This window comes from Dasypus novemcinctus, chromosome 3 (genome assembly GCF_030445035.2).
Source record: "Dasypus novemcinctus isolate mDasNov1 chromosome 3, mDasNov1.1.hap2, whole genome shotgun sequence".
Lineage (NCBI taxonomy): Eukaryota > Metazoa > Chordata > Mammalia > Cingulata > Dasypodidae > Dasypus > Dasypus novemcinctus.
Window position 1 is genome coordinate 62,377,196 of NC_080675.1, and position 288,358 is coordinate 62,665,553.

Genomic DNA, 288,358 nt, shown 5'->3' on the forward strand with positions numbered 1-288,358 from the left:
ATCTGTTTTATGGAAGATTTTTTTCTCTCACATAAATCAATTAAAAATAACTTACACCAACAAATTGAATGCAGAAGCAGATGTGGGAATCTAGTCTTCTATTAAGCCAGATAGTAAAGACATACGTAAAAATACAAAAGAGTATCAACACCTATTTGGATTTTTTTTGGAAAGTGTAGTTATTTTTCATTAAAAGTGTTTTTTATATTAACACTGGGTTTATTATTTTTTAATGAAAAATTGATAAACATTTCTAAATTTCTGCTCCAATTTATAATATGGCAAATATCAATAGGTACAGTCCACATAAAAAAACCTCTTTAAGAAACTCAGTTTTTAAGAGTGTAACAGAGTCCTGAGACTAAAAAATTTCCTGCTGTAGGTCTCTGATCTTTTATAAAGAATCTTTGATAATGGCTGGCATACAATTACTAACTTAAAATTTTAAAAAAAGCTTTGTTTTGAGATTAATCACTTTCTTTTGAGAAAAATCTTTTCATTTGCTTTTGACCTAAATGGTACAGAACCCAAAAATTCCCATGCTTTTTACACTCTTGGAATATTTTTCTTATTTTGTATATATCTCTATATTGATACTCATACATGTATATAGCCCTCATTTAATATTTCTCAATTTTCTTAACAAAAGACTTCAAAACTTTTAATCAGTGCTAATAAATTGCTCATCTTATATCCAACAAAAATAGAAAAGTAAAATTGAAATTAGTTTAAGAGTAAGATTCTTTTCATGAAGGTAATTGTAGCAGTTTGATATTATTGATGAAATATTGGATTATGTTTGTAAACTGGTCTTTTCCTCTGGGCATATGAGATTATATTGGATTCAGAGGTTTATTTGATTAAGTCATTAGGGCGTTGAGTCCCCGCTCCTTGGTGGATGGGGACTGGCAGCTAAAAGGCATGGCAAAGGACAGAGTTGAGGGTTTTTGATGTTGGAGTTCTGATGTTGGAACTGAAGCCTTAAACTGGGGCCCCAGGAAGTAAGCTCACAGAGGAAAGAGAAGCAAACCCCAGGAAGAGAGAAACCCTATGCCCAGGAAAAAGAAGCCCGAGGAAGGGAGGAACCCAGGAAGCCTGAACCCTCACAGATGTCGACAGCCATCTTGCTCCAACACGGGAAATAGACTTTGGTAAGGGAAGTAACTTATGCTTTACGGCCTGGTATCTGTAAGCTCCTACCCCAAATAAACCCTTTATAAAAACCAACCAATTTCTGGTATTTTGCATCAGCACCCCTTTGACTGACTAATACAGTAATCAAAATAAAAATATTCACTATAGGTCATTTGAAATTTAAATGACTGGTAATGCTACAAAACATTTTCCATCACAGAATGTCTATACAAAAATCTCTTGCTAAAAAAGACCTCTTGGGAAATGGATTTGGCTCAACGGATAGTGTGTCCACCTACCACATGGGAGGTCCAAGGTTCAAACCCAGGGCCTCCTGACCCATGTGGAGCTGGCCCAGGTGCAGTGCTGATGCACACAAGGAATGCCATGCCACGGAGGATAGGGGATCCCCACACGCAAGGAGCGCGCCCTGTAAGAAGAGCCGCCCCGCGTGAAAATAGTGCAGCCTGCCCAGGAGTGGTGCTGCACACGGAGAGCTGACACAGCAAGATGACGCAACGAAAAGAGACACAGATTCCTGGTGTGGCTGACAAGAATACAAAAGGGCACAGAAGAACACACAGCGAATGGACACAGAGAGCAGACACCTGGGGATGGGGGGTGGGGGGTGGGAAGGGGAGAGAAATAAAAATAAATAAAATCTTTTTAAAGAAAAAGACCTCTTGTGTTCACATGCTGGACTGTATGGTAACCTCATCAAATTGGAGATTCCAACAGATTCACATTACTACAGTGGAAAAATAGGCACCAAAAAGGGTGACTCGTTTGTCTCTTAAAATTGCTTCTTTTCCTTACGAATGTTCTGAAATCAAAATTATACTTTGTCAGACAGTATGTACTATCCTGAAAATTATTCTTAGTGAGTTTATTTTATATTACTTCTTCCTCTTACACATACAAATAATGTTTTAGTGTAAACATCATTTTGTGCCTGAACTGACAGTACTAAGTTCTAAAGAATACTTCTATGTGTCTACACATAAGAAGCCGATCATTTAAAATATATATATATATACATATGTATACAAAGATACTGTTTGGGAAAAAATTATATTAAAAATGTGCTAGAATATTAAAAATGACTATACCTCAAAAGAATCCTTCCTCACAAAAGGAAGAATATCCTGAAAATACAAAAAAGATGGCTAGAAATTCTTTTTCTTTGAGGATCAGACTGGAAACTCAGATAATCATCTGAAAAGAAAAAAAATCAATCCTTCCAGTGTCATCTTCTAAACAAAGAGCCAATAAAATTGTTCAGATGTAAAGTTATAAGACTTTCATTGTCTTGGGCTCCATATATTACAAAAGGATATAGGAAATCATTAGCTGGTGAGAAGTAAGGAATGAATAATACTGTTTGCCCTATGTAACTTCAAAACTGGCTTTGCATGCTCCCACTACATCTCCTAATTGCAGGGAAGCCCTGATTTAAATCAAGTTCTGCAAATTGAAGATAAAGTTCAGAAATTCCTGCTACCCTTATATGGCTACCTCAGGAAACATAATTTTTTGAGGCAGTACAATATATTAAGTCAAAGAATAGTACCAGTTTTGTGCACCATAGATAATATTAATATGTAGATTTTTGGTCTCTTGGAGCCCAAATGAGAGTGTGTACCTTGATGTGTAACTTTTTTTTTAGGAGGTACCATGGATTAAACCCGGGACCTTGTACATGTGAACTAGGCACTCAACCACTCAGCTAATGGCACTTCCCTGGACCCAACTTTTAATATTCCAAAATAAACCATTGAAAAACAGAGGGCTCTGACCCAATCAAAAAGGTGGAGTGAGACACCTTAGGGCTCTATCTCCCCACAGAAACCATGAATAACCAACAAGACCTGACAAAAACATCTTTCTCAAAGCTCCAGAAAACACCTAAACTACTGCTGTAACAGGGCAAGTGCCAAATGGAGAAAAAGTCTACATAAAATTGGTAGGAGGGAAGCAGATGTGGCTCAAGTGATTGAGCTCCTGCCTACCATGTGGGAGGTCCTGGTTTTGTTCCCGGTGCCTCCTAAAGAAGATGAGCAAGACAGCAAGCTGACATGACAGGCTGGCACGGCAAGCTAGCACAACAAGATGACACACCAAGAGACACAAGGAGGAAAACATAATGAGAAATACAACAAAGCAGGGAACAGAGGTGGCTCAAGCAATTAGGCACCTCCCTCCTACATGGGAAGTCCTGGGATCAGTCCCCAGTGCCTCCTAAAAAGAACATGAGCACACAATGAACAGACACAGCAAATGCAAACAACAAGGGGATGGGGAGAAAAAATAAATCTTAAAAAAATTTTTATCTGAAAAAGAAATGGTAGGATCTCATGGTGCCTAGGCTGGCCCCTCCTTTACCCTTAATCAGCTCAGCACAGAGCCAGCCCATACGCCTAGTGAGAATCCCTGGTTCTGGCTCTGGATGGAGCTAGTAACCTTGTGCACATACTGGGAATGTGTTTGTCCATCCCAGTCTCTCCAGTGGTGGCCTGAAGGACTTGGCATCCCAGAACCTGCTCTTTGTGTAAAAGGAAGTTCACAGGTTCCTGTACAGAATGCTATGGGAGAGCAGTCAAGTCATGCTGACTGAGGCCAGGGATTGTTGGCTGTAGGATAGTCAGCTCGGTGCTCTGACTGAGGAAACTCTTCCCTAGTTAAGAGGGAACATTTGGAACCGAGTAAATGGGGGAATTACAAGGGCTACACACCACAGAAAGGATCAGGGAGCCCTACACTTTGGCCTGGAGGTATTCTCTAAAACAAGAAAATGAGAACAGTACATGGCCTGAGGCAAGGACCATGGCTTTTGTTGTTGTTGTTGTTGTTAGCTCCTGGCAATCAAGAAAAGCTGTCATAACACTGGTTGGATACAAACATAAGGAAGAGACACCCCAGAGTCTAAATTCCAATAACACACTAAAATAGCAAAATGTCCAGATTTCAACAAAAGATTTTAAGATAAAAAATAAAACGATGGTGTAAGCAAAGAAGACTAAAGCATTAGAAACAATTAATGAGGATTATACCAGGGACATACCAAGAACGTAAAAAAACAAACAAACAAAAAAAGACTCAGAATATGCTCAAAGAGTGAAAGGAAAACATCGACAAAGAACTAAAATAAATCAGAAAATGACAGATGAACACAAAGAGAATATCAATAGGGAGATGGAAATTATGAAAAGTAACCAAATAAAGTTGAAGAACATAGTAACAAATTAAAAATTCCTGGGGAGCAGATGTGGCTCAAGTGGTTGAGTGCCTGCTTCCCATATGGGAGGTCCCAGATTAGGTTTCTGGTGCCTCATAAAAACAAAACAAAAAAAAAGGAAATAAACAAATACAAAAAAACAACAACTCGGGATCTGATGTGGCTCAGTGGTTGAATGCTGGCTTTCCACTTAGGAGGCCCCCAAGTTCATTCTCCAGCCACAGTACCTCAAAAAAAATTTTTTTTTCCTTCGAGGGGTTTGATAGCAAATGGGAACTAGCAGAAGATAGAATCAGTGAACTTGATTATGACAATTGAAATCATTCTGTCAGAGGAGCAGAAAGAAGAATGAAGGAAAGTAAACAGAGCCTGAGTAATTTTTGGGACACCATCAAGTGCACCAATTTATGCAAGGTGGAAGTCCAAGAATAAGAACAACAAAAAGGAGCAGAGAGAATATTCAAAGAAATAATGGCTGGGAAAGCTTTCCAAATTTAACAAAAGGCAAGCATATACACATCTGAGACAATCAGTTAATTCAAAACTCCAAATAAGATAAACCCAAATAGACCCCAAAAACAGCATATTATAATCAAAATGTGAAAGATAAAGAGAGAACTCTGAAAGCCACCAGAGAGAAACAATGTGTCATGTACAAGAAAGCCTTAGAAAAATTAAGTGTTGGGGAGTGGATGTAGCTTGATAGTTAAGTGCCTGCTTCCCATGTACAGACATCCTGGGTTCAATCTGTGGTACCTCCTTAAAAAAATTTAGTGTTGAATTCTCATCGGAAACCATGGAGGCAAGAGAGCAGTGGGATGACATTTAAAATGCTGAAAGCAATGTGGCCAGTCTCGAAGCCAAACTCAGCATGTAAATGCAATGCCTTCCCCCCAGCGTGGGACATGACACCCGGGGATGAGCCTCCCTGGCAACGAGGGACCACTATCAACTACCAACTGATGATGCAACTGGAAAATGACCTTATACGGAAGGTTCAATGCGGATCAGCAGAATATCCATGTCTACATAAAATACCATGACTTTAAAATGCTGTTTGACCTAAAGTAAGGGGGAAATGGAAAGGAGAAATGAGTTTATATGGCTACGAGTTTCTAAAAAAGAGTCTGGAGGCTGGCAGAAGGTTTGCCCTCATGCACAACTGAGCAGAGTCAGAGAGACAGATAAAGCAGATACAACCCCCAGATATTGGTTCCTTTGAGGGCTAAAGAGACCCATGGGAGTTATGGTCATGGCTGATGGGGTTAACTACCAGGGCAGATGGCCCCTCTTTGGAAATGGTGTTTATGTGTGATGAATCTGGACTCAGATGGGATCTCCCTTCATAAGACTTTCATGCTAATGTGCTGGAGGTGCAGTTAATGTTGGGGTTTAAGATATATTTAGGGGATTTGAATCTCTGGACTGACAATGTGATAGCCAGATCCTGAGCCTCAACAGACTCCAGCACCTACAATCTGATTTATTGGACTTACCACACTCAGCTAAGATGGAGGTGAAGAAGGACAACCACCACACCATGGAGCCTAGAGTGATTACAACTGAAAATGGGAGGATTGCATCCAGCATCCAGGTGGAATCTGAGCCTCCTCTTGACATAAAGGTGCAATGGACACAACCAATCCAGTGTCCACATAGAAGAGGTGGCATTGGATTGGGAAAAGTGGACATAATGGACAAAGGGTATGGGGAAAGGCAGGAAGAGATGAGAGGTGGAGGCATCTTCGGGACATGGAGCTACCCTGGATGGTGCTTCAGAGGTAATCACCGGACATTGTAAATCCTCACAGGGCCTACATGATGGAATAGAGGAGAGTATGGGCCATGATGTGAACCAATGTATATGAGGTGCAGAGGTGCCCAAAGATGTACTTACCAAATCCAATGGATGTGTCATGATGATGGGAACGAGTGTTGTTGGGGGGGGGGAGAGGGGGGGGTGGGGGGGTGGGGTTGAATGGGACCTCACATATATATTTTTAATGTAATATTATTACAAAGTCAATAAAAAATAAAAAAATTTAAAAAAAAAAATAAAATAAAATGCTGAAAGCAAAAACTTTGCCAACCAAGAATTGCACAGCTGACAAAACTGCCTTTCAACAGTGAGGGAAAGATTAAGATTTTCCCAGGTGAATAAAAGCCTGAGGGAGCTTATCACTGCTACACTGGCCCTACAAGAGATACTAAAAAGAGTTGGTCATGTTGAAATGAAAAGATAATAGATCAAAGCTGCTTGAAGAAATAAGGATCTGCAGTAAGGATAAAAATATGGGTAAATATAAATGCCAATACTATCATATTTTTGGTTTTTAACTCTACTTTTCACATCTTAAAGGATCTTAAAAGTAAATGCATAAAATATAAGAGAGATAATAAAAATTCCTATACCCAGAGAAATATGGTGGAGTAGAAAGCTCCATGATTCAGTCCTTCCATCAGAACAATTATTAAAAAGACAGAAACTGTCTGCAACAACTATTTTGAAACTCCAGAGGCCAGTAGAACACTGTACAACATCAAGGAAGAGCAGTTTACTTGTCTTTACCATAAATTACCATCCTCCTCTTCTTCTTTTTTTTTTTTTAAACTTTTTTTTTTTAAAAGATTTATTTATTTATTTAATTCCGCCCCCCTCCCCTGGTTGTCTGTTCTTGGTGTCTATTTGCTGCGTCTTGTTTCTTTGTCCGCTTCTGTTGTCGTCAGCGGCACGGGAAGTGTGGGCGGCGCCATTCCTGGGCAGGCTGCTCTTTCTTTTCACGCTGGGCGGCTTTCCTCATGGGCGCACTCCTTGCGTGTGGGGCTCCCCCACGCGGGGGACACCCCTGTGTAGCACAGCACTCCTTGCGCGCATCAGCGCTGCGCATGGCCAGCTCCACACGGGTCAAGGAGGCCCGGGGTTTGAACCGCGGGCCTCCCATATGGTAGACGGACGCCCTAACCACTGGGCCAAAGTCCGTTTCCCCCATCCTCTTCTTCTTGCTCTTCCTTGATGTTGTACAGTGTTCTACTGGCCCCTGGAGTTTCAAAATAGTTGTTGCAGACAGTTCCTGTCTTTTTAGCATCTCTCTTTTTTTTTTTTTGCATTGGCAAACACCATTTATTGTAGTTTATCATGATAGGGAAAACTGACAAAACCTTAATTGTGACGTGATTGGCCATCTTATTACTGATTGCAGAAACTCTTATGTTGTACTACTTCTTTAGAATGCTACCTGATGTTTCAGATTAATGGTTATTTTTTGCTAGTAACTCACATTTATTTCTAGATACATTATATGGAGAAGCGTGGTTTATACTTGATGAGGGAAATCTAACTCAACTTTCCCAGGCTAATTCAGCAATTTATTTAAATGGTTTGTATTTTCTTAAGTAATTATCTCAGCTGGCACTTGAAATATAACCTAAAGCCTTCTGTTAGCCATAAATCCGCAGAAATGTGTAACCTAGAGTGTTTCATATTATTATTATCAAACATTTGTTGCGCTCTCTACTAATGATCCTCTAGTTATTACATAGGGCCAAAAATTCATTTGTGAGTTTTACCTAGTGGAGCTCACAATCTAAATATGGCCTGAAGAGAGTGAGAACAAGGGAAGTTCACAAAAATTATGGGTCTTGTTAAATAGTCAAGCAATTCAAGTTCCTATTTCCCATTGTGATGATTTACAAATGACAGTGGTAATTTCAAAGGGAGAGTCTAAATCCTTTGGTTAGCAACCCTTGCCAATTATTTTTTAGCTTTATGGGGTTAACCTTATTGGGGTTGATTAAATTCAAGCTGCGATCTTTCATAAAAACTCAATGGAGTGTCCAGATGGCCCAACAATGCCTCCTTTTGTGAGAGGAAATAACTTGAAGATTTTTGTCTAATTAAAGTATTTGTGCTGGTGGGACCTGAATGAATTGTTATTCCTTAAAAGGAGTGTGCATTGAAAATAATCGTTATAAAACAACTAATTATTCACAAATAGAGTGCTGCTTTCACTATTTGTTATGTCCTAGGACTAGAGTGGCAACAGCATAACATTTCGAAGTTGGACTCTGATACCATCTTTGGGATATGTCTGAAAATACAATTCCGGAAAATCAACAGAACAAGACTCTGTGGAACAAAATGCCAGGAAGTTCAATTTTAGCATCTCTTGTAGGGCCAGTGATAAGCTCCCTTAGATGAAAGCAGCTTGTGACAACTGAAGGAAAGGATGTAGGAAAATATAGAGGTAGACAGCTTTGGGCAAAGACTTGCCTACTTTAAACACACAGAAGAGGGTGGTCTGTATCTTGGGAAATTGAAGAGGTATTCAAACTCCTGTAAACCGAAGTGAAATATTCCTGAGAGGGTTTCAAAAGCAGATTGGACCTGGAAGAAAAATGAATCTGTGAACTCAGAAACAAAATAATTGAAATTAGACTGCAGCACAGAAAGAAAAAAGAATTATAAAAAGCAAAATTAGCCTAAGATACATCTGGGACACCATCTAGTGTACCAAAATACACATTATGGGAGTCCCAGGAGAAGGAAGGAAAGGAGGGAGGGAAGGAGGGGCAGAAGGAATATTTAAAGAAATAATAACAGAGAACTTTCTAAACTTCACAAAAAATGTGAATATGCACATTCAAGAAGACCAGAGAACTACAAACAGGATAAACATGAAGAAAAATATACCCCATTGTATACTGATCACACTATCAAGGAGAGAGTTCCAGAAGCTTCAAGAGAAAAGCAACGTGTTATGTAAATGGAGATCAAAATAGATTGAGTGTGGATTTTGCATTAGAAACCATGGGTGCAAGAATGCAGTGGGTTGAAACACTTAAAGTGCTGAAAGAAAACAATGGCCAACCAAGAATTTTATATCTGATGAGACATTTTTAAAAATGAGGAGGAGATTAAGATTTTCCCAGATAAATAAAAGCTGACAGAGTTCATTACCACTAGCCCTGCCCTACAAGCAATGCTAAAGGGAGTTCTTCATGTTAAAAGGAAAGGACACTAGACAGTGGTTCAAAACAGCATAAAGAAATAAAGACCTCTGGTAAATGTAACCATTTGGGTAATTATAAATGCCAGTATTATTGTATTGCAGTGTTTGTTATGTAACTCTACTTTTTCCTTCCTACAGGTGCTAAAATGCAAATGCATAAAAATTAATAATAAACCTACAATTTTGGGCATAAAATGTACAAAGATATAAGTGGTAGGAGTGGATGTGGCTCAAGCAGTTGAGCACCTAGTTCCCACATGGGAGGCCCCAGCTTCGGTCCCCAGTGCCTCCTAAAAGCAAACAACCAACCAACAAGCAAACAAATGAAAAAACCAAGTCAGGGGAGCCTTTGTGGCTCAGTGGTTGAGTGCTGGCTTCCCACACATGAGGTCCTGGGTTCACTCCCTGGCTCCAGTACCTCAACAACAAGAAAAAAGATATAAGTGGTAACAAGTACAAAGAAAGGTGGGGGGAAGACAGAGGGTATAGAAAAAGTATGTATATGCCATTGAAGCTGAGGTGGTATCAAAGCAAATATGACTGTAATAAATTTAGGATGTTAAATCTTAACCCCATAGTAAGCACAAGGAAAATATATGAGAAATATATCCAGATAGAAAATAGAAGGCACTCAATATGGTACAACACAAATAAATCAAGTAAATATAAAAGTAGGCATAAACAGACGAATTAAGGGACAAAAAGGCATAAGACATACAAAGGTTAAATTGCAAAATGGCAGAGTAAAGTGCTACATAATCATTAGTGACTTTAAATGTAAATGGATTAAACTCTGCAGTCAAAAGGGAGAGACTGGCAGAATGGATAAAAAGCATAACCCAACTATATGCTATCTGCAATAGACCCAACATAAATTCACAGACACAAGTAGGTTGAAAGTGAAATGATGGAAAAAAATATATATTGTGCAAGTAGTAACCAAAAAAGAGCTGGTTAGCTATACTGTCAGATAAAATAGACTTTAAGTCAAAAACAATTATGAGGGGAAAAGAAGGTTATTATATACTGATAAATGGGTCAATTCTACAAGAAGATGTGACCATTATAAATATGTATGCAACTAACAGCAGAGCCCCAAAATATATTAAGCAAATACTGACAGATTCAAAGGGAGGAACTGATGGTTCTACATTAATAGTAGAAGATTTGCAATAATGGATAGAACATCTAGTCAGAAGATCAATAAGGAATTACAGGAATTGAATGATATACTAAATCGACTAGAACTACCAGACATACATAGATCACTGCACCCAATGAAAACAATACACGTTCTTCTTGAGTGCATGTGGATCATTCTTCAGGATAGACCATATGTTGGGTCACAAAAAAGTCTCAATAAATTAAAAAATATTAAATCATTCTCAGATCACAATGGAATAAAGCTAGATATCAATAAGAGGGAGAAATGGAAAATTCACAAATATGTAGAAAATAAACAACATACTCTTAAACAACCATTGGGTTAAAGAGGAAATCACAAGGAAAATTAGGAAATATCTTTAGGTAAGTGGAAATGAAAATACTGCTGTATTTTCCAAAATTTATGGGATGCAATGAAGGCACTGCTGATCAGGAAATTTATAACATAGAACTGGGGGGAGGGCCGGGGAAGGAGCAGGTGAACTCTGGGGATTGGCAAGTCTGTGGTTAAAACTACAATGTTGGGAATGTTCTTTTGGCAAATATGGCAGGGAAGGGTTACTGGTGTACAGTATTGGATGTGAGAGGGGGCATACAGGACAGGGCACATCTGAGGCAGGTTTCTATGGAATATATAAGTGTTCATCTTGTCATAGTGTGTTATATCAGTGGGTAGAGAGTCACATGATAAATAAGAAAATATTAAACTCCCATCCTGGGGAGTCCTGCTACATTCTCAAATAGAGGAGCAAGAGTCTCTCGAGAACATAGGCAGTACCTAATAAAAGAAAACAGAACAATATGTCAAGTCCTCAATATTATTGCAAGTAACTATGAATCTTACTCTTCAAAAAGTGAAACTTTGGACTTACTGGTATTCTACTATAGAACTATTGTGACTCTAGCAATGGAAGAAATTGTATCATTGATGTGGAGACTGTAGCCACAGTAGTTGCTGAGGGCAAGGAGAGGGAAAAAGGTGTGATATTGGGGGAATTTTTGGGACGTGGAGTTGTCCTAAATGATATTGCAGGGACAGAAGCTGGACATTATATACCTTGCCATAACCCACTGAATGGACTGGGGGAAGAGTATAAACTACAATGTAAATTATAATCCATGTGCTGCAGCAGTGCTCCAAAATGTATTCACCAAATGCAATGAATGTGTCACAAAGATGAAAGAGGTTTATAATGTGGGAGGAGTGGGGGGTTAGGGTGTGGGTTATATGGGAACCTCATAATTTTTTATGTAACATTTTTTGTGATCTATGTATCTTTTTTAAAAAAAGACAATTTAAAAATTTTAATTAAAAAAAGTGAAACTTAGTGGTTACCATAGGTCCCAAAGGGAGGGGGAGGGAAGAATAGAATAGATGAAAATAGGGCATTTTTATGGTATTAGAATTGTTCATCATGATACTGCAATAATGGATACAGGCCATTTTAAATTTCATCAAAATTTATAAAAGTGTATGGTCCAAAATGTAAACCATAATGTAAAATCACTGACTGTGGTTATTAGAAATATTTCAATATTTGTATATCAATTGTAATAATGTACCACCCACATGTAAAATGTTATTAATAGGGGAGAGGGGGAAAGAGAGAGGATGATGAGTATATGGGGATCCTCTATTTTCTATATGTGACTTTTCTGTAACCTAATCTTCTTTGAAGATAAATGAAAAAAATAAGATACTAGGGAAATATATGGAAGAAAATGTCAATGTACATACAAGACAATAAATCTTAGTGATGAAAGATACAATGTCAAAAAATTTTTAATACATTTTTTCAAATTCTTATATTTTATTTTTAAAAGTATCATTTTATCTCATAAATTTTAGTTGGTCATTTTGTTGGTTTCTTTTGAAGAAGTTTTGGATCACAGAAGGGTCACAGCTGTGGCAGGGGAAGATCACTGGTGCAGGATGTCAGTGCTGGGGGATGCACGGGAGGAGGTTCACCTGGGGCACACTGCCAAGGCATAAGGATATGTTCAAGTGTTCATGCAGCATTGTCGTGGTGGATTGAGATCCATACAATAACCAGAAGAATATCAAATTCCCATCCTGGGGAGCTCTGCCACATTTGCTAATGGGACAGCAACAAGCCCCCGTGTACAGGGGCAGTGCCTAGTGAAGGAGGAAGGACCATTGCAGTATCATTGCAATGAGCCCTTGGTATTGATGACTGTACTTATGAACCTTTTCTTGTGAAATTGAAACTTAGCTTAGTATTATAGGTTGCCTGTGAGTTACCTTCTGAAAACCTCCCTGTTGCTCAAATGTGGCCTCTCTCTAAGCCAAACTCAGCATATAAATGCATTACTTTCCCCCTGATGTGGGACATGACTCTGGGTCTGAGCCACCCTGGCACTGTGGGATTATTACCGAGCACCAACTAGCAATGCACCTGGAAAAAGAGTTTGACCAAAACAGGGAAATGGCAAATACAAATGAGTTTTTATGACTAAAAGAGTTCAAGTGAGTTGGGAGGTCATTCCAGAGGTTATGCTTATAGACAATTCCCATCCCAAGGAACAGAAAAAGTCAGCAACTGCAAGCAAGTTAGTCCCATCCATCTGTCCCATGGTATGTAAGCCCCCTCTCAATTAGAGATGGAGTGGCATCACATCCCAGCATCCTCAGGATTGGGGAATGAATGATGGACTAGAGTAGATTATTCTACTATACACTGTCATTCTACTATAGACTTATTGTTATTCTAGCAATGGAAGAATTTTTATCATTGATTTGGAAGCAGTGGCTACTGGAGGTTCTGAGGGGAGGGAGAGGGAAAAACAGGTATAATATGGGAGAATATTTGGGACACTGGAACTGGCCTGAACGACACTGCAATGACGGATACAGACCATTATATATTTTGTCATAACTTACAAAATTGTGCGAGACAGATTGTAATGTAAACTATAATCCATGCTTAGTGGCAATGCTTCAATGTGTGTTCATCAATTGTAAAAAATGAAAGATATTGTTAATGTGGGAAAGTGTGGGAGGGGGAGGGAGTGGGGCATATGGGAATCTCCTATATTTTTAATGTAACATTTATGTAATCTAAAGTATTTTTTAAAAAACAAAAATATTTAAAAAAAAGACTTCACAGCAGTTCTGCCCTCAAAATTGGAAGAACTAGAAGAGTTATAAACTAAACCCAAAACAAGCAGAAGGAAGGAAATAACAAAGATTTAAAGCAGAGACAAATGAAATAGAAGAAAAAACAATAGAAACAATAAAACCAAAAGTTACTTCTTTGAAAAGATCAATAAAATTGATAAAACTTTAGATAGACTAAAAAAAGGAGACAATACAAATAACAAAAATCAGAAATGAAAAGGGAGATATTACTAACAATCCCACCAAAATGCAAAGGACTGTAAGCGGATACTGTGAACAAGTGTGTGCCAATAAATTAGAGAACCTAGATGAAATGGGTAAGTTCTCAGAAATACACAAACTACCTACATTGACTCAAGAGGAAATAGAAGACCCCAACAAACCAATTACTGGTAAAGAAATTGAATCAGTAACAAAAAATCTCCCAACAAAGAAAAGCCCAGCACAGGATAGCTTCACAGAGGCATTCTCCAAACATTCCAAGAAGACTTAACTCCAATTCTGCTCTAACTCTTCCAAAAATTGAGGACAACATTCCCTAATTCATTCCATTAGGCCAAAACTACCCTCACACCAAAGCCAGATAAAGATATCACAAGAAAATAAAATTACAGATCAGTATCTCTTATGAATACAAGATGCCAAAATTCTCAACAGAAAACTAGCAAACTGAATCCAACAGCATACCAGAAGAATTACATATCATGACCAGGTGGGATTTATCTCTAGTATGCAAGAGTTGTTGAACCTAAAAAGATCAATTAATGTAAAACACATTAGAGCCAAAAAAAAAAAAAAAAAAAAACCCCTACAGGATCATCTCAATTGATGCAGAAAGACATTTGACAAATCCAGCACCTGTTCTTGATGAAAAGCACTTAGAAAACTAGGAATAGAAGGAAAACTTCAACATGAAAAAAGGGCATATTGAAAAACCTAGAGCTAACAACATGATTAAATGGTGAAAAATTGACAGCTTTCCTTCTAAAATCAGGAACAAGAAAAAGATTCCCACTGTCAGCAGCTATTCAACATTTTACCAGGGGAAATATTAGGTTGCATATATTGTAATAGGATAAACATTGTTTAAAAAAAACCCATGAAACTGAACTATACCAAGTTAAACCATGGACTATAGTTAATAGTGCATTTATAAAAGTGTGCTTTCATCAGTTGTAACAAATATACCACACCAATGCAAGGTGTTAATAATAAGGTGGTATATGAGAATCCTGTATTTTATGCATGATTATTCTGTAAACCCACAACTTCTCTAATGAAAAGTTTAAAAAATTAGCTCTCCTCTAAGTTTTCAAAAAAATCTCAATTCAGTTATTAAAAGTGTCCACTACTTAAAAAAAAATGTAAAGAGAAATCAGTTTTTCTGAACTCATAATTTATAAACATGTAATTTGTGACAAGAACTACATTAAAGTGGGCGGACAGAGGGGTTGAGAAATATAGTTTGCATATACTATTGAAGTTAAATTGTTATCAAATCCAATGAGATTGTTACAGATTTGGAATATTAAATTTAAGCTCCTTAGTAACTACAAAGAAAATATTGGAGAATATGTAAGCTCAAAGAGACAAAAATTATAGGGTACAGGTTGCCAAGGTAAGGGGCCAGTGGGAATGGGAAGTTAATGCATAATGGCTATAGAATTTCTGTTTGGGGAGATGGGAGAATTCTAGAAATGGAAGGTAGGGAGGGATTCTGGAATATTGCAAATATGATTAATCCCACTGAATCATATGCTTGTTAGTGGTTGGAATGGGAAAGTTTATCGTGTATATATGTTCCCATAATTAAAACAAAAAACAAAGAAAAAACAAAAATCCAGCAACTAAAGAGACAAAATTAAAAGCAATACATGATCATGGATAGTATTCTATCAAGGGAGAAGAAATGCCTCGGAGAACATTGAGACATATGAAAAAATTTAAATACAGACTATAAGCTTCATATCAATGTTAAATTTGTTGAACGTGATAACTGCACTTAAGGTGGGTACATAAGTGAATTTCCTTGATCTTCAAGTTGTATACAATTTAAACTCAATTGTTCATAAAAGGGACTGATAAACAGACAAGCAGACAGATGGACAGATTAGAGGGAAGGGAGGGAGGGACGGAGGAAGGGTAGGCCAATGTGGCAAAATGTTAAAACTGGTGAAACTGAGGGTTGGGGTGGGGTGAAGGGGATAGGGCTATATTGGAGTTCAATATGTGGGGTTTATATTATTTTTGTAAGTATCTGGAAGTTTGAAAGTATTCAAACTTAAAAAACAAAAACAAAACAAAACAGCAATATTTTTTTCTAAGAGCCTGGGATGGCATTCACATTATCCAGAAGTCATTTAAAAAATTGTTCATTCAACTTATTGTCATATATCACTATTCAATCAGCTTTGGTATATTTTTGCATTAAATGTAAAGCTTTGATAATGAAGTTCAAAGTAATAAAATAATTCTAAGATGTATATAATTTGTGAGATTCATTTCCTAAATCTGTTAAAAACAGTCCAAAAAAAAAAAAAACTTACCCTGAAATACTTTTTGCACAGTCAACTCCAATGACTGACTCACACTGACAAAACTAAAATAGTAATCAAATATGGTTTGTATAATAAATAAAATATAAACACAAAATATTTCAATACATAAATAGAACATTTAGGCATTCAAAATACATTCATTGCACATCTATATAAATATAGCCCTTAAAATTTAAGGAAAGACGGGGATAGGGATTGGTGGTGGGAGGCCTGGGAATGGTGGCAGAAGGGAAGGGCATTTGAGGACCTGGGCTTCAGCGCCTCTGGAAAAGCAACTTGGCAGTGAGGTCGGAGAGAATGTTGATGGCCACGAGATCCCTGCAGTTGTTGAGAACCCCTTTCCTGTGTGACCAGCTCTGGGCCTTTTGTGCCCCAGGGGCCAGGGCTGAGGAACCCAGAGCCAGCTTTTCACATCCTGGCTCTGCTGGCCTGCATAAGAACACTGTTCAAGACCAAGAGCATATCATGGAGCATCTGGATTCTAGAAGGTGACCTTAGCAAGCCAGAGGCAGAGATGTCTCTACAAGAACAGCTCCATTATTTCAAAATGTGCGATTATCATGGCAAAATTTGCTTGTCAGTTTAGAACTCTCCACAGCCATCACTCATTTCCATAATGAGAAAGAGAGTGAAAAGGCACCACCAATGAATGAAGATGAACTGGTAACTTAATAGATGGCATTTTGAGGGATGATGACAAGAACAATGATGGATACACTGATATGCTGAATTTGCAAAATCACCGCGATGTTATTTGGCTTTCTCGTAGTTATACGCAAATATGACCCATTATAATATGAACACTTTTGGTAATGCAAAATGATTTATTTCCAATTATTGCTGCAGTATTTTGGTAAAAACCTGTAGCAACTTGTTATACTGGGGTGAGAAACAGAAATCAAGAGAATTAGAAGAGGAATGGGACATTGTAATCCCTTTGTACTATTAAACCTCTTATTGGACAACAGTCTGATTAAAGAAAGCTCATAAGAATATTGGGTAATTGGAGCTCAGTACTCAGGAACTTGAATTTGACTATAGAATACTGCTAGTCTCTTGGTTTTAATTCATGCTGCCTGAAAAGTAAGAGAAGCTTTGCCAAGTGGACCCACTTTTCACTAACAGAGAAGGAATGGAATGCCAAATGTCTCCCCTTGTTATCTCTTTGGGTAAGTGTGATCGGTATTCTGTAAGGTCCTTGGCCTAAAGGATTACTTGCTCTGGGCAAGTGGATATTTATAAGGCTGTTTCAAAGCCATAGCATAAGAATGTCAAGTGTTGAGTGTAGTTGGCCACAGAGTCCAAGACTCTGGATCCTTTGCATTTTGAAAATAATATACCACTGACCTAAGAGATTAACCTTTTTCAGTTTTTCAGTATTTTATAAAACTACTGCCACATCCTCATACTTTCTTTTATGTCTCTTCAACCAGGGAGAGACTTGGGATAAAAATGTTCTCTAATCAATAGAAACATTCTAGTTTTCTTAATATTTCTATTTATCTCTTGTTTCTAGCATTTCATTTTTGCAGTGTAGAAACTATTAAGAATGTAAAGACTTTACTCTTTCTGCTTGATATAGTGGGGGGCAAAATTACCACCTGGTCTAGCTCAGCTAAGAAGTAAAAAAAGATCATTCACCAAACACAATGATTAGCCTGATACAAGTTATATTTCAGAAGAAATGTTGAAATGACCTTTCCTAGCCTAAATAAGCAAATTCTTTCAGGCCAGTAAAATTAGAAAAAGAAGCTTAAAAAGTCTTAACAGTATAAATCTCTATAGTAGTTGAAAATTAGAAAGAGATTGTAATTTGGTTTACTGGATGTGATGGACACACTGTAATAGAAAACCTGAAATGATAGTTGACTGAATGGGATAAACTGCATAAAATTTGCTGTAAGAAATATAGAGACTTATTTTCTTTATCAAAGTATTCTTATAAGAAAACATATGTATTTGTAAAAATGGTTTCCTATGTCAAGTATTTGTGCAATTGGAGCTGAACTGTAAATTCTTCTTGTAATATCTAGTTATTTTGAAAGATCTGTATGATGAATTTGGGTTACAAAACCATTAGAATTTATGAAACAAAGATATGTAATGAGAAACTACAATTTTCATTCTAAATTTTATATATATTTCAGTATAGAAATGTATTTTCTTTAATATTTTATTTTTTGAGATAACTTGCAGGATGATATGTAGAGAGTAATTTTATATACTGATCTTTTTAATAATTCAATGAAAGGGCATGACTGAATATGAAGAAAAAAGTTCATGGCAAAAGTATTAATTTGAGGACAACAGATAAATATAGTATGCCATTTCTGTACAAGTGCTAATACTGAAAATAAAAGTGAAGAAAACAGATTCAACATCCTGGCATCTTGAGCACCAACTCTGTAGAATGGAGTGGGTCAAATTGAGGGGTTTCTATAAGTCAAATTATTAGGTTACTATCCCATTTTATTACTTATGAAAATAACTTTAGAAGCTCTCTTACAAGGCAAAAGGTACCAAGTTAGTAAATATACTGCTTTCCAATATTTCAAAATCTGTATTAAAAACAAACACTTTATATACTTTAAAGCATGGTTTTTTCTATCTATCTATTGGTCTATCTATAAATTGGATAAACTAACTGAATTTAGGGATAACAGAGAGGCAGTAGGTCTTTTATTCTCCTATTCAAATAAAGCTAAGAAAAATTTACAATGATGCCTAAGAATACCAAGTATAGACCAGGAGTTGAACATTTAATACCATATGAAAGTTTCCCTATTTTATAATTTTTGGCCAGATGTACTGGCCACTGAGTTATTTAAAGAGAAGCTTAAGGAAGTTTTAAAGCGACTTGAGAAAATTTGTTCTTTATGAAAACTGATGTGTAATGTTCATATATATTTATATATATATATATATATATAGAGAGAGAGAGAGAGAGAGAGAGAGGGAGAAACATAGATATAGATATATATGATTATTTTGGAGAATTTCTGATATCCTAGGGGTAATTTCTCATTCTCCTCAAATGTGTATAATCTTTCCAGTAAAGAGTATACATTGAGATAAAATCTTTTATAACTGTACTTACTTTTAGAAGGGATATATGCTCTGCAGCTTATAAAGAAATTGCCTTACAAATATAAATTTAAATTAATCTACCCTTAACATGTAATTTCCATATAACCCATGCCACATAATCACTCTGAAACAGCATTTTTGTTTCAAATTTTATCTTCAAAATAAAGCCTCAAATTTGGGGGGAACGGGTAAAATTTATAATTGAATTTAAATGTTTAAACACATTAAATACATAGAGCATATAACAACTTAATTGCTATTGATTCATTGGTATTTATTTTCTGTTTCTTCTGTTTGAACTCTTTGTTCTCGGTGATTAGCTGCAGTCCAGAATGTTATTTTTTTTAGTACTTGTTGCAGAAGTTTAGGAGGTAATAAAGATATCTGACTTTCTAAAATGATAGCATTTTTACCAATGCAGTCAAGGCATGACCTGTAAACAAAACATAACGATGATTAGCTTTGAACCAAAAGCTACAATATAAAATATTTATAAATAGGTACTCTTAAAAATAAAAATAATTATGAATATTTAAATGATAATGTACCTCCTTTGTATTTTTTGGAACATACTAGGATTTTTTTTCCCAGAGCACCATTGTAAGTATATATTTTTATAGCAAAAGTGGCTTTATCTGACCCAAATAAGATGGAAATAGAAAATACAACTTACCATATATAATGTTCTTTCAGTAAAAAAGATTAAAACTTAATTTCAAAGCAAATTAGTCTAATATAGTTCTAGCTCGATAATAATTTAGCCTTCCCTGGAAACTGCTGGGGTTTTTTTCCTCTATCGGCCAGAAGAAAACCCTGGCATCCATTTTTATACCGCGGATCAGTCCTCCCCATCTTCCTCAATAAAAGAAGGCACTGGAGTACACGCTGGACTTAAGCTGACCCAGAGAGAGTGGTCAAAAGAGAGATGAAGTGGTAGTACAGAGAGAGCCAACAAGAGACACCTGGGTTCCTACCCTCTGGCGGTCTGCCTTTCTATTATCCTTAGGTTCAGTTAGTGTGTCAAATTTAGATAGATAGATAGATAGATAGATAGATAGATAGATAGATAGATAGATAGATAGATAGATAGATATAAATAAAAACCATATTTTAAAGTGTATAAAGGTTAGAGTTATTCTACTAGAGGGCTGTAGCTTTGAAATAAGATTCCATTTTTATAATTTTGTTTGAGTAGAAAGTCAGGGGAAGCTTTCCAGGTGGAGGTCCAACCTGTAATAAATTAAATAAAAATATTGCAGATAAAGAAGCCACACTTGCAAAATCCTAGAGAGGAGAAGTAAGATTTGTTACAAAAACTGCAATTCAGTTGTTCAAATATGTCTGGAGGGTAGAGTGTAAGAGTAGTGTATAGTAAGAAATGAGCTAGAGAGATAAATGGTAGCCCAAAATACCATGTTAAGGAATCAGGAGTATGTTTAAGGGCAATGGAAGCAGTTCGAAAGTCAGCAAGAAATGATTATATCAGTGTTTTAAAAAGATCACTCTGCTTTAACGTGTGACTAATTTACCTCGAGAAGAAACAGAAACATCTAAAAAGTATTTGAAAAGATGTTTACTCTTTCTAGTAATCAAAGAAAAGCACATAAAATGTAAGATACCACTATTTATTTATCATAGCCACAATAATTAAAAAGAATGATAAAGCCCAGTGTTGGCCACGGTGTACAGAAAGGATAACTCTCATATACATCTATTGCAGTGAGTGTAAATTGATACAACTAGTCTAGATGGCAAAATGATAATATATATCACAATATAATACGTACATATGCTTTTTTTAGGTGAAACTCACATACTAAAACTGACCATTTAAAAATGAATTCAGTGGCATTTAATGCATTAATGCATTGACAATGTTGTGTAAACACTATACCTCAATTCAAAAAAAATTTTTTAGGAGATACCAGGGATTGAAGACAGGACCTCATACGTGGCAAGCAGGTGCTCAACCACTGGGCTATACCCACTCTCTATTTTCAAAACATTTTAATCACACCAAAAGGAAATTCTATACCCATTAAGCAATGCTCCCTATTCCCCTCTGTCCCCAATTCCCAGCAACCACCAGTCTGCATTCTTTCGCACTAGATTTGTACCTGAGGGTAAAGATTAACAGATAATTATGATTACCGAAACATTACAAAGGTGCTTTTAAAATTTGCCAAAAGGGTTAATATCTGAAGTGAATGAAACTGGCTAGACTGACTTTACCCTTTACAAGTGGCCATTTCAACTAAAAATCTGCCATTGTAAGGATTATTCCAGGCAGATCTTACCCTTGTATATGGCCACTTCTAGATGCTATTATAATGCTATTATGTATTATACATATATAAAACATATAATATTCATATGCTAGTGAATATGAAGTTGTACCTCATTGGGGTTTTGAATTTGCATTTCCCTAATGACTAATGATGCTGAGCAACTTTTCCTGTACTTATTGGCCATTTGCATATCTTTGTAGAGAAGTCTATTCAAGTCCTTTGTGCCCTTTTTTCTTTCTAGATCAGACCAGAAGAGGAAGAGTCTGCCATCTTTTATTTTTTTTATTTTTAATATAACTTTTTTATTAGAGAAGTTGTAAGTTTACAGAAAAGTCATGAAGAAAATAGAGTTCCCATATACACCTTCCCCCTGCCAGTATTAATACCTCGCATTAGAGCAATACCTTTGCTACATTAGTGAAGGAATATAATAGTACTATTAACTATAGCCCATAGTTTATATTAAAGTTACTTGTGTTGTTTTATATTTTTAAAATTTTTACTCTAATAACATATTTAAAACCTAAAATTTCACCTTTTAACCACCTTCAAATATATAGTTCAATACTGTTAATTATGTTCACAATGTTATGCTACCAATATCACCATCCATACAAAAACTTTTTATCACCTCAAATAGAAATTGTATTAATTAAGCATTAACTCCTTACTGCTAGACTGGTCCCTGGTAACCTGTATGCTAATTTCTGACTCTATGAATTTGCTTATTCTAATTATTCCATATCAGTGAAATTATACAATATTTGTCCTTTGTGTCTTAACATGATGTCTTCCAGGTTCCTTCAATTTGTTGGATTTATCAGAACTTCATTCCATTTACCACTGAATAACATTCCATGTTATGTATATACTACGTTTTTTGCTTACCCATTCATCAGTTTATGGACACATGGGTTGTGTCCATCTTTTGGCATTTGGGAATAATACCACTGTGAACGTCAGTGCGCAAATACCTGTTCAAGTCCCTGTATTAAATCTTTTGGGTATACGTCTAGAAGTGGGATTGCCAGGTCATGGTAATTCTATATGTAAAAATTCTGATGTACCACCAAACTGTCTTTGACAGTGGTGACATCATTTTACATTCCCATCAAAAATGAATGAGTGTTCCTATTTCTCCACATCCTCTCCAACACTTGAAATTTTCCATTTTTTAAATAGTAGCCATTCTAGTGGGAGTAAAATGATATCTCATCATGGTTTTGATATGCAGTTCCCTAAAGTTAGTGATGTTGAATATCTTTTCATGATTGGTCATTTGTATATCTTCTTTAGAGAAATGTCTATTCAAGCCTTTTGTCCACTTATTTAAATTAAATGACTTGTTGGTCTTTTATTGTTGAGTTTTAGGATTTATTTATATATTCTGGATGTTAAACCCTAATTGGATAAGTGGTTTAGAAGTATTTTCTCTAATTGAATAGGTTGTCTTTTTTCTTTAATAATAAAAGTCGTTTGATGCACAAAAGTTTTTTATTTTGATGAGACCCCATTTATCTATTTTTCCTTGTTGCTACTGCTTTAGGTGAAAGGTCTAAGAAATTGTTCCTGAACACAAACTCCTAAAGTTGCTTCCCTACATTTTCTTCTAGGAATTTTAAAGTTCTGGTTCTTATATTTAAGTCTATAATCAATTTTGAGTTGATTTTTGTATGGTGTGAGGTTGGGATCCCCCTTAATTTTTCACAAATGGAGATCCAGTTTTCCCAGCACCATTTGTGGAAGAGACTATGTTTTCCCCATAGAGTGAATTTGGTATCTTTGTCAAAATCAGTCGGCCATAAATATAAGGGCTGATTTCTGAGCTTTCAAATTTATTCCATTGGTCTATATGTTTGTCCATGGGCCAGTATCAAGATGTTTTGATTACAGTGGCTTTGTAATAACTTTTAAGATTGGGAAGTGTGAGCTCTCCAATGTTGTTCTTCTTTCTTCAGGATCACTTTGGCTATTCAGGGCCCCTTTCCCTTTCATAAATATTTGTTGATTTGTTTTTCCATTTCTACAAAGAAGGCTGTTTGAGTTTTGATTTGGGATTATGTTGAATCTGTAAATCTCTTTGGGTAGAATCGACATTTTAACAATATTTAGTTTTCTAGTTCATGAACATAGAATGTCCTTCCATTACTTAGGTCTTAATTGATTTATAGTTTTCTGTGTACAAGTCCTTAACATTATTGGTTAGTTTTATTCCTAGATATTTAATTCTTTTAGTTGTTATAGTAAATGGAATTTTTTTCTTGATTCCTTCTTCAGATTATTCATTACTAATATATAGAAACACTACTGAAATTCATTTATTAGTTTGTTGTGGATTTTTTGGGATTTTCTGCATATAGGATCATGTCATTGCAAATAGGGAAAGTTTTACTTCTTTTTTTCCAATTCGAATGCCTTTTAATTCTTTTTCTTGCTAATTGCTCTAAATAGAATTTCCAGGAAAATGTTGAACAACAGTGGTGACAGTGGGCATCCTTGTCTTGCTCCTGATCTTAAAGGGATGGCTGTCAGTCTAGCTATGGCTAGTATCATGTTGAGGAAATTTTCTTCTATTCCTAATTTTCCAAGCATTGTATTAAGAAGGGGTGCTGGATTTTGCCAAATGCCTTTTCTGCATCAATTGAGATGTTAATGTGCTTTTCCCCTTTATTCTGTTAATGTGCTTAATTACATGAATTGATTATATTTCATATGTTGAACCATTCTTATATACCTGGGTACAAGGTGTATAATTGTTTTGATTGGTGTTGATTTTGGTTTGCCAGTATTTTGTTGAGGATTTTTGTATCTATATTCATAAGAGATATTAGTCTAGCGTTTTTTTTTTTCTTGTGGTATTTTTATCTGGCTTTGGTATGAGGGTGATGTTGTTCTCACATAATGGGTTAGGTAGTATTTCCTCTTCTTTAATTTTTTGGAAGACTTTGAGCAGAATAGGTGTTAATTCATGGAATATTTGGTAAAATCCCCTTGTGAGGCCACCTGGACCTAAGCTTTTCTTTGTTGGCAGGTATTTTTTCTTCTACTTTCAAATCCACTTTTATTTTCTTTATTCCTCTTCGACATACAAAACCTCAGGGGTCTCCACACACTTCATTTATTGCAATATTTATTTATTGTATCAGAATGGCAGGTCCAGCTGATACAAAATGAAGACAAGAAAACATGAAATTTACCCTGTGGAAATATCCTACTCAAACTATTCACTCACTGATTGTGAACACAACTCATCCCAAAATCTGTTGCTATCATCCTTTATTTTTAGTTTGGGTGACCTATCTTGCAATCGACTGTTGTCTCTTTCTTGGTACTGTTAGAGCTAAAGAGTGCCTGGATAGCAACTACTGGCTGTAAATATCCCATATACAGGTTGCTGTTGTTTTTTTACCATAATATGGAAAATATTTTAAGTATACAATTTCATTGAGAGGATAAGTTGATAAAACTACTGTGTTTTTGTCTTTGGAAACACGCATTATCTGTTGTTCTCCTTAAGGTTTAATTCAATTATTCTGTTCCCTTTCACAAGAATACAAGGTTTTCCTTTAGAATAGCCAAAATCAGGATCTTTCATACCACTGCATTCTTCAAGTAAATGAACAGGAAACTGACATGCATGATAATTCGGGCCCTTCTGTTCAAAAAGTCCTCTATCAGGACAGATTGTGAGATTCTTCTGTTCTTCTAAACCATGTGGCTTCAGAAAATTAGTAAGGTCTTGAATGTATGCTTTGTAAGAACCTAAACCAGACAAACTGACTGTACAGTCCAATGCAGTAAATGGTTTTGCAAAAACTCTAGGTCCTGGACTAGAAATCTGGTCACAGTATTTTGTAATCTCATCATTCAGATTCTGTTGTATAACCACAGTGTGAACATGAAGAGTACAGCCAGGAAGCTAGAAGTCTAGGTAGATCAAGATCAAAGATTTTAAGTGTCCAAACTCAAGTGCACTTTCATGCACAATGTACTTCTGAGGCAGGCCAGTAAAACAGGCAATCAATAGACAGATCTAGAACCTGGCAAAAAACCCATGTGGACATTGGTAACCCTAAGATGGCGGCTGGAAGAACTTGTGGGAACCCCATTCAGAACGAGATTTCCTATGGAACCCAGAAGAATTCCCATATATTCTCTAGAGGCCTTATCACTGGGCCCTCCCCGGGGATTGATTAGCAAAGAGGAGGAATAATTCATGGTTCAAAAAGCAAGCACAAAGGCTGAACAGGCCCTGTTCTTGCCTTTTACCCTGTTCTGGCCTTCTTTGCCTCAACCCCACCTGGATCAATACACAAGTAAACCTGAGGATTTTGTAATCTGTAATGGGGAATTACAGTCTGTAGATCAGCCTTCTTTATCACTTTTCAGCTCTTTCTTCTTTCTGTGACCCATGATCTGTTCTTTTCTCCCATTTTTCTTCCCTCTCTTCCTTAATAAATTACTGACATAACTAACATGGCTTGCTCTTCAAATTCATTCCTTGTAGCTTAGCCAAGAACCTAGAGAAAATCTGACAACACTTCTCTGATTAACTGAACTGCTTTACATTCATGTAACCCACACACTTAACATTTATTGCCCTTGTGACCAGATGGGGTAGTGGCAGGGAAGAGTCATAAGACTGCAGCGGTAGTGGAAATTTCCTCTCCCTGGCTTTGGGGCAGGATCTGGCTTCTCCTAAATACTTGGTGCTACTAAAAGCCTCCTCAAGGGCCTCTCCCAGCCAGTGCACTCAGTACAAAGAAGGCCCTGGCACTCTGGCTTGGCCTGGCGGGACCCTTAGCAGCAAGTGCACCCTGCTCCTGGCCAGGAAAAGTTACTAGCTGGGGGTTGCCCAGGGGCCCACTGCTTTGGGGGCAAGCAGAGGCCTACCTGCCTGGCTCAGAGACCAAAAAAATGGGCTGTTGGGTTTGTTTGTTTGTTTTTTAAACTATTTTCCACGCTTTACTTTCAACTCTTTTTTAAAAAAATTTTTATTACACCCCCTCAGCCCCCAAGATGGTTCCCTTATCTATCTGCTCATCTTCTTTTAGGAGGTCATGGGAACCAAACCCGGGACTGCTTGAGCTACTTCTACTCCCTGCTGGTTTCGTTGTCTGCTGGTTGCGGCGTCTGCTGGTTGCAGCATCTGCTGGTTGTGGCAGTTACAGCGTCTGCCGGTTGCAGCATCTGCTCATTGTGCTACCTGCTCATTGCAGTGGTTGCAGCATCTGCTGGTTGCAGTGTATGTTCCTTGCAGTGTCTGCTGTTCGCGGAGTCTACTGGTTGCAGAGTCTGTTCATCTTCTTCAGAAGGCACCAGTAACCAAACCTGGGACCTCCCATGTGGGAGGCAGGTGCCCAACTACTTGAGCCATATCCACTCCCTGTTGATTTTTGATTACTGATTAAATAAACTCTTTACTAGTTATTCTTCGGTTGAGATATTCTACTTTTTGTAAGCCAGTGTAGGTAGTTTGTGTGTTTCTAGGAATTTGTCAATTTCATCTGTTATTCAATTTCTTGGCATAGTTCATAGTGTCCTCTTTTAGTCTTTCTTAATTCTGTTGAGTTGGTAGCAATGTCTCCCTTTTTATTTTTATTTTTTGATCAGTATAGATAAAGCTTTGTTAATTTTATTGATCTTTTTAAAAGATCCAACTTTTGGCTTTGGAGATTCTATTGTTTCATTTTAATTCTCTATCTCATTTATCTCTACTCTAATTTTTGTTATTTCCTTCCTTCTGCTCACTTCAGGTTTAATTTGCTCTTCTTTTTCTAGATTCTCTAGTTTTGAGGTAAGGGCTCAGATTTGAAATCTTTCTCTTTTTTAATGTAAACATTTAGAGCTATAACTTTCCCTCTCAGCTCTGCTTTGCTGTATCCCATAGTTTTGGTATGTTATGTTTTCATTTCCACTGGTCTCAAGATATCTCATGATTTCCTCTTTAACCCATTGGTTGTTTAAGAGTATGTTTAATTTTCCACATATTTTTGCATTTTCCATTTCTACCTCTGTTATAGATTTCTAGCTTCATTCCACTGTGGCCAAAGAAGATATATTGCATGATTTTAATAGTTCTAAATTTTTGAGACTTTTTGTTGACCTAACCTTTGGTCTATCCTGGAGAATGATCATGTACTAGAGAGGAATATGTATTCTGCTGCTGTTGGGTGAAGTGTTCTATATATGTCTGTTAGGTTTAGTTAGTTTATCATTCAAGTCATCTGTTTCCTTTTTGATCTTCTATCTAGATGTTCTATCCATTATTGAAAGTGGTGTTTTGAAATCTTCTACTATTAATGTAGAACCACCAATTTCTCCCTTCAAATCTGTTAATATTTGCTTCATCTATTTTGTGGCTCTGCTGTTAGGTGCATATATAGCTGTTAATGCCTATTTCCATACTTATTTGGCTTTTTGTATAGTGCCATATTTCTTTCTCAATATATTTTTCATATATTTTCCTTGTAGTTATTGTGGGGTTAAAATTTAACATCCTAAGGCTATAATAATTATTTGATTTGATACCAAAACTTCAATAACATACACCTACACTGTTCCTATACCCCTCTGAACTCCCACATTTTTTTGTACTTGTTACCAATTATATATTTGTATATTGAATGTCCCAAACTATCAAATATCATACTTTTCATGCTTTTGCATTTTAGCACCTGTATGAAGCAAAAGGTGAAATCATACAGCAAACAATACAACAGCACTGGCATTTATAATTACCTAAATGGTTATTTTTACTGGAGGTCTTTACTTATGCATCTGTGATTCCGTGTCCAGGCTCCTTTCCTTTCAATCTGAAGAAATTCCTTTAACATTGCTTGTAGGGCAGATCTCATGGTGACAAATTCCTTCAGTTTTTCCTGACCTAGGAAGGTCTTAATCTCTTCCTCATTTTTGAAAGAAAGTCTTGCCAGATATAAAATTATTGGATGGTGCAGCAGTTTGATATTATTTATAAACTCCAAAAAAGGTATTATGTTTGTAAATGGGTTTGTTCCTCTGGGTGTGGTCCCTTTGGCTATATTAGATTCAGCTGAGATGCCTTTGACTAAATTATGTTAAGATTAGGGCTTTGATTCGACCACATCATTGGGGAGTGCAGGGTTGACTCTCCACTCCCCTTGGTAGGCTATATAAACAGACCCTCAATCAAGAACACATGGAAGTAGACAGAGAAGATGAACACAGAGGACAAGAGACAGCTCATTAGATACTGCAGAGGCCCTGGGAGGAGAGATGGGCCTGATGGTTTACAGTTGACCTTGTGAAGAGACCAGAGCCGCTCAGCCTGGAAAGAAATGAGCCCGGGGAAGAGACATGAGCCTTATGCCAGGCTACAGCTGAGACAGGAAGAAGCTGGGACCATGGAGCCTTAAGAGGAAGAAGGAAGGCTGAACCCTAGGCAGACACAAATGACTTTGGGTGAGAAAGTACCTCTTATGGTACTTTCAGTTGGACTCTTTAGAGCCTTGTCACTGTAAGCTCCTAAAGCTTTTACCCCAAATAAATAACCCTTTATAAAAGCCAACACATTTTGGTACTTTGCATCAGCACCCCTTTGGCTGACTAATACAGATGGCAATTGTGTTCTTTCAGCATTTTAAATATTTCAATCCACTGCCTTCTTGTCTCCATGGTTTCTGATGCGATATCAGCACTTAATCTAATTGGACTCCCTTGTACCTAATGTTGCTTTTCTCTTGAAGCTTTCAGAACTCACTACTTGACCTCGGCATAGGACAATTTGGTTACTATGTGTCTGATGTGATTCTCTTTGAATTTATCCTTTTTTGGGTTCCTTGGGTTTCTTTTTAAGATTTATTTATCCCCTCCCCTCTTGTCTACTCTGTGTGTCCATTAACTCTGTATTCTTCTGTGTCTGCTTGTCTTCTCTTCAGTCAGCACTGGGAACCAATTCTGGAACCTTCCCAAGTGGGCGAGAGGTGCTCAATCTCTTGTGCCACCTTGGCACCCTGGTCTGCTACATCTCTTACTGTCCTTCCTTTGTGTCTCTTTTTGTTGCATCACCTTGCTGTGTCAGCTCTCTACTTAGGCCAGCACTCCTGCATGGGCCAGCACTCTTACATGGGACAGAACTCCGTTCTGGCCAGCTCACTATGCAGGCCAGCTTGCCTTTACTAGGAGGCCTCAGGAATCAAACCCTGGGCCTCCCATATGGTAGACAGGAGCCCAATCACTTGAGCCACACCCTCTTCCCTCCTTGAGCTTCTGGAATGTACCTATTCATGTCTTTCTTTAAATTTAGGCAGTTTTTTGCCATTATTTCTTTGAATATTCTTTCTGCCCCTATATGTGGGAGGAAGGGTGCCCGGCTTGCCACAGTAGCAAACGGTGCGGCAAGAAGTGATACCGCCTCTGCCCACTGGGCCTAGATAAGGTGACCACGCCTGACTAGGCCTTTGCTGCTAACGGCTGGCCGGCGCTGCCCTCCCCCTTTCTATCTCCCGCCTAGCCCAACATCCGGCCAGCTCTCACTCCCCCTTTCCCCTACCCTATTCCAAACCTCTCCGCCAGCCCTCTGCCTAGCAACCGCTTACAATCACCTATCAGGAAGCAGTACCCGCCCGCACCTATCAAATCCCTCCACGCAGTCCCTAACCCTATAAAGCTATGTCCCCTTCCGCAATAAACCGGACTTGCGTACCAGACCTGGTCTCCGCGGCATTCTTTCTCCCCTCGCCGCGCGTCCTCCACGCCTGAGAGCCCCTCTGAGGCTGTCTGCCGCAGCCTCAGACGCCTTTGCAGCCAGCTGACCCCTCCAAACCCCCCCGTCAGCGTCGGGGTGCAAGCCGCCCCAGCCGCAACTGGCGCCCCAACGTGGTGGCAGTTCAAGTCCGGTCCGACGTGACCACTGCCTCACCCCCGTGGGACCTCGCTCCCACCCCTTCGCCACGCTCTCAAGGTAAGGACCCCCGTTATTGGCCCCCGGCAGAAAAATGGGCGGGCGTCTATCTTCCCGCCAAGCGCCGCAAGTCAGAGCACTTGCTGGCCTACTAGCCTGCCACCAATGTAAAGTTTCGGGCAGGCAACTCCAGGCTTACTGGGATCTACTGGTCCCCTTCAACCCCTGGCTTTCACTGCCAATCTCTCGGACCCTGATACCTACCTGAAATTGGCCCCGCCTATCAACAAGGCCAGCCACAAGCCGGAAAATCCACACAAGATTATAAAGCAATCAACTCTGTTCCAGCAAACGCCCACCCCTTTTCACAACTCTTTGGGCTCCCTACTATCTACATGACAATGTATCTCTGGGCTAGTGAAGGCTGATATAATTAATCCACTGGTATGAGAGAAAAACATGGCAACATTGGTGTTCTGTTTTATTTCCATGCTAATTCTAATTGGACTTCTTTAACCAAGATATTAAAGTTAGTACAAAAATTTTATCAAGGTTTAAAAAGAAATTTTCAGTTGTAAATCAATAGTTAACTCCTGAACTTCAAGTCTCACTATAGTCTTACAGTAATTATCCAAAAATGTGTGCTAATGGTCTGCCTAACTGCTTCTCAAGTTATTTTAGCTGATTGCTGATAACTGATAGGAATGTTTCCGAGCACAGGCTTTCGTGTTGCAGGCAGCATGGATTCCAGAGAAAATCTTGAAAGGTACAATCTAAAATGTGCTATATAACAGAGGATTTAAAAGCAGCTATACTAAGAAACTAAGAATTATGAATTAATTGTAAACTGTATGTTTCTGTTACTGTGTTGTGATTGTTCTGTGTTTGTCTGTTCGTTCAATGTCAGTGTATATTTTGATACCTCCGGATGGTAAATATAAATTAATAAAAATTTATAAAAGAGCTCTATACAAATGGCCAATATTGCATGCTACTAAGTATTTAAAGAAAAGTTCATTATTTCAACAAGCTTGTTTAATGTTCACAGTATTGTTATAAGAGGTTTGCTTGATAACTTTGATATAGGCTATATGGAATGTGTTTTTATTATTAAGGAAACAGAAAATAATTTTGTCCTGAAATAAAATAATTGACTATTGGAAAAAGTAGAGTATAGGACGAAACCTGAGTGAATGCTAAAACTGCAGAAGATTAATGGACAAAGAATTTTTACAGTTAAAGTTAAATAAAATTTAATGGGTCTATCTATAAAATTTTACAGGCTTTGGTGTCGGGTAGTATGCTGATGCAAAGTTGAAAATTTTTGTTCTTTCTCAAGGCCTCTCACCATTAATCTGTTTTGATAAAAGTTCTTATCCTCAGTCAGTATACAAAGAAAGTCTATCTAATGTTTCTTGTGCTTATTGTTTCCTTTCCTCGGTGTTCCAAGAAAGAAAGTTTTATCTCTTAAAGGAACATAACGTTCAAAACTGCTTTCTCAAGACCTAATCCTGAACAGTGGCCTTTTGTTCCAAACTAATTATAAGAGATTTGTTCTTTTACCTTGAAAGAAAAATTAAAGTAATAATTAAGTTCATTTAATATGTTATAAGCTAAATAAAGGTGTTTTACAGTGTTATAAAATTAACAACTTTTTCTTCCCTTAAACCCTCTATTAATTAAAGTCGTATGGATAAAAAGTTTCTATGAATGCTTAAAAGTGTATAAAGTTACCAATATTTCAGCATAATATTAAAAAAAAGTACAATGTGGTTAATTATAGTTTTAATTATTATAAAAGAGTATATGTCACAAAAACAACCCCTTACCATAGATTAAAGTAACAACACTAGTATGCAGCAATCCCAAATACTGCTAGTTTGTTGCAAAAAGTTAAAGTCCAGTTACATGGCTATCACTTTGTTTTAAAACTTCCTAAGACTTTCTTTAATGTCTTCTTGGACAAATCAAGCCAGCTGCATTCCTTTATCTGTAAAGAACCCAACAATAAACTTTTGCAGTGCTTTTCAAGGCTATGTGCATAGCCCAACCATCTTGTACAGTATTTACTGATAGTAATAGTAATGAAAATGCAGCATAAAAAAAAAAAAACAGCATGTGTTACTTTCCAAAAAGAACAGGTTTAGCCAACTCCCTTATTCATCTGCTCAGTGCACAGAGCTTTGAGCCATCATTAAAGTTTTACAAATGTTTTAAGAGTCCTTGAATATTGTCTCTGATTCTGAATATGTATGCCTTACTGATAAGCACACCACTGCCCTTTTCTCCGAAAACCCCCCTGCTCAAATTCTTCTAGAAATCTTCCACGGGACCTTTAACTGCCATTACCCCCCCACACACAAGTTGCACCAGGGCCTCACAAGGCCCCCCCTCTCCCCACTATACCACCCTTTCCCTGGCTCCAAGCCTCTCTCCAACTCCACTACTGTCTTCACGGACGCCTCTAAGACCAAGTTTATTTATATTGCCTACTCTCCCAGCCGTGACTTGCCAACCGTTTACTGCCAAACCCATCCCGGATCGGTTCAGGTGGGCGAGCTACTAGCCATCCTCACTGCCTTCCAACACCACGGCAATGAGCCCGTCAACATCTTCACTGATAGTACGCCCTGCAAGTTTGTTCAGTTATTGCCCACACTGTTTTCTTTCCACGTGACACACCCATTGATCAAGCACTCCATGCCTTGCAGAGAGAGCTCAAGCTCCGCACACAGCCATAGTACATTTCTCATATTCGCAGCCATTCAGGGCTGCCTGGGCCTCTAGCCACGGGTAATTCTGCTGCCGACCAAACCGTCTCCACCCATACAATAGCCACTGTCGGAGACTTGGTCAATCAAGCCAAACTTCTCCATTCTAAGTTCCACTTTTCAGCGGCCTCACTTCAACGTCTTTTGCCAGGCCTCCCCAAGGAAACTTGCAAGCATTTGGTGCGCGCCTGTAAAACATGCGCCCCCTTCTTGCTGCTTAAACCGTTGCAGCCACAAGGGGTCAACCCCCGCGGCCTCAAGCCAAACTCCCGATGGCAAATAGATGTCACCCATGTGCCATCATTTGGGCGCCTCAAGTATGTCCATGTCACAGTCAACACCTTTTCTCACCTTTGCTACACTGTCCCCTTACCGGGGGAAACAGCCAAGCACTGCATTAAAGCATTGCGGCAAGCCATCTTATTCATGGGGGTTCCTTGGGCCTAGGTATCGCAGCTCCTCATTCGCTGCATTTCTCCAGCTCTACAACATTACTCACCACTTCGGCATTCCATACAACCCCCAGGGGCAGGCTATAGTAGAATGCATCCACCGCCAGCTCAAAGTGCAAATTCAATAAGAGAAGGATCTACGCCCACATAGTCAACCAGGCGACATTATCACTGCCTGCCTCATTCACATAAACCTCCTCTCCTTTGATAAAAACGGTCTTTCCCCCCTCCATAAGCATTGGGGCCCCTCCTACGCACCAACAGTTGCCCCGATGGTGTTTTGGAAGGACCCAGAAACAAACAATTGGCAGGGACCCAGTCCCCTTCTCACCCAAGGCAGAGGGTTTCTTGTGTCTTTCCAGAAAATGCCTCCCAGCCGCTCTGGATCCCCGGGAAAAACGTCAAAACCCGCCACCGGCCAGCAGCAGGTTCCAACGACGGATGCACTCGCCCATCGGATGGAGAGGCTAAATATGGCCGCAGACCTAGCTCATGACACCCTCCTCCTTGGACAGCTAGTACAGCTTGCTGTCCGCGCCTTAGCTTCAAACAAAAAACCTAAAAATCTACGCTCTCTCCTGCTTTTCATGTTAGCTCTGCTCCCCTCCACTACGGACCAGGCTAGTATAAGCCATCGGCCCTTTAACTGGACACTCTCTCTTTGGCAGCAGGAAAAGCTCCTCGCTAATAACATTACTGCGGGTGCTCCCTCATACTCATTGCCCCCCGCGTTCTCTTTCATACTGATAACCAATTCTTTGACTCCCGGCAGCACTTCAGCTCCCCGCAGCACGAGCAGAAACAGGAAGTCTTCACCGCCATCACAATTGCCACCCTTCTAGGTCTTGCCGGCGCAGCCACTGGAGCTGCAGCTCTCAGCCTCCAAGATAATTCCTTTTCAACCCTTAGGCAAGCTGTCGATGCAGATATCGCCCGCCTTGAGACTTCCATGGCCCACCTTGAAACATCTCTCAACTCCCTGTCCGAGGTCGTTCTCCAAAACCACAGGGGCCTAGACCTCCTCCTCCTAAAAGAGTGGGGCTCTGCGCAGCATTAGGAGAAAAATGCTGCTTCTATGCTAACCACTCTGGCCTCATTCGAGATAACCTCGCACAAGTTAGGGAGGGCCTCCGCAAGAGAAAGCAGGAACGTGAAGCCGGATGGTCTTTCTCTTGGGGGCTGCCCAATGGAATCCTTTCTTACTTTCTCCCCTTTCTAGGCCTGCTCCTCACCCTTGTCCTCCTATTAGCCCTAGGACTCTGGATCATCAGGCGAATTGTCCGGCTTGTCAAAAATCAAGTTAACTCTGTCCTTAGTAAGCCCATCCAGGTCCGGTACCAGCGAATCCGCACCACCGACGAAGACGCACCAAGAGTCTCCATTAATTGCCATCCTCCCCAAATGGCCAGCCGCCTCTCAATGCACCCAAGCCCCAGCCCCCCTGCCCCTACCCCTTCTCACCGCCCATCCTAACCCCTTACCCTTACCCTTTCCCCTCCCCCGCCCTGTTTATCTAAGGCCGCCAACATTCCATCGAGGCGCTGGACTGGTTAGCCAATGACGGGCAACGGGATCGGCCCGCCAGTCAACCTAAGACAGGGACACGGCCTTTTGCTGCCGCGCTTCCCCATGACGGGTAAGACTGGCCACCTGTGTGGCACGGGCATTGCCCGGCTGGGCACAATCCCGACCTAAGACAGGCACAGTCCCCCTCCCTCCTCAAATCAAGCTTTTCGGAGGAGCTTAATAAAAACAAAGGGGGAAATGTGGGAGGAAGGGTGCCCGGCTTGCCACAGTAGCAAACGGTGCGGCAAGAAGTGATACCGCCTCTGCCCACTGGGCCTAGATAAGGTGACCACGCCTGACTAGGCCTTTGCTGCTAACGGCTGGCCGGCGCTGCCCTCCCCCTTTCTATCTCCCGCCTAGCCCAACATCCGGCCAGCTCTCACTCCCCCTTTCCCCTACCCTATTCCAAACCTCTCCGCCAGCCCTCTGCCTAGCAACCGCTTACAATCACCTATCAGGAAGCAGTACCCGCCCGCACCTATCAAATCCCTCCACGCAGTCCCTAACCCTATAAAGCTATGTCCCCGTCCGCAATAAACCGGACTTGCGTACCAGACCTGGTCTCCGCGGCATTCTTTCTCCCCTCGCCGCGCGTCCTCCACGCCTGAGAGCCCCTCTGAGGCTGTCTGCCGCAGCCTCAGACGCCTTTGCAGCCAGCTGACCCCTCCAAACCCCCCCGTCAGCGTCGGGGTGCAAGCCGCCCCAGCCGCACCTATATATCTTTCTTCTCCTTCTGGGACTCCCATAATGTGTATATTGTCAGGCTTGATGGTTTTCCATAGGTCTCGTGCTCTCGTTTTTTTCTTTTTTATTCTTTTATCTTTCCACTCCTCAGTCTGAATCATTTTCAGTTATCTTAAGTTCACTGATTCTTTCTTCTGCCACCTCCAATCTGCTGTTGAAACCTTATAGGGAATTTTCATTTTGGTTATTATGCTCTTCAACTCCAGTATTTCTCTGGAAAGATTCCCATTTTGCTTTTTTTGTTTCTGTTTTTTTTTTTTAAAGATTTATTTATTTATTTAATTTCCCCCCCTCCCCTGGTTGTCTGTTCTTGGTGTCTATTTGCTGCGTCTTGTTTCTTTGTCCGCTTCTGTTGTCGTCAGTGGCACGGGAAGTGTGGGCGGCGCCATTCCTGGGCAGGCTGCACTTTCTTTTCACGCTGGGCGGCTTTCCTCACGGGCGCACTCCTTGCGCGTGGGGCTCCCCCACGCGGGGGACACCCTTGCGTGGCAGGGCACTCCTTGCGCGCATCAGCGCTGCGCATGGGCCAGCTCCACACGGGTCAAGGAGGCCCGGGGTTTGAACCGCGGACCTCCCATATGGTAGACGGACGCCCTAACCACTGGGCCAAAGTCCGTTTCCCATTGTTTCTGTTTTTTTGAGGTAACTTGAGACCTCATTATGTGGGAAGCTGGTGCTCAATCACTGAGCAACACTGACTTCCTTTTGCTTGTTGTTTGCCTTTTGTTTCTTCAGGAGATACCAGGAACCAAACCTAGTATAGCAGTTTGATACGGTTATGAATGCCAAAAATAGATACTGGATTATGTTTGTAATCTGATCTGTACCGGGGCATGATTGAGTTATGACTAGGATATAACCAAGGGGTGGGGACTCACAGATAAAAGGCTTGGTGGAGAACACAGTTGAGGGTTTCTGATGTTGGAGTGTGATGCTGAAGACTTAAGCTGGAGCCCCAGGAAGTCTGCATGCACAGGAAAGAGAAGCTAGCCCCAGGAAGGAAGGAACCTCGAACCCAGAGAAAAGCAAGCCCCAGGAATGTAGGAATCCAGGAAGCTTGAACCCTCACAGATGTCGGCAGCCATCTTGTCCAAAGAGACTTTGGTGAGGGAAGTAACTTATGCTTTATGGCTTGGTATCTGTAAGCTCCTACCCCAAATAAATACTCTTTATAATGCCCAGCAGATTTCTGGGCATCAGCACCCCTTTGGCTGATTAATACACCCAGGATTGCACATGTAGGAGGCAGGCACTCAACTGCTTGAGCCACATCCGCTCCCCCATTCATTGTTTTCCTTTATCCTTTAGTTCTTTCTCCATGTTTTCCTTTATCTCTTTGAGCTTACCAATAGTTTCCGAGTTTTTTATCTTGTTCCTTTCGATTGATCGGCTATCATTTCCTGTTTCTTTGTTTGTTTCCTTGTAAGCTTTTGTTGCACACTAAACATTTTAATTATTTTAAAATGTTAATTCTGGGATTTAGTCCCTGCCCTGCTCCTTAAATCTGTATCCAGTTAGTGATATGAGGGATTTTTTTGAGTGACAGAAGCTAATCAAAACAAACAAACCAAGGCAAAAAGCACCTTCCACGCTCTTGGAAAATTGGATCTGCTTTGGCTAATGGTCTCCTTCAGAGCTTAGTCCGCCTATCAAGCAGATCAGCCTGGGGTAAATGTGAAGTACAGGGCCTTGCTAGAGGTCCCAGGAATTCCTGTTTATAGTCCACAGTAGTTTGGTTGTGTGCCCCTTCTATTTCCTTTGAAACAGAACTCCCCATCTTGGGAGTTTTTTTGAATGACTTAATGATGACTGTCCTTTGTCCGAGGCAGTTTCAACTTAATTGTTTCACATTGTTCCAGCTGTTTGAGAGGGGCTTCTCTGCCTTCAGGACAAATTCTGATAGTGCAAGCCTGAGAAATTCCCCAGTTCATGTTCTCAAACTTCCCCGTGATAAATTAGCACTGACATACATACACTCCCACCATGCACAAGGGACCACTCTGCACCCTCTGGAACTGCACCCTCTGGAACTGGTCAGCACAATGGGAGTGCTGGCTCTGCACTGTGTTGGGATGGGGGAAAGGAGCTAGCAAGGATGCCAAGACCTTCTTTCATGGCTTTTAAAGATGCAGTTTTCTTAATTCAGCACTTGCCCAGTTAAGGAAGCATTTTAACTGTTTTCCCTCGTTTTGAGGAAAGTTTTTATGTTTACGATTCCTCTGCTGCCTTTGTCCCATTGGCTTTCCTAAGAGCAGCCCCCACCAATCTGAAGTAGCTGGATCAAAGGTAGAGATCTAGGATCAGATCACACATTCCCAGAGTTTGGAGGACTAGTTCTTTATGTCCCAAAATGGCATTAGCAAACTGATCCAGGAGCCAGGGCTCCAGTCTTCACAGGTACTGGCCATGGGGCTGGAGGAAAGGGGATGGTCGCCTCTGTAGAGAGGGTCCTTATTGCAATTTACCAGTCTCTTCCTCCCGTCCCTCTCTGGATACTGTACAGTGTTCCCCTAGCCTCCAGAGTTTCAAAGAGGTTGATTCAAACTGTTCCTGCCAGTTCAATAGTTGTTTTGGTGGAGGGACTGATTCCCTGAGACTCCTACTCTGCCATCTTTTTTTTTTTTTAAGATTTATTTTTTATTCATTTCTCTCCCCTTCCACCCGCCCCCCATTGTCTGTTCTCTGTGTCAATTCGCTGTGTGTTCTTCCGTGTCCGCTTGCATTCTTGTCAGTGGCACCAGGAATCTGTGTCTCTTTTTTGTTGCATCATCTTGTTGTATCAGCTCTCCATATGTGTGATGCCACTCCTCAGCAGGCTGGACTTTTTTTTTGCATGGGGCAGCTCTAATCATCTCATCCCTTGCTCCAAATTTCAGCGACTCCTAATTGCCTACAAGACTGGACATAGCCATCCCAGGTCCGCAAGATGGAGGAATAGAGTATGGATTAGAGTGAACTTACTGGTGTTCTGCTGGGGAACTATTGTGATTAGTAAGGGAAGGAATTGCAGTAGTGATGTGGAGAGGGTATCCATGGTGGCTGCTAATGGTCGGGAGAGGGAAGAAGAGACATGGTGTGGGGGCATTTTCAGGATTTGGAGTTGTCCTAAATGGTGCTGCAGGGATGGATGCTGGATGTTGTGTGTCCTGTCATGGCCCACTGGGTGGACGGGGGGAGAGTGTGGACTACAGTGTGGACCACTGTCCATGTGATGCAGTGGTTCTCCAGAATGTATTCGCCGGGTGCAGTGGATGTGCCACAACAATGGAAGAGGTTGTTGATGTGGGAGGGGTGGCGTGGGAGGGGTGGAGGGTATATGGGGATCTCATATTTTTTGAATGTAACATTTAAAAGAAAATAAAGAAGAAGAAGAAAAAAAGATAATGTAAACTCCTTCACATGAGATACAAAGAATCTAGATGAAATGGCTTTTGATTTCTTGTATAACCTCATCTCCTGTAGCTCCTCAGGTCATAGTTACGTTCCAGGAATACTCAAGAATTTACAGTTTCTAGAACACACCATGCTCTTCAACATGTGTTTTCATGAACAACCTTGCCCTCTATGTACCCAGCAAACTCTTGGCTCAAAGTCTTCCTCTTCTGCAAAGACTTTTCTAACTTTCCCTATCCTAACCAAGGGAACGGAGGGGTCTTCTTCAGTATTCTCATGAACTTTGTACATGTGCCCTTAAATTTTTCTCCCTCTATGATAGTTGCTTGAAAACCTGCCTCTTGTATCATAGCAATTTAAGGGGAAAGTCGATGACTTTTCATTTCACAGCACAATGCCTACCAATGATAGGTACTCAAATATTTCTTGATTTCTGCATATGAGGAACTTGTAATATAGTTAGGGAAAAAAGTTATGTTCACAATAAAACACAAACAATACAAGGCAGTATATGATTTGGTACCAAGAGAGAGATTTAAAGCATAACTCCAACAATAAGTCTAAAGAAAGAATAAATCATTAGAGCAGTAGTTCCTAAACTTATCTGCACACTAAAATCACCTTGGAATCCTTAAAAAATTCCAAAGTCCAGGCCCACAGCCAGCCCAATTAAATTACAATCTGTAGTTCAAAAAAAAATTACAATCTGTAGAGATGGAGTCACAGGCATTAATATTTTTTGAAGCTCCATGGAATTCTAATGTACCAACAAATTGGGGAACCAATGCATGATAAGAAGAAACAATTTAGAAAAACTCAAAGTCCTTTGAGGTACAAAAAGTCTGTAATTTTGAGGAGGTCCCATTTATTTACTTTTCTTTTTATCGCTAGTGCTTTGGGTGTAAGAGCCAAGAAACCATCACCTACTACAAGATATTTAAGATGTTTCCCTACATTTTCTTCTGGTAGTTTTATAGCCCTAGCTTTTATATTTAAGCTTTTGGTCCATTTTGAGTTGATTCTTGTATAGGAAGTGAGATGGGGGTACTCTTTCATTCTTATGGATACCCAGTTCTCCCAGCACCATTTCTTGAAGAGACTCTTTTGGTCCTGTTAACAGTTTGTAGATTTGTCAAAAACCAGTTGGCCATATAGGTAAAGGTTTATTTCTGGACTCTCAATTCTATTATGCTGATCAATGTATCTATCTTTATGTCAGTGCCATTCTGTTATGACCACTGTAGCTTTGTTACATGTTTCAAGGTCAGGCAGTGAATGTCCTCCCACATTGCTCTTCTTTATTAGAATGCTTTTGGCTATTCGGGGCACTTTCCCTTCTAAATGAATTTGGTAATTGTTTTTTCTATTTCTGTAAAATAGGCTGTTGGAATTTTAATTGGTAGTACATTGAATCTATACATCAGTTTGGGAGTAGGATTGACATCTTCACAATATTTAGTCTTCCAATCCATGAACACTGAATGTCTTTCCATTTGTTTAGGTTTCTTTTGATTTTTCCAGCATTGTTTTGTGGTTTTCAAAATATAGGTCCTGTACTTGGTTGGTTAAACTTATTCCTAGGTATTTGAACCTTTTGTTGCTATTGTAAATGGAATTTCCCCCTGACTTCATCCTCAGATTGTTCAATACTAGTGTAGTGTACAGAGGCATTACTGATTTTTGCATGTTGCTCTTATATCCTGTCACTTTGTTGAACTTGTTTTTTTAGCTCAAGTAGTTTTATCATAGATATTTCAGAATTTTCTAAATATAGTATTATGTCATCCATGAATAGTGAGAATTTTATTTTTTCTTTTCCCATTTGGATGCCTTTTATTTTTTATTTTCTTGCCTAAATGCTCTAGCTAGAACTTCTAGCACAATGTTGAATAACAATGGTGACAGTGGGCATCCTTGTCTTGTTCCTGATCTTAGAGGGAAAGCTTTCAACCATTCCCCATTGAAAACAATGTTGGCTGTGGGTTTTTCATATAATACTCTTTATCATATTGAGGAATTTTCACCTCAAAGGACTTCATCAAAAGGGTGAAAAGGTAGCCGACTCAATGGGAGAAACTATTTGGAAATCACATATCTAATAAGGGTTTAATATTCATGATCTATAAAGAGATGCTATAACTCAACGACAAAAAGACAAATGACCCAATTTAAAAATGGGCAAAAGACTTGAATAGACATTTGTCCAAAGAAGAAATACAAATGCTAAAAGAACACATGAAAAAATGTTCAACATCACTAGCAATTAGGGAAATGCAAATCAAAGCTACAATGAGATATCATTTCATACTTATTAGAATGGCCACTACTAAAAGACAGAAGACTACAAGTGTTGGAGAGAATGTTATTCTCTTATTCATGATTGGTGGCAATGTAGACTGGTACAGCTACTGTGGAGGACTGTTTGGCACACTGTTTGGTAAATACCACTACTGGGTATTTACCCAGAAGATCTGAGAGCAGTGACACAAACAGACATCTTCACACCGATGTTCACAGCAGCATTATTCACAATTGCCAAAAGACTGAAACAGCCCAAGTGTCCATTAACCAAGGAATGGATAAACAAACTGTGGTATATACACATGATGGAATATTTTGTAGCTATAAGAAGAAATGAAGTTGTAAAGCATATAACAACATGGAAGAACCTGGAGGCCTTTATGTTGAGTGAAGCAAGCCAGGCACAAAAGAACAAATATTGTACGACTGTGCCATTATGAACTAAATATATTGTATAATCGCACAGAGTTAATGATTAGAATATGGATCACCAGAAAATAGAATGAGGCTAAAGAATGGAAAGCTGAGGGTTAATATGTGCAGAACTGGTAAAAAGAGTGTGTGTTAACCTTTGGAAATGAATAGAAAAGGTGAAAGCACAATATAATGTTTGTAACTAGCAGTGCTATTATATGTGTATGACAGTGATTAAATGAGAAATGCTAAGGTCATGTATATTACTAAAAGGAAAACTAAAAAATGTTAACATGGGACTGTATAGCATAGTAAAACCTCATGTGAAATATGAATATGGGTAATACCGGATAAATAAGATTTTTTCTTCGAAACTGAACAAATGTTATGTATTTTAATGTTACAAGATGTATCAGGCAAAAAAAAACCCCACATTATGCTAAGTGAAAGAAAGCAGACACAAAGTACTACATATTGTATGATTCCATGTATATAAAAAGTAAATATGAATCAATTTTTAAAAGACGGAATTAGATTAGTGGTTATGTAGGGTGGGGAAAGGATAAAGGTATTGAGAAGTGACTGCTAATAGATGTGGAGTGTTTTGTTGGGAAGTAATATAATTGTAAAATTTTTGGTGTTATGAATGTTAAGTTACAGTACAATCCTTTAAATACTGCTTTCCATACCTACTCCCCCAACTTGTCTTCACCAGTATTATTCCCACTGTGTGAAATACTCACACTTGTTCACTGGGCAACTTTTACTTGGTTCAAGTCATTCTTCCAACTATCATAAGCAGAAATAGGGGCATTTTCCGCATCCTTCCATTACGTTTTGCATATATTTCTTTTAGAGCAAGAGTATTTGAGCTTAGACACACTACTAATTTTTTAAAGTAAATTTTATTTCAATTTTGAAAAATAAAATAACAGACAAAAAGCAGCTTAACAAATTACGGAAGCATTACTCTAAAAAATTCTGTCCAAATACATTTATCTCATTTAATTCTAAAAACAAACTCGGTGTGACCCCGTGTAGGGGAGCCCCAGCGCGAAACTAAGTGCAGCCTGCCTAAGAATGGCTCCACCCACACGGAGAGCTGACACAACAAGATGACGCAACAGAAAGAGACACAGATTCCTGTGCCGCTGACAACAGAAGCAGACAAAGAAACAAGACACAGCAAAATAGACACAGAGAACAGACAACTGGGGTGGGGAGGGGAGGGAAGAGAAATAAATAAATCTTTTAAAAAAATAAAACATAAAAAAATAAAAAAATAAAAACAAACTCAATTGTTTCTCCAATGTTCAGAAAGATAAATAAATGAGTACAAAGTCTCCTTGTTAAGGATGAAAATGAAAGAAAGTACTTAATTATATCATATCTTGTGAAACTAAACCCCATATTATTTTTTTACCTTTAGCATTGATAAAGCACCTTTTTTGCCTTTGTTACATAAATATTACAATATTAATGTTAACTATAGTCTGTAAGTTACATTTGTTGTACTTTTCCCATTTATCACTGAATTCTTAATACCTCGGAGTAGAAGAATATACTTATATTTATATTATTAATCACAATCCTCATCTACCACCAAAATCACTGTTATATAGTCCCTAGATTATCCTCTTGCTGTCTTTCAATTAACATTAACCTTCCTAGACTACTTCTTTCAGCCATAATCACATTTATAAATGAGCAATTTGTTATACTCATTATAATATACTACCATCAACTCCATCCATTGCCCCATATTTACATAATTGACCTTTTTAAGCATTCTACATACATTCAGCATCAGCACCCCTTCTCAACCCACATTGTTTCCTACTAACCTATACTTTATAGTTCAACTCCATAAGTTTACTCATTGCATTCAGTTCATATCAGTAAGACCATAAAATATCCATCCTTTTGTGTCTGGCTTATTTCACTCAACAGAATGTTTTCAAGGTTCATCCCTGTTGCCACGTGCTTCCCCAGTTAATTTCTTCTTTCAGCTGAACAGCATTCTATCATATGTACATACCACATTTTTTTTATCCAGTCATCGGTTGATGGGCACTTAGGCTGCTTCCACATTTTAGCAATTGTTAACAATGCTGCTATGAAAATAAGTATGCAAATATCTGTTTGCATACTTGCTGTAGCAGTTTGAGATAGTTTATGAATTCCAAAAATAGATGGATTATGTTTGTGAACTGGTCTGTCCATTTGGGCATATTAGATTGGACTGGATTCAGAGGTTTCACTTTTACTTCATTAAATAATGATTAAAGCTCTGATTGGGCCACGTCAGCAGTAGAAAATAACATGGCAGAAGACAAAGAGTTTTGACCCTGGAACCTGGGAAATAAACACATAGAGAAGCAGATAAGTGAGGAAGGAAAGAAGCCTCCATTAAACACATGCAGAGGACTCAGGGAGAAACAAGTCGTTTATCTGATAGTCTACAGCTGGCCTTGTGGAGGAAAAGAGCAGCTAACCTGGGAAAGAAACGAGCCCCAGGAAGAAATGAACCCAGGAAGCTGAACCCTTGCAGACGTAGGCAGCCATCTGTCTCCAACACATGGCAATAGACTTTGGTGAGGGAAGTAACTTATGCTTTATGGCCTGGTAACTGTGGGCTTCTTCCCCAAATAAATACCCTTTATAAAAACCAACTGGGGAAATGGATGTGGCTCAACCAATTGGGCTCCTGTCTACCATACAGGAGGTCCCCGGTCTGATGCCCAGGGCCTCCTGGTGAGGGCAAGCTGGCCCTCGTGGCGAGCCAGCCCACACAGGAATGCCACCCTGCAGAGGAGTGCTGCCTTGCGTGGGAATGTGGCCAAGCACGGGAAAGCCATCCCGCGTAGGAGTGCTGGCTGAAGTGGAGAGCTGGTGCAGCAAGATGATGCAACAAGAGACAGAGGAGAGAAAATAAGAAGATGTAGCAGAACAGGCAGTTGAGGTGGTACAAGAGAGTAATTGCCTCTCTCCCACTCTGGAAGGTCCAAGAATCGGTTCCTGGAGCTGCCAAATGAGAATACAAGCAGACATAGAGAGAGCAGACAATGGGGGGATGGGGGGAAGAAATAAATAAAATAAAAATAAATCTTTAACAACAACAAAAAACAAAACCAGGGACGCGGACTTGGCCCAGTAGTTAGGGTGTCCGTCTACCACATAGGAGGTCCACGCTTCAAACCCTGGGCCTCCTTGACCCGTGTGCAGCTGGCCCATGTGCAGTGCTGATGCGTGCAAGGAGTGCCCTGCCATGCAGGGGTGTCCCCGTGTAGGGGAGCCCCACGTGCAAGGAGTGTGCCCCGTAAGGAGAGCCGCCCAGCGTGAAAGAAGTGCAGCCTGCCTAAGAATGGTGCCGCACACATGGAGAGCTGACACAACAAGATGATGCAACAAAAAGAAACACAGATCCCCGTGCTGCTGACAACAGAAGCAGACAAAGAAAAAAACATGCAGCAATAGACAGAGAACTGACAACTGGGGTGGGAGAGGGAAAGGGGAGAGAAATAAATAAAATAAATAAATCTTTATAAAAAAACACCTGATTTCTGGTGTTTTGCATCAGCACCCCTTTGGCTGACTAATACACTTGCTTTCAGTTCTTCTGAATATATTCCTTGTAGTGGGATTGCCAAATCATATGGCAGTTCTGTATTTAGCTTCCTGAGGAGCCATCAAATTGTCTTGCATGGAGGCTGCACATTTTATACTCTCGCCAACAGTGAAGGAGTGTTTCTATTTCTACAAATCTTCAATACTTTATTTCTGCTTTTTAAATAATGGCCATTTCATACAGCATAAAATGATATCTCACTGTAATGATCTGCATTTCCCTATAACTAGTGATGCCTCTTTTCATGTGCTTTTTGGCCATTTGCATTTCTCTTTGGAAAAATGCTTTTTTAAATCTTTTGCCCATTTTTTAATTGGGTTGCCTGTCTTTTTGTCATTGACTTGTGTGATCTCTTTTTATACCATGGAAATCAAATTCTTGTTGGATATGTGTTTCCAAAGATTTTCTCCCATTGAGTAGGCTGTGTTTTTACCTTCTTAACAAAACAGTTTGAGATGCAAATGTGTCTGGTTTTGAGGAAGTCCCATTTATCTATTTTTTTCTTCCATTGCTTGTGTTTTGGCTGAAAGGTTCAAGAAACCACCACCCACCACAAGCTCTTGAAAATGTTTCCCCATGGTTTCTTCTAGGAGTTTTATGGTTGTCGCTTTTTATATTTAGGTCCTTGATCCATTTTGAGTTAATGTTTGTATAAGGTGTGAGATAGGGGTCCTCTTTCTTTTAGATATGGATATCCAATTTCCCAGCGCCATTTGTTGAATAGTCTGTTCTGGCCCAGCTGGGGAGGTCTGACAGCCTTGTCAAAAATTGAAGGTCTATGTCTGAGTTCTCAATTCAGTTCCATTGATAAATCTGTCTGTCTGTATGCCAGTACCATGCTGTTTTTTACCACTATAGCTAAGTAATAAGCTTTAAAGCCAGGAAGTGAGAGTCCTCCAACTTTGTTCTTCTTTTTAAAGACATTTTTGGTTATTTGGGCCCCTTACCCTTTCAAATAAATTTGATAACTGGCGTTTTAATTTCTGCAAAAAGGATGTTGGGATTTTTATTGGGATTGCATTGAATTTGTAAATCACTTTGGATAAAACTGACATCTTAACCCTATTTGGTCTTCGAGTCCATGAGCATGGAATGTCCTTCTATTTAAGTCTTCCTCAGTTTCTTTTAGCAATGCTTTGTAGTTTTCTGAATATAAATCCCTCATGTTCTTAGTTAAGTTTATTCCTAAATATTTTATTCTTTTAGTTGCTATAAATATATATTATATGGAATTTTTTCCTGATCTTCTCCTCAGAATGCTCATCAGTAATGCATAGAAATGCTATCGATATTTGCATATTAATCTTGTATCCTGCTACTTTGCTGAACTCGTCTTTTTGATCTAGTAGTTTTACTGTGGATTTTTTAGGATTTTCTAGATAGAGGATCACATCATTAGTGAATAATTAAAGTTTTCTTTCTTCTTTTCCTATCTGGGTATCTTTTATTGCTTTATCTAGCCTACTTGCTCCAGCTAGAACTTCTAGCACAATATTGAATAACATTCATGACAGTGAATGTCTTGTTCCTGATCTCAGCAGGAAAGCCTTCAGTCTTTCTCCTTTGAGTACAATGCTAGCTGTAGGTTTTTCATATATGCACTTTACCATATTGAGAAAGCTTCCTTCTATTCCTATCTTTAGGAGTGTTTTTTATCAAGAAAGGATGCTGTGTTTTGTCAAATGCCTTTTCTCCATCAACTGAGAGGATCATGTGATTTCTCTTCAATTTATTAATGTGGTGTATTACACTGAATGATTTTCTTGTGTTGAACCACCCTTGCATACCTGGGATAAAACCCACTTGATTGTAGTGTACAGTTCTTTTGGATTTGGTTTTCAAGTATTTTGCTGAGAATTTTTGCATATGTATTCATTAGAGAAACTGGTCAGCAATTTTTTCATAGTATTTTTATTTGGCTTTGGTATTAGGGTGATGTTGGCTTCATAAAATGAGCCTGGTAGTGTTCCTTCCTGTTCAGTTTTTTGGAAGAGTTTGAGCAAGACTGGTATTAGATCTTCTTTAAATAATTGATGAATTCACCTTTGAAGTCATTTGGTCCTGGACTTTTCATTTTGGGGAGGTTTTCCATGACTTTCAATTTTTTACTTGTGATTGGTTTCTTGAGGTCATCTACCTTCTTCTAGGGTCAGTGTGGGTTGTTCATGTGTCCCTAGGAATTTTACCATTTCATCAGTGTTGTCTAATTTGTTGGCATACAGTTGTTCATAATATCTTTTTTTTTTTTTTAAAGATTTATTTTTATTTTTATTTTATTTAATTCCCCTCCTCTCCCCTCCTCTGGTTGTCTGTTTTCTGTGTCTTTTTGCTGCGTCTTGTTTCTTTGTCTGCTTCTGTTGTCGTCAGGGAAGTGTGGGCGGCGCCATTCCTGGGCAGGCTGCTCCCTCCTTCGCGCGCAGCTCTCCTTACGGGGTGCACTCCTTGCGTGTGGGGTTCCCCTACGCGGGACACCCGTGTGGCACGGCACAGCACTCCTTGCGCGCATTAGCACTGCGCATGGGCCAGCTCCACACGGGTCAAGGAGGCCCGGGGCTTGAACCACGGACCTCCCATGTGGACGCCCTAACCACTGGGCCAAAGTCCGTTTCCCCATAATATCTTCTTATGATCCCTTTTATTTCTGCTGGGTCGGTGGTAATGTCCTCTTTTTAACTTATTTTATTTGCATCTTCTCTCTTTTTTCTTTGTTAGTCTAGCTAAGCATCTGTTTTGTTTTGTTTTTTTTAAAGAAAACACTTTTAGTTATGCTGATTCTATTATTTTTTTATTCTCCATTTATTTCTGCTCTAATCTTTATTATTTCTAGCCCTCAATGCTTACATTAAAAAAGAGGGAGGAGCTAAAATCAAAGGCCTAATTACACACCTGGAGAAACTAGAAAAAGAACACCAGATTAACTCCAAAGCAAGCATATCACCAATTTAATAATGGCTTTGGGGATATAATAAAGAAATTCTACCATATTAGATGCGTATGTATGTGTGTCTATTAGATACATTCTGATTTCAGAAAAGTTAAACTGTGGAAAGGTAATGCTTAGATCAAGGAAATACAGTATGTTTAGCATTAAACAAACTAAACGCAATTTTACAAATAAAAATGTGACTATTTTTTAATTTTTAAAAATCATATTGGTTTATGGTTATCATTATGAATGTTATTATATTCTTAGGAAGATGTGAACATTTTTTGGAATTCAAGTCATAAACTACCTGAAAACTATTATAATTCTTCCCAAAAGAAGAAAGCAATCATTACACATTAATTGCACAGATTTAAGTAAAAATACTGAATTTGCTTACCTGAGTAGTGAATAAGGCTGTATTTGAAAGATCAACAAATCATTACAGTGACCCTAATCAACATAAAAATAGAATATTAAAAACTTCATCACTATTTCTGTAAAATAACAATGCATTAATAATCGAATGTTTTTCATTTTGTGAATTTAAAGGAAATTATGTAAAACAGCAAATTCATCTCTCTCTAGCTATTCACATGCACATACATATGTACACACCAATAAACACACACATAATACACATACCTGCTTTGGGTAAACTTTGGGTACCTAGTAACAAAATTTTTACCTAACTGTAGTTTATATAACTGCAGATTTAAAAATCAGACATGTTTTCTTCTTACAACAATGATTTCAAAATGATAAGAGTACTGATTGTCAAACTTTTTTTTTCACGTCAGACGGGTAATGTGCCAATGTAACAAGGTTGAAGGGAGGCACATCTCACAGAAGCACATGAACACCCATTAATCATGCTTATGAACCACAAAAGGATCACTTTTTTGTTTTTTAAGCAGAATTTTTTCCCATATAACTCTAATTCTTCCCCCCTTTTGGGTTTTTTTTTTTTTTTGCTTGCTGTCTACTCTCTCTGTCCATTTGCTGTGTGTTCTTCTGTGTCTGTCTGTATTTATTTATTTATTTACTACCCCCCTTATGGCTTGCTTGTGTCTGCTCTCTGTGTCCATTCACTGCACGCTCTTCTGTTTTTTTTTTTTTTTTTTTGCTTTGTCTCCCTTTTTCTGTTGCATCACCTTGCTGAGTGGGCTCTCCGTGGCACTTACAGGCTGGGTGGTACTCCGTGGCACCGCAGGCAAGCCTGCCTTTATAAAGAGGCCCCGGGACGCAAACCCAGGGCCTCCCATATGGTAGACAGGAGCCCAACTGATTGAGCCACAGCCGCTTCCCTATAACTCTAATTTTTAAATTTCTGCTTTATCCTGCCTTCCTTTACTTGGTGATCCCAGGATTTCCTGGGAATTTTTTATTTGAAAATCATAGGCTTGAAAGATTTTTTTGAAATCTCCTTTGCTTGGCAGTTGGTAAGTCTCTTCAAAAAATAATTATACACACTCTGATTTCAGAAAAATATAAATTTTTAAAATATGCATCTTAGAGGAAATGCAGTCTATAATGTAATACTCCTCATAAGTCTCCCCAATATCTGCTCTGAATGATTTTTTGAATAATGATTCTGTTATCTAAAAGTTAATGTGGTCAAAAAGTCAGCAGAGGGAAACGGACTTGGCCCAGTGGTTAGGGCGTCCGTCTACCACATGGGAGGTCCGCGGTTCAAACCCCGGGCCTCCTTGACCCGTGTGGGGCTGGCCCATCCTCAGTGCTGATGCGCGCAGGGAGTGCCGTGCCACGCACGGGTGTCCCCCACATAGGGAAGCCCCACGCGCAAGGAGTGCGCCTGTAAAGAGAGCGGCCCAGCGCTAAAGAAAGTGCAGCCTGCCCAGGAATGGCGCCGCCCACACTTCCCGTGCTGCTACAGAAGCGGACAAAGAAACAAGACGCAGCAAATAGACACAGAGAACAGACAACTGGGGGGGGAGGAGGGGGAATTAAATAAATAAATCTTTAAAAAAAAAAAAGTCAGCAGAAAATATCCTAAATCATTTCATATAGGTCTTCAGAATTTCATAATTATCATGATTTTAATTAGTATTCCTTCTTTATTAATAAATTTTGTATCCTAAAGATTTGAAGTGCCAAGAAAGAGAAGAAAAACTACAAAATTTACTTTTAATTCACTCCAGACTTGTGGTTTTAAGGTTTTCTTGAAGCACTGAATATACAACCAAGGACAGTTCTAACACTTTTGATATACCTAACTAATAACATTTCTACTGGAGGTCCCAAAAGTACAAAATAGATCAAATTTCTTAGTGAAAAGCCATCTTATTTCAGGGCTTGCCACTGGGTAGGAGTTACTCTGGAGATAAATGTGCCTAAAGAGAGGAATGGGAGATGATGCCTCTTTGTCAGACAATAGTTCATTGTCTCCCAGCCCTCCCATCTCAGAGTCTCTCCTGTTTTTCCCAAATGTCTTATGCAAATCAGAGCAACCAAACCTGAACACTGTCCCCTTTGTATACAGAGTATGAGTGTGGTCACCCAGCTCTGAATTTCCCAAGTTGCTAGGAGTAAAAGAACAGTACTTTCCAAATGCTACTCATTTATTCCTTTGATCTTATTTTTATTGGATTTTAAAGTTAGAATGCTTTAAAGTCAAATGTAAAATATCTAGACGAAACAGTGACAATAGAGGTTTAAAAAGAAAATACACTTTAAAAATTTCAATAAAATGGTTTCCTTTGAGGGGAGGTGCTAGCAGGTGAGATTCAGAAGGAATACACAGATAGCTTCAATAGTATTAAGAACTAGTGGGGAAGCGGACTTGGCCCAGTGGTTAGGGCATCCGTGTACCACATGGGAGGTCCGTGGTTCAAACCCTGGGCCTCCTTGACCTGTATGGAGTTGGCCCATACGCAAGGAGTGCCGATGCGATGTGCACAAGGAGTGCCCTGCCACACAGGGGTGTCCCCCATGTAGGGGAGCCCCATGCGCAAGGAGTGCGCCCAATAAGGAGAGCCGCCCAGCGCGAAAGAAAGTGCAGCCTGCCCAGGAATGGCACTGCCCACATGGAGAGCTGACACAACAAGGTGACGCAACAAAAAGAAATACAGATTCCCATGCTGCTGACAACAATAGAAGCGGACAAAGAAGAACATGCAGCAAATAGACACAGAGAACAGACAATCGGGGCGGGGGGGGGGGGGGAGAGAGAGATATAAATAAATAAATCTTAAAAAAAAAAAAGAACTAGTGTTCTAGTTCTTAAGCTAGGCAGCAAGTTTCATGGGTATCTGTTTAGTGGTCTACAAATATATTAGATATTTATGTATCAAATATTGTGTATAAATATTTTATTTCAATAAAATTATAAATAGCTATACTATAGTGAGGCTCAAAAAGAGAGAAGAGAAGAGAAGAGAAGAGAAGCGGAAGTGCCATTCTTTAAAAGTGCTTCTTAATAATTTGGCTAATGGAAGTAATATACCTCTTTTGATTTGTAAATCCAAAATACGCTGAAAAGTTTCATAAAAGCCACACATTCTGAACATTAATCCTAACAGAGTGACATTTCCTGTTCTTCCATACTTTGCAATGCCAGAATCTCAACATTCTTGTTGAATAATGTTAGTTTAAATAATACAATTACTCAAATATAATATTTAGGTATAAAATATTCTTACTGTATCCAAGGAAAGTAAGTCATCTTTGCTCCCACCAAATACCATTATTTCATTTTCTTTTCCCAAGCAGGCTGTGTGCCATAACCTATGATTGAAAATTATAAACAGTGAAATACTATCAAGTAAAAAACTGTATATTACATTTAAATAAATTCTAAATTGTACACTCTAAAATTTAATCTATTTCAAAGAGGCATCATTCAACTTGAATCTCTGGTATATCCTCAAAGGGTTAGATTTTAAAGATTCCTCTAGGGCTCATGAATTATAAGCCATGCTTCAATTAAGATGATTCCCCAGAGCTCTTTTTATTATAATCCCACTCAACCTTTTTCTAATTTCTTTATCTCATAGATATTACTGAAATATTCCTATTTATAAAGGAATTGATCAGCCTACTCCTGAAAAAGATCCTTTTCCAATTTTCTACTTAACATCTATGATTGTACAGTTCTCACAATTTTTTATTTTATTTTTTCCTGGTTACCTGACAAATCCAATTTGACACTCCCTTTTCATTCCCATGATTACACTACTCATCACCATGGGTCAAAATACCATCATAAATTCCTAGTTTTTCTGTCTCTAATCTTTCCAGCTACTTACAGCTTATAAATATTTTTCAAATATTGTTTTGACCATAGAAATTTTCTGATCAGGAAGGATCTGTGTTGCAAAGAACCACTTTTCTTAGCCTAATATCATAATCAACGGTTGTTTTTTCCCCACAAATCTTAATTTTTGCTTCTTCACAAATGAACCCTCTACTTAAGTCAAGTTCATTTATTTGCTTCACTTAAGAGGAAAGTTTAGGGAGTGCATGTGGCTCAAGCAGTTGAGTGACTGCTTCCCACATGGGAGGTCCGGGTTCAATTCCTAGTGCCTCCTAAAATAAAAAAAAAATTTAAAAAAACAAGCAAAAAAAAAAAACAATCAACTCAGGGGAATGTATGTGGCTCAATGGTTGAGCACCAGCTTCCCAAATAACGTGGTTCTGGGTTCAATCCCTGGCCCGGTACCTTAAAAAAATTTTTTTTTTTAAAAGAGGAAAGCTTATAATTATCTCTAGATTTCTGCTTAGAATGATAATTCATTTTCTCTAGTCCCTAAAAAGGCTCTTTTTAGGGACTGGAAAAAAATGTTCAGGAATTGTTCCAAATACCCACTCAAATACTCTTCAAGCATCTCTGTTTAGCTCCCCTTTACCACTTATGTATTCCTTTTATATTCTCCTAATTTACATTTGAAAGTAAACTGCTCTGTATAGTACTTTAATTGTCTGATATTTATGTCTTCTAGCTCCCATGAGGTCCAAAATTGCTACAGTGGTATGCTAGAATCAGCTTACTGGCTAACTGAAGCTGACAGTTTTAGCTCTTAAGTCTATGTTCAGTGGTATCACATTGATAGTTCGAAATTGGGGATGGTAAGAGAATTAACACCTTGAAAATCAGCAAACACTAAAAATTACGACTTTTTTTTAATAGAGTGGGTTATTAACTGTTTACCAGCAGACCACTGGAGCCACTGGAACCACTGGAACTTGAGTAATATCATTTTATACTTCCCCTTAAAAATGCCTAATATGGTATTTTGCACCCAATAGACACCTCAAGAGTTTTGACTAACAAAAGCAAACATAACATACCAACATAATTTATTCAGTGATTAAATACAAAATTCTATCATAAGAGTAGAGCATCTTATGTTCTTTTGGAAATGGTCTCATAGCTCATATCCATCTTCGATTTCACATTTACCAAGAATAGTTTTATAGTTTTATAAAGTTCAATATTTTAGGAGGCTCTTACTTAAAAAAAACAACAACAAAAAAACAGGTAAAATTTCTCAATTTTAGAAGATAAATTAAGAGTTTTACAAAGTCATTGCTTTGACTCGTAGTACTTTATTTTCTTTATAGACCAAATTGCATAAGTGACAGATGTCCAAAACAATTACACATATTTATTACCACATGGCCTTTTTTAGTACATTAATCCCTTTTATTTAAGTTTCATAAGTGCAAACAATGGGATTATGTACAATTTGTTTAACCAAATATTTTCCTCAAACAATCATGTACACATTCAAAGGTAAATACACTTGGGACCCAGGATAGAACTGAGTCATTAGAGATTTTGTTTGGGAAATACTCTGCCCAATTCTCCAACTCATGAGTTAGAAATAAATTGATATAAATCTTCAGCAAGGGGAGCAGACGTAGCTCAGGGTTAAGTGCCTGCCTCCCACATACAAGGTCCCAGGTTTAATCCTGGGTACCTCCTAAAAAAAAACAGAACAAAAACTTCAGTAAGAACCCAGATTATCTTGTGAGGCTGGGGATCGGGAATTGGAAGAGGGATTGGGAAAAAGAGATAGAAAGAAGCACCCTTATATATGGGAAAGATTAGCTCAACTTCTGGAAAGAAGGCTATGTGTAACCTTGGCAATACTCAGAGAATTCAACAGTATCTATGGCTCTATACACTAAAGTATTATATACTTTATAAGAAATTTTTTACAGACACAAAAAAGGGTTCTTGCTGACAGCCATCTACACTGTCAGATATGGCTATAGATGGCTTTTCAACCAGTCATAAATTTTATCTAAGCTGAGACTTACAGAAGAAGAATGGTTTTTAACCAGAAGCAATTTTGCCCCCAAGGGGACATATGGATAATATCTGGAGCCATGTTTAGTTGTTATTGGCATCTAATGGGTAAAGGGATGCTGTTAAACATTCTACAATGTACAGGATATCCCTAACAATAAAAAATTATTTGATTCAAAATGTCAATACTGCTGAAGTTGAGAAACTGCTATAGAGTTATGAGGAGAACTGGGCAGCTTACATTTCAAATTATTACCTGGAAAAGTTTACACAAAATACATTCAGATGTTAACTAAATTCTCACTTTAATTTTAAAAATTAATATTTATATATATTACACATGTTCTCCTTACACTAAACTGTATCCCACCTGTTCTCCTCCTCACCTCATACCTGAAGATAGATCTGTCTCTGTCTTATCTGCCTTAGGGAAACTCTTGCCTGGACTTCATCATCGAAGAACACTGGAAAGCCTTTCCTGCCTTGATTTTGTTGACATCTAGCTTGCAACCTGATGTTTTTTCTACAGACTGACAGTTTATGTCCTCTCACAGCTGCTCTAAACTTATCACCTAAACATTCTAATAAAGCATATTATTTACATGACACATCAGCTGAATTAAAAGAAATCTCTTTACATAGCTCTTCTAACTAGTATATCATTGATAATAATTAAGTTACTTTAATTACTCATTAAGGGCTGAAATACAGAACAGGAACAATTTAAAAATAAAACATTTTTACTACCACTATGATCTACAATTAATGCATTTATACAATCAAAGAATTGGAAGAGAACTAAGAGCTTATCTAGGCCAACTCCCTCATTTCACAGATATAGAAACTAATATTAAGTCTTTAAGTAACTTTCCCAAAGCCACAAAGCTAAGTGGTAGGTGGGCAAGGACTAGAACTCTGGGCTCTCATATCTTAGCATACAACTTTAAAAATGAAAAAAAATATATATATTTTTTCAGCAGATCCAGAATTGTTAAAATACATTCTAACAAAATTTTTTACACGAAAATATAAGAATCATACATGTAATTATGATAAAGACTTAATGTGTTTTGCATATTTATATATAGATATATATACACACACAATTAGATATATAACCTAAATATTTTCAGTCTTTTTTCTCAAGTAAGTTACTTAATGGCCATTTATTAAATAACAGAAATTCATTAAATTAATTTCACACTAGTATAACCTGTAGTTAAAAAAAAATCTGAAATACATGGCACAAAAGAATAAAATCTATTAATCACTATAATGATTATAAAATACTGAAGTTGAATTTCCTATGAAGATATCTTTAATATATTGTTCAATCAAGTTAGAAAAAATAAGAATTACGGTATTAATGTGGCTTTCTTGGTATTCTAATACACTGTCTTTATAATTTTTATCCTATAGTATACCAAAAGGCTAACACCTTCTTTAAAAAAATACACATTAATAGATTAAGAAAAATAATTTGCCATTTATTGAATCAACATGAAAACAAATTTCCTCATTAAATTGCCTGAAATGATTTGAACTAACTACTTAAAGTGCTTGAAGTAACTATTACTAAACCCAATCCCATTCTTGTTTAATACTTAAAAATACTGATATAATACTAAACTTTTAATTATTTTAGTCTCTTAAAATTTATCAGGCAAGATCATACATTTACCTAAAAGAATAACTTTGTCAAATATGCAAAGATGGGTGAAAACTAGAACGATCATTTGTAACAATCATATATAATTAAAATGATAATTATTTAGGTAACATCTAGCTTATGTAAAATATATCCTCCCTGATGGTTTATGGTTTTAATGGCAAACAATATAAATGTATACAAATAAATTTTAAATAAAAATAAAACTGTATATTTTAATACTTTAAAGATCCTTAACTATTTTTATTATTTGTCAAAACTTCTAGACCTACCTGGGTCTTGTCTTAGGTAAATGTGTAAGTTGTTTCCAGCAATTTGTTATGACATTATGAATCCAACCATCACCTGCAATATTATGACAGTTCAGAAATTAAGATTAGGTCTTTAGATGAAAGTTTAGCTTTTTCTAAATTTTCCATGCCACATCTATATGACTAATTTTTGTATGTGTGCACATCTGAACATAAAAGTTTTCAAACATATGCAAAAGTAGTGCAAACAAGAAAATTAACCCTCACTTATCTAAAATTCAGCAACTATCAAGATTTCAGGGGAGCACATATGGCTCAAGCGGTTGAGTGCCTGCCTCCCACAGGGGAGGTCCCAGGTTTAGTTCCCAGTGTCTCCTGAAAAAAAACAAAAAACAAGCAAACAAACAAAAAACAACTCAGGGAAGCTGATGTGGCTCAGTGGTTGAGAGTGTCAGCTTCCCACATAGGGGGTCCTGGGTTCAATTTCTAGCCCCTGGTACCTCAAAAAACAAAAAAGATTTTGCCACCTGTACTTCATTAATCCCTTTATTATTCTTGTTGGAGAATTATTCTAAAGCAAACCTTAGATCTCTTATCATTTCTCCCATATGTATCTCACTATCCATTGTTTAAAAATTTGGACATTTTTTATATAGTCACAATGCCATTATAACAGTAAAAAAAACACTACAAATAATTCCTTTTTCTTACCTAATACCCATATGACTACATATTAGATTGACTCTATAAGGGAGGAAACTGATAAGACTAAGAATAAGGGAATATAATTTACCATAGGTCAATGACAAAAACAGCAAATAGAATTAAAAGCTAGATCTCATGAAGACATGATATTAAACAACTCCTAGTGAAACATACATATTTTGGGTTTTGTTAAGATTTCAAGTCTCTTTTAACTAAAATATCCCACAAATTGGAGAAGTATAATAATTTGTAAGAATAGCTAATTTAACCCCTACTAGAACTGCTAGGAAAAGCCTCTGGAATTTGGTTGTTTGTTTGGTGGCTATCAGACTGCTAGGTGCACAGTTGAAGCTCAATAATTTTTCTTGAAAAATAAACAGTTGATTTTAGATGTTATATAAAATTACATAAATGGTTTTTATTGTATTTAAGGTTTCATAATAAATCCCTCTAGCTATAAAAAACTTCTGGATTAAGATAATACAAAACATCTAAAATGTCAAACTAAGATGTCAATATCCTTGGTTATTTGTCCATCCTGATGCCACCATTTTATTGCTAGAAGAAAAACTGCAGTATAAAAACCACAGACATTGGGATCAGCAGTGGCAAGAGTTTTAAATATTCTAGCTAAGCACTTTCCTTTATAGTTCAAAAGAAAAGCAACTGGCCTTTCCACCTTATATTTCTAGAGCTTTATGGAAAAGGCTCCTTTTCTAATCCCCATCTCAGTCTATAAACATCTGGATTTTTAAAAAATCAAGAGGAACAGAATCATAGAATATGAAAGTTGAAAGGAACTTTAATTCACCTAAATTCAACCACCCTTCCTTTTCTCTATAACTAGGAAACAGAAGAATATGGAGAGCCAATGGTACAAAAGCAAAGAGGTCTTCTACTTCTTAATGCAAGCATATAGTTGGAGTAAATTTAAACCATAAAATCAGGAAGAAAGGATGACACTTTAAGTAGCAAATACAATTAAGAAAAAAGAATGATATAACTACAGACTAAACTTTCAATTGACTTACTTAATGGAACATTCTCCGCACTTAGTCCACCAAATAGGAAAAGCTTATCATCAGCTATTGGGGTTAAAGTATGCCATGACCGATGTTTTGGGTTTTCTCCATTAATAGGAATCCTGTGGCAAGAGAAAAAATATAAAAATCTAGGAACTATTTCAGTCAAAATAAAATGTGTTTGATCATCTCAAATTATAAAGGAAAAAAATGCCCTCGGCACTTTAAAAATGTTAATTTCACTAATCCCTCCTAATTGTATGTTTTTAAAAATTCTTAAAATCTTAGAATTTAAACAATTCTTTCCATTTAATGTCTATTCTGCATGACCTCAGACTATAGAATGAAAATAAAAACATCAAACTCCCGGTTAATTCACAAGGCATCTTCAGCATCATTCTTATTGGTTACTCAGCATACTTTCTCAGTTTTTTTCAGCATAATTACTTAATGATCTATAACTTTTTACTGTTTTCATGTTTAACTCCATGTTTTCAGACAATTTCCCCAAGGTAATTATGTTATTATTATTATTATTTATTTTGTAGAATTTCTCAAAGCACTATCTTCCTTGAAGGATGCTATCTATTCAAACTTCAAAATAAAAGCATGCAAGCCATTCCAGATCCAGGATAAAACTATAAAGATTTCAAAACAGTACTATCCTTTTCTTAAAAATTAAAAAAAGAAACAAAAATATTACTACCAGTTAGAAGCACAAAAGTTTAATTCAGGAGATGGGAAAATACATGGACCATTTGTGGGAAAGGTAATCTATTTTTTCCAAAATGGAAATGCTTTTATGTTTTTTGTTAATTACGAGAAATATTTTGGTTAGAAAAACTTTAACAATCACAGAAATAGTTTTAAAAAGGAGAGCTCTCTTATAATCCTGACCCCAAGCAATAAAAAATAAGTTGGTATAATAACTTCCAGACATTACTGCATATATAAAACATATTAAAAACATATAGGGAAGCAGACTTGGCCCAGTGGTTAGGGTGTCTGTCTACCACATGGGAGGTCTGCGGTTCAAACCCCGGACCTCCTTGACCTGTGTGCCGCTGGCCCATGCACAGTGCTGATGTGCACAAAGAGTGCCGTGCCATGCAGGGGTGTCACCCGCGTAGGGGAACCCCACGCACAAGCAGTGCGCCCCGTAAGGAGAGCCGCCCAGCGCGAAAGAAAGTGCAGCCTGGCCAGGAATGGCGCTGCACACACGGAGAGACGATGCAACAAAAAGAGACACAGATTCCCGTGCCGCTGACAACAACAGAAGCAGACAAAGAACACGCAGCAAATAGACTTAGAGAACAGACAACTGGGGTGAGGGGGAGGGGAGAGAAATAAATAAATCTTAAAAAATATAGATACATATATATATATATAAATGGATTCCTGTATTGTTTTATAACTTTTTTCATTCAATTAGCACATTGTAGAATATATCCATGGAATATAGTTTCCTTTGACAATGAAAGTATGGCAGCCCATTGCAGAAATGTATCATGATTTAAACAATACCTACTGACAGACATGAGAGTTGATCTTAATTGTTTGGTTTTATAAATAATGTTGCAGTAAACATCTTTGTGTGTGTTCATACCCATATGCATGTCCATGCGCATACACAGTTGTCCAATTTTTGTTCTTAGGAGAAAGTCTGGTTCAGAATATAAATTCCCTTTTATATTTTAAGCCTATTGCTAGACTACTTTCCAGAAAACCTGCACCAATTTATACTCTCACCAACTGTGTTGTTATATTCTACACATACTGGTCATTATCATGATTTTCATTCAAGAGAAAACTATTACTTTTATTTCCATTTTTTGATAATCTGCGAGGTTGGCATTTTTTTAAAACAACTTTTTTGTTAATCCCCCTGCCCCTTGCAGCTTTGTTTGTTGTCTGCTATGTGTCTATTCACTGGGCACTCTTCTGGGTCTTTTTACTTGTCTCCCTTTTTTGTTGCATTACCTTGCTGAGCTGGGTCTCTGCAGTGCTTGAGGGCCGGGCAGCACTCCGCAGGGCCTGGGCCTGTGGCTCTCTGATGTATGCCGCTGAGCCTGCCTTCATCCCAGGGCCTCCCATCTGGTAGATGGGAGCCCAACTGATTGAGTCACAGCTGCTTCCCTTAAAATAACTTTTTGCTTATTTGCATTCTTCTATCAATTGCCTGTCATATTTTTTTGTCCACTTTTCTATTGGATTATTTATCTTTTTCTTAATGATATTCTGAGTTCTTATGGTTTTTAACCCTCTATCAAAAATTTGAAACTATTACCTCCAGTTTGTCTTTTCCAGTTTTCTTTTTAACTTTTGCTGCTATATTTAATTTTTAAGTGGTCTTATCAGTGAGTCTTTTCATTTATGAATTTTGGATTTTTCTTTTTAGGAAGTACTGGGGATTGAACACAGGACCACATACATGGGAAGCAAATGCTCAAACCACTGAGCTACACGTGCTTCCCTGAATTCTCTATTTATATCATGTTTACAAAAGCTTTTCCCAAGACAAAATTTTAAAGATAGTGTGCTATATTTTCTTCTTGCACTTTCATGATGTTATTTTTAAGGGTTTTTATACTTTATGATAATATATACTTCTGCTTTCATATCATTACATGAATAGTTGAGCTGATAGCTCAAAAGATTCTGTTGTCAAATATATATTATGAGCCATAAATAAAATACTTTACCAACTCCATTATCTGTTCAGCTAAGATGACTCCATTCAGCCTCTCATTCATTTTTTTTTCTACTGACCAGTCCTCAAAGAATACTTAGTTTAAGACCAGTACTTTTACATAATCCATTTTTTTTTTCATCATGACACATTCATTGCACTTGGTGAATACATCTCTGAGCATTGTTGCACCTCATGGTCAATGGTCCACGTCATAGCCTACACTCTCCCATGTTCCATCCAGTGGGCCATGGGAGGACATACAATGTCCGGTAATTGTCCCTGCAGCACCACCCAGGACAGCTCCAAGTCCCGAAAACGCCTCCACATCTCATCTCTTTCTCCCATTCCCCACACTCAGCAGCCACCATGGCCACTTTCTCCACACCAATGCCACATTTTCTTCGATTACTAATCACGATAGTTCATGAATAGAATATGAGTAAGTCCACTCTAATCCATATTCTATTCCTCCATCCTGTGGACCTTGGGTTGGTTGTGTCCACTCCATATCTATATCAAGAAGGGGCTTAGATTCCACATGGATGATGGATGCAATCCTCCTGCTTTCAGTTGTAGGCACTCTTGGCTCCATGGTGTGGTATTGACCTTCTTCAACTCAATGTTAGCTGAGTAGCGTAAGTCCAATAAACCAGAGTATAGGAGTTGAAGTCTGCTGAGGCTCAGGGCCTGGCTATCATATGGTCAATCCAGAGATTCAGATCCCCTGGTTATATATTAAATCCCAGCACCAACTACAATTCTGGTAAAGTAACAGGAAAGGCTTGTGAAAAAAGATTACATCTGAGTCCAGCTCCATCACACAGAAACACAAACTCCAAGGAAGGACCAACTGACATGGCACTGAACTCCATCTGCCATGACCATAGAACTATGGGTTTCTATAGCCCTCAGAAGAACCAATATCTGGGGTTGTATCTACTTTATCTGTCTCTGGGACTCTGCTGAGGTGTGCATAAGGGCGACCCCTCTGATAACCTCCCGGCTCTTTTTTGGAGACTCATAGCCATATAAACTCATCTGTCCTTTCCATTTCCCCCTTGATTCAGGTCAAAAAGCATTTTTAACTCCTGTTATTATATGTAGACTGAGATATTCTGCTGGTCCAAGTTGAACCTTTTATTCAAGGTCCTTTTCTAGTCACATCATCAGCTGGTACTTGGTAGTAATCCCTCAGTGCCAGGGAGGCTCATCCCTGGGAGTCATGTCCCACGCTGGGGGGAAGGCAACACATTACATAATCCATTTTCAACTTTAAGTATTCTCATGTTCTATACTTTGGTTTTAAAACAAAGTTTATATTTAAACCTATATATTCCCTGCTAAGATATATTCTGAGAGAAAAAAAATTACCAGTTCAGTTTTGGGGAGTTAAATTTGGATCATGGCCCAAAACACACACACACAGAGAAATGCTATAGCTTAAAAGATACTTCGATTTCAAACTTACCTTCCAGACCAAGTCCAGGTATCTAAGTTTAGATAGTGTAAATCATTCATCCTAGTTTGCTAAAATAAAAGTATTAAATAGGTCAGTGTTTTACATCTTTCATGAGCTAAAATTTTGGTTTAAAAATAAGTTCAGATTAAAAATAGACTACCTTACTTCCAATTCAAGGTTTACATATTGGAAAACAAAGGTAAGCATTAATAAAGTTAACAAATCACATGTGAAAGGGAAAGGGAAGAAAAGGCTTAACCTAACAGGATTTAGATGATAAGAAATTAAGCTTTTCTGATAATGCACTGAAGTGAAGGATTATCCTCCTTATATCAACCTGTGGTTGCTTATGTTTTCTGGGGAGTAGAAGATAAAAGTTATCCATTGAATGCCACTTGTATCTTTAGATTATTTGAATGTTCAACTGTTCCACAAAATCAGAAGATACACTTTTATGAGAAGTACAAGATATAAAAATACCATTTCCATTGAAAAAAAAAATACTAACCAAAACACGTCCGCCAAAGATATAACCCTTATTTCCAAGAACTGCACACATATGCGCAGCTCGTGGCTGTGGTGGAACTCCACCCTGCAAGCAGAGATCAAAACAAAATAGAGTAAAACGACTTGAGACATCTGTAATGAAGTCACATTCCTATTATCAGTAGGAGAAACACTTGACTGCTATGTTACTATTTTCTATGTAATTCAATTAACCCTAAGGCAAAAATTTCATTCTAACTAGTACTAATTATGGTCAAACACTACTCTTTAAAAATTAAATTTACTCTCCCCATATGTAATTTTATTTTTATTTTTTAAAGATTTTATTTATTTATTTCTCCCCCCCCCCCCATTGTCTCCTCTCTGTGTCCATTCCCTGCATGTTCTTTTGTATATGCTTGTATTTTCATTAGGCAGCTCTGGGTACTGATTCTGGGACCTTCTGGAGCGGGAGAGAGGCGATCATTTTCTTACACCATCTCAGTTCCCTGTTCAGCTACATCTCTTATTATCTCTCCTCTATGTCTCTTGTTGCATCATCTTGCTGTGCCAGTTATCCACATCAGCCACACTCCTTCACAGGATGGCACCCCTGCATGGGGTGGCACTCCACAGAGGCCAGCTCACTGCTTGGGCCAGCTTGCCTTCATCAGGAGGCTCTGGGCATCAAACCCTGGACCTCCTATATGGTAGACGGGAGCCAACTGCTTGAGCCACATCATTTTCACCATCTTTGCTTTTTAAGTGTATTTCTTAAATGTTGACACAATTTGACAAAAGGTTTCATGCAAGTTTTAGCTTGAAATATAAGGATTAAAAAAAATAAAATTAAAAATATTTTCTCTCTCACACACACACACAGTTAATATTATGAGTGAGTAGTGTATCATGTAATGATCTCAGAGACTCTGAAATATTAAATCTGTACCCTGAAACTTGGTCCTTCAATTCAAATTCTAGAGTAAGAACTTTACTCTTGACTTAAGCCAAATAGTGGCCTACTAAACATATTCTAAGGAATTAGTTAAACTCTTACTAAAATGCTAAACTAACAGATAACACTTCTCCATACTTTAGTTCTTTGAATAAATATAGCAGATCTTTGATTCAGAGTAGTTTTTAATTGGTGGGGTAAAAAAGGTGTAATAGGTAGATGAATAGATAGGATTTGAAGGAAGAATCTTCTGCATAATTTCCATCTATTCATGGTGAGTGTCAATGTGTATGTATTTCATTCCAATTTCTAAAAATAAAACAATGTTTTCATCTCATTGGCTACTGAAAGCGAGCACAGGAAGTTTAAACTCTACATCCACTATCATAACTTCTTTGACCTTTGTGGATAACTGTGCTAAGGTCTTCATGGTAAGAAATAATTAAGATATTACTTATATAACATTTAAATAAATGAGAACCATTCTAGTAAAATGAAATTTTTATTATTACCTCATCCTTGATTTAAAAGTTTGGAAAAATCCTATTATATATACCATATTGATTATGAAACAAATATCTAATTTCTCCTTTTCTAATCATCAAATACAATGAATAGCCAACCAAAGCCTCTGAATAAACTGAGTTAATATAATTCCAAACAAAAGCAAAGAAATTACATTATTAGCCTGTGTGCCTAACTGCACAAGTAATGTACAACACTTATTAGGTTTTTTGAAATACTGATAATAACTCAAAGATCCCTATTATTACTGGTGCTCTTATCAGGGCAAAAATCTTATGTAGGAAAACAAGTCAACCCTATGATTTCATAGATGAAACACTGAATGTTTTATCTAAAATATACAACTCTTTTAAGGTATAATTAAAGGCAAACCCAGTTTTCTCAACTTCAACACCTGTCTACCATACTGCCTTGCCTTTGGATGCAGATATCTGGGAATAATGAAGTAACTGAAGGGCATCTCTGAAAAATAAAGAGAATGGATTCCAGCTGCAATCATGTCAGAAAAACTTTCAGATATAAGCACACAGAATTTATTTAAAGGCATCATTAGGGAAATTACAGTGAAAATATTATAAAATACTAACTAAAATAGTGTCATGTGCCTGCAAAACTGTTGAAACCAAAGAAGGGAAGAGCAGTATTAAGGTAAGGAGAGAGAAAAGGAAGCAGAGAAAGACCTGACGTCCAAAGAACTGATTAGAAACTATTTCAGCTCCTTTATTCTCAGAAGCACATTTCTAAAAATATGCCTTTAAGAGCTCTAGACCCTTGTTTATTCTCTAAAGATGTAGAGGGTTAAAAGGGCTGAAAGAGATTTAGAACTAGTAAGATCCAGTCTCAATAATATTTCTCTTCTCCTGCATGCTGACATGAAATGATTTAAACAGAGGTAAAAAACCTTTTATTTTATTAACAAAAGACAAATCTTAAAACTCAAATGCTGCTTGAAGGAATATTCAATCAACAAGTATAAATGACTGGTAGTTGATCAGTTCTAAAATGAGAAATAGGGTGAAGAAACAGAAGACAATGGAAACCTGAAATTCACTGCCTGGAAAAAGAGGATGCTGAGAAGGGCCAACTTTTATAATACTTACTATTTTGCATAGAGTCTCCCATCACTACCCTCACAGAAGTTGGACTGCAAAAAATTTTAGTCATTCATGCATTTTAAGATACTGTGTTTTTTGCCTGCTCAGCATTCCATTTTGTGCAGTTCTGGTGAACTTACCAATCACAATACTTCACCTCTCTAGGGATAAGCTCATGACTCTGGCCTGCCAATCACCCCCATGGAAACAGGGATTGATGTATGGAGAGGGCACAAGCCCAATTACAGCGAGAGTCCTTTTCTAGGACAATATATACACATTCAGAGAATGCAGCACCAATAGAAAGAATTGATTGTGTAGTCAGGGCCACATTCCCCACTAAATAAGCCAGCTGATCTGCAGCAGAACAGAATGAAACCAGCACATGCAGGCAAAGAGAGATGGAAAGTAATGTGATGGTATTGAGTAACTTGCTCCAGTTCCTGAGGCCCTGGTTCCTACAGTGCTTCCTTCCACTGTGTGAACCACTCCAACATGCTTTCCAGCTATATCAGATTCATTTTTGTTTAAACTAATTCAAATTTCTGTTTGGTCACTAGCAAATGAAAGAGTCCTGACAATGTATTTTTGTCAGATTCATATTTATATGTAGCTCTTATTTCAAGGGTTTATGAATCATAGGTTTTTTAAAATCATGGACGTTTGTTATAAAAGGACTTTTAAAAGAGCTTTCATTAAATCAGGATATGACTTGTGGGTAAAGAATGATGATGGCACCTTTTGAAAAGATCTCATCTAGAAAACCTTAGTTTATCCGAAGAAAAAGATATGATTTTTTAAAAACAGCATTGGTGGCAGTGCTGGTGGAAGTACTCAAGGGAACTAACTACTAGTATGTGATTCAAATCCAAATAAGTTATAAAAAATATATTTTTAAAGTATCAAAGAATATAAAGGTAACTTTTTATAATACTCACTTTTATTTCTGGTTGAAACCATGTCCATGTTTTTGTGTCAAATACATGGACATCATTATGCCACCCCCAGAATATCTGCTCTTCCTAAAACAGAAATTATTTAAATATTTAAAAGATTTTATAATTTTTACATTATTATTACAATTTTGCAACATATTTACTGGTGAAATAATAGACACCTTTACAAAAACAGAGGTAAGTGTTACCATAATAATAATATGCATAGACAAGGAGTTCATAAAGTGTGGTCACCAGTAAATCACCTGGCAATATGCAAGGAGTTCATAAAGTGTGGTCACCAGTAAATCACCTGGCAAATTTTCTTCTCATAGTATCACTTGCAATGAGTAAGAATTTTACATGTTGCCCATCTCCCAATTTTCTCAAAGAACTGTCTCTTTTCAAATTGTAGAGGACAGAATATTTCCACTTGGAAATCCGTTTACTTTAAGTACGCCCAGAATTCCTAATCTTTGTTATAAAATATAAATAAAATTTAAGGCCCACAGTTCCTTTTTCCAAAAAGTTCCACTTCACCAATCAATTTATCCTTAAAGGCAAACTTCTGTTCACTCTTTTTTTTTTATCTTTTAAGAAACAAAAATGTTAGGCAAGTAGAGATTTAGCAGTTATATTGTACTTAGCATCTTCCAAGTTATTGAAATCCCCTATCACTACACTAACTTACCTGTGTGCCAATTTTGTTTTATGTCAGAAATATGTCACTTATTTTTGTCAAGATTTGTCAAACAAGTCAAGTAAACTAAACAATTTACTTAGTTTACAAACTAAAAGAAAAAAATCTACTTTTACTCCAGAAACTTCAGGGCAAGTTCATTTTCTTAATTCCCTATACTATGGAGAGGAAAAAGCGAGTGATCTCACCAATGAGGTAAAAAATAATTTAGATACAATTTAATGATAACATATTCCCTGAAAACTATTGGTAATACTTTAAATTACAAAAGATTGAAATCTATATAATTGTAAAAACTTAAAGACCATGTAGAAATATGAGGAAATTTTAAAATGCCCATATGCAAAGAAATATACACTAAATGGTACATATATATTTACATTAATAATGAATAATAATAATATAGTCTAGTAGAAAGTAAAACTGACAAGAGTTACTGTGCATCTTGGTAGTAGGATCACTGGCTTCAAAAATATTTCATTTTTGAAATTCATGACTTCATTCATTAATAATAGTTTAGTCTCAATCCAGAAAGAACAAGTAGGAAAGTTAATAGCATTGCCAACTCATTCAGAGATTGAGAGACCAATCTGAGCAGTGAATAGTTCTGGTGTACATATCCAAAAGAAGGTAGATGTAAGTAATAATCCTTATGGCTATGTTCGAACAAAACTTTTCTGAATTGTTCTGAGCCTCTATTTGGTCTCTACTATAAGCAACTATAAGCAATTAATGAAGAAAAGAGATTACTCTGCCAGTAGCCAAGAAGGCTAACAAAACTAGGTGAGAGACCCTCCTCCAAATAGATCAAAATCTAAAAGAGAAGAAACAGATTTGTTTATGCTATCAATTATGGCAAATTAGTAGCTCCTAAAATAAGAATATTGGACTCATTATTTCTAAATACTTCAAGGCTATAAATTAGAGAAAAAGAAAACAGTGATGATTCTTACCCAAGATGCATCATGAACATCAAAACAATCTTGGAGTTCATTGTGTCTCCTACACCCATAACCACCAAAATATATTAACCTGAAAAACACATATGAAAAAAAACACTTTAGGAGTTCTGCTTCCAATCCATCTGTAGAAAGTTGCAAGAAATCATTTCTCTCACTCTAATATTCCAAACGGGTCAAAAAGCTACAAAATCAGAGTTTAAAAAAACATCGAAGAGTTTAGGGAACAAAGAAATCTAAGTGAACTAAATTCCAGAAAGTGATGAGTCCTCAACAGGAGAAAAGAGACAACAGGAAAAAGAGGATTCTGCACAGAAAAAGCTTGTAGAAAGAAACCATCTGATGTGGCACAAGCAACGGGGCTCCCATATACTGTATAGGAGGTCCAGGTTTCAATGCCTAGGGCATCCTGGTGAGGGTGAGCTGGCCCACATGGAGTGATGGCCCACACAGGAATACTGCCCCACGCAGGAGTGCTGCCCTGCATGGGAATGCTGCCCAGTGTGGGAAAGCCTACCAGTGCAGGAATGCTGGCCAACACAGAGAGCTGGCACAGCAAGATGATGCAACAAGAGATACAGAGGAGAGAAAATAAGAAGACGTAGCAGAACAGGGAGTTGAGTTGGCGTAAGAGAGTAATTGCCTCTCTCCCACTCTCCCACTCCAGAATGTCCCAGGATCAGTTCCTGGAGCCACCTACTGAGAATACAAGCAGACACAGGAGAACACACAGCGAATGGACAGAGAGCAGACCGGGGCGGGTGGGGGCGGGGGGGAGGGATGGACTAATAAAATAATAAATCTTAAAAAAAAAAAGAAGAAACTATCTGAATTTTTAACAGCTATATGTAGGCTGGCATTGCAAAATAGAGTTTTAAAAAGACCAATCACAAAGAGAGTATTAACCAACTTGATAGTCCTCAATGGGCGCTCAGGGTTAATCACCAACAGCTGGGAAAAGAGAATGACTGCTCAGAATTCCAACACCCGCCCCCAGACAATCTGAATTTTAAACTAACAAGGTTTGGAATCAGGCAGGAGAAAAGATCCACCTCAGACTTATGCCAAGGCTTTATGGAGTACAGAACTGTCCAAAGGTCAGAGGAGGAGGAGCTAAAAGAGATCTCCCAAGGTACAGAAAGCATGAGGTGGGATTTCAGAGCAAAGAGGTTCCCTAGTGACACAAAAAACTAGTAATCAGGCTGAAAAAGAGGGAGAGAGCTCCTAAAGTTTTGAGAGATAATAACTCAGCTGTGAAGCACAACTGAAAATTTCTGATATATGTCTAATGCTCAAACATGAAGCCCTGCAGAAGGAAAGTATTGATCTTATATCAAACCATTTTGAAGTCAATGGTAGACGAAATCAAACAAAACTTCAAAAAGCCCAAACTCAGTTAAACTATATATCAGATTAACCCAACTCTCAATCTAGCACCCTGAAAATAGAAGAAGTACTTCCCTTTCTAGAGACAAATATAATTTAATCTTTGCTGTTCTTTTATACAGAATGTCTGGAATATAATTTTTAAAATTGCAAATTGAAAAGGAAAAAAAAAAGAGACTTATGATCAAGACAGGAAAGTCAATATAAGTAGCCCAGAGATTATCACTCTATATAAGAAAATTGAAATTATACAAAGCATATTCTCTGATCATAATAGAATGAACCTGGAAATTAATAATAGGTAGGAAAGGGGAACATTTGCAAATATATGGAGGGTAAACACACTCCTAAACAATCAGTGGATCAAAGAAGAAATTGCGGGGAAGCAGACCTGGCACAATGGATAGGGTGTTCACCTACCACATGGGAGGTCCGCGGTTCAAACCTCAGGCCTCCCTAACCTGTGTGGAGCTGGCCCACACGCAGTGCTGATGCGTGCAAGGAGTGCCCTGCCACACTAGGGGTGTCCCCCGCGTAGGGAAGCCCCACACACAAGGAGTGGTCCCGTAAGGAGAGCCGCCCAATGCAAAAGAAAATGCAGCCTGCCCAAGAATGACGCAGCACATAGAGAGCTGACACAACAAGATGACACAACAGAAAGAAACACAGATTCCCTGTGCTGCTGATAAGGATAGAAGCAGTCACAGAAGAACACACAGCGAATGGACACAGAGAGCAGACCACTTGGGGGGGCGGGGAAGGGAAGAGAAATAAATAAATCTTAAAAAAAAAAGAAATTGCAAGAGAAATTAGATATCTTAAGACAAATGAAAACGAAACTTATGGAATACAGCAAAGGCAGTGCTGAAGGGGAAAAAAATGCCTATATTAATAAAGAAGAAACAGCTAAAATCATGGGCAACCGAGTTTTGAAAAGTGTACCAAATTCACTCAATTTGCAAAAAATAGTCTCTTCAACAAATTGTGCTAGGAAATCTGGATCTCTGCAAAAGAATGAAAGGGGACAGTATTAGTGAACCAAAGGGGTGCTGATGCATAATACCAGAAATTGGTTGGTTTTTATAAAGAGTATTTATTTGGGGTAGGAGCTTACAGATACAGGCCATAAAGCATAAGTTACTTCCCTCACCAATGTCTACTTTCAGTTGTTGGAGCAAGATGGCTTTCTGCAAGAGTTCAGGTTTCCTGGGTTTGCTCTGTGAGCTTACTTCCTGGGAATCCAGCTTAAGGCTTCAGCATCAAACTCTAACATCAAAAACCCTTAACTCTGTTCTTTGCCATACCTTTTATCTGTGAGTCCCCACCCTTTGGTGGCACAAAAGGTTTACATAATTACTTAATCAAGTAAACCTATGAATCCAATATAATCTAATATGTCCAGAGGAAAAGATCAGTTTACAAACATAATCCAATATTTCTTTTTGGAATTCATCAATAATATCAAACTTCTACAGGGATCCTTACCTCTTACCATATACAAAAATTAACTGAATATGAATCAAAGACCTAAGCATAAGAACCAGGAGTATAAAACTGCTAAAAGAAAACATTCAAAAGCATCTTTGAGACCTTTTTTAGGCAATGGTTTCTTAGACTTTATACCAAAAGCACAAGCAACAAAAGAAAAAAAAAAAATAAACAGGATCTTATCAAAATAAAAAACTTTTGTGCATCAAAGGAATTCATCATGAAAGTAAAGAATAACTGAGACAAAAGGTCAAAATATTTGGAGACCACATATATGACAATGGTTTAATATCCAGAATTCATAAAGAAACCCTACAACTCAACTACGAAAGGACAAATAACCCAATCAAAAACTGGGAAAAGACTTGAATAAACATTTCTCCAAAGAAGATATATAAAATACCAAAAAAAAAGCGCATGAGAAGATGTTCAACATTATTAGCCATTAGGGAAAATGAAATAAAAATCTCAAGATAACATTTCACAATTACTACTATTAAAAATAAATACATAGGCGGAGGACTTGGCCCAGTGGTTAGGGCATCCGTCTACTATGTGGGAAGTCCGTGGTTCAAACCCCGGGCCTCCTTGACCTGTGTGGAGCTGGCCCACGCACAGTGCTGATGTGCGCAAGGAGTACCATGCCTGCGTAGGGGAACCCCACATGCAAGGAATGCGCCCATTAGGAGAGCCGCCCAGCGCAAAAGAAAAGGGCAGCTTGCCCAGGAATGGTGCTACACACACGGAGAGCTGACACAACAAGATGACACAACAAAAAGAAACACAGATTCCTGTGCCACTAACAATAACAGAAGTGGACAAAGAAGACGCAGCAAATAGACATAGAGAACAGACAACTGGGGTGAAGGAGGGAAGGGGAGATAAATAAATAAATAAATCTTAAAATATTTTATATATATATATATATAAATGCTGGAGAGAATGTGGAGAAATAGAAACATTTGTTCATTGTTGATTTGAATGTAAAATGGTACAGTCACTGTGGAAGGCAGTTTGAGGATGACTCAGAAAGTATAGAACTACCATATTATCTGGTAATTCCACTTCTAGGAATATACCCAAAAGAATTAAAAAAGCAGGAACTCAAAGAGATATTTGCACTTCAGTGTTTATATGGTATTTTTCACAACTGCCAAAAAATGGAAGCAATCCAAGAGCCCATTAATAGTGAATGGATAGCAAAATGTGGTATAAACATAGAACAGAATATTTTTTTAAATTTCTCTCCCCTTCCCCCCCCTCCCCCCGCCCCCGAGAACAGAATATTATTCAGCTGTGAAAAGGAAGTTCTGATACATGAGGCATCACAGATGAACCTTGAAGACATTGTGTTAATTGAAATAACACAAAAGGCCAAATATCGGGGAGCAGGGGTAGCTCAGTGGTTGAGCGCCTGCTTCCCATACATGAAGTCCTGGGTACAGTCCCTGATATCTCCTTAAAAAAAAAAAAAAAGAAAGAAAAAAACAGGCCAAATATTTTATTATCTTATTTATATGAGAAAATGAAAATAAACAAATTCAACAGAATTAGACACTAGGAACCAGGGAGTGGGTATAGAAGGCAGAGTTAAAACTTAATTGGTATAGAATTTCTATTTGGGGTGATGGAACAGTATTGGTAATGGATGACGGTGATAGTAGCACAACATATGAATAAAATTAACACTATATAAATATGGTCAAAAGGGATAATTTTAGATATATGTATGTTAATAAAATAAAAATTTAAAAATCTCTCTAGCAGCCAAGACAATGAAACTTATTATTGTAGTAATGTGATATGCTATATTAAAATATAAATGGCAGAGTGGGTGTAGCTCAGTGGTTGAGCACCTGCTTTGGGTGTACAAGGTCCCAAGTTCAATTCCAGGTACCTCCTTTAAAAAAAAAAAAGATATTATTATTAAAATATAAATGAGCTACTATGGGGAAAAAAGCAGAGACTGTGAGTATGGATAAAAAAGGAAGGCCTAACTAAACACAGTGTACAAGAAAAACAATTTAATTATAAGAACACAGGTGGAAAATAGCAAAACTGAAAAAGATATACCATGCAAAGACTAAGAATAAGAAATCTGGTGTAGCTATAATAAAATCAGATAAAGTAGGCTTCATGACATAGTATTATTAGAGATAAAGAGGGATATTTCAAAATGACAAAAGGATGAATTCATCAAGAAGACATAATAATCCTAAATGTGTATGTAACTAATAATAAAGCTTCAACATACACAAAGCAGAAACTGAAAGAAGGGAGAAGGGAAAATCCACAATCAAAGTTGAATATGTTAACACCCTTCTCTCAGTAATTTATAAAATAACTAGGCAAATTATAGTAAAGACTCAGATGATCTGAACAATACTATTTACCAACTTGACCTAAGATACAAATAAAATATAACACCAAACAGCAGCAGGCTGTATATCTTTTCAACTGCATATGGAACATTCATTAAGATAGACAGACCATATTCAGAGCCACAAAACAAGGCTTAATAAATATCAAAGGATGGAAACCAAGCAGTTTATGATATTAGATTAGTGATGAATAACAAGATACATTTTTAAACCCCCAAATGTTTGGAAATTAAGTGGCACACTTCAAAAGAGTTTTGGGACAAAGAAGAAGTTACAAGGACCATTAGAAAATATTTCAAATTGAATGATAATGAAAATACGTGTCAAATTTTATGGGATGCAAGAAAAATAGTGCTTACAGAAAAATGTATAGATTTAATGCTTATATTACAAGTGAATGAAGGAATAAAATCAATAACCTAAGTGCTCACTCTAAAAAGATAGAAAAGGAAGGGAAACGGACTTTGGCCCAGTGGTTAGGGCGTCCGTCTACCATATGGGAGGTCCGGGGTTCAAACCCCGGGCCTCCTTGACCCGTGTGGAGCTGGCCATGCGCAGCGCTGATGTGCGCAAGGAGTGCCGTGCCACGCAAGGGTGTCCCCCGCATGGGGGAGCCCCACGCCCAAGGAGTGCGCCCGTGAGGAAAGCCGCCCAGCGTGGAAAAAAAAAGAGCAGCCTGCCCAGGAATGGCGCCGCCCACACTTCCCGTGCCGCTGACGACAACAGAAGCGGACAAAGAAACAAGACGCAGCAAATAGACACCAAGAACAGACAACCAGGGGAGGGGGGGAAATTAAATAAATAAATAAATCTTTAAAAAAAAAAAAAAAGGAAATAACAATTGTTGTTGGAGAGGATGAGAGACATAGGAACACTCATTCATTGCTGGTGACAATGTAAAACAGTGCAGCCGATGGGGAGGACAGTTTGGTCATTCTTCAGAAAGCTAAGTATAGAACTACCATGTGACCCGGAAATCCTACTACTAGGTATACACCCAAAAGTATTGAAAGCAGTAACTCAGACGGATATTTTCACAATGATGTTCACAGCAGCATTATTCACAAATTTCCAAAGATGGAAGTAAACCAAGTGTCCGTCAACTGATCAATGGAAAAATAAAATGTGGTATATACAAACAATGGATACTATTCAGTCACAAAAAGTAATGAAGTCCTGATAAATGCGACAACATAGATGAACCCTGAAGACATGTTGAGTGAAATAAACCACATACAAAAGGACAAATATTGTATGAGCTCACTGATTCGAAACAATTAGAATAACTGAACTCAGAATCAGAAACTACAATAAAAGTTACCAGGGAATGGAATGGAGATAGGGAACAGGAAGTTAAGGCTTACAATGTACAGGGTTCCTATTTGGAATGATAGAAATGTTTTGGTAATGGATAGTGGTAATGGTAGCACAACATTGTGAATGAAATTAACAGCACCGAAATATATATTTTTTAACATGATTAAGGGGAAAATGCTAGGTTGTATATATGGTAAGAGAATAAACTTTAAAAAAAATATCCATGGAGACGACCAGCAAAATGGTGGTGGAGTAGGGAGCTCCTAGAGTCAGCTGCTGCTACATGGCAGTTAGTAAAACACCCAGAGCTATCTGGAGCTAGCTGAAGCACCTGTTTGGGGGCTCCAGGAGACCAGAAGAGCATCCTGTCACATCCTTGAAGGAATGGAAGGAGACTGCCCATCTGCAAAGACGTAGAGCACTCCACCCCATGGAGACTGATGCCCATCCTCCACTGGAGGCACAAGCCACCTCGGGAGCTATTCCGTGGATGGAATTGAAAGCTCCACTTCCAAACATGGGGGAGGAAAAGACAGTTGGACACCAACTTCAGTTCCTGATGAGTAAATTCAGTGGGCTAAAGTATAATCCTAAGAACAGCTGAAGTCTGAGCCTGTCCAAGTCAGAAACAGGCTGGTAGCTGACATCTTAACTCTGTGCCAGGCATGAGGGGAAGCGGGGTGCACTGAAAATCACAGTGCTGGTAGGCACCAGCTTCTTTCCATCCAGATCAGATTGCTGCTCTAGCCTAAGCCCCAGACCCACCTCTGGCAGGGAGGAAGCTGAGGGGGAACCTGCTCCAGCCTCTCTGGGAAATTTCCAGCCAAGAACGGAGGTGGGTAATTATCACACTTTGACAGCACAAGCCACCCCAAGAGCTATTCTGTGGCTGGAATTTGAAACTCCATTTCCCAAAAACAGGGGAAGAAGAGACAGTTGGCCACCAATTTCAGCTACTGGTTAGTAAATTTGGCTGGCTAAAGTATAACCCTAAAAACAGCTAGAGTTTGAACCTGTTTAGGTTGGAAAGAGGCCAGTGCCCCCATTTTGACTCTTCCCCCAGCATGAACAGAAGCCAGGCTGACTGAAAATCACAGCTGATGGTGGGAACTAGTTTCTTTCACCCAGATTGGACTGCAGCCCTAGCCTATGCTTCAGCCCCACCTCTGGCAAGAAGGAAGCTGGTGGGCCCTGCACCAGCTTATCCATGTAACTGCAGGTACATTTGGCTGGCACAGACTGAATAATCAGAAGTCTATAGGGGTAACGGCGTCATCTTGGACCCGCACTACATAGATTGTTGCTCACACCTGCAGCTTCATCCGTGCCCCAGGCAGGGCAGAAAGGGGCATGAAGCTTCATCAATCTCTCTGGGCAACTACAGCCTAGGCCTGCACAACTTGGATTATTCCACATAGCTGTGACTCTGTCTTACCCCTGGCAAAGGAGAAAGCTGGGAGAAGCTTCATCAGTTCCTGGGGCAATGAGGGCAGCTTGAGCCTCCACAGCTTGTAGCACCAACTACATCCTTGGCTCCTACTGCACAACCACCCAGAATAAATACTCTAGTAAATCAGATGCAAAGATATCAACAAAAAATTACAAGCCACACCAAGAAACAGGAAGACATGGCCTAGTTAAAGGAATAAGATAAGCCTCCAGATAACATAAAGAAGTTGAGACAACTCATCATAGATGTTCAAAAAAATCTTAATAAATTCAATGAGATGACTAAAGAGATTAAGGATATTAAGAAGACATTGGATGAGCACAAAGAAGAATATAAAAGCATACAGAGAAAAACAGTAGATCTTATGGGGATGAAAGGCACAATAAATGAAATTAAAAAACATTACCCTGGCCAGCAAATAGGGAGGCAAAGAAGATCAACCACCACACTTGGGAGCCAAGAGTGCCTACAAGTGCAAGCAGGAGAATTGCATCCATCATCCATGTGGAACCTAAGCCCGTCTTGATGTAGAGGGTGACTGGACTTAGCCATCCCAGTGTCCACAGGATGGAGGAATAGAGTATAGATTAGAGTGGACTTACAGGTGTTCTGCTAGGGAACTATTGTGATTAGCAAGGGAAGAAACTGTAATATTGATGTGGAGAAAGTGGTCACGGTAGCTGCCGAGGGTAGGGAGAAGGAAGAAGAGATATGATGTGGGTGCATTTTCAGGAGTTGGAGTTGTCCTGGGTGGTGCTGCAGGGACAAATGCTGGACATTGTGTGTCCTGCCATGGCCCACTGGGTGGAATGGGGAGAGTGTAGACAACAATGTAGACCACTGTCCATATGGTGCAGCAGTGCTCCAAAATGTATTCACCAGGTGCAGTGAATGTGCCACGATGATGGAAGAGGTTGTTGATGTGGGAGGAGTGGGGTAGTGGGGGTGGGGGGTACATGGGGACCTCATATTTTTTAAATGTAAGATTTAAAAGAAAATAAAGAAGAAGAAAAAGCTATTCGAATATCAGTGTCTCAGTAGAACACTGATATTCTACTATAGAACTATTGTGACTAGTAATGGAAGAAATTGCAGCACTGATATGGAGAAAGTGGCCACGGTAGTTGCTGAGAGCAGTGAAAGGGAAGAAGAGATATGATTTGGGGGCATTTTCGGGACTTAGAGTTGTTCAAAATGATACTGCAGGGACAGATGCTGAACATTATATATTCTGCCATAACCCACTGAATGGACTGGGGGAGAGTATAAACTACAATGTAAGCTATTATCCATGAGGTACAGCAGTGCTCAGAAATATATTCACCAAATGCAATGAATGTGCCACAATGATGAAAGAGGTTGTTGATGTGGGAGGAACGGGGTGTGGGAGGTGGGGGGGGGTATATGGGAACCTCTTATGTTTTTTAATGTAACATTTTGTGTGATCTATTAACTTTTATTAAAAAAAAAAGATAACTAAAAAATTAAATAAAAAAAAACATTTAATTTATATAATAGCATATTTGCAGAGGCAGAAGAAAGGATTGGGGAGCTTGAAGAAATGGCCTCTGAAAGTGAACATACAGAAGAACAGATGAAGAAAAGAATGGAAAAAAAACTGAACAAGGTTTCAGGGAACTAAATGACAGCAAAAGACATGCAAACGTATGTGTCAAAGATGTCCCAGAAGGAGAAGAGAAGGGAAGAGGGACAGAAGGAATATTTAAAGAAATAATGGTAGAAAATTTTCCAACCCTATTGAAGGACATAAATATCCTCGTCTAAGAAATAGAACGTACTCCCTTCCAAAAAAAATCCAAATAGACCAACCCTGAGACATGTACTAATTAGAATGTGAAATGCCAAAGGCAAAGAGAGAATTCTGAGAACAGCAACAGAAAAGCAATGCATAACATATAAGGGATATCCAATAAGGTTAAGTGCTGATTTCTCACCAGAAACCATGAAGGCAAGAAGACAGTGGTCTGATATATTTAAGATACTATGAGAGAAAAACTTCCAGCCAAGAATCTTATATCTGGCAAGATTGTCTTTCAAAAATGAAGGTGAGTTTAGAATATTCACAGATAAATAGAAACTGAGAGAATCTCTAACCAAGAGACCAGATTTTCAGGAAATTCTAAAGGGTGTGATAGAGACTGAAAAGAAGACAGGAGAGAGAGGACTGGAAGAGGGTCTAGAAATGAAGATGATATCAACAGAAGTAACTGAAAGTGTCAAAAAAGTGGTGAAAATAAAATCTGACAGATAAAACTCAAATAGTCAGGAAAACACTTAACCAATGACGTAAAGCATCTGTGTTCAGAAAACTGCAACTCAATGTTAAAAGAAATTTTAAAAGGCTTAAATAGGGGAAGCAGATGTGGCTCAACTGATAGAGTGTCCGCCTACCACATAGGATGTCCAGGGTTTGGTACCCAGGGACTCCTGAACTGTGAGTTGCCCCACAAACAGTGCTGATGCGCACAAGGAGTGCCGTGCCACACAGGACTGTCCCCCACGCAGGGGAGCCCCACGCACAAGGAGCGCACACAGCAAGGAGAGTCGCCCCGTGCAAAGAAAATGCAGCCCACCCAGAAGTAGCGCTGCACACACAGAGAAGCTGACGCAGCAAGATGATGCAACAAAAAGAGACACAGATTCCCAGTGCTGCCTAAAAAAAATGCAAGCAGACACAGAACACACAGTGAATGGACAAGAAAGCAGACAACAGGTGGGGGGGGGGGGGGGAGAGAAATAACTCAGAAAAACAAAACAAAAACCAAACAAACAAAAAGGCCTAAATAATTATAAGAACATTCCATGCTCATGGATTGGAAGACTAAATATCATTAAGATGTCAGTTCTACTCATATTGGTATACAGATTTAATGCAATTCCAATAAAAATTCCTCCAGCATTTTTTTAAATTGAAAACATGATTAACAAATTTATTTGGTGGCGGCGGACTTGGCCCAGTGGTTAGGGCTTCCATCTACCACATGGGAGGTCCGTGGTTCAAACCCCGGGCCTCCTTGATCTGTGTGGAGCTGGCCCATGCGCGGTGCTGATGTGCACAAGGAGTGCCATGCCATGCAGGAATGTCCCCGCATACGGGAGCCCCACACGCAAGGAGTGCGCCCCGTAAGGAGAGCCGCCCAGCGAAAAAGAAAGTGCACCCTGACTGGGAATGGCACCACACACAAGAAGAGCTGACATAACAAGATGATGCAACAAAAAGAAACACAGATTCCCGTGCTGCTGATAACAACAGAAGCAGACAAAGAAGACGCAGCAAATAGACACAGAGAACAGGCAACCGGGGTGGGGGGGAGGGGGAGAGAAATAAATAAATAAATCTTTTTTAAAAAATTTATTTGGAAGGGTAAGGGGTCATGAATAACCAGAAACATCTTAAGAAGGGAAAGCGAACTCTCACTTCCAGACTTTAAATCATATTACCTAGCTATAGTGGTAAAAACACAGCATGGTACCGGCATAAAGACATACACATAGACCAATGGAACCAAACTAATGGTTCAGAAACAGACCTTTACATGTACGGTCAAGTGATTTTTGGCTAGCCTGTCAAACCCACACAGCTCGGGGAGAACAGTCCATTCAACAAATGTAACAGAAAGAACTGGATATCCATAGCCAAAAGAAGGAAAGAGGACCCCTATGTCCCACCTTATCCAAAAATTAACTCAAAATGGAACAAAAACCTGAAAATAAAAGCAAGAACCATGAAGCTTCTAGAGGAAATTGTAGGAAAATAGCTGCAAGACCTGATGATAGGTGGTGGCTTCTTAAAGGAAATAAAAGGAAGACTGAAATGGATACTGATGTTTAATGTATATAGAAGTTTTAAGTTTTAATTAGCTTTACTGTAAAAGTGTGGAAATTTATAGAGTACATGGTAACGTACAGTAACAGCTAGTTTGTAAATGGGGATGTGGATGAAAATGGTGGTCTAGGTATGTAAATGCCAGTTGACAGAGTACTGGAGAATAACCTAGGAACTGAATAGCACAGTAAACCAAGAAGTGGATGTGAATTGTGGTTGATGGTATAGGTGCAAGAATGTCCATTGTTATCTAGAGTAAAATTTAGGGAAGCGGACTTGGCCCAGTGGTTAGGGCGTCCATCTATCACATGGGAGGTCTGCGGTTCAAACCCCGGGCCTCCTTGACCCGTGTGGAACTGGCCCATGCACAGTGCTGATGCGCACAAGGAGTGCCCTGCCACACAGGGGTGTCCCCTGCATAGGGGAGCCCCACACGCAAGGAGTGCGCCCCATAAGGAGAGCCGCCCAGTGCGAAAGAAAGAGCAGCCTGCCTAAGAATGGCGCTGCCCACACGGAACAAAAGAAACTAATAAAGTGGTTATTTGTGTACAGGAGGGATGATAGAGACAAAGTGGATAGGGAAAAGAGGTAGGAGCTAAAGCTTTCACTGTATCCACTTTTTAATATTGTTTTGATCTTTGAGCCAATTAGATGTAGTAACTTGAGAAAATTAAATAGCAAATTAGTTTTAAAAAACAAATAGTTGGGAAGTGGATGTGGCTCAAGAAATTGAGTTCCCGCCTACCACATGGGAGGTCCCAGGTTCAGTTCTCTGTGCCTCCTAGAGAAGATGGGCAAGAAAGCGAGTTGACGCAATGGGTTGGCATGGGGAGCTGAAAAAACAAATTGACATAACGAGATGTGTGGAGGAATTCATAATGAGAGACACAATAAAGCAGGGAACAGAGGTGGCTTAAGTGATTAGGTGCCTCCCTCCCACATGGGAGGTCCTGGGTTCAGTTCCTGGTGCCACCTGAAAAGACATATAGACAGCAAGTGCAAACAACAAGGGGGTATGAAGAAATAAATAAATCTAAAAAAAAACAAAAAAAAATACAAAAACAAATAGCTGCTTCCACCATATTCATTTTTATGATTTGGCCTTGTCCAAGGTTCAGAACTGCCATTACCATCCTCAACAAAATAAGTTTATAAATGTATTTTGAAAAAATTCAGAGTTTCAAATTTTCTTTATTTTGACAATGTTACAATCCTTATTTAAATGCAATCAATAAGATGACAATTTTGCTGTATTACCTGTCTTTATATACCCAGCATGAAAGTTTATCACGGGGTGTAGGTGGTTGTCCTTCAAAGTTGGTGATTTTTTCCCAAATGTATGTTCCATCTCTTGTTCGCAAATTAACAAAATAAAGCTTTCAAAAGAGGAAACAGAAAAAGAATTTGAAAATTAAACCTATATCACAGAGATCTGTGGTCCAAAAATTAAATATTTTTTCTTTTTTAATATTTAAATATTTTAATATAGAATTAATGAAAATTAGACTGTTTTAGAAGCAAAAATGATACATAAAACATACTAAAATGAACTTTTTACTATCTTGCTCTTGCCCTATGGATATCAACTGAGTATGTAGTAAATTCTGAAGCAAAAGACATGGAAGAATAGATGTACAAAATTCCTGCATTTTCATATTATCTTCAAAAACTTATAATCATAACCTTAAGATTTTCTATATACATCTTAAAATATTTACAAACTTGTGAAATGAAGTGATAGATTAAATATTACATTTTATTTCACTCCTGAATTAAAAGAATGTATTACTCGATTGCTGTATCCTTTGTCATCATAACCTCCAAAAACATAGAGCTTTCCATTAATGCAAGCACCACAACTTCCTGACATGGACGTAGGGAGTTCTCCTTCCATTAGGTGCATTGTCCTGCAGCAAAAACAATATAGAATCCCATAACTTACCAGAAAGGCAAAATAAAATACCAGTCAATCCTATGAATACTTTTTTCAGTAAAAATTATAATATTAAAATATGATGATATGCCAATATTGTAAAACTCTAAGAAGATCCATGGTAAAAACTTCTCAAACTAATGAGAAAATATTTCAGGATTTCACACATCACCACAAATGGGAATTAGTAGAATAAAAGTCTTCAGAGTCAGCCTTGGTCTTGAGAGGAATGGTTAAGGACAATGAATGAAGAAGGGAAAGAGTAGGGGAAAGAGCAGCAAGTCACAAAGAATAGAGCCTGAAAGAAATGGAAAGAGAGACATAATAAATGCCGTAGTATGTTCAAGGCATGGTCTTAAATTCCCCGTAGTCTATAAAAACAACATTTATAACAGATACTAAGAGTGGACAATTTTAAGTTACTTACCACAACCCACTGTCAATATCATAGGTCCAAATTTCATCATTAGGCAAATATACTTCATTGTCTTCAATAGACTAAAAACACAAAATATATAAAAAATGTTTATCAGTGACATAGTAACTATAATACAATTCCTTAGGATAAGAAAACTGCACTTAAAATATTACAAAGCACAAAATCATAAACCGATGCAAGGTTTTTTTCAATATAAAATTAGATCAAAAGAAGAAAGGGAAGACATTTTCTAAGATAAAGTGGACAAATAATAAATGTTTAGTATACAAAATAGCAAAAATACAATTCTGAAAAAAACTTTTTGGGCTGCTAAATCTTAAAAAGGGATTTCAAGTCAGGGAAAATAGCAAAAGAATAGTATTTACAGCACAAAACTGAAAATTATAAAGTTGAGAAGAAAAGGAGTATCAAAACAGGGCAATACATTTTGGGTAAAGGGAAGGGATTAAGGAAGGATATTTTTAAAAGATGTAATTAAGAGCACTGTATCAGAGACCCATGATTTATTGAATATATTTTTTGAGTGCCTAGTACGTACAAAGCATAGTGTTAGGTGCTATTTAAGTACTGAATTGAAGGATCAAGATAAATTTAACTAGCCAAAATGTCATCTCGAAATTTGAATAACCTCCAAAGAAGATGATAACATAAGTAGAATAGTACATTCTGACATGTATAATAAAAAGAAATAATAAGTGTAATAATCTTGTTTTAAATAGAAAATATAGGAGTTAAATCTCTAAAAAATACCTAGAGATTTTTAATAGCAGTTTAAGAATTTCTAAGACTATGATGCATAAATTATAAACATGTTAAGTAGATTTAGCTAGTTTTCTCATTGTTATTAAATTTTTAAAATTAGTATCTAGAGATATGTGCATCTCTTTGTCTTACACAAATGCATACATACACATAGAAGAAAACCAATCTATTAATTTCAAGGAAACTATCACTTATGTCTGATTGGAGAAGCCAAATTAGATGGCTAAGTAAAAAAATAATTATAAGAATGGAAGGTAATTATAAAATTCTAAGGTTTAATGGCATCAGGTTCCTGTAGCTTCATGTGTCACCTATATGACAGAAAAGATATGAAAATGGGTTCTTTCACTATTCTGCATAAGTCCTTTCAATGGTTCTCTACTGCTCTTAGGATGATCTAAAATTTTTATGATTCTTTACTATATAATATCTGCTATCCCTCCAAGCCTCATATTGCCTTTTACTCATTATGTCCTAGTCCTCCTTCAGTTCCTAAACCTTGCTAAGTTGGGAATAGGGCCTCCATACATATTTTTCTCTCTTCTTGTGATGCTCTTCCAGAATTTGCTTGGATAATTCTTCCTTGTTTGGGAATCAGTTTAAATATTACTTATTTAATTCCCCAGAATAGGTTAAGGCATTAAAGTCCCCTAACAAATGTTCTCATACAGTCCTGTACTTCTCTGGAATCATCTGACTATATCACCCCATCCTCCCAATGTTTACATTAAACTGTAAGGTTCAGTGACTGTAGGGATCATGTTTATTTATAGTTATACCTTTAGAGCCTAGCACAGTGCCTGGCACATAAAAAGCAAATTGAGTATTTATTGAAAGAATGAGTAAAGAAGTAAGTGACTACATAAGGTGCTGACTTCCAATATGACAGTGTGAGGTGCTATACTGCCTGCTTCCCAGTAAAAATGGTGAAAATTATTTTAAAACAACCATGAAACGCCTCTTGAAATGTCTGTAGGGGAATATACAAATGAGAAATCATCTTTTCAAGAACATCCACAAAAATTCAGTAGAAAAGTGAGAGTCTGTGGTATCTGAACCCAGACTGTTCCTTCGGCCGACCCTACAAGCTTAGTGAGATGGAAACACGACTCCAGACTGGTGTAGCCAAAAAGTACAGGGTTCCCTTTCCCCACTGTTCTCAGTGAGAGGGATTTCCTCCTGGGAAGAATAGGATGTCAGCATTGCTGAACATGCTTCTAGGGAGCTTCCTTCTCCCACTCAGCCCCCACTCTTGGAATGGAGGCACTACTTTATGTGTGGTGCTACTGAGAATATTGGGGCCCCAATAGTCCCTGCCCTGGATTGTAACTGCAGGATGAGAAGACTTTAGGCTAATGCCCACCCTACATAGAGGCCTCAGTTCCTAAAGTGGGGGTATCACTCAGAGAGAATCTTGCCATCATGCCCAACCCAGCTCCAGAGGCCTGGCTCAGAGCTTTTGCCTGGAAGACAGGTGAGAAGCAGGCTGTAAAACAAATAGCTACTGTTCCCAACAGAACTGACTTCATTTGCAACAAAACTTGAAGAAATTCAAGCCTACTTTCAGAAACATAGGTGAATGTAGTGGGAGGCAACTGGGAGAAAATCTGTGGATTCAGTAAAGATACATGTTAAACTGTATGCAGGGGGAATCTGACTTGGTCCAATGGATAGGGTGTCTGCCTACCACATGGGAGGTTCACGGTTCAAACCCCGGGCCTCCTTGACCCGTGTGGAGCTGACCCATGTGCAGTGCTGATGCATGCAAGGAGTGCCCTGCCACGCAGGGGTGCCCCCTGCGTAGGGGAGCCCCACATACAAGGAGTGCGCCCAGTAGGAGAGCCGACCAGCATGAAAGAAAGTGCAGCCTGCCCAAGAATGGCGCCGCATACAAGGAGAGCTGACACAACAAGATGACACAACAAAAAGAAACACAGATTCCCGGTGCTGCTGATAAGGATAGAAGTGGTCACAGAAGAACACACAGTGAATGGACAGAGCAGACAACTGGGGGGGGGGGGGGGGGAGAGAAATAAATCTTTCAAAAATAAAATAAACTATATGCTAGCTAGTTTACCAAAGCACTGCCTGGGAAGGAGATGCTGGGAGGAGACCTCCTGGGGTCAGAACAAATATCAAACACTGATCTCCAGAACTGCTTCTTCAAAGTGAATTTGACTGGATTAGTAGATACAGCAATTTATTCCCCAGGGCATTTTTAAAAACAAGAGAGTAATCTGCTGGCAGTTCACAGAGTTTAACAATTTCTTGTGGTCCAAGTAAAAGGAAAAGAGAATATTGCCAAAACCAATGTTATCCCAGGGTTACTGTGGGCATACCCAAAGCTGCACCTCCCTAAGAAGCAACATCAGAGAATCAAAACTGACAGGAGTGGGGTGGTAGGGGATGGGAATTAAACTTCACTAAAATAATCCTGCCAGGCAGTAACAAATAAGTAAATAAAAATAATAAACTTGAGGGTTGAGGAAGAACCAACAGTCAGAATTATAACTTTTTTTTTTTTAAGATTTAAAAAAAAAATTTTTTTTAAATATTACATTCAAAAAATATGAGGTCCCATTCAACTCCACAGCAACACTCTCTCCCATCATCATGACACATCCATTGCACCTGGTAAGTACATCTCTGAGCATCACTGCACCCCATAGTCAATGGTCCACATCATAGCCCACACTCTCCCACGTTCCATCCAGTGGGCCCTGGGGGGATCTACAATGTCCCGTAATTGACCATGAAGCACCACCCAGGACAACTCCACGTCCCGAAAACGCGATTTATAACATATTATCTAAAATGTCCAGTTTTCAATGAAAAATTATGAGATATGCAAAGAAACAGGAAAGTATTACCCATAAACAAACAACAACAAAAATCAGACAACAGAAACTGTCTATGAGAGCAACCAGGTATCAGATTTAACAGGAAAATACTTCAAAGTAGTGTGGCAGGCTAGATTAAGGAATGGGAAGACAAATCTAAAACTGGCAAAAGAACATGGCCATGAAACACATGGTCATGGAACCCTATCTGGAAATCGACTGAGGAAAAGACCTCATCAGAAGGCTGCTGGAAGAATCCCATGAGAACCCCCGCATTTGGAATGAGATTTCATCTGGGATTAAGAAAAGGCCCCACAAACTCAGCATGTAAATGCAATGCCTTCCCTCCAGCGTGGGACATGACACCCGGGGATGAGCCTCCCTGGCAACGAGGGACCACTATCAACTACCAACTGATGATGCAACTGGAAAAGGACCTTATACGGAAGGTTCAATGCGGATCAGCAGAATATCCATGTCTACATAAAATACCATGACTTTAAAATGCTGTTTGACCTAAAGTAAGGGGGAAATGGAAAGGAGAAATGAGTTTATATGGCTACGAGTTTCTAAAAAAGAATCTGGAGGCTGGCAGAAGGATTGCCCTCATGCACAACTGAGCAGAGTCAGAGAGACAGATAAAGCAGATACAACCCCCAGATATTGGTTCCTTTGAAGGCTAAAGAGACCCATGAGAGTTATGGTCATGGCCGATGGGGTTAACTACCAGGGCAGATGGCCCCTCTTTGGAAATGGTGTTTATGTGTGATGAATCTGGACTCAGATGGGATCTCCCTTCATAAGACTTTCATGCTAATGTGCTGGAGGTGCAGTTAATGTTGGGGTTTAAGATATATTTAGGGGATTTGAATCTCTGGACTGACAATGTGATAGCCAGGTCCTGAGCCTCAACAGACTCCAGCACCTACAATCTGATTTATTGGACTTACCACACTCAGCTAAGATGGAGTTGAAGAAGGACAATCACCACACCATGGAGCCTAGAGTGATTACAACTGAAAATGGGAGGAATGCATCCAGCATCCATGTGGAATCTGAGCCTCCTCTTGACATAGAGGTGCAATGGACACAACCAATCCAATGTCCACATAGAAGAGGTGGCATTGGATTGGGAAAAGTGGACATGGTGGACGATGGGTATGGGGAAAGGCAGGAAGAGATGAGAGGTGGAGGCGTCTTTGGGACATGGAGCTGCCCTGGATGGTGCCTCAGAGGTAATCACCGGACATTGTAAATCCTCACAGGGCCCACTGGATGGAATGGAGGAGAGTATGGGCCATGATGTGGACCATTGTCTATGAGGTGCAGAGGTGCCCAAGGATGTACTTACCAAATCCAATGGATGTGTCATGATGATGGGAACGAGTGTTGTTGGGGGGGAGAGGGGGGGGTGGGGGGGGTGGGGTTGAATGGGACCTCACATATATATATATTTTTAATGTAATATTATTACAAAGTCAATTAAAAAAAAAAAAAGAAAAGGCCCCAGATATTTTCAAGGGGCCTTGCCATTGGGCCACCAGGGGGAACTGACAGGTAGGGTAATCAATCAAAACAGCAAACAGCTGGGACCCCTCCCCCGAACATTAGCAAGGGGAGGAATAATTAATGGTTTAAAAAGTAATCCCACAAGCTAAAAGGCGCTCTCTCTGCCTGGACTAGACCACAAATACACCCGGGGATTATATTCTGTTATTTTCTCCCATTTCTATTCTCTTCTCTCATTTGCTCAATAAACTACCGGCCTAACTAAACGGGCATGTTCTTAAATTCTTTTATGTAACATAGCCAAGAACCTAGAGGAATCTGGTTACAGTAGCCATCACAAGAACTGAGGGAAACCGTAATTAAAGAAGTAATGGAAGGCATGATGATGATGTGGCATGAAATAGAGACAATCAATAAAGAAATGGAAAGTAAAAAAGAATGAAATGGAAAATAAAAAAGGATTAAACGGAAATTCTGAAGTAAAAAAGTACAATAATTGAAATGAAAAATCCATTAGAGGTATTCAAATAGCAAATTTTAATTGCTTTTAGACAGAATTAGCAAACTGGTAGATAGAGATAATACAATCCAAAGAATACAGAGAAAAAAGAATGAAGAAAAATGAACAGAGTCTCAGAGAAATATAGGATACCATTAAGTATATCAACATGTACAATGCCAAAGGAGAGAAGAGAAAGGAGCAGAAAAATTATTTGCTGAAAATAATGGCTGAAAACTTCCCAAATTTATTAGAAAAGCACTTATCTACACATCCAGAAAGCTCAATGAACTTGAAGTAGGATAAATGCAAAGGCAGCCATAAATAGATACAATAGAGTAAAAATGCTGAAAGTCAAAAAGACCAGGAGGAAATCTTACACTGACTGCATATGCACCTCAAGTTGATAATAAAAGTCCTTTTCACTAGTCTTTCAAAGAGGTGTGCAAAAACACAAATGAAGCACATTTGTGAAAAGTTAGACCTAGTTCTATTTCTTTTCCATATCACAGGGACTTCAATCCTAATTTATTCTAAATCATTCCTACATAATGTTTTCCCTCTCTAGTGGATCATTCTGATCAATAACCAAACATGCCTTGCTATCACATCTTTAAGACAAACTTTCTTTCTTCTTTTTAAAGATTTATTTACTTATTTTCCCCCTTCCCCTCCTCCCACCCTGCTGTTTTTGCTGTTTGTGTCCATTCGCTGTGTGATCTTCTGTATCTATTTCTCTTTTTGGCCTCTCTTCTCTTTCTCCTCTAGGATTCACCAGGATTTGATCCTGGGGACCTCTGATGTGGAGAGTTCCCTGTCAATTGCGTTACCTCAGTTCTGTGTCTCTGCTGCACTTCACCTTGACTCTCACCTTTGTCTCTCTGTTGTGTCATCATCTTGCTGCATGACTCACTTATGTGGGCACTGGCTCATCATGCAGGTGCTCACATGGGTACTTGGCTCACCACACGGGCACCCACATGAGCACTCGGCTTGCCATGCAGGCACTTGGCTCACTACATGAGCACTACATGAGCACTCAGCTCGCCTGACAGGCAGGCACTGACTCAGTGTACAGGCACTGGCTCACCACATGGGCATGCCTTCTCTTCTTTTTCACAAGGAGGCCCCAGGGATCGAAACTGGATCCTCCCACGTGGTAGGCAGAGGCCTTATCTTGAGCCACATCCGCTTTCCAGCAAAGTAGATTTTAAGGAAATAGTATTATAAGTGATAAAAAGAATCATTACAAAATTATAAAATGTTCAATTAATTAGAAAGCTATAGATATGATAAATTCATATACATCCAAAAAGATAGCCTAAAAAACATATACACACACACATATATATATGTATCAAAACTGGAAAGGATAATAGAGAGAAACTAGAAAATCTAAATGAGTGTCAATTTTCAATACCTGTTATAGTGATTGATAGGAAAGGATATTTATCTAGAATATACAAACACTTTCTACAAATAAGTAAAAGAAAAATAATCCAACAGAAAAATCAGCAAAAGACCTAAACCAGCATTTTCACTGAGGAGGAAACAAATACTCGATAATTTATGAAAAGACATTCAACTGTATTAGCAATCAGGAAAAGGAAAACTAAAACCACAATGAAATATCACATCACACTCATCAGATGAGCAAAAAAATTAAGGAAACACTTTCCCAGAACACTGGATTGAAGCATTAGAGTGGTGCTTTCCGAGCATTAGAGTGGTGGCCAGGCTCTATGTTAATGTGGGCACACAGGTCACACTATCTCAAAGCACTGAGGTGGTGGCCCTCAATCTGAAATATGGGGTGGATGGCCAGCCTTCTCCAAGCACTGGGACAGATGGTACTCCCCCTCCAAACTCAGGGATGAACCTGCTCTGTCAGTCCAGACATCAGGGTCCATGGTTCTGCCCCTGAAGTCATTCTTCCTTCAAGTTGTCCCTTCTCTGTCCTTTTCAGTCTAGACTGTCAGTGGTTCTGCTCATACAAAAAGCAAGAATAGCCTAAGAGACCTCTGGGACACCATCAAGCATACTGATATAAGTATTATGGGAATCTCAGAAAGAGAAGAATGGGTGGCAGACATGGCCCAGTGGTTAGGGCGTCAGTCTACCACATGGGAGGTCCGCAGTTCAAACCCCGCGCCTCCCTGACCTGTGTGGAGCTGGCCCATGCCCAGTGCTGATGCGTGCAAGGAGCACTGTGCCACGCAGGGGTGTCCCCCGCATAGGGGAGCCCCATGCGCAAGGAGTGCGCCCTGTAAGGAGAGCTGCCCAGTGTGAAGGCAGGTTCAGCCTGCCCAGGAATGGCGCCGCACACACGGAGAGCTGGCACGGCAGGATGACGCAACAAGAAGAAACACAGATTCCCGTGCCGCTGACAACAACAGAAGCGGACAGGGAAAAACACGCAGCGAATAGACACAGAGAACAGACAACCGGGGTGGAGGGGTAGGGAAGAAGGAAGGGAGGTAGGAAAGGAGGGAGGAAGGAAGGAAGGAAGGAAGGAAGGAAGGAAGGAAGGAAGGAAGGAAGGAAGGAAGGAATTTTTTAAAAAAAAAAAGAGAGAGAAGAAAAAGAGAAAGGGGCAGAACTTTTAAAGAAACAATGACAGAAAATTTACCAAACTTAGCAAAAGACATGAATATGCACATGTAAGAAGCCCAGAGAACACCAAACAGGATAAAGTTGTAGAAAAATATGATCCATCACATTATAGAACTGTCAAAAGCAAAGGACTAGGAGAAAGTTCTGAAAGCTTCAAGAGAAAAGCAATGTGTTATGTACAAGAGTCCCAATTAGATTAAATGCCAATTTTGCATTAGAAACCACAGAAGCGAGAAAGCAGTAGGTTGAAATATTTAAAGTGCTGAAAGAGCACAATTGCCAACCAAAACTTTGAAAGACTTTCTTTCAAAAATGAGAGATTAAAACAAAACATTTCTAGATAAACAAAAGCTGAGGGAGTTCAATACCACCAGAACTGCCCTCTAAGCAATCCTAAAAGGAATTCTTCAGACTCAAACAAAGGAACACTAGACAATGTTTGAAAGTAGCATAAAGAAATATAGACATTTGGTAATGGTAACCATTTGGGTAGTTACAAATGCCTGAACTGATTTATTGTACTTTTTCGTATGTAACTTTACTTCTTACTAAAGTACTAAAATGCAAATGCATAAAAATTAATTATATATCTATGGTTTTGGACATATAATGTACAAAGATTTATGTGGTAACAAGTACAAAAAATCTTGAGGGGATGGAGAGGGTTAGGAATAACATTGTATGTGTATGCTATTGAAATCAAATGGTATCAAATCATATTTGATTTTTATATATTTAGGATGTTAAATTTTAACCCCATGGTAACTACAAGGAAAATATATGAAAAATATGTCCAGACATTCACAAAAAGAAATGAGAAGGGACTTGACATGGTATATAAAAAATAAAATAAATATGAAAGTAAGCATTAACAGAAGAATTGAGGGACAAAAAAAGGTATAAGACTTACAAGGACTAAATAACAAAATGGGAGAAGAAAGTCCTGCATTGTCAGTAGTGTCTTTAAAAATAAACAGATTAAATTCTATAGTCAAAAGGCAAAGACTGGCAGAATGAATAAACAAACATGACCCAACTATATGCTGTTTAGAGAACATTCATATTTAATTCAAATACACAAGTAGGTTGAAAGTGAAAGGATGGAAAAAAGATATACCATGCAAGTAGTTAAAAAAAGAGATTTGGGGTACCTCTACTAATTTCAGATAAAATAGACTTTAAGTAAAAAACAGTTATAAGTGACAAAGACAGTTATAATATACTGATAAAGGAGTCAATTCAACAAGAACAGATAACAAATATAAATATATAATTGTTATAAATATATAAATATATAACAGAAGAGCCCCAAAATACATGAAGCAAACACTGAGAGATTTGAAGGGAGAAATTGATGGATCTACATTAATATTAGGAGACTTTAATAAACACTTTCAATAAAGGACAGAATATCTAGACAGAGGATCAATAAGGAAATATAAGACTTGAATGAATCTCTAAATCAAGTAGATCTAACAAATATGTATAGAACATTTCACCCAACAACATAATACACATTCTTCTTGAGAACACATGGATCATTCTTCAGAAGAGACCATAGATTAGGCCATAAAAAAAAGTCTGGGGAAACGGACTTGGCCCAGTGGTTAGGGCGTCTGTCTACCACATGGGAGGTCCGCGGTTCAAACCCCGGGCCTCCTTGACCCGTGTGGAGCTGGCCCATGCGCAGTGGTGATGCGTGCAAGGAGTGCCGCGCCACGCAGGGGTGTCCCCCGCGTAGGGGAGCCCCATGTGCAAGGAGTGCACCCGTAAGGAGAGCCACCCAGCGCAAAAGAAAGAGCAGCCCGCCCAGGAATGGCGCCGTCCACACTTCCCGTGCCGCTGATGACAACAGAAGCGGACAAAGAAACAAGACGCAGCAAATAGACACAGAGAACAAACAACGGGGGAAGAAGGGGGAATTAAATAAATAAATAAATCTTTAAAAAAATTTAAAAAGTCTGAATAAATTTTTAAAAATTGAAATCATATAATGGAATGAAGCTAGAAATCCATGAGAGAGACAGGGAAAATTCACAAATATGTGGAAATTAAACAATGTACTCTCTTTTTTTTTTAATTTATTTTTCTCCTCTTCCCCCCACCCCCCACCATTGCCTGCTCTCTGTGTCCATTTGCTCTGTGTTCTTCTGTGTTCACTTGCATTCTTGTCAGTGGCACTGGGAATCTGTGTCTCTTTTTGTTGCATCATATTGCTGTGTCAGCTCTCCGTGTGTATGGCGCCACTCCTGGGCAGGCTGCGCTTTTTTCATGCTGGGCGACTCTCCTTATGGTGCACACTCCTTGTGCATAGGGTTCCCCTATGCAAGGGACACCCTGTATGGCATGGCACTCCTTACACGCATCAGCGTGGGCCAGCTCACCACACGGGTCAGGAGGCCCTGGGTCTGAACCTTGGACCTCCTATATGGTAGACATATGCTCTATCAGTTGGGCCAAATCCGCTTCCCCAAACAATGTACTCTTAAACAACCACTGGATTAAAGAGGAATTCACAAGGGAAATTAGGAAATATCTTCAGGTGAATAAAATGAAAATATAACATACTAACATTTACAGGATGCAAAAAAGGCAGGCTGAGAGGGAAATTTATCACTCTAAATGCTTACATTAAAAAAGAAGAAAGATTTCAAATCAGAAACTTAACCTCAAAACTGAAAGAACTAGAAAAAGAAGAGCAACCCAATCCCAAACTAAGCAGAAGGAAAGAAATAAAAAAGATGCTAGACTATAATGGAGATAAAAGAAATAGAGAAGGAAAAAAAAGCACAATAGAGAATCAACAAAACCAAAAGTTGGTTCTTTGAAAAGATCAAAAAATTTGACAAACCTCTAACTAGACTGACAAAGAAAAACAAGAGAGGACACAAATAATTAAAATCAGAAATGAACATGGAAGGATTACTATGGACCCAACTGAAACAAAAAGGATGATAAAGGCATACTATGAGCAACTGCACACCAACAAATTAGACAATCTAGAGGAAATGGTCAAATTCCTAGAAACACACGAACTCCCTACATTGACTCAAGGAGAAATAGAAAAAAAAGAATTTAAACGTCAAAAACATTTGAGAAATTTGGGTAGCCATCTTTTCTGTTCCAGGAATAAAAGATCCATAAAATATTTCCTGCATATTTTCAATATATTTGATATCAATTAATATAGCCATGGCAACTTAAGAGGTGTCAGGTGGCATGCCATGCAGCGCGGTCTTTATTCTGGCCATCATTTTGATTCGTTTGATTCAGAATTAATGCAGACAGATGAAATATCTCGGAAACAAAACACAGCATGATAAGATCAAGATTCACAATAGTTTTCATAGCCTCAAATGAAGGGTTGGATGAAATAAGAGAAAATTTACCAGGGATTGACATAGATTGTGGCATTAATTTTTATTTAAGCCCAGGAATGGGAAGAGTTGGCCAGACAGCACTTCCTGGGAAGTAGATCTGGGGCTTCTAGTTGCCCATAAGCTGTATACAGCTGCCAAAAAATGAAGAAGAAAGCAGATAGAAGACAGGAGGAGGAGGAGGAGGAGGAAGAGAAGGAGAAGGAGGAGGAAGAAGAGGAGGAAGAGGAGGAGGAGGAGGAAGAAGAGGAAGAAAAGGAGGAGGAAGAGGAAGAAGATCTCAACAAACCAATTACTAGTAAAGAGATTGAATCAGTAATCAGAAGCGTCTCAACAAGGAAAATCCCAGGACCAGATAGCTTCACAGGGGAATTTTACCAAACATTACAAGAAGAATTAACAACAATCCTGCTCAAACTCTCCCGAAAATTAAAGATGAGACAAAACTTCCAGATAAAGATACGAGAAGAAAAGAAAATTCAGATCAACAACACATTAAAAGAATTATGCACCATTGGACTGTGAGGGGGAATCACGATCAAGTGGGATTTATCCCAGGTATGGAAAGGTGGTTCAACACAAAAAAATCAATTAATGTAATACATATTACATATACACATTCTGTTAATACTACATTAACAGAATGAAGGCAGAAAAACACATGATCATCTCAATTGTTGCAGAAAAGGCATTTGACAAAATCCAGCATCTCTTTTTGATAAAAAACATTTAGAAAACTAGGAATAGAAGGAAATTTCCTCAACATGATTAAGGGCATATATGATAGGTAGCATCATACTTAATAATGATAGATTTAAAGCTTTCCCTCTAAGATCAGGAAAAAATCAATGATGTCCACTGTATCACTGTTATTTACATTGTATAGGAAATTCTAGGTGGAACAATTAGGCAAGAAAAAGAGATAACAGGCATCCAAATTGCAAAGGAAGAAGTAAAACTTTCCCTATTTGTAGAATGCATGATCCTATATACAGAAAACCCTGAAAAACCTACAACAAAATTCTAAAAGCTAATAAATGAATTCAGCAGTGGTGGGGTACAAGGCAACACCCAAAAATCAGTAGTGTTTCTATACAGCAATGAACAATCTGAAGAATAAATCAAGAAAAAAATTCCATTTACAAAAGCAAGTAAGGGAAGCAGATATGGCTCAAGCAGTTGGGCACCTCCCTACCACACGGGAGGTCCTAGGTTAGGTTTCCAGTGCCTCCTAAAGAAGATAAGCAAGACAGCAAGCTGGTGTGGCAAGCTGACACAACAAGATGAAGCAGCGAGATGATGCAACAAAGAGACACAACAAGGAATCACAATGAGAGGCTCAACAAGCAAGGAACAGAGACGGCTCTAGTGACTGGGCCCTTCCCTCCCACATGGAAAGTCCCAGGGTCAGTTCCCCGGGCCTCCTAAAAAAAAAGATGAAGGGAAACGGACTTGGCCCAGTGGTTAGGGCGTCCGTCTACCACATGGGAGGTCCGCGGTTCAAACCCCGGGCCTCCTTGACCCGTGTGGAGCTGGCCCATGTGCAGTGCTGATGCGCGCAAGGAGTGCCCTGCCACACAGGGGTGTCCCCCGCGTAGGGGAGCCCCACGCGCAAGGAGTGTGCCCGGTAAGGAGAGCCGCCCAGCGCGAAAGAAAGTGCAGCCTGCCCAGGAATGGCGCCGCCCACACTTCCCGTGCCCCTGACAGCAGAAGCGGACAAAGAAACAAGACGCAGCAAATAGACACAGAGAACAGACAACCGGGGGAGGGGAGGAATTAAATAAATAAAAAAATCTTGAAAGAAAAAAAAAAAAAAAGATGAGCAGACACAGAGAGCACACAACAAATGGACACAGAGAGCAGACAGCAAGCTTAAAACAACAGGGGGAGAGGGGAGAAATAAAAAAAAATCTTAAAAAAAAAGCAGGTAAAAGAATTAAATAGCTAGAAATAAATCTAAACAAGAATGTAAAGAACTTGTATACAGAAAAGTATAAAACATTGCTAATAGAAACTAAAGAAGACCTAAATAAATGGAAGAATATTCCATTTTCATGGTTTGAAAGACTATTGTTAAGGTGTCAACTCTACCCAAAGCGATTTACATATTCAATGCAATCCCAATCAAAACTCCAACAACCTTCTTTGCAGATATGGAAAAATCAATCATTAAATTCATGTGGAGTGGAATAGGTATAGCTCACTGGTTGAGTGCCTGCTTTGCAGGCACAAGGTCCCAGGTTCAACACTCAGTACCACTTTAAAAAAAAGGAAAAAAGAAAAAAATTCATATGGAGGGGTAGGGGCCCCAAATAGCCAAAACCATCCTGAAAAAGAACAAAGTTGGAGAAGATTCACACTTCCAGATCTTAAAACTTATTACAAAGCCACAGTAACCGAAACAACATGGCACTGGCATAAGGTCAGATATGTGGATGAATGGAATCAAGCTGAGAGTTTAGAAGGCAACCCAAACATTTATGACCAACTGATTTTTCAATGCCGTGAGTTTTTGTTTGCTTTGATTTGGCTTTAGAGTGGCATCATTTCCATTTGAGTATTCATTTACATGATATACACATAATTTCAATTTGTGGTAGATGGTATTCTTAAGCCCAGTTCTTTACCCCTCCCCTAGTTCTTTACCTCTCCCTTAGTTCACTCCCTCTTTCATTGACTTTGGAATCCTTCTATAAAGGAAGAATATATTTCCAAGCCCAAGTGTTTTTTGACAAGAGGGCAAAGACCACTTCATTGAGAAAGAATAGTCTCTTCAACAAATGGTGCTGGGAAAACTGGATATCCATTTGCAAAAGAATGAAAGTGGACCCCTACCTCATACCATATAAAAAATCAAATCAAAATGGATTAACGACTTAAATATAAATACCAGAACTACAAAATCCTAGAAAAAAACATAAGGAAGCATTTTCAGGACCTTGTGTTAGGCAGTGGTTTCCCAGACTTTACACCCAAAGCACAATTAACAAAAGAAAAAAATAGATAAATGGGACTTGTTTTAGTTTCCTGGGCTGTTCAAGAAAATCCCATTCAATGTGTCAGTTTAAACAATGGGAATTCATTAGCCCATGGTTTCATGACTGGGAAAATTTCCAAATCAAGGCATCATCAAGGCAACACTTTCTCTCCAAAGACTGTGGTCTCCTTGAGTTCACTGCTGGCTACCCAAGATCCTGGGCTCCTCCATCACAAGGCAATGCACATGGGTACCCTCTTCTGGCCTGTCTCTTCTCTTCTGGATCCTGTTGATGTTCAGCTTCAGGCTGATCCCCTTGTAGCTTTCTCTCTCATCCTGTTTATAAAGGACTCCAGCAATAGAATTAAGACTCATCCTGACTGAGGTGGGCCACACCTTAACTGAAGTAACATGATCAAGTATCCGACTTACAATGGATTAAGTTTAAGAATATGTTTTTCCAGGGTGAATACAGTTCCAAACCACCACAGGGCCTCATCAAAATTTAAAACTTTTGTGCCTCAAAGGGCTTTATCATGAAAGTAAAATGACAACCTACACAATAGAAGAAAATATTTTGAAGCCACATATCTGATAAAGATTTAATATCCAGAATATATAAAGCAATTACAATATTGGGAACATAATTAACAGCACTGAATTATATATTTTAAAAAGGCAAACTGTAAGCTATATATGTGTTCCTAGACTAAAAATGTTTAAAAAGAAAGAGTATACAACACAAGCAGAATCCTACTATAAACTCTGGATTGTAGCTAGTATTGAAACTACAATAATATTTTCATCAATCATAATAAATGTAGCACACAAATGCAAGTTGTTAATAATAGGGAGGTATGTAGGAACTCTATATTTTCTGCATAATCCTTATGTAAACCTATGCACTCTCTAATAAAATATATTTTAAAAAGATACGTAAAAGAAAAAGTCAGTTCTTCTAAAAATCAGTAAAACTGACCAAACTTTAGTTAGACTGAAAAGAAAATTAAAGATGCAAATAACTAAAATCAGCAAGGAAAATGGTGAAATCACTACTGAACTTACAGAAATGAAAAGGATTATAAAATAATTTTATCATCAATTGTATGCTGACAAACTAGAAAATCTAGAAGAAATGGAAAAATTCCTAGAAATGGACCAGTTACTCAAACCAACTCAAGAAAAAATAAAAAACCTCAACAGACCTATAACAAGTACAGAGATTTAATCAATAATCAAATAATCAAAAACCTTCCACCAAAGAATGGTTTCATGGATAAGTTCTACCAAACATTTAAAGAAGAATTCACAATAATCCCTTCTCAAACTCTTCCAAAGAATTCAAAAGTAGAGAACACTTCCTACTTCCTTCTAGGAGGGCAGCATTACTGTTATACCAAAGCCATAAAGGGACATCAGAAGAAAAGAATTTTACAGACTTATTTCCCTTATGCATATAGATGCAAAAACTCTTAACAAAATCCTAGTAAAGTGAATATAACAGCATATTAAAAAGATTATTCACCACCATCAAGAAGGATTTATTCCAGGAATGAATGCAAAAGTAATTCAACATTTGAAAATCCATCAATCTAATATGCTACATAAAAAAATGAAGGGACAAACCATATGATTATTTCAATAGACAAAGAAAAGGGATTTGACAAATCCAGCACTTTTTCTTGATTAAAACAAAAACAAAAACAGAGAACAGGTATAGCTCCGTGGTTGAGCAGATGCTTCCCATGTACGAGGTCCCAGGTTCAATTCCTGTTACCAAATAGGGGAAAAACAAAAAACAACATACATACACACAAACACTTAGAAAAGTAGGAATAGGAAGGAATTTTCTCAACACAATAAAGACCATTTATTAAAAACCTAAAACTAACATCATGCTCAATGGTAAAAGACAACGCTTTCCCTCTGAGATCAGGAACAATACAGGGATGTCCACTTTCACCACTATTAATATTTTACAGGAAAATAAAATTTTAAGAAATTAATATTAAGTAGCTCACAGAATCATGACAGAAGCAAGAGAACCAGATAATCATTGTAATGAGGAGAACTGCAACTTGTACCACCATCTTTTATGCCAGCGAGCTTGCTGGTCCTACAAACTCTATTGCAGGCTGAGAAAGTTCTCTTAGGATCTGAATTTGTGCATCTTTCCTCCCAAGTCCAAATCCTGCAAAGATTCATCTAACTCAAGTCCAGGCCATTTGCCTATAAACTAGCTCCAAGTGAGGTTGGAAAAGTAAACCTGGTATTCAGATTTTTATTGGGAACCTACTATAATCTACACCCCATTCTAGACACCAGAGAGAGAACAGTGAAGAAAGAAGAAAAAATCCTTATGTTTTAGAAGTTAGATTCTATGGAGGTGGGTGGGCAGAAGGTAGTCAATGAAAAGAAATACCCAACAAAACTCACTCATGGGACATATCACAAATAGAGGTAGGGAATTCTGATTTTGGGCACCTAAAAAGAGTAATAAATGTCTTCCACATGACAACATAGTCTATGTGACAATTTATGAATATATAAAGAGGAACTTTTAGGTTTCAGAGAACAAACACTTTTCAGATAAATAGCTAAATTTGTTCTCAAAAAGGTTAACCAAAATTGTACTCCCATTTCCATTTTAATTCATCTCCCCAAACTCTTTCCAAAAATTGTTTTCAACCTTTTCAAATTTGAAAAGAAAAACTTCTTTGTTATTTTAAGCTGAGTTTCTTTGATTTACACTATATTTGTATTTCTTTTGTAAATTGCATGTGCATCTCCATTGTGATTTTTCTTTGAGGATATTAATCTTTATTTTTTACAGGACCTTTGCCTATCATCTATGTTGTAAATATTTTCCCCATTTTGTCACTTGCCTTCTCATTTTATTTAAGCTGTTTTTTTAAAAAATCACATTTAAAAATTTTTTTGTTCAACCTGCCAATTTTTGTCCTTTAGTTTTTCCAACTCAGTTTTTCTTTGCCAAGATTTTACAATTGTCTTTTTTTTTTTTTTTCGGTATTGGTGCTTTTTAAATATTTAACTCTTAAATCCTAAGGCTCTATTTTCCTCCAATCTTCCCCCAGGACCATTTTTCAAATAAGCCATTCTTTTTCCAGATATGAAATGACATCTTTAATATACAAAATAGTGTGAAAATGCTTGGCCTTTTCAGTTTCTGTAATTTCTTCTCCACTGTAGTACTTCTACTTGCTTCAGGCCTACTGATTTAATTATCATAGTACCGTGTTACATTTTAATATCTGACACTATAAGCCTCATACCCTCATTCTTTTTAAACATTTTCTAAATTGGCCCACTTTCCCTTTGACATCATATTCATAACAGAAATATGTAGGTAAGCATGCTTATATTTTCTATAAGAAAAATTCACAGGAAAATGTATTACTTTCAATTGTATGACGGACATAAAAATGTTCATATAATTAAGTCCATCAGAGGAAAGCATATCATCTGCAAAACATACTAAAACATCTGGAAAAACTACCCATAACTTTCAAATGTTTCTATTAGCTGCACAGAAGTCTGTATGAATTTTAGTAATGTGAAAAGTATATGAAAGAACTAGAAGCAAAAGAACATTCTGGCAGCAATTAGGAATTACCACTTTTTTTTTTTTTGGCATTGCCACTCTTACCTTTAGAGGCAGGGCTATTTTCAGATACAATGACCTGTAGAATATGTTTACCAAAAGAGCAATTATTAACTTAGATATCTGTGGGCCATTCAAGTTTTAAGATAAAAAATGTCAATTTTCACACATTTTGTGTTAATGAGGAGAAAATTTGTAATTGGAACATTCAATCAGGTATCATCTATTATTCGTAACTACTGAACTATCTCCAGACTCCAGGGTCTTTTAGCTATCTTCTGTTCAGAAGGATCTGAATAAGACAACTATTGGAAAGATTCTTCTTTTTCTCATAATATGCCAGGTTTTCTCTTTGCCCCCCTTTTCTTCCACTTATGACTTAAGCCTTTTTTCCCTGCTGATGATGCCTGGAATTTTAAAAACAGTAGAGAGGATCTAAACTTATATTGTACTTTCCTAGGGGGAAGAAAGAGTGTTCTTATAGGACCTCCACTCACTGGATCAACAAGTAGCAGGAAAAGAGGTATTTCATTCAATGACTGACACTGAAAGAACTGGGATCTTGTCAATTACACAATTTTCAATATTAAAATGAGATGTAAAAAATGCAGATATTTCACTTACAGGACCCAAAGAAATCTGTACTGTCACCTGATATGAGATATTATAGCTACTATTTTAAGTGAATTTTTTTCTTCACCTTTTATAACATTTAGAATCAATATTGCAATTAAGTTTGTGATACCTTTACATCATCAAGTGGCAGGCTTGGAAACCGTCAAAATATTTCTTCTGCACATAATCATAATTATATGTAGACTACTTTTTTGTCAAGAGTAAATGGTGGAAATATTAGACATTAAGAAAGTATAGAGAAGCAGACTTGGCTCAACAGATAGAGCGCCCGCCTACCACATGGGAGGTCCAGGGTTCAAATCCAGGGCCTCCTGACCCTTGTGATGAGCTGGCCCACGCGCAGTGCTGATGCGTGCAAGGAGTGCCACGCCACACAAGGGTGTCCCCCACATAGGAGAGCCCCACGTGCAAGGAGTGCACCCCATAAGAAGAGCTGCCCAGTGCGAAAGAAAGTTTAGCCTGCCCAGGAGTGGCGACGCACACATGGAGAGCTGATGCAGCAAGATAATGCAACAAAAAGAAACACAGATTCCCAGTGCCGCTGACAAGAACAGAAGCTGACACAGAAGAACACACAGCGAATGGCCACATGGAACAGATAACTGGGGGGGAGGGGGGAATGGGAGAGAAATTAAAATAAATAAATGATTAATTTTAAAAAGAAGTGTAAGGGAGCTGAGGTGGTGTAAGAGAATGATCGCCTCTCTCCCATCTGGAAGTTCCCAGGATCAGTTCCAGAGACACCTAACGAGAATACAAGCAGACACAGAAGAACACAGAGAGAATGGATATGGCAGACATGGGGGGGAAATAAATAAATAAATCTTAAGGAAAAAAAAAAACCCGAAAGTATAAACACCTAATTGATAGAAGTTAATCAAAGAAATGTCTTTGGAAATCAATGTACCTAGGTTGGAATGTGCAGCCCTTGAGATCCAATTGTCATTAAAATTTTTTACTGTCATTTACTCAGTGTCCTTATTTATAAAATGGGGATAATGCCTACCTTACATATTAGTTTTATTGCAAGAATTATATAAGATTACGGATATGAGAGTTCCTAGCATATGGGAGGTATAGTAGGCACTCAAAGATTAGTTTTAATTTTCCCATCCTGATTACTGCACCAAATTAAAGACAAACCAAACAAAGTAAACTTGGGTTGAGGATTATTTGACATAGATCGTATGTACTTTATTTCAGTGACTGACTCACAGTTATATTAACTAAAAGTCTGTCATGTAACGGTAGGGTGACAGCCAGAAAACCCAGGTTCTACTTCCACTAGAACTTTCAGATGGTTTATTTGTTTTCATCTGTAAACTAAAGAGGTTGGCATATATTTCTAAACTAATTTCTAGCTTTGGAATCCTATGATTTAAAAAAACCAAACACATATATCTCCACTGTACTAAGACTCAAGGAAAAAAAATCTTAAATTACCATTAATAAAGGAAAATAGCTCAAAATAGCTTAGAAATATATAAATGCTTCAATGATTTCTATCTTTTATTTCAAACAACGCCACTGGAAAAAGGAAAGTAGATACAGAATCAGACATCACAGCGTGCTTGGTGTGATGAAGCCTGCGTCAGAATTTAAAAGATGATAAAATGCGCAGTAACTGACTTTATATTGGGCTGGGGGGTGAAGTGGGAAGATCCCCGGAACTGGCGTTTGAAGGCTTAAACAGCGAAACGAACGACGCGACAGCGTCAAGCCCCAGCGCGGATAGGAGAAGGGCCCACGGCGGAGAGGCGGGACTCGGAAAGTGCGGGACGCGCCCCGCCCAGGTCCCGGACTGGCCCTGCCTCGGGGGCGGGTGTGGGCGGGCGCTTGGCGTCCGCTCGGGCTCCCGGCGCGAGTCCGCCCCGTCCCGCCTCTTCCCCTTACCACGTAGCCCCCCCACACGTAGAGGAAGTTTCCGTCCACCACGGCACAGTGGCCGCTGCGCTCCTCTGCCACGCAGAACATCTGCGAGTCCGCCATCCGTGCGGTCTCTAGGCCCAGCCGCTCGGTGCGCCGTAACCCCTTTCCGGAGAGCGGCCTCCTCAGCTGTCGACTCCTCCACGCACGAACGGAACGCGTCGAGGGTCTAGATTGGTGGGAAGGCGGAAACCGTGCGTCTGCGCCGCTCCGCAGCCTGTTCGGGAACCTGAGCCAACGGTGGCGTTGCCAGTTTGAGGATGTTTGGGGTTCTTAGTAATGAGGGCGGTGCCTTGGCTTCACCAAGGCTTGCGATTCCCATTTACTTCTAACTTGGGATTGGATTTTTTGTTTGTTTGGTTTTCGCACTTCAACCCCACGTCTGTATCTTACTCATTGGATAAATGGACTTTTGGTCCTTGGTGTTTGTACTGCTGTTAACAGGAATAAATTCCTAGTGGTTTGCCTTTTCTATTTAACCCCAGCAGATACAGTTATCCACAAGAATATAGTGGTGTGTGTGTGTGTATGTTTTATTAGAAATTAGTAATCCTGAAATGGAGGCCCGCCAAGAAAGGTTTTTTTACGTTTTTAATGGTTAGAAAAAAGTAAAAGAAGAATGCTATTTTGTGACCCATGAAAGTGAAACGAATTTACATTTCAGTGACGATAAAGTATTGGCACACAGTCATACTAATTCATTTAAATATTATCTATGACAATAGAGTAGGCAAAATGCTTAGTTGTGGTAGAGACCATATAGCCTACGCTGCTTAAAATACCTATTGTCTGGTCCTCTACGGAAAAATTTTACCACCCTTGTTCTAAAACAATGTGACTGAAGTACGACTTAGGCCAGGAGGGTGGATAACTCCAGGAGAGTCTGTGAGTGCTTGTTCAGTTACCCTACTTGGAGGTTGTGGCTGTATGCTACTCAAAACAGGTTAAATTATTTATTTATTTAGTATGTATTTATTAAGTACCTGCTGTTTGTATAAAGTTGGAACTGAGACTTTATTTTAAAAGTCCCTGAGAGAATCAAGTATTGACTCCCCAGAGTCTAGTACCAAGTACATAGTAAATGGTAAATAAATACTTGTTGACTAAAGGATTGAATTACCAAAGTTAATTTTCATATGAATAAGACATAGTTCTATCATAAGGGCTCAAAGTCCAGTTCAAGAGAAAAATATATAAACTAATAAATGCAGTGTGGGGTGATAAATAGTGTAGTAGAAATGTGGAGAAAATAAAGCAGAAAAACAAGAAGGAAAATTGATCTATTGGGGAAGGGATGCACAAGGGAAAATGTTTTGAGTTTTTCTTACAGACTGTATAAATAGGAAATAGTTCAAGATAACTTAGAATGCGTGTACGGACCAGCAGGCAATGAAGTTGGAGAAGACTTAATTTGTCATGCTAAGGAATCTGAACTTTAACTGTAAAGGCACATGGATTTTAAGTAGGAGAGTAAATAAACTGAATATTACATTTACTTTTTTTTAAAAGGAATCTTATTGAGATATGTTCATATACCGTACAATCCATCCAAAGTGTACATTCAGTGGCTTTTAGTATAATCAGTGTTGTGCATTCATCAACACAATCGAGACCACTTCCATTACTCCAAAAAAAAATCCCCTACCCCTTAGCAGTCACCTCTCAATTCCTCTATCCTTCCCCTGCCATACATATCCACTAATCTAATTCCATCTCTATAAATTTATTTGTGTTTACAATTTATATAAATGGAGTCAAACAATAACATTTACTTTTGATTGGAGAGAAGATAAAAGAAAAACTTAATGCATTTTAAGAACTCATGACTTTATTGAGTGATTCATGAATTGGGCAACATCACATTCAGGAAGTAAAAGGAAGCTGCACCAAAAGGGTGGAAAGGGGAAGCTCTTATGGGGGAAGCAAGTGAGGAAATGTTCTGATTGGCTTATGTTTCTACTTTACATCGGGGGACAGATCTTACAAGTGGGCAGCAGATATACATTCATAGTGTGGTATGTTTTCCATTCTGGTAAGCTATCTCTACTGGACTGAAACTAGCTTTATCAACATTTCTTAGGAATGTTGTTTGTAGGTCAATTGTTTTAATCTTCTGGACAAGCCCTTCTTGGAAAGGGGTCTTCTACCATAGGGCTTTAGCATTTGGCACAGCTCTGGTATAAAGTAGGTGCTCAGTAAATGGTAGTAAAGTCATAGATATTGTTTTTACCTAGATATTTACTGCTAATTCCTAGGGAAATAGAACTGCAAAGTTCTCTCCTAGGTTTCTGTGACTTATTTGAAGGCTTGTAATCTGTTGGTCCTCTCTGGCTTTAAAGTCTTACTTGAATAACTTCATTCACAGATCTATGGACTATCTCCATGGGACATGGCTATTTCTGTTCTCTGATGCATTACCTAGATATGAAACTCACCAGCTTATACCATATTTCCTTCAGAACCCACTATTAGAAGTCATTTGTATTTCTGCTAGGTTTTACTGAAGATTTAGGATAATGCAAAAGGGGTTTATATCGTAGAAAATAATTTCAAATAGAACATTAAATAACCTTATACCCAAAACTCTCTCAACCACTCCACCACTGTCACCATTTCACTGGCCTCCTCACCTTCGAACATCTTGCAATTCCTCGCAGTTCGCCACTTCAGGTTCCCTCCTTCCAAATTGTCTCCCAGGCTACCAATTTCCTTTCCCAAACTTCGTAAGAACATTTTTCCATATCTAAACCCATCAATATTATCAGAGGACAAAAAGACACTAGTAAGATCCAACTTTCAGATAAGGCAGTTGTAATTTTTTAATGGTTTGTATTTAATACTGAGGATGTACAAAGAATAGTTTGTGTTGTAAACCAAAAAAGTCTAGTGACAAAAGTATAGTGACATACTCCACTTATTTTCAGAAAAAGAGCAAACATTCCCTTTGCAGTCTCCTCTATGCCCTTGACATTTCATCTCTCCCTTCGTGCTCAGAAGTATGTCATGTTACTTATTCTCTAGATTTTCTTTATAGTTTTACCACATGGATTTTGTTTTGAATGTTTTTGAATTTCATATTATTATTCTGCAATTTGCTGTTTTTCACTCAATATTATATGCCTGAGATTAATTCCTGTGTGTGGAAGTTTTCAATTGCTATAGCATTTTATTGTATGAATATTCGAGAATGTATTTATCCTTTGTAAAGTTGAGGTCCATTTAGGTTCTTCCTAGTTTTCACTATTACAGTAAGGCTGTTGTGAACATCCTTGTGCATGTCTCTTTGCAGACATGTGCAAAGATTTCTTTTAGTCAGGGGCTGACAAACTTTTTGTAAAGGGCCAAATAGTAAATATTTGTCTTTGCATGGTCTCTGTTGCAACTCTTCAGCTCTGCACAAAAATAGTAATAAACAATACATAAGCAAAGGAGTTTGGCTGTGATCCAATAAAAATTTATTTATTTATTTTTATTTTTTTAAAGATTTATTTATTTAATTAATTCCCTCCCCTCCCCCAGTTGTCTGTTCTCTGTGTCTATTTGCTGCGTCTTGTTTCTTTGTCTACTTCTGTTGTCGTCAGCGCCCCGGGAAGTGTGGGCGGCGCCATTCCTGGGCAGGCTGCACTTTCTTTCGCGCTGGGCGGCTCGCCTTACGGGGCACACTCCTTGCGCATGGGGCTCCCCTACGCTGGGGACACCCCTGTGTGGCAGGGCACTCCTTGTGCGCATCAGCCCTGTGCACGGGCCAGCTCCACACAGGTCAAAGAGGCCCAGGGTTTGAACCGCGGACCTCCCATGTGGTAGATGGACGCCCTAACCACTGGGCCAAGTCCGCCGCCTGCAAACCCATTCATGGGAACACTTTTATTAGTAACCAGCAACCAGTTAGGAAAACTTGAACAGTATAAATGTAGTTAAGTACTAATTTAGTAGTTTAGATAGACAGACATTTAACACATATATTCTGGATTACCCTTCAGTAGAACACTTAGACTTGAAGGAGTAAGCTATTGATTCAAAACTGAAAGATCTTTTTAACACCTTGATAAAAATTCTGATCAAAATAAAATGTGAATAAAACTTAAAACATCCTCAAAATAATTTCCCATAAACTCTTCCAGTTCACACAGTTTTGCAATATAACTGATGATCAACTTGGTGCAGGCAATCAGTAAAGGAATCTTTCATATCTGCCTGTGCTTGGATTTCTTTCTTTCTAACTTTACCTTTCCTTCTAAGGTAAAGTTACCTTTGCCACTTGCAAGACCTTTGCCACTTGCAAGTCTCCTAACAGGGGCCACACTATATCTGCCCCTATCTGGCAGTCTCCCTTTTCCTTATTTAAGTGTAGCTGCTCTGTTATCTGCTGCAGCACAGTGTGCACACCTGTTGGAGTTTTTTGGGCATATCCATATTCTCTTGGCAGTCCCCACTCATCCTGGAGGGCCGAAAACCCTCCCCACATGGATGTTGTACACCAACCCAGGATTTCCTCCATGGACTCTCCTTTCCCTGAGCTCACGCCCGCTACTGCCGTTGGTCCTTTAATCTCCTGGCTGTGGCTCGCTGATTGTTACACCCAACTCCTGAAGAGCACAAGTTGTTGCAGCTGCAATACTGAAGAACACACATGGCATTTAGTCAGGCATAAGCTTTATTGGGACTTATGGATAGGAGAGAATCTCTCAAGACAGCAGTTCAGAGAATGAAGAAAACACTCTGCAAAGAGATGAGAAAATGAGGGGTGATATATAAAGGGTTTCAGAACAAGAACATTCCATAGGGTATGAGAACAGAGTTCCTGCTGAGGTAATGAAGCATACACGTAGGGTGTGGTGATGCTTTCACTACACTTGTACGAAGGACATGTACTTTAGGAAGATTATACTTTATGATAACATCTACACATTCTCCCCTCTCGAGAGGGTTGTTAACCTTTGTATTAGTCAGGGCTCTCTAGGGAAACAAAAATCAACAGGAAGTATCTGTAAATATGAGATTTTATAAAATTCTCTCACGTGACCGTGGGGACAAACAAGTCCAGATTCCATGGGTAGGTTGAAAGTCCAGTTAAGATCCTTGATGGGTTTCTGGGAGAAGTTGGCTGTCCAAAGATGAGCTGGGAAATTCTCTCTGCTGAAATCACTTCCCCTTTTAATGTATTCAACTGATTGGATAACACAAACATCACTCATTGCTGACAGCAATCTCCCTATTTGATCATAGATGTAATCAGCAATCTATGCAGTAAACTCACTGATGACTAAAGTCCATAAATGTCCTTATATTACAATTAGCCTGGTGCTTGCTTGACCAAATGACTGGGCATAATTAGCTGGCCATACTGACACATTAGCCTAATCATCACAACCTTTAATCCTTTAACTTATGTCTAGATCATGCAGGCAGCTATGTGCTGAGGATTTAGGGGTACCTGGGATCCCACAGCTGAGACATCAGGGTTTCAAAGAGAGAAAGAATTTATTGCCAGTGCATAAAAAGGAGGTCAGAGGCATAACAGCCTAAAATCTGCCTCCCCGAACTATGGTAATTCTGACAGTTTTATAGTATCCAGGTTTAGCAGGTTTATGCTAAATAGGTAATTAGATGGGACTGGCTCACTTCCCTTCATTAATGAATGTTAGGGGGCTGTCCAGTGATCATAAGACTTTAAAGTTGTAAAACAGGATAGGAGGTGGGTACAAAATGGCAGGCAGTCACAACGTTTTCACAGTCACAAGATAAAGGTTATGTAGTTTTAGAGTCATTATTAGAGAGCAAGGCACCTGGATTCTAGTTTATCAAGTTTCAGTAATTTCAGGTATTCACTTTTATAATACACTAGCAAGTAAAAAAGACATCTCTATAATGATTAATCATAATTATTTGTTAATTCTTGACCATTTTTTACAGTCTTTTTTTTAAAAGATGTATTTATTTTTATTTATTTCTCTCCCCTTCCCTCACCCTGCCAGTTGTCTGCTCTGTGTCCATTCGCTGTGTGTCCTTCTGTGACTGCTTCTATCCTTATCAGCGGCACCAGGAACCTGTGTTTCTTTTTGTTGCATCATCTTGCTATGTCAGCTCTCCGTGTGTGCGGTGTCATTCCTGGACAGGCTGCATTTCTTTCGCGCTGGGCGGCTCTCCTTACAGGGCACACTCCTTGCGCGTGGGGCTCCCCTATGCGGGGGACACCCCTGCGTGGCACGGCACTCCTTGTGCCCATCAGCACTGCACATGGGCCAGCTCCACACGGGTCAAGGAGGCCCGGAGTTTGAACCACGGAACTCCCATGTGGTAGGCGGACGCCCTATGCATTGGGCCAAGTTCACTTCCCTCAAGTATTTATTGTTCATCTAAATAGGTTCCAGGTGCTGTGCTCATTATTGTAAAAGAGTTATTGTGAGAAACGGACAATAAACAAACACATAGACAAAACAATTATAGACTGTGATAAGTACCAAAAAAAAACAAAACAAAAAAAAACTAAACTAAATAAGGTGCTGTAATAGAAAACAGTAAGGCTCCCAGGGTAGAGCAAATGGATGGTCAGGGAAGGAGTCTCTGGGGAGACCTGAAAGACTGAAGAATGAGGTGGGACTGTAGACAAAGGGCAATGGAAAGACTAAACAAAACAAAAAACATGCAAAACGTGACTTAATGCTGAGAACTGACAAAAGAAAGTCAACATTGATATTTCTTTCTAAATTGAAGACCCGTTAAGTAAAGGAGAGGGGCAAAATGACTGAATTCATAAAGTTCTGAAAAAGTGAGAAAGCAGAACAGAAACGTACATGCTGGAAGGCAATTTAAAAAATGTATAAACACAGTGACCAAGATCAGATATTAAAATAAAGTAACTTAATTCTGGTATAGTAGTTTGGGGCTCTTTTTTTATAAAGTAATATATATTTAAAAACAAATCTTATTTCCTTTAGAGGTTAGGGCCTCCAGGCTTCACTCCTTCTCTAAATTTTTTTTTTACTGCATACATACAAATTTTTTATTTGAATCATAGAATATGCTACACAATGTATTTGGTTCATAATAATGCAGTCATACAGTATTTGTCCTTTTGTGTCTGGCTTGCTTCACTCAACAAAATGTCCTCCAGTTTCATCCACATTGTCATATGCTTTATGACTTCATTTCTTTTTACAGCCACACAACATTCCATCCTGTGAATAGACCACAGTTTGTGTATCCATTCATCTGATGATGGACACCTGGGTTGTTTCCAGCTTTTGGCAAATGTGAATAATGCTGCTATGAACATAGGTGTGTAGATGTCTGTTTGTGCCAATGCTCTCAGTTCTTCTGGGTATATACCCTGTACTGGTATTGCAGGGTCATGTGGCAAGTCTACATTGAACTTCTTTAGGAACTGCCAAACAGTCCTTCACAGTGGCTGTACCAGTCTGCATTCTCACCAATAGTGAATAAATGTTCCTATCTCTTCACATTCTCTTCAACACTTGTAGTTTTCTGTCTCTCTTTTTTTTTTTAAGATTTATTTTTTATTTATTTCTCTCCCTCCTCCTCTCCCCTCCCCCCCTCCGCATTGTCTGCTCTCTGTGTCCATTTGCTGCATGTTCTTTTTTGTCTGCTTCTGTTGCTGTCAGCGGCAGGAATCTGCGTTTCTTTTTGTTACGTCATCTTGTGTGTCAGCTCTCTGTGTGTGCTGCGCCATTCCTGGGCAGGCTGCACTTTCTTTTGCACTGGGCGGCTCTCCTTACAGGGTGCACTCCTTGTGTGTGGGGCTCCCTTATGCGGGGACACCCCTGCGTGGAACGGCACTCCTTGCACGCATCAGCACTGTGCATGGGCCAGCTGCACACGGGTCAAGGAGGCCCGGGATTTTAACTGCGGACCTCCCGTGTGGTAGACAGACGCCCTATCCACTGGGCCACGTCCACCCTGTCTATTTAATAGTGGCTATTCTGTTAGGTGTGAAATGATATCTCATTGTTGTTTTTTTTTTTAAGATTTATTTTTTATTTATTTATTTTTTAAGATTTATTTTTTATTTATTTCTCTTCCTCCCCGTCCCCTCCCCCCCAGCTGCCTGCTCTCTGTCCATTTGCTGCGTGTTCCTCTGTGACTGCTTCTACCCTTATCAGCGGCACCGGGAATCTGTGTCTCTCTTTGTTGCGTCATCTTGTTGCGTCAGCTCTCCCTGTGTGCGGCTCTGCTCCTGGGCAGGCTGCACTTTCTTTCGCGCTGGGTGGCTCTCATTACAGGGTGCACTGTGGGGCTCGCACTCCTTCTACGCATCAGCACCACTCATGGGCTAGCTCCACACGGGTCAAGTAGGCCCTGGGGTTTGAACCGTGAACCTCCCAGGTGGTAGGCAGACGCCCCATCCATTGGGCCAAGTCCGATTCCCATCTCATTGTGGTTTTGATTTGCATTTCCGCAATCATTAGTGATGTTGAGCATTTTGTCATGTGTTTTTTTGCCATTTTTATTTCTTCTTTGGACAAATCAAATGTCTATTCAAGCCTTTTGCCTATTTTTTAATTGAGTCATTTATCTTTTTATTGTTTAGTTGTAACATCTCTTTTATATATCCTGGATATTACACCATTTTGGATATGTAATTTCCAAATACTTTCTCCCATTGAGTTGACTGCCTTTTCATTCTTTTGACAAAGTCCTGTGAGATCCATCTCATCACCCTAACCCAGAAAGCATGCAATTCTTCCTCCCCTGGGGCCAGAGAAGTGACACCCCCTTCTTGAAAACCCTTCAGCAAACAAGGGAAGCCTCCTTGACTACAGCAGAGTCTTTTCCACCAACAGAACTTAATGCTGTGGATTCTTCTCAGGTTTACCAATCAATTAATTCAATTTTTAACATCTAAAGACCTTGCTGATTCTTTCAGCCTCTAATTTTGCTTAACGAAGTGACTCAGCTGCTTTAAGACAACAGAGACCTACAGTACCATCAAATAGCCAAGAAAACAAGGAAAACTGAACTAAGGGTCTACACACCCAAGACTGTTGTTCTCTCCAAACTGGCCAGCAACTGACCTTTGTATTCAAGGGTGAACACCTTCACTTCCAGAGGGAGGGACTCATAGAAGTGCTGTTCCAGAGAGGGGCTTGCATACAGTGTGGTCGATGTAGCACATCATGCTGCTGTGCCTGCCCACCTGGTGGGTAAAGGGCTCCAGGAGGTCACCATGGTCTCGGCCTGACATGCGTTCTTGCCATACAGCCCCACTTCCATGGTTTGAAAAACACACATTGTGTTGGGTGCTGGTAGCACACAGGGCAGAGGATGAAGCACATGGACAACGAAAGGAGAGGTAGGTAAAAGGTCCTGGGAAACTGAAAGGCAATGAATGATCAGAGTATGATCAGCTTATTCTTCTATACAGCTCAGCTGGGGCAGCGGCGTCCACCACTCCCCGCTGGAGTTGGGCTCCCCAGGGCTGCAGATTTCCTCCGGCTCCCTGGCAGGCCGTGCAGGTGGCTGAGCCCTGTGGAGTCCAGCTTCGGCGGCACTGCCCGCTGGGGACAGATCAACAAGATGGCAGCCAGCCCAGGGGCATAGAAGAATTTTTAAAATAATCTTTATATAATTACATTCACAATGTTGTGCTACCATAACCACCATTCACTACCAAAACTTTTCCATCACCCCAAATAGAAACTCTCCACCAATAAGCATAAATCCCTATTCCCTAGCCCAGTCCCATTCCCCTGGTGACCTGCATTCTAATTTCTGATTCTATGAATTTGTATATTCTAATTATTTCAAATAAATAAGATCCTTTTGTGTCTGGCTTATTTCACTCAATTTGATGTCTTCAGGATTTATCCATGTTGTAACGAGTATCAGAATTTCATTCCTTTTTACAGTTGAATAATATTTCATTGAATATATACACCGTATTTTGTATATCCATTCTTCCAGCTCTGATGGACACTTAGGTTGCTTTCATCTTTTGCAATTGTGAATAATGTCACTATGAACATCAATGTGCTCAATAGAGGTTTTGTCATCATCAGTAATGTATGCAAGTGACTGTTTTTCACAGCCTTGTCAACAGCGTATTTTGTCATACTTTGAGGGTTTCGCTAGTTTGCGAAGTAAAAACTAGTATCTTAGTGAAGACATTTGGAATTTCAACTGTATGTAGGGTATTTCGTCTTAGATTTCATATTTTGGGTAACCCTATGTTTGTCTCCTGTTCCCTGCAGTCCTCCAGATGGTGTTAAGTAAGTGTAATTTCACTGTTTGGATAAATGACCTTAAAGGGAAAACCTGTTAGCCTGTATCTGTGCCTTGCTTACTTTCTGATTTCTCATGTTTATTTTTATTATTATTTTTTAGGTATTCTCATGTTTATTAAGTTATTTTTTCCTCTTTTTTACTTACTTTTGGATATTCTTTAGTTTTTCCCTAGCTCACTGATGCATTTGAAATATGGATTTTAAGATTTGATCCTATTTTTTAGTATTTTTAGAGAGTGAGTTCTTCAGGATAGGTCTGACATTTTGCTAGAAATAGAAGTCCAGGTATCATTTTAAATATTAAATTTTCTCCATTTTATTTATAATAAATATCAGACTCCCTTCACCTAGGTAATTCCTAGTCATTCTTCAAATCTCAGTTTAAATATCACTTGCTTTTTGGGTGCTCTATGTATCTTTTTAAAAAAAGATAAAAAAATGAAAAGAAAAAAAATCACTTTCTCAGGAAAACTTCTCTGTGTAGGATAACATCACAGACTCCATAACATATTCCTTGTAACTGTAGTTACATTTATCTTCCCTAATTGATTGTAACTATGAGAGCAGAGGTCTCTTATTTCTTGTACAGTGACACAACAATAGCATGAAACACAATACCTGCTCACTATTAGGTGCTTGCTTAATTTCCTAGATGGACTATATTCTAGTTTACCTGTTTAGAGAAGATGAAATTCTGAGTCAAAGATTAACTAGGGACAAGAATATGATGGATATATATGAGAGATTTTAAGGAGATAGAATAAGATATAGAATAGTTGCTCTTACCCAAGGGTATGTGAAACTACATGGAGAGGCTTCAGTGAGTTCTCAAACCTTATGAACCCAGAAGTAAATTTTATGCATGTGTGCTTTTTGTTGACTTGTTTTTTGTTTGTTTGTTTTGCAGAGAAGATCCATAACTTTTATCTAGTTTTCAAAGAGGAGAAGATCAGTAGCATTTATTAGATTTGTCTTGTGTGGTAAGAGAGTAGATGACATCAAGTACATTCCAATTTTTTGACTTGGGATCTGGAAAGACAATGGTCCTATTCTTAGCACAATACAAAACAAAACAAAAAATACTGACTTTAGTTTGGGAGTTGTTGCTTTTAAGATGTGTGTAACATATGTAGAGATATTCAGGAGGTAGCAAGGTATGTAGATCTGGAGCTTAGAGATGTTGCAGTTTGGCTTAGAGATGTTGGAATCATCATTGTACAGATGAGTTTGTGAGCACCTGCACATGGATAAGATTTTCCAATGAGAGTGTATTGAGTATGAAGACCAAAAGACCTTGGATATATCAACATTTAAGGAAAGGAAATAAGAAAGGAAGATGAGAAGAAGCAGCCAGAGAGATGGATAACCAGGAGAATGTAGTAACATATCAGCAAGGAAAGAGACTATTTCAATAATGGTCAACAGGATCAGAAATCTTAGAGAAAACAAGATGAAGACTGAGAAGTTACCAATGGATTTGGCAATTAAAAGATCATTGGTGAAACCATAGTGACATACCAGTTTACTCCCACTAGAATGACTAAAGTGACTGACAACACGAAATATGAGCAAGGATATGGAGAAAGGAGAACTTTCATTCATTGCTAATGTTAGTAAAAATATGAAAATGTTTGGCAATTTCCTATACTATACATGTAAATATAATAAGGAAGGAATATATATGTATATACCATATGACCCAGACATTTTACTCCTAAGAATTTACCCAAGAAAATTTAGATATATACCCACAGAGTGACTTGTATAAATAATAGCCAAAACCTGGACCCACCCCAAATTTCCATTAACAGGTGAAAGGATAAGCAAATTGAATGTGCATATATACGCACATATATGCATATACATATACATACACATATACATACTGTATAAATGAAATGCTGCTGAGAAATTGAAAGGAACAAAAACTTCTGTCTGATACATGTAAGCAACATGAATGACTCTAATACATATCATGTTAGTGAAAGAAGCCAGATACAAAAGAGTACATGCTATTTGATTTAAATGAAGTTCAAGATAGATAAAACTAGCAGAAAATGGTTGATTAGGGTCGGGAGCAGGGATTTTGACCTTAGAATGGCACGATGCCTCCCTCCTCCAGAGGCATCATGCCATCTCTAACAGCTCTCAAGTGTTGCCGAGAAGGCGGGATCCCGCGTCTCAGATGAGCCAGACCGGAGTCAGGGATGGCTGAGGGCAGCGAAGAGAGCCCTGAGTTGCTCAATAATGCGCCTGGGGTAAGGAACGCACATTCCCAACCTAGGTACCGGGAAGTACGCTGTTAGTTTTCGCTCTCGCAGCAATATAGGCGTGCAGGACTGAACGGGTTGCGAGGCTGCAGCCGACTCCCAGGGAAGATACCCACCCAGCTGAGGCCAGCCGCGAGGGTGTCGGGGTCAGGGGCCGGGCAGGGCGTGCCGGGGGCGGGGCCGGGCAGGACCGGGGCGGAGCCGGGGCCGGGCGGGACGTGCCGGGGGCGGGGCCGGGCAGGACCGGGGCGGAGCCACGGCGGTGGCGCCAAAACGCGAACATGGCGCCGGAGCGGGTGCGGAGCCGGGCGCTTTCTGCCTTCAAGCTGCGCGGCTTGTTGCTCCGTGGGTGAGTTGGCCTAAGCGGGCCGTGAGGCGGGAGGGGAAAGCCGCACAGGGCAGCAGGACGCACAGCGGCGGCTCCTCGCTCGCCTGCCCAGAGGGGCTTGGCTTTAAATGACAGATCTTCTTTGTAGCGAGATCGACCTGGTGTCATCTTGAGACTGCGATTCCTTCTTGGGTATCCCCAAGCTCGCGCGGACTCGGAATGTTTCTCCTAGGCTGGCGAGACTGCTCCTGCACGTAACAGACTGCACGAGAGAAGCGGCGATTTATTAACAGCTATTTATTAACACTTCCGGAAGCTTTCACCTCTTCAAAATGCGAATGCTAACAACACTGTTTCACGTGTTGTTACCGTGACACGCACACATAAAACATAAGCAACCCAACATATAGAACAATTAGTGTGATGATTATAACAGTGATTGTGATGTAAAGTGTAAAGTTGTATCCTACAAATACAGAATGGTATGTAATTAGCCAGTTAAGTAAGCAGTGTTCATTCATTCTAAGCTTTATTGGTAATTAACTCAGAAATTTCTGTGATTTTAATTTGGGTTGCTTCCAGGACTATATTCTATACAATTGTCAAAGTTTTTTTCTAGTGTCTTTTTTTCTGATTTTACAATGGAAAATTAAATAGCATACAATTAATGGGACTTTATTTTAAGCAAATGTATGATTAAATTAATAAATAAGGCAGACAAGTTCAGGAATTCAGCACCCTGACAGTGGGCCTTATTTTGGAATTTATGTTCCCCAGTGCAACAGAGTTAGACTCATTTATAGTTTCCCTTCACATGGCTCTTCTGCCCCTTTAATTTGAACTTATAATTAGCACTATACTTGTTAAATATATGTCCCAGAGACTTAAATCTTTGGTCCGTCCCTGTGCCAGTTGAGCCCTGTGTCTAAGCAGAGTTGCCACACCTACTCTCCAGTTCATTGGATTCACCCAGGCAACTAGCCAGGAGCTGATGATGGACAACACCCATCCCAAAAAACAGAGTGTCTTTAATTGCAAGGGAGATAGTTGCATCCTTCTTTCCTGTGGGATCTAAGCCCCCTCTCAATTAGTAACAGTGGGCATCACCATCCCCAAATCCTCAAATTTGGGGAATAAACAATGGACTAAAGTAGACTTATGTTTCTGTTATAGACTTATTATTCTAGCAATGGAAGAATTTTTATCATTGATATGAAGGCAGTGGCCACCAGAAGTTCTGAGGGGAGGGAGAGAGAAGAATAGGTGTAATTTGGGGACATTTTCAGGACATTGGAATTGTCCTGCATGACATTGCAACGACAGATACAGGCCATTGTATATTTTGTCATAACCTACAATGTAACATTTAGATAATCTAAAGCTTCTTCAAAAATAAAAAAATAATAAATATATATTTGAGTGTCATGTTCAGGATATGGTTTCTGACATTGAGGCAGATGGGTTTCAGCCCTAAATGTAAGGTAGTAAATAATGAAAGGCTAATGTGATGTGTCAGGTTTAAGATATATATGTGTGATTTTAAAGTTTCAGAAAGAAAGTGAGGTTGCATCAGGTAGGGCTGGACTAAGAATCCTTAGAGAGAGGATGTGATTTGGGATTTTAAGAAAGTTGTATCAGCAGAGGATAGAGGAAAGAACTTGTTCAGAAAGTTCAGGAAAGGTGAGCACTGCTTCCAGGAAGTAGTGAATAGATTTTAATTTCAGTGCCAGGTTGATGAATGTTGCCAGTTTTGGCATAAAACTTTTAGCCTTGATTACCCATGACCTACTTCATCTTTTCTTTCCTTCTCTTGTCAGTGAAGCCATTAAGTATCTCACAGATGCTCTTCTCTCTATCAATGAAGTGGAGCTTGAAGATGCACTGGAAAGGATCATCGATGCTGTTGAAAAACAACCTTGTAAGTAACATTTTCTGGTAACTTAAATTGTTAATATAAAATCAATTCTGAATTAGATCTAGAGATTTAAATACAAGTTGAGGATTTTGTATTAAAATGTCCCAGCGTTATGAGACATATGCATGGCAGCACTTTTTTTCCCAAGGAATAATACCTTTACTTAGGCTGGAACCTCAGAATGCTCCCCAGGGAGCCTTGTACAGTCCTTTACCCCTGTCACAGCCATCTTTCCTGTACTTGACTTTTGATTGGGATTCCCACATACCCTTCCCCTCTCCCTCCTAAACTTTTCCGCATTAACAACATCTTTCATTAGTGTGGTACATTTGTTACAGTTATTAACACATATTGAAGTATTGCTACTAACCATGGTCTATAGTTGACATTTGGTTTACACTTTGCACTATACAATTTCATAGGTTTTGACAAAATGTATAATGGCCTGAATCTGTCATTGCAGTTTCATGCAGAACAATTCCAGTTCCCCAAAATGCTGCATGTTGCACCTATTCTTCCCTGTCCCTCTCCTTCAAACCTCTGGTGACCACTGCCTTTATATCAATGTTACAAGATCTTCCATTACTAGAATAATAATAAGTCTACTACTGAGGAGTAAGTGTAGCCCAGTGGTTGAGCACCTATTTCCCATGTATGAGGTCCCAGGTTCAATCCCCTGTACCTCCTAAAAAATAAAAATAAAAAATAAAATAATAATAATGTCTACTTTAGTCCATAGTTGCAGTCCTTCCTTGTTTGTTCATTTCTCAATCTTGAGGATTTGGGATGGTGATACCCACTCTGCTTCCAACTGAGAGGGGGCTTAGACCCCATGGGCAGATAGATGGAACTGTCTTGCTTGTGGTTACAGATACTCTCTGTTTTTGGAATGGGCATTGTCCATCGTCATCCTTTTGTTAGTTGTCCTGGGTGAGGCTGATGAACTGGAGAGTAGGTGTTGCAACTCTGCTGAGATTCAGGGCTCAGCCGACATACGAACAGACTGAAAAGTTAAGTCTCTGGGACACATATTTAATGGGTATGGTGCTAATTATAGGTTCATATAAAAGGGACCTTTTGGGGTACTTTTGTCTCCTCTGAGTGCTTATTACTATTTCTATGTCTTAGGTTAGATAATCTTAAATGTTGGGAGAAAAATAGTGAGCAAGTGAGTAGGGGTAACTCTCCCTTCTTACTTTGGCCTTTCTTCAGGCATCTTTTTGTTAACACACACTTAACTTTACACTGCATGCACTGACCTACAAAGGAGAAATCTTCTGGAAAAAAGTGTTCTTTGTTTCTAGGACACTGTATGATAGAAGTGGGTGTGGGTTGCTCTTTTATATTATATAGATGCTGTTTTCTTTGATGGTGTAGGAAGAAACATGTTCCACAATATAGGAGAAACCATTATTTATTTCATTTCACTTCTAAAGGCAGAATTGTAAATATACCTTTGCTTTAAAAAGTTCTATTACAGTTGAAAATTTAGAAAATGAAACTGGCTCTCTTTTTAACTTAATATAAAATGGCATATGGTATTTTACCTGAGAATATACCTAAGTGGTTAAGAGCACCCACTCTGGAATCGGGCCTGGGGTTGTGTTGCTCTGTAGAGAGCTGTGTTTTGGAGAAAGTTATTTAAACTTTCAAAACTGCAATTTTCCCATCTGTAAGATAAGAACATATTGGCGTCGATCTTATAGAACATCTAAGGAGGTAATGCTTGTAAAGTGTTGAGCAGTGTCACACTTTTAGTAACTGCTTAATAAATGGTAGCTGTTATTGTTGTTATTCTTACTATCAAGCCTATTGAATCATAGTGATAAAAAGTTATACTATTGTAACCTTGAAATGGTCTTGTCTCCAGAGAATAAAACTAGGGTCTTACTGGAAGTGTTTCTATTAACTGAATTTAGGATGTTAAGGTATTTGACTATTACAAGTATATTTGAGGTATGATTTTGTTATTATTCTGACCTCACATTTTTTTCCTCCTGTAAACTATGTAGTTAGAATTTCAGTGGTAGGGTTTACAGATTATTTTTAGGAAAAAGTGTGGCTGTTTGTAAAAATTTGACTTTAAATTTTCTTTTCAGTGTCATCAAACATGATTGAACGGTCTGTAGTGGAAGCAGCAGTCCAGGAATGCAGTCAGTCAGTAGATGAAACGATGTATGTGGAAAAAATTAACATTTCCCCTCATTGAAGGTGTTATTGAGTGTTTATTTTTTATTATTTTCTTGAGGGAAATGATTAGTGGTCAATATTTCTACATGGGAACTGTAGTTATTAAATGATTCGTTTTAACTGTTTTTCCTAGGATTTTAGATTGCCATTACTAATTTTTGTCACATACCCAAGTGATTGGCTTTATAGTCTATAAGATATGAATGAATTGAATTGAATATTCAAAAGTGTAATTTACTTTTGCTCTTAGGAAAGTGCTAACCCCAAAGAAGTTCAGTAATTTAACTTGGGTCACAGAGTGAATGGCAAATCAGGGTAGAACCTCAGATTTATAAATCTTTCCTCTATCTCATACCATTAGAGCTTAGGACTCTTGTGGGTTTTATTTCCCTGAATGTCCCTCTTTCCTTTTCTTCTTGAATATGATACTTCTTTCCAAATTCACGGGGATTAACTGGGAAGAAAACATCTGGGAAAATGGACAGAAAGATAGTTTTTAACTTTAACAGTCCTTCCCTATTTGGGGCAATGGAGATGAAGGAAAGGAGCCATTAGCCTTATTTGGGTCAGTAGTTTTAATTTTTTCCTTGTCAGAATTTACTAGAATTGTTAAAAAATAGAGAAACTGAGGAGTTTTCATTTTATTCTTGAGAAGTCCTTATTAAAGATACTGCAGTACAGTGACATGACCCTAAAGTCATCAGTAGAAATTCAGAATGACTGTACCAAAGTTTAGGGATTACAATCCTGACTAGACATTAAAGTTACCCCTTGTTTTTGTCATGCTGTTTATACTACAGCCAGCCAATGTAGAGGTTCAGTAGCGAGTGAATGGTAAAAAATCTTCATAGCTTCACTTGTCAGAAATAATTATATCATAGCACAAGAGAGAGGGTCTGATTTTATTGATGAAGAAATGGCATGACAAATAACTTGGAAAGATGGATCCACTAGAAAATGGTAGATCTATGTCTGGAATCCAGGTTTCATTCAAGCCCATTGATTCTCTGCTACTCTATACTCTATACCACCAGGGTAGCATGATCCTTTTTTGATTATTTTCAATTTGGGAGAAAAACATAAAATTTTACGAATTTTTTTTTTTTAGATTGGAATATTTATGCTGTAGTGCTGTGAATTATTTTTTTTTAACTTATTTCAAATATAGTTATGTTATTAAAAGTCTGAAATTATTTTGTGGATTTTCCTTTTGTAATACCATAAGTCTCAAGCTAATGGCCAGAATTTTGGGGGTTCTTTCTCTATTATACAACTTTTCCTGGGACACTTTTGAATAATATATTGGGTTTAAAAATTGTTGGAAATGACTCATATCCTTTAATAAGATTGTACCTTATAAAAAGATATATATTAAGAGAGATTCACTTAAGGTATAACCATAATTATTCTTTTTCAACAGTTGACATTCTTAATTAGAAGTTAAGTTAAAAATCTTTTTTGCTTGAGAGTATTGGCAATGATTTCTTTTCTCTTGAAAGGAAAATGCACAAGCTAAAATTTTATTCCCATATTTATTTTTCTTTTTTCCTCCCCCTCCCCCTCCCTGCTATTTTTTTTGCCATCTGTGTCTGTTTGCTGTGTGATCTTCTGTATCTATTTCTCTTTGTCTCCTCTTCTCATCTTTTTCCTCTAGGATTCACTGGGATTCGATCCTGGGGACCTCTGATTTGGAGAGAGGTTCCCTGTCAATTGTGCCACCTCAATTCCTAGTCTCTACTGCACTTCACCTTGACTCTCTCCTTCATCTCTCTTTTTTGTTGCATCATCATCTTGCTGTGTGACTCGCTTGCATGGGCACTCGACTTGCTGCGCAGGCACTTGGCTCACCACACGGTCACTGGCTCACTCTGCGGGCACTGGCTCACCAAGCAGGCACTTGGCTAGCCATGGGGGCACCCATGTGGGCACTTGGCTCATCCCACAGCACTTGGCTCACCACGTGGTCACTCAGCTTGCCATGGGGGCACTGGCTTGCCACACAGGCATGCTTTCTCTTCTTTTTCACCAAGAGCCCCCTGGGATCAAACCTGGGGCCTCCCATATGGTAGGTGGAGGCCTTATCGCTTGACCCACATCCACTTCCCATTCCCATATACATATATATATATTTTTTAGCTACTTTATTCTATCCCATATTTTTTGACATTGAAAAAAATTGTATATATGACCTGCGACAATGTGAAAAGTTATGTGTAATATAAAATTATAATGCAAATTGTTATGTTTACCATAGTACTTAAGTTTCAGTAAATCAGGTCTTGTGTTTTTGTGGAATGTTTTTCAGAGAACAGATTTTCAATATCATAGGAGCATTTGACATTCCACGCTTTGTGTACAGTTCAGAAAGAAAAAAATTTCTTCCGTAAGTATACCATTTATTAACTGTTTTCAGTTAATTGTGGATGTACCTTTTTCAGCGGCTTACCTTTGTGTATTATGACAGTCATAAATAGACATTCCTTTTTTCTAGTCTACTAATGACCAACCACCCTGCATCAAATTTATTTGGAACAGCAAGAGATAAAGCAGAGCTGTTTCGTGAACGATATACCATTTTGCACCAGGTAAGTTGGTGAAAATATAGTTCCAGCTTAGATAAGGTTCTAGGATAATAAAAGGATGGAATTTTGTAGTCCAAAGTTCCTCATTCAACAGGCTATTATAAGGCTTTCCATGTTTGAGACTATATAGGGGAAACAGAAGTGAAAAATTTACTTTCCCCTTAACAATAATGATGATGATAAAAATAGTAGCTAATGTTTATTACATGCTTTTGATATGCCTGCCACTGCACTTAGCACTTTACATACATTATTTACCTTTTTTAATTCTCACAACATTAATATATGTATAAATGTTAGTATTATCCTCATTTTACAGATGAGAAAACTCTGTCCAAAGATCACATCTTCTACATAGAACCAGGATTTGAATCTAATCTATTTGATTCTGGAGTCCAAGCCTTGTCCACTATACTATATACCTTCAAGTAGTTTATAAACTAGTCTAGGAAGTTAAAACCATTTGTGTAAATATGAAGTATAATTTTATATAAATATAAAAAATATAAAATTTGAAAAGTGCTATAAAAAGAGAGATTAGATTCAATGAGAAAATCAGGGAAGTCTTCAAGGAAATGATGGCATTTTACATGGGTCTTGATTACTCTGATCTTGTGGAAATGGTGGAAAGATGGTGATAACAATGGGAAAAAAGGTATGCAAAAGGAAAAAATGGACTTTGTGCAGGAAATGATGAGTAGTCAGTCCTATTATATGTAGAGTGTAAGGCCCCTGAGGAGGAGGGATATGTTTGGAAAGGCATGTTGGAACCAAACTGTGGCAGTACCTTGGGTGCCATTCTTGGAAACTGAGAGCTGGGTAGAGAAAGAGAGATTTGGAGGTGGGGGGAGCATAGAGAAATAGATGAGACAGCAGGGAGGAGATTCCTGAAAGAGAGAGAGATGACAGAAAAGCAAAAATGATCGTATTTGGGGGGCAGCTCATGATGGTGTTACATGACAAAAGTGCAAGAAAAAGGTTTCAAAGAGAAAGGGTCACTAGCAGTAGTAAGCACTGAAGAAAGAAAGGCTGAGGAGGATGAAGACTGAAGATGTCTGTTCTCCCCTGCTTCCATTGCCTATGCACTACTGCCAGATTAATCTTCCTAAAGGGTTATAAATTGAATCATGTCCCCTGACAAAAGACGTGAAATTCTAACCCCTGGTCCTGTGGGTATGAACCCATTTGTACAAGGACCTTTGAAGATGTTATTAGTTAAGGTAGGCTAAATTGAATCAGGGTGAGTCTTAGTCCAATATGACTAGAGATTATAAGCAGTGGAAATAAGGAACAGGAGACAGGAGGAGATAGGTTGCCTGGGATGGAGGCAGGATTGAGTTATGGATTACTGGCAAGCTACCACTTGAGCACTATAAAGTTTGGAGAAAGCATGATTCTGTTGACATCTTGATTTGGGGCTTCTAGTCTCCCGTACTGTAAGACAATAAATTCCTGTCGTGGTAACTAGTCTGTGGTATTTGTTTCTGCAACTCTGGCACACTGAGACATGAAGTATAGCTCTGATCATGTCGTGAAGTCTCTCAAGGAAGTCCTTTGTCTAATGAATTAAATTCAAATTATGCTTCTTAACATTTGAGATTTCTACCACACATTTTTGGCCAAATCTCTACTTTTATTCTAGTCATATTCTGCTGGAGCCAAAAACTGAAATATGGAGATACTGTTCCCATTACTTCTACTTCTTCTGTGATTTTGCTTATACCATTCATTCTCTGTTGGACTGCTCTCATCTCCACTCTTGAAACCATACTTATTCTGGAAAGTCCTTCTGAAATTCCTCCTTCTTGATCTCCAGTTCGTTGCAATCTCTTCTGCTTTAAACCCACTAACTACTCAGCATATCTTCCTTACCACTTACTAGAGCTGGCCCTGACTTGCATTTGGGGTGCTTCTCCCTGTTATCAGACTGCAAACTCCTTTTGTTTCCCCTGCCACATTTAGCACAGTGTCTTTCACAGAGAAGATGCTCAATAAATGCCACATTCCTTTTTTCTTTCTTCTTTTTTTTAAAGATTTATTTATTATTATTTTTCCTCCTTCTTCCTCCCCACCCTGCTGTTTTTTTTATTGTTTTTTTTTTTTACTGTCTGTGTCCATTTGCTGTGTGATCTTCTGTATCTGTTTCTCTTTTTTGTCTCTCTCTTCTCATCTTTCTTCTCTAGGATTCAGAGGGATTCAATCCTGGGGACCTCTGAGGTGGAGAGAAGTTCCCTGTCAGTTGTGCCACCTTGGTTCCTGGTCTCTGCTGTGCTTCGCTTTGACTCTCTCCTCTGTCTCTCTCATCTTGTTGCATGACTCACTTGCGTGGGCACTGACTCACCACGCAGACATGCTTTCTCTTCTTTTTCACCAGGAGTTCCTAGGGATCGAACCTGGGTCCTCCCATATGGTGGGAGGAGGCCTTATCACTTGAGCCACATCTGCTTCCCTTCTTTTTTTTTTAAATCATGTTTTAGAGTTTCCTATATTCTTTAGATATGTCACTTACCTTTCTGAGCCTCATTTTTCTCAACTATAAAAAATGAAAGTGTTGAATTTCAGCCCATTCTTCATATTTACATTTCATTTATCTTCCTGGAAACAAATCTGATCTTATTATTTTCCTTCAAAATCTTCTTTATTTTCTAAGATAAACTTCTTGACTTGGCATACAAAGTCTGTATTGTCAGGGCTCTTTTAGTTGGTGGTTACAGAAACTGACTAAAACAGAAAAAATAATTTATTGGTTTGTGAAACCAAGTCTGGAGGTCTGCTCATTTTGAGGATGACTAGATCCATGCACTCAAACAATCGAGGCATTTGCAATTTTTGAAAAATTGATTTTACTTTCAAACTGGTTTTCCCTTTGGGCTGACAAAGATGGCTACCAGTAGCCTTGCCAAGGGGAAGTGGACTTGGCCTAGTGGTTAGGGCGTCTGTCTACCAAATGGGAGGTCCGCGGTTCAAACCCTGGGCCTCCTTGACCCATGTGGAGCTGGCCCATGTGCAGTGCTGATGTGCGCAAGGAGTGCCCTGCCACACAGGGGTGTCCCCCACTAGGGTAGCCATGCGCAAGGAGCGCGCCCCGTAAGGAGAGCCGCCCAGCGTGAAAGAAAGTGCAGCCAGCCCAGGAGTGGCGCCGCACACGGAGAGCTGACACAACAAGATGATGCAACAAAAAGAAACACAGATTCCCGTGCCACTGACAACAACAGAAGCAGACAAAAAGAGCAACACGCAGCAAAATAGACACAGAGAACAGACAACTGGGGTGGGGAGGAAAGGGGAGAGAAATTAAAAAAAAAAAAATAGCCTTGCCAAACCCCTTGGAAAGAGAGTTCCTCTAGAAAATCTTGAATATGTCTCTTATTGGCCCAACTTGAGGCAGTTGCTCATCCTTGAAACACTGACCTTCATTTGCTAGGTCTTGATTGCCTGTCTGTAGAAGGGAGGCAGGCACTGAAAGTGGGGGAGAGATGGTTCCCCAAATAGATACTCCAGTTAATCTCTTGTTTTATCTGCCATTTGGCCTCATGCACCCCATGATCCAACAATACTAAACTTCTCATAGCTTTCCATACTTTTTTATAATTCTCTTGATACACCTCTTCCTTCGCCTGAAATATTTTGTCTCAGCCTCCTTTTGTTTCTGACTAGCAAAGTCTTATTTGTCATTTAGGATCTGGTTAAAGGCGGCTCCCGTGCAGGGCACAGTCAGCCCTCACATTACTTTGTCGTATTGTAGCCCTCTAGACACCTCTCACTAGCCCCTGTGCTCTGAGGGCGAGGACTTGGTTTGTTGTCTTCATTGCCTCATCTCAAAGTATACTGCTGCCAGGCACACAAAGACTTTTTTAATATAAGTTTTTTTAATTTTAAAAATTATGTCCTCTAAGTATTTGTATGTTGTTACATTATATGGGTTTTCAAATTTGTTAAGAATACATAATAGGGAAGCGGACTTGGCCCAGTGGATAGGGCGTCTGCCTACCATATGGGAGGTCCGTGGTTCAAACCCCAGACCTCTTTGACCCTTGTGGAGCTGGCCCATGCGCAGTGCTGATGCGGGCAAGGAGTGCCGTGCCACACAGGGGTGCCCCAGAGTAGGGGAACCCCATGCGCAAGGAGTGCACCCCGTAAGGAGAGCCACCCAGCACAAAAGAAAGTGCAGCCTGCCCAGGAATGGCACTGCACACATGGAGAGCTGACACAGCAAGATGATGCAACAAAAAGAAACACAGATTCCCATGCTGCTGACAACAACAGAAGCGAACAAAGAAAAACACGCAGCAAATGGACACAGAGAACAGACAACCGGGGGGGGCGGGGAAGGGGAGAGAAATAAATAAAATAAATCTTTAAAAAAAAAAATACATAATAGTGTGACACTGCTTAAAGACTGTGTTTCATCAGGATACTTTTTAATGTATTATAGGTTTAAATATCTGTTTTAGTAATTCATGTGAATCTTTCTTTTTTATAGAGGACCCACAGGCATGAACTATTCACTCCTCCAGTGATAGGTTCTCACCCTGATGACAGTGGACGCAAATTCCAGGTTAGAACATTATTCTTGTTATTTAGGGGCAGGTGAGAGGGATGAGATATGTATTTTGTTGTTTTTTTTTTCAGGAGGTACCGGGATTGAATCCAGGACCTCGAACATGGGAAGCAGGTGCTCAACCACTCAGCTACATCAGCTCCCCAATGAGACTTGAGTTTTGTTTTGTTTTTAGGAGGTACCAGGGATTGAGCCCAGGACCTTGTTCATGGGAGGCAGGCACTTAACCACTTGAGCTATATTTGCTCCCTATGTAAGTTTAATATTTATTGCTAAATTATAATTTGTTGAATTTTAAGTAAAAATGAACCACTGGTAACTGTTTAACCAGGTAACTGACCTGGCTGCCTGCCTAGTGTTGATAAAATCTATGCCTACTGTCCTGAGTCCTTTAAATCTCTGATAGAAACTACTACTGTCTTCCTTGGGGTAGGCTACCAAGACAATCCCTAGACCCCATAGTCCATTTGCTGGATACTACACTGGCTTTCTGACCAACTTCTCAACACTAACCTTCCTGCCCTGAGTTGTGCTCCAAAATACTGGTCCTGGCCAAACCTGTCCTCTTAGGGATGCACGGTTGTACAACTAAAATGTGTTGTAACTGTTGGAGTAAAAACTTTACTAACGCCTCTAAGGAAACAGTATTTATAGAATGAGTTGGGAGAGTAGATGCCATAGGATTGTTGGGGCCTGAAGAACAGAAGAAAGAAGGGGAACGCTTTTTGTTGATAAAAAAGTAAAAGTGTACTTAAAAATATGTATGTTTTAAAGTCTCCTATATTCTTTGGGTATGTCACTGAGCCCTTCTGAGCCTCTTACTTTTGCTCCAGCGACACACCCAGTCACTGTCAGTCCAGCTGTGATGCCATTCCCCTCTGCAGCAGAGACCCTTCTTAGGGGTAGTTCTTAGCTACTTCTGTCTAGTCCTCACCATTTCCATGAGGCTCATATAGGTTCTGAAGTAGCCCAGGCTCTTCTGATGTTCATTAAATTCTCTACCATGTTAGATCAGAATTCATTATGATGAGTAGTGTGATAAAACTAAAACAATAATCCTAGTATGTATTCAAATTAAAGCAGGGTTCAATTGCAACGCATGGGGAGAAAACATTTATAGTGCTTGACTGTGTCTGCATTTAGCTTTTTTGTTTTGTTTTGATTTGTGTTTTCATTATAAAAAAATTTCAAACATATGCAGTGGAGATACATACACCCATAATACGGAGTTAACAATTATACAAAATGTTCTAAATTCATAGACGTGTGTTTTAAATTTTCAAATGTATGGGTTTTTCATTTAATTTTTATTAGGGTATAAATTATATTAAGTTTTGGGAATTGACACTACCTACATTTCCCCTACCAAATATTACCTATATATCTAGTGTTTTCTCTTATATATTAGGTTTCTTATGGTAACTCAGTTGCCAATAGCCTGGAAACATTTTTTTCTTCTCTTTGAGTTGGCCAAAGTATGACAGTAATTCTAAGGCTGAGAATAATTTATTGTCATTTTCAGTCTTCCCAAACTGTTTAACTCTGTATTCTTAATGAAACATTCTCCATTGAAGCTATATATATATGGTACCTATATGGGAATTTCTTTTTATAAACTACAAAAATGGTGTGTTCAGAAATACTTTCATGTTTTTGTACTCTAGTACTGTGCTGCTTTAGGTTCATGTTTTTTTAAGAGGAACTCTAATGTCAGTGTTAACAGTGATTATTGTGGGATGATGTGTGTATTAGGTTTCTCTAGGGAAACAAATGACAGAAGGTATCCATAAATATGAGATTTTTATAAGAACTGTCTCATGTGTCTATAAGGATGCACAAGTACAAATTCCTTAGGGCCCATTGCAAGCTGGGAACTCTGATGAAGGTTTTTGATGAATTCCCCAGCAGAAGCTGGCTCGCTGAAGTAGAGATAAAAATTCTCTCTTCTGATTGCTAAAATCATCACTTCTCCTTTTAAGGCCTTCACCTGATTAACTGAGACTTCTCTCATTGCTGAAGTCAGTATCCTTAGTTTATTGTAGATGTAACCAGCCATAGTTGCAATTAACTTACTGATGATTTAAATCACAAAATGTCCTCGTAGTAACCAAGGGCCAGTGTTTGCTTGACCAAACAACTGGACACCAAAACCTGGCCAAGTTGACATATGAACCTAACTGTTACAGTTCACCCCTTGTCAACTTGGCAGCCATGTACATCTCCTTAAACTATACTTAATCTCTAAATAAAAACAATAATAGTCATATTTTCACCTAACAATACTCAACTGTCCCATGTACAACTGAAATGCACTAACTGTCCTCAGAATAGTGTGCAAGTCCTTGGGTAATATTCACTTTTAAACTTGATATCCTTTAACTTAAATAAGTATTGTGACACACAAATTATTTCATATGACATGGGGATAAGATAGGGAAGAAAACAAAGATATTTCTTTAGGTACATATATAAACATAACATAACGAGGAAGAAATATTCATTACTATTACAGTCCTCATTTTTATAATTAATCATGTAGTCACATCTCTTCAATTTTAACAACCTTTTTCCATTACCCATTCGATATTCCCTTTACCCTCAGTAAGCACCTTAGCCAGCCATGGTTCTTTGCCTGGTGGGGTGACCCAAACCTTCATTCCCGATGTTTCTGTGCAATTGGTAATCCCGCCTGGATTGGGTTGTTGCAGTTTTTCTAGGCAAACTCTTCCTTACCTCCACTGGGTAGTTGCAGTCTTACTTCTCCTTGGTTGAGATTAATTACCCCAGTCAGTATAGTAATTAGTAATTCTGTTCTTTGCCTGTTGATTCTGAACCATGAAGAGCCCAAAGTGACCAGGTGGCAGTCTTAACTTCTAGTTCAATGGAATCATTGTTGTGCCACCTGATGGAAGTGCTCCTCCTTTGGAACTAAGACCTGTAAAGCACCAGAGCTTAAGGTTGCAGGGACAGGAAGCAAAATTTTTCCTAGTGGATCACTAGGGGTAATAATGGGTGGTGCCTGTCCCATTTCCACGCTTTGATTCTTGGACTCTATGGGAGAAATGGCATCACAGCGTGGAAACTGATTTAAGCATATACAGCCTCCTGAGCGTTGCCCCAGTCCTGCAACATATTGCCACCTAGTTGGCACCATAACTGAGTCATCAAAAGGCTGTTCCACCATTTGATCAATCCAGCTGCTTCAGGATGATGGGGAACATGGTAATACCAGTGACTTCCACGTGCATGTGCCCATGACTGCTCCTCATTTGCTGTGAAATTGGTTCCTTGATCAGAAGCAATGCTGTGTAGAATACCATGATGGTGGATAAGGCATTCTGTAAGTCCACAGATGGTAGTTTTGGCAGAAGCATTGTGTGCAGGGAAGGCAAATCTATATCCAGAGTTCGTGACTATCACGATAATAACAAAATGTTGCCCTTTCCATGATGTAAGTCATCCAATATTGTCAACCTGCCACCAGTAGCGAGCTGATCACCTTGGGGAATGGTACCTTCTCAGAGGCTGTTAGTCTTTGCTGCTGGCAGATTGCGCATGTGTAGTGACTGTAGTCAGGTTGGCCTAGATGAGTAGAAGTCCATGTTGCTGAGCCCATCCGTAACCTCCTTCTATACTGTATTAGTCAGGTTTTTCTAGGGAAACAGTTAACAAGAGATATCTGTCAATAGTAAGAGATTTTATCAGATTCTCTCACAAGACCATGGGGATGCACAAGTTCAGGTTCTGCGGGCAGGCTGCAGCCAGGGGCTCCAATGAAAGTCCAGTGAAGGCCCTTGATGAGTTCTAGGAGACGTTGGCTATCCAAAAACAAGCCAGGAAATTATCCCTGAATGCTGGAATCACTTTCCTTTTTAAGGCATTCAGCTGATTAGATAAAGCGTTACTCATTCCTGATGGCAGTCTCCCTGGTTGATGTAATGGTTATCAGCTATCTATGCAGTAAAGTCAGTGGTGACTAAAGTCTATAAATTACAGTTATCTGGCCGAGTTGACACATTACCCTAACCATCACACCTACCATTATTACCATTTTAAAAATGAGCCTATTTGGGCAATGACAGGAGTGGCTGACTGGTGTCCACAGAACTTGTTATCCTATATACTTGATTATTTACTTGAAAATCCTCCTCTGCTGGGGACATCCTCTGGTGAGCGTTCACATGGGACACAAATGTCTTCATATTTTTTACCCATTCAGAAAGGTCTATTCATATACCTTTCTCGCCAGACCTCTTTGTCACCAATTTTCCAATTACACTCCTTCTAAACCATTGGTGACAACCCATGGATCAGTATACAAATGCACCTCTGGCCATTTCTCCTTCTAAAAAAAAATTAACAACCAGATGCATTGCCCGAATTTCCACCCACTGGGAGGATTTCCCTTCACCCCTGTCCTTCATGGATATCCCAGAAAGGGGCTGTAGTAATGCAGCTGTCCACTTTCAGGTTGTACCTGTATATTATGGAGAACAACCTGTAAACCAGGCCCGAGTTTTCTCTTCCTTAGTCAACTGATTATAAGGAACTGCCCAAGAGTCCATGGCTGTGGGCTATGGCATGAGTGGGGACCATGGGCATTTAAGCCACTTCCTCATGTAACTGACTTGTAATTTCTGGACCTGCTCAAGCCTGTCTCGTATATATCACTTTCATTTTATGATGGAGTGCTGCTGTGCACGTCCAGCTTTATGGTTTGACAGGTCAGACAACACCCAGCTAATGATAGGTAACACAGGTCCCATGGTAACTTGGTGGTCCATGGTTAAGCCTTCATTCTCTACTAAGGCCCAGTAGCAGGCCAAAAGCCTGTTTCTCAAAACTTGTCTGCAGGGGAACAGATGTAGCTCAAGTATTGACCACCTTCTTCCCATGTATGAGGTCCCAGGTTCTATCCCTAGTACCTCCTAAGAAAACCCCCAAACAAATGCAAAAACCAACTCTCACTCCCATTGAGGAACCTATGTAGCTCAGTGTTTGAGTGCCTGCTTCTCATGTATGTGGTCCTGGGTTCAAGTCTTGGTACAAAAAATATATATATACATATATATGTGTATATATATATAAAATTATCTGCAGAGGATGACAAGGCTTTGCTCCAAAATCCTAAGGGTCTGCATTGTGATTCTCCTGTAGGGGCCTGCCAAAGGCTCCAGACAGCACTTCTATTTGCCACTGACACTTCTAGCGTCATTGGATCTGCTGGAATATATGGTCCAAGTGACAGAGTACAATTGCCTAGACCTGTTGCAGGGCCTCCTCTTGTTCTGGTCCCCACTCAAACCTAGCGGCTTTTTGGGTCACTCAGTGAATGGGCTGGAGTAGCACACACAAATGAAGTATATGCTGTCTTGAGAATTCAAAGAGGCCAACTAAACATTGTGCCTCTTTTTGGTTATTGGATGGACCAGATGCAACAGCTTATTCTCCTTAGAAGGGATATTTTGACATGCCCTACACCACTGAACACCTGAAAATCCATGGAACTACACTACACAAACAGTGAAACCGAAGATAAACCATGGACTATTGTTAATAGTACAATTATAAAAATGTGCTTTCATCAATTGTAACAAATGTTCCACAACAATACAGTTGCTAAAAGGGTAGTATATGGGAATCCTGTATTTTATGCATGATTCTTCTGTAAAACCACAACTTTACTAATAAATTTTTAAAAAAGAATTTTTGTTTTATTTTAGCTTAAAACAATAGAAACCTTATTGGGTAGTACAACCAAAATTGGAGATGTGATTGTTCTTGGAATGATAACCCAGTTAAAAGAGGTAAGTTAGTGCTTGCTTTGGCAGCACATATACTAAAAGAGGTAAGTTAAACTTAAGCATCAAATTTTTATCTCAGTATTTGGATTGATGCAATGTCATTTACACATAGCATGTCTATAGAGGCTACTTGAACGTGTCCTTTCATTTAAGACACTTTTGCTGTTTACCAAGTCACCTTTTCATCTGTGTTCAGTTTCCTGAGAGATGTTAGGAAGGAGTGTCTTGTATGGGTGGCCATTTTGTACAGCCAGTCTGAAATTAGCCTCCCAGAGACCTCTGGGCTAAACCAAGAGTACTGTGTTTCTGAGTAAGCAACACTGCAGACCAAATACTCGTCTCTTGGAGACTGTTGACTGTTAGGTGAAGGAACTGGTGGAGACCTCCTTGTGGCAGCTCGTGTCCCTTTTGGCATCTTTTGATCTGCAGGAGTCATTCCCCAGGGTACCTATAGGGAGTCTGAGTCTCAGTGAAGTCATTAGCTTAAAGTTGCCAGACTAGAAAATGGTAAAGCAGGAATTGTCTGATTTTTTAAAATCTACTGTTCTCTATTCTATATGCTGTTGTCAAAATAGTATTTTATTTTGTCATCGTATTCATTTTTCACATATAGATATTTTTCTTTTAATTATTGTAGGGAAAATTTTTCCTGGAAGATCCTACTGGAACAGTACAACTAGATCTTAGTAAAGCTATATCCTTCACTTTATTTTTCTTAATCTATGTCATGTGAGTTGGGGAAATTGATTATGTATCATTCTTAAATTTACATAAATTCCCAGTGTAACAGCCGTTTGGCAGTGGCATAGGAATATAGAGAACACAATCCTAAAGAGATAAAAAAAATTTTTCCCTCCTATCTTGAGAATCCAAACAAATCACTAAGTTTCTAACATGCTGAGAATATTCTTTGCTGGCATTATAACCAGGCTGCATCTTGGAATTAAACATGGAGACATTTAAACATAGAATTTTTAAATCTATATTCTTTGCACAGTTTCAAATGCTAACTCTTTGAATTTATTATTTAGAAGTCCTTTTGGCTGCAAAATGTATATTGACTTTTATTACTGCCTCAAGAATAGATTAGAATGTTTTTCCTTAACTGTTGCATACCAGTTCCATAGTGGTTTATATACAGAGGCATGCTTTGTCTTAGCAGAAGGTAAGTCAGTATACTTTTCCTCTGTCCTTATCATTCAGCAGTAAAGCATTTCTAGATTGGTTTAAATATGTTAATGTGATATAATTCAGGAGAACACTGATCATGAGAGCATATTTTTAACTACATAAAATAACTTAGACTGCGAATAGGCACAGGGTTTTTTTTTGGGTGATGAAAACATTCTGAAATTAGATAGTGGTGATCATTGTATATCTTTGTGAATATACTTAAAATGATTGAATCATACATACTTTAAAAGGGTGAATTTTTTTATATGTGACATTTCTCAATAAAGTATTTTCAAAACTTCAGATTTTTCTTAGGGTTATAAAATAAAACATTTCCTCATTTGCATATCTGATCTCTCTGTACTCCAACATGTATTGTGAAATAGAAAGGTGAGAGGTTAACTTCTGCATCTATTATTTCTATTTTCATGAACTTTTTTTTTTTTTTTTAATAGAATTGAGACCAACTATAGCTCTGAAGTTGTTATGTATCTCAGTAGGCCTGGCAACTTCTGTAGTTTGTATACAGGGGATGAGACTATAGTATTACTGCTTTGTGTTCCCTAGTTTTGTCCTTTAAACAAAAAGAATTGGACAAATGAAAGTGATTTATGACTTATCTTTTCTCAGGTTGGTTTGAAGATCAAGTGTTTCATGTTAATGCCTTTGGATTTCCACCCACGGAACCCTCTAGTACTACTAGGTATAAAAATATTTTATTAAAACTCTGTTTTAGTTTGCCAAAGGGCTGCCAATGCAAAATACCATAAATGTATTGGCTTCCTTCTCCCTCCACCCCACCCAAGATGGCTTCCTCATTTGTCTATTCATTGTTTGCTGGTTGTATCAGTTCATTTTATTCACTAGTCTTTAGGAGGCACCAGGAACCGAACCTGGGACCTCATATGTGGGAGGCAGGCACCCAATTGCTTGAGCCACATCCTCTCCCTATACTGGCTTTTTAAAAAAGATTTTACTTATTTCTCCCCACCCCATTGTTGTTTGCATTTACTGTGTCTGTTGTGTGCTGGTCTTCTTTTTAGAAAGGAACTGAACCTGGGACCTCTGATGTCAGAGGGAGGCACCTAATCACTTGAGCCACCTCCACTCCCTGCTTTATGGTATCTCTTATTATGTTTTCCTCGTGTCTTTTGTTGCATCATCTTGTTGTGTCAGCTTGCCTTGCCTGCCCGTCATATTGGCTTGCTGTCTAACTTGTCTTCTTTAGTGAGGCACCAGGAACCGAACTTGGGGCCTCCGATGTGGTAGGCAGGAGCTCAATCGCTTGAGCCACAGCTGCTTCCCTCTTTTGGCTTTATTTATTTTTTTCTTTTTTCTTAATGGTTTTTTTTCTTTCCATCTCCTTCCCCTGCCTCCGCCCTGCTGCTTTTGCTGTCTGTGTCTTTTCACTGTGTGATCTTCTGTATCTATTTCTCTTTTTGTCTTCTCGTCTTTCTCCTCTAAGATTCACCAGGATTTGATCCTGGGGACCTCTGATGTGGGGAGAGGTTCCCTGTCAATTGTGCCACCTCAGTTCCTGGTCTCTGCTGTGCTTTACCTTGACTCTCCCCTTTGTCTCTCTTTTTGTTGCGCCATCATCTTGCTGTGTTACTCACTTGCATGGACACTCAGCTCGCCACGCAAGCAGTTGACTCACCACATGGGCACTCAGACAGGCATGTGGCTCACCTCGCGGGCACTCGGCTCGCCACATGGGCACTCACGTGGGCACTCGGCTCACCACATGGGCACTTGGCTCACCACATGGGCACACAGCTTATCATGTGGGCACTGGTTCACCGCATGCTATCTCTTCTTTTTCACCAGGAGGCCCCAGGGATCGAACCTGGGTCCTCCCATATGGTAGGTGGAGGCCTTATCACTTGAGCCACATCTGTTTCCCTGTATTGGCTTTTTTTTTTTAAGATTTATTTATTTATTTATTTCTCTCCCCTCCCCCCCACCCCAGTTGTCTGTTCGCTGTGTCTATTTGCTGTGTCTTCTTTGTCCGCTTCTGTTGTTGTCAGTGGCACGGGAATCTGTGTTTCTTTTTGTGGTGTCATCTTGTTGTGTCATCTCTCTGTGTGTGCGGCACCATTCCTGGGCAGGCTGCACTTTCTTTCACGCTGGGTGGCTCTCCTTACAGGGTGCACTCCTTGCACATGGGGCTCCCCTGTGCGGTGGACACCCCTGTGTGACACGGCACTCCTTGTGCGCATCACCACTGTGCATGGGCCAGCTCCACACGGGTCAAGGAGGCCTGGGGTTTGAACCGTGGACCTCCCATGTGGTAGACAGATGCCCTAACCAATGGGCCAAGTCCGCCGCCCCCTGTATTAGCTTTTTTTTTTTTTAAGATTTATTTAATTATTTCTTCCCCCACCCGTCATCCCCATTGTCTGCTCTCTGTCCATTCGCTGTGTGTTCTTCTGTGTCTGCTTGTATTCTCATTAGGTGGTTATGGGAACTGATCCTGGGACCTTCTGGAGTGGGAGACTGGCAATCATTCTCTTGTGCCACTGCAGCTCCCTGTTCTGCTACATTTCTTATTGTCTCTCCTCTGTGTCTCTTGTTGCATCATCTTGCTGTGCCAGCTCTCTGCGTCGGCTGGCACTCCTGTGTGGCACAGCACTCCTATGCAGGGGCGCACTCCTGCATGGGCCGGCATTCTGCGTGGGCCAGCTTGCCACGCAGGCCAGCTTGCCTTCACCAGGAAGCCCTGGGCATTGAACCCTGGACCTCCTATAGTAAACAGAAGCCCAACTGCTTGAGCCACATCCATTTCCCTGTATTGGCTTTTATATAGGGTATTTATTTGGGGTAAAAGCTTACAGTTCTAAGGTCGTGAAAAGAGGTGCTTTCTCAACAAAGTCACCTGCCATGTATTGAAGCAAGATGGTGGGCTATCTCTGCCTGGTGTCTGCCTTCCCCTCTGGGCTTCCTCTCTCAGGCTCAGTGCTATGCTTTTTTTTTTTTTTTTTTAATCCTTTTTTCTTTTTTAATCCTTTGAGGTGTATGGAAAATATTTTGAATTAGTTCCCAATATTTAAAAATTTTTAGATTTCTCATAAAAGTTTAGGTTTCTGAGTTCTCTTGAACAATCAGAAGATCTGAGCCTGAATTCTCACTTAGCAACAACTACTGTATGTGCCCACTAAGTTAGCCCAAGATGGCTGCTGCTTTCATACGTAGTGTTACCTTTCAGGAACCTGGAGGCATTTAAATTACCACCTGTAAGGGTTTTAGAGTAGTTGCATTCTAACCTTAAGATTCTGTGATGGTATTGATGATTTCAAAAAGAATACTAAGGACTGAGATTTTAGAGATTTTAATCCTAGTATACTTGTGTAAATGTAGGGTACAAGGTCACATTTTCTTGCTGGTAGTATAGCCTCTGGAGTACGTCTGTTTGTCCTGTTGAAGTAATCTAGGGCTGCTCAAGCTAAAGAGAACACAGCCCCTGTTCAAGCTAGCGCAGGTTAAAAAGTTTTTTTAAATACTTTCAAATTTATGGGGCAGTTATAAAAAATAATACAAATCCAGACAGAAAACTCCAGCATACCCCTACTCCCCCACACCCTAGATATCTAGATCCACCAGTTGTAACATTTTGTCACATTTGCCACATCATTTTATGTCTGTCTGTCCATCTGCTGTACACATGAGTGTAGATCATATACATCACGCTTCCTGAACACTTAATACTACCACGTACATTTCCTAAGAACAAGGATATCCACTTATATAACTTCTTCAAGGGCGCTTAAAAAGTTCAAGAAATTTAACATTGATATAAAGCTTATAGTCTATATTCCAATTTTTTCTTATGTCCCAACAATATCCCTTTGAACATTTTCTCCTCCCTTGCTAGAGCCCATCCAGGATTATGAATTGCATTTAATTGTCTTTGCCTCTTTAGTTTTTCTTCCTTTCTTTCTTTTGCCTTTTAGATCCTGTAAGAAGTAAAAAATGGAGTTACAAACCAAAAATACAATAGTACTAGCATTTATATATACCTATGTCTTTAACCTCACTGGAGATCTTTATTTTTTCATGCAGCATTGACCTATTATCTTGTCCTTTCCTTTCCATCTATTCTCTTTAGCATCTTCTGTATGGCCAGTCTAGTGATGATGAACTCCCTTAGCTTTCTTTTATCTGGGATTGTCTTAATCTCTCCCTCATTTTTAAAAGACAGCTTTGCAGATATAGAATTCTTGGTTGGCAATTTCTTGCTTTCAGCATTTGAAGTATGTCATCCCACTGCTTTATTGCCTCTATGGTTTCTGATGAGAAATCAGCACTTATTCTTATTGAGACTTCCTTGTATGTGACACATTGCTTCTCTCTTGTGGCATTTTACAAAACATGATTAAAACATGGCACAATATGGCTTTATTTGGGTTTATCCTGTTTGGAGTTCATTGAGCATCTTAGATGTGTATATTCATGTCTTCCTTTAGGTTTGGGAAGTTTTCAGCCATTATTTCTTTGAATGTTCCTTCTGCCCCTTTCTTCTCTTTCTGGGCCTCCCATAATGTGTACATTGGTACACTTGATGATGTCCCACAGGTTTCATCAGGCTTTGTTCACTTTTCTTCATTCTTCTTTCTGCTCCTTGGACCAAATGATTTTGATTGTCAGTCAGATTCACTGATCCTTCTTCCAGCTTCAATCTGCTGTTGAGCCCCTCTAGGGAATTTTAAATTACTATTACTGTAGTCTTCAGCTCTGTTTGGTTCATTTCCATAATTTCTATCTCTCTGTTGATATTTTCTTTGTGTGTATGTGTCATTTTCCTGATTTCCTTCAGTGTTTTATCCATGTTTTCCTCTAGCTCATGAGCATATTTAGAACCTTTTTTTTTTCTTTTAAAGACTTTCTCTGGAATGTCCCAGGTCTGTTTCATGGTTTCTAATGCTTTAATTTTCTGCTTTGCCTAGCCCATTGCTTCCTATTTCTTTGTATGTTTTGTAATCTTTGTTTAAACCTGGACATTTGGATATCATAATACATTATTGCTGAAATTCAGGCTCTGAGGCATTCTTCCTTTAGAACTTGTTTGTACTTAGCTAGTATTATGACAGAGCTTTCTTTCTTTTTTTTTTTTTTAAGATTTATTTATTTATTTATTTATTATTTATTTCTCACCCCCACCCCCACCCCAGTTGTCTGACAGAGCTTTCTTGAATGCCAGGAGGTAACAAAAAAAAAACCAAAAAGCAAGCAAGGAAGGAAAAGAAAAACCTTTCACAGTCTTTGCAAATTGACCTCTGTGAGTGCTCTCCTTCAGGTTTTATCCATATAATAAGTTTAGAGAGTAGCTCTAGGCCAATGAGTAGGTGCCTTGCCTCCCTGATCCTTTCTGGGCGTACTTCTTATCTTGGGCATGCCCTAGGAATTTTACACCCTTTTTCCCTTATGAATGTCCCCTGTTCCCTAGGCAACAGATTCCTCATGGTCCTGGGCACTGCACTCTATGTCCTTCAGCCAGCAGTCCTTCGCTTCAAGCAGCGTGACTTGACTGCTCTCCTAGAGCATTCTGAACTAAAGCTCTATGAACTGCATGTTACACAAGAGGCAGCTTCTGGGACCATGAGTCCTTCAGGTCATCACCAGAGAGACTGGGCCAGAGATGCGTGCTCCCAGTATGAGCACGAGGGTTACTCTGCTCTTTCTGGAACTGAGACCAGGGATCTGTACTGGGACTGTGGGCTGGCTCCACACTGAGCTGGTAAGGGGTCATGAAGGGGCTAGCCAGGTCATCATTAGATCCTACTGGTTTTAAGTAGCTCATCCTGTTACTGCAGTCCATTAAGTGTTTTCGGGTGCTTTGAGAAAGATGTTTCTGCCAGTTCCTCTTGTTTATTCAAAGCTTCTATTTGGAGACAGAGCCCCAAAGGGTGTCACTCTGTCACCTTGAATGAATATAGTGGGGCTGGTCATCTCACTTTTGAGTGTTTTAGTGTGGCTTTTTACAATATGGTAGGTTTTCTTTGGAATAAATTTAAAGCAAAATTTCTGTTGTCTTGATGTTTTAGTTTCAAACAAACTTCAAAATTACTGCCTTGGAATAGGAGGTATAATCAGAGTGGTTGACTGTGAATATTGACATTCATTTCATTTTTGTCAAGAGATCATCATTGTGGTTTCAAATATTTTTCCATTTTCTCTAAATTTAACTGTTTTGTGTATGCTTAGTTACCCCAAGGGACTAGTATAACAAAATAAATTAAAATAGGGAAGTGGATGTTGCTCAAGTGATGGTGCCTCTGCCTACCATATGGTAGGACCCAAGTTCGATCCCTGGGGCCTCTTGGTAAAAAAGAAAAAGAGAAAGCATGCCTGCACAGCAAGCCAGTGCCTGTGTAAATGAGTCATGCTGCAAGATGATGACACAACAAAAGAGATGAAGGGGAGAGTCAAGGTGAAGCGCAGCAGAAACCAGGGACTGAGGTGGCACAGGATTCCTAGAGGAGGAGAAAAAAACGAAAAGACCAGACAAAAAGAGAAAAAGATACAGAAGATCACACAGCTAAGGACACAGACAGCAAAAGCAGCAGGGTGAGGGGAGGGGGAAGAGAAAAAATAAAATGCATTAAAATAAAATAATCATTTTATTCCTTTTAGGATTATAAATTACTTCCTTCTTAAATACCTTCAAAATAGAATCTCAGTTCCAGTAAGAGCAGAGTAACCTTTGTGCTGATACTGCGAGCACGTATGTCTGGCCCAGTCTCTCTGGTGATGACCTGATAGACTCATGGTCCCAGAAGCTGCCTCTTGCGTAACAGGCAGTTCATAGCGCTTTACTTCAGAATGCTCTAGGAGAGCAGTCAAGTGACAGGCAATAGCTCAACACATATTTTATTCAGTGGTTTTTTTTTTTTAATGTGTAAACTCTTGTTTTAGGGATACAAATAAGAATATACAGGTCAACAACATATTTTTGTCCAAAAAGGATTTACACTGGCTCAGTGTCCTTCCCTCCATTGCATAGTTTATGCATATAATCTTTTTTAGGATATAGACTTGCTGGGGCTTCACTGGCATTTTGCTAAATATTTCACTGGTTTGGGAGTAGGTGTAGCTCAGTGGCTGAGCATCTGCTTCCCATATACAAGGTCCCCAGTACCTACTAGAAAAAAAAATTCACTGGTAATGGTATGTGACTTGTATTTCCTGAGCCCAAGGTTTTATAGTTCTTAGAATCCCTAGAATCGTCCTTTGTTTGAAAATTTTTTTTTAAAGATTTAGTTTTATTTATTTCTCTCCCCTTCCCTCCCCTCTGCCCCAGTTGTCTGTTCTCTGTATCCATTCACTGTGTGTTCTTCTATGTCCGCTTCTATTCTTGTCAGTGGTACCTGGAATCTGTCTCTTTTTGTTGGGCCATCTTGCTGTGTCAGCTCTCTGTGTGTACAGCGCCACAACTGGGTAGGCTGTACTTTCTTTAGCGCTGGGCAGCTCTCCTTACGGGGCGCACTCCTTGCGTGTGGGGCTCCCCTACATGAGGGACACCCCTGCATAGCATGGCACTCCTTGCGCGCATCAGCACTGTGCGTGGGCCAGCTCCACACAGGTCAAGGAGGCCCTGGGTTTGAACCGTGGATCTCCCATGTGGTAGGGGGACGCTCTAACCATTGAGCCAAGTCTACTTCCCTCTTTGAGATTTGACAGCTTAGGAAAATAGGTATTATAAGATCCTCTTTTTTTTTTTTAAGATTTATTTATCATTTCTCTCCCCTTCCCACCACACCCCGGTTGTCTGTTCTCTGTGTCTATTTGCTGCGTCTTCTTTGTCCGCTTCTGTTGTTGTCAGCGGCACAGGAATTTGTGTTTCTTTATGTTGAGTCATCTTGTTGTGGCAGCTCTCCGTGTGTGTGGCACCATTTCTGGGCAGGCTGCACTTTCTTTCATGCTGAGTGGCTCTCCTTACGTGGTGCGCTCCTTGCACGTGGGGCTCCCCTACGTGGGGGACACCCCTGCGTGGCATTACACTCCGTGCGCACATCAGCACTCCGCATGGGCCAGCTCCACACGGGTTAAGAAGGCCCGGGGTTTGAACCGCGGACCTCCCATGTGGTAGATGGATGCCCTAGATCCTCTTGTTCCCATCTTTACACCAGATATTCCATGATACAAAGAGATGTTACTAATGCTTTTTCTGAGCTCTAACTTTTCAAGATTCAGTTTAATAGGTGTTTCTTTCTTTGATGTTCTGGTTTATGTTTCAGTATGTACTTAATTGAAATCATTTTACAATTATATCAGCTTATTGCATTTGTCTGATAACTGCAAGGTCATACCATTGAAAATGCCAAGTCCAGTTGCTATGGAAACAATAACAGCTACCATTTCTGAGTGCTCATTATGTACTAAGCACTGTGTCCCAAGGACTTTTCTGTACATTTTCTTCTTTGCTCCTGCCAGTAATTCTGTACAGCAGGACTAAGTCCAGCTGCTTTGTAGTTGAGGAGATGAGATTCACAGGCATTACATAACTTGTCCAAAGTTACAAGCTTTTAGTAGCAGGAAAGTGTTTTGACCCCAGGGTTTCTGTCTTCCATCATTATGCTGTCTTGAAAAAGTTATTGAGTCATTTCAAAAAACAATTTTTTCTTATCATGAATGTAGTAACTGATTGTTTAAAAAAAAAAAAAAGAAAACTACGTAAAGGCACAAAGACCAAAGGGAGAATCATCTCTAATTCCACCAAACATAGAGAAAAACTGTTACCACCTTAGTAATTTATATATATAATACATATTTTTATATATATATTCTTTTTTTGCATGAATACACAAGACTATATCAAGGGAAGTGGATGTGCCTCAATTGTTAGAGCGTCTGCCTACCATATGGAGGGTCCAGGGTTCAAACCCAGGGCCTCCTTGACCCGCGTGGTGCTGGCCCACGCGCAGTGCTGCCATGTGCAAGGATTGCCTTGCCACGCAGGGGTGTCCCCCATATAGGGGAGCCCCACGCACAAGGAGTGTGCCCTGCAAGGAGAGCCGCCCCATGCAAAAAAAGTGCAGCCCGTCCAGGAGTGGCACTGTACACATGAGCTGATGCAGCAAGATGACGCAACAAAAGAGCATAGATTACTGGTGCTGCTGACAAGAATGCAAGCGGACACAAGAGGGACACAGAGAGCAGACAACTGGGGTGTGAAGGGAGAGAAATAAATGAAAATAAATTTTTTTTAAAAAATAGACTATATCTATTCATTTTTTGGCATTTTTTTGACACTAAACCTAATTTTTCATTTGCTATTATGCAGTTAACATTTTGTATTATCATGCAATATTGCTTTATTGCATGATTTGTGACATTTTGTTCAGCAAATGTATTTTGAGGGCATGTTACATTGCTAAACCCAGTGCCAGGTGCTAGGTGGGGGAGAATAGACTAAACAATCACCCAAATAATTAGCTGATTACAAATTTGATAAGTTCCACAAAGAAGAATAGGGTGCAGCAAGGATATATAATTGGAAAACCTAACCTCTTTGGGATCCTCAGGGAAGACTTCTCTGGGGTAGTGTATTAGTCAAGGGGTTGCTGATGCAAAGTACCGGAAATCTGTTGGCTTTTATAAAGGGTATTTATTTGGAAGTAAAAGCTTACAGTTACAAGGCCCTAAAGAGTTCAGCTCACGGTTGGTTTCTCACCAAAGTCAGTTGCCACATGTTGAAGTAAAATGGCAGGCCTGGTGTCTCCTTCCTTCTTCCTCCTAAGGCTCCGTGGACCCAGCTTTTTCTGATCTCAGTTGTGGGCTGGCAGAGTTTGTTTCTTTCCAGGTTTCCTCAGCTCAGTTCCTCTGTTCTCATCAGCTGCAGACCATCAGGCAAATAACTCATCTCTCTTCCCGGGGCCACAGGCTCAAAGTTCTCTCCTCTGCCATGTCTGTGGAGTTCTCTTTCTTCCTGTGCCTTCTTCTGTGTCTTCCTGAGTGAGTGCCCATTTATATCAGCCCATCAAGGGGGCGGGGACTTAACCTCAGTTAAACCTTACTGATGTGGTCGAATCAAAGCCCTAATTTAACATAATTTGAACAAATACATCTGAGCTGAAACAAATACAATCAAAGGGTATCACGCCCAGAGGAATAGACTAGTTTACAAACATAATCTCTTTTTTTTTTTAAATTCATAAATAATCTCAAACTGCCACAGGTAGTAAGTAACATTTAAGCTGGGAACTGCAGGATGGCAGCCAGTATGGAGTGGGCAAGAGCTGTGAGGCTGCGAGTGCATTGATTACCCCATTTTCCTACTGACCCTTGAAAAGCTTTAAGGTTCCTTGGAAATGTTCACAATTTTGTTATGTAGGCTTGTTTTTGTACACTTCCTTAGGGATATTTCTGGAAGGGCAATTGCTTGGTGAAGTGGTTAGCACATTTTATAGGCTTTTATTAGATAAGTGCTCAAATTCAATATCCGTTTTCTCCTACATTAAACTACTTTAGGAAATAATGATGTAATCTTTGTGTTAGCTTGTTTTAAAAGACACAGAGCCTATTATTTAAATATTTTATTTATGGCTTTATTGCTTCCTGCCTCATTTCAGAACACTTAAATCAACTTGTTTGCTGTTTAAGTGCTATAAATAAAACATTTTCAATAAACTATATACATTGGTGGGAAAACAAGTCATTAGATAAAGAAGCTGAATTTGTCAAATTATTAAAAAAATATCTTCAACAGAATATAGAAAATAATAATTATGTTATAATTACCTAGGGCATACTATGGAAGTATTAACTTTTTTGGAGGTCCGGCTAATACATCTGTGAAGACTTCTGTAAAACTAAAACAACTCGAAGTTGAGAACAAAGATGCAATGTTTGTGTTCATATCTGATGTCTGGTTGGACCAAGTAGAAATATTAGAAAAACTTCGTACAATGTTTTCTGGTAGGTATGATTTTTTAAAATTCTTTTCTGAACTTTTATTCTAAAGGTTCACATCTTAAAACTAAATTTAAAAAAAAATCTATCTTTTTGCATATTCTACTTTTTTAAACACAGTGATTCGGTAGTAAGATATTTTAAATAGAATTTTAAAGACATTTACATTTGAAAAATAATTATATATAGGTGTATGTATGTGTGTGTGTGTATGTGTGTTCATATGTTCGTATATACATGGTAAATAGGAATTGGTTCTAAGTATAGTATAAGAGAGTAGATAAAAGTCTGGTCTGTGGAGTCCTACAGAACTGGGTTTAAATCCCAGCCTAATACCTTGAGCAGGTTACTTACTATCTCTAAGTCTCAGCTTAGATGTTGTGAAGATTAAGCCATTGCAGGGTCTAGCACTAATAAGTGCTCAATAAAAGGATTCTTTTATAACTGATATTTTAATAATAATAAATTATTAAAATAAGTTATCAAAACAAGGTTTTTATTATTAAAAAGTAATGGTTAGTAGGTTTTTAATCTTATTCTAGATTAGAAAAGTGGAGTTCATTTATTCTTTTATTCTTCAGGTTATTCACCAGCACCTCCCACCTGCTTTATCCTTTGTGGTAATTTTTCATCTGCACCATATGGAAAAAATCAAGTTCAGTCTTTGAAAGGTATTGAGATCTGTTTAATAAGAAGTGTTCTATGTATATGTAAACTAAATTGACATAAAGTGATATTTTTCTATTTTAATTTTATTCAGAAGTTGTAGAGTTGTATCTAATTAGATTTTTATATGCATTTATACAAATTAAATGTACTCTCTTTAAAATTTTAGAATCCCTAAAAGCTTTGGCAGATATAATATGTGAATACCCAGATATTCTCCAAAGGTAATGAACTCTAACTGCTATATTTTTTATTTAAATAGTTTTGCTTTAAAAAAAACAAAACTTGAATCCTAAGTTTTATATTGGTGATAAGAAAGTAATGGAACGAAGAGAAAGTTGAGAAGATAAATAGCTCCAAGAGATAAAATTATCCTCACATTATGGTATGTATGTTACACTATAAAAGAGATTTATAGTGAAAAATATTAAAAGAATGATCATTTCAATCATATTTTGAATTTCTTGGTGACTTTAAGCATCTAGAACTACACTATTCAATATGGTAGTTATTAGCTATCCCTTTTCTTTTTTTTAAAGATTTATTTTTTATTTATTTCTCTCCCTTCCTCCTGCCCCATTGTCTGTTCTGTGTGTCCATTTGCTGTGTGTTCTTCTGTGACCGCTTCTATCCTTAGCAGCAGCACCGGAAATCTGTTTTTTTTTGTTGCATCATCTTGTTGTGTCAGCTTTCCGTGTGTGTGGCACCATTCCTGGGCAGGCTGCACTTTCTTTCGCGTTGGGCGGCTCTCCGTACGGGGCGCACTCCTTGCATGTGGGGCTCCCCTACGCGGGGACACCACCATGTGGCAGGGCACTCCTTGCGTGCATCAGCGCTGAGCATGGGCCATCTCCACACGGGTCAAGGAGGGCCAGGGGTGCGATGCTCAGAGATGTATTCACCAAATGCAATGAATGTCTCATGATGATGGAGGAGAATGTTGCTATGGGGGGAGTAGTGTGGTGAGGGGGGTGGGGGGGTATATGGGGACCTCATATTTTTTGAATGTTATATTAAAAAAATGAATAAAGACAAAAAATTAAAAAGGAGGCCAGGGGTTTGAACTGTGGACCTCCCATGAGGTAGGTGGACGCCCTATGCATGGGGCCAAGTCAGCTTCACAGTTAGCTACCTCTTTACAGTTAAATCAGGAAGCGGATTTGGCCCAATGGATAGGGCATCCCTGTACCACATGGGAGGTCCGCGGTTCAAACCCCGGGCCTCCTTGATCCGTGTGGAGCTGGCCCACGTGCAGCGCTGATGCGCACAAGGAGTGCCATGCCATGCAGGGGTGTCCCCTGTGTTGAGGAGTCCCACATGTAGGGAGTGCGCCCCATAAGGAGAGCTGCCCAGCACGAAAAAAGTGCAGCCTGCCAAGGAATGGCGCCGCACACACAGAGAGCTGAAGCAGCAAGATGACGCAACAAAAAGAAACACAGGTTCTGGGTGCTGCTGACAAGAATATACAAGCGGATACAGAAGAACACACAGCAAATGGACACAGAAAGCAGACAACTGGGTGGGGGTGGTGGGGAAGGGGAGAGAAATAAATAAAAAGTAGAAATATTTTAAAAAATTAAAAATAAACCAGTTAAAGTTAAGTAAAATTTGAGATTCAGTCCTTCAGTCACACTAGCCACAGTTCAAGCATTCAGTAGCTATAGTATGTGGCTAGTAGCTACTGTGTCAGACAGCACAAATATAGAAGATTTTTGACATTGCAGAAAATTTTATTGGACAATGCTGATCTAGAAACTTTAGCTCACCTATTAAAATGCATTTTAAAAATTCATGATTCAATTAAAGACAATAACTTGTGGGGAGTGGATGTAGCTCAAGTGGTTAAGGGCCAGCTTCCCACGTATGAGGTACTGGGTTTGGTACCTCCTAAAAACAAAAAATAAAACAAACGAAAAAACCAACTCTAATTGGAGAGTGGACATAGCTCAGTGGTTGAGTACCTGCTTCCCATGTACAAGGTCCTGGATTCAATCCTCACCTCCTAAAAAATAATAATAATAAAATAAAGACAATAACTTGTTTTTAGACTACTGGATATTGTTGTAATACTTTTTAAAAAATGAATTATGTTGAATTATGCATCCAGGAGCCGTTTTGTGTTTGTTCCTGGACCAGAAGATCCTGGGTTTGGTTCCATTCTGCCAAGGTAAGTTTCATTTAGATTTCGGCAACAGTAAAGAAAATTTTGTAAAATTGTTTATATTCCATCACATAAATTGTTTTTATAGGCCTCCACTTGCTGAAAGCATCACTAATGAATTCAGACAAAGAGTACCATTTTCAGTTTTTACTACTAATCCTTGCAGGTAAATATCAGTATTTTTTTGTTAAACTGTTTTTTTCCTATCTTTTAAAAATTCAATTCTTAGAATCTGACTCTGGATTTTTTTGTTTTGTTAGCAATAAATATAAAAAATAAAAAAAAAATTCTTTTTATTTTAGATTTCCCAAAACTTTAAAAATATTATAACTATATTTAAATAATTCACTAATAGTGAATTTAGAAACTGGAATAATATATGATTAAAATATATAGTCTCATTATACATATGTTAAGAAAAGTTATAAGTGGAAGAATGAAAAGATTACATATATACTCTACGTGCTGCTCTTACTGTTGCAACCTCCTAAGATTTAAATTATCTATTTTTTTCTGATGAAGTAAAATTCACCTACTGTTGTCATTTCAGAATTCAATATTGTACACAAGAAATTATTGTTTTTCGTGAAGACTTAGTGAATAAAATGTGCAGAAACTGTGTACGTTTTCCTAGTAGCAATTTGGATATTCCTAATCACGTAAGTTAAGATTCTTCTTTATTAAACTATCTTACATTTTGCATGACATACAATTTACAAAGCCACTTAATATTCTGCCCTTTTTTGTAATGTTTGTATTTCAAAACAATTTGAACATGATTTTGTCCTATGAAGCCTGTCAGTATTTCTCACCTTTTCTACTGAAGCATCCCCTATTGGCAGATGAAAGCCCAGAATATGAAGGAAATTTCTTTGAAACTTCTTTTGCCTTTAAAGCTTATAAATCTTACATTGTGTTTCAAAAAATATATGTTTTAACAAAATGTCCATATTTATCATGTTTATTACATATTTCATATATGTCCTCAAAAGGATGTATAGTAGTTACCTTTTTAAAAAAAAGATTTATTTTTATTTATTTCTCTTCCCTTCCCTCCCCTCTGCCTCAGTTGTCTGTTCTCTGTGTCCATTCACTGTGTGTTCTTCTGTGTCTGCTTCTATTCTTGTCAGTGGCACCTGGAATCTGTCTCGTTTTGTTGTGTCATCTTGCTGTGTTAGCTCTCTGTGTGTGCGGCCGCCACTCCTGGGCAGACTGAGCTTTCTTTCGTGCTGGGCAGCTCTCCTTATGGGGCGCCCTCCTTGCGCATGGGGATCCTCTACGCAGGGACACCCCTGTGTGGCACGGCACTCCTTGCGCGCATCAGCACTGAGTGTGGGCCAGCTGCACGCAGGTCAAGGAGGCCCTGGGTTTGAACCCTGGACCTCCCATGTAGTAGGGGGATGCTCTATCGGTTGAGCCAAGTGTGCTTCCTGTAGTAGTTATCTTATAGTTTTAACATTCCCTGTGATAAAGTTGTCAATCCCTGGTTACATGTTCCCCCCTCTGAGAAGTATGCAAGAGCATACAGAACATTTTTATTATTTATTTTATAATATTTAAACTTTATGTATGCTAGGTATCTTTTCTTGGTTTTATTCAAACTATGAAATTATGCTTAGATGAACAGAATGAGTAAATGAATTTATTAAGGACTAAGTAGTACAATGAATCCAATATGACTATTTGGGGGAGTAGCTTTTATTGTACATGGTACATTACAACATCATTGATCTTTCCTAAAATGATAGTTACATTTTATATTAGACATCAGTGATTCCCAAAGCTTTGCAATTCAAAACCTTCAAAATTGTTTCTCTTATTTTTTTAGGTCCTTTTGGTAACTTATTTTTAACTTAAATTATTTGTTAAATATTTTAACTTTTACAAATAAAATCTGTTCTCTTTCTCTTGTAGTTTATAAAGACTATCCTATCCCAAGGACATCTGACTCCTCTACCCCTTTATGTCTGCCCAGTGTATTGGGCATATGACTATGCTTTGAGAGTGTATCCTGTGCCTGATCTACTTGTTATTGCAGACAAATATGATCCTTTCACTGTGACCAATACGGACTGCTTCTGCATAAACCCTGTAAGAATGTAGTTAATATTATATAGTCATTATTTGTCAAGACAAGATCATATGTCTTTAAATTTAATATATATTTAATCAAATTACTGTCTAAAAATATACTAATAAAACACTGAGTTTGGTATAAACAGAAAGAAAGTTCATAAACATAGACTTTCAGTACAGTATATGACTATAAAGTGATTTATTTTGAAGAAACATATTAAACTTATACATCCATATAAATATTTTGCCCTTCAAATTAACTAGCCTTTGGGTTCCTCCCTTAAGAATTACTTTCAGAGTGTGTATTACATTCTCTTTTTTTTATTATTATTATTTATTTATTTAATTTCCCCCCCTCTCCTGGTTGTCTGTTCTTGGTGTCTATTTGCTGCGTCTTGTTTCTTTGTCCGCTTCTGTTGTCGTCAGCGGCACGGGAAGTGTGGGCAGCGCCATTCCTGGGCAGGCTGTTCTTTCTTTTCACGCTGGGCGGCTTTCCTCACGGGCGCACTCCTTGCGCGTGGGGCTCCCCCACGCAGGGGACACCCTTGCGTGGCACGGCACTCCTTGCGCACATCAGCGCTGCGCATGGCCAGCTCCACACGGGTCAAGGAGGCCCGGGGTTTGAACCGCGGACCTCCCATACGGTAGACGGACGCCCTAACTACTGGGCCAAAGTCCGTTTCCCCTACATTCTCTTTTGACACATTAGTGGTGCTTGTCTTTTGAGGATGATTTTGATTTTGGATATTTTTCAAGTCCAAGACTAATGACTAGAGGAAACTTTCATTGAGATATATTTATTATTTCATTTTTATGCAGAACCTTGAAGTTGCTTCAGAATTTCTATGGAGGTGTGATTGACTTTTTTAACTTAGGGAATAAATACTGCATAAAAATTGTTGTTTATGACAAACAAAATATTATCTTCACTAACTGATATCTAATCTACAAACTTCCTGGATTCTTGTGAATTTTAGACTTTTAATTTTTTTTGGTCTCATCTGGGTCATTTCTTAAAACATCATGCCTTATTATTGGTTACTACTTTCCTCAAAACCCACATTGTCTTCCTCTATGACAGGGTTTCTCAAACTTAGCACTGTTGACATTTTGGGTTAGATAATTCTTTGTTGGGAGGACTGTTTTGTGCTGTATAGGATCTTAACCAACATCCTTGGCCTCTACCCACTAGATCCCAGTAGCACTCTCCCACCCCCAGTTGTGACAACCAAAAATATCTCCAGACATTGCCAAATGTCCCCTGGGGGCAAACTTATCACTGGATAAGAACCTCTGTTTTACCAGATGAGCACAGTTAACTGATTTGGGTGACACATGTGGACTGATTTTTGTATAATCTTTATTCACATTCAAATATTCTTTCACAATGTGGTCATTTCCTTATTTAAATTTAACTCTTTGGGCATTCTCATAGTTTTTACTCCATTTAAAAACATTGTTTTTCTACTTTTTCATCCTGTGGTTAAACAACCACCTCCTACATGTCATTATATCTTTGTTCCTTACTGATACCTTTTGGACAAGTCCCAGATTTGCTGTTGACAGTACTTCATCCATATAAGCTTCTTCTTGATAACTTGTTTTACATTAATGTCTGTCATGGGTCAAGCATTGAGGCTAGTACTGGGACACATAGACTGAAAAAGCAAAGTCTCTACTCGTAATGTTAGAGTTTAGTAGTAGACAGACAGTTGTATGTGTGATTACTGCTTAGTGCTTTGGGAAACATTAATAGAGCATCAAATCCAGATTTTGGTTGTGGAGAGGGACAGGAAAGACTTCTTGAACATGAAGTCTGAGTGTCTCAAGTTCATACTGAGAATCACACAGTACTGCTTATTTCTATAATAACACTACATAGTTTCTCCTAAGCATTCCCGGTCATATCTGTTAGCACAAAACTGTCTAACTTGAAAGACTTTTGCTTCAAATGGAGATATTTTATAACATCTTCACTCTATAAAGACTCACAGAAGTCTGTCTCATTACTTTTTTACCTTTTTTTGGTCTTTATTTTTTTAATGTTACATTAAAAAAATATGAGGTCCCCATATACCCCCCATCCCCCTCACCCCACTCCTCCCCCCCATAACAACAACCTCCTCCATCATCATGAGACATTCATCGCTTTTGGTGAATACATCTCTGAGCACCGCTTGTAACCTTATTTTTAAGTCATGACAAGGATTCGATTTTAAAATAGGAATTACTTCATTAATGTTGAGTATTCACTTACAGGCATTTTTCTCTCCAAAGGGCTCTTTTCCAAGAAGTGGATTTTCATTCAAAGTTTTTTATCCTTCTAATAAGACAGTAGAAGATAGGTAAGTGTATCCACAGAAACAGCAAGAAGGGGCTTTCTCCTGGTACACTGCTAAAAATCAGGTATTCTGTAGGTGTGTTAGAGTATTAAAAATGCCTGCAATGACCCACTGGAAATGTTTTGGCTGAACTTATTGTGGTCATGCTGTGTGACATAGAATTGTAGGTACTTTATTGGCAAGTTTGTTGTGTTGAAAAAGATCAAAAAGCATTTTCTAAGGGAAACCATGTATCACTTGTGGAATGGGCTAGTTCTCTTACAGACTGATGCCTGGTGGTGTGTCTTTATTATTCTGAGAGGCCAACCCTGCCCTCCACTTAGTTGATTTTCAAAATTTTGGTAATCTGCTTTAGACTGGCAACAAAGAAGTGGGGATGGGGGCGCTGGGCATGAATGTAGTAATGGTGGGGAGTTATGATTGGGGAAAGTCTTGGGAAAGAAGAATCTCTGGGTGGATACTGATTGTCAAAAGGTGATCTCTCGATCACCAGCATCAGAATCCTCTCAGGTCCTCATTAAAAATAAGTTCTAGGACTCCACCCCAGACTCATTAAATGAATCTCTAGTTGTAGAGATACTGTTTCTTAAATGTAAGGCTTCTCAGATATATTTTGAAAAAGCTTCAACCTCTCTTTAAGAGCAAGTAAGCAGATAATTACCCTCCAGGTTCTTGTCAGAAAATATAATCTTGAACACATAGCTCTCCAATTGTCTTTTTTTTTTTTATAATTAACATTTATTCAAATAAAAGTGAATACAAATGAAAGAAGCCAGGTAGAAAAGATCACATATTGTATGATTGCATTTATATGTAATATCCAGAAAAGGTAAAACCATAGAGACAGAAAGGAGACTGGTGCTTGCCAGAGGCTGTGGGGAGAGGAGAATGGGGAGTAACTGCTTGGTGAGTTAGTTTCCTTTAGCAGTGATGAAAATGTTTTGAAACTAGATGGAGGTGGGCTTGCACAAGATTGTGAATATACTTCATGTCACTGAATTGTTCGCTTTAAAATGGTTAAGTTCATGGTATATGAATCTCATCTTAATTTTTAAAAGTGAATATAAGTACCTGGTGAAATTTTCAAACAATCCTTAAAAGTATAAAATTGAAAGGAAAAAACCTCCATTTCCTAACCTTGAAACCATGATTAACAGTTCCTGAAAAAAATTTATGCATACATATTCTTGCTGCTCAATACTCATGGAAAATTGAAGTCCATTCATTCTGTGAAATATTATAAATTTTATTCTGCATTCAACATGTATTTGAATTCTTATGGCAAGGCATGCCAGGCACTGCTTAGTTCTTAGAATACAGCCAGACACTTATAAAGATCATGAATATTCTAGCTTCTAGTTCCATAAGCTTGGCATAAGTATGACTTTAACTAGCCTGCACTGAACACTTAAAGATATTTTTAAATACCATTAGATGAGAAGAGCTACTTTTAAACCCCTACCACTCCTTGTTTTGTATACCTGGATGCTCCTGAGGGCATTTGATTTTGTGACCCTGGAATTAAGTTACTTCTGAGGCTGTGTGCATATTGTCTTTTCACCTTTAGACTAATTTTTACCAAATTAAGATTTGGGTTTTGCAGTCAACATATACAACTTAGTCTGCTATAAAAACTAGTACTGAGAACTTGCCGTAAATCTCAGGACAAGAGAAATCTGTGTCTGTCCCAAGTAACTGTTTATTTTTATCTTAGGGAGTCTATAAATCTAATAGGCTCTCTTTGCCTTGGCTGCTAGAAAGCACTGCCAAATTTGCACTATAGTGGCAAAGTACCTATTAGCATAAATGTTGGGTACTAATCTTAGGGTGATTTACATCTTAATTACTTTCATCTTATTAATTAGTATCTAACCATTTTATATTTTTCTTTTTTTAATGAGATAGGATATAATAAATCACAATAGGAAATTAACTGATTTATGAATTATGGACATAGTTCTTCAGTTACACCTCCTATAATGTTCCCTGATTGCCATGCATTTTGTGTTGTGCACTTTATATAGATCTCTATTACAGCTCTTCACACATTGTATTAAAAGACGTTTATGTGCGTGTCCTCCTTAAAAGTTTCTAGTTTAGTATCTAGCAGAGTACTTGAGTGTTCAGTTAATTTTTCTTTTGAGGGGGAGTGGGGTGTTGTGATGGGAAGGGAGCAAGAGGGAACCTCTGGGGTGGGGGTAACATTCTGTCTCTTAGTTTTGGTATTAGTTACATGGGAGGGAAGTTTGTGAAAATTCATCAAACTGTACACTGACTTGGGAACTCTTCTATATGTACTTCTTATACTTCAATTTATTTTTTACTTTTTAATTTATCCCCCCCCCCCCAAGTTGTCTGCTCTTTGTGTCTACTCACTGCGCGTCTTCTGTGACCACTTCTACCCTTAGCAGCAGCACCAGGAATCTGTGTTTCTTTTTGTTGCATCATCTTGCTGTGTCAGCTCTCCATGTGTGCGGTACCATTCCTGGGCAGGCTGAACTTTCTTTTGCGCTGGGCGGCTCTCCTTACAGGGTGCACTCCTTGAGTGTGGGGCTCCCCTACGCAGGGGACACCCCTGCGTGGCACGGCACTCCTTGCGTGCAACAGCACTGCGCATGGGCCAGCTCCACATGGGTCAAGGAGGCCTGGGGTTTGAACCGCGGGCCTCCCACGTGGTAGGTGGATGCCCTATCCATTGGGCCAAGTCCACTTCCCTTATACTTCAATTTAAAAGTTTTTAAAAATGTACTTGTAAAAAAGAAAATTTTGCCTTCATGGAACTCATGTGTGATGAAACTTGAGACTCTAAAATGGCATCTCTAGTCCTACCTGACCACTAAGCTCTAGACTCACCCCCGCTGCCTGCTAGATAGCTCCACCTGCTATCTAGCTGCTCAACATGTTCAAAATAGAAATATTGATTTTCCCGTCTCAAACCTGTTATTCCCCCAGTCTCAGCAAATAGTACCACTCAGGCAGCTGAAACCTAAAATCTAAGGGTAATCCTTGATTCCTCTCTAACTCATCCTGTGCAGCCATTCAGTTGGCAAGTCTTTCAGTCTTCCTATACAACCCAAATATATCCACCTCTTTCCATTTCTGCTACGAGCCACAATCTTCTGCAGACTTCTGCAACAGTTTCCTTGTTAACCTCCTCTTCAACTCTTGCTGTCTTAGAATCTATCCTCCATGCACACAGCACTCAGAAGTGACCTATTCCTATGGTCACAAAATCAAATGCCCTTGGGCATCTAGGTGACAGATAATTTGAGGAATCTTTTCAGTGCTGGATCTGGTGCAATACCCACAGCCCCAAATCAAAACAAGTTGATGTATATTTATTTTTTTCAGAGAATAGAAAACTTTTTCAAGTTATAGTGAAATAATTTGGTCTTCCAGCAACTTAGTTTCTCCTAAGAAATCTTTTGTTAGAATGTTGCAAAATCATATTGTGGATTTAATCACAGAAATAAGAGTCAAAGTAGATAAGGTTAGCCCTGTTTCAACATGTACATTCAAAGAATTTTATTTTAAAATAAATATTAGTGATATAGTGTCACAATTTGTTGGTGGGATTGAAAACCTTATGGAGGGCAATTTGACAAGATTTATTAAGACCTAAAATATACCAGTAATTCCATTTCTAGGAATTTATCCTACAGCTATACTTGGGCTTATATAACAAAAGTAGTTACCAGTGTTTTCATAATAGCAAAAGATATGAAAGTTTACGTGTATATTTTTTAAATGCATGTATTTATTCTGAACTTTTCTAATTTATTTAAATTTCAAACCCAGAAAGGAAACCATTGATTACATAAATGGTAAATACAATGTGTTTACTACTAATTAAAAAAGGAGGGGTGGGCTAGTGTGCATAGTATTTTATAACTTGTGTGTTTTTAGATAATATACCCACATATACATATGCTTATATGTGATTAGACTTTCTTCATAAGGATACATAAGTGCTTCTGGGGAGCAGAAATGGGGTACAAGACTGGTTTGTTTTTCACTATGTACTTTTTAATTTGGAACAATGTGCATGTATTATTCTACTTTTTAAATTATATATATAACTTAGTTTTCCAAAATGTTTATTTTTTTTACTTTTAAAAATTTTCAGCAAACTTCAAGGCTTCTGAGATTCTTAAAAACCAAATGAAGAAACAAAACCCATCATTTTCTGCTTAATATATTTTATGTAATTTTGATATTAAGTTACAATAAAATTATATAAACATACAAAGTTCTGCTGTCATTTATATTTCATGAAATTTTGATAATAAGTCACAATACACATGATGTTACACTTTAGAAAGTTTTGTAGGACATATATTTTCTACATACTCTTTTAAGAAAAATATACAGAAGTGTTAATTATACATTTGCATTGAAAAACTAAAGTTTGTCTCCATGTCATACTATGTTCATTTTAAGGAAAACAAATATTTAAAATTTTTGGAAGCACTGTTTTGGTCTAACTTAGGGTTTTATCACCATAAGAATTCTAATAGTATATCCAGTACTTTTCAAATTGTTTAAATTTCAAAACCACAGAATTTATTCTGAGAGTGAAAACCTGTAGTTAGTAGTATTATGTTCATTACATGATCACTTGAAGCTTTCAATATTGGACAGTTAACAATACCTGGTCCCAATAGTTTTTGTTTGTATGCTTGTTTTGAGGTACCACAGCCCAGAACCCAGGACCTCATATGTGGGGAGCTGGCACTCAACCACTGCACCACACTGTCTGCCTTGAGTTGGTTTTTTCATTTGTTTGCTTGTTGTTTTGTTTTGTTTTTAGGAGGCACAGGGGACAAATCCATGATGTCCCAAGAGCAGGTGTTCAACTACTTGAGCCACATACACTCCCTAGTCCCCAGAGTTTTTAGACTTAGAAGACATGTTTATTTTGAAGCAGTAGGAGGTTTTTTTGTTTGTTTTTTCTGTTTCATTTGTAATCACTCAACACCATCTCCTTATTTGTCATTTACTTTATGAAGCTGATAGAATGGCCAGAAATGAATCTGAATGACAGAAATTTGTCAGAGGTACAAAAGGTGTTTCAAATGTAGGAGTAGTGTTAGAACTTAACAGAACCTGGAGGGAAGGCATTTCTCTCAAATAGAATTAGTTTTTTTGGGGAAGGGATACTAATAAAAAGTGAAAATGACATACTGAAGGGGAAATTCCTTAGAGAAGTTTAAATTGAATGCAGTATTAAGTGATTTGTCATTAAAGAGGAAGTAACAATTTGAGATGTGGTTTGAGGATTAAAAATCTGGGAAGAATGTTAGAAGGGGCCTGATATAAGAAGAGCAGGGTTTAGCTTTGGTTTCAAGATTAGCATGGAAAAATTGGATAATGATAAAAATCAAGGGATAAGTTAAAGCCACGAAGATGCTTGGAAAAATTTACAACTTATGTCTTGAAAATAGTAGTGAAGTAGACACACAGGGTGGTTGGTCTTGTATAGCTATGAGAACTATAAAGCTAAATAGGAAAGATGTGTGGAAAGTTTTAAATGGAAGGTGCACACACGGTATCCCTTATTCTCTCATTCATTTAACAAATAATTGCTTCTATAATACAAGCTTAGGAATTTTGAAATTGTTTCAGGAACATAGCTGATGACTAGAAGATTGGGTGCGTTTAGGGGTTAAACAATGTGAAGTGAAATGAAGCAAAGCAGTCACCTAAGAGCAGTTCTGGCAATAATGATTAGAAAAAGACACTCCAATACTGAAAATTACAAAACACTGCTGAAATTGAAGAACTAAATAAACCGAAAGATATCCTATGGTCAAGCACTGGAAAATTTGAAATTGTTAAGATGTCATTACTACCCAAAATAATTTACAGATTCTATGCAATCCTGACAGCCACAGGGCAAGCACTGAGTCGTGAAAAAGGCTACTTATAAATGGTTGGAACTTGTGCCCAAGCTAGCCCTTCCCTACCATGCACCAGCTCCTTGCGGAGCCAGCCCATATACCCAGTGCAGATCCCTGGTCCTGGCTCTGGAAGAGCAGAGTAACCCTTGTACATAAGCTGGGATCATGTGTCTGGCCTAATCTCTCCGGTGATGGCCTGAGGGACTCATGGTCCCAGAACCTGTCCCATGTGTAACAGGCAGTTCTTTCTTGTAGAATACTATAGGAGAGCAGGCAAGTCATGCAGCCTGAAGCAAGGGATTGCTATAAAAACCTTTCAGGGGAGTAGATGTAGCTCAAGCAGTTGGGTGCCTGCCTCTCACACAGGTCTTGAGTTTGGTTCTCAGTGTCTCCTAAAGAAAACAAGCAATGCAACGAGCTGACACAATAAACTGACATAACAAGCTGGGAGTGGATATGGCTCAATTGTTACATGTATCTATGAATTTTGTCCTTCAAGCAGTGAAGCTTGGTTGTCACTGTGGGCCCTGAGGGGAGGGAGAGAGGAATAGAATAGTTGGAAGAGGGGATACCTGGGGGGCAATGGAAGTATTTGCATGATCCTGCAATGATGGATATAGGCCATGTTAAATATCACCAAAATTTTATAACGGTGTGTACCCTAAAATGTAAACCATAATGTAACCAAAAATGTATAAAAGTATATGTCTAAAATGTAAATCATAATGTAAACCATAATGGAACCATGGTTAGTAGCTATGTTTCAATATCTGTACATCAGTTGCAGCAAATGGAAAATATCCACATGTAAAAAGATCTTTGCTGGGGAAGGGTGAAAAGGGTTTGATGTTGGGTATATATAAGTTTCCTATATTATTATTATTTTTTAAAGATTTATTTATTTCTCTCCCCTTCCCCTCCCCCCACCAGTTGTCTGTTCTCTGTGTCTATTTCCTGTCTGCTGTTGTTGTCAGCGGCACGGGAATCTGTGTTTCTTTTTGTTGCGTCATCTTGTTGTGTGAGCTCTCCAGCTCTCTGCATGTGCGGTGCCATTCCTGGGCAGGCTGCACTTTCTTTCGCGCTGGGTGACTCTCCTTACGGGGTGCACTCCTTGCACGTGGGGCTCCCCTATGCGGGGGGCGTGGCACGGCACTCCTTGCGCACATCAGCACTGCGCATGGGCCAGCTCCATACGGGTCAAGGAGGCCTGGGGTTTGAACTGCGGACCTCCCATGTGGTAGACAGATGCCCTATCCACTGGGCCAAGTCCGCTTCCCCCTATATTCTATATATGATTTTACTGTGACCTAAAACTTTCTTGAATACATCGAAAAAAAAAAAAGGTCGTAGACACTGAGGAAGAAATAGAAGAGATTGCCTTGCCACTGTACATTCAGGGCAACACCTATTACAGTGATGAAAGGCAAAACATTAAAAAAATTTTTATATTTTTCATTTTTTAATATTCCATTTCTTATTTTAGTTTTCTAAATTATTATGTATTCTATTTCTAAACTCTAAACCTATCATTACTATTTCATTTTCCTATTAATTGAATTTGATAATATATTAGACTTTATTGTTGCACAAGTTTTAGATCACAGAGGGGTTCAACTATGGCAAAGGAGGAGCACTGATGTGGGGTGTCATTGATTGGAGATTCAGGGGTGGGAGGGAGTTCTCCAGGGCATGCAGAAAGGGTATATAGATATGTTTAGATGTTTGTTGGGTATTGACATAGAGGGTTGAGTATCACACGACAACTGAGGAAGTGCTGAGTTCCCATTCTGGGAGACTTGTTGCACTCCCCAATGGAGCAGCAACAATCCTCCAAGTACAAAGGCAAAGACCAGAGAAGAAGGATGGCCCAATACTGGGCCGTTGATACTGATGACTATGCTTATGAGCCTGTGTGCTTGAAATTTCAACCCGTCCTAGAGCTGCAGGGTGCCTAAGAGTTACCTCCTGAGAACCTGCATGTTGCTCAAATGTGGCCACTCTCTAAGCCAAACTCAGCATGTAAATGCATTACCTTCCCCCCAGCATGGGACATGACTCCTGGGGATGAACCTCCCTAGCACTGAGGGATTACTGCTGAACACCAGCTGATGATGCAACTAGAAATAGACCTTGAATAAAAGGAGGAAATGGTAAAGACAAATGAGTTTTTATATTCTAAGGGACTTCAAAATGAGTCAGGATGTCATCAGAAGAGTTACGCTTATGCACATCTCAGCAGGATCTCAGAGACAGCCAAAGTAGATACAACCCCAGGTAGTGGTGCTCCTGAGGGCTATGGAGACACCCAGGTCCTACAGTCATGACAGATGGCTCACTCTGGAGTTTGGTGCCTTGCCAGTGGGCCCTACTTTGGAATTTGTGCTCTTGAGTGTGATGGAATTGGACTCAGATGTGACCTCTCTACACATGCCTCTTCTGTCACTTTTACTGAAACTGTGGGTTGGTATATGCTCAGGAGACTTGAATCTCTGGACTGTCTATGTGCCAGCTGGGCCCTGAGCCTCAGCAGAGTTGTAACACGTACTCTCCAATTCATTGGATTTACCCAGGTCAGCTAACAGGGAGGTGATGATGGTCAACCACCACACGAGGGAACTGAGCCTACAGTTGCAAGCAGAATTCCATCCATCAGCCATGTGGGATCTAAGCCCCCTCTTGATTTAGAGGTGGAGTGGGCATCGCTGTCCCAGGGTCCTCAGGATGGAGGAATAAAATATGGATTAGAGTAGACTTACTGGTATTATAATATAGAATTATTGTGACTCTAGCAATGGAAGAAATTATATAATTGATGTGGAGACAGTGGCTGTGGGAGTAGCTGAAGGCAGAAAGAGGGAAAAAGAGGTGTGATATCGGGGTATTTTCGGAATTTGGCGTTGTCCTGAATGATATTGCAGTGACAGGTGTAGGACATTATATATCCTGTCATAACCGAATGGACTGGGAGAGAGTGTGAACTACAACATAAACTATAATCCATGCTGTGTAGCAATGCTCCAAAACATACTCATCAAATGCAATGAATGTACCACACTAATGAAAGAAGTTGTTGATGTGGGAGGAGTGGAGGTGTGGGGAGTGGAGTATATGGGAACCTCTTATATTTTTAAATGTAACATTTTGTATGATTTATGTGTCTTTAAAAAAAAGATAAAAAAAAACCTTTTGGGGTAGTAGATGTGGCTCAAGCAGCTGGGTACCCACCTCCCACATAGGAGGTCCCAAGTTTGGTTCTTGGTGCCTCCTAAAGAAGACAAGCAGGTACAACAAGCTAACACAAGAAGCTGGGACTGGATGTGGCTCAAGCAGTTGCACACCCGCCTCCCACATAGGAAGTCCCAGGTTTGGTTCCTGGTACCTCCTAAAGATGAGCAGACACAATAAACACACAGACAAAGAAGCCATTTCAGGCAAGAGGGGGAGCCTTTTGGGGTCATAGTATACATACTAAACTTCCTTTTTTCTTTACTGTCATTATATTCATTAAATGTCCATATAAAATTGGGCAGTGCACAGTGTAAACTATAATATATACTGTAGACCATGGTTAGAAGCAATACTTCAATATGTGTTCATCAATTGTAACAAATGCACCATACTAATTGTAGCAGTTTGATAATGTATATGAATTCCAAAAATAGATATTAGATTTTGTTTGTAAACTGGTCTGTTCCTCTGGGCATACTAGACTGTATTAAATTCAGAGGTTTCACTTTTACTTGTTTAAATTATGATTTGGGTTTTGATTGGACCTTGTCAGTAGGGTGTTGAGTCCCTGCCCCCTTGGTAGGCGGGGACTCACAGAGAAAATAACAGGGCAGAAGAGAATTGGAGTTTTGATGCTGGAGCCCCAGGAGGTAAACACACAGGAGAAGAACACAGAGGACTAGAGACCACTCCATAGACATGGCAGAGGCCCTGAGAAGAGAGAGAGCCTGGTAGTCTACAGATGACCTGTGGAGAGAACAGAGCAGCTGAGGCCGGAGAGAAAATGAGCCCCGGGAGAGAGATGAGACTTATCCCAGTCTATAGCTTAGACTGGAAGAAGCTGGAACCACAGAGCCTTTAAAGGAAGAGGAAGGCTGAATGTCAGCAGCTTTTGATAGCAACAGACTTTGGTGAGGGAAGTAACTTATGCTTTATGGCCTGGTAACTGTGAGCTTCTATCCCAAATAAATACTCCGTATAAAAGCCAACAGATTTCTGGTATTTTGCATCAGTACCCCTTTGGCTGACAAATACACTAATGAAAGATGTTGGTAATGGGGAAAAGTGTGGGAGGGGAGTGGGTGGGGTATATGGGAACCCCCTATATTTTCGATGTAAAATTTATGTAATCTAAAGCTTCTTTAAAAATAAATAAATAAATGTCCAAATGCCTGATATGTTTTTCTAGGTATTGGGGAATCCAGTGGTAAACCAGAAAGATAAGGTCCTAGCTTCCTTGAAGCTTACCTTCAGATGGGGAGAGCCATACCCTAACACAAACAGACGAACAAAAATGAACCATGGTGAAAATTAAAATGATGTCAAGGTAATTTCACATTGAGTGTTGGGGGTAGAAGTGTATCACAGGGGTTTAGAAAGTGATATTTAAATTCTTGAAATTCAGGAGCCTATACAAAGGCTGTACAGAAAGGAACGAGTGTTCTGTCATTGAGGCTGAAGCATGATGCTCCAGAGGGAGAAAAGTAGGAGATGGCAAGTATGGCAAGGGTTAGGATCAAGTCTCAGGGGGCGGTGTAGACAAGAAAGGAATTTGGATATGAAGCTACTAGATTTTTAGCAGGGAGTGATATAAACTGATTTGGTTTTTTTTTTTTTAAAGATTTACTTTTATTTATTTAATTCCCCTCCCCTCCCCTGGTTGTCTGTTTTCTGTGTCTTTTTGCTGCGTCTTGTTTTCTTTTGTCCGCTTCTGTTGTTGTCAGCGGCACGGGAAGTGTGGGCAGCGCCATTCCTCAGCAGGCTGCTCCCTCCTTCGCGCTGGGAGGCTCTCCTTATGGGTGCACTCCTTGCGCATGGGGCACCCCTACGTGGGGGACACCCCTGTGTAGCAGGGCACTCCTTGCGTGCATCAGCACTGCGCATGGGCCAGCAGGCCCGGGGCTTGAACCGCGGACCTCCCATGTGGTAGACGGACGCCCTAACCACTGGGCCAAAGTCCGTTTCCCCTGATTTGGTTTTGAAACAGCCCTAAAAGGTCTTGTGTGGAGAACAGATTCTAAGATTGCAAGAGTTGAAGAGGAGGCTAGTGAGGAAACTACTGCAAAAGTCTGTGATGGAGATGACGTGTGGCTTGAACCAGAAATGAAAGTGGATATAAGTGGGTTGTATAGGAAGACACAGGGAAGCGGACTTGGCCCAATGGATAGGGCGTCCGCCTACCATATGGGAGGTCCGCGGTTCAAACCCCGGGCCTCCTTGACCCGTGTGGAGCTGGTCCATGCACAGTGCTGATGCGCGCAAGGAGTGCCCTGCCACGCAGGGGTGTCCCCTCTCATAGGGGAACACCACGCGCAGGGAGTGCACCTGTAAGGAGAGCCGCCCAGCACGAAAGAAAGTTCAGCCTGCCCAGGAATGGCGCTGCCCACACAGAGAGCTGACACAACAAGATGACGCAAGAAAAAGAAATACAGATTCCTGGTGCTGCTGATAAGGATAGAAGTTGTCACAGAAGAACACACAGTGAATGGACACAGAGAGTAGACAACTGGGGGGGGGGGGAGAATAAATAAATAAAAAATAAATGTTTAAAAAGTAAAAATAAAAAAAGGAAGACACAGAAAGACTTGAAACTGAATGGCTAAGCAGGGTTAGAGAGAGGAGTCGAGGCTCACTGTTAGATTTTAGGCTTCAGCTGCCTGAGTGGTCCTACTTGCTGAGACTTGGGGAATAACAGGTTTGAGGCAGGAAAATCAAGATTTTTATTTTGAACACATTGAGCTGCCTATCAAACATCTGGGTGGAGCTACCTGGTAGGCAGTGGGGTTGAGTCTACAGCTCAGGGTCAGGTAGGACTGGAGATGTCATTTTGGAGTCCCTAGTCTCACCCCACATGAGCTCCATGATGGCAAAGTTGTTTTTTTTACAAGTATATTTTTTCAAACCTTTAAATTGAAGTATAAGATACATAAAGGGAAGTCCCTATATCATCAGTGTATAGCTTGATGAATTTTCATAAACTTCCCTCCCATGTAACCACTACCAAGATTAAAAGAAGTGGATGTGGCTCATGCAGCTGGGCACCCACCTACCACATGGGAGGCCCAGGTTCATTTCCCCATGCCTCCTAAAGAAGACGAGCAAGACAGCAAGCTGGCATGGTGAGCTGACACAAGATGGGAGCAGAGGTGGCTCAAGTGACTGGGTGCCTCCCTCCCACATGGGAGGTTCCATGTTCAGTTCCTGGAGCCTCCTAAAAAGAAGATAGGCAGACACAAAGAGCACACAACTAACAGATACAGAGAGCAGACAGCAAGCACAATGAGGGCAGGGGGAAAGGGGGGAGAAATAAATCTTAAAAAAAAAAAAAAGACGATTAAGGGACAGAATGTTACCTCCCCCCCCAAGAGGTTCCTTTCTGCTCCCTTCCAATCACAATATCCCACTTCCCTCTCAAAAGGAAAATCACTATCCTGACTTCTTAGGATAAGATTTAGTTTGCCAAGTTTTGTCTATCATATAATGGAATCAAATAGCAGGTATTATATTGCATGTGGTTTTTATTCAACATTGTATTATTGATTTCCATCCACTATGTTAGTGATTTTCATCCACATTGTTGCTGTGTAATTGTTTATTATATACATATACATTTATTTTTCCATTCTAATACTGATGGGAATTTAGGTAGTTTCTAGTCTTTGTTTGATTAGTGCTATTACAAGTATACAAATTCTAGTACGTCTTTTAGTGAGCATATGTATATGTCCTGTTGGGTATATATTTAGGAGACTTTCTCAGTTACAAGATATGCACTAATGCTTAACAATAATTTAGAGCACAGTAATTTTCTTTTTTCCAGTGCCTAGAACAGTTTCTGATATATAGATCTAGTAAGTGTGCAATAAATATCTTTGAAAGAACAAATCTGAACGTATATGCATTTAAAGCTATGGGCTTCGAGAAGATCAACTTTGAAACGTTATGGTTAGAAAAGAAGGCTGATGAACAAACTTTGGGTGACTAACATTTAGAGAACTAGCAGAGGAGAAAGTAAAAGAGAAAGAAAATGGAAGGTCATGGAGTCTTGTTACCAAGAGAAAAATGGGTTTCTACTGTTTTGAAAGATGCCAAGAGGTCATTAAGATGATGTTTAGAGGTTTGGGAAAGAAGAGGAATCAAGAGTTCATTTTCAGTCATTTTAAGCCCAAAAAGCTTATCAAGTGGAAACCTCAAAGGGACAGCTAGACCTAGGAGTCGAGTTTAGAACCTGAAATATGTCTGTGAGTGTAAATATATATAAGAGTGAGAGAGTGCTAATGGGGAAGAAATGGGATCCTAGTCTTGGTGCATTTATACTTAGAAGATGAACAGAGATTCTGTAGGAGGGAAACCTGGAAAGTGTCTTGGTACTGAGGTAACACCAATATACACTGTATTATGTTGCTGAGAATTTTTAAAAAATGAAAATAGAAAAATGATCACTGGATTTAACAACTATCAGTTTCTACAGGGCAGATGGAAAGGATGAAAATAAAGAGTAAAATATTGCTTTAGCAAAGTGGGAAAAACAGATGAATTTATGTTTGAATGGCAGCTTGTGAATACACTGGCTATGTGACCCTAACTTCTTAGGTTCATTTTCTTGTCTAAATGGTGATCAAGGTCCGATTTGCTTTGTTGTGACTGAATGAGATAACCTACATAATGCAGGAAATTACGGCTATTATGATAAATGGCTATTCTGCAGAAGTGACTGCATGATGACAAAGAAACCTAAAGAACTTATAAGGTAGAGCAGTTGGTTGATTTGAAAATACCCATAGGCCGTTCAGGCATTTCAACCACCCAACCCGAATGTTGGTGGTGTCTCTATGGCAACCGGGACGCGCAGCCCAAGGGCTCAATTTTCAGGCCGTTAACCCACGGCGGCCGTCTCAGTCTGCGGACCTGGGACTCCGCACTACGTGTCACCCGCCTGGGCTCGGATTCATCCCTCTGGGCCCGACAGTAAGTGGGAACCGAACACTATGGCCAAGGCGAGTGTTTCCTCGTCGCTGGAGGACTTGGACCTGAGCGGAGACGAGGTGCAGCGGCTCACCTCTGCCTTCCAGGACCCAGAATTTCGGCGGATGTTCTCCGAGTACGCCGAGGAGCTCACAGACCCCGAGAACAGGCGGCGCTACGAGGCGGAAATCACCGCCTTGGAGCGGGAGCGCGGAGTGGAGGTGCGGTTTGTGCACCCTGAGCCGGGCCATGTGCTTCGCACCAGCCTGAACGGAACTGGGCGCTGCTACGTAAACGTGTGTAGCAACTCGCTGGTGGGCGCGCCCAGCAGCCGGCCAGACCCCGGAGGCGCGGTGGCCGGCCACCACTGGTCCCTGCCCCATAGCCTGGCGCCAGGCCGCGAGTACGCGGGGCGCCGTGGCAGCCGCTACACCGTCTACGACGTAGTCTTCCACCCAGGGACGCTCGCACTAGCCGGGCGCAACGACCGCTTCCGCCAAATGCTGGACGCCACGGCCCTGGAGGCGGTGGAGAAACAGTTCGGCGTGAAACTGGATCGCAGGAATGCCAAGACCCTGAAGATCAAGTACAAGGGAACGCCGGAGGCCGCCGTACTCCGCACGCCCCTCCCTGGGGGAGGCCCAGCCCGGCCCGAGGGAGAGCCGGAGGGCCTTCTCCCCGATTTCCCCTACCCCTACCAGTACCCCGCGGCCAGGAACCCTGCCGTCTCCCAACCCCAGGCGCCCTCCCCTCCGGAGGCGGCCCCGCAGCCCGCCCCCACCGAGCCCCGCTACAGGGTGGTGCAGCGCCACCACGTGGACCTGCAGGATTACCGCTGCTCCCGCGACTCGGCCCCGAGCCCTGTGCCCCGCGAGCTGGTGATCACCATCGAGCTGCCGCTGCTGCGCTCGGCGGAACAGGCGGCGCTGGAGGTGACGGGGAAATTGCTGTGCCTCGACTCGAGGAAACCCGATTACCGGCTGCGGCTCTCGCTCCCGTATGCGGTGGACGATAGCCGCGGCAAGGCGCAGTTCAACAAGGCCCGGCGGCAGCTGGTGGTTACGCTGCCCGTGGCGCGGCTTCCCGCGCGCTGGGAGCCGGCGCCGGAAGAGCCCGCGCACCCGGCCGGAAGTGACGGCGGGGCCTGCGCTTCCGCTCGCGAGGGGGAGGCGGTCCCGGTGAGGGGTTGTGAGGACGACGGAGGCTCGGATCCTAGCCAGGCGGGGGTTGCAGACGCCGGGATCGCCACCCCCGGTTCTCCGGAGCCGGCGTCCACGCCTGCGGGCGCTGGGGAGGGGCTGGTCTCCGAGCCGGAGGAGCAGGACTTGGGGGGACACGCGGGGTCGCCACTGGGCATCCGGGAGGAGCGGCCTCCCGAAGCGGAGAGCTTATCTGGGGACGGTGGCGGAGACCCTTTTTGTACTTCAGCGGGGGAGCTTGACTTGAGGTCTTCTGCAGCAAGAGCCCGCGGGCGCGGAGATTTCAGTGTGGAGACGCGCGTGGAGCCGGAAGGCACAGGCAGGGAGCCATCCGACGGAGTCATGGGTAGTCCTAGAAAGGAGAGTGGGGAACCTTTGTGTCCTCCTTTGCAGTGTAATCAAGATGAAGAATCTCTGACTCTGCTTATTCAGGTGCCTCAGATCCAGCCGCAAAGTCTGCAGGGAGATTTAAGCCCCCTTGGGTACAAATTGTGCTTCTCCACGCAGGACTTAGGTTATTATTCCTTCTGTTTGCAATTTGCTCCAGGGAATAAATTGAGTGTCAGAGAACCCGTGATTAGCATTTCTTCAAACAATGCCGTGATAGAACTGTACAAATCTCCAGAGAGCCATGGATTTTGGAAAGAGTGGTATTATGGTTTAAACAACGATTCTTCGGAGGTAACAGTTCTTTCTAGAATCTTAAATTTGAAATGTTCCATCCCATTTCCAAAATGCATTACAAGAATCCTTTCAATTTATCCCAAGCAAAACACTTCGAATTATAATTTCTTTTGTAATGGCTTGAAATTTATAGTGAATTGAAATTGATGACAGATGTCAGTGCATGTAAAAGGTTCTCAGGGTACATTGAAGAAAAGAAACTTCCACGCATCCCCTCTAGTGAATGGGTTTCAAATTTTCAAAGTTGCCCCTAATGCAAGAGTTGTTTTCCTGGGGTCTGTTGACCTTTTAGGAGAACGTGAATGAATCCCAGGGATCCGTGAACTTCTGAAATTGTATGCAAAAAAATTGAGGGTGCTTTCTTCTGGGGACAAGGGCTTTAACTTTCATCATGTTCTCAAGGGGCTTTGTGACTCAAGTTTGAGAACCACTCCCTAATGACTATATTTTAAGTTGTTAAGTCACTTTTTTTTTAAGCTTAGAAGTAAATAATAATTTACTTCCAGAGACTAAAAGTTACTCAGCCGGTGCCACAGAGTTCTTATGTGGGAAAATGAATTCAGACCCATTTGGGATTCAGATTCCATGCCTGCCCCTCTCTATGGTGCTGCTTGATTTTAGTCACTGATGTCGGTGAGGTTGTCCTCTGATGGACACCATAGTGTCTTGAAATTACCACTCTTCTGTCTGTTGTAATAATCTCTGGGTCTCTATTGTTATCTAGCACAATGCCTGGCATTTAACAAAATGTAATATGAAGTATTTTGAACTAAACAGCAGCTTCATCAGCTGCACCTCTTTCTCGGCAAATATCTAAACCTGGCTGACGCTTTTATCAACCACTTGCGCGAGCCCAACTGCTTCTCTGGGATCGTCCTTGTGGAGAGCCTGGTACAAGGTCCTCATCGAGGATGCCAGCAACAAGCTGTCCTGCAACTTGTGCCAAGCGCTGCTATCGGTTCCTTAACTGAGGCTGGGCTCCACAGGGCGTCCCCCCACCCATCCCGTTTCCTCTTGCCCCTGGCCAGGAGGCTCCCTCGCAAAATCCCTCCCAGAACATCTCACCTCGCCCACGTGTTCAGGGTGAATGTGGGCATGCAGGTGGTATGGGTCCTGCCTTCACCCCTCCAGCCCACTCAGCCATCGCCCCCTTCCTGCCCTGGGGGCCCAGGATGTAGATAGTGTACAAAAGTTTCTAAATCCCTTCTTTTCTATGCACTTTTTTAATTTAAGAGGGTGGGGTCCCAGATGTGAACCCCCTCACAATAAAGTCTGTCAATGCTTGGGGGGGGGGGCGGTGTGTGGAAAAGCTGGGCTGAGTGTTACCTAGTTTACTTAGGATATAATTTTGAGGAATAATTTAATATATGATTTTGTAGTACTACTGTATTTTTGAGATTATTAAATTTCCTGCATTTCAGATTTCAGTACTTCACTATCTTATTGGCAAATACTGGAAAAACTACTTAAAACGTTGAAGTTCTTTAGAACTCAAAAATTCATGATTTTGTAGTTACATGTAACTTTTTTTTCCCCAGTTCTTTTAACATAGTCAAGAGTCCAAGTCCTAAAAACAATACTAGTTACACAGATTACATATTAAAAATTAATATTAACCTGTCAGAAATGTTCACATCTTATTTTTCTACAAGTTTGCTAATAAGTCACATCTAGAGTTTACAAGTCAACCATCTTTGATAAGTGATTAATTTGAAACCCCTCAAAACAATAAAATAGGACTAGGTAAAGTATTGTGCGACTGTGATTAGTTGAATATCTATATATGTCATTAGAGGGGGAAATTAAGGAAAGGGCAGTCATCTTCCTGTATTTGTTTTAATAGTTATGAAAATAATTCACCATGTTTGTGAAAAGAAAACTTTATGGGCAAGCAGTTAAGAGAATTCTAAAGAATATACTTTAGCATAAATGGTATGCTAACATTTTAGCAAAGCAACTAGACTCAAATGGGATTAAGGCAACTATGTTTTATATCTTTGAAGGCTGGAATAGATTTTTAATTGCTTCATTAATCATCACATTTGCTAAGGCTGATGGAATTATGATGTCCATTTCTTTTGCTTTACATAGTACTGGGCCAAGCTCTAAGTATTAAATTAAAAACTCACAAGTGTAGTGGGTGAGTAGACATGATTTTATTATTATATGCAAATTACTATAAAGAGAATGATTTGTGTTTGTTGATGTCAGAATTATTACTTTCCACATAAACTTATTTATCCCTTAAATATTCACTGAGTATTTTCCTAGAACTTTAGGGCCACCGAGTTCAGTGTCTTTTATAGTAAAATCAGTCATTAACAGAGACGGCAAGTTTATGCAAATCCTTTGTATTTTAGTCAACCATTTTCATTATAAATAGCGTTTTTCCTTGGGTTAACTAAAGATTAAAATACTTGGTGTATTTTAGCAGTCAGGCAAAGTCTTTTCCAGAAACAAAAACATTAGAAATACTTTTTTAAAATTTTCTAGGAGGTACCAGGGTATAAACCCAGGCACTCAACCACTGAGCTCCATCTGCTCTCCAATGAGAGTTCGTTTTTTTCGTTTGTTTTGTTTTTAGGAGATACGGGGGATTGAACCAGGGACCTCATGTGGGAAGCAGGTGCTCAACCACTTGAGCTTCATCGTTCCCCTAGAAATGCTTTTGATGTGATGATTTCTATAACACAGGTGTTATTCTGGATTTTCAAATAATAGCAAAGCAGATTATTACAAATGTAAACAGTTTTTTGTTCCCCACATTCACTTCCGTTTGGTAGGTGTTCACAATTTTAAATACTGTAAAGTTTCCAAAAATCTAGAAAAAAATCAAGCAACTCCTTAGCTTGGCTAGTCACTGGAATCATAGTTTATTCCCAGTAAACACTTATTTTGAAGTCCAAATCATATAAAGGCATAGTATCTATAAAGTTGGCTAAAGATATAGCCTAGAAAGTATAATGTGAGTACACCTTAGAAATTATAAAGCCAATGAAAAGTGTCAAGTTTATATTTTTCCCTTTTCAGTTCAATCTGATGAAAGCAAAATCTGGTTCTTTTCTTAGAAGCAATAATAATAACCAGCCTTTATTCCTAATAGTAGATTTCATATATGTGTGAGAGAGGATACATATCTTCCACTTCTAATTTTATGTAATACTAATATTGTCTAACTTCATCTAATAATGCTGTATTTTTTAGATATACCATGATTGTGGGATCAGTTATTTTAGCATTCAAAATTTCAAGGCATTGAGCTTAGTTATGCAGGGAATGTTAGAACTGGGAAGAACCCTTGAAATTATTCTAGTCCAACTGACTCACTTATAGATTAGGGAACATCATGCTCAGACTTGCCCAGTATTCTACACTAAGTGATTCTTTAGCTTTGGGGGATTACAAATCCCTTTGAGAATTTTATGAAAGCTGTAGAATGAGTCTGTGTCATATACGTGCACTATGTGTACCCAACATTTTTCATACAGTTCTTAGTGGATAATGGAGCCCCTGCTTCATAACTACATGCTAGCTCGCTCAAGAAAGGGAATATACTAAAGTAAAATAATAATTTAGGAGTATTACTTTCCCAAAAATATAAGCAATTTTAAAGAAACACATTCTATGAAGCAACAAAGAACCAAAATGAAAAGAAAATTTAACAATGGAACTTTTACTAATTTAACATTTGGCACTCAGAGGAGATGAATAAAATTATGCAGTTAGGTTGCTTTGGGATGTCTTGTCACAAACTTAACAGCTGAATGAATTAAATTCTCATTGAAAGAATTTTGAAACATGTATCTCTAATTTTTTTTTTCATATTTGAGCAAATGTGCTGTTTATTTTGTAATTATGACTTTTTTTTATTATGAAAGTAGAGGTGAAAATGCTTTTATTATGGGCAATGATGAACTGATTCTATGGATTAAGTAATTATTTTATTTTATTGCCCCCCCCCCCCCCCGCTGCTTTTGCTTGCTGTCTGCTATCTGTGTCCATTTGTTGCATGTTTCTGTGTCTGCTTGTCTCCCTTTTTTGCATCATCTTGCTGTGCCAGCTCTCCACGGCTCTCCACAGGCATTGCTGGTCAACTCTCCATGAGCGTGGGCCAGCCTGCCTTCACAAGGAGGCCCTGGGACATGAATCCAGGGCCTCCCATATGGTAGACGGGAGCCCAATCGATTGAGCCACATCTGTTTCCCGGATTAAGTAATTTTAAATGTGGTTATTTCTTCCATATTTTAACTATTTACCTATATTAATTTGACATGGATATGAACAAATTGCTTTGTGTTTGGGATTCTGGTGAAAGAGTAATTATTGCATTTCCTAATAGTACTTTGGAATTCTTTTCCATGTCAGTGTCTTGAGAGCTACCTCATTTTTATAAATAGTTTTATACTAGTATCATACTGAAGACTCTCAGTACTTCAAAATAGAAAACATTTCTTTTAAATAAAATATCCTTGGCTCTTATTTGGCTAGAAACTAAAAAGCAAACTGGCCACCCAACATTTGCATAGTTTCTGTGATGTATATTTCTCAGCTGACTCATTAAGAAAGGTTCTAAAAACTGAATTACATTTATGACTGAAACTACATTTACAGCTTTAGAAGTAAAGTTATTCTTATGAAATATTAAGAGGAAAGAAAAATATTTGTAATATTATCCAGGAGAGAAAACATACCTCTGATTTAGTAGAAAACTAGAAAGAGTCAAGGTTTTTTCTTTTAGGTTTTTTTTCCTATTATATATGTATGTCTTCTTGCTGTGCTTACTGTTACCTATAAAATTCGCTGTTCTTTTGTTGAGATAGCATGGGAGTAACATTAAAATAAACATTTAAAGAAGTGTAACCATGAACTGTGTGAGTCTTAGGCTATCTTTCTATACCTTCTTTTAGGTAAAACTGTGTTAAATATGACCTATAAGGCAGAATGTTTTTTCCCTTTTTATTTTAGGAAAGATTGTTTATCAATGAGGAAAATGTGAATGAGTTTCTGGATGAGGTCCTGGCCACTCGGTGCAGACAGACAACCTCTCAAACCCCACCATTAATTGAGGTTCTTCAGGTTACTGATAGTAAGATTCAAATTCATGCAAAGGTAAGGGATTTGGTGGGTTTTATAGAGGAGTGACTCAGGACATGTTAAAGCCTAAGAAATAACTTGATTTTTAATGTCATAACTTTGAACAAAATGAACATAATGGCACGGGAAGAGCAATGATGACAGGAGGAAGGACTGTGTGTGTCTGCTAGGTGCTGAGCACTATGCTATTCATTTTCACAAGTTATTTACTTCTGAAATAACCCTGCATTGAGGAACAGAGAGAAACTAGTATTTGGGAAGTTTGAGTACTAGTTCACAAATACAAGTCTTTTTTGACTGTACATCACATAGTTTATTCATTCTTTCTAGTTGAACCTTAGGTTTAGTCATTTTTATATTCAGTATTGGACTCATTAAAAATAATTTAGGTAACTAGCACAATTAATTGATTTATGAACTAGGATGGAGAGAGGTGACTCTAAATCATTGCAGAAACTCGAGAAAATTAAATTCAAGAATGCAGTTATAAAAATGATTACTGTTAGGTCAGGTCATAAAGGGCTTTGTAGGCCATGTTAAAAAGCTTGGATTATTTTATCCTGAAGAGGTGAGGAGTCATGGAAAGGATTTAGGCAAAGACTTAATGCTAGAATAGCATTGTTAAAAAGTGACTTTGATATATGCTACTAGAAATAAAAATTAAAAATAAAGTCCATAGAACTGTACAACACAAAAAATGAACCCTAAGTTAAACCGTGGACAATAGAACAGTTATAAAATGGTGCTTTCATCAATTTGTAACAAATGCATCACACCAATGCAAGGCGTTAATAGTAGGGTGGTATATAGGAATCCTGTATTTTATGCATGACTGTTCTGTAAAGCCACAACTTCTCTGTTAAAAAAAAGAAAAAGTGACATTGACAGCACTTGGAGGATGCTTTTAAGGGGGAAAAACTTGAAGCGGATCTGCAGGTCTGCTAGGGTTATGCCCTCACAACTTACCTCTAGAAGATACTACAGTTTAATTTCCGATTTGTTTCAAAGAACAATTAACTTGTTGTTTCTTCTGACACAGTTGCAAGAATGTAACTATGATCAGCTTCATAAAAGAGTCAATGAAAGAAGTCATCTGAACGGAAAAGAAAATATAGAACACCTAACTACAGTTACAACTGATATTGTACAAGAACATACACTTGGAAATGCTAGACCTTCTGATTCATCTGTAATAGATAAAGCGCTAGAAACAGACAGTTGTGATTCAGTTGCATCCTTGCAACAAGAGTTTCTTGATGTTTCTCAAGTGCTATTTGGAAAATCTCAGCAACCTGATTCAATAATGGAACCTGAACTTATAAAAAAAGAAAGTGCTGTTTACTCAGATGAAGAAAAACAGAATTTAAAAGAACCAGTATTAACTGAAGAGAAAGAATTAGAAGATCACCTATCTTCATTAGTGAACAAAACTACAGTTCAGAATCGACCTGCTTTTGAAAGCATAAAAGAAACCAATATGCAGGATGGTAGTATACAGATTATTAATGATCACGTGACTCGTTGTGCATTCAGTTTTCAGAATTCTTTGCTGTATGACTTGGATTAATTCTATATAATTTTGGAATTGAAAGAGTAATAAAAAAAAATGTTAGGGCCTAAAATAGATGGTTATCGTAAAACTAAAGCTACTTAGGAAAGTATAAAATTGAAATTTGCATATTTTATTCTAATGGAGATACTGCCGTTTTTTTTCCCCTCTAGAAAATTTAAACAAATTTTCCTTAATTATTGAGATCAGTTTTGTGATTTATCTGTTTTTTTCTTATGGAGAGTTAAATATTTCATTCAACCTGTATAAATTTGTTTTTTTGTTAACCACTATTTTAATAAAGTCTCAAAATAGTCACTAAGCTATAGTGCTGTTACAAAATAAGAATTCTTGAGACTGCAATTAGAAATATGAGTGGAGGTGGGGGAACAGGTAGAATCTCAAAATTATTCCTTTCTAAGTCTCGACAGAATATATTTATGCTTGAAATTGAGCTTCTTAAGAGGGGAAAGAACTTTACTAACCAATATTAATGATCTAAATTACAATGCAAATACATCTAGTGAAATTTAATATTTTTACTTCAGTGCTGTATTTCATGCTTCTCATATCTGTCATACAAATGATGTATACATATGTTAGAGGTTAAGCACTTTAAGTTTCCTTTGGTTTTATAGAAGACATTAAATAATTTTAGAATATGACAGTTAAAAAACCTGACGAATTGCCTCAAGGGAAATTTTTCATTGTATTACATGAAAACAAACAAAAACTAGTGTTTTCTAATCCATTTCTTTGTAACACCTAAAGGGTAGACAATGAGTATCTTAGCAGAGGCTAAATTGAGTAATTAGTTTTGTGGAACAGTAATTTTGTATGGCCAGGAGAAAATTCTAACAGATTTTTTCTAACAAAAATTTATAAAATTGCATGAAAAAAAATGTAGAAAGGAAAATATTTGTTGATCTGATTCTAACCCTGATGCCATGAATTCATCTATATCAACTTCAGAAACAGCTACTAATTCAGATCTCTGGCTTTAGCTCAGTCCTGGAAATTACCTAATTTCATTAGTCCTTTAATGGAGGCTGTTGGATCAGAGTACCAAAAAATGGTACAAACCTGGACTCAGCCTTATTTACATTTATAATCCCCAGGTATAATCTGGAACCAGAATGGACTGTGAGGATAATGTGAAGGTAGGTCATAAAGCAAGTGAACTATTTGCTTCACTTTGGACAGTCATATGCATTTTCCAACCACAATAAGAATTTTAAGTTAATGCAAAAATTCAGACTGTCCATTTAATAATTTTCTTAGATTTACATGGCTGCACAGAAATTAGTCTTAAAGGAAACTTGTATAAACTTCTACATTAAGTATGAAGGAAACTTTAAACCTGTTTCCTATTATTTACTATTTGTCCTTTTAAAGCATTTTTCTGTTAAACTAAAACTGGCCCTAACTTTGTGTGATACAAAGTCCAAACTTTGTATCATACAGAGTCTGAACTTTGAATCATTTCTGGCTTTCAAAAACAAATTAGGCTGCATTTTCCTTACATAGCAACTTTTTATTGCTCGTTACGGATGCTTCATTAATTTGAAAGCCAAATTGTTTCTCCCAAAGGGGAAGTATTGTTATGTACTGAATTTTATTTCAAACTTAATTATACAATGTACACATACTAAATATTAAGATGTAATTTTAACTTAAAGAATTTCCAGAATACCTTTACTTAATTTTGGTGTAAATAAATAAAATTTATTCTGCAAAATGATTAGGAATCTTTTTATGCAAAAATGAGTATTTTATTTTGGCAGCATTAAAAAAAATCAAATCCACTGTATTTCTACATTGAAGTGGAAACCATGTTTAAACTTTCTTACCAAATACATTCCCAAAAAAGTGTGTTCTATGAGAGTTCCAAAGCACAGGTAAATTTTAACACAATTGTATAGGAATACTGAAAATGACTGTTTTGACAGGGTGTTTAACAAACATAACGTGAAAATTATAAAACCAGTGAAGCAATGCCATCCAAATAACTGTCAAGAGTGAAACTGGGCTTGTAATACTTTTTACTGCTGTGATAATTAGAAATTTTGCTGTATTTAAAATAAATTAAATCCCCTAATCATTTATAACCCCCTAATCATGACCCTTCTACTTTTTACTTGACCTTAATTTTCAGAGACTTAAAGCCTCTGGATTGTTCCTATGCTGGCTGAGCCCTGAAACCCAGCAGGTATGCAGTCAACTCCCACTCCCAAGTGGTGGGCCTGCCCTGGACAACTAACAAAACGATGATGATGGACCGGCCCCATCCCAAAAGCAAGAGTACCTTCAACTGCAAGCAAAACAATTCCACTCCTCTATCCCTTAATATCTAAGTCCCTTCTTAGCCTGAAGCAGGGTATCGTCCCAAGTCCCTCAAGATTGAGGATCAAAAATAAGGGGGAAGTGTAACTGCTGACTAAAGCAGATTTACTGTTACTGTAGTTATCTTGTGTTAACTGAGTGAAATTTGTAACATGTGATATAAAAAAATAATTAAAAAAAAAATCTGAAAAAAAAGTTTTGAATGTGGAAAAGTGTAACAAAGTTCCAGATAAAAAGATAGATGCAATTTAATAAGAGTTCTTGTTCTCTCTTATCAATTAACAATAATACCTTTAGCAGATAAAGGCTGAGCTTTAAAGTGCAACCCCCAAAATGAAAACTTGTTTGAAATCTTAATAATCAGATATAACTGGAAATGATTACTACTATATTTGGACACCCGTTACCTGATTGTTTTTATTTTTGTTGTTGTATTAAAGCAGAAACCAGTTCCTAAACCCTTCTATTCAGTTGTATGTCCTGTGTGGGCAAATATCAAAAACAGAAGACTGCCATTTTTGCTTTCGTAATTATGATTTTTCACTGCAGCCTTCTATAACTTTTACAGAGTTCATGGTCCCTAATATCTCCCCACCCTCCATTTTTCCTAGGTGGGGAAGCGGCTGCCATAATAAGTTTCTCACTGATTATTAGAGTTTCTGGAAACATGTACTGTTTGTTATTATTTAAGAGTGTCTCAATTTGGGCACTCTGGGTGGAAGGTCTACAGGTTTTCTTGTGGTGCATACCACAGTCCCCAGCGTGAAAAATCCTAGGAACTCGAGGAACTAGCACTTTCCAGAATTTTGGAAGACAAGATACAGTCAAATATTGAAGAGTCCAGTCCCAGTTATAATCATCATAAGTACAGAAAGTGTCTGTGCACTTAATTAGCTTCTGATATACATCCCGAGTCAAGGCTAGACCCATATTGTGCTCTGTCGATTTCCAAGTTTTCACATCTACCTTGTCAGCAATGCCATAGAAACTGGAACTGGTAATATAGGTTCCCAAGGAGAGGACATCACACTCAGGACACTCACGCTGCTTCAATTTCCACATCTTTTTGAAGACATGGTAAAAGTCTGGAGCTAAGTAGTGATCCTCCTCTAAGAAAAGTATAAGGCCAGCATAGTCTTGAAGAATCTTAACCCTTTCCCATACGAAATGTAGCTTCCACCACCAGTGGTGTTTGGTTTGGGAGAACTTGGCCTCTCTATAATGGCCGAAGGAGTCGGGATACTCAGCGTTAATGCACCCCATCTTCAAAGCTGCATTCTTCTCCAGGTCTCTGGGGCAATCTCTGGGGTCGCTGCCCGGAAATTCGTTAGGGTACAACTGAATACTGAAAGGAAAGAAGACCTGCAGAACGGGGCAGAAATCCACCTCAGCGATCAGCTGATTGATCTCTGGTGACCAGAAGTCGTGGCTAAAGATGACGAGAACGTTGTCAATGTCCTGGGCTTTTCGCAGTGAATCCAGCAGAAGACTGAGGTATTCAGGCCGATTATGCACCTGGACGACCAGCACTAGCTCCCGGGGGGCCCAGGAGCCAGCCTTATCTACATTTCTCAGCATCTGGTCAAAGTTCAGCTGGTATACCAGCGACCTGTACCGCAGCGTCAGGTTGTCCGCCTCCGGTTGCGGAGCAGCCGGGACCAGCCGAGCCGCCGACTCGTTGGAGACCCTGCGGGTGCCCACAGACACCGCGGGGAGCACCCCGCCCCGGCCGCCTGCACCCCGCGCGGGCTCGGTGTCCTGCAGCAACGGCGGTGAGAGGGCCTCGTTTTTCCGTTGTCTCCCATTGCTGCTCCAGAGAACGAAGCCGCAGGCGGCCACCACGAGCGTCAGGATCAGTACCTTCCGCTTGTAGATGCGGAACCTCATGGTCCCCAGGGCCGGGAACGAGGGCGGGCGCGGAAAGGAGCACACTGCTTCTGCACGGAAGGGGCGGGCGGGCGGCGGCGTCGCCTCGGCCTGTAGCAGTCGGAACTGGCCCCCGAGGCTGCCCTAGCTAACTCATCCCGGGGCTCGGGGGTCCTGGGGCCCGAAGGCTCTCAGTTCCCCCGCGTCACTCGGGATCCACACATCCTTGCCTGGCAGCTGCAGCTCGGGCAGCGGCTCTGCAGTTAGGAGCCGCGGCTTGGAGACGCCTCGATCCTTTCCATTCAGCCCCACAGGTCCCGGAAGAATTCCCGCCGCGGCCGCACTGCACCCCAGCTTCGTTACCTGCGCCTCCAGCGGCCCTGCGTCCTTTGTGCTCTCATCCTTACACGGGCCCGGACGGCCCGGACTCAGCCGTGCAGCCCTGCCCCAGGCCGGCGGCAACCGTTCTGACAAGCCGCGACTGGCCCTCGCAGCGCCGCGGCCCCGCGGCCCAGAGCCCTTCGTCCTGCCCCCCTGGGCAGTTGGTTGGCGCTTCCCAGACACGTCGGAACCGCCTGGCCTTCGTTGCCTGCTGCCTATTGGCTCTCAGTACTGTCGCTCAGGCTCAGTTCCTGCTTCCGCTTCTTTCCTTCCTTTCCGGCTAGGCGCGGGCAGAAACAGAAGAGCAACGCGGACGCCAAATTGACCGGTAAGCGAAGAACGCGACTGTAATCCTTTCGAAAGGTGCATTTTTTGCTCAGAATTTGGGGATGGGCCAGAAGCCTGTAAGAGAGGGAAGGCGAGACCCGTTGCCTTGGTTGAGTTGAAGACTAGCTTCTTACAGGAAAGGGCCCTCGCTAGGCGGCCTCCTGGCCGGTGAGGCACGCCGGCCTGTTAAGGACACGTCAGCCTCAGGGCTGCTGACGGGTTACCGTGCTGAGGAAGGGAAAAGTGAAACTGGCTGATAAGGTTCTCGGAAAAGGAACCGGGCGGGCCAGGCGATAAGGTAGTACTGGGCGCGCTGAATCTCTCGTACCTAAGAGCTACAAAATGGAGGAAGAGGCTTTGGGGACGGGATGCGAGAAGAAAACTTGAAAACTAGTCTTGGTCCTCTCTTTCTGCAAAAGAAAATTAGATAAGCATTACTGAATTAAGTAGCGTTCGCTGTATTTTCCTATAATTGTTCATATATATAGCATTTCCACTTTTCAGAATGTTTAACATATCCATTTGATTTGAAATATTTCATTACAGTTTTCACTGTGTAAACTGCTCAGCCGCGAAGATGGTCAATGTACCTAAAACCCGAAGGACTTTCTGTAAGAAGTGTGGGAAGCATCAGCCTCACAAAGTGACCCAGTATAAGAAGGGCAAGGATTCCCTGTATGCTCAGGGAAAGAGGCGCTATGATCGGAAGCAGAGTGGCTATGGAGGGCAGACGAAGCCAATTTTCCGGAAGAAGGCTAAGACCACAAAGAAGATTGTGCTGAGGCTTGAATGTGTTGACCCTAACTGCAGATCCAAGAGGATGCTGGCCATTAAGAGATGCAAGCATTTTGAACTGGGAGGAGATAAGAAGAGAAAGGGCCAAGTGATTCAGTTCTAAGCTTGAATGGGTTTTTTCCCTTTTAATTTTGAGGGGGAATAATGAAACTACAGAAGTTACCTGTATGGAAATAAATAGTGATATTCTTATTCAAAGTTTTTTTGTGTGTTTTTTTTTTAAAAATAGGATTGCATGCATAATTAATTTAGCTCTTTATTAAGGAAATAACTACATTATTTACGAAGTTAATTGAAAATTATTCTCTTCTCAAATTCACATCATTTATATTTAGTTTCACAAGAATTGGAGTTTTTGAATTTGTGTATAAAAGAAGGCAGGAGTCCAGCCTCAAACTTTATATCCAGGTAAATCATATACAGGTTAAAAAAAAACACAACTGTTTGTTTTCTGTTTGGTTGCAAATGTGGGTGAATTCATAATCATGATTGGTGAGCAGCTGGGTAGGATCTCAGATTTTGAAAATATAAGAGGATAAACCTGGCCTGTGTATAGCAAACTGGGCAGATGACTCAAATTGGGGGATGGAGTTGTCTTCTTCGAATTGTGGTGACCAATAGGAATTATTAGGTGCATACAGCTATTTAAAAATAAAGCTGCTGTTCCTCAGTTAATACTAGCCACATTCCAGTGTTCAATAGCAGCCAGTAGGTAGTGACTATCCTATTGAATAGAGCAGATATGGACCATTTCTATTCACAGAAAGTTCTGGACAACACTTTTTGAGATTGTATCTTTTTTTTTTCCTTTTTTTTTTTTAATATTATATTAAAAAAATACGAGGTCCCCATATACCCCGCACCCCCTCACCCCACTCCTCCCCCCATAACAACAATCTCCTCCATCATTGTGAGACATTCATTCATAGATTTTGGTGAATACATCTCTGAGCACCTCTGTGCTTCATGGTCAATGGTCCACATCATAGCCCACACTCTCACACGTTCCACCCAGTGGGCCATAGGAGGACATACAATGTCCGGTAACTGTCCCTGCAGCATCACCTAGGACAACTCCCAAGTCCCGAAAACGCCTCCACATCTCATCTCTTCCTCCCATTCCCTAACCCCAGCAGCCACCGTGGCCACTTTCTTTATACCAATGCCACATTTTCTTTGATTACTAATCACAGTAGTTCATGAATAGATTATTAGTAAGTCCTCTCTAATCCATATTCTATTCCTCCATCCTGTGGACCTTGGAATGGTTGTGTCCACTCCACATCTATATCAAGAGGGGGCTTAGATTCCACATGGATGCTGGATGCAATCCTCCTGCTTTTGGTTATAGGCACTCTTGGCTCCATGGTGTGGTGGTTGACTTTCTTCAACTCCATGTTTGCTGAGTGGGGTAAGTCCAATAAACCAGAGTGTAGGAGCTGAAGTCTTTTGAGGCTCAGGGCCTGGCTATCACATGGTCATCCAGAGATTCAGGTCTCCTGGGTATATATTAAACTCCAGCACCAACTACAGTTCCCGGTAAAAGTAACAGGAGAGACTTGTGAACAAAGATCACATCTGAGTCCAGCTCCATCACACAGAAACACAAACTCCAAAGTAGGGCCAACTGACATGGCACTGAACTCCATCTGTCATGACCATAGAACCTATGGGTCTCTGTAGCCCTAACGTGAGGCAGGAGTTCAAAATTGATTTTCCAATTACGAAAAGTTATGAAACTGGTTAGTTGAAAAAATCATGAGTCCATGACAACATAAACATTGTTTTTTGAACCTTAGAATGTACTCTTCAGAGATACTCAAATATTAGAGACATCTTAGTGCGGACAATTGAGGTAAACAGTATGATGGAAGGTTGAAACTTAGAATGAAAAAGGAACTAAGCCTAGTAATTATGAAAGGCAAGAAAGAACGAGAAGTTGACTAATCAAAATGACAGGAAAAATAAACTGGGAAAAGGTATGAATTATGAGAAGGCAAATACTGCTTTTTGTGTGACTGTTGACTAAGACATTTAACATGAGGATTGCTTGTAAATGAGTAGTTTAAAGAGGTTAAAGGGCTAGAGTATAATTGAGACTTAATACTTATTCCCAATATTGCCTATTAGAACTGCATATAATGAATAATTGTTTTTCTAAAATAAAAAATCTGGTGCACAAGTCAATTTTTAAACACCACAAAACGGGAACAGATGTGGCTCAAACAATTGAGTGCCTGCTTCCCACATGGGAGTCTGGGGTTTGATCCTCAGTGCCTCAAAAAAGCAAAAACAGTAAGCAATCAAACCAACTTGGGAACTGATGTTTCTCAGTGGTTAAGTGCTGGCTTCCCACATAAGAAGTCCTGGGTTGGATCCCTCACCAAAACAAGCATACACATACACACCACAAAACACACACACACACATACCACAAAACTTTTTTTAAAAAGCCATGTTTTAATAAAGTGGTTTTGTAATATTTATGGACAATCCTTCACCAACTGAAGAGCTTAGAACATTCTAAGATATTTTACTAAATTACAGAGTTCTTAGTCTGAAGACCAGAAGAAAATTAACTTCAGAAGGCAGTAGAAATCCTGAGCTTAAAATCACTGAGCTGGATGCATGGGACCTCCCCCTCCCAGCACATGGAACAAAATCAGCTTTTAAAATTTAAGGCTTGTTGCATTATATGTATATATTTTTTAGGTGAAAAACATCTATGAAGAATACAGAAGTCTTGCTGGAAGAATGTGACGACTAGCAATAAAATTTAAATCCACCCAAAGAATTACTCCTCTCATCTCTGAGAGTATCAGCTCTGAGTACAGACCATGTTTTGTATATCCTATACAAATGAAGTTTTAATAAACATACAATATTTAAAACTAGTCAGGAATGTTTGAATTTTCCAAAAAAAGCTCCAAAGAAGAAACATTTTAGGGAGACAAGGCAGTATTTGCCTCAGACATAGTCTTACATAGACCCCTCTCTATTTTCAAGGCCAAAACAGAAATGACACTATACCCCTGGAGAGGCTTTTCTCCAACAACTGTTGCTCTTTCCCTTCCTTTGTTCCCAGAACTGCTAATGAGGCTATTACAGTAATCCAGGGGAGAGGCCGATTTGAACTAGGGCAGTGGGACTGAAGAGAACAATTCTACTGATTCTAATTTCCAATATTCTTTAAAATTGTTTCTTTTTCCATTCCCTCTGTCATAATTCAAATCATCATCATTTAATTGGTCTATTGCTATCAACTTTTTTTTTTTGAGGGATTGGGATTGAACTCAGTACCTCACATGTGGGAATCCAATGCTCAACCACTAAGCCACATTAGCTCCCCTGAGGTGGTTTTTTCATTTGTTTGCTTGATGTTTGCTTTTTTGTTTTAAGGAAGCACCGGAAACTGAACCCAGGACCTCCCATGTGGGAAGAAGGTGCACAACCACTTGAGCCACATCTGCTCCCCTTCCCATCAACTTTTTCCCCTCCCCTCCCCTTCCTCCTCCTTCTCTCACCCTGCTGTTTTTTTGCTGTGTCCATTTGCTGTGTGATCTTCTGGATCTATTTCTCTTTTTGTCTTCTTGTTTTTCTCCTCTAGGATTCACTGGGATTCGATCCTGGGGATCGCTGATGTGGAGAGAGGTTCCCTGTCACTTGCGCCACCTCAGTTAATGGTTTCTGTTACGCCTTGCCTTGGTTCTCTCCTTTGTCTCCCTTTTGTTGCATCATCATCTTGCTGCATGACTCACTTGTGCAGGCACTGGCTCACTGCACAGGTACTTGCACAGGCACTCAGCTCACCGTGTGGGTACTTGGCTTGCTACATGGGCATGCTTTTCACCAGGAGGTCCCAGGGATCGAACTGGGTCCTCCCCTATGGTAGGTAGAAGCCCAATCACTTGAACCACATCTGCTTCCCACCATCAACTTTTAAATTAAAAACCTTAAACATATTTAATGATAATCACAAAAGTTAAAAAAAAAAAAAAGCTAATACACCAACCCTCTAATATAGACTAGTAATCAGTAAAAGGTGGTATGCTTAAACATTTAAGCATATGTGTAATATGTAGTTTCATATTTTTAAAAATGTTCACTATAATTGAGAACCTGTTAGTCCTCTGAGGTATATTGCCTGCATACAGAAATTCAATCTAATTAAAATTTAAGAGGGAGCAGATGTGGCTTAAGTAGTTGGGTGGCCGCCTCTCACATTGGAGGTCCTGGGTTTGGCTTCTGATGCCTCCTAAAGAAGACAAGCAGATGCTGCAATGAACAAATGACACACTGAACCAGCAGACGCCACAATGAGAAGATGCCACAACCAGCAGACACCACAGATGCTGCAACTACCACAAAGAGCAGAAGCCACAACCAGCAATGCTGCAACCAGCATGGAGTGGATGTGGCTCAAGTGGCTGGCAAACAGACAAGAAGCAGACAGACGAGGGCACTGGGGTGGAGGAGGGAGGTGGATTTTTAAAAAAAGGAACATTATTTTAAAAATTTAAGGGAAAGCTGACAAAATTCTTATGACCAGAACGATTGGGATTGATATCTGTTTAACATTAAAAAATAACCCAGGGGAAGTGGCTTTGCTCAATTGATTGGGCTCCCCTCTACCATATGGGAGGCCCTAGGTTCGCGTCCCAGGGCTTCCTTGTGAAGGCAAGTTGGCCCATGGCCGCAGAGAGCTGACGGCCTGTGCCCACGGAGTGCTGGCGCAGCAAGATGACACAACAAAGGGAGACAAGCAGACACAAAAGAATGTGCAGCCAATGGGCACAACAGACAACAAGCAAGCAGCGAGCGGGGGAGGGGGGAGGAATAAATCAATAAAAACATTAAAAAAAAAAAAGATAAACTTGGAGTTCTAGGAAGATGGCAGACTACAAAGAAATGGGATTCTCTTCTCTCCCAGAAATATAGTTAGAGGACAGGCTGAAATGGCCTGGAAAAAAAATCTTCTAGGGTTTAGGACACCAATGAAGACTTGCACTGCCCAGAAGAGAGAGGGACAAAGGAAAAAAATTCCAACGGCAAAACTTAAGTTAAAAGCCTTGGCTGCTACTGCTGGCACCCTTTCCCACACTAAAGATACTTTGAAATCTCAGTCCTCTAGGCTGGCTTCTGACAAAGGAGGCCCAGGGATTCAGTGCCTCAGGAAAGGGGAGAGAGAAGGATACAGCCTAAGGCTGACTCAGCTTTTGACCCACAAATTTGGTCTGCTGGGTCTCACAAGCCCTTTCAGGCTGGGTAGGACCATACTATTTTTTGCCTTGGGAGCAAGCTCTGGACCAAAGAGATGTGGCCTTTCCAACTCCCTCTCTACTAACATTGACTGATAGTTGAGAACACAGGAGTGGAATTATTTTCCTACCTGGGAAAAGGGAAGGGGCTCCCAGCTAAGGCTGGAGAACTGTCTCTGGGAAAGTTTGAATTAAAAGGCTCTTAGCTTCCAGGCAGGAACCTATATCACATGGATTCAGTTCCAGTTGCAGCACATACACTCCAACCAGGCATTGAATTCAGAGGGCTGCCAAAGGGCCATCTGCTGACAGATCAGGGAAGTGCATGTGAAGAAATTAAATAAGTAGGAGAGGGTTTTTCCGGACTTTTTACCCTCCCTCCCCAAGGCCCTAGGAAGCAGGACTGCAACCCATTACTGGGACCACAGCCCAGTTTTGAAAAACTAACATAGACAATCCTAACAATCCAGGTTGGACCAAGAATCAAAGAGCAGCAGTAACACACAGTTCCCACCACTAAATCCCTACAAAAGAGAGAAACTGAGCACCTGAGTAAACTGCCATCCTAATCAGATACCTAGACACCAGCAAAAAATTAAAAACCATAAAAAGGAAATGGAAAACATGGCCCACGAAAGGGAATATATCAAAGCCCCAAAGAAACACAGGATTTGAAACAACTAATCAACGAGATGCACACAAATTTCCAAAAGCAAGTGAATGAGTTGAAAAACAATATGGCTAACAAGATAAATGACATTAACAAGACATTGAGCGAGCATGAAGAAGAATTTGTAATTCTGAATAGAAAAGTAACGGAGCTCATAGAAATGAAAGACACAATAAGTGAGATCAAAAACACATAAAGGCATACAATAGCAAATATGAAATGAAAGAATAAATGAGGGAAATGGACTTTGGCCCAGTGGTTAGGGCGTCCGTCTACCATATGGGAGGTCTGCGGTTCAAACCCCGGGCCTCCTTGACCCGTGTGGAGCTGGCCATGCGCAGTGCTGATGCGCGCAAAGAGTGCCGTGCCACGCAAGGGTGTCCCCCGCGTGGGGGAGCCCCACGCGCAAGGAGTGCGCCCGTGAGGAAAGCCGCCCAGCGTGAAAAGAAAGTGCAGCCTGCCCAGGAATGGCGCCGCCCACACTTCCCGTGTCACTGACGGCAACAGAAGTGGACAAAGAAACAAGACGCAGCAAATAGACACCAAGAACAGACAACCAGGGGAGGGGGGGGAATTAAAATAAATAAATAAATCTTTAAAAAAAAAAAAAAAAGAAAGAAAGAAAGAATAAATGATACCAAAGAAAGAATAGCTGAAATTGAAGAAAGAACAGAAAAAATGGAAAAATTTTAGCAGGGACTCAGGGAGTTGAATGACAACACAAAATGCAACAACATATGTGTCATGGGAATCCCAGAAGAAAAGAACAGAAAGGGGACAGAAACAGTATTCGAGGGTATAATAGCTGAAAATTTCCCAACTATCATGAAAGAAATGAACTTACATATTCAAGAGGCACAGCATACCCCAAACAGAATAAACCCAAATAGATCCACTCCAAGACACATACTACTCATAATATATCCTGTGTATGAATTCAAACTTATCTAATTCTGTAGCCAAGTGTGCCTAGTTTCTAGAAAGGCAATTAAGTAATATAGGCCCTATAGGTTTTAAATATTCAGAAAGGATGTAGACTGTACGTGTATTCAAAGTTACATCCAGATGGAATGTGGGCGATATGTTAATTCAAGCTTAGCTGGTATTCAAACAAATGGCTAAACCCTAAAAAACTAACAAAGAAAGACTTTTTGACTCCTAAACCTCTCCTGGCCCCACCACATGTGTCTCTTGTATAAAAATAATGTAAAACCTCTACTCAGGGCTCAACTTTTTGGACAGGAATGCACCGGGCCTGGCTGGTTGTAATAAGTTTTCTTTCTCAGAGATTCCATAGCCTTCAATATGAAATCATTGAATCCTCTCTGCTTCCACTACATTTCCTGGGGGCTCACCCAGGATCACAATGAAGGCCAGAGATGGCAGCATTTTGTTGCCCCTTTCAGATGCCTCTGAGGAAGCTGCGAGGGCTCAGGTGAACACCAGCCCAGGGTGCCCCTGGACCCCTTTTAGTCCAGAAAGAGGTTGTGGGTTCTGCTGGAGTCCTCCCAGGAAAAAAAGAGGACATACCAAAGGGTCCAAAAGGAAATCTTGAGAATGAAAAAGTTCTGCATGCCAGACAGGTAAGACCCCCTGGGGGCACAGTGTAAGAAAAACCTAACTGTAAATGTTAGAAGGAGTTCCTGATAAACTCCCAAGAGGGACCCTAGTACCCCCAAAAGTTCAGGGGGGAAGCCATCTTCTCCAGGTCTGAAAAGAAAAGAAAAAAAAGCCTGATGTTTGGTTTTAGCTAACTGTGGGTTGGCATCTGGTTTGCCTTCACTAAGATAGTGAAGATTTGGTTACAGTGGGAGAGGCATGGATGGTTTAAGTCCTGCTCCCTACCTCACTTTAAAAAAAAGGGCCCGCTGCCTCTTGTGCCTTTATTTTAGCTGCTCTCTCTCTTTCTGCTGCCATAGGAAATGAAGCATTAATATCTAGTGCTTTCCACTGGGATGCTTCCTGAAAAATTGGTCTGGATTTGGAAGATCTTGGTTACAGAAAAATGGATTGGTTTTTGTAATTAAGCTGGGTCTGAATATGATTTGAGCAGTGGAAAGGTTTGGCCAGAAATAGGTCTTTGTTTTGGTGCTTGTATTAGTGAGCCAAAGGGGTGCTGATGCAAAATACCAGAAATCTGCTGGGTGTTATAAAGGGTATTTATTTGGGTTAGGAGCTTACAGATACCAAGCCATAAAGCATAAGTTATTTCCCTCACCTAAGTCTATTTGGAGCAAGATGGCTGATGATGTCTGCGAGAGTTCAGGCTTCCTGGATGCCTATGTTCCTGGGGCTTACTTTTCTCTGGGTTCAAGGTTCCTTCCTTCCTGGTGCTGGCTTCTCTTTCCTCTGGGTGCTGACTTCCTGGATCTTCAGCAGGAAACTCAAACATCAGAAATCCCCAACTCTGTTCTTCTCCATGCCTTTTATCTGTGAGTCCCCACCCACCAAGGGGTGGGGATGCAATGCCCTAATCATAACTCAATCATGCCCAGATACAGATCAGATTACAAGCATAATCCAATATTTCTTTTTGGAATTCATCAATTATATCAAACTGCTACAGAGCTGGATTGCAAATGAGCTTGTTTTGTAAACAGCAAAGGGTAGGCAGAGTCCTGTTAGAAGATCTCCTCTCCCCCCCCACAGTAAGGTTGCAATTATTAACAAGCTGTAACTCAGTTCCCCCTGGTATGAATTAAAGAGAGATAAGCCCCTCCCCCGATAGCCTACAAGGGCATTTCCCAAAAGGTAAACAAAGAAACCTCCTAGAAATAGAAGTAAAAAGTAAAAAGCTCAAAAACAGCCATACCGGAGAAATGAAAATTATGAGTCAAAACAGCTGGCTTTGTGTTTCTGTCTGTGTGCTGTGGCTCTTTAATGTTTGTCTGTTTATATGATGCCAGTGTATGTTTTCATGCCTCTGGATAGTGGTATTAAATTGTGTGAAATGGTAAACTCTGGTTAAGCTGGAACTCTGGGACGTCAGGTCAGTTGACTAAAAGGGTGTCTCTTCACTCTTCCTAGAATGATGAACACAGCTTCTGGCATGCCAGCAGGCTCCCCATGGGAGTCTCTTCTCAGGAATCAGGAAGTTCTGCCTGCTGCTGGTCCACATGGCCACAGAGCAGCCTCTGTGTAACCCTGAACTCCAGTTAAACTGGTGTAAAAAAAAAAAAAAAAAAAAGGGAACAGATAAATCTGAAATCTAGAAACCTCATGTCCTGTCTCCTTAAAAAAATGAGGAAATAAACTTCAAACTTCTCGGTTTAAACTCAGTCATGCCTATAAAAGGTGTGAATAGTGATCAAAATAAACAAACTTCATGTGACATCAAATGCTAAAGATATAAAATTCTTCTATTTTAATCTGTGCATAACCTTGTGTTCAACTTTGAAATCTGTGTTTAACTTTGTCAGTTTGCGTGTGCCTAGGAAATCAGATTTGGGGTTCACTTGTTACAAGATGGATAATGGTGAAAGGTAACCTAAAAATGAAACTTTAAATGCCAATACTGTCTTGCTAGTGGATTTAATGCATAAATCACAAGTGAAATGTATTTAATTGCTAGAAAAGCAGAAAAACTACACAAAGTTGTTACTAATAAAATTGTTTTAATTGCATAGTTAATAAATAAAGGTGTCCAAAATGATTTTAAGAAAAACTTTCTAGAAACTAAAAGTTGAAATCATTGTATAAGTACCTTTATATATATATATATATATATAAATAACTGAAATTATTACAGCAGAGTAAAGGTAGTCTAGATTTCAGCTATTGTAATGGTAATCTTAAACTAATTTACCTTTGTTTATGGCTACTCTAAGTCTATCTAGTGCTTACTCTAGTAATGGTAATTATAACTTTAAAACTTCCCTTTAATTATGGTTATTTTATAACTAAGTTCATCTTGCCCCTAGTCTTCAACTATTGTGATGGTAATTATAAACTGAGTTTGCCTTTGTTTATGGTTACTGCAAGTCTGGCCCCACCCCTAGCCTTTGCTTATGGTTCTGAAGCAAAGAAAAATTGTATCATTTAGCACTGAAAACACTTTGGTTATAAGCCATTAATTAAGAAAGCCACAAAGTGGGGAATTGCGAATGCCTAGTCTGGAGAACCCAGCAAAGGAAAGCCTTCAGGGAAATCTTTCAAATGTTGTTTTATAGTTGAACTTATTTTGTAAAAAAAGAAAAAAAAAGTTTCAAGTAACTAAGTTGTGTTTCCATGTCAAACTATTCATGTCTGCCTATTTGCTGAGTGTATATCTTCATATATCAGGATAATAATATCAAATTAACAAATAATTCTTTAAAAAAACTCTATTCAAATTGTTAAAAATTAAATATGCAGTTATATACGTAATATTTCTAGAACCCAAATTAGGCTAAACAGTATGAAAAGGTCATATAGAAATCTGAATATAGAAATAGAAATTATTGGAAAAGGAAAAAAAAAATTTTTTTTCTGAGCTCTTTGACCTGCCCAACCCCCAGAGCCTTTGCTTTGCAAGAGCTCTGAAGGAGGGACCAGGTTTGTCAGATTAAAACTGTGTCTTCTAGGCTGGAGAATGAAATCAGATTTTTCTGTATTTCCCCATTTTAAACCTTTTGACAGCCTTAAATAAAGGTAATTACTAATCCTATTATCAAATTTCAGTAAGTAAAGAAAAAGTCCTTAAAAGCTATGAAAAGGGAAGTGGTTGTGGCTCAACTGATAGAGCATCCATCTACCACATGGAGGGTCCAGAGTTCGATACCCAGGGCCTCCTGACCCATGTGGTGAGCTGGCCCACACACAGTGCTGTCATGCACAAGGAGTGCTGTGCCATGCAGGGGTGTCCCCCACGTAGGGGCGCCCCATGTGAAAGGAGTTTACCCCACAAGAAGAGCCACCCCATGCAAAAAAAGCGCAGCCTGCCCAGGAATGGTTCTGCACACACGGAGAGCTGATGCAGGAAGATGATGCAACAAAAAAAAGTGACACAGTTTCCTGGTGTTGCATGACAAGAATGCAAATGGACACAGAAGAACACACAGAGAGCAGACAATGGGGGAGAGAAATAAATAATAAAAAACATCATTAGCTCTTAAAAGAAAAAAAAAAAAGGTATGAAAAGATCCTTACTACATTATAAGGCAAATTAAATAATTATATTCCAGAGCCTAGAAGTAAGTATGCTTTTATGACTATTCACAGTTTTAGAATTTTATCAAAAACAATAGGTTTTAACCCCCTGTAAAGAAAAGAGAAAAAAAAATCTTTGTATAAACAATAACAGTTTCAACTTATTTAGCTTGGGTGTTCTCCCTCTGGTTTATAAAATACCAAGTTAATAAATAACATTATTTATGATAAAAATTCTAAGTTCGTATCCAATAAATTTTAAGTTGAAGAAATGTAGATCTGCCCTCTCTTAAATGTATAAAGTAAAATCCATTGGTTGCTAATTTTAATCTAAGGTAAATTAACCAGTCTACGTAGTTGTGTTTAATTATAAAAAGTTTGTAAGAGCATCTTCCAAATTGGAGCATTTGAATGGCTACTTCTAAAAACCCATTATTAATTAAAAACCTAAACTGATGTTAATGGCAAAAAGTAACTTCATAGCAATAAAACCTGTCTGGAAGTCACCTCAATGTGCATATTCAAGTGGTGGTAATGAAAAGTTACCTTGATTCCATTGGAAATCTTCAGTTTTCATTTTAAAAATGGGAAAAATTGTTTCTCCTCTACTGCTAAAGTAAAATACCTGTGAAATTAACATCTTCATAGTAAAAGTGTAAAAGTAAAAAGCAAAGTACTAAAAGTTCATTTAATATGTAACACATTGCATTAGAAATGTTTAAAAGATATATAAAAATCAAGAGATAAACTTTACATTGTCAGGCTCTCTTTTGTATTTAAACCAGGCATCCAATACACTGCAGGTTACCTCTCCAAATGAGTTATTGGCTAGGTTGGCCACTGACCCCTAAAACAATAAAGGTATCTACTACATCTCTGGTCATGCTCCTGAAGTGGATGGGAACTACGTTGCAGTTTCAAACTCCTGCAGCAGCCAGTGATGGCTCAGCACAGCCAAATGTACAATGGATATCGTCTCCAGACTGGGACTGTTTCATAGTGCCAAAGAGCGCTATGCACCAAGTCAGCAAAATACTGAAATGTACTTTCCTAGCTTCTCTCTAGGGTCAATGGTGCTGTAGTTTCTGTAAAGAACATACGAAATGGAGCAATGAATACCAGAGTACTGTGAGTAGAACTTAAACACAATTGACACTATAGCTTGCTCCCATGGAGAAATAACCTGTATGGTATTGCAAACCTAAAGCTTTAAGCTATTAATTGCAGCTCAAGGAGAAACTTAAGCATTAAGTAGTACATTAATTAGTATTAAGTACTGTATCTCTGTCCTATTCTAGATATATGTCTAATGATTATGGTAGTACTTCTAGTAAATCATATGCAAAAGGACACTGAACATGTTAAAAGTCCTGATCAACTTCATTTTCTGAGGAGTTAATGAACATGTCTACAAGATAAAGGAATGGCCACCTTGTCTGAGAACATTGGGGTCAACAGCCCTTTTAATTGAAAAAGCCACCAAATTAACTTGGGGGTAACCTCTCACAATCTTTATCCCACACCAGACGAAGGATGTGCTTGAGCCCTGGGCCACCAGTAGCTTACAGGTAGCCTGTTAATTAATACCAGGCTCAATTACTAAAAACCCCTGAGGTGCAGATAAGGGTGTGTCAAACTCTCAACCCAGTCACCCTACTACCGGTGGAGGGCCCAAAGTCAGATCCTGAAGCACCCCTTCTCCACTTCTGCCTTGAGACTCTTTACTGAAACTACTCAAGCAGACCAGATCTAAAGGAGAAGCTTCTTGTGAACCCAAACATTAAATGGTTCACAGATAAAAGCAGTTTTATTAAGAGAAGAATTAAAACAACAGGCTACGCAGTGGTTTCTCAATTTAAAACCATAAAGGCCAGAGTTCTTCCCCCTGAAACTTCAGCCCTGAAAGAAGAGCTAATTGCCCTTACCCAAAGTGTAAAGCCAGCAGCTGGGAAATGGGCTAATATTTACACACACTCTAAGTATGCTTTCCTTGTCCTTTACACTCACTCTGCTGTGTAATGAGAACAAGGCTTGCTTACTAACAGTAAGTCAACTATTAAACACAGGCAAAAATCCTAGATTTACTTATTTACTCAGGAAATAGCAGTTATGCATTATTCAGAGCGCCAGAAAACAAACACTGCTATAGCAAAAAGAAATGCTCAAGCTAACACAGCTGCTAAAGCAGCAGCACAAACCCAGCACCTGCACCAATACTTAAAGTCCTACAGTGTACCCAGGGTGAACAAACCAGGGCAGTTAGCTTAGGGTTCACCCTGGAAATTGATGGGTGGCTTGTTGGAAATGTTCAAGTCTACCTGCGAGGAGCAGTGCAGTGGACAGTCCTTCACGAACTTCACCAAGGCACTCACCTGGGGAGGGATGCCCTAACCAGCTAAGCCAAACGGGTTTTCAAAAGACAAAGCCTAGTAAAAACAGTCAAAGAAATTACCAGGATTTGTTCAATTGGAGCCAAAATATAAAAACTTTACTCTGTAGTTCTGATCACTACCACAGATATCAAAGCTAAAGGAGGGAAGGAGACTTGGCCCAATGGATAGGGCATCCGCCTACCACATGGGAGGTCCGCAGTTCAAATCCTGGGCCTCCTTGACCCATGTGGAGCTGGCCCATGCACAGTGCGGATGTGCCCAAGGAGTGCCAATGTAGGGATGTCCCCCACATAGGGGAGCCCCACGTACAGGGAGTGCGCCCCGTAAGGAGAGCCGCCCAGCACGAAAGAAAGTGCAGCCTGCCCAAGAATGGTGCCACACACACGGAGAGCTGACACAAGAAGACGCAACAAAAAAGAAACACAGATTCCTGGTGCCGCTGATAAGGATAGAAGTGGTCACAGAAGAACACACAGCGAATGGACACAGAGAACAGACAACTGGGGGAGGGAGGGAGAGAAATAAAAAAAAAATCTTTTTTTAAAAAAAGGTAAAGGAATGTCCAGCTTGGTGCACTAATCCTGAATAAAGTTAGCTGTCCAAGAGTGCCAGTTCACCAGAAGCACCTGACGGAACACACCAGTGCCAGTCATTGAACAGTGTGAATAGCTCTTCAAAAGACAAAGCTACGTAGTATCTATGTCAAAATCAACTATTTCTTCTAACTCTAGCCCAAATGCCTATTGCTAGGAAGAAAGGCAAACCAGACTTCCCTTTAAAAACCTTTGCTCTTTTCATCTCCTTTAGCTTGACTGAAAAGGAAATGCTTCTTCTCAGTCCTCTCCTCTACCACAGGAACTGGGATTAACAATTTATACCCAATCCCATTTTCTATTGCAATTTCTCCCTAAAGTTAACCAACAGCATAAAATAACTCAAATATGTTTCCCACCAACTTTAGGAAAATGCAACCTTTGCAGGCACCTGACCTTTTCTACTTCTGTGGTCCAGTGTCTTCTTAGTCGGACCATACATTCTCAAAATTCTAGTTAAGTTTATTTCTTCCAGAATATCAACATCTTGTAAACCATATGAAAACTTCATCCACCTTCACCAGGATGCCAGCTCCTTCCTCCAACTGAGATAAAACAGAAAGCTTCACACCTTGTCAGGTAGGGCTGACTGTCCCTGACCAGCAGGAAGTAGCTACAGAAAAAAGATCACCTCCCTTCAGCACCCCCTTTAAGATTAAAGGTGTAACTCTCTAAAGGAAAAAACAGAACAGGCTAGTAAGATAGGAAATCGGTACATGGATCTGGAAACTAGCGAAAAAAAAAAACTCCCCAAGATTCTGCCACTTGGAAAGACTTCCTCCAAGAGCCAAGAGAAGCCCAGATGTCCCCAAAGACTTTATCATTAAGCTCTCCTGAAAAAAAATTAAGGGAAAAATGAGCAGTCCAAACAGTGAACAGCTGAAACTCCTCCCATGCTCTCATCATACTTTCCTGCTTCCTCCCCTTAATAATAACTAGAGTACATGCTTAAATAAATAATTCAGTAAGAACACAGATAGCAGCCTACCTTATAACTCCGAAAAGTGATGCCAAAGCTTAATAAACTTAAGCAAGTCATCAAAGGGGGGTATAATATAGCCTGTGCATGAACTGAAACTTATCTAATTCTGTATCCAAGTGTGCCTAGTTTCTAGAAAGGCAGTTAAGTAATATAGGCCCTATAGGCTTTAAATATTCAGAAAGGAGTTAGACTGAATGTGTATTCAAAGTTACATCCCAATGGAATGTGGGTAATATGTTAATTCAAGCTTACCTGGAATGTGGGCAATATGCTAATTCAAGCTTAGCTGGTATTCAAACAAATGGCTAAACCCTATAAAACTAACAAAGAAAGTCTTTTTGACTCCTAAACCTCTCCTGGCCCCACCACATGTATCTCTTGTATAAAAATAATCTAAAACCTCTACTCAGGGCTCGGCTTTTTGGACAGGAGTCCACCGGGCCCAACCAGTCAATAAATCTTCTTCTCAGAGATTCTTGAGACCCGGCCTTTAATGTGTGATCATTGAATCCTCTCTGCTTCCACTACACTCAGAATGTCAAATGTCAAAGATAAAGAGAAAATTCTGAGAGCAACAAGGGAGAAAGAAACAATCACATACAAGGGCTGTCCAGGAACACTTAGTGTGGATTTCTCATCAGCAATGATGGAGGCAAGAAGACAATGGTACAATACAATTAAGATATTGAAAGAGAAAAACTGCCAGCCAAAAATTCTTAATCCAGCAAAATTGTCTTTCAAATATTAAGGTGAACATTAAAGAATCACTTTTGCCGGAAATATTAAAGGAAGCCTTACAGCCTGAAGAAAAAAGATAGGAGAGGGTTGGAGGAGAGTATAGAAGAAAGAATAGGAGAAACGATAACCAAAAGAGTAAAAAGACAGATGAAAATATGATATGACATATGAAAACCAAAGAATAAAATGGTGGAAGTAAATAATACATTTACAGTAATATCATTGAATATGAATGGATTAAATCCCCAATCAAAAGATAGGCTGACAGAATGTATAAAAAACATGAGCCATCCATACACTGCTTACAAGAGACTCAACTTAGACCCAGAGATATAAACCCACTGAAAGTAAAAAGTGGAAAAAGATACTCCACACAAACAGTAACCAAAAAAAAGGAGCAGGGGTAGGTATACTAACATCAGACAAAACAGGCTTTAAATGCAAAAAAGTTGCAACAGATACAGAAGGCCATTATATATTAATAAAAGGCACAATCCATCAAGAAGATATAACAGTCATAAATAACTCATAAATAACTATGCATCTAACCAGAGTGCTTCAAAATATATGAGGCAAACTGCAGAACTGAAGAAATAAATACCTACAATAGTCATCAGAGACTTCAACACACCACTCCCATTATTAGAACAAGTAGACGGAAAATCAACAAGGAAACAGAGGACTTGAACAATATGATAAATGAGCCAGACCTAACAGACATAGACAAATCATTACACCCAAACTCAGTGATTATACATTCTTCTCAAGTGCTCATGGATCTTTCTCCAGGACAGACCACATGTAAGGTCTCAATGCAGCTCTCAATAAATGTATATAAAGACAGAAATTAGATAGAGTGCCTTCTCAGATCATAATGGAATGAAACTGGAAATCAATCACAGACTGGAAAGAGATATAATAAATTTGGAGATGTGTGGAAGCTAAACAACACACTCCTAATCACTGGGTCAAAGAAGAAATTGCAAGTGAAATCAGTAAATAGAGACAAATGAAAATGAGACTTAACTTAGCAAAACTCATGGGATACAGCACAGGCAGTCTTGAGAGGGAAATTTATAGCCCTAAATGCCTGTTATAAAAAAGAAGAACTAAACTCAAACACTTAACTGAACAACTGCAGATATTAGTAAAAGAACAGCAAATCAATCCCAAAGCAAGCAGAAGGAAAGAAATAATAAAGATTAGAGCAAAGGGGCAGGGCAGTGCTGGGTGTGGCCACTCACACCCTGGCCCCACATATCCCATGTCTCCCTTCTGCTGTGAAAGTGGGACTTGCACAAACCACCAGGGAACAAGTACGGAGTAACTGCTGCTTCACATTTACTGCACATTATCTCATATTAGCTCATTTTAATTCTCTACCCTGAGAAGTAGCGAGCACTATAATCTACTTTATAGACAAGGAAGCTGAGGCACAGAGTAAATCACCTTTGTTCACACAGCTAGTGGGCTGCGGAGCTGGAATTCCAACCCAGGTCTGTGCCCTCAACTGTATCTGATGTGCTATTTATTCATGTTCCCATAATTAAGAACAATAATCACAGCTAAAAGATTAGAGCAGAAATAAATGAAACTGAGAACCAAAAAAAGAAAGAAAAAGCAACAAAATCAAAAGCTGGTTCTTTGAGAAGATCAACAAAATTGACAAACCTCTAGCTAGACTAACAAAAAAAAAAGAGAGAAGATGGTGGCTGAGTGAGCTTGCCTTGCCGTCTCTCCTGGGAAGAGGCAGCTGGGCACCGCTGGAGGTTCTCCGGGACCAGGCTTTTTCAGGATTTTTTCAGGGCAGGAAGTGTCTGGACATCGATTTGGTGGGAAGGTAACGGAAAGGACTGGTCTATAAGATATAATTTGGGACTTTTCAGGAGGGGGAGGCAAGATGGCGGCTGAGTGAACTTCCCGGTTACTAGCTCCTGGGGGGAATCGGCTGGGAGGCGTCGGAGACTCTTTGGGACCGGCTGTTTCGGGATTTTTCCTGGTTCGGAGGTGTCTGGACATCGATTTGGAGGGAAGGTAACAGAGAGGATCCATCTGTGAAATATACACGGAGATCCCAGCTACGTGTGGAGGACTCCCTCCTTGGGTAGGCGGAGCCGAGGCAGCTAGCACCACGGCGGGTGGCGGGCGGGAGAGCCGAGTCGCGCTGTGCCACGGCGGGCAGCGGGCGAAGGAGACAAGCCCAGCCGAGCCTAGCCGTGCTGTGGCGGGCGGCGGGCGGGAGAGCCGAGCCGCGCTGTGCCGCGGCGGCGAGCGGTGGGCGGGGAAGCCGAGTCCGGCCGAGCCCGGCTGAGCCGCAGCGGGCGGGGGGGCCGAGCCCAGCCACGCCGCGCCGGGCGGCGGGCGGGAAAGCCGAGCCCAGCCGAGCCTGGCGGCGGGGTTTCTGTTCTTTGTTTTGTTTTGTTTTTTATTTTATTTTTTATTTTTTATTTTTTGTTGTTGTTGTTGTTCTTGTTGTTCTTTTTTTTTTTTTCAATCCTCTCTTTCTTGTCCCCAATATTCTTCTTATACTATTTTACCTTAACAATACAATAGGTCCTACAGGAAATACCTCACATTTGCTGGGTTTCCTCACCCTCCACTGCCTCATTTCTCTGTGAATAGATTTAGCCTATCTATACTATCCCCTTTCCCCTACAACTTGATATCCTCCACCATCTGCTATCTCTCCTATATTCCATCTCCCTTTCTTTGATCCACAAAGTGTCTAACTCTTAATTTCTAATACCTTTGTTTAGTTTTCCATCTGGTATTCGTCCCTGAAACTATTACCTTTCTTTTCTCTTTCCCTCTCTCACGAAAACAATAGCCTCTTAGTACGTACCACATTCCTCCCATATTCAGTCGTCTACCTCATTATAGGTACTTTCCTACTACTATAACTCTCCACAATTTACATGATCTAACCTCCATCCTCCCAGAACTCATATTGTTGCTTTGTAAATATATATCACCAATACTACTTCACACTTTTTCCTTCCTTACACAATTGACTTTCCCCAGCACTAATACTTTCCTTTAAAGTGAGCTTAACAAGCAATAAGAAATTGGAATAAGAAGAACAAAGTGACAAAGAGAAGATATAACACTTACGCAAAAACAACAGCTAATTAATCTCCAAGACTAGACAAAGAAGCTAAGGAACTGATTAAACCCGTCAAGAAAAAATGTTGACAAGACAGCAACAAAAATCTACAAACCAAACCAGTAATCAGGAAAACATGGCTGAATCCAATCAACAAACTGAAAATCAGGAAGGGGGGCAGGACTTCGCACAAGCAATGAAAGATCTCAGAACATTTATCACCGACAAATTTGATGAAGTAATGAAAGAGGTTAACAGCGTGAAGACAACACTCGGAGGGGAAATTGCAGACATGCACAAAAAAATAACAGATATGATGGACATGAACACCACAATTCAAGAAATCAAAAATACACTTGCAGCAAATATCAGCAGACTAGAAGAGGCAGAGCAGAGAATTAGTGATGTGGAAGACAGTGCATTGGAAATCAAACAGATAGTAGAAGTGGTCAATAAAAAGGTAGAAAAAATCCAGATAGGACTTAGGGACCTGAATGATAACGCAAAACGCTCAAACATACGTATTATAGGCATTCCAGAAGGAGAAGAGAAGGGAAAGGGGTCAGAAGGACTGTTGCAGGAAATAATGAATGAAAACTTCCCAAATCTCCTGAAAGAGACAGATGTACATATCCAAGAAGCACAGCGCACTCCACTGGTCATAAACCCCAACAGGCCCACCCCAAGACATATACTTGTCAAATTATCCAATGCTCAAGACAAAGAAAAAATTCTAAAAGCCGCAAGAGAAAAGAAAACCATCACATACAAGGGAAACTCCATAAGATTAAGTGCTGATTTCTCATCTGAAACGATGGAGGCAAGAAGGCAGTGGTATGATATAGTCAAGGTACTAAAGGAAAAAAATCTCCAACCAAGAATACTCTATCCAGCTAAACTAGCATTCAAAAATGATGGAGAGTTCAAAATATTCACAGATAAACAGAAACTGAAAGAGTATATCAACAAGAAACCTCCCCTTCAAGAAATTCTTAAGGGAATTCTGCAGGAAGAAAGGAAAAAACAGGACAGTCAGAGATGGAGGAGAGTGTAAAAGCAACAAGAAAGACAAAAATAGAAGGGGAAAATAAAATAATACAAACAAAATATAACAAACACAAATCCAACCAAAATACGGCTACCATAAATAACTCTCTAAACGTAATAACACTGAATGTCAATGGATTAAACTCACCTATCAAAAGATTCAGACTGGGACACTGGATAAGGAAATACGACCCATCTATATGCTGCCTACAAGAGACACATCTTAGACCCAGAGACTCATGGAGGTTGAAAGTGAATGGCTGGAAAACAATCATACAAGCAAACAACAACCAAAAAAAGGCAGGAGTAGCTATATTAATATCAGACAAAATAGACTTTAAATGCGAAACAATTGTGAGAGACAAAGAAGGATACTATATTTTAGTGAAAGGGACAATTTGTCAAGAAGATCGAACAATCATAAATATTTATGCTCCTAACAAGGGCGCCTCTAAATATGTGAGGCAAACGCTGGAAAAACTAAGTGAAAGAATAGATGCATCTACAATTATAGTGGGGGATTTTAATACACCACTATCAACTCTGGACAGAACATCTCAAAAGAGAATCACTAAAGAAACAAAACATTTGAACAGTATATTAGAAGAGCTGGATCTAATAGACATACATAGATCATTACACCCAAACACAGCAGGATATACATTTTTCTCAAGCGCACATGGAACATTCTCCAAGATTGACCATATGCTAGGCCACAAAGAAAGGCTTAATGAATTCAGAAAGATCGAAATCATACAAAACAATATCTCTGACCACAGTGGAGTCAAGCTGGAAATTTGCAAGGGACAGAGACCCAGACTTCACACGACAATTTGGAAATTAAACAGCACACTCTTAGAAAAACAGTGGGTCAAAGAGGAAATCTCAAAAGAAATCAATGACTACCTTGAAACAAATGATAATGATAACACAACATACCAAAATTTATGGGATGCAGCAAAAGCGGTACTGAGAGGGAAATTTATAGCCATAAATTCATATATCAAAAAAGAAGAAAGAGCAGAAATTGAAGAATTAACTGCACATTTGAAGGAATTAGAAAAACAACAACAAAGTAACCCAACAGGAAGAAGAAGGAAGGAAATAACAAAGATAAGAGCAGAACTAAATGAAATAGAAAATAAGAAAGCACTTGAAAAAATAAACAAGACCAAGAGCTGGTTTTTTGAGAAGATCAACAAAATTGACAAACCTTTAGCGAGACTAACAAAGAAAAAAAGAGAAAAGATGCAAATACACAAAATAAGAAATGAGAAAGGTGAAATCACCACTGACCCCACAGAAATAAAGACTATCATAAGAGGATACTTTGAAAAACTATATTCCAACAAAAATGACAATTTAGAGGAAATGGACAAATTCCTAGAAATACATAAGCAGCCCATACTGACAAAAGAAGAAATTGATGATCTTAACAAACCAATCACAAGCAAAGAGATAGAATCAGTCATTAAAAATCTCCCAACTAAGAAGAGCCCAGGGCCAGACGGCTTCACAGGTGAATTCTACAAAACATTCCGGAAAGAACTAACACCAATCCTGTTGAAACTATTCCAAAAAATCGAAACAGAAGGAACACTGCCTAATTCCTTCTATGATGCCAACATTACCCTAGTACCAAAGCCAAACAAAGACACCACAAGAAAGGAAAATTACAGACCAATTTCTCTAATGAACCTAGACGCAAAAATACTTAACAAAATACTTGCTAATCGTATTCAACAACACATTAAACGAATTATACACCATGACCAAGTGGGATTTATTCCAGGTATGCAAGGATGGTTCAACATAAGAAAATCAATCAATGTAATACACCATATAAACAGATTGAGAGAAAAAAACCACATGATTATATCTATAGATGCAGAAAAGGCATTTGACAAAATACAGCACCCCTTCCTGATAAAAACACTCCAAAAGATCGGAATACAAGGAAACTTTTTGAACATGATAAAGAGTATATATGAAAAACCTAAAGCCAACATTGTTTACAATGGCGAAATCCTGAAATCCTTCCCTCTAAAATCAGGAACAAGACAAGGATGCCCATTGTCTCCGCTCCTATTTAACATTGTCTTGGAAGTACTGGCTCGAGCACTGAGACAAGAACCAGATATAAAAGGCATTCAAATTGGAAGGGAAGAAGTCAAAATTTCATTATTTGCAGATGACATGATCCTATATAAGAAAACCCTGAGAGATCTACAACAAAGCTCCTAGAACTCATAAATGAGTTTAGCAAAGTCGCAGGTTATAAGATCAATGCGCAAAAATCAGTAGCATTTCTATACACCAATAATGAGCAAGATCAGGAGGAAATCAAGAAACAAATACCATTCACAATAGTAAATAAAAAAATCAAATACTTAGGAATAAATTTAACTAAAGACGTAAAAAACTTATACATCGAGAACTATACAAGATTGTTCAAGGAAATCAAAGAAGACCTAAATAAATGGAAGAATATTCCCTGTTCATGGATAGGAAGACTGAATATTATTAAGATGTCTATCCTACCAAAACTGATCTACACATTCAATGCAATCCCAATAAAAATCAACACAGCCTTCTTTAAGGAACTAGAAAAACTAACTATGAAATTTATTTGGAATAAAAAGAGGCCCCGAATAGCCAAAGACATATTGAAAAAGAAAAACGAAATAGGAGGAATCACACTTCCTGACTTCAAAACATACTACAAAGCTACAGTAGTGAAAACAGCATGGTACTGGCATAAGGAGAGACACACAGACCAATGGAATCGAATTGAAAGTTCAGATATAGAACCTCATGTATATAGCCATATAATATTCGATAAAGCCACCAAACCCTCTCAACTGGGAGAGAATGGCCTATTCAACAAATGGTGCCTGGAGAACTGGATAGCTATATGTAGAAGAATGAAAGAGGATTACCATCTCACACCTTATACAAAGATCAACTCAAGATGGATCAAAGACCTAAATATAAGAGCCAAGACCATAAAGACCTTGGAAAGCAGTGTAGGGAAACATCTACAGGACCTTGTAATAGGAAATGGCTTCATGAATATCACACCAAAAGCACGAGCAGCAAAAGAACAAATAGATAAATGGGACTACCTCAAAATTAAAGCCTTCTGCACCTCAAAGGAGTTTGTCAAGAAAGTAAAAAGGGAACCCACACAATGGGAGAAAATATTTGGCAACCATATATCTGATAAGAGACTTATAACTTGCATATATAAAGAACTCATATATCTCGAAAACAAAAAGATAAACAACCCATTTAAAAAATGGGAAAAAGATTTAAAAAGACACTTCTCCAAAGAAGAAATACAAATGGCTAAAAAGCACATGAAAAAATGCTCCAAATCCCTAGCTATCAGGGAAATGCAAATCAAAACTACAATGAGATACCATCTTACTCCCATAAGATTGGCAGCCATGAAAAAAACAGTAGAATACAAATGCTGGAGAGGATGTGAAGAAAGGGGAACACTCATCCATTGCTGGTGGGAATGCAGAAGGATCCAACCATTCTGGAGGACAGTTTGGCAGTTTCTCAAAAAATTATCCATAGATTTGCCATATGACCCAGCAATACCACTGCTGGGTATATACCCATCAGATCTGAAAACAAGGACACAAACCGATATATGTACACCAATGTTCATAGCAGCATTGTTCACCATCGCCAAAAGTTGGAATCAATCCAAAAGTCCATCAACAGATGAGTGGATCAATAAAATGTGGTATATACACACAATGGAATACTACTCAGCTGTAAGAACCAATACACTACAATCGCACGTGATAACATGGATGAACCTTGAGAATCTTATGTTGAGTGAAGCAACCCAGGCATTGAAGGACAAATACTATATGACCTCAATGATATGAAATAAGTTAACTGCCTCAGAGAGCTAGAGTCTGGAAAAGTGGCTTACTGGAAATCGGGGGGTGGAGGAAGGATGTGAGTTAATGTCTGTAGGGGTGGAATCTGTGATGAGCTGGGGGTAAGTATGAGCACAAAGAAGGGACAAAATGGGGGCAAGGGGTTACCTTCGGGTGGGGTTTTCTGGGTTCGAGGGGGGCTGGGGATGGGAAGAGGGGAAATATGGTCCAAGAAATAGGTGGGAGGGAGGGGCAACATACAAACATGGGAGAGTGCCAGAAGTTCATTGAGAACTAAATGTTGAGTAAAACGTATCAAAGTATAAGTAGGAGGGTTACCTGGTTAGGACGCTCAGGGGGTATGGTCTGATGCGGGAGGACTCCGGAGGGAATAGCTGAAGGCTCATTTTGCCAAGGTGGGTTCTACCATTGGGTGGGGTGGACCCATATCCTGGGGAAGACTAATGCCGTCGAATAGAGAGAACTGTATCTCTCGTGAGAAAGGACGGCTCCCAGGGCATTAGATTGGCAGGCGTTGTGGGCCCTAAGGGGAGGGGAAAATGGACGTGCAATGGATGGAACAAAGGTAAATAAGGGGGCAAAAGAGGAGTTATGTGAGAGTACATGAGGATGAATATAAAACAGCTAATATTACACCAAAAACATATAGGGGATGACAGACTAATAATGAAAACCATAAGACAAAACATAGGATAACTAAAAAATTTAGAAAACTGTACAACCTAAAGTATGGACCACATAGTAAGCACAAATGTTACCTTGTTTGAAAACTATAGTTTTGGAATCTGTACATCAGTTTCAGGAAATATGATATGAATAAGTTAAAAGATTATTGCTGTGGAAGGGAAAAGGTTTTATGGTGGATCTGGGGAAATACTGTATATTGTATATATGAATTTTGGTGATCTAAGACTCTTCTGAAGCTGACATTATGTTGGGATTCACTTTACGGGAAGTTTTGGATCACAGAGTGGTTCAACAATGGCAGCGGAGGAATACTGATATGGGATGTTATTGACAGGATATATATGGTTGACAGGGAGTTATACAGGGCATATGCCCAGGGTATATGGTAATATCTATATATACTCATAGTGGAAACAATTAAAAACAACAGCTGGGGGGTACTGGGCTCCTGGCCGGGGGGTCACTGTTGTGGGCCCTGGGAGAGCAGCGGCAATCCTCCAGGTGCAACGGCAAGAACCAGGAAGGAAGGAGGGCCCAACAGTGGGCTCTTGATACTAATGGCTACACTTTTGAGCCTATGCACCTGCAATAAGAACAAGGCCTAGAGTAGCATTGTGCCTGGGGGTTTCCTCCTGACAGCCTTCATGTTACTCAAATGTGGCCACTCTCACAGCCAAACTCAGCGTGTAGATGTGATGCATTCCCCCCAGCGTGGGACACGACACCCGGGGATGAGCCTCCCTGGCACCGAGGGATCACTACCACATACCAGCTGAAGAAGCAACTAGAAAATGACCTTGAATTAAAGATTCAATGCGGAACAGCAGAATATACCTATCTACATATAATAACATGACTTCGGGAAGCGGTTTGACCTAATGTAAGGGGGAAATGGAAAAGAGAAATGAGATTATAAGGCTGTGAGTCTCTAAAAAAGAGTCTGGAGGTTGTCAGAAGGAATACCCCTATGTACAACTGAACAGAGTCTAAGAGACAGATAAGGTAGATACAACCCCAGGTATTGGTTCTTTTGAGGGATAAAGAGACCCACGGGTTCTATGGTCATGGCAGAAGGGGTTCACTGCCATGACAGATGGCCCTTCTTTGGAGCTGGTGTTTCTGCGTGATGGAAATGGACTCAGAGGGGATCTCTTTTCACAAGACTTGCATGCTACTTTATTGGAATTGTAGTTGGTGCTGGGTTTAAGATATATGTAGGGGATTTGAATCTCTGGACTGATAATATGACACCCAGGCCCAGAGCCTCAACAGACTTCAGCTCCTACACTTTGACTTATTGGACTTACTCCACTCAGCTAACATGGAGTTGAAGAAGGTCAACCACCACAACATGGAGCCTAGAGTGTCTACAACTAGAAGCGGGAAGAGTGCATCCAGTACCCATGTGGAATCTAAGCCCTCACTTGACATAGGTGTGCAATGGACACAACCAATCCAATGTCCACAGAGAAAATGTGGAATGGGTGTGGGAACGGTAGCCATGGGGGCTGCTGGGTGTGGGGAACGGGAGGAAGAGATGAGATGTGGAGGCGTTTTCGGGACGTGGAGTTGTCCTGGATAGTGCTTCACGGACAATTACGGGACACTGTAGATCCCCCCAGGGCCCACTGGATGGAACGTGAGAGAGTCTGGGCTATGATGTGGACCATTGACTATGGGGTGCAGTGATGTTCAGAGATGAACTTACCAGGTGCAATGGATGTATCACGATGATGGGAGAGAGTGTTGCTGTGGGGGGAGTGGGGGGCGGGGGCGGTGGGGTTGAATGGGACCTCATATATTTTTTTAATGTAATTAAAAAATAATAATAATAATAAATAAATATTTAAAAAAAAAAAAAGAGAGAAGATGCAAATAAATGGAATCAGAAATCAAAGGGGGGAAGTTAAGAATGACCCCACAGAAATAAAAAAGAGGATATTATGAGAAATTGTATGTCAACAAACTATACAACCTAGATGAAATGGACAAATTCCTAGAAATGCATAAACAACCTGCGCTGACACTACAAGAAATACAAGAACTTACCAAACCAATCAGATTTAAAGAGATTGAGTCAGTCATAAAAATCTTCCAACGAAGAAAAGTCCAGGACCAGATGGCTTCACAGGTAAATTCTACCAAGCATTTCTAAAAGAATCAACAGCAATTCTGTTTAAACTCTTCCAAAAAATTGAAAAGGTAGGAAAATTACCCAACACATTTTATGAAGCCGACATCATCCTAATACCAAAGAGAAAGTCAGTATAAGAAAAGAGAATTACAGGCAAGTGGAGGTAGCTCAAGTGATTGGGCTTCCGCCATACTATACCGGAGGCCTGGGGTTTGATCTCTGGGGCCTACTGGTAGGAAAAAAAGCATGCCCATGTGGCAAGTTAGTGCCCACACAGCAAGCAGAGTGCCTGCGCAAGTGCCTGCGTGACGAGCTGAGTGCCTGCACGAGATCCTGTGTAGTGAGGCAGTGCCCACGCAGCAAGCCAAGTGCCTGCACAAGTGAGTCACACAGCAAGATCGTGATGCAACAAAAAGAGAGACAAAGGGGAGAGTCAAGGCGAGGTGCAACAGCAACCAGGAACTGAGGTGGCACAAGTGACAGGGAACTTCTCTCTCATCAGGTCGAATCCTGGTGAATCCTAGAGGAGAAAAATAGAGAAGACAAAAAGAGAAATAGATACAGAAGATCACACAGTGAATGGACACACATGGCAAAAAACAGCAGGGGGGGTGGGGGAGGGAGAGGGAAAAAAAAAGAATTTCAGACCAATTTCTCTAATGAACACAGATGCAAAAATTCTCAACAAAATACTTGCAAATAGATTCCAACAGCATATCAAAAGGCTTATATATCATGACCAAGTAGGAATTATACTTAATATGCAAGGCTGGTTCAACATAAGAAAATCAATCATTATACATATTAACAAAATGAATGAAAAAAATCACATGATCATCTCGATCAATGCAGAAAAGGGACTTGACAAAACCTAGCATCCTTTCTTGATAAAAACACTTTGAAAAATAGGAATAGAAAGAAAATTCCTCAATATGATAAAAGGCATGTACAAAAAACCCATAGCCAACATTGTACTCAATGGGGAAAGGTTGAAAGCTTTCCCTCTAAGATCAGGAAAAAGAGTAGGATGCCCACTGTCACCATTGTTATTCAACATTGTTCTAGAGGTTCTAGCTAGAGCAATTAAACAAGAAAAACTAAATAAAGGCATCCAAATAGTAAAAGAAGCAGTGAAATTGTATTTTTGGATGACCTGATCTTATATTTAGAAAATTCTGAAATGTCTACAACAAAGCAACTTAAACTAATAAAAGAGTTCTGCAAAGTGGGAGGATACAATATCAACATGCAAAAATCAGTAATGTTTTTGTACACTAGTATTGAAAAATCTGAGGAGGAAATTAGGGGAAAAAATTCCATTTACAATAGCAACAATAAGACTCAAACACCTAGGAATCAATGTCACCAAAAAGTACAGGACCTATATGCAGAAAACTACAAAACAATGCTAAAGAAATCAATAAAGATCAAAACACATGGAAAAACATTCTGTGTACACGGATTAGAAGACTGAATATTGTGAAGGTGTCAACCCTACCCAAACTGATTTATAGTTTCAATGCAACACCAAACAAAATTCCAACAGCCCACTTTACAGAAACAGAAAAGGCAATTACCAAATTCATTTGGAAGGGAAAATGCACCCAAATAGCCAAAAGCATTCTGAAAAAGAGCAACATGGGAGGAATTTCACTGCCTGACCTTGAAACACATTACAAAGCTATGGTGTTCACAACAGCAGGTACTGGCATAAAGATAGACACATTGATCAGTGAAATAGAACTGAGAGTCCAGAAATAAACCCTTACCTCTTTGGTTTCTGACAAACTTACCAAATCCATGTTAATGAGACAAAACAGTCTCTTCAACAAATGGTGCTGGAACAACTGAATATCTATATCCAAAAGAATGAAAGAGAATCCCTATCTCACTCCTTACACAAGAATCAACTCAAAATGGATCAAAGACCTAAATATAAAAGCCAGGACCATAAAACTACTAGAAGACAATGCGGGAAATATCTTAAAGAACCTGTGATAGGTGGTGGTTATTTGGACCTTACACCCAAAGCACATGTAACCAAAAGAAAAAACAGACAAATCAGACCTCCTTAAAATTAAATACTTTTGCACTTCACAAACTTTTTCAAAAGGGTGAAAAGGCAGCTGACTCAATGGGAGAAAACATTCAGAAATCATGTCTCATAAGGATTTAATATCCATCCATGATATATAAAGAAATGTTGATTCAACAAAAGACAACCGATTAAAAAATGGGCAAAAGACTTGAATAGACATTTGTCCAAAGATAGACAAATGGCAAAAAAACACTAGAAACATGTTCGGCATCACTAATGCAAATCAAAACTACAGTGAGATATCATTTCATACCTATCAGAATGACCATTATTAAAAAGAGAACTACAAATGTTGGAGAGAATGTGGAGAGAAAGGAACACTCACTCACTGTTGATGGGAATGAATGTAGAATGGTACAGCTACTGTCGAGGACCTTTTGGGAGTTCCTAAAGGACGTGAATATAGGTTTGTCTCTGTGATCCTGCAATTCCACTACTGGGTATATACCCAGAACAGAGAGCAGCAACACAAATATACATCTGTACATCATTGTTCATAGCAGTGTTACTCATGATTGCCAAAAGTTAGAAACAATCCAGGTGTCCATCAACCGATGGATAAACAAACTATGGTGTATTCACTCATGGAATACTATGCAGTGTTAAGAAATGAAGCTATAAAGCATATGACATGGATGAACCTGGAGGGCATTATATGAGCGAAGCAAGCCAGACACAAAAGTATAAATACTGTGTGACTGTGTTAGTCTGAACTAAATATGTTGTGTAACTTATTATAAGATTCCATTTATATAAAATGTAAATATAAATAAATTTATAAAGGTGAAATTTGGTTAGTAGTTACGTAGGACTAGGAAAGGCACGCTAAGGGGTATGGAGTTTTTCTTTTTTGGAGTAATTAGTTTTTATATTTTTTGTGATGATGAATGCACAGCATTTAAAAAAAAAAAATTCTCTCCCCCCCCCCAATTGTCTGCTCTGTGTCCATTCGCTGTGTGTTCTCCTGTGACTGCTTCTATGCTTATCGGCAGCACTGGGAATGTTTCTTTTTGTTGCGTCACCTTGTTGTGTCAGCTCTCCATGTGTGCGGTGCCATTCTTGGTCAGTCTGCACTTTCTTTCGCGCTGGGCGGCTCTCCTTACGGGGCACACTTTTTGCGTGTGGGGCTCCCCTACGTGAGGGACACCCCTGAGTGGCACAGTACTCCTTGCACGCATCAGCACTGTGAATGGGCCAGCTCCACACGGGCCAAGGAAGCCTGGGGTTTGAACTGCAGACCTCCCGTGTGGTAGGCGGACACCCTATCCATTGGGCCAAGTCTGCTTCCAGCATTGTGATTCTAAAAGCCACTGACTACACACTTTGGATAGATTGTATCGTATGTGAATATATCTTAATAAAACTGCTTAATAAATAATTGTGCAAGAATAGTCAGAAATAGCTATGTACATCAGGGGAAACAGCAATTGAAAAGTGAAGAATTTTGTCTCTTTTTTAAAATTATTGATATAATGAAAATGCTGTAATAATGATTGAAGTTTATTTTTATTTCTCTCCTCTTCCCTCCCACCCTGCTGTCTGCTCTCTGTGTCCATTTGCTATGTATTCTTCTGTGTCTGCTTGCATTTCTGTCATGCAGCACTGGGAAACTGTCACTTTTTTTGGTTGTTGCATCATCTTGCCCCGTCAGCTCCCCATGTGTGCAGCACCGCTAATGGGTGGGCTAGGCTGTTTTTGAGCAGTGTGGCTCTCCTTGTACATAGGACACCCCTATGCAGGGGCCACCCCTGCATGGCATGGTACTCCTTGCGTGCAGCAGCACTGTGCATGGACCAGCTCACCACACATGTCAGGAGGCCCTGGGTATCAAACCCTGGACCCTCCATATGGTAGGGAGATGCTCTATCAGTTGAGCCACAACTGATTCCCATGATTGAAGGTTTGAATGCACAACTATGTGATTATACCAAATACCATTGTTTATATACTTTGGTTGAATTGTATGCTTTATTAAAAAAAAAAAAAAACAAAAAAAACCCATAAGTCCCTACGTCCCCACCCTGTGCCCAGGCAAAAGGAAAAAAGTTGCCCCACAATAAAATTAAAGTGGTTTTTATGAAATTTAAGTTTCGGAATCAAATGATATAAAATGTTGGAACACATGTTTCTCCCCTCAAGCAAGTATAAATGAATAGCAAACTGATTTGTAAGTACATGAAAAATTTTTTGTGGTATCATTCATTACTTTAACATATCAGAGGAATTTACGTAACAGGTTAAAGAACAGAAGTAAGAGATTATAGGTGCTTCAGTACCACCCATATTATCTACTAGGACCACAGTGTGAGCAACAGAGTGTAGATTCATAGTAGTAGTTCCTTGGATGAAACAGCTTAGACAGAATCTTCCACAAACACAGGTTTTTGCAGTATCCAAATCTTGGCAAAGATGAAAAGGTATAATATGAGAGCCATATGGAATCCTATTGGAAAAAATGTTTAAGAATATGTTACTAGATTCAGAACTTCATGTACTATGATGTATTATTATTCTAAACTATAACATGGAAAAATAAAATTTATTAAGTGACTCAATATATTGTTTTATCTTTCCAATCAGTAAGAATGGAAAAAATATACTAAAAAATAGCATATTACACAGTGTGGATATAAGCAAGTTTATACCACTCCAAAAAGTATCTTTCAGCCAGCTACTTAACAGCATAATCTAATGAAGAGCATGGAAGAGTCATCTGTTCTTTATATAATCATATTGCGTAGGCCCAATGTAACAGGATAATTTAAGTGTATAGCTTTGTTACACAGTTCCGATCATTTGAAGGCAGGGTTTAATCTTGACTTGGTAATGGGTGAATTACTGAGTTCTACCTGCAAGGAGCATTTAGAAATGCAGAATCTCCATCCCAGATCTCAGAAAAGAATCTGCTAACAAGACTCCTACATGATTTGAATGCAAATTAAAGTATGAGAGGCACTGGTGTAAAGAGTTATTCTCAATCCTAGTTAGTTGCACATTAGAATCTTCTGGTAAGTTAAAAAAAAAATAGTGGGGTCTATCCCCAAATATTCTGATTAATTATTCTGGAGTGGGAACTAATCAGAATTTTTAAAAATTCAAGTGATTCTAAATGTGAAGTTAAGTCTGAAAACTACTTTTGAAAGATTTCATATGCTGGGGATGGTAGGAAGGGAGAACTGGATAGGTTTTCAGTGGGGTATTATCCATGATCATTATCAATTATTCCAATGGCATTTATAAGTCATATGCAAAATTCTCTGTGTATATTCCTATGTCTTTTCCTGGGTCCATAACTTTTGTTAGTTTTTTATAAGGAGCCTCCACCCCACCATCCAAATTAAGATCTCTTATTTGAAATATCTTGCTATACTTTTATAGGCTAACAATAATAATTTGATCCACATCTTATTTTTCACCCCTATATGAAAGAAGCAGGAACAAAATATATAACTTAAGTTCAGCATCTCATGAAATCACCTATAGTTACTGTTCAAAGACAAGGAGAAGGGAACCAACAAATACTGAGTCTACTATATGCCAAATGTGGCATATATTAGCTCATTTATCCTCACAGCATCTCTGTAAAGTGGGTATTGTTCTAGTTTCACAGATGAGAAAATCAAACCACAAGGTTAAATAACTTGCTAATGTCTTACAATATTACAAGAGGTGAAGCCAGGAACCAAGCCCAAGTCTGACTGCAAAGCCCATATTCTTTTTACAATGCCAATAGTTCTCAACCTATGGAGTGCACTGAAATCATCTGGAAGGCTGATAGATAGTTGGGCTCCAACTTCAGTTTCTAATTCGGTAGGCTGGGGGGTGGAGGCCGAGAGTTCATTCATCAACGTATTTACTGAATGCTTAATAATGTCAAGAGCAGGGGACTCTACATTTTAGACCCTAGGAAATAGGAGTGAATGAAACAAAATCCATGCCCTCATGGATATTACATTATAGTGGGGGAAAATGGCGATAAGCAAATGTTAAAAAATATATATAAAATGCCAGGTAATAAAGCCTATGACAAAAAATAAAATAACACTAGGGAATATGGGACAAAACGTTAGAAAGGACAGCCAGTTCAGGCCTTTCTGGGGTGACACATGGACAGAGAACTTAATGAAGAAGAGAACTTATGAGACATTAAGAAAGAAAAGCATTTTACTAAGGAGAAATAAGGAACAGCAAATGTAGTGAAGGGTCAGATTGTGCACTACATTTTATGACTACTAAGGTCTTACCTGTTATATAATATGGTTCGTGCAGAAGATTCCAATAAAGTTAACGGTGCTTGCAGCTTTATAACTGGGAGTTCTGTTGGTTGTTCAAAAGTATTTCCAAAAAGATCCAAATACTCGAGAGATAAATTTTTAAATTCACTAGGTAAAAATGGAAGCTTATTTCGAGCTGCTGACAAAAAACGCAGGTTTTTCAGTTGTCCCATCTTGAAAGGAAATCGAATTAATTCATTATCATCAAGTTTTAAATCTGTAAGTTCTTGGAGCTGGCAAAACTGCACAGGGAGTGCCTTAATTTTGTTCTTACTGAGATCCAAACTCCGAAGTGACTTCTGGAGTGTAGACTGACACAAGGCCACAGTAAATGATTCCAGGTGATTGTCACTGAGGTTAAGTTCTTGAAGGTAGATGAGGTCTCCAATTGTAGCTGGAAGCTTTTTTATATGGTTGTGACTCAAGTCTAATTTCTTAAGGTTTTTTAAGCAAAGCATTCGCATATCAACCCGGACAAGCCCACAATAAGAAGTCTGAAGATGTTCCAGAGAATATGGGAAGTTCTTGCTTAGAGGATAGTCTTTTTTGGATGTGATAACCATTTTAGTTTTAAATTTTTCAAATTCTGAAGTCTTTATTGGTGCGAGGGTTGAAAGTGATGCCTCAACATCACAACCTCGATGAGCCAGTCTCACTGCTGAAAGGAAACTCTTTAAACTGCTGGAATTGGCCTGAATAAATAAAAGTAAGTTGTGCAATTATAAATTTCATTTTAGATAATGTATGCATGCGAGTTCTTCCTGTAACAAATTCTATAAAGAGTCATGAAGTACCCCAAAATGATACAATCATTTATTGAAAATGGCTGTTAAAAATAAATGAAATTTAGTATTTTATTTTGACTAAACTTCAGCGTAGTTACAAAAACACTTAAAAATTTTTGAAAAAATTATGTTGACAGACACATTCTAAATAAAACTGTTCAGGGGGAAACGGACTTTGGCCCAGTGGTTAGGGCGTCCGTCTACCATATGGGAGGTCCGCGGTTCAAACCCGGGGCCTCCTTGACCCGTGTGGAGCTGGCCATGCGCAGCGCTGATGCGCGCAAGGAGTGCCCTGCCACGCAAGGGTGTCCCCCGCGTGGGGGAGCCCCACGCGCAAGGAGTGCGCCCATGAGGAAAGCCGCCCAGCGTGAAAAGAAAGAGCAGCCTGCCCAGGAATGGTGCCGCCCACACTTCCCGTGCTGCTGACGACAACAGAAGCGGACAAAGAAACAAGACGCAACAAATAGACACCAAGAACAAACAACCAGGGGAGGGGGGGAAATTAAATAAATAAATAAATCTTTAAAAAAAAACAAAACTGTTCAGGGGGAGGAGTGGGATGAGGGGTATATGGGGACCTCATATTTTTTGAATGTAATATTAAAAAAATGAATAAAGACAAAAATTTTAAAAAAGTGGTAAAAACAATTTAAAAAATAAATAAAAATAAAACTGTTCAAAGGAACAATTAACTCCAAGGTATAAAACAAGACAGGAAAACATTAAAGGATTTTCCCTAAGATTTGAGTTTAGCATTAACTGACCCAAATCTTTATTGCCTCAGAGATAGGCAATATATTGTATGTACTACAAAATATCCAGGGACTATGGGGCGCCACTCACAAAGACTAAGAGCTGTGCAAAAAAAGCACTGGCCCTATCTAAAGGCCCCCTTTTGACAGTGTCAATATTACTGAGCACCTACTACATGCAAAATACTTTGCTGGACAGAGTAAAGTATACAAAGATGAAAGGCAGAAGGACATTCCCTCAAGGAATATATAAGTAGGAGAGTTAAAGTATATGCATTGCCACCTTCATAAGACAAGGCTACATCTGTCCGCAGGCTTCGCCCCCCTTCATTCATCAGATACATTGAGCACCAATATCTCCAAGAGCCTGACACAGATCTCTGTCCACAGTCCAAATACAACCTCCCTCCCAGGGCTGCTGCGATCTCCAGGCCCGTGAATATCCTTACAACCACCTCCTTCCACACGACCCCAACCACCGAGCCATATAGCCACATAAGGCTGTCAAAGTCCCCCACTCAAGGACACACTGCAGTACCTTCAGTTTTCAAAGACACTGCTGTAAGCACCCTGATCATCCAATTCTCCCAAACATAAATATATCCCCAGTGTGCAATTGTGCTTGCAGTCCTGGGAACCAAGAGAAGATGGACATACCAGGACCTTCAGATCAGAGGAAGCCATGCACACACACCTCCCCGCCCCCCCCCCCCCCCCCATGTAACCACATTGAAAGCCTCCTCTCCTCCACAAGCACACTGACCTATGGCTTAGCATAGAAATTCCAGCTAGACCCAGTGGAAGGGGCTCAGGGGGCTGAGATAGGGCCAGACCCCAATCCCAACCGCCAGCCTCCTAAGTGTCAGGGAAGAGGCTAGGTCTGGCCTCCTAGTGACTTAAAGGTCCCAGTTTTGTAATAAAAGTTTGTTTCTGGTAAAAAAAAAAAAAAAAAAAGGAGTGGAGGAGGGTTTGTTGTGAGATCTGAGAAAACAACATATGAGAATCAATGCATATTAGCACATTAAATATTGAGAAGTTCTGCAGGAAAAAAGAGTATATACATAAACAATACCCTCTAGAACAGGGGTTCTTAACCTTTTTTTTTTCCTTTAAAGATTTATTTATTTATTTCTCTCCCCTCCCCACCCATCCCGGTTGTCTGTTCTGTGTCCATTCGCTGCGTCTTGTTTCTTTGTCCGCTTCTGTTGTCGTCAGTGGCATGGGAATCTTTGTCTCCTTTTGCTGTGTCATCCTGCTGCGTCAGCTCTCCGCGTGTGCGGCACCATTCCTGGGCAGGCTGCACCCTCCGCGCTGGGCGGCTCTCCCCACAAAGCGCGCTCCCCACGTGTGGGGGACACCCCTGCGTGGCAGGGCACTCCCTATGCACATCAGCACTGCGCATGGGCCAGCCGCACACGGGTCGAGGAGGCCCGGGGCCTGAACCGCGGACCTTCCATGTGGCAGACAGGCGCCCCAACCACTGGGCCAAGTCCGCTTCCCCTCTTAACCTTTTTTGTTCCACAGAACACTTTGCCATGTACCCCTTACTAAGTCCACACTATACTATGTATTATTTAATAAATATATCACACCCATTTTCACAAGAATAATGGTTTTTTGAATTTTAATTCAAGCTAACAGACCCCTTGTTAAGAACCCCTGTTCTAGAATGAGTTGAATGTCAAAGTGCTAGATATCATCCAAGGCAAAAGAAAGTACTTTCAGTTGGGCAGAAAAGCTAATCATTTAATAGAGAAAGTGGCGTATGAAGAAAAAAAAAAAAGCAAATACTTGTAGGACATTTTATAGTTTTTCTAAAGTTTCTGTGTGAAGGATGTGTGACCTTTCAAGCAGGAGAAAGTAAATAAGTGGTCCTATTTGGTTGGAATGTGGGAGCTTTGAAGGAGAGTAAAAGATTGGAAATATATGATGGGACTAGATTGTGGGTAAACTCAGATTAAAGGAAAGGTGACAGAACAATCAGGTAGGGTGTGGGAAATCCTTGAAGAATTCCAAGCATGAGTTACATGATAAGAGTTAAATATTATTTTGGCAACAGTGTACACAGTGAACTACAGTAGGGAAAGTTTATAGATCTGGGTCAAGTAGGTAAAGAATGGCTCTTGTTCCTGGACTCAGAAATTATATTATAGGCTGAAGCTTTGGGAAAGGTAGTTAGGTACACGAGAAAACAGTCAGAGGACTGGGTCTTTATATTGGGTGTAGAAAAAACTAAAAGTAAACCAGGATAGTGCCCTATCACAGATGCCAAGAAAGGAAAACATCTTACTGATAAAGGGGTGCTCACTGGTGTCAAATTTTAGAGATCAAAAAGGATAAGAACTAAGAGCAATGTGACTGACAAATAGGAAAGAGATCACTGATCTTTGAGGCAGTATTTTGAATAAACCAATGAAAGTGAAGGTCAAAAGAGATATCAAGGAATTGGAGGCAATGGGTATAGCCTTGTCTTTTCAGAAATTTGTCTATACATTTTTTTAATTGGTAAACCTCAGCAAATTTTTAGGTAGAAGGAAGGAGTTAGTGGAAAGATAGATTGAAGATCAATTTTTTAGATGATTATAGTAAGTACAAGAAAATACAAAAAAGATGGTTCCAATTGTATTTTACCCCTTTTTTATACCAAATTTAGATTTGTAACCTTTGGTTTCCTGTCAAAATGTAGACCTTTGCCACTTAGTTTCCCTCCCCATCGTGGACAGCCTTACTAGAGCAGAGTCTGCCCCTTTAGAAAGCCACACAAGTATGCCTGTTTTGGGAAGCTGCCACTTGAACCACTGCCTCTTCAAAAACTTGCAAAAGTCTGTCCCTATTTGGCTACAGTATGCGCAAACAACCTTCTCCTAGAAAGTACAGTCAACCAATCTAACCATTAATGTTTTTAATACCATACCTTGCTTAGATAGATATCCACAGGAGGTTCCTTTAACCGAACAGTGGCTTTCCCTTCATCCACAAATTTGGTGAAGAACTGATGAATATTCTCCTTTAGCTGTTTAAAACCAATGTAAAAAAAGGACAAAACTACATTTTGTTATTCAGTATAAGTTATTTATTACAACTAAAATGTGCCACTTTGCTAAGCTCTAGTTTGGCCTTTAGTTTTTAACTCCAGGTGCTTACAGTTTTAAGTTCTAAAGTTTTTACAGTTTTTTAGCACTCCTTATCTAGTTCATGGTGACTGTTATTATCATATCTATCTAGTAACTTTCTCCTCTTCTGGGAACAGAATCTCCTGCATTTGGGAGAATGCTCTTTTCCTCTCACTTCAACCATGCAGCTCTAGCAGAAGTTGCCAATAGCAGTTACTTTGCCTTCATACCCTCAGTCCATTAGTCTGCAATGGGCACACCTCCCACTAGATTATAAACTCCATGAGAGTAGGGACTTTGTCTCCTTTGTTCACTTCTGTATTCCCAGAGTTAGAACAGTGATTGGCACATAGTAGGTCCTCAAATATTTTTTAAGGATTGATGTTGCCAAAGCTTTGGGCTTCAACAATTATTTATTGAGAAGCCACTGTGTTCCAGGTACCTTGATAGGGGCCTGGACATAGTGGTAAATAAGAGTTACATGGCAACTATTCTCATAGAGTCTACAACCTGAATTGAAGGTTTAGGAGATGTTAGGAAAGTGAAGATACTGGAAGAAGACAGTATTAAGGTTAAGAGGGAATAATGAGTGCAAAGCCTTGAAGGAAAGAAGAGAGCTTGGCAGCTCAGTTCAATATGGATAAAGGCTGCAGTGAAAGACAGGTGGGTGAGTCTGGCAAGGTAATTCGAGACTAGATGATTAAAGATTCTGTAAACCATAATCAGAATTTTGGATTTTATCCTAAGAACAATGAAATCCACTGAAGGATTTTAAGTTGGAGAACATGATTAGATCTGCATTTTTTAAAGTTTCCTTTAATTGAAATGTAAAGATAAACTTTGGGGTACGGCGGATGGGTTGGTAGGGGTAGGGAGATTATTAAGAGACTAAGCACACAAGGGATGATGGTGGCTTAGACTACAGTTGGGATGGAAGGACAAATACAGATTTGAAAAATATTTAAGAGATAAAATTGGAAGGTTCTCATGATGTGAGGAAGCAAAAAGTTTTTAGGTTTCTGGATATATTATTTAACGAGTTGCAGAAAACCGTGACAAAGGCAGGTTTATGGGTGGCAAGGAAAAGTCATTTTTAGATATCTTGAGTTTGGAATGCTTCATCACATCCAGGTGCAGAACTTCTCCAGTTTCAGGTGTGAAATTAAAAGAGAGGACTGGCTGAAGATACAGACTTGAGAGTCATAAATGAATGGTAGCTGAAGTCATGGGACAAAAAAGCAGAATGTCAAAAGAGTCCCAAAGCACTTCCCACATTTAGCACTAATATCTACTCTTCATGGCCCAGGTCCAATACCAACTTAATTAACTCAGCAAACTTTACTGAGGACCTACTGGGCCCTGTGGTACTGCCACTTCTACAGAGCTTTCTTAAATTCCTCTAATCTGAATTCATCTTGTTTTTGATTCTCTACCATCAGTACTTCACCTCTACCTTTATTACAGAACTTATCATAGCCCACCATATATATATAATTTTTTTTTTAAGGAGGTACAGGGGATTGAGCCTAGGACCTGGTACATGGGAAGCAGGCGCTCAACCACTTGAGCTCCCGCTACCTTATATTGTAAGTAGTGGTTTGTTTCTCTTTCGAGTCTGTGAAGGAGAGCAACTAAATCAAGTTTGTGTCTCCCATAGCACTGGAACCTGCACACAGTAGGTCTTCTAGCAGTTTACAATAAAACACTGGTTAGGATTCCCACCACTATTGACCATTAGTATAGTAGAAGTTTTAAGAAGGGTGAAATCATTACAGTATTTTTAAAGAGCAGTACCTGAATTGGGCATGAAGGAGGCAGGTTTTGGGGAAGGTAATGGGAGAGAAAAGGGAGACCAATTCTAGTTATATGACTGCTTCTATCACTTAACAATTTTCTAATCTAAAGAATGTTTGGTGACTTCTAAATTCCTTTCGATCCAAAAAAAATTACATGAATTGGTTCCATGAACGGGGGTAAATCTTCAGGTTTTCAACTACTCATATTAGAGGTGGCTCCGAATGACAGTAACACTCCCCTTCCCAACTATGAGAATTTGCTGTGGAGTATAACATTGTATGGGAAATAATAGCAGAATTCGTATAAAACCCAATCAAGAGCCAGATGCAAGGGTGAGCAATAAATTACCCCCTCAGTTTTATTTACAGTAAATATAAAGGCATTTTCACAAAATAGTCATTTTTGTGAACATGGAAGGAATAGGAAATTGTGCGCTTTAAATATTCTATTTCAATTTCCAACTACTTCTAAAAACAGTTTATTGCTGCTATGCAGATGCAAAAAGGGTCCGAATCTAAGAAATCGATTCAATCATTAAAAAAGGCTATGCAGTAACCAATAACTTCACTACTGTGCTAATAGGGCCTGGTGACTATCCAGCATCCCTTAAAAAATCTTGTTAAAAAAAAGTCTGCATGCTTTCTCTGTAAACCTACAACTTTTAAAATAATAATGAAAAAAAGTATGCATATGAAAAACCAGGCTAGTGAAAACACTGTGGGGAAAAAAGAATTTACTGAACAAAAATGGGCAAGGAAAATAACCAAGCCTTCCTCCTTCGCATCCGCAGGGGTCGCCCAGGACTCTGGGAGCGGGGTGAGGGTGGGGCTCAGGAACCCCTAAGGCGAACACCCACCGCGGAAACCGCCAGGCGCCCGAGGCCGGAAGGCGGCCCGCCTCTCCGTTCCCGGGAAAGGGGCGGGGCGACTCCCCTGGCAGGGCCTGTCCGTTCCACGCACCTCATAGCGAGTCCCACACTTGTCCTTAAGGGTAGAGATGAGTAGGCAGGTGGAGTCGCGGCCGCCCGTTTCGACCCCCACCCGGGGCCGCGGTCGACTCCTGGGCGTCTGCTGACAGAGGGTCAGCACCGCCCGGACGCCTCTGCCCCGGTTCCTCAGCCCTAAGGCAGGCAGCTGCCGACAAGCCACCTCCACCTCGCAGTGCAGCTTCATCGCGCCCAAGTGGCTGCAACCCCGCCCACCACTCGGCTTTGAAACTTCCTCCTTCCCGCCGCGCCGGGGGCCCTCGAATAGGAGGGCTGTCCGAGGATCCGCCTGCCTGCTTGGTGTGCTAAAGCTCAGGTTTTCTTCAGTAGAGTGACTCTACGAGTCCCGCGGAGAGGACGGCGTCCCCGCTTCGCTGCAGGACTGTGTTCCGACTGTAGCTGCAGAGCGGCAGCGCGCGCCCACCGGCAGCCTGAAGGTCCCGCTTGGGCCTCTCGAAACCGGCGCTCGGCGCGGGCGACTCCCCTCCCGGGATCGCGTGCCGAAAGCGGCTGTGATTGTTATTGTTTAGGGCTGATTTACTGCACTTTCCGCTCGTGACGTGGTATTTCCAGCACTCGTTGGCCTCCTGAGTTTCCGGAGGGCAGGCAGGAGTCCCTCTGTGTTAGAGGGAAAGGCTCTTTACTTACATAGCTTTGCCCATTATGAGTTCCCCATTAAGCCAGCGACGACGCAGGCTTTCTTGGCGCTGACAACCTAGGGTTTTGTTTTGAATTTTATTTTGGAGGCTCCCTTCACTCCGGAGGCAACACCTGGCAGCTCAGAGTGGAACTTGATGTAACTGTATTTGTCTTGGCAGTTCCTGTAGGACAATGTTTACTTTGCAGCCCCAGGTTGGGTAGACGGAGTGACAGGCTTCACTTGAGCTGAAACTTGGAAAGGCGGTCCTAGACCTTACGCGTTCTGCGGCCTCCTAATTCCATTAACTAAGGGCCGGGACCGGTGAGGCGAGGTAGGCGCCTTTGGCACACATTTTGAGGCAATCTTGTCTAAAGTTGTAAACTTGCCACCTTAAATTTTGCGCTCTGGCGCTTTCCTCGTTTCACCTTGCTCGCGGCCTTAAATATTTCATTTAGTCTGAGGTATACTTCTGTAATTGTGAAATGGCGTTCAGAAATACCAATTTTCAGTTGAACTGTGGCAATGATTTATCCCTAAAATGAGCGTCCCTGTTTACATGTTGAACCTAATAAAGTGTTGTCTGTTGGTTCCTCCCCCTGAAAAACCTAACTGGTTCATGAAAACTAGTGATTAAGATTTTTTCAATTTTTCTTTTATCTATATTAATTAGAGCATAAAAACACTAAGCATTTAACAACAGGGTATCTCATGCCTAAACCAAACATCACACTAGAATGTTCAGACTATTAACTTATAGGAAAGTTACCTATTTTTATTCTTTGATGGGCAATAATATAGACATAATATAGAAAATAATAAAATATCGTCTAAAGCTTTACAAGTACATTAAGTAGGGAAGCGGATTTGGGCCAACAGATAGGGCAGCCACCTACCACATGGGAGGTCCAAGGTTCAATCCCAGGGCCTCCTGACCTGCATGATGAGCTGGCCCACTCACAGTGCTGATGGGCGCAAGGAGTGCTGTGCCATGCAGGAGTGTCCCCTGCGTAGGGGAGCCCCACGCGCAAGGAGTATGCCCTGCAAGCAAGGAGAGCCACCCAGCAGGAAAAAAGTGCAGCCTGCCCAGGAATGGCGCCGCACACACAGAGAGCTGACGCAGCAAGATGATGCAACAAAAAGAGATTTTGGGTTCCCCTGACAAGAATACAAGTGGACACAGAAGAACACATAGTGAATGGACAGAGAGGAGGCAACTGGGGGGGGAGAAGGGGAGAGAAGTAAAAAAATAAAAAATAAATCTTAAAAATACAACGGTTTAGAACTGAAAGTATTTAAATGTGATCATCTTTGAAAATAAACTCATGTTGGTTGTCAAACTTGCAAATTAGAACCCATCCTCTTGCACACATTATCAACCCTTAACACATTCTCAATTCTTTCACTTTCCTTCAATATCAAGCTATAATTCTCCAGAGTCTCGGGGTTCTTAACCAGGGGTCCAAAGTGTCTTTGGAAAGATTTTAGGAGTGTCCATGAGCATGAATTGAAAATTTAAAAAAACATTTCTTGTTGGGGCATGTGGGTGCGGGTATGATATATTTATTAAATAACACTGTAGTGTGGACTAATGGGTCCATGGAACAAAAAAACGTTAAGAACCCCTGCTCCAGACTAATGTTTCCAATTTTTTCCCCATTTTCATGACTCCGTGTCATTGAGCACTAAAACCTGACTGACCAGATCCATATTGGGACTATAGGTTGCCTTGTAGTTGTGCTTTTCCTACTGGGTCTGAAGAATCACTGTGAAGGAAAGCCTGATGACTTTTATACATTGAAGGGATCATCACTGCAGCAGAGTATGCAAGGGGTGGATTTCTCCCTGGACAAGTCAATGACTGAATCACTAATGAGTTATGGGATCCATCTTTTAATGTGTTTGACCCTAAAACAAAGGGAGAGATTCACAGTGTTGAATTTTACCTGAACCCTGTGATCTTGGAACTTCTCCTTACCTTAAGTAAACATTAGGCAGTCTCTAGGACCCTGACCTCACGTTTGTCCCAGTAAAGATCTTTTTAGCCTTTTCTTCCCCATTCGTGGATCCCATTCAGTAACATGTATTACATGTTTAGTTGTCACTGTCTCTTTAGTATATCTTGTTTTAGTTTTTGTAATTGTGGAAATATATATATTAGGCACGGTGTAGCTCAGTGATTAAGCTCCTGTTTCCCATGTACAAGATCCTGGGTTCAATCCCTGGTGCCTCCTTAAAAAATAAAAAAATTTAAAAATATATACAGCATACATTTTCCCTCCCCAATCCATCCCAAGAATACTATTCAGTGGGGTCAATTACACAGTGTTGAAGTACCCTCACCACCATACATTACTAGAAGTTTCCTTTCATCCCAAACAGAAACCCTACACTCATTTTTCGTTAACTCCCAATTGCCACTGCCCCCACCCATGGTAACATGTACTCTACTTAATGTCTCTGAGTATCTATGTTCTCTGATATTTTCTTTGTGGTTACTGTGGGACTTAAATTCAACATCCTAAATCTATAATAATCTCGTTTGTTTTGACACCAGTTTCAGTTCAATAACATAAATTCTTTTTCTTTTATAGGAGGTACTGGGATCGAACCTGGGACTTCATACATAGGAAGCAGGCACTCAAACATTGAGCTACATCTGCTCCCCTAAAATATTTTTTAAATAATTTTTTAAAAGATTTATTTTATTTAGCTCTCCCCACTCCCTTGTTGTTTGCACTTGCTATGTCTATTTGTCGTCTTTGTTTCTTTAGGAGGAACTGGAAACTGAACTCAAGACCTCCAATGTGGAGGGAAATACCTAATTGCTTAAGCCACCTCTGTTCCCTGCTTTATTGTGTGGCTTGTTATGTTTTTCCTCTTGTATCTCTTGTTGCGTCATCTTGTCATGTCAGCTCGCAGTGCCTGCTTGTCGATGTTTTTCCTCTTGTGTCTCTTGTTGTGTCATCCTGTTGCTCCAGCTTGCAGCGCCTGCCCATCACACCAGCTCCCTGTCCAGTTCGTCCTCTTTAGGAGGCACTGGGAACCTCTGCTCCCTGCTTTGTTATGCCTCTCATTTTGTTTTTCTTTTTGTGTCTCATGTTGCGTTATCTTATGTCAGCTTGCCATGGCTGCCCATCATGCCAGCTTGCTATTTTCTTTAGGAGGTGCTGGGAACCAAACCACAATTGACACTAAGTCTTATCAAGGCTCCCTGTTATGTGGCACGTTGTTTTTCTCTTGTGGCTTTCAAAATTCTCTTTATGGGAAGCAGATTTGGTTCAATGGATAGAGCATCTGCCTATCACATGGAGGTCCAGTGTTCAAACCCAGGACCTCCTGACCTGTGTGATAAGCTAACCCATGTGGTGAGCTGGCCCACACGCAGCACTGATGTGCATAAGGAGATAAAAGACATGGCAAAGGATAGAGTTGAGGCTTTTGATGTTGGAGTTTTGATGTTGGAGTTTGATGCTAAAACCTTAAGCTGGAGCCCTGGGAAGTAAGCTCACAGAGGAAAGAGAAGCAAGCCCTGGGAAGAGAGGAACACTCAGCTCAGGAAGAAGCAAGCCCTGGGAAGAGAGGAACCCAGGAAGCCTGAATACTTGCAGATGTCTGGCAGCCATCTTGCTCCAACACATGAAAATTGCCTTTGGTGAGGGAAGTAACTTATGCTTTATGGCCTGTTATCTGTAAGCTCCTACTCCAAATAAATGTCCTTTATAAAACCGAAGTAATTTCTGGTATTTTGCATCAACACCCCTTTGGCTGACTAATACAGCTTCCTTTTTATAATTTCCATCTCTCTATTGATATTCTCTTTGTGTTCATGTATCATTTTCCTTTTTCCTTTATTTCTCTGTCCATATTTTTCTTTAGCTCTTTGAGCATATTTAGGACTGTTTTTTAAAAAGTACTCATCTGCAATTTCCCAAATCTCATCTTCCTCATTGATGGCTTCTAATACGTTAATTTTTTTCCTTTGACTGGGCCATTGCCTCCTGTTTCTTTGTATGTCTTGTAACCTTTTATTGAAACTGGGACATTTTGGTATTTTAAGATACTATCACTGGAATTCAAACTCTGAGGTGTTCAGCTAGTATTATGACAGAGCTTTCCTTGAATGCCAGGAACTAACCAGCCTACAGGTTTTTGGCAAAAGGAAGCAAAGAAATAAGGTCTAAATTTGTTTTCCTTCTGTAAAATTAGTTCCTCTTCTTTCTGGCCTATATATTACAATCATTCTGTCCTTCCTGTCTATGGTGATTTGGAGCTATGTTCTCCACAAAAACATGTTCTTAGACTTAATCCACTCCTGTGGGTGAGAACCCACTGTAAGTAGAAACTTTTGGTAAGGTTACTTTAGTAAAAGTGTGGCCCAGCTCAATCAGGATATTTCTTAATCTTATTACTGGAGTCTTTGAAAAGAAGAATGAAGTTCAGATAGAAAGAAAGCCATGGGAAACAAGAAGTTGAAGGTCAGCAGAACCTGGAAGCGAGGGAAGAGGTCAAGAAAGGCCACCATGTGCATTGCCATGTGACAGAGGAGCCAAGAACTAAGCCAAGGGTCCCTGGTATCCAGGGCAAGTGCCCTGGTCTTCAGGAAAAAGCATCGCCTTGATGAGACCTTGATTTGGACTCTTCCTAGCCTCAAAACTGTGAGCTAAAGAACTCCACTGTTTAAGCTATCCCATTATATGGTGTTTGCTTGAGCAGCCATGGAAACTTAAAACATTCTATGTTTTATTCATACTAATTAATCCTATCAACCTTTCAAAGTTTAGCTTAATTTCCACTAAAGTTTCTTTAATTAAAAAAAAATTAAATACAATGTAACATTTCCCATTTTAACCATCTTCAAGTATACAATTCAGTGGTGTTGACTATATTCACATTGTTGTGCTATCATCACTACCTTCCATTACCAAAATTTTTTGGTATTCTTCCAGTATGCCATCAGCTATACTAGGTACTGGAAGGCAAAGATGAATTTTCAGTGTTTAGGAGATACAAGTAAGTCAATAATTATTTTTACTACAACAAAAATGTTATATAAGTATAGAGTAGTATAAAGTAGCCAGATGATGAAAAATAATGTTTGCTAAACCAAGGCCTTTGAACTTTAGTTGAAGTTCTGGAGGGACCTCCAGGAAGATGGTGGATTAGCAAGACATGGGACTCTCTTCTCCAGAAAAGTAGCTAGAGGACAGCTTCAAATAGCCTAGAAAAAGATCTAGGGTTTAGGACACCTGGCAAAAACTGTACACTGCCCAAAGAAGAGAGGGATAAAGGAGGGAAATTGCTATGACAAAACTATGAATTGAAACCAGTGTCTGCTGCTGCTGGTACCATCCCCCACACTAAAGACACTTTAGAATTCTCAGGACTCTGGTCCTGTGGCTACAGACAATGGGGGCTCCAAGGATCTACTACCCCAGGAAGTAGGAGAGAGAGGGACACAGCCTAAGGCTGACTCAGCTTCTGACCCACAAATTTGGTTTGCTGTGCCCCATGAGCCCTTCCAGGCTGGGTGGGACCATACTGGTTCTGGGAGCTGGGGAAAACTGGAGAAATTTGACCATTGCAACCTCCCTCTCTTTTAGCTGGGACTGATTGTTGAGGATGCCCCAGGAAAGGGGAGAGAGAGGGACACGGCCTAAGGCTGGCTTAGCTTTTGACTTGCAAATTTGGTCTGCATTATCCCAGGAGCCCTCCCAGGCCAGGTGGGATGTGCCATTGTTTGCCTTGGAGCTAGGAAGGGTTTAAATATATACAACCATCCCAGTCTCCTCCTCTACTAACTGGGACTGATTGTTGAGGCCTCAGAGGGGCGTGGAAATATTGAGGAAAAGGGAGGGGGCTGCCAGAGAAGGCTGGAGAACTGCCTCAGAGAAAGTTTGAATTACAAGACTTGTAGCCTCCAGACAGGAAGCTTTATCGCATCAATTCAGTCTGTGTTGCAACAAATACTCTGTGACCAGGCATTGAACTGAGGACTGCCAAAGAGTGCCATCAGCTGGCAGACCAAGGAAGTGCAGTCAAGAAAATTAAAAATAAGTAGGAGAAGCTTTTTCTCCTCTTGACAGCCTCCCTCCCCAAGGCCTTAGGAAGTGTCTCTACAACCAATTACTGGGTCAAGTGCCCAGTTTTGAGCAACCAGCAGGACAATCCTAACAATCCAGGTTGAGCCAAGAATCAAAGGGCAGTGGTAATGCTCAGCCTCCTGCCACTAAATTCCTACAAAAGAGAAAGAAGTTGAGCATCTGAATAAACTACATCCTAGTCAGATGCCTAGATATGAGCAAAAAATTACCAGCCATACTCAGAAAATAGAAGACATGGCCCAAGAAAAGGAATAATATATCAAAGTCACAGAGGAGATGCAGAATTTGAGAGACTTAATCAGCAAGATGTGCACAAATTTCTAAAATCAATGAGTTGAAAGATAATATGGTCAAAGACATAAATGACATCAAGAAGACATTGAGTGAGCACAAAGAAGAATCTGAAATCCTGAACAGAAAAGTAACAGAGCTCATGGGAATGAAAGACACAATAGGTGAGATAAAAAACACATTTGAGGCATACAACAGTAGATTCTAAATGATAGAAGAAAGAATAAGTGATACTGAAGACAGAACAGCTAAAATTGAAGAAATTGGGTAGGGGCTCAGAGAGGTGAATGACAACACAAAACACAACAACATACATGTAATGGTAGTTCCAGAAGGAGAAGAGAAGGAAAAAGGGGCAGAAAGAGTATTTGAGGAAATCATAGCTGAAATTTTCCCAACTCTCATGAAAGAAATGAACATACATGTACAGGAAGCATACCATAACCCAATCAGAATAAATCTGAATAGACCTATTCCAAGACACATACTACTCGGAATGTCAAATGTCAAAGATGAAGAGAAAATTCTCAGAGCAGCAAGGGAGAAGCAAACCATCACATATAAAGAATGTCCAGTAAGATATCACAGATTTCTCTTCAGAAACCATGGAGGCAAAAGCTCATGGTATGATACATTTAGGATACTGAAAGAGAAAAACTACCCACTGAGAATTCTTTATCCAGCAAAATTGTCCTTTAAATATGAAGGTGAGTATAAAATATTCACAAACAAGCAGAAACTAAGAGCATTTGCAAAGAAGAATCAACCTTTGTGGGAAATATTAAAGGAAGCCTTAGAACCTGAAAGAAAAAGACAGGAGAGACAGGCTTGGAGGAGAATGTAGAAGAAAGAATAGCAGAAAGGATAACCAAAAGAGTAAAAAGACAGACAAAAATAAGATATGATGTATGAAAACCAAAGAATAAAATGGAGGAAGCAAATAGTGCATTTACAGTAATATTATTGAATGTGAATGGATTAAACTTCCCAATCAAAAGATACAGGCTGACAGAATGGATAAAAAACCTAAGCCATCCATATCCTGCTTACAAGAAACTCACCTTATACAGTCAATTGGTTTTTGACAAACCTACCAAGTCAATGTTAACCAGACCAAACAGTCATTTCAACAAATGGTGCTGGGACAACTGGATATCCATAACCAAAAGAATGAAAGAGGACCCATATGTTACTCCCTATACAAGAATCAACTAAAAATAGATCAAAGACCTAAATATAAAAGCCAGCACCATAAAACTACAAGAAGATAATGTAGGGAAGCATCTTCAAGACCTTGTAGTAGATGGTGGTTTCTTGGACCTCACACTTAATGCTCAAGCAACAACAACAATAACAAAATACATAAACGGGACCTCCTCAAAATTAAACACTTTTTCACCTCACAGGACTTTGTCAAAAGGATGAAAAGACAGCCAACACAATGGGAGAAAATATTTGGAAATCACATATCTGATAAGGATTTAATATCCAGGATATATAAAGAGATGTTACAACTCAACAATAAAAAGACAAATGACTCAATTAAAAAATGATCAAAAACTTGAATAGACATTTGTCCAGAGAAGTACAAATGGAAAAAAAAAAAACACATGAAGAAATGCCCAAAATCACTAATGATTGGGGAAATGCAAATCAAAATTATAATGAGATATCATTTCATACCTATCAGAATGGCTACTATTAAAAAGACAGAGAACTAAAAGTGTTGGAGAAGATGTGGAGAGATAGGAACACTTGTTCACTGTTGGTGGGAATGCAGAATGGTTCAACCACTGTGGAGAACTGTTTGGCGGTTCATAAAGTATTTGAATGTAGACTTGCCAGGTGACCCTGCAATACCACTACTGGGTATATACCCAGAAGAACTGAGAGCAGTGACACAAACAAACATCTGCACACCAATGTTCATACTGACATTATTCATATTGTCAAAAGTTGGAAACAACCCAGGTATCCATCAACAAATGAATAGATAAACTGTGGTCTATTCACATAATGGAATATTATGCACCTGTAAGAAGAAATGAAGTCATAAAATATATGACAACGTGGATGAACCTGGAGGGCATTATGTGAGTGAAGCGAGCCAGACACCTAAGGACAAATACTGTATGAGTGCATTACTATCACCCAAATATATTGTGTAACATATTGTATGATTAAAAAAAAATTTATAGGTATCCAGTACATTTAATTGAGAAGTGTATGTTTTTATTCAACTGTTTTCTTTTTCTTTTCTAATTTTTTATATTTTTGATCATTAAATGTGGGAAAAAAAAAGTTCTGGAAAACCACTGCAAAATTTCGAGTAGGTGATAATAACCTGTTCAGGAAAGTTTACTGTAGTGATAGAAGAGATTACATTGGAAGTGGGGTAATTCTGGAGGCAGGGACATTATTTAGGAGCATAATACAATAACATCTCATCCACACTGCAGTCAAATTAAATTTCTAAAGCAAGTTCCTACCATAGAATCCTAGACTTTTGGAACTGAAAGTTTCTGGATATTCTAATTCTCTCATTTTATACAACAGGAAATGGAGGCAGAAAAGGGCAAAGGGATTTTTCCCGTGACCTCATAGATAATGTTAAAACAAACATTGCTAGAACTCAAATATTAGATGCCGCACTTAATTCTTCCTCCATACCTTCACAGATTTCTCCTTTTTGCTATTTAATTAAATATAATTGCCTAAATCCAGGTCCTATTACATAATTGAACAACCTCCCAATGGCTGTCTCTGTGGTTTCCAGGTCCCATTTAGCACCTGGTCCCTGAATTCTCCATGTTTTCTTGGGCACCCACTCTGCATTTTAAAATATATTTAATCTAGCACATTGAGGTGTTTAAACAAGAAGAATTTTAGGTTATCTTGTCCAAAGCATTGCTATATGATTATTTATTTAATGCCTGTCTTCACCTCTAGACTACAGGATTCCTGGGAACAGGTTCTGGGTCTCTAATGTTATATCCAAGTCCTAGTGTAGCACTTACGTATAGTAGGTACTCAATGCGTATTTGTGGAAAGAATGAATGAGTGCATGAATTTACCCACTCATATGTTCATTTATTCATTTAATATTTATGAGAGCCTACAATGAACTAGAATAGAGCATATGTACAACTACCATGCATTCAAAATATTGCTTGTGCTGGGACAAGTAGCTAGCCATTTCAGAATAAAAGAAGAAACTGGATTATATTTTTCCCCTTACTGCTCCTGGACAGTGAAATAAAATTTAAGACCCCATCCCCATCCCCAAACTGAAAACTTACTGGTTTGGGCAGGGAGACTGTGGAAACAGGCCTTGCAGAAAGGTATGCTTGGAAAAATATTTTATGTATGCATGTTTTACTTTAAGGTATATATTAATATATATACACACATTTGATGGAATCATTAAAGACCTAATTCTGACCAACTGGAAAGAATTGAATGGGGAAGCTGAAGTGAGTGTATCGTAATAGCCAAACACACAAGCATGCATCTTAGACCTTGTCTATGGTAAAATAGATTTTTAAAAGTTCTCTGTAAAATTATGATTCTATTCCTAATGATTCTAAAATTTAAGGTAATTCAAGACAGATGCAGGTCTCTAGGTGACAGTAATTCTGAATATATGATCACAAGTGACTGTAAAAATAATTTGAGGAAAAAATGGGAAACATCTTGAATAATAGTGTCTTAACAGGTCGGTGCAACGGTGGTGGCGGAGGAGGCCATGGCAGTGGGCGGCAGGTGGGAGGTGACTGAGAAAGGTGTGGATGGGAACGCCAGAGCCGGGCGGTTGAGGCCGCTGGGGCTGCAGACCCAGAGCCTGGAGCCGGCGGCGGCGGAGCGCGAGGCAGTGTTACGTCCTAACCTGAAAAAGTCTTCCATGAAAACCTTCACCTTCTAAAAATAATGCCATCTGTTTTCCTAAAAGACTGAAATGTGGGCTATCATTTTGAGGGATACTGAAGCGGAGAGAAGGTAATGTAATTTGCCCAAGATCTGTCAGCTACTGAGTGATGGAGCCAAGTTTCACACCTAAGCTTTTAGGTACTGGAGCGCACAGTCTTTCACCACCTTGCTGTTCTGCGTACGCAAGTAAGGCTGGCACATCTGACTCAGGACCTTTGTGACATTGTCAATGTGATGCGTCCAAACTATAATAGGTTAAGAGGAGGAAGGAATCAGTAAAGATTAGAACCATCAGGGAAGGAAGACGGCTGTTGTTTACCGGTGCCCACAGTGTGTAAGGCTAACATGTGTTAGCTTCTTTAAACTTAGTGGCCCCAGATTGCGCGCCCCTCTCGGCGTGCAGTCCTGCCTCTGGCTTTTTGCGTAGATCGCACGGGCAATAGAACACCACAAGGGCAGGCCTCCTGCGCACTTCTTCCCACCCCCCCTTCCTGCCCTGGGTGTGGAGCACGGGCCAGGTGTGGGCTTGGGTGGTTGGTTACCGCCTTTTGCACCGGCGGCGGCGAGGAGGGGGGGTGGGCGCTCTTTCCTTTTCTCCTAGAAGAGGTTTCAGAGCAGGTTTTCCCTTCTCACTTGCACCCCGCCTCACCGCCTTCCGACCCCCCCCCCCCTTCCCACCTATCGTCATGACGGCTTCTCCGGATTACTTGGTGGTGCTTTTTGGGATCACTGCTGGGGCCACCGGGGCCAAGCTAGGCTCGGATGAGAAGGAGCTGATTCTGCTGTTATGGAAAGTGGTGGATCTGGCCAACAAGAAGGTGGGACAGTTGCACGAAGTACTAGTTAGACCCGAGCAGTTGGAACTGACCGAGGATTGCGAAGAAGAAACCAAGATCGACGCCGAAAGCCTGTCCTCGGCCCTGCAGTTGGACCAAGCCCTGCGACAGTTTAACCAGTCAGTGAGCAATGAATTGAATATTGGGGTAGGGACTTCCTTCTGTCTCTGTACTGATGGGCAGCTTCACGTCAGGCAAATCCTACATCCCGAGGCTTCAAAGAAGAATGCGTTATTGCCGGAATGCTTCTATTCCTTTTTCGATCTTCGAAAAGAATTCAGGAAGTGTTGCCCTGGTTCACCTGATATTGACAAACTGGATGTTGCTGCAATGACAGAGTGTATCCTTTTAATGATTAGCCAAGATCATGCAAAAACAGCTCCAGAAAAATGTGTTTGAAAGAAACACAATGATCCTGAAACCATCAGACACAAGAAAACTTCTAGCAACTTCAGGGGAAGTTTGTCTTTACTCAGGCTGCAGTATTTACAGCAAACATGATTGGACAGGAGGCCTGTGCCTTATCCTTTGGTGGAGTGAAAAATTTGAGCCAATGAAGCCAAATCCTAGCAAGCAACATGCAGCTTACCTACCTGGCTCCTTGCTTGCTGATTGCAAGTAGGCATTTAAAATGTGAATTTGAAATCAGATGTCTTCATTACTTCTAGCTTAAGTGGCACCATAAGTGGCACAAATAGGTGCCTTATTTAAGTCTTGGGAAGAAAATATTCCACTAGAGTTGACCATCTCTACCATGAACTCTATTATGGAAGCTTTATTTTTGTGTATTCCCACTCTTCATCTCTCCCTGTCTTCTACACAATTATGCCCTTTTGCTAAGTAAGTAATTAAAGAATAAGGTCTTGGAATACTTAAATCACAAACTTAAGAAAAAGAATGAAATAAAACTTCAATACTCCCAGTCTCTTGGCCATCATGATGTCTTATAGTTATAAATCAATTAAAATTATTTTTAAAACACCTTTGGATAAATTAGAAGAAATGGTGCACAGTCCACAAAGCATTTATAGTTAAATAATTGAAACTCTTTTTCAGCAGGTACCAGTTGTAAATAAGAATGAAATAGGGGCCAAAATGCAAAACCAAAAATGAAGCAGCTATATATAGTTAGTAATTTCTAGTTTGAACTGTAACTGTAATGTCATATGTATTATTTTATGTTGTACTTTTTTCATTATTGATGGTTTGGACTTTAAGAGAAATTTCCATAGTTTTTAATGTCACAGAAACGAGAATATTTGAACATTGTATTCTAGAAAGCAATATACTAACTGAACTGAAGTGAATGCTTGTATATATTAAGATAGCCTTAAATCTTTTCCTCTAATGCCTTAACTGTCAACTAATACTTTTAAAACCATAGGACTATGTAGTCAGCATGCTAGACTGAGAGGTAAACACTGTTGCTGTCAGTGTTTAGCACTATGGTTTTAGCTGTGTGTCTGCTACAAAAGTGCAATATTAGACACTAGCTAAGTACTGCTGCCTCATGTAACTCCAAAACGGAAAATAGGAATTGATTAACTAAATGCATGTATTTCTTTAAGTTACTCTATTGTCCTTTGCTTGGATGCAGTACCATGAAGATTTATGTGGCTGCTATTTTTATTTACTTTGCATTACTTTCATTAACACCTTACCTTGAATAGAAAGCCAAATATTTCCCTCTTCAACTGCCAGTAATGGCCCTTTAACTGTAGTAGAAAAAAATTTTTGTGTGGAAATTGGTGATAACTGGCACTTAAGATCAGAAAAATCAAAAAAATTCTTGACTCCATAAGATGCTGTCTGCCCAAAGCTTTGAAAGCCTTTAAAATAGATAGTAATACTCTCTACAATACTATTGTTTTTGTACAATTGTTACATTTGATAATAAAACTTGCCTGTTTAATCTCTAAAAAAAAAAAAAAAAACTTAGTGACCCCAGGATATACATTTTATTATTATTGTTCCTTTTTTGCTGCTGCTGTTGTTAGCAGAGGCTCAGAGAGTTTAATAAGTGTTTTACCAAAGTTCACGTTGCTAGTAATTGTATTGATTGGATTTAATACAAGCTTTTTATTATGAAAAACTTCAAACATACACAAAAGGAGAGGAGTAATGTACTTCCCATCATCTCTTAGTTTCAGCAAGTATCAACATTTTGCCTATTTGTTTAAACTAGTCCTCTGTTTTTTAAACAGCTTTATATAATTGATATACAATAAAACACACATATTTAAAGAGTACAGTTTTATTAGATTTGAAATGTAGACACCCTTGAAATCATCAGGGCAATCAAGATAATGAACATATCCATCACCCCTAAAAGTTTCCTTGTTCCTTTGTAATCCTTTCCTCCTGCCTCTCCCTGCCCCACACCAAAAGTTAACTACTGATCTTCCACTATAGACTAGTTCGCATTTTCTAGAATTTTATATAAATGGAATCTTATAGTGTAGCAGTCTGATATTATTGATGAATTCCCAAAAGAAATACTGGGTTATGTTTGTAAACTGATCATTTCCTCTGGGCATTTTAGTGCAGATTAGACCAGTATGTGTAAATTTAAAAAATAAGATCTATACTCTGTACTGTTAGAATGTTTTATAAGTGTATTGCTTTTAGTTTTTCAAAAAGAAAATAACAGTTGGGGTTATCTGGGCAAGGAGATTTTTTTTTTAATTTAAAAACTTATTATTGTATATCAATATTACAGGTTACTCAGTTAACACAAGATAATAACTACAATAATAAATCTGTTTTAGTAAGTGGTTACACTCCTTTTTTTTTTTGTTCAATCCTCAGTCTTGAAGGATTTGGGACAATATCCACTCTGATTGCTTCAGGCTGAGAAGGGATGTAGATATTATGGGCCCAGGAATGGAATTGTTTTGCTTGCAGTTGATGATACTCTTTGCTTTTGGGTTCGGGCTGGTCCATTATCATTGTTTGGTTCATTGTCCAGGGCAAGCTTGAGGAAGTGGAGAGTAGGAATTGGCCGCATATCTGTTGGGCTTCAGGGCTCAACCAGCATGGAGATTTGTTGCAGTTTTTCTTCTTTGAGCTTCATTGTATTTTTAAAAAAAGAAACAAAGAAGGAAAGAAAGAAAAAGAAAGCAAAGAGGACCCAAACCCAATACATATATTAGGGGGAAAACGTGTTTTAAAAAAAGGAGAAATGTTTAAAAGTCAAGAGTCAGAGTACTAAGAACACGTAAGAAGAATACAGAATTAAGCTAAAAGCTCTTTATAAACCCTGGGTTGGTATTAATAAAAATGGACTATTAAAAGCTGTGTTCTCAGCTTCTTTATTGAAAAAGAAATTGTTAATGCCATTAGTTGGTGTAGATGGTACCACATTACCTTAAAACTGAAAGGATATATGACTTTTCAATTGCAGTTTGCAATACCTCTAGCAGGAATAAATTTTAGACCTGAATAAACATTAGGAACTACTTGAATCTCAAGTAACTACCTGCTTTTTGTCTTTTTTTTCCCCCAATAAGTTTGAGTTCACTTCTGTAGGTCCAAAGGTACACCACAAAGTATTGACAATATTTATGGAATCGATTGCAGAATCATGGCAATTGCTAAAAATTATGGAGAAGGTCAATCAGGAGAGGCCTAAGAAGGCTATAGATGGGTAAGTGTTAGATTATTTTTGTAGAGGCACAGTGGATTTGGAAACTACTCTTCCGTGACTGATATGAATTCCAGGAACACTGTAGAAACTTGACATTGGACTCAACAAAATCAGGCTATAATATAAAATACCTTTTCAGTCTTACCTATCACTAAGCCTTTTGTGCATCCTCCATTCCAGTTATGCAAGGTTATTCTTTGGCTTAAGCTCTTTTCCATTAAGTGCCACTTTGTAGAAATCCCATTCTTCAAGGCCCAATTATCTAAGTCCCTAAAAATCTCTCATTGTTTTTGTATTTTCTGAGTATATCCATTACTGAATATAGAATATCCTGCTTACTTAGTTGTATGCATGCCATTGAGTCAAGAAAGTTGGAAGAAAGGAAAGTCTCTTTGATATAATCCTGTTTTCCTCACTAGATTTGCAAATTCCAAGGCAAGGATGAGGTCTAACCTTTAACTCTACCTCCTCCATATTCTCTTGATTGTCCTCCTTTCTGCCTAACATAACACAGTGCCTAATTTAAGGATTAGTGTGTCTTGTAAATGACGTGCTTCTAGTTAAGTACTGTATTTCAGTTCTAAATGAGTTCATGTATAAAAGTTTCTTGGATTATTGTACACTGTAACATTTTACAGATCCAGTTAAAGCTTTGATATCATAATCTATGTTTAATCTAGCCATGTAAAATATAGTTTTAGGTTTGTTTAGAGACATTATAAATGGCCGTGTAGAACTCAGGTATCTCTCAGCAGAGTTATCAGATGGCATTTGCAATTACTGCTTTTTCAAGACATTATCTGGTCAAAGAAACACATTTATTTGTTTCTTTCAATTTAGTTTAAATATAGACCACTCTAAGGGTCAAAGACTCGCATCATTTTCCTGGAATGTAGTAAGTGTAGTTTTTTGGGGGAATGTGGACATTCAAAAAATAACGTTTCTGTTTAAAAAAAATAGAAACTCCTACTGTTGAGTCCCAATTATTACAGCTGATTTTAAGTTGTTTTTTAAATTTATCCCAGTAGGTGTCAGTGCCGAGTTGAGGCAAAAGCAAATTTTCAAATGTAAAATTCGGAATAGAATAATATAAAATAGTTCTTAAAAAGTTCATTTAGGGTACAAAAGAGACGGGGTCTCGCTATGTTGCCCAGGCTGGAGTACAGTGGCTATTCACAGGCGCGATCCCACTACTGATCAGCACGGGAGTTTTGACCTGCTCCGTTTCCGACCTGGGCCGGTTCACCCCTCCTTAGGCAACCTGGTGGTCCCCCGCTCCCGGGAGGTCACCATATTGATGCCGAACTTAGTGCGGACACCCGATCGGCATAGCGCACTGCAGCCCAGAACTCCTGGGCTCAAGCGATCCCTCTGCCTCAGCCTCCCGAGTAGCTGGGACTACAGGCGCGCGCCACCGCGCCCGGCGCCCGAGGACCGCGCGAGGTGATACTAGAATGTGAGATAGATGACGTCATCAGTCTTACGCAGCTGGAACATCGCCAAGATACAGCTCTATTCACCCCCGAAGCAGCGTTGCCACACGGCGCACGCGTCACTGCCAGCGCTGCATCTTGGGTAAACCGTGTCCCAAAACTTGAAGAGCGCATGCGTGCGTCTGTTCTTTCCTTTACCCTCGTTGCGCCCAGAGAGTAAGATGGGTCACCAACAGCTCTACTGGAGCCATCCTCGAAAATTCGGTCAGGGTTCCCGCTCTTGGTGAGAAACTTAGTATTCTTGGGAGGGGTTGCCCTGGGTCGAGAGCGAGGCGCCGGGAAGTCTAATGTAGCAAAGCACGCGGGCGGCGCGTGAAGCGGAGCCGTAGCGCCATCGCCGCCATTACAGGCGTGGTCAGGGATGGCTGGCGGTGTGGGTTGTGTCCTTACCAATGTGGAATCCAGTTAATTTTTGAGACCTGCGGTAACGCCATTTCTTTTCTTACAGCCGCGTCTGTTCAAACCGACATGGTCTGATCCGGAAATACGGTCTCAATATGTGCCGCCAGTGTTTCCGTCAGTACGCGAAGGATATCGGCTTCATCAAGGTACGCGCCCGCGGACGCCATGCTGTCAGGGCTCTGAGCCGAGCAGGTTCTGTCAGTTCCTTCGTTGCTCATTGCACCGACGCTGTTTCCGTCATTGCTTTAGTTAGTAAGGTTCTTCCTTGGTAGCGGATGACACTATTGAGGGTCTGGTAACATCTCCCATTCGGCGTTCAGATGAGTGGAATTTGGAGTCTGAAGACTTAAAAATAGTCCCCCTAACTACTTCGGTTCCGTGTTCTGTCAGTGCTGGGTAAAATTACTCATTCTTCAGAGTCCACTCAGATTCTAAGTTTTAGACCTGATTCATCGGCCTTATAAGTGCCTAGACATTTCTCAGCCAAATATGTTAACCACTGACCTGAAATTTTAGATAGTGCCGTTTACTGGAATGAGCTCGAAAAGTTTGGAGGTGCTAGACCTTGTTGGAATTCTGCAGAGGGAGGCCTGCGACCTACAGTGAAAACTGAATCTTTAGTGGCTCTTTGAGCTAAAAGCACCGGTTTTCTGATTGCGTTCTGTTTTTTTTTTTTTAATATTAGAGTAGAAGGTTTTTGTTAAAAATAGTTGTCTTTGTGTTGGTGTGTTAATAGGGGGTATAAATTGTGACTTTGCTATCCAGCAGAGAGGGAAAGTGTCTTAGGCTCAGGCTTTTGACTGAATATCCTGTATGTATTTGGTGTATTATGTGTTATATATGTGCTAAAAGTTTGAGTAACTCAAATGAGAAAATAAATTTTGGCACTTGTGAAGCACTATTCTGAGGTTTTGGTAAAGATTTTAAGTAGTAATGTAAGTCAAAAATATAAATATTGTGGTTTGTGGAGCAACTTCTAGGAGGCGTTCAGTAAATGTCTGAACACTTAAAAGTCTTGGTGAGCTAAGTGGGGTGGGTCTTGGCAGATGTTTGTGAGAAAATATTTGTAATTATTTCATATTTGCTTTTTTTTTCAGTTGGACTAATCTTCCTTGAATGGACTGTCCAGGACATCTTCCTGACTAAACTATGCTAGTTCTTTGTATATAAAATAAAACTAAAAAAACTGAAATTTTGACTGTTTTAATGTAAATGGAATAGATTGGTTATAGAAGTCTCATTGTTTCAAACTAGTTTTTATTTAGAAAAGGGTACCTTAACTAAACATGTATATTTGCTGAGAACAGCATTAATATTGGAGCAGTGGAGTTGAATTGAGTTTAGGTTGCAGGAAGAACAAGAAATTAAGATCTTGAGAACATTTTTTTTGAGGGGCCCAGTAAAAGCTGCAGTATACATATATAGGTGGTGGCTTAACATATTGACAGTGCAGGTGACTAACAAGCTAGGAATAAAAATAGTCTAGGCTCTTGAACCTGCAACATTGTCATCACCTGAGATCCTATTAGCAATGAAGTTTTGGACTCCACCTTGCACCTGTGAATCAGTATATTATTAACCAAGTGTCCCCAGGAGATTATTAGGAACATCCAAGTTTGAGAAGCAGTTTTACAGGGAAGAGATATATTGTCATGAAGAGTACTCTTTCAGTATGACTTCCTGCCGTGCCACACATGGGTTCTGTAGTGAGCAAAAAGTTGCTCTGGGTATATACAGTGATAGGGCATCAGTACATGACTTGCTAAGAAGAAAAAGCAGAGAAGGGTATATGTGCTAGATCGGAGAAAAGACATTTCTATATCTTGGTTAAGAAATAGGTCAGAGAATACGGGCAAGAGATTTCTGCAGCCTTCTAGGAACAGCAAAAATGTTGGAGCAGGGAAGCGGACTTGGCCCAGTGGTTAGGGTGTCTGTCTACCACATGGGAGGTCCGTGGTTCAACCCCCGGGCCTCCTTGACCCGTGTGGAGCTGGCACATGCGCAGTGCTGATGTGTGCAAGGAGCGCCCTCCCATGCAGGGGTGTCCCCCGTGTAGGGGAGCCCCTTGCGCAAGGAGTGCGCCCAGTAAGGAGAGCCACCCAGCGCGAAAGAAAGTTCAGCCTGCCCAGGAATGGCGCCACACACACACGGAGAACTGCTGCCGCAAGATGATGCCAACTAAAAGAGACAGATTCCGGTGCCGCTGACAACAGCAGCAGACAAAAAAACACCAAAAAACACAAGCAGCAAATGGACAGAGAACAGACAACTGAGGGGGGGTGGGGAAGGGGAGAGAAATAAATAAAAATAAATCTTAAAAAAAAAAAATTGGAGCAGGGTGATTAAGAAGCAGGAAATTAGCCAGGGAATGTATTATTAGAGCCATATAGGTTATACTTAGATTTTATTGGATTTTTAAATTTTGTATTTTTCTTTCATTAGATTTTATTTTGAAATAAACTGAATAGAGGAGTGCTATACTAGGTTTTTAAAAGATCATGGCTATTGTGAGTAAGGTGGAAGCATGCAAGACTGAATAGACAAGTAATCTTGGCATGAATAGGATTGGTGGGAATATTTGAGGTAGTCAGAGATAGTGACTTCTCAAGCAGAATATGGACAGATAAAGAATAAGAGGAGGTAAGAATGGCTCCAAGGGTTTGGGCCAGAGCAACTATAAGGATAGAGTTGCTTTATTTATCGAGATAAGAAATACCATGAAAAACAGATTTGGGAATATCAGTTTTAGGCATGTTTGAGATGCCTGGTAGGCATTTCAAGTATCTGGAGTATTTCCAGATAATTCATCTGGAGTAGAAGGGAAGTTGGATTGGAGATATAACTTTGGTTGTCCTCAGGATATGGGTAGCATTTGGTATTTTGGGGTCTCATGACTGAATGAAATACAGACCCTAGAGTATAGACAGTGTAATGTAAATACAGGACTGTTCCCTGGGTTATTCCAGGATTCAGAGGGATATGAGGCTTCAGTGAGGAAGAGAACCAAGAAAGTGGTATACCAGAAGCTAAGAGGTATGTTAAGCAAGGAGTGCTCACACTATGTTGGGTGCTTTTGATAAGACAGAATTGATCACTACCAAGTCATTGTATGGGCTGGGAAAACTGGAATGGAAAAAGTGTTAACTTACTGGCTAAATTATCTTCATGTATTTTTTCAAAAACAAATGACAACACTGCTAGTGTACCTCCTAGCATCTTACAAGGAGTCCATGGACATTAAAGAACCTGAAGCTTAAACTTCATAAATTTCATGTTAAATTCATCTCTGCTTCTAACCCCAGGTCCCCTGGCATATGTGATAATAAGTTGCATTTGCTGCCAGGGTAGAACTATTTTCAGGGAGAAGATAGGTTTGAGTCAGATTAAGTGCAAAGAAGACTGGTAAAAGAGGTTGAGGATGCAGGAAACAATACCTTTTTTTAAAAAAATATCAGTTTTATTGGTATATAATAAAGCATACAGTTCATCCAAAGTGTACAATCATCTCTTCAGTCATTATTAAAGCATTTTCATTTATTTCAAAAATAAACAAAATTCTTGAATTTATCTCTCTGCTTTCCCTGCTGTACATAGCTTCTATTTCTGGCTATTCTTGCACAATTATTCATCAGTTTTATCGAGATATATTAATATACCATACATCTATCCAAATTGTATAATCAATGGCTATTAGTATAATCATAATGTTGTGCATTCATCACCACAGAAAATTTTAGAGCAATTTCATTACTCCAAAAAGGAAAACTTGGGAGCCGGAGAAGAAAATGAGTGTGTTGGAGTGTGCATGCGCCAAAACTCACCATCACCCCCTCCTGGGTCTGGGGAGGAACAGGTGTTTAGTGTGTTTTGCTCATGACTGCAGTGTGTGTGTATTTTTTTTCCCTTTGTTTTCTAAACTTACACTAAAAGGACTCATTAAATCATGTTCCAATGGCTCTGGATTGTATTTCTTTTGTTTACGCTGTGCTCTTGGTTTCTTTAGTATTTATATAACAATAGTATTGCACTGTAATCTATCATATAGTGCTAAATGCATGGAAAATTTTTGATCCGCTCTTAAATGTATGCCATTTGCAGTCACAAAGTTGCATTTAGAGACTATAGGCAATAAAACTAACAATAAACCTTATTTAACACAAACCCTATTCATATTTTCTGTTCATTTGATTTTGGAAAACGTCCAGGATATCCAGTATTTTCAGAGGTTTCATTATAGCTTTAAAAAATTCTGATATTTAATTTATAAATTTCAAACAATAAAGGTTTTGGAAAACTAAAAAAAAAAAACCATATCACTTAGAAGCCTTTCCACAGCCCAACATACCACTAATCTAGTTTTATCTTTCTAAGTCGATTTATATTTACATTTTATATAAATGGACTCATGCAATATGTAGTATTTTGTGTCTAGTTTCTTTCACTTAGCATGTTTTTATGTTTGATATTAATATCTTTCAGTTTCAAAGAAAGATGGTCTTGTATATGCAATTTTACCCATACTCATATTTCACATGTGGTTTTGCTATACATTTTTTAGCTTTCCTTTTAGTAATATATGTGACCTTAGACTTCCCTTTAAACCACCTCATACATAATAGTACTGCTAGTTACTAACATGTTGGGCTTTTACCTTTTCTTTTCATTTCCAAAGATTAACACATTCTTTTTATCAATTCTGCACAAGTTAACCCTCAGCTTTCCATTCTCTAACCTCATTCTATTTTCTCGTGACCCATATTCAGTTATTCACTCCAGGAGATTACACAAAATTTTATTTTTAAATTTTTAAAAATTTTTAAATTTTTAAAAAATTTCTCTCCCTCCGCCCTCGTTGTCTGTTTTCTGTGTCTGTTTGCTGCATCTTCTTTGTCTGCTTCTGTTGTTGTCAGTGGCACAGGAATCTGTGTTTCTTTTTTTGTTGCATCATCTTGTGTCAGCTCTCCGTGTGTGCGGCACCATTCCTGGGCACGCTGCACTTTCTTTCGTGCTAGGCAGCTCTCCTTACAGGGTGCACTCCTTGCGTGTGGGGCTCCCCTATGCGGGGGACACCCCTGCATGGCACGGCACTCCTTGCGCACGTCACAACTGTGCATGGGCCAGCTCCACACGGGTCAAGGAGGCCCAGGGTTTGAACCATAGGCCTCCCATGTGGTGGATGGACCCTAACCACTGGGCCAAGTCTGCCGCCTACACAAAATATTTTGTTCATAGTAGCACGATCATACAGTATTTGTCCTTTTGTGTCTGGCTTCACTCAACCTAATGTCTTCCAGATTCATCCATGTTGTCATTGTCATATGCACTATGACTTCATTTCTTCTTGCAGCTGCATAATATTCCATTGAGTGAATACACCTTAGTTTATCTATTCATCAGTTAATGGACACATGGGTTGTTCCATCTTTTGGCAATCGTGAATAACGCCACTATGAACATCAGTGTGCAGATGTCCGTATCACTGCTCTCAGTTCTGGGTATTTACCCAGTAGTGGTGTTGCAGGTCATGTGGCAAGTCTATATTCAACTTCTTCAGGAACTGCCAAACAGTCCTCCACAGTGGCTGTGTCATTCTACATTCCCAACAACAGTGAGCAAGTGTTTCTATCTCTCCACATACTCTCCAACACTTGTAATTCTCTGTCTTTTTAAAAGTGGTCATTCTAATAGGTGTGAAATAATATCTCACTGTAGTTTTGATTTGCAGTTCTCTAATCATTAGTGATGTTGACCACTTTTTCTTGTGTTTTTGGCCATTTGTATTTCTTCTTTGGACAAATCTTTTGCCCATCTTTTAATCAGGTCACTTGTCTTTTTATTGTTGAATTGTAGCATCTTCCTATGTATCCTAGATACTAAACCCTTATTGGATATGTGATTTCCAAATATTTTCTCCCATTGAATCTTTTCACCCTTTTGACAAAGTCCTGTGAGGTGCGAAAGTGTTTAATTTTGAGGAGGTCCAATTTATCTATTTTTTTCTTTGGTTGTGCCTGTTTTGAGTGTAAGGTCCAAGGTTCCACCACCTACCACAAGTTCTTTAAGATGTTTCCCTGCCTTTTCTTCTTTTAGTTTTATGGTCCTGGCTTTTATATTTAGGTCTTTCATCCATTTTGAGTTGATTCTTGTATATGGACTGAGATAGGGGTCCTCTTTCATTCTTTTGGTCAAGGATATCCAGTTCTCCCAGCACCATTTGTTGAAGAGACCATTTTTTTTCCCCACTAACATGGACTTGTTAGGTTTGTTAAAAGGCATTTGGGGGAGTGGATGTGGCTCAAGCGGTTGTGTGCCTGTTTCACACACGAGAGTAATCAACAAGTAATCAAACAAAAAGGGCAACTTGGAGGAGCTGATGTGGCTCAGTGGTTGAGTGCCAGCTTCCACATTCAAGGTCCCAGGCTCAATCCCTGTCCCCAGTACCTCAAAAAAAGCATAACCCTGAGGTGGAGTGGACATCACTATCCCAAGGGCCCACAGGATGGAGGAATAAAATATAGATTAGAGTGGACTTATTGGTATTCTGACTAGTAATGGAAGAAACTGTAGCACTGATGTGGAGAAAGTGGCCACAGTAGTTGCTGAGGGCAGGGAGAGGGAAGAAGAGACATGATGTGGGGGCAGTTTTGGGACTTGGAGTTGTCCTAAATGATATTGCTGGGACAGATGCTGGACATTATACATTCTGCCATAACCCACTGAATATACTCGGGGAGAGTGTAAACTACAATATAAACTATAATCCATGAGGTGCAGCAGTGCTCCAAAATGTATTCACCATGGGAAGTGGATTTGGCTCAACTGATAGAGTGTCTGCCTACCACATGGGAAGTGCAGGGTTCAAACCTAGGGCCTCCTGACCCGTGTGGTGAGCTGGCCCACGTGCAGTGCTGATGCACGCAAGGAGTGTCGTGCCACACAGGGATGACCCCCATTTAGGGGAGCCCCACGTGCAGGGAGTGTGCTCTGATAGGAGAGCCGCCCCATGCAAAACAAGCACAGCCTGCCCAGGAGTGGCGCCGCACACACGGAGAGCTGACATAGCAAAATGATGCAATAAAAAGACACAGATTCCTGGTGCCGCTGACAAGAATGCAAGCGGACACAGAAGAAAACACAGCGAATAGTCACAGAGAGTAGACAACGGGGTGGGGGTGGGGGTGAAGGGGAGAGAAATAAATAGAAAATGAATCTTTAAAAAAAACCCAAAAATACAAAATGTATTCACCAAATGCAATGAATGTGTCACAATAATGAAAGAGGTTGTTGATGTGGGAGAAGTGGGGGTGGGGTGGGGTTTGGGGTATGTGGGAACCTTTTGTATTTTTTAATGTAACATTTTTGTGTGATCTAAGTATCTTCAAAAAAATACAATAAAAAAAGTAAATGCTCAAAAAAAAGCAATAAAAAAAAAGTATAATCCCCTTCCTCCCAAAAAAAAACAGTTGGCAGTTGAGGTGTGGGTTTATTTTTTGACTCTCAATTCATCAGAGTTTTATTTTCTCTTTTTGAATTGAGTGCCTTTAATTATTTTTTTTTGTGTGTAATTGCTCTGGCTAGAATTTCTAGTGCAATTTTGAATAACAATGATGACAGTGGGCATCTTTGTCTTGTTTCCGATCTTAGAGGGAACGCTTTCAAACTTTCCCCATTGAGTGTGATATTGGCTGTGGGTTTTTCATATATGCATTTTATGATATTGAGGAATTTTCCTTCCATTCCTGTCTTTTAAAGTGCTTTTTATCAAGAGAGGATGCTGAATTTGTTGAATGCCTTTTCCGTATTAATTGAAATGATCATGTGGTTTTTTCCCTTCAGTTTGTTAATGTGGTGTGTTATGTGGATTGATCTTCTTTATGTTGAACCAGCCTTGGATACCAGGAATAAATCCCACTTGGTTATGTATGTCTTTTGATATGCTGTTGGGTTCTATTTGCAGCTATATTGAGAATTTTTGCATCTGTGTTTATCAGAGAGATTTGTCTGTACTTTTTTTCTCATAGTGTCCTTACCTGGCTTTGGTATTAAGGTAACATTGGCTTCATAAAATGTTTTGGGTAATTTTCCCTCCTCTTCAATTTTTGGGAAGAGTTTAAACAGGATTAGTGTTAATTCTTTTTGAAATGCTTTGTAGGATTCACCAGTGAAGCCATTTGGTCCTGGACTTCTTCACAAGATTTTTGATGACCAATTCAATCTCCTTAAATGGGATTGGTTTGTTAAGTTCTTGTGTTCTTGTAGCATCAGTGTAGGCTGTTTGTGCATTTCTAGGAGTTTGACCATTTCATCTAGGTTGTCATGTTTGTTGGCATATGGTTTCTCATAATAACCTCTAATGATCTTTAATTTCTGTGGGTTCAGTTGTAACTTCACCCTTTTCATATCTGATTTTATTTATTTGAATATTCTCTCTTTTTATCTTTGTTAGTCTAGCTAGAGTTTTGTCAATTTTGTTGATCTCAAAGAACCAGGTTTTGGTTTTGTTGAATTTTTTTTTTTGTGTGTGTATGTGTTCTTAATTTCATTTATTTCTGCTCTAATCTTTACTGTTTCTTTCCTTCTGCTTGCTTTGGGATTGTTTGTTCTTTTTCTATTTCTCCAGTTTTCAGTTAGATCCTTGATTTTTAGCTCTTCTTTTAAAATATAGGCATTTAGGGCTATAAATTTCCCTCTCAAGACTGCCTTCACTGTATTCCATGTGTTTGAAAGTTGTGTTCTCATTTTCATTTGTCCCAATACATTTACTGATTTCACTTGCAATTTCTTCTTTGACCCACTGATTATTTAGGAGTGTGTTGTTCACCCTCCACATTTGTGAATTTTCTTTTTTCCTGTCTATTACTGATTTCCAGTTTCATTCCATTATGATCTGAGAAGGTGCTTTGTATAATTTCAGTATACAAATTTTACATTTTTTAAGAGTTACATTGTGAACTAACATGTGGTCTATCCCAGAGATAGATTCAAGGGCATTTGAGAAGAATGTATAACCTGCTGAGCTTGAGTTCATTGTTCTGTATATTTCTGTTAGGTCTGCCTCTTTTATAATATTGTTCGAGTTTCCTTTTTGATGTTCTGTTTACTTGTTCTATCTAATTATGTGAGTGGTGTGTTGAAGTCTCCAGTGATTATTGTAGTGATGTGTATTTCTTCTTTCGGTTTTGTCAGAGTTTGCCTCATATATTTTGGGGAACCCTGGTTAGGTGCATAGGTATTTATGACTGTTGTATTGTCCTGGTGGAAGATAGATAGATAGGTAGATAGATAGATAAATATTTGTAAAAATTTATTTGTTGCTCCCTGCCCCTGCCCCCATAGACTGCTGCTATCTGTGTCCATACCCCGGTTGTCTGTTTGCTGCGTCTTCTTTGTCTGCTTCTGTTGTTGTCAGTGGCACGGGAATCTGTTTCTTTTTATTGCGTCATCTTCTTGTGTCAGCTCTCCGTGTGTGCGGTGCCATTCCTGGGCAGGCTGCACTTTCTTTCGCACTGGGCGGCTCTCCTTATGGGGCACACTCCTTGAGCGTGGGGCTCCCCTATGCGGGGAACACCCCTGCGTGGCAGGGCACTCCTTGCGCGCATTAGCACTGCTCATGGGCCAGCTCCACACGGGTCAAGGAGGCCCAGGGTTTGAACCGCGGACCTCCCATGTGGTAGATGGACGCCCTAACCACAGGGCCAAGTCCGCCGCCCTGCTTGTCTTTTCTTTAGATAGCACCGGGAACCGATCCTGGGACCTTCCAGAGTGGAATAGAGGTGCTCAGTCTCTTGCCATCTCAGCTCCCTGGTCTACTGGGTCTCTTATTGTCTCTCCTCTGTGTCTCTTTTTGTTGTGTCCTCTTGCTGTGCCAGCTCTCCGATTGGGCTAGCTCACTGTTCAGGCCAGCTTGCCTTCACCAGGAGGCCCCAGGAATCAAACCCTGGACCTCCCATATGGTAGACAGAAGCCCAACTGCTTGAGCTACATCTGTTTCCCTTATTTATATGTAATGTCCGTCTGTATCTAACTTTTTTGCATTTGAAGTCTGTTTTTTCCATATTAGTACAGCTACCTTTGCTTTTTTTTTTTTTTGTTACTATTTGCATGGAGTATCTTTTTTCAACATTTCACTGTCAAGCTGGTTTGTATCCCTGGGTCTAAGGTGAGTCTTTTGTAAGCAGCATATGGATGGTTATTTTTATTTATTTATTTATTTATAATCCATTTTGCCAGCCTAATCTTTTGGTTGGGGAGTTTAATCCATTCACATTCAATGATATTATAAATTCACTATTTACTTCTACCATTTTTTTCTTGGTTTTCATATATCATATCTTATTTTAGACTAACTTTTTAGTCTTTTGGTTATCCTTTCTGCAATTTTTTCTTCTTTGCTCTCCTCCAAGCCTCTCTCTCCTGTCTTTTATTTTTTTTCAGGCTAAGGTTTCCTTTACCATTTCCTGCAAAGGTGGGTTCTTTTTTTTTTTTTTTTAATAACTCTCTTAGTTTCTGTTTGTGAATATTTTATACTCACCCTCATATTTGAAGGGCAATTTTGCTGGATAAAGAGTTCTTGACTTGCATTTTTCTTTTTCAGTATCCTAATTATATCATAACACTGTCTTCTTGCCTCCATGGTTTCTGATGAGAAATCCACACTAAGTCTTATTGGGCATCCCTTGTATGTGATGGTTTGCTTCTCACTTGATGCTCTCAGAATTTTCTCTTTATTTTTGACATTTGACATTCTGAGTAGTATATGTCTTAGAATAGGTCTATCCAGAATTATTCTGATTGGGGTACTGTGCACTTCTTGGACATGTAAGTTCATTTTTTTGGTAATTGTTGGGAAATTTTCAGCTATTATTTCCTCAAATACTCTTTCTGCCCCTTTTTCCTTATCATGTCCTTCTGGAACTCCCATGACATGTATGTTTTTGCTTTTCATATTGTCATTCAACTCCCTGAACCCCTGCTCAATTTTTTCCATTCTTTTCTCTCTTCAATTTCAGCTCTTCTGTCTTCAGTATTACTTATTCTTTCTTCTATCATTCAAGCTTGCTGTTGTATGCCTGTAATGTTTTCTTTTTAATTTTTTAAATACTTAATTATCTTCAGTGATTAAGAATTGACTCTTCTTATATTAGTATGCAGAATTCTGAACATATTAACAGAACTATCATAATAAACATGAGTAGAAATGCAGTTCCTTCATTAATTGACCAAATCAGGATTTAAGAGAATTACATTAAAATTAAAACTTTAATTCATGAATTTTTAAAAACATGGAAATAATTTAAATATCACTTATACATATGTGTTGTGCACAGTATTTGCCTTCTGATAGTTTCCTTTTAAAAATTAAAAATTTTAAAAAGATACTCAGATTACACAACGTTACACAAAAATTATAGGGGATTCCCATATTCCCTGCTTCCCACACCCCCCACATTTTCCCACATTAACAAATTCCTTCATTAATGTGCTACATTCATTGCAATTGGTGGACACATTTTGAAGCATTGCCACTAAGCATGGATTATAGTTTACATTGTAGTTTACACTCTCTCCTACACAATTCTGTAGGTTATGACAAGATATACAATGGCCTGTATCTGTCATTGCAATGTCATTCAGGATGATTCCCAAGTCCCAAAAATTCCCCTTTATTACACCTGTTTTTCCCTATCCCTACCCTCAGAACCTCTAGGGGCCACAACCTCCACATCAATGATATAATTTCTTCCATTGTTAGAATCATAATAAGTCTACAGTAGAAAACCAGTAAGTCTACCTTAGTCCACAGTTCATTCCCCAATCCTGAGGATTCTATGATGGTGATGCCCGCTCCACCTCTAATTGAGAGGGGGCTTAGATCCCATGGGGCAGATGGATGGGACTTCATTGTTTGCAGTTGCGGACTTTCTCTGTTCCTTAAGATGGTCATTGTCAGTCAGCATCTCCTTGTTAATTGTTCTGGGAAAGTCCAATGAACTAGAGATTAGGTGTTACAGCTTAGTTGACATTTTGGGCCCAGCTGGCACATGGACAGCCCAAAGATTCAAGTCTCTTGGATGTACAGTTACCAACTCCAGCACCAACTATAGGTTTAAATAGAAGGGACAGTAGAACCATGTGTAGGGATACCATACCTGAGTCCAACTCTGTCATGTTGGGGAGCATAAGTTCCAAAATAGGGCCCACTGGCAAGGCACCAAACTCCTGAGCTGTCTGCCCTTTCTATGGTGTCTGGATATCTCCAGAGCCTGCAGGAGCCTTGGTATTTGGGATAGTATCTACTTTGGCTGTCAATGAGATCCTACTGAGATGTGCATAAGCATAACATCTGGAATGACCTCTTGACTCACTTTGAAGTCTCTTAGCCACATAAACCCATTTGTCTTTACCTTCCCTCCCTTTTGGCCAAGGTATTTTTCCAGTTGCTTTGCTAGTTGATGCTTGGTAGTAATTCCTTGGTGCCAGGGAGGCTTACCCCTGGGAGTCATGCCCACACTGAGGGGAAGTTACTGCATTTATATTCTGAGTTTGATGTAGAGAGAGGTTACATTTAAGCAACAAGGAAACTCTCAGGCGGTAACTCTTTTATTTTAGGAGGTAACTCTTAGGCACCCTATAATATCAGGTTAAGTTTCAATTTTAAGATTAAAGGCTCATAAGGACAGTTATCAATATCAAGGGCCTGTCAATGGACCATTCTCCTTCACTGTCATTGCCCCTGTACTTGGAGGATTCTTGTTGATCCATTAGAGAATGTGGCAGAGCTCCCTATGATGGGAATTTGATATTCTTTTGGTTATTGTGTGAACTCCACCCACTATGACAATGCCCCATGAACATTTGCACACATTTAAATGCCTTATATGTATGCCTAGGTGAACTTCCTCCCATGTATCTCCCATCACTGACACCCTTAAATACCTTAGATTACATAAATGTAAAAAATATAGGGGATTCCCATATGCCCCACTCCCTACTAATCCCAAGCAGTATACACTTCGGTCCATCCATGTGCCAAGTGAGCCCTGAATCTCAGCAGAGTTGCATTAGCCACTTTCTTTCCTGTTCACTGGACTCATTCAGGACAACTAACAAGGTTATGATGATGAACAACTCACATCCCAAGGAACAGAGAGTGTCTGCAACTGCAGACAAGAGAGTTCCATCCATCTACCCCATGGGATCTAAGCCCCCTCTCAATTGGAGGTGTAGTGGGCATCACCACCCCAGAATCCTCAGGATTGGGGAATGAACAATGGACTAGAGTAGACTACTGTTTTAAAATTTTTTTTAGTTTTTAATTTTTAAAGAAGCTTTTGATTACATAAATGTTACCCAAAAATATGGGGAATCCCCATATGCCCTACTTCTCCCCTGCCCACACTTTCCCACATTAACAACATCTTTCATTAGTGTAATGCATTTGTTACAATTGAAGAACAATATTGAAGCATTGTTTCTAACCTTGGACAATAGTTTACATTATGGTTTATGATCTGCCTGGCACAATTTTTTTTTTTTTAAAGATTTATTTTTTATTTATTTCTCTCTTCCCTCCCCCCCCCCCCCAGTTGTCTGCTCTCTGTGTCCATTTGCTGTGTGTTCTTCTGTGTCTGCTTGTGTCAGTGGCACCTGGAATCTGTGTGTCATTTTGTTCTGTCATCTTACTGCATCAGCTCTCTGTGTGTGCGGCGCTACTCCTAGGCGGGCTGTGATTTTTTGATGCTGGGCAGCTCTCCTTACAGGATGCATTCCTTGTGCATGGGGCTCCCCTATGCAGGGGACACTCCTGCATGGCACAGCACTCCTTGTGTGCATCAGCACTGCACTTGGGCCAGCTCATCACATGGGTCAGGAGGCCCTGGGTTTGAACCTTGCACCTCCCATGTGGTAGGCAGACGCCCTAACCGTTGGGCCAAATCCACTTCCCTGCCTGGCACAATTTTATAGGTCATGACAAAATGTATAATGGCCTGTATCCATCTTTGTAATTCAAAAATGTCTCCATGTTACACCTATTCTGCCCTCTCCCTCCCCTCAGGACCTCTGATGGCCACTGTCTGTATATCAATGACAAAATCTAATGTGTTTTTTATCTCACCTATTGTGTCTTTCATTCCCATAAGCTCTGTTGCTTTTCTATTCAGGTTTTCACATTCTTCTTTGTGCTCACTCAATGTCTTCTTGATATTGTTTATCTCTAGCCATATTGCCTTTCAACTCATTTTGATTTTGGAAATTTATGTGCATTTTGTTAATTAGGCGTCTCAAATCTTGAGTTTCTTCTGGGGCTTTGATATATTCTTTTTCTTGGTCCTTGTCCTCTATTTTTTTTCTTTTTTTAAAGATTTATTTATTTTATTTATTTCTCTCCCCTTCCAACCCCGCCCCCCCCGCCCCAGTTGTCTGTTCTCTGTGTCTGTTTGCTGCATGTTCTTCTTTGTCCACTTCTGTTGTTGTCAGTGGCACGGGAATCTATGTTTCTTTTCGTTGCATCACCTTGTTGTGTCAGCTATCCATGTGTGCGGTGCCATTCCTGGGCAGGCTGCACTTTCTTTCGCGCTGGGCGGCTCTCCTTATGGGGCACACTCTTTGTGCGTGGGGCTTCTCTATGCGGAAGACACCCCAGCGTGGCATGGCACTCCTTGTGCACATCAGCATTGTGGGTGGGCCAGCTCCACATGGGTCAAGGAGGCCCAGGGTTTGAACCGCGGACCTCCCATGTGGTAGACGGATGCCCTAACCACTGGACCAAGTCTGCTTCCCTGCCTTCTATTTTTTTAGTATGGCTTGCAATTTTTTGCTGATGTTTAGGCATCTGATTAGGATGCTGAGTTTCCTCAGATGCTCAATTTCGTTCATAGGGATTTAGTGGTGGGAGGCTGTGTGTTTCTGCTTTTCTTTGATTTTTGGTTCAATCTGGGTCTTTAAGATTGTGCCTGTTAGTTGCTCAGAACTGCGCCCTGGACCCAGTAATGGGTTGCAGACCTACTTCCTTGGGCCATGGGGAGGGAGTCTATAAAAGTTGGAAAAATCCTCTTATTTGCTTTTAATTTTCTCACATGCACTTCCCTCATATGCCAGCAGATGGCACGCTTTGACAGCCTTCTCAGTTCAATGCCTGGTTGGAATGTGTTTGCTGCAACATGAACTGGATCAGTGTGATAGAGGATCCTGCCTGGACGCTAAGGTCTTTGAAATTCAAACTTTCTCTGTTGCAGTTCTCCAACATTTGCTGGCAGCCCTCTCCCTTTACCCCAGTAGGAAATAATTCCACTCCCCTCTGTGTCTTAAACAACCAGTGCTCGTCAGTAGAGAGGGTGATTGAGAGGAGCGGATCCCTTTAGTCCCTTGCTGGCTCCCAAGGTAAACATTGGGGGGAGGACCCTGTCCTAGAAGGAATTGTGGGGCACAGTAGACCAACTTTGTGGGTCAAAAACTAAGCCTGAGGCTGTGCGCCTCTCTCTCTCCTTTCTTGGGGAGGTGGATCCCTCAGTACCCTCTGTCGATAGCTGCCAGCCACAAGGCCTGAGAATTCAAAAGTGTCTTTAGGATGGCGGAGGATGCTGGCAATTGCAGCTGCTTTTTTTTTTTTTTTTTTTAATATACTTTTTCATTTTAATTTTTTAAAAGAAACTTAGATTACATAAATGGTACACAAAAAAGTAGGGGATTCCCATATGCCCTGCTCCCTGGCCCTCCCACATTTTCTCACTTTAACAACATCCTTCATTAGTGTGGTACATTTGTTACAATTGATGAACCTATTTTGGAACATTGCTACTAAGCAATGATTATAGTTTGTATTGTAGTTTATACTCTGTCCTGCATGTTTTTGCAAGTTATTACAAGATATACAATGACCTGTATCTGTCATTACAATGCCATTCAGGATAATTCCCAAGTCACAAAAATGCCCCCAAATTACACCTGTTTTCCCTCTCCCTCCCCTCAGAACCTCCAGTGGCCACTGCCTCCACATCCATGATAAAAGTTCTTCCATTGCTAGGATCACAACAAGTCTATAGTAGAACAACTGTAAGTCTACTCTAGTCCATCATCCATTCCCCCATCCTGAGGATTCTGTGATGGTGATGCCCACTCCACCTCTAACTGAGAGGGGGCTTCGATCCCATGGGGCAGATGGATGGGACTTTCTTGCCTGCGGTTGCAGACTCTTTCTGTTCCTTAAGATGGTCATTGTCAGTCAGCATCTCCTTGTTAGTTGTCTTGGGTGAGTCCAGTGAACTGGAGAGTTGGTGTTGCAAGTCTGTTGAGATTCGGGGCACAACTGGCACATGGGCAGCAGCTGCAGTTTTTGATTCATAGTTTTACCTTTGCGGTTCTTTTCCTTTGCCCCTCTCTCTTCTGAGCGGTGTCCAGTCTTCCCCTGGTGTCCTAAACCTTAGAAGATTGTTTTCCAAGCTGTTTCTGCCTGTCCTTTAACTACTTTTCTTGAAGAGAAGAAAGTCTTGTGTCTTTCTAGTCCACCATCTTCCTGGAAGTCAGGAAGTCTTGACTTTATCAGGAGAGGGCAATGGAATCTCCACGCTTGGTACATCCGGACTTTGCCCTAGGTGTTTCTTCCCTTGAATGAATTTAATTTGTATCCTTTCCCTGTAATAAACTGTAGCTATGGTAAATTTGAGTCCTAGCAAACTACTAAAACTAAGAGTGTTTTGGGGAACTCCTGAACTTGTTATTGGTGTCAGAAGTGAGGGTCTCAATCTCACAACTAGGTATATACCCAAAAGAATGTAAAGCAGGGACTCGAACAGGTATTTGCCCACTGATGTTCATAGGGGCATTATTCACAGTTGCCAAAAATTGAAAGCAACCTAAGTATCCATCAACTGATGAATGGATACATCAAATGTGGGGAATATATATATAATGGAATATTATTCAATCATAAAAAGGAATGAAGTCCTAATACATGTGACAACATGGAAGAAACTTGAAGACAACATGTTGAGTGATATAACCCAGACACAAAAGGACAAATATTGTATGATCTCACTGATTTGAAATAATTAGAATAAGCAAACTCATAGAATAAATGTTACTAGGGGATGGGTTGGAGATAGGGAATGGGAAATTAAGGCTTAAAATTTATAGGGTCCTATTTGGAATGATGGAAATGTTTTGGTAATGGATGATGGTGGTGGTAGGACAATATTGCAAACATAATTAACAGCACCGATATATGTATATAAATATGATAAAAAAGAGGAATGTTAGATTGTATATATGGTAACAGAATTTTTAAAAAATCCATGGAACTACACTATGCAGTGAACCCTAAGTTACATCATGGACTACACTTAATAGTACAATCATTAAAATGTGCTATCATCAATTGTAACAAATGTTCCACATCAATGCATGGTGTTATTAATAGGGTGGTATATGGGAATCCTGTATTTTATGCATGATTGTTCTGTAAACCCACAACTTCTGTAATAAAGAAAAGAAAAAAGAAATGAGGGCCTTCTCAGGGACTGTATTAGTTTTCTAGGACTGATATAAGTACCATAAACTGGATGGCTTGAAACAACAGAAATTTTTTTTTTTTAAAGATTTATTTTATTTATTCCCTCCCCCTACCCCCATTCCCCTGTTGTCTGCTCTCTGGGTCCATTCACTGTGTGTTCTTCTGTGTCTGCTTGTATTCTCATTAGGCGGTTCTGGGAACTGATCCTGGGACATTCCAGAATGTGAGAGAGGCAATTACTCTCTTGCACCACATCAATTCCCTGTTCTGCTATGTCTTCTTATTTTCTCTCCTCTGTGTCTCTTGTTGCATCATCTTTCTGCGCCAGCTCCCATTGTTGGCTGGCACTCTTGCAGGGGACCGCTTTCCCACACTGGGCGGCATTCCTGCACAGGATGGCACTTCTGCGTGGGGTGACATTCCTGCGTGGGCTGGCACTCCGCATGGACCAGCTCACTGCGTGGGGCAGCTTGCCCTCACCAGGAGGCCCTGGGTATTGAACCCTGGACCTCCTAGATGGTAGATAGGAGCCCAATTGGTTGAGTTACATCTGTTTCCCAATAATAGAAATTTATTCTCTCACAGTTTGGCAGGCTAGAAGTCTGAAATTAAGGTATTGCTAGGGCCATGCTCCCTCTGAAGGGTCTAGGGAAGAATCCTTCTTTGCCTCTTCCTAGCTTCTGGTGGTGCCCAGCAATCTGTGGCACCCCATGATTTATGGTAGCATAACTCCAATCTCTGCCTTCATCTTCATGAGGCCAGTTTCTCCCTGTGTCTCTTTCTTCACATGGAGTTCTCTATATCTGTGCCTCTTCTCTTCTTAAAAAGACACCAGTCATTTTGGCTTAAGGGTCCATCCAACTCTAGTATGACCTCATCTTAACTAATTACATCTGCAAAGACCCTTTTTTCAAATAAGTTTATATTCACAGGTATCGCGGATTAGGACTTATCTTTTTGGGGGATGCAATTCAACCCATAACAAGGGACTGTGCCCTCTCACTTCGTAGCTATAACTTCTCAGTCGACTTAAATTTATTGCAGATTAGGCATCAGTGCTTCTTCCCTTTTTACGGGCCCTCTTTTACCAATACAGAAAGGCCTGTGGACCGTTGTCTAAATGGCTAAAGCCCCAAACAGTTTTAAAGGATCCTGCTCTGCATCACCTTTGTTTAGGACATAGTTCTTGTTGAAAACTACCTTTAATGGCTGTTGGCATCTTTAGGATTTGGGCTTTGGGATAGTCAGAGCAAAATGTTTTCAGTATTAAAAAGGGTGTAACATGGTATTTAAATTCCCTCAATATCCACAAAAACTGTAAAAAGAAAAAGGGAAGAGAAAGGTAAGATACTAGATGTTCATCAATCTAGAAAATAAAAGGTTCAGTTTACTGATCTCATTGAGTATACGTGCATGTAGGAATCAAAGACCAATGATTATATTATTATGTGTACTACTTCTAGGGGTCCCCTATCTCTTATTTTATTATTATTATTTTTAAAGATTTTAAAAAATTTATTTATCTCCCCTTTCCATCCCCCTCCCCTCCCCTCTCCCCTCCCCTTCCCCTTCCCTTTCCCCCTCCCCGCTTCTCCCCCAGTTTGCTCTCTGTATCCATTTGCTGCGTGTTCTTCTGTGACTGCTTCTATCCTTATGAGCAGCACTGGGAATCTATATTTCTTTTTGTTGTGTCATCTTGCTGTGTCAGCTCTCTGTGTGTGCAGCGCCATTCTTGGGCAGGGTGCACTTTCTTTAGTGCTGGGCAGCTCTCCTTACGGGGTGCACTCCTTGCGCGTGGGGCCCCCCTACGCGGGGACACTGCTGCATGGCACGGCACCCCTTGTGCGCATCAGCACTGCGCATGGGCCAGCTCCACACGGGCCAAGGAGGCCCTGGGTTTGAACTGCGGACCTCCCATGTGGTAGGCGGACGCCCTATTCATTGGGCCAAGTCCGCTTCCCTTCCCTGTCTTTTAGAGTCTTAAAATTATTGAGATCAGAAGTGACAAGCTTAATTTAGATGGGCCTATTATCATTTAATGCCTTGAACTTAAAGTCATTTGGTCAATTAAAAATAATTAAAGGAAGTCAGGACCAGTTTTTTTTGTTTTTTTTAAAGATTTATTTATTTATTTAATTTCCCCCCCTCCCCTGGTTGTCTGTTCTTGGTGTCTATTTGTTGCGTCTTGTTTCTTTGTCCGCTTCTGTTGTTGTCAGCGGCACGGGAAGTGTGGGTGGCGCCATTCCTGGGCAGGCTGCACTTTCTTTTCACGCTGGGCGGCTCTCCTTAGGGGCACACTCCTTGCGCGTGGGGCTCCCCCACGCGGGGGACACCCTTGCGTGGCACGGCTCTCCTTGCGCGCATCAGCACTGCGCCTGGGCCAGCTCCACACGGGTCAAGGAGGCCCGGGGTTTGAACCGCGGACCTCCCATATGGTAGACGGACGCCCTAACCACTGGGCCAAAGTCCGTTTCCCAGGACCAGTTTTTTTTTTACTAGAAATCCTTTTGTTAAATTCAGCCTGTAGTGTGTGTCAATGGTGACCACTCCCTTGGGCTGATTCCAGGCTGGACCTTCTGACTGCTGTCATGAAATGCTGGCTACTCTCCTCGCCCTTCCACCTTTCCCATCCCCACTGATCCTATTAGCTCCCTTAACCCTTGGGCACTTTCTGTCTGTTTAGAAAGAGATCCCTGCCTGCCTGCATACCATCTGGTTGCCTTCTGAGCAACTGCCCTTTCCTCAGGTCCTCCCATTTCTCTGTGGGTGAATTCTCCTGTCTAGTGCCTCTGATGTCATTGGTCAGCTCACTCTATCCAGCAGGTTTCCATTCGGGTGTTCCATAGCAAAACCTTTATTAATTCAGATAACCCTGAAATATTAACACAATAGTATTTACTAATAGGAAAAAGGCAAGAATTTCCATCAACAGAAAAGAATACTGTGACTAGAGCTGCTGAGGTCTAGAAGGGAAGAAGAGTGCAGAAGTATCTGGAGAAGTGAGAGAGAGACTCTAGGATTAAGAGCAAAATCATGCTTTGTATCTGCTTGTATACTACAATGGTTCTGGGGCCTGAGTAATGCAGGATCCCATTATTCTTTCTTAACATGTTTTAGCATGGGTTCATATTCTGGAGCTGACCTTGTAACTTTTTATCTTGTATAATCTGGGTTTCCAAATGAGATCATTATAGATATGATTATGGTGTTAGATGTTGCAGCAATGAAAGAATGTCTTTATTTAATAAAATTGTGAGAGCGTAAGTACCAGTAGCCTCACGCACATTGTACAACCCAATAATAATTATACTGATCATGTAAACAGCTCCCCTGTGTAGACCAGCCGAGCCTTCATTGCCAAACATCAACCATTAACAGCAGGAGCTAGAAAAATCAATAAGCCTCTACCCAGGGTACAAAATATATGTGGGTTACTAAAACCTCTAACACTTGCCTATAAAGAGTAATATCTCATGATACTAATGTGAAAGGAGCTTTTTTAAAATTTCTTAAATAATAAAAAAGCACATATCCAGTTGACAGAGTGATAAACATTCACGGCAACACAGACAGATCAATAAAAGCACAAAATTAGAAATGAGCCTGTTTCTTGGCAATCTAGTAGTTGAATTTCATGGACTGAGCCTGATATACTTTGCATTCTCTTTCCATATACCCACAAATCCCATTTCATGATGTACACTTATGCATCTGTTCTTCCTCTGATGGTAATTAACTCCTATTACCATTCATGAAGGTTAAGTGTGGACATCTAGCACAGATGAGGTATCCAGGCAATCACAGAAGGAAAGGGTTTGTGACAGTGAATTCATGTTCGGAACTGCAGCCAAAAGATAGAGCTGGCCCACTCAAATAGCAATGATATGCTTGAGAGATCTAAGGGATGTTGACCCAGTATGTGAAGGATACAGAAGCCAAACTTTACTATTGTACAATTTTGTCTTATACCAGTCCTGCCAAATATCATAGCTTTTGAAATTCTGAACAGTCCATTGCCCAGGGTGGTTTAGGTTTTGATGTTCAGTCCGAACTGATGGGGAAAAGGCATCTTTCCTATGACCGACTGAAACTGAACCATCCTTCTCCTTAGGCCCTTTATTTTGGGGTGTTGCTTTTCTTTTTTTAAAGATTTATTTTTTATTTATCTCTCCCCTTCCCTCCATCCCCCAGTTGTCTGCTCACTGTGTCCATTTGCTGTGTGTTCTGTGTCCGTTTGTATTCTTGTCAGTGGCACTGGGAATATGCGTCTCATTTTTGTTGCGTCATTTTGCTGCGTCCGCTCCCGTGTGTGCAGCGCCACTCCTGGGCAGGCTGAGCTTTTCTCGTGTGGGGCGGCCCTCCTTTTGGGGCGATCCTCGTGCATGGGGCTCCCCTACGCAGGGGACACCCCTGCATGGCATGGCACTCCTTGCGTGCATCAGCACTGCATGTGGGCCAGCTTCACATGGGTCAGGAGGCCTTGGGTTTGAACCCTGGACCTCCCATGTGGTAGGCAGACGCTCTATCAGGTGAGCCAAATCCTGGGATGTTGCTTTTCAATGCTTATATTCCTCTATTTTCTGGTTTTAATCATTCCATGTCAGGGCAGAAGACATTAACAGTCCTTGGAAAGAATACTACTGTTATGTATTTGAATTGTTATTTTTTAGATACTGCTTTGGAAAGATGTCTTCAGATTTGAAAATTTTATAGTACCAGGATTTTACTTTTGTTCAGTTTTTATAGAGCAGTTTCATATACATTTTCTCCATGGATCTTCACAACTGTCTTGCCAGACAAGCAGATCAAGTGTTGTACATGTTTTATAGATCAGAAAACGGAGGTTGGTAGAGATTAGGGACCTACTCAAAGACACAACTAATAAGTTGTGCAGTCATAATTTGATTGCTGGACTCCAAAGCCAAGGCTTTATCCACTTTGCCAAGTTTTTCTTGCTATTTACCGCACTTTTTTTTGTTTTTCATTTTTTTGTAATCTCCTTAAAGACAATTTCCTTTAAAGTTTCTTTCATGGTCATGCGTCTTCATTATCTGATCCCTTATCATTCTAGCTTTTTTATTACCAAGGGAGCAAATCGTGATGACAATGAGTATTTTCCATTGGGTCTTTCAATAACAGTATTCTAAATACACTTACCCTTGTTAATGACTTTGGTTCCTGATAACCCTGCTACTAAGTTAAAACCTATTAAATGAAAAAAAAAGTCCACTACTTTTTTATAAAGGATGTACCTGGAATTGAACCTGGGACCTTGTACATGAGAAGCAGACATTCAACCACTTGAGCTACATCCGCTCCCCAAAATCCATTAATTTTAACGAGAAAAATTATGATGTGTTCCATCCCACCACAGCATACTCAAGTAATTTTCACAAATCAAAAAATACACTAATTGAATAGTGAAAAAACTTGTAAAAATAATAAAAATAATTTGAAAGTAAGTGAAAGCATATTGTACATACTATATAACCCAATTAAAGTTTATCATACTTGCCAAAGGTAGAGTGTTGGTTGGTGGAGGAGAGGACTGAGGGGTCATGTTGTGAAAGTGCATTCTTCTTTATCCACTGGGCCAAGTCCGCTTCCCTTTTTTCTTTTTTTTTTAAGATTTATTTTATTTATTTCTCTCCCCTTCCCCCCCCCCCCCAGGTTGTCTGTTCTCTGTGTCTATTTGCTGCGTGTTCTTCTTTGTCTGCTTCTGTTGTTGTTGGATTCTTCTTTATACACACTTTTATTCACCAACTTTTCAGCTTTTCTAGGGATTATTGTTATTTTGCATTCCAATTGGACGTAAAAAAAGTTACAGCATAGGAAAACATTTTAAGGACACAATAAAGGCTAAATACATGGAAATAGCATTCCTATACACAGGTCTCAGATGTTTCCTCTTCATCCCACTTACTTGATGTTTGTACTCAAAGCAAAATTATGCTTTGGATTCATCCAAACTTGGAGCACAATTTACATTTGTTTCATATGACAGCCTTGGTTTGCCCTAAAACATACTATAAGAACCAGTATTTCAACAATACAGGTTCAGCAAAAGTCATTATACTGTTATGTCAGGGGCCCCCAAGACCACCTTAAAAATTGTATGCTTAGTTACAATTTATAACAGTGAAAGGCTGTGGAGCAAGTTGCTATACAGTATGTCATGGGAACACAGGCCCAGGCACAATAAAATCTTTCAGCAAATGACCATTTTATTATTTACACAGCACAAAGGGTATGAAAGAGGAGGGAAAGAGATTCCATTGTGTCTGGTTCTCTGGGGATGCCAACCATTTGAGTCAGATTTGGCAGCCGCATATGCCCCACTTTGTGTCAGAAATGAGGGACACTTGTACTGTCCTAGTGGTTGGGTTTTTATACACCTCAGAGAGAGGGAGCCCAGTCAATGAGCAAAAAACATTACTCAAGGAATCCCTGTGCCCTGGCAAGTCGGTGGGGCTGGCTAAGATTTAGCTTGTTCCCCAGTCTGCCTGCTGTCTCTTGAGAAATAGAAACATTCCTAATACCTGCATGCAAATGAGCACAAGGGAAAAGGAGTGGGGTAGGCGAGGGCTGGGAGAAGGCTGCTAAATGCTTCCATGACTTCCCCAGCAAAGGATACAGATTAAAATCAGCAAAGGGAAAAGCTACACATGGTGGAATACAGGAGGAACCAGGTATAAGCTTCCAGGTGTCCCCTCTTGGTGAAGCATGGATAGTACTTAATTCTCCCAGCAGGGAAGCGGACTTGGCCCAGTGGTTAGGGCATCCGTCTACCACATGGGAGGTCCGCGGTTCAAACCCCGGGCCTCCTTGACCCGTGTGGAGCTGGCCCATGTGCAGTGCTGATGTGTGCAAAGAGTGCCCTGCCACGCAGGGGTGTCCTTGGGTAGGGGAGCCCCACGCGCAAGGAGTGTGCCCTGTAAAGAGAGCTGCCCAGTGTGAAAGAAAGGGCAGCCTGCCCAGGAATGGTGCCGCACACACGGAGAGCTGACACAACAAGATGACGCAACAACAACAACAAAAGAAACACAGATTCCCGTGCCGCTGACAACAACAGAAGCGGATAAAGAAGAACATGCAGCGAATAGACACAGAGTGCAAACAACAGGGGTGGGGGGAAGGGAGACAAATAAATAAATCTTTAAAAAAAAAAAAGATGTTTCCCTAATAAAAAAAAAACTCTCCCAGCAATTATGTGTGATAATATATGCAGAATGTTGCCAACTAGGCAAGCACACCTAAGCCTTCGGGTCCACAGTTGTTTTTTTTTGAGCCTAGAAACCTATAAATCTTTTATTTTTATCTTTTTCATTCTTTTTCTTTATTTTCTTTTAAACGTTTCATTCAAAAAAATATGAGGTCCCCATATAACCCCCACCCCTTGCTCGCCACCCCTCCCACAGTGTCCACAGTTTTTTACTGAGCTTCAGTCACATAGGTGCCATGGGAATGAAAGACTCACGCACTAAAACTTATGTGCAGGGAGGGCTTCGTCTGATTTATTTCTCTTGCTTATATATCATGTATTTTTGGATTCGGCCAAGGGCTGTGGTTAAAGTTAAATTTCTCAAGGATGTTTTGTCTTGGAGCAAGGAACCTTGTCTCTAGACTCACATCCTATCTAGCAGCAGAAAGGGCAAGAGGAAACTGTTTTCAAACTTCAAGCGAAAAGAGAGAGCTTGTACAGACATAAGCGAGGACAGAGCTATTTTTACTCTGAAGCAAGAAAGATGAGCTTTAATAAATCATTTAACCATGCCCTTGCCGAGGTGGTGGGACTAATCCCCACATATAGGCATATAGGGCCTGTGTGATTGACCTCAGCTCCTCCAGACCCTCTCTCTCAATATAGCTGTGGCCCAAAGTCTCAGGCATAGAAAAACAGGCATTCACCGTAAGGCACATTGTTAGCATAAACTATCTGGTCAAACTGATAGAGTGGTACAAGGCCTCAGGGATACAAAAATGCTCTTTTTTTTTTTTAAGGAGGTACCAGTGGATTGAAACCAGGACCTTGTACATAGGAAGCAGGCACTCAATCACTGAGCTACATCTGCTCTCCCAAAACACTCTTAACAGTTAGGTTACCCCTCAGTGGTTGGTCAGAGCCAGTTCTCTGGAGGACTAATCTTTCTTGGTAATGTGCTGGGCTTGAGCAGGCTGGGCCTTCTGAGTTAACCCTTTACTGAACAACTGGGAAAAAAAGTTATTTTCAAGAGCCATTATAGTGGAAAATTATTTATGAACAGTTGATGTATGAGAAATTCTGTACATTGTGTATAAACTGAAGCCATTGGAACTTAGTGTTCCATACAAAGAATGAAGAATGCTGGCCTGGGAGTCAGAACATCTGAGCCTCCTGAACACAACTGTGTGTGACCTTGACCAAGACTCTTCTTCTGTGAAATGATAGGGTTTTTTGATTATTTACTCTCCAAAGTTCCTTCCAGCCATAAAAGTCTTTTCAGTGAAGACTTGCAGACTTGCTGTACCAAATATTACCTTCTTCTTCTACTGCAGACTCCTTGCCTCTTTTCAAAATTTAGAATAGCAGATCCAGATGATCAATCAGGATTTTTATAACAGGTAGTTGTTAAACTTGGGCTTTTCTTAGATAAGGAGTTCATGCTGGTACATATGTTGCTTCTTGCTCCTTTTTTCCCTGTCTTTTTTCATGAGGGACAAATTAACACAACGGCTCCGAAGGTCCCCGTTTCTTGATTCTGTCACTCGCTTTTTATTATCAGTTTCTTAAACTCTATGCCTTGGAGACTGTGAAAAACACAAGGATTATGTTTACTTCCTGCCTCTCTCATTGCAATGCTAAATGGAAAAATGAGACAATGTGTATAGAGTTTCTTAAGAGAAACTGGTCCTTAAAGGTACAGCTTCAGCCTTGTTATAATTGCACTAGATACCAGTTTTTTATTTTTTTATTTTTAAAGATTTATTTTATTTATTGCTCTTCCCTTCCTCCCCTTGTCTGCTCTGTGTCCAGTCACTGTGTAGACACTAGTTTTTGAGGACTTACCTAAACCTATTGCATAATGTGTATTGCTGAGTTTAAGGAGAAGAATCCTCAGGCCTGTCTAGAGTAACAGGTTATATATTTCCTTTGTCTCTTGGCAACACTGAAGCGAAATCTTTCTAAGGAGGTGGAAGGGAGAGAGACAGAGGTAGCTATGGAGAGAGGCAGAGATGGAGGAGTCAGGAGGTACAAGCTGAAGTTCATTTATTGAGTGCATGTAAAGTAGGTTAGATCAGCATCTAATCCAACTGTAGCAATCTTGAGGCAAGAACATTCTTCAAAATCTTTCATTGCTTGGTACTGGAGGATCAAATTCTCTTTTCTTTTTTTTTTTTTTTTTTAAAGATTTATTATTATTATTTTAAATTTATTTCTCTCCCCTTCCCCCCTCCCTGCCATTGTCTGCTCTCTGTGTCCATTTGCTGTGTGTTCTTCTTTGTCCACTTGCATTCTTGTCAGCAGCACTGGGAATCTGTGTCTCTTTTTGTTGCGTCATCTTGCTGCGTCAGCTCTCCGTGTGTGCGGTGCCACTCCTGGGCAGGCTGAGCTTTTTTCACATGGGATGGCTCTCCTTGATGGGTGCACTCCTTGCGCGCGGGGCTCCCCTACATGGTGGACACCCCCGTGTGGCAGCGCACTCCTTGCGTGCATCAGCACTGCACATGGACCAGCTCACCACACGGGTCAGGAGGCCCTGGGTTTGAACCCTGGATCTCCTATGTGGTAGGCGGACGCCCTATCAGTTGAGCCAAATCTGCTTCCCAAATTCTCCTTCCTTGATCTCTATTTACTTGAAGAACATCTTTCTTTCACCGATTTGCAGATTACCTTTGTTGTAAATCAATTAACTCTATATTCATGTATCTATTTCTGGACTATTTTATTCCATTGGGCTATTTCCTTATCCTTGCAACAATTAATATCCTTGCATATTATGGTATGCAGCAATATCATAATATCTTAATTATTGTAGCTTTCTGATATGACTTGAGCACTCTCCACCTTTTTATTTATTTTATTCTTTTTTTTTTTTCTGTCTTCCTTTTACTGCACCTGTTAAAAAATTCTTCTTCAAGATTGCCTTGGATGTTCTGTGTACGTTGCATTTCCGTTTAAACTTATTCTATCAATAGCCACCCAAAATCCTGCTGGTTTTGAGATTGTACTGGATTCATAGATCAATTTGTGGGAGAACTGATATCTTAACAAAATTGAGTTTTTAATCCTTAAATGTCTTATAGTTTTAAGTATAGAGAATTCTTGCATATCTTCCTTATATTTATTCCTAGTCATCTCATTACATTTTGAATAAAACCAAACTCCTTACCATGACAACAAGGCCCTATATGATCTGAATCCTTCTGCCTTCTTAACTGCCTCCTCATCTGGGCTCTTCTCTCCCTTACTCGCTATGCTCTAGCCACATTGGCTGTCTTTCATATCCTCAGAAACGCTAAAGCTCTTTTTTCACCCTAGGGTCTTTGCACATGTTATTCTTGCCACCCATGATATTTTCCCCTGATCTTCTTTCTTCTAGTCATTCTTCTAATAGCTGGCTCCTTCTCAGCTCCCTTAGGGAACTCCCTTGATTGCCTCCTTATTCTCTATTACTGTACTCTGTTGTTTTCTTCAGGGAATCATCACAAGTTGTAATTGTATAGTTTGTTGAATTGTTTATTGTCTACTTCTCTTCTAGAGATTATGCTTCATGAAGGTGGGGTCTACAAATATATACCTAGGGCTTAGCTCAGTGCTTGGTATAGGTCCATATTCCAAGCAGCTAGAACACAGTAGGCACTTAATAAATATTTGTTGACTGAATCCATGAATAAAAGCTAATTTGCAGATGAGGAAAGTGAGGCTAAAAGTGGTTAAATGATTTGTTCAAAGGCATAAACGATATGTAGTGAGAAGCTGAGTTTCCATCTCAGATCTCTTTAAATCCTGTGCCCAAGCACCTAACCACCATGCTGTTTTTTTCTGCACTTCCACATTTTAAATATATATAGATATATGTGTATCTAAAGGCTTGTGAACTGCTCTTCAACAACATTTCAGGTTAAATGTCAAGTTGTGCTTATATTGAAATTGAAGATGTCAGGAATTAGAAACACTTGATTGCCTTTGTCTTAATTTTGACAATATTCTTATTCTTGAAAGCAAAAGAACATGATAACAAATTAATCAATAGAATGCTGATAGTTACTCTGCTTTAAGCTTAAAAAATACCATTTTATTAAATCCTATTTCATTTATGTAGGTAAATTATTATGCCATAGGCAGTATTTTTTACTACAATTTGGAAAAAATTAAGGAAATGTATTTTAGAACAAAGTATCTCAAAATGCATTTCAATTATATCTTCTTAATTTGAAATGAAATTATAGGTCTTTAAGACTAATTTTTTTTTCAATTAGAAATTAATAAGTTTCCCTAATACCTTCCTTTAGTCTTCTCCAATATGAACTGCCCCTTATGCTTCTCTGGTCATTTTCCACTATCTATATTATTTAATTTTATTATTTGTAAGATTCAAGTACTATTTGACTATTTCTTTAGAGCAAAGGAATTTAAACTGAGTTATATATGCCATGGATATAGAGGCAGTAGGGTAGAGGAGTGGCAACTCTTTTTTGCACATTTATTGAATTGAGGCTATTAGAATAACAATAGGAATTTAATGGGAAATTTAGCAGAAGGTATGGATTTTAACTTTGCAATACATAGGAGTTTTAACTAACCAGAGTCCCACACTGACATGAGTAAGACTTGGAGAAGATTTCTTGTCCAAAGTCATGCAACAAGTAATGGTAGGGTATTTGATTGATATTTGGTGAACGATGAAAGAAAAAAGCACTTGAAAGGAGTGAACTAAAAGATAGTTTTTATGGTTCAAATAGATGTGGTTTACATGGATTTGGCATTCTTACTTTAAAATTACTGTATTTAAAAAACTGGACCTCAAAGGTACACAGAATTGGGTTATTCATAATACTGTGTTCATGATGCATTTCTCTTTATTTTTTTAAAGGCAGTATGAGGGATGGAACCCAGGACCTTGTGCATTCAAAACAGGAGCTCACCACTCCCCTCAACTCCCCTCATGGTGCATTCTTATTATTGACTCTCTTTCATTTTACCTTTTAAAAATTAATTTATCTCTCCCCACCCCCTTGTTGTTTGCATTTGCTGTGTCTGTCTTCTTTTGTCTTTAGGAGACACTGGGAACCGCACCTGCCTGTCATGCCAGCTCTCTGTCCTGCTTGTCCTCTTTAGGTGGCACCAGGACCTCTGCTCCCTGCTTTGTTGTGTCTCTCATTGTTTTTCTCCTTGTGTCTCTTGTTGCGTCATCTTGTTGTGCCAGCTTGCTGTGCCTGCCTGTCAGGCTAGCTTGCTGTCTTTTTTAGGAGGCACTGGGAACCGAACCACAGACGTCCCATGTGGTAGGCGGGAGCCCAATTTCTCAAGTCACATCTGCTTCCCTCTTTCATTTTACTTTTGGATTTTAGTTTGTTAATTTAATTCTGTTTTAAAGATTTTATTTTATTTATTCCCTCCCCCCCACTCACCCATTACCCCCAGTGTCTGCTCTCTGTGTCCATTCACTGTGTGTTCTGTGTCTGCTTGTATTCTCATTAGGTGGCTCTGGGAACCGATCCTGGGACCTTCTGGAGTGGGAGAGAGGCAATTACTCTTTTGTGCCACCTCAGCTCCCTTTTCTGCTATGTCTTCTTATTATCTCTCCTCTGTGTCTCTTGTTGCGTTATCTTGCTGCACCAGCTCTCAGCGTCAGCCGGCAGTCCTGTGAGGAGCAGCCTTCCTCCGTGGACTGGCACTCCATGTGGGCCAGCTTGCCCTCACCAGGAGGCCCTGGGCATTGAACCCTGGATCTTCTGTATGGTAGACGGGAGCCCAGTTGGTTGAAACACATCTGTTTCCCTGTTAATTTAATTTTAACAATGTAATAAGCACTTACAAACCCATCAGCCCATATAAAAACTACAACTTTGACCAATACTTACATTTACCTATAGTTTTCTTTTAGTCATCCTCTTGCCTTACCTGAGATAACTACCTTGCTTTATTTTTTATATGGTTTTATCTCATCTATATGTATTCCTATACATACATATTTTTTATTTAGTAGATTGTAACTTCATTGAAAAGATGTTAAGTGGTACTATTTTGGAATTTACTTTTTCATCTTTTTATATTGCTATGCTTTCATGTTGTTGAATGTTGCCGTATTTATTTGTTTATTTATTGAATGAAAAGCATGATTTATTTTTCTACCAAATCTCCAATTCATGTTCCAGCCAATGGATGAAGGATAAATCAAGCCCCACATAAAGAATCTTGATAAAAAACAATTTTACCTTTTTACAGGAGAAAAAAAAAGTTTTTTTTCTTTCTTTCTTAAAAGTTCCTAAGCGTCTGAGAACAGATGAAAAAATTCACATATTGAGTGGGTCTGTATATTTTCTTCTTTTAGGTATTCAAATGTTCCCTCCCTGCTCCCATTACCACCCAGATAAGACACCGAATACGTCTGTGTCTGCACTAACAGTCCTATCGCCATGTCACTCTAGGGTTTGATAATTGAAGACCACGCAGGATGATTTCAATTTATAATGTCCTAAGGACAGATGAGAACCTCTGCATTAAATTCTCAAACATTCTTTGAGTGCCTACTGTTTACTGGGCACTGGGCAGTGCTTCTGAGTAACATAAATGATGTTTGTAGAGAGTTCTCTTCCCCAGTGGCAGGAGGATGTTTGCCGGGCACCTGGAGAAGGCATGGAACTCAGCCCTTAGTAACACTGGCTGTGCTCTCTTCTGACAGGTAGTGCCATGTAAGACCTGAGCATAGTTTCTAAAGAGCTGTGGAATTTGCTCCACAATCCACAGAGAGATGTCTCCAAGGAGCTCTGGGTCACGTGGCCAGTGTATGGCATCTACACTGAAGTTCACTGAAGCTCACTATGTTGTGCTCCAGGATTTCAGGTCATGTGCATAAGAAGTACACATAGGAAAACTGTCCTCTCATCTCAGCCCTCACAGTAAAATTCACCAGTTGGTTCCTCTGAGGCAGAATGAGGGAGATATTTATGACATGTGCCAACCACGGTATTCATGTCCTGAACCTGACTGGACAGGCTGGTCACTGCCACGTAGTAGAAGTTGGAGTGCCTGATCTTCAGAATGGCCGTGATGGCAAGGATTACAAGGGGGTCCTTCTGATTAAACACGACTTTCACTACTTTGATGCCAGCACCATCCATAAGGACTGAGTATGGAAACAAAGAAAACCACCAAGTCAGATACCAGGAGACAGAGCAGGACAGACAGGAAGACATACTGCTTAGTTGTCTGAGGGCTCAATCTCTGATCACTGTATGGGATCAAAGCGATCAACTCATTTACTTGCTTTGTTGGAATGTAGCCAGTCCTTGCATGTGAGCCAGGGGATGCTGTCTCAGCCAGTGAACTCCATATATGGGAACTGAGCAATGGCTTCTTCCTGCTCTCCTTCAGCCTGTGAATCCTCCCTGTCATCTTCTTTCTTCTGCTTGCAGGAAGGGGAGTGAGCAGAGGCAGAATGCTGGGACTCCATGGCCGGGCTGTGCCATTTATGTCATGGCCTGATTCAGCCCGCACACCTGCCTGCTACTCCCTCAGAGCTTCTCACCTTCATGAGTGTTGCCGTATTTATTTATGGCTGTTGTATAAAATTCCATTGTGTAATTTAGTATTTCTTGAAGGGCATTTGGTTTGTTACCATGTTTTTGCTGTTGTGGAGTGTTCTGCTATACACATTCTTACATGTCTCCTAGTGGACATGTAGGAAAGTTTCTTTTGGGTGTAGGGCAAACAGTGGATCTAATGGGTATATGTTTAGCTGTAATAGATTTTAAGAGTGTCAAAGTTTGTTTCTGGTGCTTACATCCTTAATTCATCAGGAGTTAATTTTTATATATGGTGTGATGTGAGATTCATTTTCCCCTCTTTTCTTATGAAAAAACACATTTTCCCCCCCCAGGTCTATTTATTTAATAGTCTCTCTTTTCTCCACTGAGCTGTCAGAAAAATTATCCGAAATGTAGAAATAGACAAAAGAGACTATTGGGTGTCCTTTCAGTGCAGTGCTGTACTTGACATTCTAGTGACTGGGCAATTTACAACTCTCTATAACTATAGATTTTTTTCCAGTAGAGATGCACATAATTTCTGTCCAATGAAACAGATAATCTTAGAGAGACATGAACCAGTTTTCTACTAATGCAGCAGTATCATCCTAATATTCTTTGTTAAATTTCCTATATATACGTCTAACTTTTCAAGTGCTCTTTGGGCTAGTTTTAAAAAAAAATCAATTTTATTGATACATATTAATAAAGCATATAATTCATCCAAGGTGTACAATCAATAGTATTTGCTATCAACACATAGTTGTGCATTCATCAATTCAATCATTATTGCATTTTGGGCTAGTTTTAACATCTTACCAGTTTCCTCCTTAATTAGTGAGTAGAATAAAATTTTTGGTATGTTTTTGTCTCAGAGTTGCCTGAAAGACACTTTTTTTTCTTTTTTGTTTTGTTTTTTGTTTTTTGTACTATTGTGTCTGGCTTATTTTATTCAGCATGATGTCTTCAAAGTTCATCCATGTTTAAAAAAAATTTTTTTTTTGTTAAAGTTAATAGATCACAAGGAAAAGACACGTTTTTATATCCTTTGAAAATTATACTTTAACAAATCTGATATGCTATATCTCTCATATATTGTATTAGTAAATCAAGGAGGTGCTGATGCAAAGTACTAGAAATTGGTTGGTTTTATAAAGGGCATTGATTTGGGGTAAAAGCTTACAGTTACAAGGCCCTGGAGAGTCCTACTCAAGGTACCGTAAGAGGTTCTTTCTCACCTAAGTCACTTGCCACCTGTTGAAGTAAGAGTGGGGGCCTGGTCTCTTCTTTCTTCTTCCTCATAAGGCTCCATGGGCCCAGCTTTTCTGATGTCAGCTTTAGGCTGGCACGGGGTTTCTTTCTTTCCTGGCTTTCTCAGCTCAACTGCTCTGTTCTTATCAGCGGCAAACTATCAGGCAAATGGCTCATCTCTCCCGGACAGCAAGATCAAAGTTCTCTCCTCTGCCCTATGGAGCTCTCTTTCCTTCTGTGCCTTTTGTGAGTGCCTGTTTCTATCAGCCCACCAAAGGGGTGGGGACTCAATCCTGAGTGTGGGCTTGCTATTTTGAGTTAGCAACCCACGAGGACCTGGCGGGCTTCCACGGCTCGGTGGTGAGCCCCTAGGCCAGCGCGTAGGCCTAGGTTCTCCAGGTGTGGGGGACGCACGGTAAAAACCACGGAGACAGCCTGTGAGAGTGAGCTAGTCCACTTTATTGCGGAAATACACTTGATTATATAAGGTCGGGTCAAGGGAGGGGTAGGAGCGGGGGCGGATGAACTACGGGGCGGTAGTGGATAGGCGGAGCTGTGCAGGCAGCTATGAGGTAGGCGGTGAAGGATAGCAACGGCTGGAAAAGGGAGATAACAAAGGCTAGGAGGAGGGGTGAACGGAGGCAGCAACAATTGCTCCTTTTGTTTTATAAAAAAAGGGCGTGAGAGAGTAGGGGGATGGGCTGTGGAGGGTGAGAGAAAAAGGGGGTAGAATTGACTGGCGATGGGCAAATGACATATCATTTGGCCAGAATGTATGCATAGCCCTTAGGGTTGGTGCGTGCCGGTGCTAGATGAAATATCTAACATGATGTTGCGCACGCTTTTTTGGGGTGGATAGCGCTGTGGCTGGCTTAACCGCGAAGGACTCTCAGACGTATAGCAATAAAGGGGGGCGGAGGGTGCACCCAAGCCCTTTACGCCGAGGGAAACAAACCCGTGCCGGCAGCTAAGGTCAGGGAGTTTCACAGCAAGCAGCTTCACAGGCGGGAAGTACGGTGGGAAGGGGGGCGAGGACAAGGGCGAGATTGAGGAGCGAGATCAGAGGTAGCAAGACGGTGGTAATGGATTTGAACAAACGAGGAAAATACACTGTCAGCGTGATCTTTGGCAAGGTGGATGATTCGTCGAATGGCCCAAGGGCCAACGGTGAGACCTAGGATGATGAGCAGAACTGGGGTTAGTAACGGGAGGAGATAGGGGAGGAGGGGCTGCAGAAAGCCCCAAGAACCAGCATTTTGGGCTCGTTCAAGTCGGCGTTGGTTGAGACCTTTTTCAAGTTCTTTTAAGCTGGAGTCTACTAAACCGGTATAGTTGGCATAGATGCAGCATTCTTCTCCCAGAGCTGCACATAGGCCACCTTCCTTGAGGAGGAGGAGGTCAAGACCTCGGCGGTTTTGCAGGACAACTTCCGAAAGGGAATTGAGGGAGTCTCTAAGATACTTGACTGCATCTCGGAGGTAGATGATATCAGAGTCTACTGCTTGTCTGAGGTTTTGGAGGGCGGAGGCTTGTGTGGCTAGGGCTGCAACACCAGTGGCAGCTCCAGCTGTAGCTAGGAGGGAAGTGACAGTGAGTACAGCAGTAATAGGTTCGCGTTTGTGGAGGTAAATAGCTTCTTGAGTGTGATCAAAGGCTTCAAAGAAATGTAGAGGAGTGTGATAGATGACTCGAGGCGTGAGGAGGATGAGAACACACGTTTCTTTGGTCTTGTTAAGTGTGGCAACAGATAAGCATGGGGTAAGTCCGGTGGAAGAGCAGAGCCATTGGGTGGTGTTTAGGGGAACTAAGTATTTGGCAGAGATGTTTGGGGAGGTATAGTTGGTACAGACAGTAAGGCTAGGAGTGTGGGAAGAACGGGGGTGAATGCATAAACCTTTGGAAGAGATGTGCGTAAAAGTGAGTGGGACATGAGTAGACTGATTCCAATTGCAGGAAGAGGGGGAATCGTCGGTGGAGGAAGTAAAGAGTGGTGAAGGGATAGCAAGTGGATCATAGAGGGGGAGGCTGGGGGAGAGACACAACCAGCAAGAGCGAGTGAGGTTAGGGTGGGAGGCGTTGAGAGAGGAATAGGAGGCGTTTAGGAGTTTGAAGTAGGGACTAGAGGGGATGAGAGGATGTGGTTGTATACCTGAAGCGGGGGGGGGGGGGGAAGTGGGGCTTGTAGAAGGGACGACGGCGGCCGAGGTGGAAGAGATTTTGAGGGGGGTAGATGAGGATGGAAGAAGGTGAACAGCGGGTGAGGGAGGAGGGTTAAGGATGTGGTTGGGACCAATAGCAGAGGGTGGGGTGGAGACAACACGCTTTTGGATTTCAAACAAAGCGCCACGATCATAGTTGCTCATATACAACCGGAGTCCATAGGGGCGAGCGGCCAGCCATGTATCGTCGTTTGGGTTTTTTACTGTCAGCCAAATGAAGTCCCAACGGGAATTGTTGGCTACTTGGAGAGAGAGATACGGGTCTCTGTTGGGGGCGCCGGACCATCCATGGGCCATGGTCACACATCCCCAAGAGGGGCAGTAGAAGTGTGATGGGTCATGACAACCTCGAGCACTAGCAGGACAGATGTAAAAACCAGACACAGGGTTGAATTGAGGGCCAAGGAGACGGTTGTTTCGAGAAAGCAGGCATGCTGTATTCCCGCCTCGACAGGATGAGGAGGAGTGGTGGCCTACTTTCGCTTTTCTGATGTTGCTTACTTGGCATTCGGGACGGAAGGAAATTCCAGCAAGAGGGCAGACGTGTGTGAGAAAGGAGGGAGCGACACTAGTAACATTATAAGCGAGAATGCGTTTTTCCGGGAATGTCTGCAAGGTCCAGTTGAATGGCTGATGGGATGAGGAGCTTTGGGCAGAGGAGGCTAGAGACAACATGAGAATGAGGAGATGGATGAGGTAGGGAAGGGTAGGGGAACAGGAGGCGGGGGTGTGAACAGAGCGGGCCTGTCGGAGGAGCTGGAGAACTTGGCGCTCGATGGGGTCATCATCTTCAAGGGAAAGACGGCTTAAGCGGCGGGCAAGGAAGCGTTGTCGACGTCGTTCGCGGCGAGAAGGAGCTGGTGTGGTTCTCACAGACGGTGGTGTTGGAGAGGTAGGCTCGAGTGAATTTGCTTGGGGGCGCATGGTGGTCATGGGAGGAGGGCGACGAGGGAGGTGAAAACGCCAATTAGAAGTAGAAAGGCGACAGCAAGGAGAAAGCGTTGGCGGAGGTTCCAATCTGCTGGGGCTGTAGCTGCGAGACAGACAGCTGAAAAGATTGTTAAAAAAATGAAGACTATAAAAAAGAAGTATAAAAGTGGGTGAGGGTGCGAGGGGAGTGGGAAGAGCATCTGCACTGAGAGTTCTTCTCTGATAAGTTGTAAGGCACGTTTCGGTGGAGGTCAGGCACTTGTCAGCAGCAGGTTGTAGAGGCGGCAATAAGGCTCTTCTTGTAAATTGTGCAGAGTCGAGTCTTTTGGGGAATCTGTAAAGACAAAGAAGGGAGAAGAGAGCCCTCATAGGGGAGGGACAATCAGCGGAAAGAAACTCGGAGAGAGTACTTATTTAAATATAAACATTTCAGGGAGGGGCTGGTTGGTGTTGAATTTGAGCGAACGGGGCGACATCTGGGCCTCCGCAGTCAATGTTGTCTCTAACGGAGGGCACAGTGTACTTGTCATTCAGTGGAACTTTAGGGTTGGTGGCAGGCCTGATGTAGCGCCCAGGAACCCAGAGCGGTTGTGGCTCGGAGTCTGGGAAGACACAAGCAAAGCCTCTCCCCTGTGCTAGCAAGGGGGCTGGATCTTGCCAAAGGTTTGTGGCGGGGTCTTTCCAATGAACAAGAGGAACTTGCGAAGGTTGCCACATGGGTCCCCAATGTCTGTGAGTTGGGGAGAGTCCTTTGTTATCGAAGGTCAGGAGATTGTGATGGATAAGGCAAGCAGTAATGACGTCGGCAGGGGCTTTATGGGGAGAGGAATTTTTTTCTTTTTGAATGAGTAGCTTGAGCTGTTGGTGAGTGCGCTCAACAGTTCCTTGCCCTTGTGGGTTGTAGGGGATGCCGAAATGGTGTGTGATGTGGTACATCTGCACAAAGCTGGCAAAGGTGGCACTGCGGTAGGCTGGTCCATTGTCGGTTTTTAGATCCCAGGGAATTCCCATGAATAGAATGGCTTGCCGAAGCGCTTTGATGCAATGTTTGGCACTCTCTCCTGTGAGGGGCACGGCATAGCATAGGTGCGAGAAGGTATCAACTGCAACATGAAGATATTTAAGGCGCCCAAAAGCACTAACATGGGTGACGTCTAGCTGCCAGCGGGAGTTAGGCCGCAGGCCGCGGGGATTAGCTCCGCGGAGCTGCAAGGGTCCAAGGGGTAGCAAAGGTGCGCATGTTCGGCAGGAACGCACAAGATGTTTGCATGTTTCGATGGGGAGGTCTGGAAAGAGCCTCTGGATAGATCACGCAGAGAAGTGGAATTGAGAGTGTAAAAGTTTGGCTTGGTTGACGAAGTCTCCTAGTCTTGTTTTGTCAATGGAATCTTCTCGAATGGCAGCTGGGTATACATGGCGGCCGGACACTAAGGCGTCAGCAAGGGCATTTCCTTGAGTCAGTGGTCCTGGCAGGCCAGAGTGACTTCTGATATGAGCGATGAACCAGGGTTGTTGCCTTTCTTCAAGCAGTCGCTGTACAAAGGCGAGTGCTTGGTCTATAGATGAGTCGCTGGGTAGAAAGGTAGCAAGTGGGAGACTGCGACATACCTGTAAGGTGTACAAGCTGTCTGTAAAGATGTTGAGAGGCTGGTCTGGGTAAAGATTGAGGACTGCAGCGACAGCTAAGAGTTCACCCACTTGAACAGAAAGGTGATTGGCAAACATCAACTGTCGTGGCTCAAGCTTTCCTGGCACATATATGACAGCAGCGAAGCCCTTTTTTGAGGCATCAGTGAAAGCAGTGATGGCAAAGGGGATTGGCTTTCTTGCGGGCAGCGGACGGAACGGGTTGAAAAATGCTAATTGAGATACACCTTGCAGCAGTGGATGATGAGGATAGTGGTTGTCGAAGGAGCCACGAAAGAACTCTATCAGGCTCTGCATTTGAGCATTATTCATGATAAGGGAAGTAACTTCTTTTGCATCAAAGGGCCAAACAATGGTGTGTGGCGGGACGCCGTACGTTTGTATGGAGAGAAGTACTAAGTCAGTGGCTAATGTGATCCAAGCCCTTGTAAATGGGCAGATTTTTGGGAGTTTACTTTTTGACGTGTGTAGAAAGAGAAGAGGACCATCTTGCCATAGGAGACCCGTTGGGGTGACTGGTGTTGGCAAAACTAAGGCAAGGATTGGGAGATCGGGAGAGAATCGCTCTAGGCGGCATTGCTGGAGTGCAGCATTTACTTGTTGGATGGCTTCTTTGGCAGCTGGGGTGATGGTGATGGGGCGAACGACTGCAGCGGATGGACTGCACTTAGTCTGCAGGAGCTCGAAAAGTGGTTGCATTTGCGCTGTTGTGATAGGGAGTGCTGATCGAAGCCAATTGATCTGTCCGCAAAGCCGTTGGAGCTCAGTCAGCGTCATGTGATCAGAAACATGGATTTGCGGGCTGGTGGGCCGAATATATTGATGAAAATGAAAGCCTAAGAACTGGAAAGGTGGCTGGGGGTTGACCTTGTCAGGTTGCACTATTAATCCAAGACTTGAGAGGTTCGTCATAACTGCAGAAAGTAGATCATTGAGAAGTGTGTTAGAACTTGCTGCTAAAAGAAGGTCATCCATATAGTGGATGATGTATGTGTGCTCTGGATGGAACTTAGAGCGTAGCGGCTCAATGGCATGATTGACATAGAGCTGACATATAGTTGGACTGTTCCGCATGCCTTGTGGTAGTACTCGCCATTGGAATCGGAGTGCTGCTCCTTGATTGTTGGTACGCGGGACTGTAAACGCAAATCGTGGACAGTCTCGCGGGTGAAGGGGAATGGAGAAAAAGCAATCTTTGATGTCAATAGTGGCTGCATAAAAATGCTGGGGGACTGCAGTGGGATGCGGGCAACCAGGCTGAGGTGACCCCATTGGCTTAATATGCTTGTTAATTTCTCGAAGGTCGTGGAGGAGGCGAAACTTGCTTGTGTTCTTTTTGTTGATGACAAAAACTGGCAAATTATAGGGACTGGTAGACGGCTCAATATGCCCTGCCTGTAGTTGCTCTTCAACGAGGGCAGAGAGAGCTTGTAGTTTGTGAGTTGGCAAGGGCCACTGCTCGACCCAGATGGGCTCCTCTGTGTCCCATTCCAGAGGGATAGGGTCAGGTCTTGAAACGGGAGCAGTGGCCCCTATAAGGGGGGGGGGCGGCGCAGCTAAGAAGGCTTCTGTAGTGATTCGAGCTTTTAGCTGGCTGAGTACATCTCTTCCCCACAGGATGGTTTGGACTGAAGAGAGGACGAGTGGACGAATTTGGCCTTCGTGACCCTCTCGGTCGCTCCAATGCAGAGGCTGAGATGTTTTCCAAGAGGTAGCAGCTCCCGTGGCGCCGATGACTTGAGGGCCAGTTTCGAGGGGCCAGTGATTAAAAGCGGTGATTTCGAAGGGAATACAAGAGATTTCGGCACCCGAGTCCAAGAGTCCGTCAAGCCATTGTCCCTCTATTTTAAGTTCTAGTGAAGGTCTTTGGTGACGTTTGATAGGCATGGTCCACATTAGGGTTTTGGAGCTTTGTGGAGGGCCTCTTGGGGGAGGGGCTGAGGCCTGCCCTGCTGGAAGTTTAAAGGCTGAGAAAAACGTTGCGCTGAGCGGCAGTCGCGGGCCCAGTGATACCCTTTACCACAGCGCGGGCATGGCGTGGGGGGACCTCTTGGTCTGTGCAGTGCTACGGCAGGGTGGGGAGCTGCCGGTTGAGGGCACTCGCGAACAAAATGACCGGGCTGACCGCATCGAAAACAGGCAGAAGTGGAGGCAGATGAGACAGCCATGGCGGAAGCGAAGGCAGCAGTAAGTGCTTTAGTCTGTGGGTCAATATCTCGACAAGCTAGGACCCATTCGTGCATCGGCTTATCGCGGATAGGAAGGATGACAGCTCGGAAGGGTGCGAGGCACCCATCGAGAATGAGTTCTTTTGCTAATGCAAACTGAGCATCTTCGTTAGCAATTTTACGTTGGCATGCTTCGATAACGCGGGCATCAAATGCCGGAAAGGTTTCTTGCGAGTCCTGAAGCATTTGCGCGAACTTGGTGGATTGTTTGGTGGCGCCGGCCAAGATGGCGGCGAAGTCACATCATTTCCGGGCGCCGGCCAAGATGGCGGCGAAGTCACGTCATTTCCGGGCTCCGGCCAAGATGGCGGCGAAGTCACGTCCGGTGAGGGATAAAATGGCGCAGAAGGCTTTTCCGGTTTAACGGAAGATGGCGTCTGCATCATTTCCGGGGCAGGGCCGGAAGATGACGGGACAGGGAGGGGCGGGTAAAGGCGAGAGGAGGTGCCTTTGTTCCTGCCGGCGGGCTCGGACATAGGTGAAGAAGAAGCTGGAAGTGCGCCATTTTGGGCAGAGGTGGAAGAAGAAGGAGAAAGTCCGCTATTTTGAGGAGCTACTGAAGCGGCTTCTGCGGGCTGTGGGGAGCGCGGGCGGGGAGGTTCGCGCTCGAGAGCGGCGGCGAGCTGGTCAGACAGAGAATTTGTGTCGCCAGGATCATCGGGCTCATAGTCATTGGGTTGCTTAACCGATTTGTCTCGGATGGCTTCTGACGGCGCACCAAGGAGACAGGCGCGTATGGCTACTAGAGCAGGCAGCAGGCCGGGCGGAAAAGACCGCTTTTCATGCTCTATGGCGGAGGTGACTCGATCTATGAGTCGAGAGTATGTGTCTGGGCTCCAGAGCTGGCAGGTGGCGAGCCACGGATTAAAAGGGAGTAGCAGGTCCCAGTATTTTTGGAGCTGTTTCAGGGAAACGCGGACTCCATTGGTATCAAGCAGGGCGGCTAAAAGCCGAACCTGAGGGGTATGGTGTGAGGAGAGAGAGGCGCCCATAGTGGGAGAAGAAAAGACGGCGATGGGGTCCCTACCTGGAGAGCTGAAATGATCGCCTGTAGACAGCAGCAGCAGCAGCAGAGAGGGGCCGGAGGGCGGTGGAAGGAAAGGATCCGGACGAGCCCCCAGCTGTGGGCTTGCTATTTTGAGTTAGCAACCCACGAGGACCGGGCGGGCTTCCACAGCTCGGCGGTGAGCCCCTAGGCCAGCGCATAGGCCTAGGTTCTCCAGGTGTGGGGGACGCGCGGTAAAAACCACGGAGACAGCCTGTGAGAGTGAGCTAGTCCACTTTATTGCGGAAATACACTTGATTATATAAGGTCGGGTCAAGGGAGGGGTAGGAATGGGGGCGGATTAACTACGGGGCGGTAGTGGATAGGCGGAGCTGTGCAGGCAGCTATGAGGTAGGCGGTGAAGGATAGCAACGGCTGGAAAAGGGAGATAACAAAGGCTAGGAGGAGGGGTGAAGGGAGGCAGCAACACCTGAGTCATACCCTACTGATGTGGTTGAATCAAAGACCAGATCATGATTTAATCAAGTAAACATAAAACCTTTGAATTTAATACAATCAAAGGGTGTCAAGCCCAGAGGAGCAGATGGGTTTACAAACATAATGAAATCTTTTTAAAAAAACTCATAAGTAATATCAAACTGCTACATGCATCAAAGTTTCAAACACGACTGGATCTGTTCCTGAACTCTATTTTCTATTTTGTTGGTCAATTTGTCTTTCTATATCAGCAACATTACTGTCTGTCTTAATTTTGCAGGATGTCATAATAAATACCACAGACAAGTTGACTTAAACAACAGGAATTTATTGTCTCGCTTTTAGAGACTAGAAGTACAAAATCAAGGTGTTGCCAGGATAATGCTTCCTCTGTAGTTCACAGCATTCTGGTGGTGGTTCCTGGCAATCTATAACTCTACTGCCATCACTGGCCATTGGTCACCTTCTGTCTACTACTCATGTGCCCAAATTTGCTTTGCTTATGGGGACTGCAGTCATATTGGATTAAGATCCATCCTGATTCAGTTTGACCTCAATTCAACTAATTACATAGTCAAAGATCTGTTTAAAAATGGGTTCACATCCACAAGACCGGGGGTTAGGACTTTGTATTAGTCAGGGTTCTCTAGGAAAACAGAACCGATGGGAAATATATATGTGTAGATATATTTAAAATATATATGTGTATATATATGTAAATATTAAGGTATTTATTATAGGAATTGGCTCATATGACCATGGGGATGGGCAAGTCTGGATTTCTTAGGGCAGGCCATAAGCTGGGGATTCTGATGAAAGTTTCGATGAGTTTCCCTGGAGAAGCTGACTGGTTGAAGTAGAGATATAAATTCTTCTTCTGACTGCTGAATAATCAGTTTTCCATTTAAGGACTTCAGCTGGTTGGATGAGACTTTTCTCTTGCAGAAGGCAATCTCCTTTGTTGATGATAGATGTAATCAGCTATAAGTGCAATAAACTTACTGATAGTTTAAATCCACAAAATATCCTGACAGTAACAATCAGGCTGGTGCTTGCTCAATCAAACAAATGGACACCATAATCTAGCCAAGCTAGATACATGAATTTAACCATCACAGTCCACCCCTTGTCATTTTGACACTCATAGGCATCTCCTTAAGCCATACTTAATCTTTAAATAAAAACAATAACCATCATATTTTCACCTGACACAATTCACCTGTCCTCCAAACAACTGGAAATACACTCTTTCCCCAAAAGAGGTGGCAAGACCTTGGATAATATTCATTCTTAACTTGATATCTTGTTTCTTAAGTATTATTTCATCAAGTTAACAGAATTTATGTTACATGATAATGGAATAAGATGGGAAAGAAAATAAAGATATTTGCTTTACATATACAAGCTTTATATACATAAGCCTTCATAACAAAACAAAGAAGAAATACTCATATCCATTATAATCTTCATATCTATAACTGGGCACATGGACACAGCTCCTATTTATAACTATCTTTGTTGACTACCCAATCCATATTTCCTTTACCCTCAGCCAGCACCTTGGCTGATACTGGTTCTTTGCTTTGTGGGGTGACACAAACCTTCATTCCTGAAGGGCCTGGGCCATTAGTCTTGCCTGGATTGAGTTGAAGTTTTCCATTGATTTTAATCACAGGGCATGGTAGTACTAAGAGATGTCCTAAGGGATCTCCTACATTCCAGGCAAACCCTTCTTTACCTTTATTGTGTAGTGCAATCTTATTTCCCCCTAATAATCAGGATCACTCACTCCAGCCAGTACAGTAATTCCCTTCTTTGCCTGTTGATTTAGAGGGATGAGGAGCCAAAGTGGCCAGGTAGCACTTTTAACTTCCAGTTCGGTATGATCACTATTGTATCTCCTGGTGGAAGCACTCCTCCTTTTGGAACTAAGACCTGTAGACCAGCAGAGCTTAAGGTTGCAGGGACAGGAAACAAACTTTTTTTCTAGTGGATCAATAAGGAAAATAGTGAGTGGTACCACTTCCTTTTCCATCCCTTGATTCCTGGGTCTGTGAACCCTGGCTATGGGAGAAACAACATCATATTGTGGACATTGATTTAGAGCATATACAGCTTCCTTGAGGACAGTGTCCTAGCCCTGCAAGGTATTGCTACCAAGTTTGTACTATAATTAAGTCTTTTTTTTTAAAGATTTATTTTATTTATTTCTCTCCCCTTCCCCACCCCCCTATCCCCCCATCCCCCTATCCCCTCCAGTTGTCTGTTCTCTGTGTCCATTTGCTGCGTGTTCTTCTTTTTGTCCGCTTCTGTTGTTGTCAGCGGCACAGAAATCTGTGTTTCTTTTTGTTGCGTCAACTCTCTGTGTGTACAGCACCATTCCTGGGCAGGCTGCACTTTGTTTTGCGCTGGGCGGCTCTCCTCACGGGGTGCACTCCTTGCGCATGGGGCTCTCCTACACGGGGACACCCCTGCGTGGCACGGCACTCCTCGAGTGCATCAGTACTGCACGTGGGCCAGCTCAACATGGGTCAAGGAGGCCTGGGGTTTGAACCGTGGACCTCCCATGTGGTAGCCACTGGGCCAAGTCTGCTTCCCATAATTAAGTCTTCAAAATGCCATTCAACTGTTCTATCAATCCAGCTGCTTCAGAATGATGGGGAAAATGGTGAGACCAGTGAAATCCATGAGCATGTGTCCATTCCCACATCTTTTTTGCTGTGCAGTTGGTTCCTTGATCAGAAGCAATGCTATGTGGAATAACATGATGATGGATAAGGCATTCTGTAGGTCCATGGATGGTAGTTTTGGCAGCAGCATTGTATGCAGGGAAGGAAATCCATATCCAGAGTATGTGATTATTCCAATAATAAAAAAATGCTGCCCTTTCCATGATGGAAGTCATCCAATGTAATCAACCTGCCACCAGATAGCAGGCTGATCACCTTGGGGAATGGTACCATATCAGTGACTGAGTGTTGGACTTTGCTCTTGGCAGAATGGGTCCCTGTGGTGGCTGTACTCAGGTCGGCCTTGGTAAGTGGAAGCCCATGTTGCTGAGCCCATCCATAACCTCCATCCATACCATCATGGCCACTTTAAAAATGAGCCTATTCCTAAGTTACAATAAGGATTGCTGTTTTATTTAACAATGTCTTGTTCCTTTGTATGCATTAACATTTGGGTATAAAGATTGTGTGTCTATCCAACAGGGAGCCATAGTATTTAAACTGACCAACTTAACATTACAACTACTTTGAGATGGCCAAATGTAAACTAAAAGCCTTAATTGAAGTGGTACAATTTTGTATAACTTAGTATCAATAGTTCAATAAATTTGGATTGCCATGCAAGGGCTTGCATTATTAAAAAAAAAAAAAAAGAGCCTATTGGGCAATGGCGGAGTGGCTGGGGAAAGAGGGTGACTGGTATCCACAGAATAAGTCCTCCTATCTACTTGATCATGAAAATCCTCCTCTTCTACAGACACCTTTGGGTGCACATTCATATGGGACAGAAATATCTTTGCGTTTTTCACTTGTTCAGAAATGTCTATCCACATACCTCTGTCCCAATACCTTTGTCACCAATTTTTCAGTCATGTATACTTCCAAGTCCCTGACTGTCTAGCCAAATCATTGGCAATAGCCCATGAATCAGTATACGAATGTACCTCTTGACTCTTTCCTTCCAAGAAAAACACACAGCTAGGTGCACTGCCTGAAGTTCTGTGCACTGGGAGGATTTCCCTTTAGTCATGTATCAGAAAGGGGCTGTCGTGCTACAGCTGATCATTTTTAGGCAGTATCTGTATATCACACAGAATCATCTGTAAACCAGGCTTAAGTTATCCCTTCCTCATTCACCTGATCACAGGGAAATCCCCAAAAGGCCATAGCTGCAGGCTGGAAAGAGATGGTAATTTGGCAGGAGTGGGGGGCCTTGGGCATCTGGGCCACATCCTCATTTAACTTGCTTGCACTTTCAGGGCCTACTTCAGCATAATCTTGTATAAACCACTTCCATTCAAGGTGATGGAATGTTTCTGTAATGCCCAACTTTATGACTTGCAGGGTTAGACAATACCCAGTTCATGATGGTCAACTCAGGTCTCACAGTAACTTGATGGCTCATGGTAAAGCGTTCAGTCTCTAGAAATGCCCAGTAGTGGCCAAACACTATTTCTCTAAAAGAGAGTAATTATCTGCTGAGGATAGCAGGGTTGTGCTAAAAAATCTTAGGGTCTGTACTGTGATTCTCTGATAGGGGTCTGCCAAAGTTTCCATGCAGAATCTCTATTTTTCACTGACACTTCTAGCACCAGCTGGATCATATGGCGGGGCAGCTTGCATGGCAACATGGACCTGCCGCAGAGCCTCTCTTGTTTTGCTCCTCATTTAAAAGTATCAGCTTTACAGTTCACTTGGTAAATGGGCTGCAGTGGCACACCAAATGAGGAATATGTTGCCTTCAAAATTCCAAAGGCCAGCTAGACATTGTGCCTCTTTTTCTGGTTAAAGGAGAGGCCAGATGCCATAGTGTATCATTTACTTTAGAAGAGACATCTCAACATGTCCCACCCTACTGGGTGTCTAGAAATCACTGAGATGGAAGCCCCTGAATTTATGTTGGATTTATCTTCCATCCTCTGACATACAAATGCCTTACCAATAAGTCTAGAGTAGTTTTCACTTCTTGCTCACTAGATCCAGTCAGCATAATGTCAACCATAGAATTGACTAGTATGATGTCTTGTGAAAAGAGATCAAGATCTTTAGACTTGATTATGACATAGGGCTGGAGAATCGATAAACCATGGATGTAAGATGGTGTAGATATATTGTTTCCTTGCCAGCTAACAGCAAACTGTTTGTGGTGGTTTTTACTAACAGGTATTGAGAAAAAAGCATTTGCAGATCAATAGCTGCATAACAGGTACCAGTGGATGTGTTGATTTGCTCATGCAATGATACCACACCTATATCAGCCATTGCAATTGGAGTCATCATTTGGTTAAGTTTACAGTAATCCACATTCATCTTCCAAGAATCATCTGTTTTCTGCAGAGGCTAAGTAGGAAAGTTGAATGGGGATGTGGTGGGAATCACCTCCTCTGTATCCTTCAAGCCTTTGATGATGGTACTAATTTCTGAAATCCCTACAGAAACACAGAATTGCTTTTGATTTACTATTTTGCTAGGTAGGAGCAGTTCTAGCTGCTTCCACTTGTCATTTCCTACAATAATAGCTCTCATTTCAGAAGTCAGTGAATGACTGTAAGGATTCTGTCAGTTTCTGAGTATATTGCTTCCAATTATGCATTCTGGAGCTGGGGAAATAACCACAGACTGGGTTCAGGGACCCACTGAACCACTGTTAGATTGGCCTGAAATAAAACTCCATTGATCACCTGACATCCATAGACCCTTACTCTGATTGGTGGACCAATGACGTTTTGGGTCCAATGGAATTAATGTAGCTCAGAGCCAGTGTCTAATAATCCCCCAAATGTATGATCATTTCCTTTTCCCCAATGCAGTCACCCTGGTAAAAGACTGTACATCCTTTTGGGGAAGGCTGGGAGGAAGATTAACCATATAAATTTTTGGCAGTGAAGTGGGGTCCTTCCCTGAGGGAACTTGGCCTTCCTTTCATTTAAGTTGTTCTGAGTCTTTAAACTGTCTCAAGTCTGGGAATTGGTTGAGAGATTGTGACTCTCCATTTTTGTGATTCAAGTTAGTCTTTTGTTTAATTGACCTGGAACGCTTCTGCTTACTCAGATCAAGTAAGAATTTAAGTGTTTCACTTCTAGCTACCCCATGATCAACCAACCAACACCAGAGAGCTCTTCAAGTCAGACTATTCTGATTACTGCTTTGACTCTGCTATCCATTATGGTGGTCACACCCACCTTGTCTTGGGCAGTTAAGTGTTACCACTTGGCTCCTGCCAAGCCCAGGGTCTGGTTACCTCCATTGTGTTTAAGGATCCAAGTTCAGCGGCAGCAGTTCCCATAGAAATGTCTGACCTACAGAGAAGAGCTACCACAGAACTCTTCAAGAATGATGGAGGGGGGTGGGGGGCATATGGGGACCTCATATATTTGAATGTAACATTTAAAAGAAAAAAGACAAAAAAATTTTTCTAGAGAAAAAAAAAAAAGAATGATAGAGCTGCTCTCACAAATTTATTCCTCACAGTCCTGGTGAAAGATGTTTTAGTTTGCTAGGCTGCTGGAATGCAATATACCAGAAGTGGATTGGCTTTTGCAACTGGTATTTGTTAACTTGCAAGCTCACATTTCTGAGGTCATGAAAACGTCCATATCAAGGCACTATCAGGTATTCTTTCTCCCTGAAGACCAGTTGCCAATACTACTGGACTCCTCTGTCATATGACAATGTACATGGCAGTATGTGCTGGTCTCCTTCTCTTCCAGGTTTCATTGCTTCAGCTTCTGGCTTCCTTTGGCTCTCTCTCTGTCTCTGTAACTGTCTTCTCCTGCTTCTCTGGATTTCTCTGTTTCTTTTTCCTCATTCACTCCATTTATAAAGGACTCCCGTAAGAGGATTAAGACCCACCCTGGGCCTTGCCTTACTGAAGTAACCTAATCAAAAGTTCCTGCCTCCAATTGGTTCATGCCCACAGGATGGATAAACTCTAATGACAGGATTTATCTGGGGTCCACAAAAGCCTCAAACCACCACAGGTATGTCCTCTGGATACTCCTGGGATGGGTGAGTATGTCTTACATGATAAATCCATCCTAATATTCCAATCTCTCTAGGCTTCTGGATCCCCTCATCTACATTATACTAGGGCAGCTCTGGCATTTCAACTTGAGGTAATGTAGGCCACCTTTTGGTCCTTGATTCAACCAACCATCCAAACAAACTGTTAGAGTCTTTTCTAATTCCTGAAGCTACAATATTGAATCCAGAATCTCTGCTTAATGTGCCCATATCAATAAATGCTGCCTGATCCAATTTATGTTCCTTCCATCATTGTCTCACACCCTTAATATCCATCCCCATACATATTCCCTTGATTTCTCTCTATCCAAATGGGAAAAATCACTGCAGTTCTTTTGGAGTGTAGCATACGTCCTCATGGGTACATTTTGTAACTCATCTTTTGGGGCCTGTTGGGGCTTTAGTCTAGTTATAGGTCTAGAAGAAAAGAGGGGTGGTGGGGATGGGGCATGAGAGGAATTAGCTGTGTTTCACGCCAACTACCTCAGGACATTCCTTTATAGTTTCATTTGATGAAGGAGCATTAATCTCTTAGAAGGAGATGAGAGGGCTGTTTCCTTAGGGGAGGCAGTTACAGATTCATCAAGCACTGTAGAGTGAATTTCTTAGGTGGAGTCAGGATGGCTGATTCCTTAGGATAGATTGGAGGTCAAGTGGGTGATTTTTCTGGGCAGACTAGATGTCTAATTCCTCTAGGCAGATTATCACAAGTTTATATGGCAAAGAAGAGTAGCAGAATCTAGGGCCTTAATGATCCCAGCATCATTATCATCCCATATGTCCCCATTTCAATTTTCAGGTTTCTATTCCTTCTCAATCAATGCCCTCACTTTAACAGCAGACATCCTGAA

The 288,358-nt window shown here is 40.1% G+C and overlaps 6 protein-coding genes, 1 non-coding gene and 2 pseudogenes across 13 annotated transcripts; 3 read left to right on the forward strand and 6 right to left on the reverse strand.

Moving 5' to 3' along the window:
* Positions 1 to 19,461: 19,461 nt before the first annotated feature.
* KLHDC1 (kelch domain containing 1) lies at positions 19,462 to 109,898 on the reverse strand. 5 transcript variants are annotated; one of them, XM_058293454.2, is made up of 13 exons: positions 103,386 to 109,898; positions 82,646 to 82,716; positions 82,075 to 82,192; positions 81,543 to 81,661; positions 68,411 to 68,489; positions 66,761 to 66,844; positions 63,271 to 63,354; positions 62,772 to 62,830; positions 58,621 to 58,733; positions 56,906 to 56,978; positions 52,353 to 52,437; positions 49,091 to 49,143; positions 19,462 to 19,759 (listed from the first exon to the last, which is right to left on the reverse strand). In XM_058293454.2, the coding sequence occupies exons 1-13, from the start codon at positions 103,479 to 103,481 to the stop codon at positions 19,591 to 19,593; spliced, it is 1,203 nt and encodes a 400-aa protein (XP_058149437.1). In that variant the 5' UTR covers positions 103,482 to 109,898; the 3' UTR covers positions 19,462 to 19,590. The 5 variants fall into 5 exon arrangements, with proteins under 5 accessions (XP_058149437.1, XP_058149439.1, XP_071070043.1 ...); XM_058293456.2 differs by having other exon boundaries at positions 19,462 to 20,556; XM_071213942.1 differs by having other exon boundaries at positions 82,075 to 82,516; positions 103,386 to 103,549.
* On the reverse strand, positions 24,701 to 33,374 carry LOC139438157 (sodium/potassium-transporting ATPase subunit beta-3 pseudogene; annotated as a pseudogene).
* LOC111759042 (small nucleolar RNA U13) lies at positions 49,485 to 49,585 on the reverse strand. The gene has a single exon (XR_002793139.1). It is a non-coding gene; the product is annotated as a small nucleolar RNA U13 (small nucleolar RNA).
* A 6,260-nt stretch (positions 109,899 to 116,158) lies between the features above and the next one.
* On the forward strand, positions 116,159 to 159,877 carry POLE2 (DNA polymerase epsilon 2, accessory subunit). 2 transcript variants are annotated; one of them, XM_071213943.1, is made up of 19 exons: positions 116,159 to 116,278; positions 118,075 to 118,175; positions 120,272 to 120,347; positions 122,668 to 122,745; positions 122,854 to 122,947; positions 127,428 to 127,502; positions 133,229 to 133,312; positions 133,947 to 134,003; positions 134,426 to 134,474; positions 135,113 to 135,185; positions 145,224 to 145,396; positions 145,972 to 146,061; positions 146,226 to 146,280; positions 148,164 to 148,223; positions 148,306 to 148,383; positions 148,768 to 148,876; positions 150,132 to 150,308; positions 152,571 to 152,638; positions 156,762 to 159,877. In XM_071213943.1, the coding sequence occupies exons 1-19, from the start codon at positions 116,211 to 116,213 to the stop codon at positions 156,778 to 156,780; spliced, it is 1,584 nt and encodes a 527-aa protein (XP_071070044.1). In that variant the 5' UTR covers positions 116,159 to 116,210; the 3' UTR covers positions 156,781 to 159,877. The 2 variants fall into 2 exon arrangements, with proteins under 2 accessions (XP_071070044.1, XP_058149441.1); XM_058293458.2 differs by having other exon boundaries at positions 116,202 to 116,278; positions 135,113 to 135,181; positions 145,220 to 145,396; positions 156,762 to 156,871.
* Positions 159,878 to 164,661: 4,784 nt separating this feature from the next.
* Positions 164,662 to 176,992, forward strand: DNAAF2 (dynein axonemal assembly factor 2). Its single transcript, XM_004473001.5, has 3 exons — positions 164,662 to 168,608; positions 173,577 to 173,720; positions 174,745 to 176,992. The coding sequence occupies exons 1-3, from the start codon at positions 166,752 to 166,754 to the stop codon at positions 175,270 to 175,272; spliced, it is 2,529 nt and encodes an 842-aa protein (XP_004473058.2). The 5' UTR covers positions 164,662 to 166,751; the 3' UTR covers positions 175,273 to 176,992.
* Positions 176,993 to 177,004: 12 nt separating this feature from the next.
* MGAT2 (alpha-1,6-mannosyl-glycoprotein 2-beta-N-acetylglucosaminyltransferase) lies at positions 177,005 to 179,484 on the reverse strand. Its single transcript, XM_004473000.4, has one exon. It carries the CDS (start codon positions 179,482 to 179,484, stop codon positions 178,138 to 178,140), a length of 1,347 nt encoding a protein of 448 aa, XP_004473057.1. The 3' UTR covers positions 177,005 to 178,137.
* A 551-nt stretch (positions 179,485 to 180,035) lies between these two features.
* RPL36AL (ribosomal protein L36a like) lies at positions 180,036 to 181,164 on the forward strand. Of its 2 annotated transcripts, none has more exons than XM_071213944.1 (2): positions 180,036 to 180,172; positions 180,718 to 181,164. In XM_071213944.1, exon 2 carries the CDS (start codon positions 180,749 to 180,751, stop codon positions 181,067 to 181,069), a length of 321 nt encoding a protein of 106 aa, XP_071070045.1. In that variant the 5' UTR covers positions 180,036 to 180,172; positions 180,718 to 180,748; the 3' UTR covers positions 181,070 to 181,164. The 2 variants fall into 2 exon arrangements, with proteins under 2 accessions (XP_071070045.1, XP_071070046.1); XM_071213945.1 differs by having other exon boundaries at positions 180,122 to 180,207.
* A 30,609-nt stretch (positions 181,165 to 211,773) lies between these two features.
* LRR1 (leucine rich repeat protein 1) lies at positions 211,774 to 221,630 on the reverse strand. The gene is made up of 4 exons (XM_004472996.4): positions 221,397 to 221,630; positions 218,442 to 218,540; positions 213,961 to 214,682; positions 211,774 to 212,159 (listed from the first exon to the last, which is right to left on the reverse strand). Exons 1-4 carry the CDS (start codon positions 221,607 to 221,609, stop codon positions 211,919 to 211,921), a joined length of 1,275 nt encoding a protein of 424 aa, XP_004473053.1. The 5' UTR covers positions 221,610 to 221,630; the 3' UTR covers positions 211,774 to 211,918.
* A 48,553-nt stretch (positions 221,631 to 270,183) lies between these two features.
* On the reverse strand, positions 270,184 to 270,924 carry LOC101426078 (transmembrane protein 106C-like; annotated as a pseudogene).
* Positions 270,925 to 288,358: the final 17,434 nt, after the last annotated feature.

Excerpts from the sequence above, each read along its gene's own strand:
- KLHDC1 (XM_058293454.2), bottom strand. The coding sequence starts at position 103,481 with ATGGCGGACTCGCAGATGTTCTGCGTGGCAGAGGAGCGCAGCGGCCAC. Across the intron at positions 82,193-82,645 it reads GATATTGACAGTGGGTTGTG|GACAATGCACCTAATGGAAG; the intron begins GTAAGTAACTTA and ends TTTTTGCTGCAG. Across the intron at positions 58,734-62,771 it reads ACCTGGACTTGGTCTGGAAG|GATTCCTATTAATGGAGAAA; the intron begins GTAAGTTTGAAA and ends CTCTTGCCACAG.
- POLE2 (XM_071213943.1), top strand. The coding sequence starts at position 116,211 with ATGGCGCCGGAGCGGGTGCGGAGCCGGGCGCTTTCTGCCTTCAAGCTG. Across the intron at positions 146,062-146,225 it reads TCAAGTTCAGTCTTTGAAAG|AATCCCTAAAAGCTTTGGCA; the intron begins GTATTGAGATCT and ends TTAAAATTTTAG. Across the intron at positions 150,309-152,570 it reads ACTGCTTCTGCATAAACCCT|GGCTCTTTTCCAAGAAGTGG; the intron begins GTAAGAATGTAG and ends TTCTCTCCAAAG.
- DNAAF2 (XM_004473001.5), top strand. The coding sequence starts at position 166,752 with ATGGCCAAGGCGAGTGTTTCCTCGTCGCTGGAGGACTTGGACCTGAGC. Across the intron at positions 168,609-173,576 it reads TAAACAACGATTCTTCGGAG|GAAAGATTGTTTATCAATGA; the intron begins GTAACAGTTCTT and ends TTTTTATTTTAG. Across the intron at positions 173,721-174,744 it reads AGATTCAAATTCATGCAAAG|TTGCAAGAATGTAACTATGA; the intron begins GTAAGGGATTTG and ends CTTCTGACACAG.
- MGAT2 (XM_004473000.4), bottom strand. The coding sequence starts at position 179,484 with ATGAGGTTCCGCATCTACAAGCGGAAGGTACTGATCCTGACGCTCGTG.
- RPL36AL (XM_071213944.1), top strand. The coding sequence starts at position 180,749 with ATGGTCAATGTACCTAAAACCCGAAGGACTTTCTGTAAGAAGTGTGGG.
- LRR1 (XM_004472996.4), bottom strand. The coding sequence starts at position 221,609 with ATGAAGCTGCACTGCGAGGTGGAGGTGGCTTGTCGGCAGCTGCCTGCC. Across the intron at positions 218,541-221,396 it reads AGTGTGGGACTCGCTATGAG|CTAAAGGAGAATATTCATCA; the intron begins GTGCGTGGAACG and ends GGTTTTAAACAG. Across the intron at positions 214,683-218,441 it reads TGGATATCTATCTAAGCAAG|GCCAATTCCAGCAGTTTAAA; the intron begins GTATGGTATTAA and ends TTATTTATTCAG.